Source organism: Equus caballus, chromosome 12 (genome assembly GCF_041296265.1).
Source record: "Equus caballus isolate H_3958 breed thoroughbred chromosome 12, TB-T2T, whole genome shotgun sequence".
Lineage (NCBI taxonomy): Eukaryota > Metazoa > Chordata > Mammalia > Perissodactyla > Equidae > Equus > Equus caballus.
The window spans coordinates 3,460,766-3,749,123 of NC_091695.1; the positions used below are offsets into that span (position 1 = coordinate 3,460,766).

Here is a 288,358-nt window from a genome sequence, read left to right on the forward strand (position 1 = left end):
AGAGTGATTTCTGCACAGGTGGGTCAAGCTCTAATGGGCCTTCCAGGCCAACTGGCCGCCATCTTCTCATTCTATAAACAGATAAACTCTGACTAAAGGAGCCAAATGACTAATTACGTATAAGTAAAGTAGCGTTTTTCTTGTGCTATTTCCTATTTTATTTTAAGCTTAAAAAAAGATGGACGACCTTAGGAGTTTTATTCTAACAGTTGACAATATTTGTTTTTTAAGATCATGATTGGGGGCCAGCTCCGTGGCCGAGTGGTTAAGTTCACGCGCTCTGCTGCGGGGGCCCAGGGTTTGGATCCTGGGCGCGGACATGGCACCGCTCGTCAGGCCACGTTGAAGTGGCATCCCACATCCCACAACTGGAAGGACATGCAACTAAGAAGTACAACTGGGTACAGGGGGGTTTGGGGAGATAAAGCAGAAAAAAAAAAAGATCATGATTACTTGACAAATAAGTCACTCTCCTGCCAAACTGGTGTTTAAATCTCCTAAACTTATACCAAGACTTTTTTACTTTTGTTGGTAAAAATACTATTTTAATTGTGTGTGTGCATGTGTATGTGTGTGTGTGTGTGAGAGAGAACAAATAATATACAATAGTATACTATTTTCTTTGAAATTTCCTCATTTCTTACCCCTACTATTGATGCTTCTCAACTGACTCAAAGGCTAAGAACCTTTCATTCCGGAGGCCAATTAACTGCCACTCATTTGTCTGTTGCCCTGGGGGCAATGGGGGAGGGGAGGGCACAGAGGAGTCTCAGACTGTAGCCTGCACCCACAGCCACGGGGTGAGAGAAGTGGGAGGTTTTGAGTGAGGTGAGTAGGGGGCCGCGCAGCCTGCATGGACACTGACACCTACTTTTTCTTCTTCCCAGCACCCTAGCTAACGGTCAATAAGCAACTGGATTTTTAGCTGAAGTCTTGTGTCTGCTCTCAAAAGGAGGAAGCGGTTCCTTGGACAGTCAGTGTGTGTCACAAGAGTGTAAACTGCCTACTCAGCATTAACTCTCTCCTTGTTCTTCGTGTTCACATTCCTAATTTTGTTTGAGGCAGCAATGTGAGTAGTTTAAGACACACCATTTCACAGTCTCACCGGGTTGGGTGGCTGTGTGGTAAAGTTCTGACCAGTGAGGTACAGGCAGAAAAGCCTCTCCCCTTCCTCTTTCTTCCCATTGGAAAGGGGTTATAATGCCTGGAGATGCAGCAGCCACATTGTGAGCAAGAGACAACAGGCATGATGAAAAGGCCAAGAAGTGTCACTCCAGTCTTGGCAGTGTTAAGCTGGTGGACTAACACCTACTCCCAGAATTTTTGTTAAATGAAATGACTTGGTTAAGCATGTTAGGAGCTATAGTGGTAGGGTTTTCTGTTTCTTACAAGTAATTGCTTCCTAACTGACCAGGATGGCATGAGATAGTGGAGAGAATGCTATAGCAGGAAGCCAGAAAACTGTTTCTTAGGCTTCTTTTTCCTGCTTTCTTTTTTCCCCTTGGAAACTTACCTTAAGATGTTCCCTTTAAACCAAGTCCTCAGTTGCCTTGTTTTGTTGTGTGGCACACAGTAGGACCTCTATCAATATGGTTAACTTTGCAAAATAGTATAAAAAGTAACTTACTATCCTAGTAAACATGGCTGAGCCCGATGATCTTGGAGACACCTTTTAGGTCTAAGATGTTAATCCAATCCCAAGTCATTTCTGAAACAGAATTTGGTATTTCAAGGAAAATTGGTGTGTGTTTGGGTGTATGTACGTGTTGCATGTATGATGTTTAGAATTAAAAGATAAAAATAGGGGCCAGCCCCATGGCTGAGTGGTTAAGTTTGTGTGCTCTGTTTAGGCGGCCCAGGGTTTCACAGGTTCGGATCCTGGGCACAGACATGTCACCACTCATCAGGCCATGCTGAGGTGGCATCCCACATAGCACAACCAGAAGAACCTACAACTAGAATATACAACTATGTACTGGGGGGCTTTGGGGAGGAGAAGAAGATGAAAAAAGAAGATTGGCAACAGATGTTAGCTCAGGTGCCAATCTTTAAAAAAAAAGATGTTTTATTTAAAAAATGTATATGTATCTGTGTGTATACACACATAGGAAAGCCTATGACAGATAATAGCAATAATGACCTTCTTTTGGTTTAAACCAGAGCTGATTTTCCGTCTGCTCCTTACTGCGTTTCTCTGGCAAAGATGCTTGTCTTCTCTGGCTGCATTGGGTTCAGTTACGGCAACTCTATGATGTAGTTTGCCTTTCTACCCAAGATTTCTGTTAAAATTGATTGATGTTGATGAATTGCATCGAGCTTCATGGAGACGCAGGATTATTGCAACCTAGGGAAGGAGGGGCCATGCTGTGTGATCAAGACAGATGAGTTTATAGCAGAATCTTTAACAGAGTCTTTAACAGAAATCTCCAATTTTTGTGTTCCTAAGCTGCATCTGTACATGGACCCGAGTTCTTGATCTTCATGCCCCACGGCACAGTGGAGCTAAAATGCAATGAACTGGAAGGACTGCGCTTTGGGTCTATGTGATGTCAGGGCTGTTGCCTGGACACAGAAGCAGGCAGGGCTTGGTGACTTCTTAGAGGTCATAAAATCCATCCACACCAGAGATGACCTCGATGTCATCCAGGATGCCAGGCCGCTGTTCAGTATAATTAACTCCAACCAGTGGGAATTCTCAAGAGGGGCAGCCTCTTCCTCCATATTGATGAGCTGTTGAAGAAAAAGAACTGCTTATCAAGATAATTATCAGTGTGCTGCCAATAATTCAGTGACGCTTTGAAGATATTTGTCAGTGTAGTTGTTTTGCAATAGAAGGAAAAAATGGTTGATTGTCATAGTTCTTCAAGCTGAGAAACAAAATGACAGAGATCATTTCAGTTTCTTATCCCTGCCCAGCCTGCTCATAAACTCCTTTATGTCCCTCTACCTCCTGTTCCACCACCAGCGCACCCTCCATTTGATATTAATATTTTTCATGGGGCGGCTGGCTCCCTTCCTCTTGTTCTCCCCGTCATGGGCTGGCTACACAGTTGATTTACCTCTGGTTTCATCTTTAGAGTTCCAGCTGGAACTTCTGCTCTTGCAGTCAGTCCCCGAAGGTAGGGTAATGGAAGCAGCTAGGACAGTCACTTTAAAGGCATCTTCACCCTCTTGGCGAGACAGGATGCAAGTAAACGTGTGTGAAGAAGAATCTGCATGATATTTCTTATATTACTGTGAGATTAGAAGGGAACTTTGGATTCAGGTCATTGGAGCCCATTCTTCTTTTTTTTCCCAATGAAGCATCTTTGTTTACATGAGTTTAAGTATCTTGTCAAGTGCACACGCCTTTAAAACTCAGCCATCATTGAGGTATGATGAGTTTGTTGGAGCTCGTGGAGAACGTTTATCAAACTTTTTATGTTGAGTGTTTTCTTTGTACTTTATGTCATTTTATTGTCTGTTTCAAGAATGCTGGACCCAAACCATGAATCAAGAATGTTATATCATCCTGGAAGGCAATATTGAGCAGAAGTTAAAAGCACAGGCTTAAAAAAATTATATATGCATGACTTCAGTGTCTGATTCTGCCTCTTCCTAGTTGTCTGGTTTTAGGTGAGATACATAACCTGCCTGGGCCATAACTTTAAAATGGGGAAAATAGTTCCTATCCCCTGGGATACTTGCTAAGGGGTAAAATGAGATAATGTAGGAATAGCAGTTAACACAGGCCTTGACATAGAAGAAGAACTTAGTAAATGGTGTGTGTGTGTGTATGTGTCTGTGTCTGTGGGCTCCCTCATAACAAAGAATTTGGAAATAAATTGGTGTCTAGGTTACACACTCATACGTTTACTTAGTCTTGTTAGCATTGTGCAATTTTTGTAACTATAAGTATGTTTCTATGCCTATATAAATGTGAATATATATGGGAACTTTATTTCTATTTAGCATCTGGTAGCAAGTTGCCATGTGGTATAAATTTCCAACTTTTCTTTAAATTATCCCATATGCATTTAATTACTCTTATTTTCTCTAGTCCGTCCTTCACAACAGACTAGTTTCGTTTTTTTCAAAGCATAAATATTCTATATGCCAAAACCTTCATTAATTCCATAGCCCCTCACAGTAAGCGCTGCCTCAGCAGCATGGCACGCTTCCAGTTGGCTCTAACTCAGAATTCTAGTCTCATCACCTTCCATTTAGGCTTCCCCCACTAATTTCACGCCAGGATCTAGCCTCTTGCTGTCCTCAAACACATCTTACTCTTTCATATCTCCATGCCCTTGCATGAACTATTTCCTCCATCCGAACACCTTCCACCTTTTCCTCACAAGGTTTGCGAAACCCTAATCCTACTTGAGGTCCAGCTAACATGTCACTCCTTTCCCCACAACTTTCATCTCCTAGAGGTTCTCATTTCTGTACCTTTGTCATAGCTCCCGTTTCATTGGATTGTAATCATTTGTTATGGGAGTTTCTCCTCCACTAGATTGAACTCATGTGTATCTGCAGTGCCTAACACAGAGCCAGCAATGTGGCAGGATTCCAGGACATATTTTTGCTGAATATCGGAAGGAGTGTGTGTAAGCATAAAACATAGAACATAATGTTCACATTAAAACAACAACAAGCGATATATGATTTCTTCTGTTTTTAACCAATAATAAATAGATACAATTCACTTTTACTTCATTATTAAATAAATATTACAGCATGTACTTTAAAGGTATCTGGTAGACTTTAGCAGTACTGTCTCTCAATAGAATTTGTGCAACGATGGAAACATCTATGTTGTCCAGTGTGGTAGCCACTAGCCACGTGTGGCTCTTGAGCACTTGGAGTGGCTAGATCAACCAAGGAACTTAATTTGTAATCTTTTTTAATTTTAATTAATTTAAATTTGAATGGCCATATGTGGCCAGCGCCTGCTGTATTGAAGAGTGAAGCTCTATAGTACTTTGTGAAAAATTCTCAGAGTTCACGTACAGGTTCAAGGGTTATTTTAAGGACGCCCTGGATTCAGGAAGTAAATTGGTATCATCACTTGAGTCATCTGAAACACAAAACAGAATCCATCTGAGTTTACGAATTATTTTTATTTATATGAAATGTTAACTCACTTTTAAAAATTATTCTATTTTGCTTAGCTTCATTAAATATTGCATGATAGGGACCAAACTAGGGAAGCAATATTTGTGTTCATTCAAATAGAATTAACCTTTCTTTTCCTCCCTCAGGATTGGTTAAACGATTTGGTTTCTAAGCTCATGCTAATAGGTAATTTCTTTGGTTCTACAGAGCACAACAACAAACAGGCGCATTCCAGTACCGGGAAGGTGCTATTCAGTGGTACAGGACTCCAAGGGGCGGCTCAGTAAAGCAGAGGTCAGTGTCATCTCTTGTTCCATTGGTGCGCCATTTGACCCTGCGAAGCGATAATTTCCTCAATTGCACCCTAGTCTGAGTGTTAATTCAGCTTCCAGAGATTTCTGATTTAATGTCAAGAAGTAGATTTTACCCTATGAAACCTAGGTCTACAAATTTTATTTCCTTTAAATGTCTAGATTAAGAAATCACAGCTTTCAAAGTGCAACTGCAAATTAATAGACGGAGGAGTCGTCAACCATGAATCGGCTGACCAAACTGCATATGTGTGAAGTTTTTTTCAGATGCTAAGAATCCTTTGACTCAGTTTCTGGGAAACTAGAAGCAAGGTTTGGTGATCAATTTCAGTATTAACTATCTCAGGAGGCTAGTTATATCTGCTTCTTTATTCATTTTAATTTCATTGGTCTTCTTTCATTTTTATTGCCTTGTTTCATAACGTGGTTGGTTTTGTAAGCTGTAGCTGGTAGTTGCAAATTTCTCCTCTCCACACTTAGAAGTGCAGAAAAAATGCATTTCTTTTGTGACTTTACTGACTAATAATATCCCATATGAGGCTCACATTTTGCATGAGATAAAGGGAATTTATTCAGTCCAATGTGGAAAGTTTAATAGTCCCTTTAAGTAGAAGTAGATTCTGAGGTCCTCATTTTTTCTGATTTTCACAGCTCCTCTATTTTTCTCCTTTCCCAGAAGCTACTGGGTGTGTAAGTGAGTGTGGCTTACATGGCCTCAAGTGGAGGTACTGCTTGTGAAGTCATGGGGTCGGGTTCTACATGCTCTTTCTGTAGGAGGAGAGCAGCTGTCGAGGGGCTGAGAGGGCTGCTCTTTGGGCTGGTGAGTGTGCTGATGGGTGACAGGTCCCATCTGTTGGAAGAGAATGCCCTTCTCTGCTCTCGATTGCCGTGAAAGCGATTTTCCCAAAGCACATGCTGTGGTCACTTGCCTCCCCCGCCCCATTCCCTCCTGCAGAGGTGGAGCGAGGGGCCTGGCTGGAAGGCAGCAGTTTTCTTCATTGGAGAGAATTTAGGCAACGTCTGGAGTGTGAGCCCTGTGCTCCTTCTCAACAGGAAGCAATGTCTAGGGCAGGTAGGTGGGCCTTGCACACTCATACTCTTCTGTGTGTGCTGTCTCAAGTCTGAACACGGACCTGAGTGGGGAGTTACCAGGACCGTTTGGCTCTCACACCAAGTTGCATTCTTTGATGTATCTGCACCACTACTGAAAGGGATGTGTCAAACTCCATCTTTACTCTTCCATTGTATTTCTCAGACTCTAGATCCTGGATGGGTGGGTGGGGTTAGGAAGAGGGATGCCACTAAGATACTCCCGACATACTACAGTGTCCTTCTCAAAAATATGAAGAAATAAAAAGACTTTGGAAAGACTTTTGGGAAGTTAGAAAGATGAATTACTTGACCTTAACTTTAACACTTTCTTTCTTCCTTCTTTCTGTCCTCTTGCTTCATTTTTCTTTTTTTCATTTCGGTTAATGCCCAATTTAGATTATTTGCTCAGGCTTTGGCCAATGGAAGGAATGTATCCCTGTTGCATTTCTCAGACAGATCTGAGGGCCGCTGGTAGGTCTTTGGCTTTGGGATGGTAAGCTTTGACCTTTGTCAGGGGTCAGGACAGGACTGATCCGGAAATGAGGTGCTCATCTCCCTTTGCATTCTTCCGTTGACTTCACTGACACTCTCTCCCCACCATTACACGCAGATTTTGCTTGTGAATCTTAGAGAATCAGATGGCAGCTTTACAGAGATGAATGAACTTTGTTCATGAACAAAAGAAAATGAGACCCCTGCTGTGTTGGTATCAATCTCATCTTGGATAGAGGAGCAGGAAACTTGAAAAGTCGTCACAGATTCAAAGCCCAACAGAAGAAAAAGATCCTTAAAGAAAGTTGTGTCCAAGATACTTCACTCCTCAGAATTAGACTGGCACGAAACAAGAATGCCCACATTTGTGAATGCCATGAAAGTATTTTGCATGTTGTTCTCATCTGTTTTGTGGGGGTGTTGTAATACTTACCTGACAGAGTTGTTTCTGACATTGAGTGAAACCATGTCGCAGAGAAGAATCATTTGAGCATGTGTGACTCACTCTTGTGCCTCTACAATAGGACAGATCACCGCCTGTCATTGTGTGATTGTGAGCATAGCGATTGAAACAAGGATTGTTAAGTTCACGAATGCCAGGAACTTGATGTATTTATAGGACCCTGTAGCATATTCTTTTGTAAAGCAAGCAATTCTTTTGTAATTTTAAGAGGCAATTCCTGATTTTTTTTATTTTTATGGTTTAGGTAGTTTACTGCATTTCAGTTTTCTTAAAAAAATGGCACCTATCTTCATTTTGCCTTTCCCAGTAATGAGTATGGATGTGCTATATTCTGTTGGGTTTAAGGAAGCACAGGCGTTTTTAGAGAAACTCTGCCATACTGGGCTTATTTCAGTGAGAGAGAAAATTCAGTTTAGCAAATTATTGTCTGTTTTGCAATAGATGATGGAAATGGCAGTGAGAAATGGACTGTCAGATTGGTGCTGGTCTGATGTGTCTTCCCAGCTACTATGTAAGCATTAATGAGCAGAGTGCAAAAACGAAGTTATTTTGAGGTGCAGTGCATGGTTACTTTAGAATAATATAGCCATCTACATTCAGGCTCAGGCAAATCAAACCTTGAGCTAAAGCTGCGTCCTGATTTTCTGAGCCATATGTGATGCTGAGAGTCACTCGAATTAAAATTCTGCAATGTGACACAATGGAAGAAATGATGAATTACCCGTTTCAGATCTGTTCCTCTACTGCCATTTCATCAAATGTCCAGATGAATAATTAGTAATCATAACTTCACCTTGGCAAGTATTTATTGAGCACCTATAGGTGCTTGGGACTGTGAAGGATACAAAAGCTTTCAGCAAGGTCTTTACCTCATGGACTGCAGCTGATAGGAAAGGACATGCTCACAAGAACAGTTAAGGAATGACATAAGAATTTAAAATTAACTGTCCAAGAAATTGGTAGAAACAATAGTTTCTTTAAAGAGTTCAAAGGAAGTAGAGATTGCTGTGGGTTTAGGAAGCTGAAGAAAACTGGCTGTGAAGAATGGTAAGACAGTAGAGGTCAGGACGTGAGGATTAAATTCAGAGCAGGGGGAAGACAGAAGAGGTAAAGGGCGGATATAGGGCTACAGTAGGCTGATTAGCTTGGCGGGTGAAGAAAGCCTACGGGGCAGAGTCCTGATTGTGAGGTAAGACTGAGCCAGAGAGTAATGGGCAACTTTAACAAGTTCCTGAAAGCTAAATGGAGGATTTTTGCTTCCTTCTGTAGGCAGGTGTGAACCACTGGAGAAAGCCACTAGCCTTGTAGGCAGCCATTGTGGTTTTTGGGATGTGCGTGGGCATGAGTGAGTGTGTGCAGAGCTGTTCAAGATATTCACTGAGGAACAAGAGGTGGAGTGCTCTATTGTGGGGGGCAATTCTGGATTAAGTTTCTAGGAAATGCTCTTTCAGACCAAGGAGTGGGGATAGCAGTGACTGGCAAAAGAAAGCCAGCAAGGTGGTTTACTCACTATGGAGCGTCTTCCTAAGGTAAAGAGAAACCTCCATGGATGACTTTGGTTCTTTGCCAAGAAAGAAAAATCTAAAGACCCAGTCATATGAGGAGTGTTCTTGTGGTTGCAACCTAACTTATGTGGCCAGTTTCTCCACTGGCTTTTCACTGAATTACAATCATCTTGAGGTTGCCTATCTCCAGCCCAAGAAAGACAATCGGCATAGAAAAGGTTAAGAAGGGAGCTTTCCTTGGAACTTCAAACAGTTACCAAGCCAGTAGGCTTAATATATACTTTTATAATCTCATTTTCTTCATAAACCTAAAATAACTCCTTAATTCCAACTTTACTCTTGGTAAGTCCCTTTATGGATCAGAACCCACTTTGTCTGTCTACCTGTCTGTCTGTCTATCTATCTATCTTTCTATATACCATCTCATCGAGTTTCCAGTATTATAGATTTCTATTCTTTATTTTAGTTGGGCTAGTCTCCACACTAAATTCTATGACACCATAACTGTTCCTGTTTCCATGGACCCATCGTTGTTTCCTTAGCCTGGAAAGTGCCCAATTTTAAACTTGGATTCAAATCCTACTCATTCTCCAAAAATCCATCTGAACCCCCACCTGCTCCATGAATTTTTCTGCCTCAATTTGAACCTGGAATGATATCTATTTTCTCTGGATCTTTAAAGGACTTGAAAAACATAGAGTATAGGATTAGAAAGGACCAAACCATTAGAATTCAGAAGACTCTAGAACATACTGAGTTATAGACTTTGTAATTGTACTTCTAGTTCTATTTTAAAAGGATCAAGACTATTAACTTGCAGGGGTCCAGCCTCTGTTTAATATATGTCTAGTGGCAGGGAAACGTCAGCCCCTTCCTTTTGTCTCAGAGGGGTTTTTCTTGTCTTCCTGTTAGACTATAGGGGCAAGGCAGAGAATATGCTTATATGTCTTTACATTGGGTGATGCATCACAAATTTATTGAGCAGCAACTGTCTTTCAGGAATGGTACCAACGACTGGAAATTCTAAGATAAAAAAACATAGTCCCTTACTACAAGGTGCTCATAATGTACTGTGAAAGTGAGCCTGGTCCGTAATAGGTGATCAATAAACGTTTGTTGAAAAAGCAAGAAGAGGCAAGAAATCCCACTGTTATGACTGACTCTTTAGAATACGGTCTCCTGGGTTAGGCTGCTTGGCTTTAATTCTTGGCTCTGACATTAGCTGTTTACTAAACTGTCTCAGTTGCCTCATTATAAAATACAATATTAGATGTGAATGAGACAATGTATATAAAGTACTTTATACAGTGTCTGACTCATAGGCTCGCCATAAACATGATGATGATGATGACAATAATGAATTTGACTTATTGGATAGTGGCACATGCAAAATGCTGTGGGAACACAGAAGAGGGGCATTCCACTCAGACCAATGCGCAGCAGGGCGAGAGGGGGTGGCTAGTCAGAAAGAGACTGACCAGTGCACAGGGGGGTGAGAGGGACTGACCAGTACACAGGAGTGTGAGAGGGACTGACCAGTACACAGGAGCGTGAGAGGGACTGACCAGTGCACAGGGGGGTGAGAGGGGCTGACCAGTACACAGGAGCGTGAGAGGGACTGACCAGTGCACAGGGGGATGAGAGGGGCTGACCAGTACACATGAGGGTGAGAGGGACTGACCAGTACACAGGAGGTGAGGCGGACTGGTCAGTATACAGGAGGTGAGGCGGACTGGTCAGTGAAGAGGTCTCTGAAGGGCAATGAGCTGTGCTGAACTTAGAGGAAAATGTCCTATAGTGATTGAGCAAAAATAGATTCGACCTTTGCAAACTGGAGGGTGGTAATGTTCTTGAGCTCCATCAGAGATGTCATCGGTAATACGACATTACTCTAAGAATTCCAGGGCAAGCACCTTCTGGAAATCGAAATAGTTACCGTGTATTAGCTCTGTGTTCAGTGTTTTTGTAAGAAATGTCTGAGAATATGTATAAATAAGAAGGATGAACAGTTCGGAAAAACGCTGGGCGACAGATCAATTGCTCACCAGCACCTGCACTTCTAAGATGCTATTAAATGCAGAGTCTTAGTGCTGTTGTCTATACTGAGCTCCTGCGCTTACCGGGAAAAAAATACCCTCAGAAGAAAAAGCCTAGACGACCAGATGGAGGATTTTCTATTTTCTTTAATCACATGTGGAGTTTTACTGTTGATTTCACTTTCAACCACTGGGGTAGAAGTTGCTATTTCTACACTTTTCTGGGCAGTGTTAAATACTCTCTTTTCTGGATACCTCATTTGCTGGCTGTCACACAAAGCATTTTTGAAACGAATACACAGTTTTATAGGTTGTAGCTTTTGAAGGTCAAAAATGGATAATTGTTATTTTAGTAAAGGCATAGAGTGCTGTCCAGCCACATTAATGTATGCCCTGTTAAAATTGATACTCAAACTCTTTAAAAGTATCTTAGAACAATGTGCACAGTGTGATCCCATTTTTGTAACATAATGTATGCATACACAAATATTTTAATGTATGTATGTACACATACAATCACAGAAAAAGTTTCAGAAGGGTGCACAGAGGTGCAGTCGATCACCCCAAGAACTGTGATTAGGCAGAGTAGATGGGCTACCATTTTCATAATTTGTATGCTTTGAATTATATTAGTCAGGGTAGGCTATCTGCTCTAACAAATAGACCAAATACAGTTGATGGATCAAATAACATAGAAATTTAATTTTCCTTTGTGTAACCAAACTGAGCAGCTCCGGACAATGGGGAGGATAAGGAGCTCAGCTTCACACGATCATTCAGGAATCAGTTTGCAACATGTAGCTTACAAGACTTTCCTGGTACTGATGTCGCATCCAATCCTCTGGGCATTGATAGCCAAGTGGCAGAAGGGAAATGAGCATAGAAGATTATTCACTGGAGGTGTGGTGGTGGGAGTGGTGGTGGGAGTGTGTGTGTGAGTGTGTGTATGTGTGTGTTTAATGAGCTACGCCTGGAAATGGCACTTCTGCTCACATTCAGTTTGCTAAAACTGAGTTATGTGGCTGCATCTAATTGCAAGGAAGGCTGGGAAAAAGAGTCTGGCTGTGTTCCCAGGAAGGACAAAGGTTTTGGTGAACAGCTAGCAGTTTCTACCATCGTCAGGCTTTCTGGTCACCAAATATCTAGGTTCTCCCTTCTGTCCACATAGAGAACATACTTACCCTCTTCCCTATGGGAGATAACTCAATGTTCCACCCAAATGCTGTCTGAGATTCAAAGGCAGGGTCCCAGGGTGATGTACTGTCTTCTGAATCATATCCCGATGTGGTTGCTAACGGTCTGGTGACCTATGTCTGAAGAAGACAAATTCTAGAATTTTCATGGTTTCAGGTCTTATATTCAACTCTTTACTCCATTTTGAGTTAATTTTTGTTTATGGGACTACATCAAACTAAGAAACTTCTGCACAGCAAAGGAAACCATCAACAAAATGAAAAGACAACCTAACAACTGGGAGAAGATATTTGCAAACCGTATATCTGATCAGGTGTTAATATCCAAAATATGTAAAGAACTCATGCATTTCAACCCCCAAAATCTAACAACCCAAATAAAAACTGGGCAAAAGATCTGAACAGACATTTCCCCAAAGAAGATATACAGATGGCCAACAGGCATATGAAAAGATGCTCAACATCACTATCAGGGAAATACAACTCAAAACTACAGTGAGATGTCACCTTATGCCTGTCAGAATGGCTGTAATTAAGACAGGAAACAATAAGTGTTGGAGAGGATGTGGAGGGAAGGGAACCCTCATACACTGCTGGTGCCAGTGCAAACTGGTACAACCACTATGGAAAACGGTATGGAGGTTCCTCAAAAAATTAAGAATAGAAGTACCATGTGATCCAGCTATTCCACTGCTGGGTATTTATCCAAAGAACATGAAAACACAAATGCATAAAGATGCATGCACCCATCTGTTCATCGCAGCATTATTCACAATAGCCAAGACTTGGAAGCAATCTAGGTGCCCATTAAGGAACGGATGGATAAAGAAGATGTGGTATATATACACAATGGAATACTACTCAGCCATAAAAAGGATAAAATCTTGCCATTTGTGATAACACAGATGGACCTTGAGGGCATTATGCTAAGTGAAATAAGTCAGAGGGAGACAAACTATATGATTTCCCTTGTAAATGGAAGATAAAAACAAGAACAAACATAGAGACAGCGTTTGGATTGGTGGTTACTAGAGGGTTACTCCCCCCCCTCCCCTCTAGAGGACAATAGGGATGATTAGGCACATGTGTGTGGTAATGGATGGTAATTAGTCTTTGGGTGGTGAACATGATGTCATCTACACAGAAATCGAAATATAATGATGTACACCTGAAATTTATATAATGTTACAAACCAATGTTACTGCAATTCAAAAAACAGAAGACAAATTATCTTCTCCTCCCTTTGGTGACAACAAACACACACACACACATGATCTGATATTGAAGCTGGGATGGGGTAACTACAGTAATGACTCCCATCAGGAAGGAGAAGTGTGGGAGTCATGTGGCAATAACTGATTCAAGGCAATAATGAAACCCTGCTGGGCTGGCATTGTGAAAGCCCCCTTCACTGGCAGTACGGAAAGTTCCTTACATAAATCTTGATTCTGCCCCCTTGGAGGAACTCCGTTATACTGAATGACCCTGGTTCCTGGTTCTGGGTGCATCTTCCTTGTCTGTTATCCCCCATGGCCATATGTGAAGTTGGTGTTAAGGGTGGGCCTTTCTCAGTTTGCTCTCTGCCTGAGTCAATGTGGGGGTCTGAGACTGCTTTCAGGGCTTGAATAGTCAAAGCTTTTTTAGTTTATGCACAAGTTTCTTTGGTAGCATCACTTCCTCAAAAATTTGTCAGGTTTCTGATCTATTTGCTTCCAGTCACTTCCATGTGAGAGTAACCATACCCCGAATTCTTTCCCAAGATGTAATTCTCATGCCTCATCTCACTTCCCTAACCCAGCTCTTCTCTCCTTTGACTTACTGGGGGCTCTCTGGCGGCCGTTGGAAACTAAGAACTTAGGTGGAATGGAAACATACTTAGTATAATGTTTGCAACAGTGTCAAATAACTCTGTTTAACAATACAAATTAATGGATCCTTCAACGCCTATATTTAGTCCTATTTCCCATTGTTTGTGGTTCAGAAGCACTTCTGTGAAATCTGATTTTCTAGATTTCTCCATTCTCTTTCATTTCTGCTTGCAAATCAACCAATTCTTTCTTGAGTTCATCTGTTTCTTGTAAATCCTCCCTAAATGCAACAAGTAATAGTCAACATATTCTAATATTTGTTTTCAAACCACTTCCCCCGCAAATACAAGCATGGAAGGTGCTGGGCCTGCCTTACAAGAGAGAGGTTTTACCAAATGTCTCACCACTATATATCCTGGATCTTCATCTTTTGAGCCTCTGTTGAAAGTTTCTCTACCGTATGGTCTTGGCAGAGAAGCCAATGCCACACACGTTACAGTTTTGATATGGCAGATGCCACTTTAACGTATGCATTTGTGTATTCATTAAGGAGGTCTAATTTCTGTTACAAATAGATCCCAAGGTGTATAATGGTCCTAACACAATAGAAGGTTTTTCTTGCTTAAGTAAATAGTCTAATCTTGTTCCAGTTTAGCAGGGGGTGGGCTATGTTTGTCATGGTCATTTAGGGCTCCAGGCTGATGGAGGCTCTGCCACCTTCAACACTTAGCTTCCAAAGCAAAGTCCACCAGCAAAGGGGATAAGAGACAAAGGAGAATTTCATGAGAAGTTTTAATGGGCCAGGCTGGCATGTGGCATCTACCACTGAGCACACATTCTATTGGCTAAAACTTAGTCCTGTGGTCACACCCAGCTTCAAGAGAGGCTGGGAAATTTTGTCTGGCTGCAAGCCCAGGTAGAATAAGAGGACATAGATTTTCCTGAGCAGCTACCATATGTTGCTTGAATTTCTAAAAGTCCTGTATTTTTCTTGTAATAAAAAACCCTATTAAAATTTTTACTTATTTTTCTCACTTTGTGTTTGGCAATTTTTCTACTTGGAATTTACGAAAATAACTGGACAACTGAATAGTGAAATATGTACAAGGATATACTGCAGAATTGTCTATAAGAGATGGAAAATTTGCAATAGTTTAAGTGCTAAATCCTCAGAGACTGATTACTATGAGGCCTTTAGACAATGATGCAAAGAGCTGTATTCATTGATGTTAAAAGATATGTATGTCATATTAAGTGAACAAAGGATGTTACAGAACAATCTATATGATATGCTCTTTTCCTTGCATATTTGTGCGTCTTTATGCATTAAAGTTTGGAATAATATCAAGTTGGTAATAATGGTGATCAATGGGTGGTTGGATTATGAATAATTTTTATTTTTTTGTTAAGAATTAGGCACGTGCATGTGGTTATGGATTGCAATTAGTCTTTGGCTGGTGACCATGATGTAATCTACACAGAATTTGAAATATATTGCGATGTACACCTGAAAGTTATGTAATGTTATAATCCAATATTACTGCAATAAAAAATAAAAAACAAGAATATCAGCATTGTCTATGTTTTGTATAGTGGTTTAGATTGCTTTGTTGACTGAAAGATCAATTCTGTTGAAACCTGCGGTGGAACAGCCCACTGGCAGGGATCTGCATTTCCTGCCCTTTTGTGGACATTCTCTCCCTGTGTCGTCATAGCCGGTAGGTAGGGAAACAGATGTCTGGTGTGGAATCCCCTGGATCCCTCTGCGTTTTCTTGATTCAAGTGTTCTCTAATTTCTCCCTCTGGCCCACTGAATAACTATCCAATAGTAGTGCAGCCCTTCATAAACACTTTCACATAATATTTTATTTAATCTCTACAATGATCCCAAAAAATGAGTGGTTATTTTTATGATCTGGGATCCAATTCAGAAAGATGACGTGACTTTGCCACCTGGTGAGAGCTGGGCCAGGGCCTTGAACCCAGGCCTTCTCTATGTAGGCCCTGCAGACTCCACCCTTGAAACTTTCAACCCTGGCTGTACCTTCAAATCACCTGGGCAATTCTCCAATTCTTTGGCCCCACCACAGAACAAGTAAAAAGCTAGTCGCTATTTTTTCTAACTCTCTAAGTGACTCTGATAAGAGTCAGCTGAGAGCATCTGTCCTGCCTGAGCCAGGCTGCCAAAGGACTCAAGCTACAGAAGGCTGCATTACGGGGAGCTGGAGACATTGCTTTTGTTCCGTTTCCGGTTGTGGGTGATAGAGAAACCTGAGAACTGAGGTAGGTGTTGGTAGGCTGGCAGAGAAAAGGAGAGAATACTAACTCTTGGATCTTGCAGTCAAGCAAAGGAGTAAAGAGGAAGGAAAAAATAAAAGGCCAAGGTGCTCATTTGAGCCCGAGAGGTGGTCCCAGTGGCTTAAGTTCTCTTCCTGAAGATTCTGGAGCAGCTGGAGGCAAATCCGTAGGAAGAGAAATTCCTCTCTCCTTGTGGTGTCCTCCTTCCCATGTCGGTCCTCCTGACCCCTCCTCTGCCGCATCCCACACGCCCAACATCAGGTTATCGACGTCGGTCATTCCCTTGGCACGTCCGTCTCCCTAGTCATCTTCTGCTTCACTTCTATATGAACGTGTTCTCAGGTAATTCACAAGGCAGGAAGATTCCACAGACAAATTTTAATTAAGGGACTATTGACTGATAATAGCTTATTACTATCCTCCTTCTTATGAGTATTTGTAGATTAATAAGACAGTTTGCAGAAATGAGTCTCCAAGATTGGACATGAAGAAAGGCACAAAACTTCGGGAGAGACTATGGACAAGGAAGCCATTCTGGAGTTCATCGTTTTATACAGCATGTCGCTGCATGGTTTTGGCTCCTAACGGAAGGGGTGCTTACTCAATCATTTACTTATCAGATATATATTGAGCATCCTCTGTGTGCCAGGCATGGTCTAGGCATGAGGAATACAGCAATGAGCAAAACAGACAAAAGTCCCTGCCCTCATTGAAGTTACATTCTACTGGGGAAGACAGACAATAAACAAAACAAATAAGCAAAATACATAGTATGTTAGACGATGACAAAAAAGATGGAGAAAAATAAAGCAAGGGAGGAGGATAGGATCCCAGGAAGATGGAGAGAAAGGTCTCAGTAAGTAGAGACCAGGAAGTAAAAGAAGGCACCATGTCAATATCTGGTAGAACAGCATTCAAGGAAGAAGGAATAGTAAGTGCAAAGGCCCTGAGGTAGCAGTGTTCCTGGTGTGTTCCAGAAACAGCAGGTGCCATGTGGCTGGAACAGAGTAAGGGAGAGAGAGAAAAGAGTAGAGGGCAAGGTCAGAGAGGATAGCAGGGATCACATTATGTAGGGCCTTGTAAAAAATTTAGACTTTTACCCTCAGTGGGATGGGGAGTCACTGGATGACTCCCCATTGGAAGGTATTGAGATGTCTCTGGCTGCTGGGTTGAGTATTTAATGAAGGGTCATGAGGGCACAAGATTTGGAATGACGTGCCAGGAGGCTACAGCGATCCTGGCAAGAGATGATGCTGGCTCGGGCCGGGGTGGCCCAGAGGAGGAGGTGCGAAGCAGTTGACTTCTGGATATACTTTAAGTAGAGCCAGTAATTGGAGTAGACGTGTGGCTTGAGAGAAAGAGAGGCACACACAGTGACTGCTAGCTTCTGGAAGCAGGGAGCAGCCATAAACTGACGTGGGGAATATGGTGGCCAGAGCAGGTTTCAGGGAGAGGATGAGGAGCTCGTGGAACACCGTGTTGAGTTTGAACCTATTAAATTTGAGAGACTGTTAGCCACCGAGGGGGAGATGAGGGAGCAGTTGGATATTGCTTATGTGAGCTTGGATTTCAGGGTGCAGTTTGGGCTGGAGATCTCAACTTGGACAGGTGGGTGTGTCAAGAAATCTAGATAGACACAAAGCAGCGTGCCTGAGCTGGGCTCCTGACAAATGATCTACGCTTCAGGTGCCCAGCTTCCTCAGCTGCATGGTGGGGATAATAATTATAGGGTCTAATTTAGGGACTTGCCATGAGAATTAAGTCAATAAATATATTTAAATTATGTAGATAAAGGCCTGACGATCAGGCAGTGATAAAAACGTTAGCTGCTACTGTTGTCGTTAATATTTTACTATGCTTTGCCTTTTGTTGGGAGAGTGTAAATGTCTTTCGTATGTTATTGTATTCAATCTTCATAAGAAGCATATAAGGCAGGTATGATTCTTTTCCTTACCACAAATGAGGCAACTAAGTCACAGAGAGGATAAATCTTTTGCCCAAGGAGACCCACGCCTGTTTGACCCTGAAGATTGGGCTGTTAATCATTTTTATAAATAGTAAAATCTAGTCTTGTGTGCAGGTCGAGACATCAGGAGATTAGAGTCCTTAGTTCGTATAAAGAGCCAGGCTAGAAGCTCAATGAGTTTAAGCTCAAAATAATCCTGTGAACAAAGCAACAGGGTAATTTGAAATGTCAATGTGACATTCTGTTCCACAGTAAATTAATAAGATGTGACTGGAGGCCTTTCTTGTCATGGCTGTAACAATCAGAAGCCATGCTTTCTGTGCCTCCAATCTCAGCTACGACAATAGGCAATCAGTGGGAACGTCCTTCAAGATTCAGCTGAGTCTTTTTCATACACAAAGGTGACATATTGGCAGTATCTAATTTTATTTGTTTTTGTTGGAAGAAGTGTTGCCTTAAACACTATTATGTGATGAAATGAGCAATGCAAAAACAGAGTCATTTTTCTGTAATTAATTTGGTATTTATAGCAAACACTTTCATCTTCCCCGACGCTGTTTGTTGCTAAGGTGACGGTCACCAGGTGTTCTGTGTGCCTTTGAGGCATGGCCTAAAGCCAGGAGGTCCCAGGAAGAATTTATGCCATCTGGTAAAGTCCACTGGATCCCCTGTGATTACTCCTCATATCTCAGAAACCTTTCACTTTGACCGTTTCTTTAGTTACAGATTCTTGGTTCCCAGTCTTGACCGTGGCTTTGGGCACCTCTCTGTTTGATCTCAGTGCTGTTTCCTGGAGCCCATCTAGACCGTCCGATACCTCTGTCTTGGGGATTCTGACCAGCTCCCCGTTTGCTACTTTCTGGTACTTTAATGACTAAAACTCCATTTCCCCAAGTTGGCTAAGGGGCGAGAATATCCCCATGGGGGAGGCCTGTTAGACTTTGTTGCCATAACTCATTTTAAGGGAGATGAATGGCTTTTCAGCTGAGCCTACAGATTTTCAAACCAGGCAAGTGCCCCTATGGTTTTGACAGTATGGACCCTTCTGTACTCAAGATGAAGGTTCAATCTTTTCCTGGAGGTGGGGTTGAGGGGAGGGGGCACCTTTAACCCAGGTGTGTGTGGATTCAGGTCTCTAGAGCACATGAACATGTGAAAGATCGGATCTCATTGAAACGTGGTTTGGAAAACACTCACTGTCCAGCCAGAACCTCAGACCTCACCAATCTGTACTTCTGTCTTTGCCTTATCAGCCATATCCAAGCCATCAGCCACTCCTGCTAGCTCTGCCTCCAAAATATATCCATTACCTGCCCACTTTTGTCCATCTCCTCTGCTTGATGCCCTAGTTGATGTCTCCACAATCTCGCATCTGCGGTCTTACAACCGCTTGACAAGTGGTGTACCTAGTTCCACTCTTGTGCTCCCACAGGTCATTCTCTACAGAGTAGTTAAATAAACTTGCAAATCATAAACCAGATCATATGACTTCCCTGCTTTGAAACCATTGGCTTCCCACAAGGCCCTATATGGCCTGGTCCCAGGCTATCCCACTGACCTCACCTAGTACCATGGTCACCTAGTACTATGCTGAGCCACAGGACTTTGTTCTATTTATTGAACAGGACAAGCTTGCTGTAACCTCAGGGCCTTTGTACTTGCTGTTTACTCTGCCAAGAAAGTTCTTTGTGATGGTCTTCCCAGCCTGCCTCCTTTTCGTATAAAAATCTTAGTTGAAAGGTTACTTCCTCAGAGAGGCCCATTTACTTTACCTAAAGTGGTTCTTTCCTGCCCCTCCATTATATCTGTTCATAGAACAACTATTTATTGAGTGTCTGCTATATTTCAGGTGCTGTCCTAGGCATTGGAAACAAAGTAGCGAACAGGAGAAATCGCAATCCCTGCCTTCATGTGTCTTACATTCTAGCGTCTCATCCGGCTGTTGAATTTTCTTCATAGCACTTACCTCAGTCTCGATTGTTCATTGGTTTGCTTGTTTTAGTCTCTCTGTCTACTCCAATGCTAGAAAGATAGGGTAGAATAGATCATGTTTGTTTTTTCAGCATCCCTGAGGGGGTCAGTCTCAGGAAGGCTGAAGTTAGAAGGATCTGGAGACATCAAGGATCAGAGAGGACACAGTGTGTTGACCTCCCTTCCTTAGAACGTTTTTGAGCATACGCACTCCAACACAGAGTTCAAAAACAATACTTGTCAAAGACAGTATACAACTGGTGCCATTAATACAAACTGGAAACGATAGTGCCCATCCCCCATCTCTTGGTGGCGTTAAATTTTGCTTCATTGGCTAGAATATCTAGACACCATCTTTCTCTAGATTTTGGTTCGTATGTAAGAATTACCAAGTCATTCAGATTTTACTGAAACTCAATTTGCAGTAATTCAGATTACTCAGTAATTCAGAATTGCTCAGTAATTTAGTAATTCCACCTCTAGAGATGTTGATTATTAAGTCTAAGCTGGGACTGATGAGTCTGTATTTTTAGGAAGCATCCCAGGCGTTGCATGCTGCATTTTGTAAAATGTTTTGCAGCATGTATCCTGATATAAGCCCTAACTTTGACTGCTAGGGCCCTTGCTGCCAGAGAATCTGCGATTGCAGGACCTCCTGAATTTAGGTGACTATGTCCAGGTTTGCCTTGGATAGTCCTGGTAAATACCTGTTTTTCTCTCATCATTATTCATAGTGACACCTTCCACTGTCAAAAGTGTCACAATTTGGATGACGTATTATATGGTGATTCTGTTTGTATGATATCCCACCCAGGAAACTATTATGTGTAGCTTCCTTGTGGGGGATTAAAAGATAGCCTTATATGAAAGAGATGAAGTGGGAATCTGCCACCTGGCCCAGGGTTTCTATGATGGAAATTTTTGAATGATATCAAAAATATAAAAAAAAGTAGTTCTTTATATTTCAAGAATTCCTGTTTCCTCTTCCTCCTCATTGCCAGGCCTCTCAAAATTTCACTTACCATGGAAATGCATGTCTTTGTCTAGACCTGTGCTATCCAATTTTGTAGACAATGGCAGCATGTGGCTATTTAATTTTTAATTTGAGTTAGTAAAAATCAAATCAAATTAAACAGTTCAGGTTCTATTAGTCTCATGAACCACATTTCCAGAACTCACTAGCAATGGGCGGCTAGTAGCCACCGTACTGGCTCATGAGTCATGGAACATGTCATCGTTGTAGAAAGTTTCCGTTGGCTCATGCTGGTCAAGATTGCGTTTCCGTGGTTTTCGCCACTTGGATTTGTATCCAGCACTTTTCCAAGTTGTGAGTTGAGAAGAGTCAGAACATCAAAAATAATGTTTTTGGAAATTACTTTAGAGATTATCAAACCCAATCTCTTAATATAATCGATGAATAAATAGTTTCAGAGAGATTAGGTGACTGACCAAGGTCACTTGGCTAGATCTTGGACAAAGTTAGCTAGAATGGATATTCAAACTAGTTAGGTAATCATAACTAATTGCTTGCTGTCAAACTGTCCATCTGCAAAATGGGGGCAATCACAGTAGCCTTCCTCAGAGTGACACTGAAGTGGCCTTCCAGCATGTGCAGATCCCGGCTGCTGAGTAAGTACCGTCTCATGGACACTGGCTTTGCCAGGACACTATGAGCTATTTAGTGTAATTCATTATGAATGTGATAGGGAAACTGATTCAAAAAGAAGCTAAATCAAGATGGCGGTCAGCATGATTGGCTCCAAAGATGAATTACATGTTCTGCTTCATCAAGTTGACAGTAGGGTCCCCTAATGAGATGTTTCCCGTTTCAAATGGTGGTGTAAGATGGCTAGCATTTGGGAGGCTTTGAAGAGCCCTTAAGTGATGCTGTTTGCAGCACTTCAGATCTTTCTGACGTCTTCAAAGGAAGTGGTAAACCCTGCCCTGTCTGTCCATTGGCCTGGTATGATTAATGCCCTGGCCCTCTTCAAAAGAAAGCATGTGGTTCAACACTGCTCCTCTTGGTGCAGCACCCTCTCAGCTCAGCGGTGGATACATTGCCCTGGGAGAATGCTTTGATACTCAGGTGTCATGCCTGAAAGGAGATGTGCAAAGCCTTTGTTTGATCACTGGTTTGGACTTTACTTCTTTTCAGTGGATGTATGACGAGAAGGGCTGGGGCAACTATCCACAAGCAGAGAAGAGTAATGAGTAGGTTCTGGGTGTGAGCTCCAAGCTCTCTTACTGTTTATTAAACAAATGTAAAAGGGCATTTTCGGAGACTCGCTAGCACACTTTAACGAATCTAAAATATGACTGGACTATCACAGTATAGCCCAAAAGCACAGGATTTAGAGTCAGAAGTCTTTAGCTAAATCTGCTAATGATAGATGTGTCGTGGTGAGCAAGTCATTCTTCCTCTCTCAGCCTTAGTCTTTTAACAGCATGGGGGATAATATTGCTGCTCTTCCTTTTCATAGGGTTATTGGGAGAATTATATGAGAAATGGTTATGAAAATACTGGTAACTGCCATTGCGTATGTAGAAACAAGTGGCATTTATTCTTCTTATTACTATTAATAGTTGAATATACATTTATTATTTACATCTTAAGAGCCTAGGACCACATTTGTGACCAAGTGCTTGAGGTGGTGGCATAGTCTTTTTGAGCTAAGCAAGAAAAGTGAGTTGTCTCAGTATGTTGAGGGCCTTGATATCTAGACCCTCTTTATCCTTTCTCTCCTTTTGGTCCTCAATATGGCTTATGTTTTACCCTCCACCAGGGAAGCAATGAACTAATACCTCTAAAAAAATAAGGCATTACAGATCTCGTCAAGATGGCGGCGTAAGCAGACTCTGAAGTCATCTCCTCCCATGAACACAACCAGGTTACAACTATTTTTGGAAAAATTACCCTGGATTGAAAACTGAAAACTGGATAAAAAGAACCTCCACAACAAGGGACAGTCCTGACTAAGGCAGAAGAGGCAGAAATTCCTGTTGGAGAGGAAAAAAGCCACCTTTGGGAGCAGCAGAGTTTCTCAGTCAGCCAGGCAGGAGCCACCCTAAGCTACGCAGCCCTCCCTGGAGGAGTGAGGTCTGGAGTGGAGGCTGATACTGCTATAAGCATCCTTCAGACTTAGCCCAACTGAGACGAGGGTCTTACTATCTGGCTTTGCTGGCTATTAACTGCAGCAGGGAATACCCCTAGAAAAGCTATCAGATGAAAGCCGAAAAGACTAGGGTGTTAAAGGGCCCGTGCACAAACTCACCCGTCTAAGCAAACTAAAATCACCAGAGAGAAGGCTGACAGTCCTTTGGTGAAAAGAGACTCACTTGGTTGGCTCTGGGGGCATCTCGGTGAGAGGAGGGACCTCTCCAGAAACCGAGATGTTGGTGGGGGCCATTGTTCTGACCTGGTCCAGGTGTGCTGACACAGACCTCAGGAGACACCATTGAGGTTCTTCCTCTGGCCTGTTAGCCCAGGGGTCTGCCACACCCACTAGAGTGCAGATTTAATCCAGTTCAGCCAGGGCAGGCAACCCACCCTAGGGACCAGCCCCACCCAACAGCAAGTCCTCAGGCTACTTGTCCGCCTGCATTGGCTGGGTGCCTTGATCCTCTACAGGTAGGCAAGTGTGTCCACCTCTGTGGGGCAGGGCCTGTGTGAGGACCAGGTGAACTGTGGGGTGCATTGGTGGAGAGGTGGGGGCCTCTGCAATGTGGCGTCGGGTTATGCTCCAGGGGTTGAGAAGTGTGCACAGACCGGAACTGTGTTGACGGTGTGTGTGGTCCTGCGTGGGGTGAGGCTTATCAGTGCAGAAGACCTGTGCTTCACAAATAACCATAAAAAGGATCAGCTCTAACTTCCAAAGCCTGAAACAATTGAGTGCTCCATGACTAGGGCCAGCCCCACTCAGCCGCACTAAAGAAAATTAAAGAAAATGCTACGGAACAACGATTGAGTCAATGAAGAAATCAAAGGAGAAATGAAAAAATTCCTGGAGACAAATGAAAATGAAAATACAACATGCCAAAATCTGTGGGATACAGCAAAAGTGGTTCTAAAAGGAAAGGTTATAGCAATTCACGCCTACCTCAACAAAGAAGAAAAATCTCGAATAAAGACTCTAACAGTGCATCTAAAGGTACTAGAAAAAGAAGAACAAACAAATCCCAAAATCAGCAGAAGGAAGGGAATAATAAAAATCAGAGCAGAAATAAATGAAATAGAGACTAAAAAAAATACAAAAAATTAATGAAACCAAGAGCTGGTTCTCTGAAAAGGTAAACAAAATTGACAAACGCTTAGTTAGACTCACCAAGAAAAAAAGAGAGAAGGCTCAAATAAATAAAATCAGACATGAAAAAAGGAGAGATTATAATGGACACCTCAGAAATGCAAAAGATAATAGAATACTATGAAAAGCTATATGCCGACAAATTGGATAATCTAGAAGAAATGGATAAATTCTTCCAAAACTGGACCAAGAAGGAGTGGAGAATTCGAATAGACCGATCACCAGTAAGGAGATCGAAACAGCAATCAAAAACCTCCCAAAAAATAAAAGTACAGAACCAGATGGCTTCCCTGGTGAATTCTACCAAACACTCAAAGAAGACTTAATACCCATCCTTCTCAAACTCTTCCGAAAAACTGAAGAGGAGGGGAGGCTTCCTAACTCATCCTATGAAGCCAACATTATTCTGATACCAAAACCAGACAAGGACGACACGAAAAAAGAAAATACAGGCCAATATCACTGATGAACATCAATGCAAAACTCATCAACAAAATGCTAGCAAATCGAATACAACAATACATTAAAAAGACCATACATCATGATCAAGTGGGTTTCATTCCAGGGATGCAGGGATGGTTCAACATCCCCAAAGCTATCAATGTGATCCACCACATTAACAAAATGAATAATAAAAATCACATCATCATCCCAATAGATGCAGAGAAAGCATTTGACAGGATGCAGCATCCATTTATGATAAAAACTCTAAATAAAATGGGCATAGAAGGAAAATACCTCAACATAATAAAGGCCATATATGACAAACCAACAGCAAATATCATTCTCAATGGAGAAAAACTGAAAACGATCCGTCTAAGAACAGGAACCAGACAAGGATGCCCACTGTCACCACTCTTATTTAACATAGTATTGGAAGTCCTAGCCAGAGCAATCAGGCAAGAAAAATAAACAAAAGGGATCCATATTGGAAAATAAGTAGTTCAACTGTCACTCTTTGCAGATGACATGGTTTTATGTATCGAAAACCCTGAAGAATCCACTAAAAATCTTTTAGAAATAATAAATGAATACAGTCAAGTCACAGGATACAAAATCAACATGCAAAAATCGGTTGTGTTTCTATATACTAAGAACGAAGTAGCAGAAAGAGAAATCAAGAATACAGTCGTATTTACAATTGCAACAAAAAGAATAAAATACCTAGGAATGAACTTAAGCAAAGAGGTGAAAGATCTGTACACTGAAAACTATAAAACGTTGACAGAAATCGAAGAAGACACAAAGAAATGGAAAGATATTCCATGCTCTTGGATTGGAAGAATTAGCATAGTTAAAATGTCCATACTTCCTAAAGCAATCCATAGATTCAACGCAATCCATATCAAAGTTCCAACAACATTTTTCACAGAAATAGAACAAAGAATCCTAAAATTTATATGGAACAACAAAAGACCCCGAATACCTAAAGGATTCCTGAGAAAAAAGAACCAAACTGGAGTTATCACACTCCCTCATTTCAAAATATATTACAAAGCCGTAGTAACCAAATCAGCATGGTACTGGCACCAAAAGAAACACACAGATCAATAGAAGAGAATTCAGATCCCAGAAATAAACCCATACATTTATGGACAGCTAATATTCAACAAGGGAGCGGAGAGCATGCAATGGAGAAAGGAGAGTCTCTTCAATAAATGGTGTTGGGAAAACTGGACAGCCACATGCAAAAGAATGAAAGTAGACCATTCCCTTACACCACGTGCAAAAATCAACTCAAAATGGATTAAAGACTTGAATGTAAGACCCAAAACCATGAAACTTCTAGAAGAAAACATAGGCAGTACGCTCTTTGACATCAGCCTTAGCAGCATATTTTCAAGTACCATGTCTGACTGGGCAGGGGAAACAAAAGACAAAATGAACAAATGGGACTACATCAAACTAAAAAGCTTCTGCACAGCAAAGGAAACCATCAACAAAACAAAAAGACAACCTAACAATTGGGAGAAGATATTTGAAAACCATATATCAGATAAGCGGTTAATATCTAAAATATACAAAGAACTCATACATCTCAGCAACAAGAGAACCAACAACCCAATTAAAAAGTGGGCAAAAGATCTGAACAGAGATTTCTCCAAAGAAGATATACACATGGCCAACAGGCATATGAAAAGATGCTCAACATCATTAGCTATCAGGGAAATGCAAATGAAAACTACAATGAGATATCACCTCACTCTGGTCAGAATGGCTGTAATTAACAAGACAGGAAACAACAAGTGTTGGAGAGGGTGTGGAGAGAAGGGAACCCTCGTACACTGCTGGTGGGAGTGCAAACTGGTGCAGCCACTATGGAAATTAGTATGGAGTATCCTCAGAAAATTAAGAATAGATCTACCATATGATCCAGCTATCCCACTGCTGGGTATTTATCCAAAGACCTTGAAAACACAAATGCATAAAGATACATGCACCCCTATGTTCATTGCAGCATTATTCACAATAGCCAAGACTTGGAAGCAACCTAGGTGCCCATCAAGGGGCGAATGGATAAAGAAGATGTGGTCTTTATACAGAATGGGATACTACTCAGCCATAAGAAATGATGAAATCTGGCCATTTGTGACAACATGGATGGACCTTGAGGGTATTACGCGAAGTGAAATAAGTCAGAGGGAGCAAGTCAAATACCATGTGATCTCACTCATAAGTAGAAGATAAAAACAACAACAAACAAACACATAGCAATGGAGATTGGATTGGTGGTTACCATAGGGGAAGGGGGCAGGGGGGAGGGCAAAAGGGGTGATTAGGCTCGAATGTGAGGTGATGGACTATAATTAGTTTTTGGGTGGTGAACATGATGTAATGTACACAGAATTCGAAATATATTATGATGTACATCTGAAAGCTATATAATGTTATAATCCAATGTTACTGCAATAAAATAAAAAAAAGAGAAAAAATAAGTAAGGCATTATTTATTTTAAGGCACTCAAACAAGATTGGCTAGGGCATCTGGCTGCTCTTTAGAATGTCAGACGAGACCTGCAGAATTCTTCACTGGGAAATGGCCAAAGTGAGAGCTCACTTGAAATGAGATCCGGCCTTCCAGAAAAGACTGTGGACATCTGCTAACTGTTTGATAAATCAACTAGGCAAACTCAGGGGTTACTTTGTGGCGGTAAGAAGCAGATTATTTTTCTAATCTTTTTGAAGGTCCTGGCTTGCCTCTTGCCCTGAGATTTCGTAGGGCGTTATACAAGACAATAGTCCCCAGAATTGCTTTGTAGGATTGCCCTGGTGTGTCTTGCACAAGGGCCCTGGTTGAGGTGGCTAGTGGGAACTGAAATCCAGCTCTTCCCCCGCAGGGCTCTGTCTGCCCAGAGGAGGCGGCCTTCCAATTTCACACAAAGGCATCACAGGGTACCGTGGAGCCCCAGGAGGTCTTAATATCCTCAGTAAAGGAGGAAGCAACGTCACCCCATTTTCGCTAGCCAGAAATGAGTAAATCATGAAGGCAAGCTTAGGAAAAGAATGTAAGAGACTTTTCGTTAAATATGGAGGTTTGAGCACACATGTTTGTATCTATTTTCTCCTTAAACCCCACTTAAAAAAATATATATATATATTCATGTATTATGTACCTACTAGGCATGAAGCAACATACTTGCCTACAAGAACCGTGTAAGATAATTATTATTGTCCTCTTGTACAGGTGAGGAAACTGAGGCTCAGAGAGATGAAGTAAATAGTGTCTGGTTATACAACAGGGAGTGGGGAATCTAACCTGGGTTGTTGGGCTCCAGAGCCCCCACCCTATCTACGATATTATTCTGCTTTCTTTGCACAGTTTACAAAATGCATTTAGATCCCTTTTCTCATTCGTTACTACCCACATCCTGTTAGGTGGGCTGACGGGGATCAGTGTCCTGATTGCTGTGACGGACCCTCCTAGTGTTGCCTTGGCTTGCTCAAGGTCAAACAGCTTCTGTGAATGTCTGTCTTACGTATACACTTATGCTGATAGATACTGAAGCTGTCAAAACACTAGAAGCAAGGGGAAATATTGCTGAACGCTAGCAGCCCTCTGCCAGTGAGGCATGATTCCGCATGCAGCAGAGACCCCGGTCGAGCCAGCACTCCTCGTGTAAAGAGACATTCGTCCTGTGAACTCAGGGACTGCTGTGTCACAGAATAGCATTTCCTATGACTTGCTGGAAAAATAGATGAGTGTTCAAACAGCAAAAATATCTGATGGGGATAAAGAGACCAGTGATTAAGAGTACATGCTGAGGCCCCTGGAAATGCTGGTTTCAGGAATTTAGGGGTGAAGAATGAATGTCAAAATTGAAGCTCAAATCTTTGCTGGCCTGCTGAGAGAAAGTTACTTCTACTCAGCTGTGTAAATGTCCATATTGGAAATGTCATGAAAAATGAAATTCTTTTTTGGAGGGTAGCTATTAATAAGACAACACTAAGAGTAAAATTAGTAAAATAGTAAAGTTGGATATGCATTAACTTTGTTGTACAGGGCCTGTGACAGCATCATTTTTTGGCACTAGAGTAGTAGGGGTAGAGCGTTTGCTGGGCTTATGATCTTCCCCCATAAAAGGGTTATTGCCTCTTGATTCCTATACTGTATATCACACGGTTCCTAAATTGATTTACAAATCCTATAATATCAAATGTCTGTTCTGATCAGCCCTCAAGTCTTTTTAGTATTTATGTGATTTCTCTCGACAGAGCTTGCTCAAGTTCTTTCGGGTGTTGAAGCCTGGAGGAGTGAAGAGGTGGGGTGGCTGGGGGACCCTGTGAAGACCCACTGACAGATTTAGCGGCCAGTGAGCCAAACAATTGGGTTCTACCTGATAGACGCACGGTAACGGAGTGTGACACGGTCAGTGCTTTTGGTTCTGACAGCTTTGGAGGAAAGTACTGGATGCTATGCCAAAAGTATTTTTGTAGTGATTTTTGGATTGCACGGACCTGTGGGCTGTGAACTTGTGCTCATCAAGGGCAAAAAAGAAATTTTTAAGAGCTGTTAGCTGTGTCAACTCTCATGTAACCTGATTGTCGTGTACTTCACATTGTGATGCACAAATCACACAAGGCACGCGTCAGAATCAGGCAGGGCAAGCTCTCAGGTGTATTCGTTTAAAGCCTTTTGAAGCCAAAGATGTGGAATTCTGTTTCAGACATAGGTTTCTGTACAGTGCATGCGTTCCATCATTCATTCATTCATTTATTCATTCATACTTTCATACAAAAAATTCACTGATAAATTTGTAACTAGATGGAGGCTTCATTCCTAGTTGCTGGACAAGTAAATGTCATTTGCCAGGGATGCATCAATATGCAATACTCAGACTCCATCTGCTCAGAGTGAGCACAGACTTTCCCTCCGAGACGCTCTTCTCACGGTGAGTACAAGAGGCCTGGATGCTAACTGATTCCAGATGGTGAGCCCAGGTTCTGTCTCTTTCTCCAAAGGCCTGTTCTTTACTGATAGCTGGTGCATCCTAGAAAGCTGCCTCCTGCAAGGTCTAGTCCACAGTGATTGAGGGGAAGCTGACTTGTGACATAGGATAGAAGGGATTAGAAATAAAGCCTGCCTAGAGTAATGCTTACATATAGGTCCCCCATGCCACACTGACTCAGTTGAACAGCAGTTTTTCTAGCCAGATTTTTCAATTAGTTCAACGCATCTCTTGAGGGTTATAAATGCATGTGGTGCTGGACTCCATGGTTTGGGACGAGTCTTTTGGCAAATCCAGAAACAGTGTCTTCCCTCACACTTATGGCGATTTTTATCTCAGGGGGCTTGTTAGAACTTTCTTTACAATGGGTCTTGATCGGGGACACGTGGTATCCCACCCCCCCACACACATGTTTTGGTGTTTCAGTAACTTTGAACCTTGAAGAAGTTTCAAAAGATCGTGATACTTTACTTCCCAGAAGGCCTTTTTGCTCTTAGGCAAATTTGCACCCCCTCCAGGACACTTCGAGCTTTGTATTTCAGTTAGTACGGGGGATGATAAAGGCTTTATCCATCAGCAGAGCTGGATTCCGCTCTCCCTTCAAAATAAAGGGCAGAGGAATCCTGCCTCACCCGGCACCCACCTGTATCTATTGCGTGCTGTTAGGGCCTATGGGTTGGCCAACTAAATAAAGTTTTATTGGAACACAGCCATGCCTATTCATTTACTATTATTTGTGACCCATTTTGCCCCATAATGGCAGAATTGAGTAGTTGAGACAGAGCTCATATTATCTGCAAAGCCTAGAATATCTACTATCTGGCCCTTTACAGAAAATGTTTGTGGACCCCTGAGTTAGGGATTAGGGTTCAGAAATGAAAACATGCAGTTTCCGTCCTCAAGGGGGAGACAAAGTCAGAAGTTATAATGGAGCTAAGTACCCTGGGTGCTGGTACTGCAGAACAAGCAGTGTGAGCTCTCCCTGAGGGACCTGGGGAAGGGTCTTCAACCAAGAGGTCATGTTTAATCTGGATCTTGACTTGAATGCTTTCAACCTATGGGAAAAAAGTGAAGGGGCGGGAGAAGATCATCTCAGGCAGTGGAAATAACTTCCGCAAAGGCACGAATGATCCTAGGGTTCTGGGGAACCCTGGGGTAGCTGGAATGTAGGTGGGGAGAGCAAGGAACCTAGACGCCAGCTGCAGGTTTTTAGTGCATGTGGTCTAGGACCAGAAGAGAGCCTTGCAAGCCAAAGCTGGGCTCCCAGTGGGCTCTGGGCAAGTGGAGGGGGCATTTCAGCAGAGAAGTGACGTGCTAGGGTATGTCCTTTGGAAAGATCGCAACTTCTACTGGATTGGAAGGGAGCAAGAGAGGAGTCAGGGAGACATAAAAGCTCTACTTTAAAACATGCTCATCCTCTCTTGTCCAACTGCAGCCCAGTTTCCTCCTTCAAATAAGTGCTCTATCTCTATTACACAGATACCCTGTCCTGGTGGTAAATGCTCCCATCCCAGGATTGTTTGCATTTGAAGCCTGAGCTCTCAAGAACTATTCTAATGGAACTTTCTACTGAAATAAAGTCCTAGCAAAAAGACATTCTCCCTGAAACTATCTTCTTCCTTCCCAAGGCATGTTGCATAAGTTCCTGTTTTATATTTATTTTCTTTTTCTTTTTCTTATGATTACTTACACCTTTGTCTACCACCATGCCAGGCACATAGTAGGCACCCAGTTTGCACTGATGAATGGAAGAATGGCAGAATGCAGCTGAGCACTGTCTTGGTGGACTGGGGAGTCAAAGGGCGTGATGGAAGACTCTGGAGACACTGGCAAGTGTGCCCCAGCAGGTAGCTGGCCCCCATCAGGAGAGAGTCAAGAGAGGTTTGGAAATCATTCTTAGTCCCCTTCTTGGAGCCCTTCCCCGCTGAAAACCATAGAGGAAAGTCTCCTTAACAACGTGGCATTCATTAAAAGTCATCTTCAATAGACTGATAAGACTCAGATTGGATTCAGTTTCATTTCTTCTTTATTGTGGAAAATCTGCATCTCGTTTTTCGTGTTACCACTGGATTTCTCACGTTCACATGCAGGGACATCTGCATGGTGGGCAATTGCTCTGAAGTTGTGATCGGAAGGGTACAATTGGAAGGTTCTGCACTTGGAGGGTATGGGTTTCAGGGAGCTGGCTTGGGTTTGGCCAGCACACACCAGTGTGGTCATACGGCAGGTGGAATGTGAAGCACTTTCATATTAGCTGGTAAGTAACTGCTGCTTCTCTCAAGTGTTTCTCCTGCCAACCAGACTGATCTTTCTGTTCATCCCTGGGATTTCCTGGATATTCCTGCATTCTGTCATCTAAAGGGTTAATGCCTGGCACAGAAGGACATCTCTGAACCCTACTCCAGGGATCCTTGATTGGTACCTGAGCCACTCCGCACACCCTAAAGTCCTGGCTCTGGAGCTCTCCCATAAACACCTCCCAGGGCCACAGTCTTAGCCCCAGCTCTAGGGTGGAGACCACTGAGGGTGCCTTGTGTCTGCCAGCCAGCCTGCTTGCTTCTGTCCCCTGGAGAAAGACCTTGGTAGGGGAGATAGAATCCTTGGCAGATGTGCCTACACCTTGACAAGCAAATGCCCCCTTGTGCCAGATCCCAGCTGACGCTGTGGTCCATTGAAGCAGAGGGTGCCCTATTCTGGAGTCACCCTTGTGTTTTTGCCTATAGGAACCGCAACATCTATGGGATTTTGGATCTGATAGCCTTGAAGAGACAGGAAAAATGATGTGTGTGTTTTTGTGCATGTGACGGAAAGAGTGGACTTTGTACCAATGGCCAGACGCTGCAGGCTTCCCTGCGCGTGGAGCGCTCAGAGATAAGAGGGACGCTTTCAGGATGGATGGCGCCAAGAGAGATGGACTGCATTTCCATTTAGTGAGCTCAGTTTTTGAAAATCCATGGAGTACCACGCATCATGGTCACCAACTGTATTCATTTTAATAAAAGCGAGAGCTAATGTTTACATGGGGCTTCTATGCCAGGCATCATGTATAGTGACTTGAGTACTGCAGTAACCATCATAATCCCCATTTTACAAATGAGAAAACTCCAGCTATTAAAAACAAGTGTAGCACAGTCAGGATTCAAGCACAGAAGCCAGAAGGCTTAGATTTGACCTAATGAATTATGAGAGGCCGCCAAATGATTCCTGTGACTTAGTTGATTATAGAGCCATTGAATACAGAAAATATTTAGACATTATAAGAACTAGTAAAAAATTTGAATGTATTTGCTGTTACTTCAGCAAAAACTGAGAGAGGATTCAGAACCATAAGCAATACTTTGCTGGTAAGAGAAGTTCAGGACTTTAGACTGCAAATGACCTAATGATCAGCAATTTAGAAGAGTTTGCTTGTGGTTTTGTGTCAGACTGTGGCTCAGACAGGGGCTGAATGTCATCTAGCGACGGCCTCACCCATGAAGGGTGACGCTAGTAATTTATAATGTTGGGAGACATCGTGGATCAGGTAAACAACTTTTGTTACAACTTATGTCACTTGGCAACCAGTTCTATAAATATATATGGTTTAGTTTGTTTAGAGACAAAATAAGAACAGAGGTTTTCATGTTTGATTTATATATTTATTTTTCTACACAGGTTGTTAAATATTTTAAATATAATTTGATGATATTATAGTTACATAGTGAATAAATCAAATAGTTAGGGAGACTAATGGATGTGAAAATTCATCATAGGCTGTAACACGCTCATAAATTGTGACGGAAAGGATTAATATATTATTTTACACATGCAAACATATTTTTAAAAAGCAAGGTTGAAAAAGAGTTTAGAAATATGCTCTTGATTTAGCACTGGGGCTGGGAGAAGATATTTCTCCTCTATAAAAAAACGGAATTTATGTGGTAGCTTAGATGTGTGTAGAAAGCACTTCAATCGAGGCAGCGTGGCACAGTGACAGCAGCACACATTTTGAAGTCACAAGGATTTGGGGCTTATCTACCTTGAACCTAATCTATGCAAACTTGGGTAATTTATGCAATTTTTCTGAGCCCCAGTTTTCATCCTTGTAAAATGTGGATAAAATATTTACAACCTGAACAATTAGGAATATAATGCTTCTATCAGTGCTCCCAATACATTGATAAATATTTTTATTAATATATTTTGACATCTCCCATTTCTCCTTTATACTTTCAAGAATTTTGGTCTCTAGTTCATTTAATTTTAATTATTACCCTAAATGCAAAGAACTTCTATTTTAAATTATCTCATTTTTTTAACTACAAAAGCAATATATATATATATTTCTAAGTTTTCATATATGTACATAGCAGAGAGAAGCACAGAGAAGCAAAAAGAACAAAAATAAACATTTATTTCTATCACCCCTACAGAGAACCATTATTAATTTCCCCAGGATTTTTATGCATAAATATACCATTTAAAAAAATATTTATGCTATACCCTCTGTTTTGTAACCTGCTTTTCCCCACCAAATACGTAGTGAACATTTTTTGCACGTCATTAAACGTTCTACAACATTTAAATGGCTGTGTGTTGTGTGAATATAAAAAGCCGGGGACTTTTTGACTTGGAAAACAAATCTTCAGTTTCTTTCGGCTTTGCTTTTTGGTAGGTGGGTGGGAGAAGTATGAATTGTTTTTAAGGTATTTTTTAACGTGTTTTGTTTTCCCTAACGATGGTTCAGAAGTTTGAAAGATGTGACTCAGTCCATAACTCGTGCGTGACAATGACAGGATTCAGTACAATAACCCTCTCGGAATTCATTGCCTGACAAAACCGAGTGCTGGAAGGTTTGCTAACGCTGGAGACTGTGCTATCAACAGGAGTCACATGAAAGGCACAGAGTTACTGTCTATCTCTCGGTTGTTCTCTGCAGGAATGCCTGCCTCCACTCTGCAGCAGCCACCTCTGGTTGCCTGAAATATGCAAACCAGCAAGTGACAAATGCCTTTTAGAAAGGTACAATTGCATTCAAATGGAAAATGGAGGAAGTTGATCAAAGAAGAAAGAAAGAAAGGTATTAAAAATTAATCATCCCAGGGCCCGTAAAGCCAGCTGTAAACCCTTAGCAATAAAAAATTAAATGAAGAAGAAGTTAATGTTTTAAGCAGAGATTTAAATTTTCCAGGGGAGAATTCGATAGCTGCAGCGGATTGGGGAGCTGGTGAGATTTACAGGGGAAGCCCGAGTGTCTCATCCCACCAGAGGCTGCAGAACGTGTAAAACAGCCATCAAATAGAATATCATTTATATTATTTAGTATCATGGTTCAAAACCTTGGCTGTAAAAGGAACTGGCACTTTTGACCTACTAAGAATATTGTTCTATTCAGAACAGATTAAAGTGGTGAAACGTGGAGGAATGCTAAAAAAACACATCACTGCTGAGAGAAGCCCAGAGGAAATATTAGAGAAAGATATAATATCAGGGACTTGTAGGACTCCAGGTAATAATATTTATGCGTCTGTCTTTCTAGTTCAAATACCAAAGCCTAAGCCTGAACTGGGGGCTACGTGTTTATTGACAGGTCGTCTCTGGGTGGGCTTCATGAATGGCCAGGTCTTTGGACCCAAAAGAAAAGTTGAATGAGATTTATTACAGTTTCTGAACAAAGTTGGCACATATTTTAGGGTTTTCCTGACAAACTTAAAAATTGGGCCCGGAATGATATTGGTATAAAGACATTATAACTTAGTGGTTAAGAGAACGGGCTTTGGCAGCAAAGAGATGCCTGCTTGAATCTTGGCTGTGCCACTAGCCGGAAGACCTTGGGGGCGTGGCTTCTCTTTGAGCCTTCCTTTCCTCATTTCTAAAATGGGGCTGGAAATCATGGTATTCATGTCCCAGGGTGGTGGTTATGAGGATTAATTGAGACATTAGATTAATATCTAATTAGATTAGATCTAATATCTAGCAATTAGCGTAGGTCTATGTATATAGTAAACCCTCAATAAATGGCAGCTTCTTACTCTATTCTTTTGCCAGACAATCGCAGGTGGTCAGATAGATGTGTGGGGAATGGTTGGAAGACAGCCCGATGGCTTATCAAACCACAGCCTTGGAATTCCAGTTTAGTGCTGCCTTTTGGTGTGTAGGTATTCTGGTCTCTTCCTGTAGATCCCCAGAGATTTTAGAGGTCTTTTCATGGTATCCTTGGTTCTCTGTTGCCCACTCTACAGGATTTCTTGGTCTGGGGTAGCACGTTAGTACCTCCTGACTTGTCTCTTTAGATTCTGGCCAGCCTTATTGGGCGAAATATTCATAATCTGAGACAGGGTCTTCTCCCAGCTCAACTTCCTTGGGTTTACTGGGCAGAAATATATTATTAATGCTTAGCAAACCCCAGGAGGGAATGTTCCAGCTGTTGAGAGGAGTTAACACTTATTCAGCTAATTTTTAAAGCTCGTTAAAGTTTATAGCCCTCTTGTTTGTATACTGATGCTGTTTCTGTGCTGCACTGTCCATCTTCAGTGACAGGAAGCAGCAGGAATGTTGAAGGATGTGGACTTTCAGATTATTACTATGTCAAGTGAAAATAATAAAAATAATCCTTTGCAATTATTATGGTTCTTTTATTGCCAGCGTTCTCTCAAATGAATTAAGGCCAATTGTTTTCCTCTAGGAAGCTGGCTCTTTGCACATTTGTGAGACTTACCCTGTGACTATGTTCTTCCTTCAGTCTTCCTGACTTTAACGTTACAGTCATTCAGTCGATCACCCAAACCAGAACCCTCAGTGTCATTCTACACTCCTGCAAACAAGTGTTCAGAAAATCCTATCAAGTCTATTTCCTGAAATACATGGATTGATCCTCCCTTACCGCTACCACTGCCTTGGTTCAGATTGTTGACATCTCGTGATACACTTTAACAGCCTCCATACTGATCTCTCTTACTTCAGTCTTGACCCCCTTCTAACCAGTAATATCCAAGATATTTAGAATCTTCTTTCTAAAAGGCAAATACGATTGTATCACTTGTTTGCTCAAAAACCATTCGTGAGTCCAATTTGGTACCTGTCTATTTATTTGGCATGCTTCCTTCTCCCTTCCCTCTCTCTCTTAATTGGCCTATGCCGGATTCATACAGAATTACCTGCAGGTCTCCAGTAGTTCATGCTTTTTCATGCCTCATTCCCTCTGCCTGACAAATGCCCCTTCCGGTTGATCCTCTATTGAGAACTGATGGAGATAGCTCATATGACACTTTCTCCAGGACCCATTTAGTGACTTTATTCCTATCCTTCCACCTTTCCCCTCATCATCGCCCAGTCATTCTGTGTTCTCAAAGCAATGAATATGTCCTGAGATTACAGCACTTATGGACTGCACTGTGCTGATTATAAGCTTATTTATCCCACTATGCTATACTCCTTGAGCATAGGAGTGGTGTCTCATTATGTCTGTTGCTAGGCACTTAGACGTTGCATGTAGCAGATGCTAAAAGATACCTCGTTGAATAATCGGATGGATGGATGGATAAGTGAGGGGTACCCCTGTTTTTTCCCCTCTGTGTTTCTTTTCTTTCATATTCTGACCCCTTGCTGCTTTGTGCTCTCTGGAATCCTCCACCACAATCTCAGACCTGGGCCTGTTTTCAAAAGCAGCCACCTCATCTTTCACGATGACTTTTTCCTCTCCCTTTTCTTAAAGTCCCCTTTTTCTCTGTACTGATTTTAATAGCTGTTAAGAGCGAAACATTTGAATTTAAACTATATTATTCTAAGTTGTGAATGATTCACCACCCCTACATTTTCTATTTTTAAAAGCAATTTTTATTTCTACTTGTAGTTTCAAAAAGAAGGCATAAATTACTAGGTGAGATTTCAACAAAGACATTAGACCAGAGGATATAGTTTTGCTCTTTCAAATTACTCCTGTTTTTTTTTTGGAGGAAGATTAGCCCTGAGCTAACTATTGCCAGTCCTCCTCTTTTTTGATAAGGAAGACTGGCCCTGAGCTAACATCCGTGCCCATCCCCTACACTTTATATGTGGAATGCCTACCACAGCATGGCTTGATGAGTGGTGCCAAGTCTGCACCTGGGATCTGAACCATCGAACCCCAGGCCGCTGAGAAGCAGAACGTGTGAACTTAACCGCTGTGCCACCGGGCCGGCCCCTCAAATTACTCCCTTACTTTGAGTAGTAGGCCAGCCTCATTTCACAAAAGAAGAGCTTCCCTTTTCTAAAATCAAGAGACAATATTGTTATTAGAACAACAATAACTACCCTTTCATGAGTGTTTGCAGTTGATCAGGCACTATGCTAAATCCTTTATACGCATAATCTCATTTAGTCCTCAGAATAGCCCTGAAAGATAGTTCTCACTTTTCCCATTTTGTAGTTGAGGAAACACAGACACGGAGAAGTCAAATGACTTGCTCAAGTCACACAGTTAGCAGGTGAAGAAACCGTGATTTGAACCAGTGCCTTCAGATGTCAACTCAACATATGCCCACGCTCAGCCATGGTGCCAGGTGAGTAGGGTGACTTTTCAGAGAAACAGATTCAAAGAGCAAACGCAGCAACAGGAAGTGGGGACTCAAGGAGGAGATGGGGACAATCTGTCAATTCAAATGGAATAATAATAAAAGTGACCAACGTGATTAAGGTTTCCAGTACACCAGGGACTCTGTTCAACACCTTCCATACTTTATATATATTCAATCTTCAGAAAAACTCTTTAAGTAAAAATAAAGAGGAGAAAATTGAACACAAAAAATTAAACTCAGAAAGTGAATTACCCAGGTTGTTCAGTTAATAAGTAATAAAGAGGGGATTTAATAAGAGTTTCAACGATGAATGCTCTTATTTTATCAATTGAATTAAAAAAAAACCCTGAGGGTCAGTGTACTGTTCATTTTAATAAGGGTCCTGATATGTATATATTTTGTCTCTGTTACAAGAGCCGTCATACTTAGAAGTCTGCAGTTTCAAGGGCCTTTCTACTTTGAGTTGTATAGTCTACATTTCTATTCCCCTGATCTTTCAGAAGGTGTTTCTATTTCTTTTTAGAAGAGAAATTCCAAGTGCTGATGCAATAAATTGCCAGTAAGTAAGGCACTGGGACCTGTTGATGTGCATTTGTTCCGCTTCTCTAAACACCCCCTTTATTGGTCTTGATGGACGGCTAATTCCTCGCAGGCTCCATTACTTCTCACTTGTACAAATGTCTCTTCTTTCTTTTCAGGGCTGCGATAGCTTTAAGGAATGGGGTCGATATTTCAAAGGCATAATTAATTGAGCATGCCTCCTCCTTCATTAGGAAGCTCATTTTCTCTTGAGCCTCTCTCTTTCTCAGTGTGTCTGCAAAGCCCTTCTTCATTCTCCCTTAATTCCTTTTGTGAGCACTAGTTCATGTTTCTTTTTCTTTGAGTTTCTGATGCTGTTCTCATTTTTAAATATACTTTAACCTCACAAATGGCATGAATTCTTTCACAATTTTTATTCTATCTTCCGTGGCAATTTATTTTTCTTGCAGGGACCCGTGGGTCAAACTCACTGTGGTTCCAGCTGCCTAGCCTGGTGGGAATGCCCACAGGGCAAGCTGTGGACAAGGGGCATTGGGTGGGACAGCAATATCTATGATTAGCACAGGGGAAAAGCGATCAGCTGGCAAGTTGAATAGCTTACTTTTAAAAACTTTTTAATCAGGGCAAAATACACATAAGATTTACCATTTCAACCATTTTAACTGTACAGCTTAGTAGCCTTAAGTACATTAACATTATTGTATAGATAATCTCCAGAACTCTTCATTGAAACTGAAAATCTGCAACCATTAAACAACAACCTCCTATTCCCCCCTTCCCCGGTTCCTGGAAACCACCATTCTACTTTCTGACTCTGTGAATTTGACGACTCTAGGTACCTCATGTAAGTGGAACCATACAGTCTTTGTCCTTTTGTGACTGGCTTATTTAACTTATCACAACTTCCTAAAGGTTCATCAATGTTGTGGCATGGTCAGAATTTCCCTCCCTTTTAGGACTGAATGATATTCCGTTGCATATGTGTATGATATTTTGTTCATCCTTTCATCCATTGATGAACACTTGGATTGCTTCCATCTTTTGGCGATTGTCAATAATGCTGCTGTGAACATGAGTGCACACATATCTTTTTGAGACCCTACTTTAAATTCTTTTGGGTATATATGCAGAAGTGAAATTGCTGGATCATATGGTAGTTCTAATTTTAACTTTTTAGAGAATCTCCGTACTATTTACTGTAGTGGCTGCACCATTTTACATTCCCACCAATGCACAAGAGTTTGGATTTCTCCGAATCCTCACTAGCACTTGTCATTTTGTCTTTTTGATAGTAGCCATCCTAATGGATGTGTGAGGTTGAATAGCTAACTTTTATGGAGTTTGAGAGAAATTCAAGTTAGTCTGTTAGAAGACTTTCCCTCTAAGGTATCAGTCTGAGGGAGGAAGATGATACACGACAGCAAGCAGCAGTTCTTGGCATTGTGGGAAAACTGGTCTTGGATCGAGGGATTTTGATACAATATTAAGGAGATGAATTCAGGACTCAGTGCTGAAAGAAGGTGCTGAGAAACCTGTGAAAGGATCAGTGTCACCCGCCTGGGCTTCAGCAGAGAGGCTGCCACAGGTGATTCTCACAGACACTGGGGTTGCTTTCACCTTCAGTTTCAAATTGTCAAAAAACTGGGTCCAATTAAAATGTTAGCTTGTTAGGAGCTGAGTTGAGTTTCCTGAGCCAAGGGGAAGTTTTCCCCTGATGCAGAAAGGAGGGTCAATCCAGTGTTGGTTCCATATATGAAAAGCAAATTCAGTGCTTCCCTGTTCTCTGGGTGCCACTGACCTACAGATGTGCGGGAAAAGTAGAATAAGGGAAATTTGTTCAGAAGAACTGTATCCCAATCAGAAAAGAAAGGCTGAGAAGACTGATTGTTATGATGGCACAGGAAAGACCACACTGGATCAAAGTAAATGGCTAGCCAGTTCCTTGCTGCGTCTTTCTTAAATGCATGACTCAAGGTTACTCGCAATGTTCCAGCTTGTTAAGGAGGAACTGAGCAGAGAATAGAGTGTGGCGATTTAATTTTCCTGGCGGGGATGATTTGTAGATCTTTGTATGTCTTTTATCGTCACCTCTTGGCAGAGCTAGCCCCCTCAAAGAAGCAGAAAAGCTAATAAATGCCCATTTAAGGCCATCTGGTCGTTTTCTAGGTGATTGACATGTGTTAGTTCTCTTAATTTGATCTTCAAAACAACTCCACCAGGGGTGTCTTATTATATCTATTCTGTAGATGAGGAATCAGAGACTCAGAACAAGTTCAATAAGTTTCTCAAAAAATTCACAGGTTACTGGTGAAACCAGGATTTGGTCTGAGTGTTATCTTATGCCGAAGCCAGTGTCCTTTCCAGTAAGTACCACTCCTAAATGATGCAGCTTTGGATATGCACTATAAATGCACAGTGGGTCACATACCCTCCTCCTCACTACGACCTTGACCTTGACCTTCACTCTAGAATACCTGATCATTGCCTGAAACTCTCCTGTCCTTGCAGCTATGGCAGCATTTTAATAGAATGACCTTCACTAACATCATAGAAACAGCCTCTGAGTTACTATCTCTTATGTTGATTATTAAACCGCCCTTCCCTGAATCCTTGGAGAAACAGCCTCATTAAAACCAACCTGAAGATTAATAACTTATTACTCTTACTACATAGTTACCCGTTTTAAGCCTCATAACAACCTCCAGGGCCAGACACCATTATTATCCACATTTTGTACATGAGGCAGTAGAGACAGAGGTTAAGAAACTTGCCCAAGGTCACTCCACCTAGTGGTGGAGTCAGGAACAGAGGCAGGAATGCCACTCACAGATATTTTGAGCCTCACATTTCCATCTCTGCCCAATAAAGAGCCTCATCACAGTTTTACCTTAAAGGAATAGTTGAGGGGATCTTGATTCAGTAATCCCTTCACTTGATCCCCAATTTGTAGATGCCACAACTGCAGATAAGAGCAGTCACATGGAAATGGAGAAGTGGAGGTGGGATTTAAATCTGGGCTTAACTGTCCTTAGACCACTTCACGCTGCCCCGGGTAGGAGACCTTGGATCTGAAGGGTATCCACTCAATGCCTTTTAAAATGCATTACTTACTTCTTTCTCCCATTAGCGTGGGAAATCTCTGTGCAGGGTCTAAATGCTGGTCTTTGGCTCAGACATTCTCCCTGCTCCCTCCATGATAACTCTTGGCTATGGAGGAGAAAATAAACCTGGGGACAAGAATGTGTATGGGTTTTATATATGGTAACCTGTGACAATATTTAGTAGATATGAACAGGCTTTTGAGTCAGATCTGGGTTTGAATTCAGCTTTCCCGTTCAACCTCTCTAAGCCCGAGTTTCCTCATTTGTGAATGTCTGTCTCATAGTCCCGCTGTGAAGACTGCATAATGTACACAAAGTGCTTTGCATGGCGTCTGATGTGGAGAAGGGCTCAGTGCACCGCGGCTGTAACGAGAATACGCTTTCCCTGGTTTTGGCTGAGAAGTATGATTTCCATGGAGCAGGAGACGCTGCACAGCAGGACTAAGTTGCATTTAATTCATGCCATGAAGTTTGCCTTCTTCGGCTAGAGTGTTTGTAAAGCCACAAGGGGGCTGTGAATACTCACGGACTTATCTGGAATATCATCGACTCGTCCAAAATGTGTTTCTTTCCTTTGCCTTTTTAATTCTCTTCCCCTTCTTTCCTTTCCTTCTCTCCCAGTCAAAGGATGCAGAGTTTTAACTCTCAGCTCAAAAAAACCAAACATGAAGTGGGAGAGAAAAGCATTTAACTAGAGTGTCAAATCAGTGGAAAAGAACAATAAAGAGATATGATATTCTTCTTTGCTTTCCTGAATGATACTTTAAGAGATATCTCTTTATAAAATTTCAAAAACCTGAACCTGGAAATAGACCTAAGCAACCGCACGCCAGAATCCCACCATCTTAATGTGTTTTAGCCAACCCTCTTCCAATCTTTCCCCATATGCCTTTTTTTGAAACGTAGATGCAAAATGGAAGATAGATATCTTTGTACGTTTTCTTGTAGCATGTTGCTAAATTAAAAATAGATATACCAAAGCCATGAAAAGACATGGAGTAAGCTTAAATGAAGATTGCCAAGTGAAAGAAGCCAGTCTGAAAAGGCTTCATGCCGTATGATTCCAATTATATGGCGCTCTGGCAAACGCAAAACTATGCAGACAGTCAAATCACAGGAATTTTTTCTTTCACAGGATCGTGGACACAGACGTTTGTGACATTTGTGATCCGTAGTTGCCAGGGGCTTGAGGGCGGGGAGGGAGGGATGAATAATTGGGGCACATGGGATTTTTAGGGCAGTGAAATTATTCTGTATCATACTCTAATGAAGACATTATACATTTGTCAAAACTCACAGAACTGTACGATGTTAAGAATGAACCCTAATGTAAACTATGCACTTTATTTAACGATAATAATGTATCAATATTGGTTCATCAGCTGTAACAAATGTGTAACACTAATGCAGATGTTAATTACAGGGAAACCGTTGAGGAAAGATGGTTTATGGGAATTTTCTGTACCTTCTGCTCGAGATTTTGTAAACCTGAAACTGCTCTAAAAGCAAAGACTATAAAAAAAGGATATATTAGAATTTAAAATTTTGAACATCTGTTGTGCCCTTCAAAATAGTCTCCTCAGATGTTATGTGCATGTTTTAAAGATACTGTCTTTGCTAAAAACATGTTGTAAGTCCTTGCTGAAAAATTTCTACAGAGATTTGGTGGGTGAGCAAGATGGAGATAGCATTTGTAAATTACATTTGTATAATCATTGAAAGATTGGCAGGAAATGGAACATTTTCTCACGTGACTCGTAAATTGAATTTGAAGATCTTTCCTCTAGAGGCAAGTGTTGAGCAAACGCATCCTGGTGGGAATATGTGTGTGGCCTCGCAGGAGAGCTCTTGGAAAAAGAACGTGCTTGTTCGGATCATGAGGTCTTGCACGAGAGAAAAAAATGAAAGCACTATATTTCTGGCTCAAGTTTTTTCTTTCACAGGATCATGGACATAGACATTTGTGACGTTTGACTATCAAGTCATGGTGCACAGACATTTGACTACATCCTAGTTCTATCACTTGCCAGCTGTAGAATCTTGGGCAAGTCTGAATCCTAGTTTGTTTCTCCTTAAAATGGGGGATATTATCTTGGAAAGTTTGTGTGAGAATTAATAGAGAAAATGCAAACTCTATGCCTGGAACATGCTACTCAACACTGCTCAGTCATGGGAAAAATTATTACCAATTTTAATATTGTTTTTATTAAAAGAGCATCTGATTTTAGTGTTCTCTCCTGCAGCTAGTGTTAAAAACCTAGAGTTAAATTTATAAAAAGAGCCCTACTTTGCAGCAGAAAAATGTGCATGTCAATAAGATATTACCTGACACGTTAATACTTAGTATTTTTTAACCTATTTTTTTTGTAACAGCTAAGTTACCAAATTAATGACTTACTTTAAAAAAATCTGAGTTTATGTAAGGTTATCTCTATAATAATGTCACTTTCACTTACTACCATTCTGATATACTTTCTTTTGTGGGAGAGGAACTTCTCATATGTTGCAGCCGGTACATTGAGAACTGCCATAACCTGCAGCTTGTCTTACCAATGCTGAGATCTGTAACCTGGTGCAGCCACAGATGTGTTATGGGAATGTCTTTTGTCAGCTGTTTCATACCAAAGGAAAAGACTGAGAATTGCAGTGTTGGCTTAGTCCACGTGCCAGCTTGTTATTCCTTTTACCCTTCAAAGGAAGACTCAGCTCCTGCTGTAATTCCTGGGGGCAGCAGTGGGAATCCAATTTGTTTTCCCAGAGAACATAATTTTGCCTTAACATACACATCTTCAAGCAAATGCTAAGACATCGAAGAGAACTGATGAAGTATCCTGCTAATTGCTGAAACCCTTGGTTGGTATTTCAGGAATAAATAGAAAAAAATACCCAAATAAAACTTAGGAGAGGATTGAAATTAATTTTAATAACAATATAATGCCAATTCCAAGCCTGGCTTACAACTCAGCATCGAGTTAATTTAATTCCTCAAACCCCATTGCTCCAACAAAATGTTGTTTAAATCAATTCATTCTTTCATTAGGCTGTCTAAGAGTACCGTGGAGTGATGAGAAATTACTGAGATGACATTCATGTTTCAAAAGCCCCTCAGTTTCAGTTCATTTTCCATCCCGACATGGGACTAATGTTCTGCATTTGCATGCTGAAATAGTATTTTTAATTGTAAAAGTGGTGTTGTTAAATTACCTTCAGATGAGTTTATTTTAAACGGTTCATTAAAGTTTTTGAAATCGTTCCTTGCATGATTGCATCTCCTCTCCGCTTTGATGTATTACATCTCTCACGGAAAATGCTGGCGCCCAGAGGAAAACCTTTTCTTGCAAGACTCACATCTCACAATCTGGCTGGTTTCGAAGCGAGAGCAGCAAAGGCCTCACTCTATTGCAGAGTGGCCGAGGGCATCGTCTCTGGCACCTCCGCCGAGAGGCTTGGGTGAGGGGTGACGGCAGGTGACTGTGTTTGGTAATAATGAAAGGTCAAAGCCACGGAGGTTTCAAAAGGCCTGTGTCAGCTCCGAAGATGAGAAGCAGCTCCCTCTGGAGAGCCAGTTTGGTTCTGCGATTTAAATACATCTCACAGATTTTGTGCGTTTGCTTTCATTTTAAATTTTCTCCCCTCATACCACCCTTCACTTCATTATTTCTCCTCTCTGGGTGTTGTCTAGAACAGTGGCCCTCAACCTTTCTTATCTGAAGCCTCAACAATCACTTTTTCAAAGAGGAAGGATTCTTTTAGAAACAAATAGCATGATTTTTCTGGGATTGTCATTTATATGTTATGAGAATTCCTTTCTCATATTATTCACTTATAGTAGGTTGAGAGGAATACAAAGTTGTATATTTACTCATGTATAGCAGTTTTAGGGAAGATACAAAATTGCAATATATTGATGGAGTAAATTTGATTGTCATTCCTTCGTTATTGTTATGAAACCCTAATTTCCCATCCAGGCCCACTACCTTCTCCAGTGTTAGGACCGCCTGTCAAACACCACTGAGCAAGAAGGTTTTCCCCAGTGAGGGAGACAACGTGAGAGAAAGTGAAGACAGCCAGCTCCAGCTACGTTACCCGCTGTAGAATATAATGTCAGCACTTGGCAGCTCGTTGATCAGTGGATGGTCTTGAGACTATCTCTTACCATCCTTGCTTGTCAAATAAAATCCAAACTCTACTTAATGACCCCAACCACCCTAACCTTGAGAAGGAGCAGCATTTCCGTTTCTATTTGGACAGAATTCCAGCTTTCTCCTCGTAACATCTGTTATTGAAAATGCTATCTTTCTGGTGACGTTTAAGGCACCATATTACTATTCTGCATTAACAATTTGTCTTAAAATTTTTTGAGCAATGGTAATAGTGTGATAGTCAATGCGTTTGCCAGAGCCAATGTCAAGAATAGAACTCATTTCCTCAAGTTAGCCACTGATTCTTCAACCTTGCCCTTTAATTTTTGGCCTACGTTAGCTTTTCCTGGAACTTGCAGCACTCACAGTGCATCAGCAGGTGTTTCTTGAGCACCTACTATGTGCAAGGCACTGTAATAGGAACCGTGGGGAATACAGAATAGTAAAAATGGAGAGTAAATGAAAGCTAATAACCATTTTCTCCATGTTAATTACTGTGCTATGTATTTTCACATGCATTATCTTATGGTAGCCATGCAGAATAGATATGATCCTTCTCATTTTATAGGTAAGGAAGCTGTAGGTTCTCATTTTAGCCCTCAAAGGATTTACAATCCAATGGGGAAATAAAGTACATATGCATGATAGAGTAAAAATATAAAGCACTACATAATGAATATCAAATGAGTATGTCCAACATAACTACCGCCATTGTTGAAGAGAGAGGTCATTAATTTGGTTTGGGCTAATTAGGAAAGTCTCTGATCCCACGGCAGGGTAGGGATGGGAAGTCATTCATCCTCTAGGCGTTTTTGGAGTGTTCACTATGGTACTTTTCTGTGAATTCATAGTCTGAGGATGGGGCTGGTATACAAACAGGAACATCAAGGAGGGAGTGGCTATGTGATATTGTATGGGTTTTATATGAAAGGGGAAGTTTAATAAATAAGCGTTGGACATTGCCCTTTGAGCCTCAGGACTTGTTTGGGTAGTTTTCACATCTTTCTTCACTTCTGCTAGTACTTTTTTCATGTCACAGAATTCACTAAGACATAGAAGAGCTTACACTTTTGGTGTTTCTCCTTCCATAAGCTCTTGGCTTTACTGATATTTTATAGAAATAAACTACTTCATTTTCCAGGATTCAGGGCAGTTGATTTTACAAATTTCTTCTTTTTTTTTTGAGGAAGATTAGCCCTCAGCTCACTACTGCCAGTCCTCCTCTTTTTGCTGAGGAAGCCTGGCCCTGAGCTAACATCTGTGCCCATCTTCCTCTACTTTATATGTGGTACGCCTACCACAGCATGGCATGGCAAGTGGTGCCATGTCTGCACCCGGGATCTGAGCCAGCGAACCCTGGGCCACCGAGAAGCGGAACGTGCGAACTTAACCGCTGTGCCACCGGGCCGGCCCAATTTTACAAATTTCAACATGGCTAATAACATCAATATAATCAAAGTTTCAAATTCACTTCCATGTCAATTCTCCTGCCTATTTCTTCATGTGGATAGTTTTAGAATTAACGAAAACAGTACATGCTAAAAATGGACTGATTTTTAAGTTTTTACATAGAAGCTGAATTTCTTCAGCTGTTGGAGGGTGAGAACTTGGATGTTTAGTTCACACTATAGTGTGAAAGGGTTCCATTGCTTTGTTAGAAGTGAGGTCTTCTACTGAAACTATCCATTGAAATGACACAATAACTCAGCTCTGGGTTACAGACAGTCCAATATTTTGTTGTTGACCAGGGAGTATGTCAAGGAAAATCTTATCTGTTTCCTATGACATCAGAGGTTAGGAATTTTCTCTGAATATTTCCAGGTTCCTTAAAAACTTGTTGGCAGTTTACCAAATAGAAGTTTGGCCACCTCCCTTAAGAACCTATATTTTTTCACCTGTATATCCTGGAATGACCCCTTAGCACTGTATTATGAGCTAGAAACCTAGATTATGGATTTGCCTGCCACTTACTAACTCTGTGGCTGTGGGTTATTGCAGGAAGTCTCAAGGCCTCAGTGTCTTCATTAGCAAGGTAAGGTAATACCATCCACCCTGTTTGCCTCTTAGGGTGGCTGTGAGGATCAAAGGAATTCATATCTACCTGAAAATTCTCAAGTATTTTTAAACTATAAAATATTTTTATTACATATCAATCTCCACCGACTTGAGCTGTGTTTTCATGTATTCTTCTTTGGGGACCCTTCCTCCAATAAAAAGAACCAGATCTCCTTGGAGAAATGGCTGATTCTAGGACTGGAGTAGGAAATATACAGGATCAACCTGGACCATCTTGTAGTGCTAGAAAGTAAAGAAGTGCTCAAAGAAAGAAACAGACAAAAACAATCCCACATGATGGATTATGTCAATGAGACACAGGAGCCGATGAAAGAGCGCCCAATGGCCAAAGCTGGAACAATTTGATTCACAAAGTAAACATACTAGGATCAGATTATAACTCAAAGTATAAAATAAATATCCAAAAGTCCACACTGTTATAAATAAGTGGTTGAATAAATAAATAAATTGGGGAGAGAATAGACAAATTAGCTGTATAGAAGAATTCCGAATAATTTATATAGGTATTCTGCCATTAAGGAAATGGAGCATTAATTGCATCCTCCTGCAGTGTGTGGGCTGTGCATAGTGCCCTTCTTCCAAAGAGTACAGGGTGCAAAGGAGGAAAGAAGGAGGACCCTGACAAACAGTACCTCAAGCCAGGTAATAGAAGATAATATCATATGGATAGCATGTACCCTTAATAAGACGTGATGTGAATGGACTTCCTCCCAAAACGTATTAATCCACTCTGATCACGAGAAAAACCTTAGAAGAATCTCCATTGAGAGACACTCTATAAAATACCTGACTAGTACACCTCAAAACTGTCAAGGTCATCAAAAACAAGGAAAGTCTGAGCAATTCTCATAGCAAAGAGAAACCCAAGGACATGACAATTAAAGGTAATGTAGTTTCATACATGGGGTTCTGGAACAGAGAAAAGAGATTAAGGGGAAAAAATTGAAGAAATTTGAATAAAATATGTACTTTAAGTTGATGTTATCAGTATTTGTTCATTAGTTATGATAAATGTACCATACTGATATAGGATGTTAATAACATGGGAAACTGGGTATGGGTATATGAGAAATCTCTCACTATATTCGCTATAATTCTGTAAACCTAAAACAGTTCTAGATTAAAGAAAGATTCAAGGACTTTTTGGAAAGTGTTTAACATGTTTGCAAAGGGAAACTTTTGTTTTTTATTGAGTTAATGATAGGTTACAATCTTGTGAAGTTTCAGTTGTACATTAATGTTTGTCATTCGTGTTGTAGGTGCACCACTTCACCCTTTGTGCCCACCCCCCACCCCACCTTTCCCCTGGTAGCCACTAATCTGTTCTCTTTGCCCACATTTTTAAATTCCTCGTATGAGTGGAGTCATACAGAGATTATCCTTCTCTATCTGGCTTATTTCACTTAACATAATTCCCTCAAGGTCCATCCATGTTATTGCAAATGGAATGATTTTGTTCTCTTTTGCAGCTGAGTAGTATTCCATTGTATGTATATACCACATCTTCTTTATCCATTCATCTGTTGATGGGCACTTAGGTTTGCATAGGGAAACTTCTGCCATAATTAAAAGGGAGATTTCTTCCACTATAAATAAGTTGGTTTTCTTTCAAACCCAGTGAATTGTTTTCCATTCGGAAATATACATTTTAAATAGTGAATTATTACTAAAAATATGTTCAATAGAGCATAAGATAAAAATAAAATGACACACTGGTTTTCGTAAGGAATTAAATCTATTTGAGAAAGGAAAGAAGAAAAAGTGAATTATTATAAGGTAAATGCCTCTTTTAGTTCTGTAGAGCATTACCACTATTCTTAACTTAGATTTAACATTTATAAATAAAACAGATTTTGCCACATTAACAAAAAACAATATAAAAACTCTGTGTCCCTCCCTATGCTTTAGATCCTCACTCTATCTGAGACTTCCAAGATTTTTGAAGATTCCAGTGTCTTTTCTCTTTAGCCTTCATCTTTTAAAGAACAAAAGAATCCTACTCTCCTCAATTTTTACCTCCGTCGAAGCCCTATCATCTCTTTATTCATTGCTCAAATTAAAATCTGAAGTAAAACCAAAGACCAGTACCTTCAAAGCAATGGACACATACTGGATTTCAGGTCCTTTTCCCCTTATGCAATCTGGTTGCTTTGCACGGACCTCAGCTAACAATGATGTGGAAATGCGTTATGAATCTAGGATCCTCTCCCCGCACCAAATCTGCAGCACTGGAGACGCACTCAGCAGAGAGGGTTGTCGAGCACAGTGGTTACATCTTCTGGATTTCCTGCTGGCTTCCACAGACTTGCTGCCCTGAACCGAAGTATCCAGTATGAATTGATAAAGTAGTCCCAGGAGATCGGGGTCTCCCAGTCCCATAAGAGTTCAGTGCTACCTACTGATAAATTCAATTCACCATAGAAACTCACCAAGTACTTTGATGGCTTGGGAAGGGCAAGAAGAAGGTGAATTTGATATTTTTGTTATCAGTGAATTCTGAGATGCAGCAAGAGTGTCATGAAATTGAAAGCAGACACACTACTGATGTACTCAGTCATTCAACTGAAATTGGTCAGCGTAAGATGGGCCCAAAGTTCAATAGGATTTCTTGTCCTGGATCCTGACTTCAGGAGGGCCAAAACTGGAAATGGCTGAGCGCAGGGCTATATTGCAAAACACCAAAGCTGTCTAAAGTGGCTATTTTCTCACTTGACTTTAGCTATTGACTTCACAAAAGAAAGTGGCATTTTTCTTAGTGACATACATGTGGTTGGATGGAGAGCTTGCTTCTAACTCATCTGGAGAGAAATATTCAAATCCACTTTCACTCAACCAGGTTAATCCTGGGCTGAGTTTATATAGTGACAATTCATCAGTCTGTGCTGTTTTAAGCATAGTCCTCTGCAGGCTGGCCTGCATCTTAACACAGAGAGAATAGATGACTGCAGTTGCTATTCATAGTCCCCAGGCCACTGGAGAGAAATCACAGGTTGGTCTGAGCCAAGAAAGCATTCCATTGGGTCATGTTATTGCAGACAAGCCAGATGCAGGCTAACTTTGCATTCTTTTGATTACTCTAACAAGAGAAAATGTTTTACAGGTGGTTGTCCCTGGGTGGTCAATGATTATTCCTAGTTTGTATTGGTTATTTATCTAAACTTAGCTGCTTAGATAAATTTTCCTGAAATCTGCTGAAGGTTCCCAGCTTCTGACCTCCCTGCTGGGATTGCCCCTGGTAATTTAGACTGGTTTTGATGATCTTTGGAGAGAAAGATTCCACTTCTCTTTGTTAATCTTTTCCACCATTTCCTACCCAGTGAGGGGAGGGTTGGCATCTGCTGGAAGAGGAGTCAAGGCCACATCCAACATGGGCTGACCGAGATCAGAGTCTACTTCCAATCCAGAGTCTGGAGCCTGGAAAATAGTTTGTGGGGAGTGGAGGGGTGTGTTGAGTTATGAAAGAGTCACTGGGAATAGGATCTTTAGAACATGGACACTAAGAGGAAGACAGCCTGTGAAATGGTAAACGAACCAGAACAATAGAAAGCAAGGCTGGGCAAGGATCCAGCTGAATTCTAGTCAGAGAATGGAAGAGGGGATCCGTAGATGGTTCTGCCAACTAGCGGCAGCCATAGTTAGATTTGCAAGCTCTGGGTCAGGGCTCTTGACTGTACCACTTCTAATTCTGTGTGCATTGGTGGAAATTTTATTGTCTGCCAGATGTTATCTTAAATTCTCAGCCTTCAAAACAACTCTTTGAGTTTGTGCTGTTTATCCCCATTTTACAGAAAGGAAGACTGAAGCTCAGAAAATTTAGGTAATCTTTTCGAAGTCACACAGCTATAAAGTGGCTGAGCCAGGGTTCCAGGAAGAGAGTGGGAAGGAGGGGGGAAATTGCAATCATGAAATTGCAACTTAAAAGGGCAAAACTTTGGTGCCTCCCCTCCCTTTCCTTGGGACATAGCAGCAGAAACCTGTTCGGTTGAGGCCGTGTTAGAGGTTTCATTACATAGCCTTATAAATACTCCGTATGGCAGGCAGAATTTCAGTCCCTATGAACTCTACCCCCTGGTGTTACTCCCATGAGTACATCATGTTACATGGCACAAAGGACATTGTAAGTGTAATTAAGATTATAGTCAGCTGACCTTAAAATAGCAATTTATCTTGGACTACCCTGGTGAGCCAAGTGCAATCACCTGAGACCTTGAAGCAGCGCTCTTTCTCAGGATGGTGGTGGAAGGGCAAGTCAGACTTTTGAAATATGAAGACTTGATATGCTGTTGTTGCCTTGAACCTGAAAGGGCCCATGTGTCAAGATACTGTGAAGAACTGAATTCTGCCCAAAACCTGAATGAACCTGGAAATTAAGTCTTCCTTAGGGGCTTCACCTTAGTGGACACCTTGTTTTCGGTCTTGTGATGTCCTGGGCTGAGGACCCAGCTGAATTATGCTATGTCCAGACGTCTGACCCACAGGCCTCTGAGATGATAAGTAGGCATTATTTTAAGCCACTAAAGTCTGTGGTAATTTGTTAATGCAGCAACAGAAAACTGATATACTCAGCAAGGCTCCAAGGCTTGCACAACCTGGCCTTTGCCCATCTCTCCAGCTCCGTCTTACACTACCCTTCTCCTTTCCAGCAGCACTGACTGCAGCGTGTTGAATTGTGGTCTCCAAAAGATATGTCCACATCCTAGTCACCAGTACCTGTGAATGTGACCTTATTTGGAGAAAAGTTCTTTACAGATGTAATTAATGCTCTCAAGATGAGATCCTACTGCTTTAACCAGGTGGGCCCCCATCCAATGACAAGTGTCCTTATAAGAGACAGAAGAGGCGACCACGTGAAGATGGGAACAAGACTGGAGTTACACAGTCCTGAGCCAAGGAACGTCTGGAGCCTCTAGAAACAGTGACAGGCAAGGAAGGATTCTCCCCTCCAGCCTCCCAAGGGAGCATAGCCCTGCCAACACTCTGGTCCAGGACTTCTGGCTTCCAGAGCTGTAAGAGAATTTCCATTGTTTTAAGCCACTAACATTGTGGTAACTTGTTCTAACAGCCCTAGGAAACTAACACACTGACCTTTCATTTCTCACGAGTGTGGGAAGTCTTCCTTCCTCTGGGCTTCTCCCTGTTTCAGAATTGCGTGTCTCTCCTTATAGTTCTCTCAGTAACTCTATCCATTTGCCTGGCTAACTCCTTCTTGTCTTTAAGGGCTCAGTAGATGAAAGTTCCTTAGAAAGGCTGTTTCTGACCTCTCTCCTTCACCTCCTGCTAACAGCCAGGCTTCCTTGTTGTGTCCTCTCGTAGCAGCTTGTACAGTTCTGTACTTATTTGCATCATTAGTTGTTGCATGTTTTTTCTTTCCACTAGACTGTCTATTCCAGCAGGACAGTCCTCATTTCTGCATTGCTCACCCAGTACAGCATCTGTCACAGAGCAGATTTGCCGTAAATATTTCTTGAATGAACAAATGAATATTCCTTCTGTTTCATTCTCTGTTTGGGAATATCAAAGGGATCAATCCCTGGCAAAGGTCAATGGAAAAAATTTTTAAATGTTCCTCTTCCTGACACCCAACTTTAATGCCTTTTCCCAGAGTACCAACCTTCTATTAATGTTCAAATGAAAGAAATGAGCAATGCTGGGAACCTAAAACAGTAACTGTTGAAGATAAGAAGTGAATAGCTGGAATCAGAAATCCTGTTTTTAACCATCTCTTGAAATGTGTTTCAGATATTTCTAAAGAGCAGCAGCTGAGAGCAGGAGCATGCTGCCTATCTGATGCCCACATAATTTTTCACTTCTGAGTAGACAGCCTATGTGGTAAACATTGAGTTTTTTTCGTTTTATTTGTTTTCCCCTTTTGTTTAAGTAAAAGTAATTATGTTTGCATTAGATTAAGCACTGGCTTGTTTTGTGCAAAGCAATGGCGATTTTTTTTCTCTCCATCTTGTATTCACAATGTCACTCTGACAGCAGCACTGAGGAGCGAAGGCGTAGTCATATTGCAGACTTGAGGCTGTGTCCTGAGAGACATTTCTTGCCCTTTGCAGAATGAAATGGGAGCAGGGAGAAAGGGAAATTGAAAGGAAAGACTGAAATTAGCCCGGTTAACTTGGACTAGCAAAACCAACAATATTCTAAGAATGCTTTTGGTTTTGTTTCCCTGGGAAGTTTCATGAAGAGCCAAATTCTTTCAATAGTCACTTAACGCAGGAGAAAAATAATTAAATTGCTGGGGACCCCAGACACTCCTTTCTGCTTATCGTGTGTTTTGTGGCCAGTGGGCCTCCAGGGTTTCCCTCCGATGCATAAGTTCTCTCTCCTCTTCGATGAAATTTTCTCACTGCTGTAGATACTCTGCGGTAATTAGAGAAGCCTGGGGGGCTTTGCGGGTGGCTCTGTAAGAGGAGACGACTGGGGAGAGGTTAGGGCTCTGAATCTCCTTGTCTCCCTGAGTTTCTGAAGAGTGAGAAGAGTGACCTTCTGCATCAACAATGAGCAAGTGGCAGCCAGTTACCTCCCAAATCAGAACTCCACCGATAACTGCAGCATTCGTCAGAACCTCTCCCTCTCACTGTGGGAGGCACACATCTCCTTTTCCTCATGGGGCTTAGATGTCTTTGAGCTCCTGAGTGATGAGGTTTGTACAGGAAGCCTGCTTTGGCTCAAGACTTTATTTGAAACTCTCCAAAAATTTCCCTGCTACTCTCCCATTCCTTGTCATCTCTGTATCTGGGTGGCTGTGTGGGGACATGTGGAGATGGTAGAAACTTACAGAAGCTTGGGATAGAATTCAGGCGCTGCTGTTTAGTGGCTGTGGGGACACTGGCACATCACATTGCATCAGACTGCAGTTTTGTCTATTATGTGAATGGGATAATGTTCACTTTTGGGATCATTGAGAAGAACAAAGGTGAGATAACGGAGGAAGAATGTAAACAGTTACTGACACCTAATAATCTTTCAAAAAAGAAAATCTGCAAAACCGCGTCTTGGTGGGTTATGCCAGTAGCTAAGATAGCTTCACTATTTCCATTTACATAGGACTACAGTTTAATCATATGCTTTATCATATAACATATCATTTTATCCTCAGACTTGTCCTTTAAGGTAGGAACATAAACATGTTTTGTTTCTTTCTTGGTTATCTCAGAGTTTGATCTACCCCAGTGAGACCTATCTTATGTCACATAGTTTCCTGTTTCCTTATTTGCTTATTAATAGGGATTTTAATAAGAAGAGAAAGAACTCGGAACAAATCGTTTTGAACACCTATTATTGGCAGACAGCCTACAAAGGAGATCTTACTGGATCCTCACAATGACCCTGTGAGGAAGGGTTTGCTAACATCTCTGTATCGCAGATATGAAAATGAAAGCTGGGAAGGCTCAAGCCAAGGCGTCTGACACAAAAGCACTTGATCTTTTAATGAAACCAGCTCTCCCTATGTTTTGAGGGGTCAAAAGGTGAATTCTGAAAGTAGGACAGTGCATCCTTAATGTCTGTGAGTACTAGAAAATTATCCCTTTCCGTTCAGAAAAGAGACTTCCTGGAAGGCTCGAAGAACTCACCGTCTCTCCCCGGAAATGATTAGTTCTTACATCTTGAAGAGTGATGAAAAGGGTCCTACAGAGGACAATGAGTGTGAGGGCTCGTGTGTTGAATGGCGCATCTCCACTGGCTTTGGATTCTTCAGGGTAAAACACAGAGATGTGAGTTGTGAGTATTGTTCCCTGATCCCTGAGGAAAACCTCCAGTTTCCCTTCTTATATAACCTCAGAAGGCTCTTTGTTCAGTAAATTGTTGTGTCCCTTAGCCACACGCTACATTCGGAAACAAGGGGTTGGTATGCAGCGTTTGAGTAACGGGCTGAAGTGAGACCATTTCTCTTTGCTGACAGCATCCCATTAACCCCTCAAGCCCATACTCAGCCATTGTTCGGGGTGTATTCACACTCTTTCTGAGGGGGTAATTGCAAGACATTGAGTTATGAAGGGAATCTGGGTTCCCAAAAGCCACAGCAGATTGACATACTTGACAAGTATTGGTTCTAAAATTACCTTCTGTTCATATAATTCGACATAATTCAGTTAGGCCTTGAGTCTTTTCTTTCCCTCTCAATGTATAAAAAACTAAAACTCAATGTTGTCTCATAACATCCTGCTATTATTCTAATAATTTTTTTGATTACTTAGAAAAACCTTCTGTTAATTGCCATGCCGTGCTGATTCTCATTGTTTTTGTAGATTTATTTACTCTAAAGTTGGCTGGGGGAATGTAGCTAAGCCCAGTAGCTACAGCGCTGAGAGGACCTGTGATACTGTGGGATGGCTGTCGGGGATGATACCGAGCCGCACTCAGTAGTGCCTGTCTCTTACGCACTTAGAATCTAATTTACCAAATCAGTCATTCTTTGAAAGAAACCTAATGCTGTAGGACAGGGCCTGCAAGAGGCATGAGAGGTGGCACTTTGAATGATTCATTCACTTCTCCATCCACAGTCTGGCACATAGTATGTAGTCAATAAATATGCATTCAGTGAATGAATAAATGAGTGGTACAAAAGGCAGATGAGAGACAGTGTGGCATAAAAGAAAAATTACAGGCTTCAGAGTAAAGAGGAGAATTCTAGCTTCACTATTTTATAATTTGAGGTTAGTCATTGATTCTGTTTTCTCCTGTGTAAAATGGACATCAGCATTTCCTTCTTTGCTTGTGATGATTAGATGAGAAAATGTTTGAAAAGAACCCAGAATGAGTAAATGTGTATGTATGTCTATATGTACATATACATGTATTTATTTCCTCCCTTCTTCTAAAAAAGATTTGAGGTGACATACAAAAATATCCAGTCTACAGGGCTGGCCCCATGGCTGAGTGGTGAAGTTTGCACACTCTGTTTCTGTGGCCCAGGGTGTCGCAGGTTTGGATCCTGCGCGCAGACATGGCACCGCTCATCAGGGCGTGCTGAGGTAGCGTCCCACATGCCACAACCAGAAGGACCTACAACTAGAATATGCAACTATGTACTGGGGGGCTTTGGGGAGAAGAAAAAGAAAGAAAAAAAATATTAGCAACAGATGTTAGCTCAGGTGCCAATCTTAAAAAAAAAAATCCAAGTTACTAGGGTTACATATAAAAGTAGGGGAGAAAAATATTAGTGAAGGGAAATTAAACATGAGAAAAACTGAGGTGTAATCAAGGATGAATGTAGTGCATAAACTGCAGGGTATGTACCTTTCTACATGGTCTGGGAAGAACCACAAATTCGGGTCTGAGCTTTCTAGTGAATAAAGGAATGAAGTTAACGTGATAAGATACATAATTCACGTTGTTAGTCGAATAAAAGCACAACAACTTTTCGGAAGACTGTGCCGAGGTTTGCTGTGAGCTAGTCTCCATACAGACGTCACAGGGCCATTCCTCTCAGCGTGCGTCAGTGTGGAGGCCAGTGAAATGATGGCTTCATGTGGGAAGGAAGGCATAAAAACCCGCAATCTAAAACATCGATTTCCGACGGTAATATCTGTTCCTAGGAGAAATTTACTTGATCCATTTTTATCTCATTTTAGAAAGACTTTATGATAACAAGTCAAAGATACAAGAAATGACCAAATTGATGGTCAGTCAGAAAAGCTTGGCTGCAAGAGTTTATAAATAAGGAGATATATATATGTATACACACATATATATATATATATATATTTTTTTTTTTTTTGAGGAAGATTAGCCCTGAGCTAACTGCTGCCAATTCTCCTCTTTTTGCTGAGGAAGACTGGCCCTGAGCTACCATCTGTGCCCATCTTCCTCTACTTTATACGTGGGACGCCTACCACAGCATGGTGTGCCAAGCCGTGCCATGTCTGCACCCGGGATCCGAACTGGTGAACCCTGGGCTGCCGAAGCGGAATGTGCGCACTTAACCGCTGTGCCACTGGGCCGGCCCCTAAATAAGAATATTTTGAAGTGACATTTTAGGAGAAAAAAATTTTCTTCCTTGGCCTCAATTACAGCGATTATGATTTAAAGTTATTTTTAATAACTCACTTTTTATTTGCTATTTTTGTCATATATTTTACTTCTACGTAAGTTATAAATTCCACAAAATATCATTATCATTATCATTGCCTGGAACAGTCAATAATCTTCTATATTTCTCTATATTTACCTTTTCTGGTGCTGTTCATTCTTTCTTGGACTTCCATGCTTTCATCTGGAATTATTTTCCTTTAGCTTGAGGAAATTCTTTTAATAGTTCCTACAGTAAAAATCTATTTGAGTCAATCCTTTTGTCTGTCTGAGAATGTCTTTCTTTTGCCTTTATTTTTAAAGAATAATTTTACCAAGTATAGAATTCTAGTTTTAGCAGTGTTTTTTTCTTTTGGCACTCTTTTTAGAAGTCAGCTGTCATTTTAGCTGTTCCCCTGAAGAAAACGTTTCTTTGCCCTTCCCTGGCTGATTTTAAGGTTTTTCTCTTTATTTTCTTAGTTTTTTTTTTTTGAGGAAGATTAGCCCTGAGCTAACTACTGCCAATCCTCCTCTTTTTGCTGAGGAAGACTGGCCCTGAGCTAACATCCATGCCCATCTTCCTCTACTTTATATGTGGGACGCTTACCACAGCATGGCTTGCCGAGCAGTGCCATGTCCACACCCGGGATCTGAACCGGCGAACCCCGGGCCGCCAAAGTGGAATGTGTGCTTAACCACTGCACCAGTGGGCTCACCCCTATTTTCTTAGTTTTTAACAGTTAGACTCTTGGATGCACAGTTGTGATTTTCTTTGTGCTTATACTGGTTCAGTTTCACCAACCTTCTGCATCTGTGAGTTAATGTCTTTCATCAGATTTCAAAAATTCTTGGTCATTAATTTTCCAAATAGTGCTTCTGTCTTAATCTGTCCTATATTTCTAGGAATCTAACTACGTGTATGTTAAGTCTTTTACATGTATTTCATGTCTCTATGTTTTGTTCTGCTAAAAAATTTATTTGTTTTAGTCTTGTGCTTTAGTTTGGTTTGTTAATATTCTTTTACTGCGTCTCATCTAGCCTGTGCTAAATGCCTATATGTATTAATTACGATTCTCTAGAGAAAAAGAATAGAAATATCTATCTATATTTATCTATATATTTATATCTATCATCTATCTATCTTTCTATCTATATCTATCTATCTATCTATCTATCTATCTATCTATCTATCTATCTACCTATCTACCTACCTACCTATGGAGAGGGATTTATTATAAGGAATTGGCTCACACAGTTATGGAGGCTGCCAAGTTCTAAGATCTGTAGTTGGCGGGCTGGAGACCCAGGAAAGCTGGTGGTGTAGTTCCAGTCCAAGTGCTGGCAGACTTGATATCCAGGAAGAGCGATGCTTCAGTCTGAATCCAAAGGCAGAAAAAATATGATGTCCCAGCTCAAGGCAGTCAGGCAGGAGGCAGTTACCTCTTACTCACCCGAGGGTCAACCTTTTTGTTCTATTCAGGCCTCCAACTCATTGCGTTGCTCACACTAGGGAGGGCAGTCTGCTTTGCTGTCTACTGATTTGAATATTAATGTCATCCAGAAACACCCTCACAGATGCACCCGGAATAATGTTCGACCAAATATCTGGGCAGTCTGTGGCCCAGTCTAGTTGACAGCATCACACCCATCTAATGAGTTTTTAATTTCAGATATATTGCACAATAGGAGGAAGGGACAGGAAGAAAGATCCCAGTCTACATCCTCTGACGGATGTTTTAAGAGATGGGAATTTTCCCTTGTAAAACTGAGGAGCTTATTGAGGACATGTCCCTGAAAAGGGGGCCATCCTCACTCTTCCGTTAATAGTAAGCCTCGTTAATAGTAAGCACTCAATAGTTGTTAGTTCCTTTTAAATTTCTTAAAGAACCTAGTATGTGCTTGGTGTACAATAGGTAGCAAAGACAGATATTCCTTTTCTTCCACGCCACTTGCTGGCCACGTGAACTTGGGCAAGTTACGTCTCCATATTTTTAAAAGCTGAGACACACTGACTTAGCGTAATATCTTTTGTTGGGTTGGTGTGATAATTAAATGTGTTAATGTATGCAAAATGTTTAGAGTAGTGCCTAGAACAGAAGAAATGCTCAGTAAATGTTATGTGTACTATTACGGTTGTTGTTTATTATCATTCTCTTCCATAGTCAATGCATTTTCCAGAAGTTGCAGTGGGATGACGAAACCTAGGAGACATGGTTCTATTTTCCTGCTATTTTCTGCGTGTCTGTTATTTCCCACACATAAAATGAGGAGTTTCCCTTAGATGGCTAGATTCTCTTCCAGTTTGAACGTTTTCCGATTGTTATAAGCTCAGATGGGTTCAGCTTATAGAGTTGGCTGTCAATGATTCAGGGATGGTTCTGGATGACGTAATAGATCAGGTGTTGGCATATTAAAATGACTGTGACACCCTTTATCCAGGCCTAGGCCTTGACACACTTAAACTCCCGTTAAGAGAATATCAGAAAAAGTGGACTTGAAAGGACCAATGTGTACTAGTTAGAACTGGATATGTAATCGTTTTGGAGGGCACAGAAAAATAAGCGTTTTCTGTATCGTGGAATAATGACCCTCAGCCTTCACTGAGGGTTACCAGGCATTGCGTCAGTGAACATTTCAGTAGTCTTTGAAGTAGGCACTATTGTAACATTGTTTTACAGAGGAGGACGCAGAAAGACTGACGGTTTAAACTGTGCGATGACGTGAGCCAGTAAGGCGGGGACTGAGTCTTGATTCTAGGTCTAGTTAACTCCGAAGTCCAGTGGGTGAGTCCACAGCGACTGACATCCCCTGAACTTTGGCTGTGGTCATATCATCTTCTACCTGTGCCTGAAACTGTTCAATAATACCTTTTTAAGCTCAAACTTTGTGCGTCCCTTAAGACGAAATACCTATTGATTCCATTACCTTTCTCTTGTGCTCAGCCAGCCATTGTCTGCTTCTCACACCTGACTGAACCTGAATGCACAAGCAGAGTCACATTTAATGGAAAATCTTTTAGTGACCATTCCTCCGCCGGTTTCCGTGGGAACAGACACCAGCCAATAATAGGCTAAATTTTTAGTTTGATTCAAATTTTTAACAAATCGTCATTTCATGAGAAGAATTTCATCCTGACATAATGCAGTTATGTACTTTTTCTCATTCCTTCAAAGACTACGCATGCTGGGTTTTGGTGGGTCCATCAATTGCCAGTTAACAGTTAACACCAAGAGGAACGTTACTTAAATATTACAGACTTGAACGTGAAGTGGACTGCACTGTTTACACCTGCTCTAGATGTCATACAATACAGTTCTGGGTTACACCGTTCTGTGAAGCCTTCGATAATTTTATGTGCCTACAAATTTATGCCTTGCTGTATATAGTCATTTGGGCTACCAAAATGATAAATCCCTGTTTTAAAACTAATTCTTGAATGTTTCCTTCATACACACAAAAAGGGATAATTTGAGAATAGATACTCTTTGTGAGAGAGTCAAATATCTTTTCCATTTGCTTGCTATTTCTCAGATGCTGTGATCCAGCTACATTTATAAGGGTTCATGTTCTGCACTCTTGGTTCTTGCATGGGGGACACACAGTTCCTAGGACAGAGTCACCCCATTTGGAGGGTTGTGTAGTGTATAATGCAGAAGGACTGAACTTGAAATAGGGAGATCAAGGTTCTAGATACCGTTTAGTCCCTGAACAGTTGGCTGAAGTTGGGTAAGTCACTTTATTTGTAAAAGGATGGAGTTGAATTAAATGATTTTAGGTCCCTTTTAGCTTGAATGTTTCTAATTAGAGAACTTTATGTTTAAGGCAGGCAGATTTTGTGCTTCATCCAATTTCAAGAGATGTTCAGATTTTTTACTTTGGTCTGTGATGGATAGGTGCTATTGTGGACAAATTTAGAAGCATCTGAATCTGCCATGTTGGCATTTTTCAGGAGGAAAATAAGTGTGCTTTCTGAGTTCATAAGCAATTAAGAGATGAGCTAATTTTAAAGTGGACTCCAAATCTGTACCTTAGAAAGCTTGCTAGAACCTTCTACACTCTAAACCCTCACCTATCCTGCAGGCTCTAACTTGGAATATCCCGAATAAGGTAGAGTTTAGGTCTACAGAGCAGATATAATTATCTTGGGTGTTGCCTCATATTAGTCAGGGGTTGAGAATGAAGAAAAGGAAAAAAGAATGATCTCCAAGGCATGCAAACTTTTGAAAGATTAGTTCCACTTAATAGAGAAATGTGGACCATTGGCAAGAACACGCCATAAAAAGTTTTTGAGCAGTGGAGTGATATGCCCAACATGAAAATTAAAAATAGATTGAAATGGGAGGTCCTAGGGCAGGGGAAAACACTAAGGGCACTATTACAAGATAATAAGTACTTCTACTTGGTGGTGTCAGTGGCAACAGAAAGAAACAATATAAGATGAAATAAGGAGGACTGATCAGAAGGAAATGGTACATGACTGTATGTGGAGAGAAGAGTCAGAGGAACTTGAGATTTAACACATACGTTACTTGGAAAATGGTGATACTTTTAGTAGAATTTAGGAGTCGAATGGAAGCATTTTAAGTTTATGTTGTTGGTGGGTTATCCAGCGGAAACCATGAAGAAGTGTACAGGAGTTTTGAGCTGGAGTTGAGATGTTTAAGGTCGTTCGGTAGAGATGATAATTGAAGACATGTCAGTGTATGAGATCATGAAATGAAGAAGAGTAAAGAGAGGAAGGATGAACACAGAGCCTCAGACGTCCACCATTAGGGAATGAGAGAGAAGAATAGGGATCAATGGAAGAGACTATTTGGGTGTCATGGAAATTTTAGGAGGAAAGAATTTTAAGAAGGGAGTGATAAACTGTGCCAAATGCTGTAGAGAGGCAGTGGACGAAGAGAAAGCAGAAAGCACCATTAGTGACTTTTGAGAGCAAAGGCAATGTTGGAATAGTTTAGAGGTTAGTTGTCAAGGGGTAAAGAAGGGAGTGGGTGATGCGTGGGCAGTGGAGTCCACATTCTGCATTTGAGGAACTTGGAGTCCTGAAAAGAGAGACTATTATCCTAAAAGGAAAATACTGTTGAAGAAAAGAATGTTTTATGATTGGGGACAGTTAAATTTGCACATGCGATGGCTGTTACTTTTTTCCTATACTGCGTAATTCTCTTTTGCAGAATAGCCTCTGTCCATGTAGGGTGGCAGTAGATAATTCGCTTCTCTCCTCCCTTCTACTCCAGGATCTCCCCGTGACTCAGCCCTAGTCAATAAGAGCATTCTATCTTTTGATGTCATTAACCAGCCAACTCATGGTGTACTTTATAAACATAGTCCTGTTTGTTCTCTGCGGTTTTCCTCCTTCCTTGCTTTTCCCCTTGTTCCTTTCTTGTGAATATTTATAGGGTGCTAGCCACAGGGATTACAATTTTGAATAAGGTAGCTATGGTCTGTGTCACCACAGTGGTGAAAAAAAACGATGAAAGGATTAAGGGACCAAACATTTCAGGAGTCTAAAGTCTTCTATCTATTTTACCAACTGCAGAAGTTTTTATAAGAAGATTATTTATTGATAAGTTGTCAAAACAGAAATCAGCTGTGCTTATTTTTTATCGAAATTGGAAAGTTGATTATGACCAAGAAGCTTGACAATTTATGTGGACAAACCTTTGGCGAGAAGTCAGCCATTTAAAATAGTAAGCTCAGCTAGATCACATTTAGTTTTCTTTTATTTATTTGATATCAATAAATATATTTAGATGTATATAATTTCTTTTGCTGCCTCCTCCCCACCTGACAAGTGTTCATTAAGCAAAAGCTTCATTTTTTTGTGTATGTGTGACAGGTAAAGACAATTAAATTATCTTCGATGGTTTCTTTATCTTCCTGAAAGATTTTGGCATGGGGGAACTAGTCACTGTGAGGTGAATTGGAAGGGACAAGAGTGCCTGTAGAGGTTACACAAACTAATGCACCAAACTGCAAACTAGTAATAAGAATGTAATGGAGAATTCAGGAGGAAAATATTTCGTGTTCATTGCCCTGTCATGTTAAAGAATCTACGGCTACTTATAGGGTTTTAAATTTCAACAAAAACTGACATGGCAGGTTATGCAAACATTGCCCAATATAGTTAACTTCGCCTGTGCTTATATCATGTCTAAAACTGGTCCATTCAGAACTTTGCTTCAGTTGAGGACAAGCTTCAGCTGTCTCTTGATGACCTTTGAAGCCAACCATTGGTTGGCTGTGTTTATTTCCTTCCCAGGTGACTTTTCCAGTGAGAGTCACACCCAAGCCTCCATGTCTTATCCTCATTTGCTCACCGTTAAATTTACCTATTCTAGTTTTAGTAGTCGGAGGAAACACAGTTGGCATGTGATTGCCTTCTCCCTCATGGGCCATTTTATTTATATTTCTGTCTTAAATATAGAAAATGGGGATAGGAAAAAGACAAGAACTGGATAAAATATTTTGTAAATCATGTCAAATCTCTTCGCAAACTCAACAACTGATGTGCCTACTCATACGCTAATGCCTTCTCCAAGTTGTCACTAGCTTTAGTCTGCCAATAAAAAGCCAACATTGCTTAATAGAAAGACATTTGAATTGGGGAGAAGAAACTTGGCTTTAGTCTCACCTATTCCAATTATAATATGCATAGCATTGAGTTTTCATTTAAATTTTCTATAAAACAGTAACAATAACGTGCACATATTCTGTACATTTCACCTTTAGAAGAAAATGAGTTAAATTATATAAAAGTGTCCTGTACATTTGTGTGGTACTGTAAAAATGACAGTTATGACCATGGAGGTGAATTCCTATAGCATTGCTTTTTCATATTTGTCATTTTAGATCTCAGGGGAGACATCTCAGAGTGCTAGCGCCCAAGACAGGCATAGGTTGCATCAGCACTATATTAGAAAGAAAAGTTCTATTTTGTCTTTCTCACTAAGTACAGCCTATCATTTTGTCCATCAGTGAAACGATTCTTTGAAGACTTACAGTGTTTGTATGCATTGTACACATTCATATTACAGGCCCGTTATTAACCATAGGAAGCCTGAAAATGCAAGCAGATGCAGTGTGAACTATTCAGAAGAAGAGAGGGTTTTATAAACCTTTCTGTTCTTTTCTTTATTATCTCAACCAGAGAGCTAGTTTTTATCAATGCAAAAATGTACTAATTGGCTCCATGTTTCTACATGTTTATCTGATAGTTTTTAAAAAAATCTCTTTTCCCAGATAATTTAATTATAATTCCTTTGCTACACCTTGAATTATTTGATCAAGAGTGTTTTATGACCCTTTGAGAGTAATTTAGTTTTTACTTTCTGGCATGTAAAATTTAAGTGATCTAAGATCTTTAGAACACAATCTTTTTTTTAAAAGAAGCATAATTTGTGTATAACGTTATATTAGTTTCAGGTGTACAACATAACGATTTGATATTTGTATATGTTGCAAAACGATCACCATAAGTGACAATAAGTTTAGTTAACATCTGCCACCACACATAGTTATGAAATTTTTTTTATTTGGATGAGAACTTTTTAAGATTTGCTCTCTTAGCAACTTTCAAATATGCAATACAGTATTATTAACTATAGTCACCATGCTATAGATTACACCCCCAGGGCTTATTTATTTTATAACTAGAAGTTTGTACCTTTCGATCTCCTTCACCCACCCCTTACTGCCCACCTGTGGCAACCACCAATCTGTTCTCTGTATCTATGAACTTGGTTTTTTGTTTTTTTTAGATTCCACTTATAAGTGAGATCATACAGTGTTTGTCTTTCTCTCTCTAACTTATTTCACTTAGCATAGTGCTCTCAGGCTCAACCTATGTTGTCACAAATGGCAGGATTTCCTTCTTTGCATGGATAAATAATATTCTGTTATACATATATATATATATACACACCAAGACTTCTTTACCCATCCATCTGTAGATGAACACTTAGATTGCTCCATCTTGACTATTGTGAATAATGCTGCAATGGACATGGGGGTGCAGATACCTCTTTGAGATACTGATTTAATTTTCTTCCAACATATATCCAGAAGAGGGATTGCTGGATCATTGGTACTTCTATTTTTAATTTTTTGAGGAACCTCCATACTGCTTTTCATAGTGACTGCACAAATTTAACCTCCCACCAACAAACACAGCGCTTTAAGGTAAACACTTCTGGATATATCATAGAGTAAGGGAGCAGTAAATCAAGAATTATGCAGAAATAGGATCTAGGAAGAAAGAATCTGGTTTTGGAGAATACTAAAGGGAAGTCCAGCTTGACAATCATGTAGAAAGCTTAGAGAATAAAAGTCTTGTATAGGACAAGAGGACAGAAGACTCCAGGAAGGTATTTAAGGGATTTGATATTATCCCAGAGACACAGAAGAACTTAAGAATTCAATAAAGGCAAACAATGCAAGAAAGGAATAAAGGCCCAGAGGAAGGTCAAGATAAATGTAAGGCAGCACAGGAAAGAGAATATAACCAGAGAACACTTCTTAGCTCTACTATGAACAATATTTACACAATTATAATATAAATCCTATCTATTATTATCTAAATCTCAAGACTTAAATTTGATCCCAGAACAGACTTCAAGTATTAGTAACTTTGAAATGTGAAAATAAAATTATGGGTGACAGAAGCTTGGAGGCAGAAGTGTGCATGAGGAATGAAAAGACTAATGGTGACATGGGTGCTGGCCACGGTTGATTGATCAAGGTTGAAATGTTGGAGTGCATTATTTAAAGCCAGAAAATGTAACCAAGAAAAAAACCCCAAAACAATGACCTATATCAGTAGGGAAATGGGAAAATGAGCTCAAATGAACTAAATCTTCATCTGTCATATCATAAATCAAGCAATTATGTCAGACATTAATGAATCAAGACATAGTAGACTGAGCAAATCATTGGGAGATGCAAAGCTTTCCTGGAGACCTAAAAAAACAAACAATTGAGTTAAAAGTGGTTACTTCTGGAAAGTATGGCCGGGTGTAGGAGGTAGGTATCAGATAGGAGACTATTTTCCTTAGAAGCCCTTCTGTACGATCTGATTTTTAAAAATGAAGTAGATGTATAATTCTAGAAAAATTTAATTAAGTAAATTTTAATGGTCCTTCCTTGTCAATGTTTCTATTTATAAAATTTTGTTGATAATTTGTCAAGATTACATCTGTGTAACAATGTATAAGTTTTCTATTTTGGCATAACTAATTACCATAAATGGAGTGGCTTAAAAAAAACCAACCTCATTATCTTACAGTTTGGTGCTTCAGAAGTCTAACTGGTCTCATTGGGCTCAAATCAAGGTGGTGGCAGGGCTGTGTTCCTTTAGGAAGTCTCTGAGGGAGAATCTGTTTCTTTGACTTTTCCAGCTTCTTGAGGCTGCCCACGTGCCTTGGCTCACGGCTCCCTTAATTCGTCTTTAAAGCCATCAATATCAAATCTTTCTGACCCTTCTTCTATCATCACGTCTTTCTCTCTCCCTCCCTCTCTTTCTCTCTCTCCCTGTTTCTGTCTGTCTCTGATTGACCACAGCAGGGAAAATCCTCTGATTTTAAGGACTCATGTAATGAAGATTGGGTCCACTTGGGTAATCCAGGATATTCTTCCTATCTCAAGGTCCATTATCTTAATCGATCTGTAAAATACTTTTTACTGTATAAGGTAACATGTTCACAGGTTCTGGGAATTAGGGCATGGTCATCTTTGGGACCATTATTATTCCCACAAAATAAATTAGATCTCAACTATACCAAAAGTTATCCACAACTCTACCATACTAGTATGTCCAGAAAAAAATATGTAAGCTCCTAAATATAAAATTAAGATGGTGAAAATAAAGTCAACCTTGTGACAAAACTCTTCCCATCCATTCCCCAGGAAAGAGAGGTCTGTATCTGTTTCTCAAGAGCTTTGCTTTGTGCCCGTCGAGGATATTTTAGCTGGGTGGCTTCCGAGGGAACAGAATGAACACACATATTTGGTGTGAGGAGGGAGAAAGTGGTCAGATCTTATGGAGTGAGACTAAAAGTTGAAATAGTGTTTGAGAAGAGGTTTCTGCCTATGGAATTAGTCTGTCCCCACCAGTCTGCAGCACTCCAGATGCTATAGGCTGCCTTGGAAACTGTACACACTATACACTGTACAGAGTGGCCTGGAAAGCAGTGGTAAGGATCCTGATAGGGCTCAGAGGAACTCTGGAGTTGAACCATGGTGAGTCTCCTTGAACCCACCCAGAGCTGAATGTCTAATAAGTCCTAGTACTGGCATCCAGAAGTAGCTACATGGTACAAAGGATGGACAGCAAAGATGTTACGTACTTGGGCTAAGAATATAGACCCTCTGTTGGTTCTGTATGTGCTCTCAAGGTTCTTGAATGATCTCATGGAGTGGAAGAGACACCACAATATTTAAGCGTTAGTTTCTCACCAGTTCAGTGGAGAGGCAACAACAAACATTAAATATGATATGAAGAAATAAATGAATCTGATCATTTGTGCACCAGCCTGTTATGTACCAAAATATATATCCCCTTCATCAGATTTTTATTGGTTCATCCTAAGTGGTTGCTCCAGTCTTTGAACACTTTCAATGGAACTTTCTTATGAGAAATGCTTCCTTCACCTCTTTGTTAAAGCATAGAAACTTCAGATGAATTGGCAGAGGGCTCAGATGTCTCTTCTGACCAGGAGCCACTATTTCAGGGTAGGTAAATGGGTTTTGGATGCAGTTTTGCATTACTGCTCCAGAACATACTAGATGTGGAATATTGGATGATTTTTTTTTCATCTATGACTCTCAAACTTCTCTGTAAAATGAGAATTGCAAATGTTCTCTCCAAGGCTGTTATAATGTTTAATAGGATAGCATCTGAGATTCCTTTTCTTATTGCTTTGTTCATGACATGTTAAAATGCTGTTCGACCAATTTTGGCTAAGCTACAACTCATTATCTAACACAATGAGTATACAGGTCCCAATGTGCATGAAGAAAACTAATATTTTTGGGGGGAGCTTATTATATCTTAGGCACTTTGTGAGATTTAAGTGGAATACAAAATGAATAAGTTCATTATGTTTTCTCAGGTTACTTAAACTTTAGTTGAAGATATGGGGTATAAATAAAATTAAATAGTACAATATTTAAATATCAGTATGGGACATACTGTAAAGTGGTGACATATGCTCTAGTGAGGCATACACGCTATAGACTCTCACCTCTGTTATCAGTAGCATTATCAATAATGACTCATGGGGAAAAAGAAGATGGCCCAAAAGTTGACTTTTTGAGGATACTGAAGACAATTCCATTTAAATAGTTCGAATTAGTAAATCTTCCAAATAGTTACCTAAGCCAAGGAAATAGCTTTTATTTGAAACCATTGATTCTTACACAACAAAAGCTTGATTAGTCAAAATGTTTAAGCAATGAGGCGCTAATTGGGATTTATCTGATCCGCTGAGGGTTAAGTTAAAAAATCATTTCCACTTCAGCCCTTGCTGAAGTTCCTTTTAAAAGGTTCACATCCATGTCCCACCTTAAGCGACCAGATGTTGTTAAAACATAATGGACTCTTATGGTAAGATGTCATAGGACATCTTGGAGTCGCAAACAAGATAGAATATCGAGATGGACAATCAATGATCCTAACACATTTTAAGAACATCTTTTGGGGTCTGCTAACTTCATACATGAGATTTCTGGGTTTTTATTTCATTGTCTTGGGCATATTTTTGTGAAATTTCTCTGAAAATTTCTCTGAAAGTAGAATAAGCAAAATATTCCAGTTTACTGAGAGCTGTGGTTACCTGGATTCCTGCAAATCAGGATTTTGCTCCATCTGTTAGGTGACATATCAACGGGAAGGGCTTCCGCTATATTTGGTACCAAACTGCCAGCTTGGATTTAGGGATGAAAGTTTAAAAGATGCAGTATACCAGCTCCAGCTTTCAGTGCCAGCTGCAGAGATCAATATCATTTGTACGCCATACTGGGGGCATCTGTTAAGAAATCACTCTACCTCTGCATTCCAGGGAGAGAATAAAGCTTCACACTTCGTGTTTTATGGCATTTCTCTCCACAGATAGTAGTGAGCTGTTGTGAAGTCCGAGTGAGCTGTGTTCTACATAATGTGTGCTGAGTTTGTAACACGGGAGTGTGAGGCTGGTTCCGGCTCTCTCTTCGAATTTATTGATATTGACTGATTCACTTTCGAGCTAATGAGGCTTCTCGGAGAGTAACTCAAACAGGGTCAACACCTGGAATGCAGACCCATGCGGACATGGCTGGTTGACTGAATGGCACCTGAAGGAAGGCAAGTTGTCATGGTGGACTATGAGGCCAGTGGGATAGAATCAACCCTGAGTCAAGACAAGCTAAACTCAGCCACAGGGCCTGAGGGTTGGAGGAAGGTAGTGGTGCTGGGTAAAATATGGCGCCTGTAACTCAATCATTTGCATTTGGTGGAGAAGGTTGTGTGTGTTGAATATACAGAATAAAAACTAAACGTACGAGTGTTTCTAATCTAATCCAATCCTCCTCATCACTCTTCAAGAGCAAGAGTGGCTGCTTATTCAACTTCTTTCTGCTTTGACCAGACTTGTTCTTGAGATTTGTGAGTTAGAATCTTGAGAATAGATAGAACAGCATAGTTGTCTATAACTTCAGGGAGACCAAAGCGGCAGACTGAAGGTTGTGTTTAGGATGGGCAGCTTTATATGTGAAAGAACTGAGGATATAGGGTATGAAAAGGTGATGTTAAGGGCAGGAGAGGGGCCAGATTTTGCAGAGCTGAAAGCTTATACAATTATTGGGATCGTTTTTGAGAGAAAGAATGTAAAATTATAAAAACAAAATTTGGTGTGAAAGTGAAGGCTTATTTAGAAAGAGAAAATAAATCACAATAAATTGCAAGTCAAAGATCTGTCAAACGCAATGAACAACATTAAATACATAATCCTTTTATTAACTCATTATTACACACACCTTTTGTTGTGGACTGAATGTTTGTGTTCCTCTAAAGTTCACATGTTGAAGCCTTAACCCCCTAATGTGATGGTATTTGCAGATGGAACCTGTGGGACGCGATTAGGCTTAGATGAGGTCATAAGGGTGAGGCTCCCACGATGGGATCAGTGCCCTTATGAGAAGAGACACTGGAGAACACACTTTCAATCTCTCCCCAGCATGTGCCCAGAGAATAGTTCATATGAACACACAGCGAGTTAGCAGCCACCCACAAGCCAAGAGGAGATGCCTTAGGATGAAACCTACCTTGCCAGCACCTTGAGCTTGGACTTTCCAGACTTCAGAACTGTGAGAAGTAAATTCTGTCATTTAAGCCACCTGGTCTATGGTATTTTGTTATGGCAGCATAAGCAGACTAAGACGTTTATAATACCATTTTTCCATGTATATTTTTTGGCTGCATACATTGAGCACTTCTTTATGTGACAGCATATGATTTTTACAAGATTTTCAGTCTTAACATGGTTGATTGAAATGTGATTATTATTATTACGTTTTATTATTAATAATTGTGATGCATAAAATATATGGCTTACCTCACAGATACACTCACCACTGATAGGTTTTCTGCCCTAAAAATAAAGGAATTCTGATCAATTTTATTTTCCACGTTTCCCACCAAAAAGGAAAAAAATGTAGTATTTTTATAATTAAAAATGCTACATTATTAAGTATTTTCCTGAAAGGAGAGAATTTCTCTATCTCCTCTGCTTATGATTTTATGTTGTTGATGATTCAAAGAATTTTCCGCAGACTGGGTTCTGGTTCTGTTTCTTCTCCACTACCTGCCTGGTTCTGATCCAGGTGCTGTAGGGCAGATGCACTTTTCAGTACAAACTCTGCCCCTGTACCTTTGTGTTTATGATGCTGGATGAGTCAGCACAGTGGGCAGTGGGAATATTTCTGAAAGCCATTCCAACCTGGGAAAAGCCAGCAATCACTGTAAACCACATAAATCCGTCCCACTCAACCTAAGTGTATCTTAAATTCCACTCTTCCTTAGATTCCCAAAATGTACTTAGTCCCTTGCCAGACAACATGAGAGTAAGTGTGACCGGAAGAAGTCAGAGTGTGAAGAGACGATGAACCGAAAGTATTTTCACTGAAAATTTATTTTTCCAAATGTTATTACAAAAACGTGATCACTAGACCACGTTGCTAGAGGCTTCCCCCTTTTCTGCTGATCTTCTGCCTAGTTGTCCTACCTATCATTGAAAATCGGGTTTTGAATCTCCAACTATTTTTGTTGAATTCTCTATTTGTCTCTTCAGTTCTGTCAGGTTTTGCTTCATATATTTTGGGTTTCTGTTGTTAGGTGCATATATGGTGTATTTTCCTGATGGAATTACCCTTTTATGGTTATGAAATTTTCCTCTTTATCTTTAATAACTTTTTTTTTTGGAATCTATTTTGTTTGATATTGACATAGCCACTCCAACTCAGATATTCTCCAGGGAAAGTAACAATTGTTGATTTCATATTGCATAAAATGCAATATCATTTTACTTATACATCAAAAATTCATCATGGGGAGAGTAGGTAGGAAGGACAGTTTGTGTTAGAGAATTAAACGTTGCATTAGGAGTCACCAACCTTCATTCTTGATTCTTATTTGAATTTTGGTCAGTACAGGTATGATATATGGATAACTGTGTGATGCATCAGTTCTTGGGGTGAAATACAAACAAATTTCAAAGTTGTACTTTGGAATTCTGCTTTTTCGTTTGTGGGGAGGGAGGAGGCAATATGGATTTGGGTTTTTCTTTATCTGGAGTTCAATTCCATTGAGATCATGAGGACTGTTTGTAGATGAGAATAACTTGTCTAAGTTTCATCACCATACAGCAAGTTACTCAAGCTAGGCATCTTGGAGTTATCTACAGTTCTTCTTGTTTTCCCATGTCCCACATCATTGCAGACGTATTTCTGCTCTGAAGTCTTGCCTCATTTATCATTTTTTCCATATCCACCTTGCCCTCCTACAGAAGTTAGTATCCTCTATCTCCTTTGTAGCCTCAAAATAGATTTTATACTCCTTTTATAGTACTTCTCACATAGTACTGTGATTCTCTTCTTATATATCTGACTCTCCAACTACATTAGATGGTGAACTCTGAAAATAAGGACTACGTATTTTTTATCTTTGTGTCTTCCATGCATGTATATGATGGTACATGCTGGATAGATGGTTAGACCTCTTGAAAACTTGAATATGAGCATCCAATATATTTAGCCATCTAGAGATGGACAATTATTTCAGAGTAAAACAGTAAAAAATAGGAGTACTTGCCAGATGTCATTATTATGAATATCACCTTAGAACTTAGAGAAAAATGGGTTATATAGTATATTAAATACTTATATATTTAATATTTAATCATTGAGATAATCTATATTCATTAAAACAGTAATTGACATATGTCCCCTTTGGCTTTGTGTTCTTCTTGATGAAATTATAGATATTTAACACACAGCCAGGTTTTATTTTAAGTGGCTCTACACCAAATATAGTTTTAAAAACACCTACATTACGCAAACAACAGCAAAAGAGTCCATTAATAACTGCGGATTTTTAACAAGCTGGTTGAAATTGGCCTACATTTAATCTAGCAGAAAAACGAATTCCTACAAACTAGGATCTTCTCTATCTCCAGAGTTATTGTGTCCGTTAGGTGTCTGGGGATGTTAATAGGTCAAAATAGTTGATCTTTTAGAAGTCTGAGTTATTTCTACCAAACTGCTGAGAGTATTCTCAAGCCTGAATTAGACGTGGAACCTTAGAATGTTGAAGTTAAAGGGATCTTCCAAATTAACATAGCTTAAGTTCCGTATTTTACAGATGAAGACATTGAAGTCCTAGCAATGGAAGTGATTTTTCAAAGGGGGAGAACCTACATTTCGTAAGTTCTAGCCCGGTGCTCTTTTCTCCATAGCATTAGCTTCTTACAAAGCATTTGATAACCAGCTTCGACTCAGTACCTACCCAAATCCTGCCTGTCTGTTTTGCAGACACTGGCAAGCTGATCTTAAAATTCATATGGAAATGCAAGGTATCCAGGATATCCAAAACAATCTTGAAAGAGAATAACAAAGAGGACTCACCTTTCACAATTTCAAAACTTACTACAAGGCCAGGTAATTAAGACAGTGTGGTACTGGCATGAGGATAGACATAGATATCAATGGAATAGAATGGAGAATCCAGAAATCAATTCTTACATTCATGGTAAATTGATTTTCAAGAGAGCCAAGACAATTCACTGGGGAAATAATAGTCTTCCTAACAATTTGTGCTGAGATAGTTGCATATCCACATACAAAAGAATACATTTGGATGCCTACTTCACAGCATATACAAAAATTAAACCAAAATGGATCATAGACCTTAGTGTAACAGCTGAAACTATGAAACACTTAATGAAGACACAGGTGTAAATCTTCATGACCTTGGGTTAGGCAATGCTTTCTCAGATATAATACCAAAACCACAAACAACAAAAGAAAAAGTAGATAAAATGGATATCGTCAAAATGAAAAACTTTGTGCTTCAAAGGTAACCATCGGAAAAGTGAAAATACAATTCACAGATTGGAAGAAAATATTTTACAAATTGTGTATCTGACTTGTATTCACAATGTATAAAAATATATAAATAAAATATATAATGCAAATATATATAAATTTATATATAAAAAATCTTACATCTCAACATTTAAAAGACAAATAACCCAATTTAAAAATGAACAAAGGATTTAATAGACATTTCTTCCAAGAATACATATGAGTGGCTAACAAGCACATGAAAAGATGCTCAATCTCATTGGGGGAATAAAATCAAAACCATATTCTCTAGAAGTTCCACTCATACATAAACACTCAGCAGAAATGAAAATCTATGTTCGCACAAAAACTTGCACCAAAATGTTCATTACAGCATTATTCACAATAGCCAAAATGTAGGAACAACCCAAATGTCCATCAACTGACAAATGAACAAAATGTAATATATCCATACAACGGAATATTTGTTATTTGATAATAAAAAGGAACGAAGTAGTAATATGTGCTACAACATAGATGGACTTCGAGAACATTTTGCTAAATGAAAGAAATCAGTCACAGAAGACTCTGTATTGTATGATTCTATTTATATGAAATGTCCAGAACTGGCAAATCTATACAGATTTGCCTACTTTTAATCTAAAAAGTAGATTATTAGTGGCCTGTGACAAGGTGAGAGGGTAAGCAATGTAACTGAGTAGATAAGAGGTTTCTTTTTGGTGTGATGAAAATGTTCTAAAATTAAATAGTGGTGATGGTTGCATAATCTTCGAATATGTTTAAAACCATGGCATTTTACACTTTAAAAGAGTGAGTTTTATGGTATGTGAATTACAGTCTAATCAAGGTTTTATAAAAGAAACTTCTAGAAGGCAAGGATTATTAGCAACTCCATTTCATAGATTAGAAAATTTAGCATTTGCCTAATTTTGGCACTTGCCTAAAAGTCACACTGATCATGGCGGGTGAGGCCAGGATTTGAGTCCAGGTAACCTGATTCCGGGTCTTTCATCTTAAACTTGGCTTTATTGCTGCTTTACAGGCAATCACAGGCTGTATTATTGCTATAATGGAATCATGGTTCTTTGTGCTGCTAGGATATACATAGTGAGTGATGTGGTACACTCCACAATCCAAAATCAGGGGACTTATCAGACGTGGCCTGAACTGGTTGATTTCTCATGTACTCCTACAGATATATCAGCTTAGAAAGAAATACATCCTTTAAGTTCACATGAGTTCTACCTATAGGTGATATCATCTCTTTTCCTCAAGCTGGCCTATGTGCATAGGCACAGCCTAATCAGTATTTGGTTACACATTAAAACACATACATGATTATATACACTTGAACGGGGTATATAAAGTGGACATTTTGTACTTTATAGTTGAAGAATGGATTTTGAAGATCCAGGAATGATTTGATGTAATTTGCTCATGACTGAATAGAATTGGCCATTTGTCTAAATTTGCAGTCCTCACAGATTTGCTCGTTGGAGATATTTCTTTGTACCACTTCTATTATTTTTCTGTTTCTTATACTCTTTTTCAAAGAGTCACTTCATGCATCCTTATTGCTGTCTGATACTGCTGATAGAGAGGGTATGTGGCCTTCTCAGCTCTCCAGAATACAGGCAGATGCCAGGAAGGAAGTGAAAGAAAGTCTTTGAGTGTTTGTGCGTTGACAGTCTTGCAAAGGACTAAAGCCCTTTCCAGAGTCTTACTCTTATATAGTAAGTTCCGTTATCCGGTTGTCTAGTTTACATAAAATCAGAACCAGCAACTTGGAAGATTTAGGAAGACTAGAAGGGAGGCACACATTAATGCAGCAGAAAGGGACAGCTGATAAAATAGACATTCTGGCAGAGATCTTAAATCCTGCCAATAATGACATAGTTGCTAAGTGCCCTTCTATCCTAAGTTGAATGTAAGACCGCCTAGCAGGACTTGCTAGGTGATCTTAAAACAAGTTCATTCAGCAGCAGCCCGGTATCCATATGGAGATCATTTAAGATTTGAGGGGAGCATGGCCTTGAGAAGAAGGATTTCCTAAGGAATGTCACTGCCTTGTGCTTTTCCCTACCCAGTGGAGGGAACCAAATGAGAGAGGCTCCAGAGCTTGCTATTTGTCACTTGGAGTAGAGACTTTAATATCTGCAGTGATGGAAATGTTTCTCTGCCATTATGGTGACCACTAGCTACCTGTGTCTATCGAGTACTTGAAATGCGGCTAGTGTAATTGAGGAAGTGAATTTTTAACCTATTTACTTTTTATTAATCTATGTTTAAATCTAAATAGCCAACTATGGGATACTTTCTTGGACAGTACTGTCTTATTGTATGGTACTATAATAGTAACTGAATTGCTATTGTAATAACAATAGTTGCTAATGCTAACTGATAATTTGCTATGTACCAAATACTGTGCTAAGTACTTTCCTTCTAGTATCTTTCGGATCCTCCCAACAGCCACTTGACATAGGCGCTATCATTGTTTTAATTTTATAATAAGAAATGAAGACACAGAGAGTTAGGTAAGGGAAAGATTTAGGAGAGAACCTAGAGGGTTTGATTCTAGAACATTTGCTTTTAGGGTTAAACTCTCTTTTGTAGACATGCCCCTTTAATCTTATCCTCGCCATATTCATCCCTTTTATTAATGAGAAACAATATCAAAGATCATCTCTGGAGACTTAATTTATACCTATGTACTGTATCTTCTCTCAGTTATACCAACTTCTAATCTTTCTCAACTTCTTTTATATATATATATATATATATGCATATTGTTTTATACAGCACCTCTGAGGCAGAATAATTCCATTTGACTGATTTTGTGATCATCTTTGTTGACTAGTAAGTGGATTCTTTGAAGATGAAAAGATTTTTATCCTTGAAATATATGTTTGGGAGGTCCCTCAGTGCTCTCATGTGTTTGATATTCAGAAACCTGAGGACACATTATCACCTCTACCTTGGAAAAATCTCATTTGGTCCATAACGAGAGTGAAACGTAGGGGCTTTTGGACGTGGCTTTCTATGCGGAAGGTGCTTTCCTCTTTGATTCATGAGTACGCTGTGGAGTTCCATCTGTACTTTTTATTTTCCAAATGGGATAATTATATAAGAAGAATAATCTATGCCTTAATATTTTTATTTGAGGTGCACGGGAAGCCTCTGTTGATTCTATATAAACAGGGATCTCTGATGACTGGAGAAAAAGGATTCACAGGCAGTCTTCAATAAAACATCATAGAATGGTAGACGTTAACCAGCAAAAATGAACATGCTCCATGTGCAAGGCTCTGTATGCTCATTACCTTTTTAATACCCTCTATTCGAATATCCTTAGTCATTTTACAGGGGAGGAAACTGAAGTGCAGAAAAATTAAGTCATTTCTCCAAGGTCAGACTGGAAGCATGTGGAATCAGTATCTAAACCTGGGTTAATTTGCTTCCGAAGTGTCTCCAGGAGGAGTACTATGTTCGAACAGTAGATTTCAACTTTGGCTGCACATTAGAACCTTCTGTGGGGGATTTTTAAAAATCCCAGTGCCCAGGCTGCACCCCAGACCAATTAAATCCGAATCTGCGGGGGTTGGAACTAGGCCTCAGCACATTGTGAAGATCTCCATGTGATTCCAGGATACATCCAAGGTGGAGAGCTGCATTGAAAGAGCCAAGCAGCTGGCTTTCTGACATGCCTCCTATCAGCCAGCATTGCGGTGCCCTTTAAGATTCCAAGATGTGTGGACAGAGAGAAGACCTGCAGCATTTTCCTAAGGTGTTTGTCGTTTATTTGGAATTTGAAGTGGGTGTCAGTTTTTCAGATCACAAAATTTAATTTAATTACTCTTCTGAGCCCCACCTCCATTCTCTTTGGGATCAGGAAATAGTTGAGTCACTTCTAGGTAACCAAGTCACGGCAGTCAAATCAGGATTTAAATTTGGTCAATTTAGGACTTAAAATCAGTCATTTCAGTGTTTTGCTCACCCTCTCTTTCTCTCCCAGAAAGGAAAAGGTTCTACTGGGCTAGTGCAGCCTCCAGGCATGGGAAGGGAAGCAGGAGGTATCTGGCTTGTGGCCATCCTGTCCTCCACCAGTGGTGGCTGTGGCTTAGCCACCTAGTCTTTGAGTTTTGGCCTCTAATCCTGTGCGTGGTTCCCAGTCTTGGGACTCCGTACTATATTTGCTGGTGTTCTTTCTCATCATAACTGTAGGATCCCATGAATCTGCCAGCTCCTCCTAGCCCCGTCTGGACTCTTAGAGACTTGGAAAATTCCAAATGCTCTCTTATTCAGGTGGTGTGGTGGAACCAGCTTGTACCAGCTCACGATGGCTGACTGTGTGATTTTCTTCCCATCTTGTATTCAACGATATCACCTTGGTAGCTTGACGTTAGCCTTGAGGAGTCTTCACACCATTTAAAACTTTATGCATTTGTTTCATATTCATTTTGTAACAAATTGCCACAAACATAGTGGTTTAAAACAACACAATTTATTCCCTGCTCTGACATCTCTCTCTTTCATCTGGATAATCTCAGGTCTTTGACTTAGCCCACCTGCTAAGTTCTTTTTGCTGTCTAAGGCAACATCTTTATAGGTTCTGGGGATTAGGATGTGGATATCTTTGGGGGGCTGTTCTTCTGTCTACCATACCCCAGAAATTAGACTTTTGTTTCTGAGACAGCTAGTTGTTAAGTATTTACCAGCCCACACTCCCCATGACCCTTTGGTACCCTCTAGACTTTTGGGGAAGGCTCTAATCCTTCTGGTAGACATGCTGCACTGACATGGTGATGTTAATGCTCCCATGCCTTCTGCTGCGTGGGGACGTCTGTAAGGTTTCTGCCTCTGCAAAGTGGGCACAACTACTCTCTAGTCCCCAAGCTTCTCTGGGGTTTCCATTAAGACCTAGGCTGAAGATCGCAGGGTGCAGTAATACCACCCTGTTGTTTAAATGATCACCTCTCCTCCCTAGGCTTCCCTTGTTACTCAGTCATTGCAATTTAACTTGTGTTGTATGGAAAAACTTGCTTTTATGTCATTATACATTCATTCTAAAACTGGGTTTATCAAATAAACTTTATATAACTCCTGGGTATTAGTTCTTAATAGCTGAAGGCAAGCTTTTAGAATTTAAAAACCCTTTTCTCTCTCAAAAAGCTGGTTTCTCACAAATCAAAAGCAACTTTCTTTTAAGATTCCATTTATTTCCAAGTTTCAAAATCCTATTTTGAACCACAAAGCCAATAAAGGCTGCTTTGCTATCCCTCTAAAGCAATGACAGCCACTGAATAATAAATGGGGAGAGGGTCTCCGGGCAACTAGAATATAATGCGGCACTTTTTATCTTTTGACATAGCTAACAATGTGGTACAACATGTATCAAAATGCCAAGCAGGTGGTACAGGTAATACACGCTGTAGCCGTCTCGCAGATGGAGAGGTTGGTGGGGGATGTGGGGTTAGAGGAATTTCACGATCCTGGAAGGACTAAACTAGGGTAGGGTGGATGGTTTGGGTTCAGGCAGGAAAAAATAAGAAGCTGTAATGTCAGGCAAGAGCAGGAGTGCCCAAAGGGAGCAAGAGTCCTTTAGTGTGCCTGAGGAGCTCATTTGTTTGGGAAAGTCCCAGAGAGATGGAGTAGCTGAAGGCTTTGAATGCAGGCTGAAGAGTTTAGGACCACTTTTCTAGTCCTGGGAAGTAGCTCCGTGCATGTGCTGTGAGCTGTTAGTCACCTGAGTGGAGGGGTGTGGCTGCAACTTATCCCCCGGAGCCCAAAGCTTGTCTGAGATCCACAGCAGCAGAACAGCGCCTTTGCAGAGCACCTTGACACATAACCAGACCTTTGCCATAAATCGCAGGTACTTCCCGACCCCACCCTGTGAAGCATCTGTGCTGCCACCTCCACGCGTGGGAGAAGAAACAGACCTAAGCATAGCATGAAATTCTCTTATAAGTGGTTTACTCTTGGTGTTTGCTATTTAGTTATTACTAAAGTAATAACTCAGTTTGAGGATGGATGGGGAGCTTATGTGTCAGTATGTGTGTTGTGTGTGTGTGGTAAGTGTGTATGTGAGATGTGTGTGTGTGTGGTATGTTTATGTATGTAAGGTGGGGCATGTGTGCGGTATGTGGCGGGTGGGCACTGGGTATGTGGTGAGGTGGGTGGTATCTGGTGGGTGTGTGGTGTATGGTATGTGTATGTATATGATGTGTGGTGTATATATATGTGGGGATGTACATGTATGTGGTGTGGTGTGTTCATACTGTATGTGTGCATGATGCATGGAATGTGTGGGTGCGTGCACATGCATGTAAAATGTGTGTTTGGCATGTGCTGAGTGTGTGGTGTGTGGGATGTGTGTGAGATGTGGGATATGTGTGTATGATGAGTGGTATGTGTGTGGTGTGCTATGTGTGTGTAGGTGAGATGTACGTGTGTGTGGTGTGGACTGTGCCTAGTATAACCATGGTTGATGTGTGGTATATGCCTGTGGTGTGTAGCATGTGGTACATGTGGGGTGTGTGTGTGCGCACACACGTGAGCTTGTGCTGTAGTGTTTCAGAGCACCAGCTCTGGAGCCAGACTGCCTGAATTGATGACTGACTCCACCACATGGGCAAATAGCTTCTTCGTGCCTTAGATCCCTTATCTCTAAGAAGAGGGTCCTGGTAGCGCCTACCTCAAAGGGATATTGTGAGCTATGACACGTCAGACACTTGCAACAATGCCTAGCACGTAGATGACACTCAATAAATGTGAGCTTTCCTTTGGTTACATCACAGACACTCAGGCTTTTCGGGTGCTGTTTAATGGTCTCACTGCCCTTTCTGCTGGTTGATGGCCTTTTGAAGCAGAGAGCAGTGACAGTTTTTTATAGAACCGTTAGATTCAAGCTAACAGAGATTTTTCTTCTTCATGTCCTCGCTGATCTCCAGCATCACTACTCATCTTTGAATTCACTGTCGATTCTGACAACACACAAAATCCTGAGCTGCTTGGTTTTTCAGAAACCTGCCTGGGCTGATGGAGAATAGGGGTAGCACTCCAGCACGCTCCAGTAGGAAGAGAAGAAAAACAAATATTTTACAAGGACAGTAGGTGGGTGGATATCAAATATTAACCACAAACACCACCACAACTCATTAATAGTAGCATATGTTGGGGAAGATGCAATATGTTAGATGCTTATGTAAACTTTTATTTTGAAAAGAGAAAAATGTCCGGGAAAACACACTAGGCTTCCATCTAGAATGAATGGGGTTGACTCTGGCTGATGTCCAAAGACTGACATTGAGTGTGGGCAGCAAGGAGCCAGGGGGTGAGGAAAACTCATTTTCCCTTGTTTTTGCTTGATCTAGAGAGGTTTCTTGGGCATGGGTGATAAGAGCTCATCAGGAAGGCGTTTTTATAAATGTCAAGACCATCTTGTCCAGGTTATCCTTAAAGAGTAGGAAATTAATCATAGTTTAATAATAAAAAAATTAAGACGATTAAATTTCTGCAACTGGACAAGTGCACAAGAAATATTGTATTTCATAGAATAAAATATGTGTGCATCTCCTGACTATCAAACATAGTCACCTCCTGTCCTTCTCTATCCCCTTATCTTGCTTTATTTTATTAACTCCTTTGCCCTCTACATTGTAAGGTTGACAAGGACAGAAGTTTCGCCTCTCTTCCTCACGGCTGTAGCTCCAGTCTCTGACAGAGTTCGGGTACATTGCAGGTGTTCTATACTTAGTTGTCGAGTAAATAAATGAGTAAAAGAAAAAAAAAAGAAAACCACTTTACTGTTCCCTGAGAGGGTTTAGAAAAATATAGTATGGTACTTCTGTACAGTGGAAAACAATGGAATTATTAAAAGTAATAAGACAAATTTAAATCCTTATTTATTAACATGGGAAGACATGCATTATGTACTTGGTGAAAAAATCAGGTTGCAAAGCAGTTTATAGTGATATGTATCTTTTATATGTATTATGTTTATAGTTATATGTATGTATGTATAGTTACATGCATATATTTGCTTAGAAAAATCTGCAGAACGTATATCAGTGATCATCTCTGGGTGGGGGATGATGGGATGTTTTTATTTCCTACTTTTGCATTTTTGTATTGTCTGAAAAATTTAAATAGAAGCACAGATTGCCTTAAAAATCAGACATTTCTTTAAAAATAGATTTTATTTACTTTTGAACTTCCAAAACTTTCCTTTAAAGCCTGGGTCCTGACTCTAATCTGTTCCAGCTGCTGAGGGCCCCAGAAACGTGGCCCTCGAGATTCTGAGAAGTATCCAGATAATGTCTTCCGCTTGATCAGCGGTTGAACTTTTTGGAGGTTCAGAAGGAAAAGACGAAAAACTCCAGCTCCTCACACAAAATAGCCCCTCAAGACATGCCTGTTAAGTGGAATGAATGAAGTTGGAAAGTTACACATGGCATGTTCCCTGCTTGCTCCAGGTGCAGAGACTCGATCTGCGGCACTCTGGAGAATCATGTCAATTCCTCCAAGTTCAAGGTCTTGCTCACTCCATCAAACGTATTTGTTCAAAATCCCAGCCTTCTAGGTTGGGTAAGAACGAATGAGAATGAGCTGGTCAGCAAGCTGATTCTTCCGGATGTGGGAGTCAGCTAACGTATTTCGTGACAGGATTAGACTCAGTCCCAGATGACACGGTGTTTGAGTTTTGAGCTGGTACAAAAACCACTGATACCAGCTCTGCCTTCTGAGTTTTAATAATGTTTGGAAATTTAAAAATCGAATAAAGGCCACAATGATTTCAGGCCTCAGGCCAGTGGGTTACATAGCTTCCCAATGGAGTATTAAAATAACACCAACATTCCTTTTGTTCCTGCTCGGCACCAGGTACTGGGCTAAGCTCTATACTTGCATTACTTCATTCAATCCTTCAGCTGCCCTCTGAGGTGGGTGCCATTATTAACCCCATTTTAGAGGATGATGTATCTACGAATTAGGGAAAGTTAGTACCCTGCTTGAAGTCACACACGTGGACGTTAAATGATGCAAGTGGGACACACAGCCAGCTCTCTCCTACTCTGGAGACTGTCCTCTTAAACCATAATTCTAGACTGTTTTTCTGTCTTTTGTAATTCTTCAAGTACACTATTAAGGGAACCAACTACTTTATACACATCACTGGTCTCTTCTGGTTGCTGAGTGACCTTAGGTGATATCTTTCAAGGTGAATCAGTCTGGGATTATTCCAGAAAGCTTTGGAGAATTTGTCATCTTTGCCAAAAGCAAAGGGGGTATTTTACAATAAGATTACATTATACCTGATTTGCTTTATTGCCAACATTGTTTTCCATCTCAAACATAGCCTGCCAAATTTAACCTTGTGCCTCTTTTTAGACAGTACTGAGAAATACAGAACCTCATCCAGGGGACATGGGAAATGCTGGTTTAATTGCCCAACAGATGAACAAATATTATATCCAGCTGGAAGAATACCTTTTTTGTTGCTCTTTCATAGCTGTAAAGAGAGCAGGTCCATTTGATTTCACTTAATTGATTTCATATTTAAAAGGAAAATAGAAGGTTTATAGTTATAAACATCTATCTCATTAACTACAATCTTACACAGCTTCTTCATGAAGTTCTTATTATTTAGGACAGCAAGAGGTTGTTTGCAATAGCCTGCCCATATAATGATGCTGAACTAGAACTGTTAATTTTCTGACATAAAATATCAGAGAGTGAACACAGTCACCCAAATATAAGAGATTAATCATTTAAGTATTGAAAAAGGGACACAGAGACCAGTTAATTGCCAGCATTTGAAAGTCAGCAGTCTAATCCGATTAAATATGTAAATGGAGCAGTGGTGTTCATTTTCAGTGTCCTTCTGGGCTAACAGTTAAGTGATGGATTTAGAAATTAATTGCGGGGTAGTGAATTGCCTGCCCAGAAAACACTGCGCCACTTCACCAGCTGTGCCCGGCCCTTGGAAATTCTACGGTGTTACCCTTTTTTTTTGACTTGCCGTGGAGGAAGTGAGGAGAGATTTACACTGTGAACCAACAGCCTCTTTCCTCTGCCTTCTCTCAGACATGACGGTCAAAATGAGAGAACATTTCTCCTCGAGGGCTCTATTGCTATTTGATTCGTAATAAGTTCTAGGAGAATAGCACTGGGGGGGATGAAAACTAAACTTTAGCAGCCCTGCTTCTGTTAGGGAAGCAAATGTCTGGGTAAACCTGAGTGTCTGGTTCATAATGGACAAAGGCCTCCCCCGCCTGCATCAGCCTGCACCGCCTCTCCCACCTCCACTCCCACTTGTAGCGATGTCCTCATCGTGTGCCCAGGACCTCTCTTCCGTTGTCATCTTGAATTACTTGACTTACTGCCTTCCTAAGCCTGCTTTCCCTAGATGACAGTATGATGAGAGGTGGAGTGCTGTGGGGTACGTGTGTGCTGTTAATATTTTGGCCATGCGACTCTCTGTAGTTGTGTGCTGACATGCCTTGGGGTGGGGTCACCCACATGCCAGCTGGGTCTGGGGGCCAGCATAGCCAGGAAGGGAGAATAGCCTGATCACCTCTAATTAGATAGGTTCCTTCCCTCTATTGGGTAACCTCATAACACATTGTTTATAAATCCATTATGTTATTCATTTGAATAATCCTTGAATACCCCTAAGTTCCTAATACAGGCCCTTATACATATTGGGTGCTCAGAAAGGTCTGTAGAAGACAGAGTTAAGTGAATAAATGCGTGACAAGGGGAACAGAGTTCTGTCTTTGTGGTAGGTACTGGACAAAGTGAAATAGAAGGATTTTGAATTGAAATCAGCAATATCAACTGAGAGACATTTAGATTCATTTCAGATTCAGATTCAATTAATGCACTTTTTCAACTAACTAGTTTTTCTGCTTTTTAAATTATTTTTCAAAAGTAGAAAGTGCATGTAATAACAAACTCAAATAATGAAAACTAACACACACGCACTCATATTTACGTAGGGTCCTGATTGATGGGGACATTTTCTTACCCACTTGCCAACACTACCTTTTCCAGTTTAATTTACTTGAAAGGGCTTCGTACATTTCAACACTGTAAATGCTGCTTCCCTCCTGTCACTAGCTGATAGCCCTGTATGGTGACGTCCTGTGGAAGAAGGTCTTAAGCATCTTTGCATTCCCGGCAAGTTGAGCACAAGCCCTTGTATATGACAGGTATATACTTGGACCGAAAGTATTTGGAACTTCATTTCTTAGGTGAGATTTTGAAAGTTAAAAGAGATGTTAGGAACTGACAGCACCCAATGTAAATGAGTGAATTAATGGTAGTGAAATTCCGGGCATGAGAAATGAAGATATTTTGGGCTGAAGAGAATTCTTTATCCTGTCAGTTAAGCAACTTTATGCTTACAGTAAAGGCTGCCTCTGACTTCTGTTAAAGCCTAGTGTGTGTGTTTCTTCTTTTTGTAGAAGGAAAAACTGATGGGGTAAAGAACATGGGCTGTTTTTTTTGTGTCTGTTTCTTCTTTGAGCCCTTTTCTGCATCTCAATGTTCCTTGGGATGACCCTCACTGTGGTTATTGTTTACCCACTTATCAGAATCACCAGGAAAAACAAAGTCAGATTTCCAGTATAGCATCCAAGGAGATTCAGTAGGGATGGAGTCTTAAAATTCCTTTGTTTATTTTTTCTAATTGCAGCTAAGCTTGGCTACTAGAGTTTCAACCTTCAGATTGTACCTGCCTTTCAGGTCACAGCACCAGAAGTCCTGTTTGGAAAGAGAAAGCCGTGGTGCACGGTATTTACCTGCAGATTTCTGAGAAGCTCTGCAATTTGAAATTTTCGGTGGAATTTTGATAATTGGATACTAAAGATGCATTGGACCCAAGGGCTCCCTTTAGTCTGTGTTATAAACTATCCTTCCCAGCCGTGCAAGTTGGGAGCCCAGTGGGAGGCAGAAGTCCATGGAGAAGTCCCTGTTGAACTTGGTTCTTATCTGTTGCTCTGTTTTTGGTTTTTTTTCTGCTTTTTCTTCCCTAATCCCCCCAGTACATAGTTGTATATTTTAGTTGTGAGTCTTTCTAGTTGTGACATGTGGGACGCCGCCTAACCGTGGCCTGATGAGTGGTGCCATGTCTGTGCCCAGGATCCAAACCGGTGAAACCCTGGGCTGCTGAAGTGTAGCGTGCAAACTTAACCACTCGGCCACGGGGCCGGCCGCTGTTCTGGTTTTAACACAGCCCCACCCCACACACTCACAGGTTGGTGTACAGCAGGGCCCACAGCTGAGAGGCACACAGGTGCTAAATAGGCAAACTAAGTCTATTGGGACAGTTGAGGAATCTGACATATTCTTCCAAAATTGGGCAAAACCCACTTAATCGCCAGCCAATTATTGCCAGGTGGAACCGCAGACCTAGTAGTCTGACTTTTTTTTTTTAATTTTAAAGAGAAAATCTTTGTCTTTATGTGAAATCTCCCAATTTTTAAATGGAGACAAATAATTCAACAACTCTATGAATTAGGCACTATCATTATCTTCACTTGGAGGCTAAGGAAACATACTCAGGGAGTGTGATAATTTGAATTATGTGACAAATGTTCAGTCTTTACTCTCTCTTTAGAGACAGTGTATGTTTCCCTGACCTATTGAGGTTGGCTTTGGCCATTTGATTTGCTGTGGCCCAAGGATGTGAGCAGAAGTGATAGCATGCCACCTGTGAGCCAAGGCCAAGTGAAGGCGTGGCGTATGTGCGCTTCTGCCATCCCCATAAGAAGAACATGTGCCTTCTCGTCTGCTGGTCCACAGAGGGTGAGAGACACATGCAGATGTGAGTTCCACCTGCAGCTTGAAGCTGAGCCTGGTCCAAGCTGGTCCAGATCAGCCAACACCTAGATAACTCTCAGATGCCTGAGCAAAAATAAATGACAGATTTTTATACGTTACTATTTTGACTACAGGTAAGTGATAGAGGAAGTGTGCGACTTGCTTAAGGTTACAGACCAGTCATTGGTTTAGTGAGGATTTGAACCTGGGTCTGCGAAATCTAAAGCTGTAACTACTAGTACTCTTTTTATTTTTTTAAGATTTTATTTATTTTATTTATTTTTCCTTCTTCTCCCCAAAGGCCCCCAGTACCTAGTTGTATGTTTCAGTTGTGGCTCCTTCTAGTTGTGGCATGTGAGACGCCACCTCAGCGTGGCTTGATGAGCAGGGCGAGTCCCTACTAGTATTCTTTTTTTTTTGGAGAAGATTAGCCCTGAGCTAACTACTGCCAGTCCTCCTCTTTTTGCTGAGGCAGACTGGCCCTGAGCTCGCATCCGAGCCCATCTTCCTCTACTTTATATGTGGGACGCCTACCACAGCATGGCGTGGCAAGTGGTGCCATGTCCGCACCCGGGATCTGAACCGGCAAATCTGGACCGCTGAAGCAGAACGTGTGACCTTAACTGCTGTGCCACCGGGCTGGCCCCCCTCCTAGTATTCTTTATTTACTGGTATGTTAGCCCACTGACAACACACTTTGATAAAGCTTGTCCAGAAGCATGACCTGAGATACTAAATTGCCTCGAAGTGACTTTTAAAAAAATATCGCCCTTGGGAAAATTTTATTGTTTTTAATATTATTTAACTTCTAATTCTTTGAATCAGGTGATTGCCATATGGTTATGGAGATAATTTTGATCCGTGGAAAAGTGTTTTGGATTTGTTTTGACATGTTTTGGTCTTTCTTCTTAAAATTACACACACACACACACACACACATATGATACTTCTTCCCTCCCTCCCAATCTAGAGTGAGCATCCTACATGCCTCCAGCTGGACACACCCCTCCCTAACCCCTTCACCTGCCCCAGGACATTTTGGTTCACTTGACTTTACCCCAGTGTATCAGTTTCCTGGGGCTACCAGAAAAAAGTACCACAAATGGGTGACTTACAACAACCTAAATTTATAGTTTCACAGTTCTGGAGGCTGGGCGTTGACAACAGGGTGTTGGCGGGCCGTGCTTCCTCTGGAGCCTGTGGGAAATCCTGCCTTGCTTCTTCCTGGTTCCCAGTGGTTGTTGGAAGTCTTTGGTGTTCCCCGGCTTGCAGCTGCATAGCTCCACTCTCTGCCTTCACTGTCACATGATGCCTTCCCCTGTGTGTCTCTGTGTTTTCACATAGCCTTCTTCTTATAAGGATACAAGTCACATTGGATTAGGGGCCCACCCTCCAGTATGACCTCATCTTAACTAATTACATCTGCAATGATCCTCTTTTCAAATAAGGTCACATTCTGAGGTACAGGGGGTTAGGACTTCAGCATATCTTTTTTGAGGGGGGCACAATTCAACCCATAACACCCAACCAGGGCCTGGATGCGGGCGGACACCTCCCAGGCTGGGGATTTCTGTTCACATAATTCTCAAATGGCCATGCGTATGTCTCCCAGGGCCCCCAGGCCCACAGCTCCAATGAGGCTTTATCCTCTGGGCTCTGTGTTATTCCAGGAGAGAAATTATCTTCGGTAACAGGTCCTTTTTCAGGGAGCTCTCAATTCATTTTTCTCCCAGCAATATTTTTTCTGCTCACTGAGTGTAGCTCTCTGCCCCAGGAGGCCAGTCTCTTTCATTACTTGGAAAATCCCTCAAACTCCAAATCAAAAAGAACCACTAGTTAACTGTATTTTCATCTATTTTCCCCCCATAAGCACAAAAATAGTGTTAGAAAATAAAGCTGAAATGTCATGCTGGGCTGGCAGTTTCCCACACTGGTTGCCTTTAATGCTGGTTGGTACAGGAAGGCAGTCAGACTGGGCCGTGGGTGCCAGAAACCTGGTTTCCTCTCCCCTGGTTCCTCCTTAAGTGTGGCTAAACTTGGTTCTCCTGCCTTCTCTTTGGCTGATTCAAGCTTCCTGTCTCACGTGTCTTCCTGTGCGTCCTCAACAAAGGTCCTGCGGGTTGTGGCTATTTGGAATGGAAGTGGCGCCCTTGGCTCCCTTGGCCACATCCCAAGTAGTTCTGGATACAGCAAAGGATGCTAAGAAACAGGATGTGGGGAAGGGTCAGGCATGGACCATAGTGCTCACAAAATTTGACAGCAGATTTAACCATTTGAAAACAGGTTTCTAGGTATCATCTCATATTCTGTCCCGTCTGTCCGTTTTGTCCACTGGCTTCTCTGTGACATTTTGCACTGATTTATTCACAAATACTGCGGCACGTAACAGGAAGCTTCTGTGCTAATGTCTCGACTCCTCAGGGGCCCTCGACCTAAGGAGTGAGAGTCGCAGGTCTGGAGAGCTAAGTGTCTCTTTCTTCAGGCTGCCAGCTGCTGTTTGCTTTCCTCTGAATCAGCGTGTCAACTGAAAAATGAGAATAAAAAGGGATCATTCACTCATTCACTTAGGTATTCATCCTTCAATCAAACTTTTAATGAGCATTTCACTGCATGTGATTGAAGTAACTGCTGGGGATATAAATAAGGATTCATTGCAGTTCCTGCCCCGAGGGCCTCAGATTCTGGTCGGGGAAACAGGTATGTGAACACTTTAAAGTCATTCAAAATATCCATCAGTAATTATAAGTCACAGTGAGGTTTTATGAGACATCAAAAGAAGATGTAGCATAGTGGATCCTGAGGTGGCAGCCTGAATGGACTGACAGGGAGGAACAGAAGTGACAAAGTAGACGAGCGTCTGGTGCAGCTCCCCCTGCTGGGCACAGCTTCTAGGCCATTCCTGGAAGATTAAAGGGTTGGATTTAACCCAGAAGTTGCCACGGGGCAAAAAGTGCCCTCTAAGAAAAAGAACAAACATTTGATGGTAGCAAGAAGGAATTGCGAAACTTCAAAAAACTTTTCTAAACTACCAGTTTTTTTTTTTTTCAAAATGACAAATCATGGTGTAATAAAGATGTGATGTTTTTCTATTCTCACTGTAGAAAACATTGTAAAATTACTGTCACATAAGGCAATGATGAAAAATATGCAGCTAAAATATATATAAAAAAACATATGACAGAGATATATTTGGCAAAGGCATGTTATTAATAGTAATAAGATTGTACGTTTTTGAATTCCATTATGCTGATGGCATTACCAGCTTTTCAAATTTTTCAATGTGTAAGTTATGAGTTTGTTTCTCATTCTAAATAAATGTTCACTTTGGCACCCAATTTTATATTCATAATTTGGTATGATTTTCTTAAAGACGACTTCCGAAGCTGCTTGGGTTTCAGACCCCAGAACACCTGAATCCGCCTGTGTCCGCATGTTACGTGTTAGGAAACTGAGGCTCAGAGAGGTTGGGAAAGTAGCCTGAGGTAGAAGAGGTGAACGCTGTCCTTTCTTTCTTAGGTGATGCTTCTTTTCCTGGGGCAACATGGCCTGCAAGGCCGTGCCGAGCAGCTGGGGAAGTTGGACTATAAGCTGGCGTACTTTCCACTTCTGATTCCTCCCTGTCTTAACCCATTCGGGGTGCCATAACAAAGTACATAGACTTGGCAGCTTATAAAAAACAGAAATTTAAACTTCTGTTCTTTATAAGAACTTTAAATAAAGAAATTTTATAAAACTTCTTAATAAAATTTTATAAAACCTTTATAAAGAAATTTCTTTATAAGAAATTTAAATTTCTATTCTTTATAAGCCACTCAGTCTATGGCACTTTATTTTACAAAAAAGATATACAGATGACAAACAGGCACATGAAAAGATGTTCAATATCACTAATAATCAGGGAAACGCAAATCAAAACTACAAAGAGCTATCACCTCATGCTCGTCAGAATGACTATTATTAAAAAGACAAGAAATAACAAGTGTTGGAGAGGATGTGGAGAAAAGGGAACCCTCATACACTGCTGGTGGGAATGTAAACTTGTGCATCAGCCACTATGGAAAACAGTATGGAGATTCCCCCCAAAATTAAAAATATAAATACCATATGATCCAGCTACCTGACTGGGTATTTAGCTAAAGAACATGAAATCAATAAGTCAAAAAGATTTATGCATCTCTACATTCATCACAGCCAATATTCACAATAGCCAAGATGTGGAAGCAACCCAAGTGCCCATCAGCAGATGAATGGATAAAGAAGATGTGGGATACACACACACACACACACACACACACACACACACACAATGGAATACTACTCAGCCATAAAAAAGACAAAATTGAGCCATTTGCAACAACATGGATGGACCTTGAGGGTATTATGCTAAACAAAATAAGTCAAAACAGAGAAAGACAAATACTGTATGATTTCATTCATATGTGGGAGATAAACAAACACATAGATAAGGAGAACAGATTCATAGTTACCAGAGGAGAAGGAGATGGAGTGAGGGTGAATGAGGTAAAGGGCACATATGTATGGTGACAGATAAAAGCTAGACCATTGGTGGTGAACATCAGGCAGTCCATAAAGAAACAAATATAATAATATCCACCTGAAATTTACACGATGTTCTAAGCCAATATGATGACAATAAAATAATTAAAACAAACAAAAGCCACAGATATTTATCTCTCACAGTTCTGGAGTCTCGAAGTCTGAGATCAGGGTGCCAACATGGTTGTGTTCTAGTTAGACCCCTCTTCCAGGCTTCAGACTGCTGGCTTCTCATTGTATCTTTATATGTCGAAGAGAGAACTAGCTAGCTCTCTAGTCTCTTCTTACTGGGCACTAATTCCACTCGTGAGGGCTCCACCCTCATGACCTAATTACCTCCCCAAGGCCCTACCTCCAAATACCATCGCCTTGGGGGTTAGGATGTCAACATGTGAATTTTAGAGGGACAGGAGCATGTGGTCCATCCACTCCATTAGTCCATGTGTCTTGGGATATGGTGCAACTGGGTCATGGACCCTGGGTCTTAGTGTCTCCCAGCAGGAGCAGAAAAGCATTTATTTTCAAAGGACCAGGGCTGTCTCTCTGCGACCACAAAATAAGAGGTTTTTTAGCACAAGTATTTCAAAAAGGAAGCTAACTCCAATTTTCAGTTTTTAGTAGGGGTGTTAGTAACCCAGTCAGGGATTTTTTTTTTTAATATCAAGAAGCAGAAACTCACTTAGATGAGTTAAATTCAAAAGGAGGCTTATCGAAAGGCAACAATAAATTATCTCACAGGAACAAAATTAAGGAATGCAGAAATGGGAAAATGGGATTTGAGAATGAAGAATGGCTGCGACCTGTGGAGACTAACCTGGAGAGTGAGGCCTCCCCCTTCTCTCAGGGCCTCCTTGCCTCACGCCGCTTTGTTTTCATGCACCTGTCCATTTCCTGCTTCTCTCAGCAGGCTGGCTTACCGCATAACTGTTGTGGGGGTGGCCTTGAATAACCATGGCACAGACTTGGCCTGGATTTTCTACGACTTCTCAGTGCCATAGGCCCACCAACATCTGAGTATTTCCTTAAGAAAGAGTAGATCTGACAGGCTTCACTTAGTTTCTGGATTGATTGATTCCTTCTCTGTCAGAAGTCCATGTCCTGATCTGTGGCCAGAGGGAGTGAGAGCTTGTGGTAGGAAACACAGCCAACTGGGCTGCCCCTTCAGCAGGGGCTGCTCATGATTGAAATTTCCAAAAAGAGAAAATAGGCGGGGTATCTTTTATACATTAGACACTGATTCAGAGAAAAATGGGTTAAATTCAATAAAAAAAGAGGCGTGGGCATGTGCCGTGTGTATCTGTGCTGCTTTGGCTGGAGTTGCTGCAGTACGAGGGAGGAAACTTGAGACTACAGTAAGGCATGTGCCCTCTGCCTGGATCGTCAGCTTTAAATATGGATAACTGAAAGCATCATTGAAGGATTAGCACGGAGAGCATAAAGGCTGGCTGTTTATGGCTATAACTTCTCAGCTGTACATATTTACCCTCCCTCTGGAAACTTCAGTGAGAATGCTTAAGAAGTGCTGAGTGCATATTTATACATTGCCTTTTCTAAGAGATTTGAGATGGAAACAAACTTTGTTTTCAACAATCACACTAGCAAATTTGTGAAAGTGATTCAATTTTTCTTTGAGGTCCTCTTCTCACTCATTCAGTATTCATTCATCCATTCAATAAATGTATGTTGAGTAACTACTATCTATCTGCCAATAGTGACAAGACCACCGTATGGACATGCCATTATGGAGTTTGCAGAGAGGTGAGGGAGATTGAAAATAAACATGTTAACAAAGAAATAGAGTACGCTTGACTGAGGAGATAAGTTCTATGAAGGAATCGGGGTGCTGGCACAGGGAATGACGGTGGAGGGTGGAGCAACATCAGAGAGGATGGCCTGAAAAGTCCTGAGACGCTGATCTGGGAGCGAGACCTGAACTGTGGGGAGGATGTAGCCCTCTGAAAACCCAGGGAGGAGCTGTCCAGGCAAATGGAACAGCATGTGTGTGGGCCCGATGCTGGGGAGAGCTGGACATGTTGGAGGAACTGAAAGGCAAGGAGTATAAAGGGAGATGGGTGAGAGCGCGGGAGAGTATGAGGACCAAGAGATACATGGGACTTACGAGCTGTGAGTTTGTTTTATCCCAAGTATAGTGGGAAATTGTTGAAAAGTTTTAAATGATTTCACTTGGTTTATATTTTTTAAAGATCACTCTGGTGAACTGTAAGAAAGTGTTGGAAAGGAGCAAGAAGGGAAGCTGCAGGTTCAGTTGGGAGGTGTTCGTGCAGAATGGTGATGGTGAGGAAAGGGGACATGTCACAGAATGGAAACGTGAGCTCATTCAAGAAATAGAATACACTTTCTAAGTGGTGACGCCAATCAGGCCAGATGTCTGCTTTTCTCCAACAAGGTCATCCAGCTCAGATACAGGCATGGAGATCGTGGATATTAGGATTCATCATGTGAGAATCCTGGAAATTTTGTCTGGAAATATGACTGAATGAAAAGGGGATGAGGGTCCTTGTAATAGAGGATTATAGCCACAAAGCATGTATTCAAAGTTGGGTAAGGAAGAAAGGCAAAGCAGGAAGAGGCTGATTAGTTATGAGAATGTACCAGGATCAGTAAGATTGTGGAATGGTGCAGTATGGATATTTGAACAAGTGAGCTGAACCAATAAGTGTTGTGTGTCTGGACCAATAAGAAGTGTGTCTGAAATCAAGACGTGAGAGATGGTGCAGTTTCTGGCAATGAAAGGTATGTATGGCTGTGGGATGGGATAGCTTCAAGGGTGGAGGATAAATGCATTGTAGACAAGGAAGTGAAAGAATTGAGAGACCAGTGTTGAAGTCGTTGAAATTGTTTATGAGAGGGTAAGTATGAGCAGGGAGGCAGCTTCTATGACAGAGAGGTGTGACCAGATCACTGCAGCAAGGTGAAGTAGAAGAATCAGGTAACTGGGTGGGATGCCTGAAAAGAGCAAGGGACCTTGCAGAATGGGTGGGAAGCTGGGAGTAATGATACGGAAGCAGCAGTGGTGAATAGGAGGACACATCGCTTTCTTCTAACCCTGAGGAGCAAAGGGACTGAGAGAAAAATACTGAGAAGCATGCTAGGGGAGCAATGTTTACGGGGTCAGCTAAGTCAAACAAAGAGATGAAGGGAACCAAGAGAGGAGAGCTGGTGGATGTAGGGATATTCGCTGATCACAGATTCCAGAGGGCACAGTGGTTGTGGGAGGTAGGAGAGAGTGGGAGGTTGAGCTTAGTTAGGGAAAGAACAGAGCAGAAAAGGGGACGGGGGCTCTGGTGGTAATGGCTGATCATGGAGGCTTGTGCTTCTGGGAGGGTCTGAGATAAACAGAGTACGAGGCCGGGTGGGTTGATCCCGATGCTCTCCATGGGGAGGTTTGACGTTGGCCCTGGCCCTTCCCTTCCTGGTGGTGTGGTGGGATCCGGGTTGCTGCTTGTGAAGCTGTGGATGCAGGGAGGGATCTCTCCCCACAGGCCACCGAGGACACGGAGAAGTGAAGACTGCAAACACCAGTGAGCTTGTTTCAGAAGGCTGCTGGTGCTTCCTTATCATTACTAACCCTCAAGACAACGCTACTAAGTAGATTTATTATTCCCATTTTACAGACGCTCAGACGAGTGAAAAGACATGGCTCAGATGAGACAGTAAGGCTAGAGAGAGGATTTTAAACCCAGGTCTCTCCAAGCCCCAGCCTGAGTTCTTTCCATGATCACAGCATCAGGGACACCGCAGTAGGAACCAGGAGATTAAAGAACCAGGGAGAGATGCAGGAGCTTCCTTGGGATCTGGCTGGGAAGAATTCCCTCACTGCCTGGCTGTAGTTCCCATGAGGTTTTGAAGGCAGAGACTGTCACCTTAGTACCCCTAGCTACAAGCGCAGTGCCTGACACATAGCGGGCGCTCGATAATATTGAATGAGTGAACAAATGAATAAACTACTTTAAGTCATTCCTCTTCCTTTTTCCTTCTCCTTTCCTTCTCTTTTCTTCTTTGGTGGCAGGTCAGTTAGCTCAAGGGCACCATTATGGGCTCACAACCATAATCTCCTGGGCTTTGTCTCAAAGTTTCTGATTGAATTGTTTAATGCAGCTGAGACCCCCCTACAAGTACAAGAAAAGCTGGGCTTATGCTCTTTGTGGTGGGAATACTCAGAATTATTAGACCATTCACCACTGAGCCTGGGTGAGCAAAGGGTGCAGTGTGAGTGTGTGTGCGTGTGTAAATGTCCGCAGGTTCATGTGTGTAATTTATGAATGCATGGTCTGTAGTTACCACTTTACTCTAAGACTTCAGAAAGGATGAATTCAGCATTGGCAGATGGTCTTCTTTAGGGATTATTAATGTATATTACAATATAACATATTATTATATAATTATAATATAATACATTATTATATAATTGCAATATATTCTATAGTATAATATATTACTATAAAATTATAACATTGTATATTAATATGTAATAACAATATGTCGGCGAGTCCTGTGCACTCTGTGTCTAGGCTCTAATGCCCTTCCTATGTGCCTTTTCTCTGGGGCAGAATTGAACACTCTTTCACACGTGTGTAAATATCCTCTTATATCCTTAAGGGGGCAGCAGCAGTCAAATCAATATTTAAAGAAAATTAATGGAAAGGATGGCTAATGGGGAAAAAAGAAAACGAATTCTTCCTGAAATGTTCTATAATCCCCCATTTTCTGCTCAGCAGAATTATACTCATGGATAGATTATTCATTATTAAGAGCTTATATGAGCCCGGACGGTGTGTGTCAGTAGATTAGGATGCGAGGAAGATTAGTTTCTCACGGTGGGTGGCTGGAAATAAGTTCCTTATCTGATCATTAAAATCAGTTGCTCATGGTTTTTTTGATCATAATTATTAATTCTGTCAGGGGCTTTTGCACGCTTATTAAATTTTGGTGCCTGATATGGAATATTAGGATTCAGCTGCATGGTACCAGTGTCACATTAGCAAGGCAGAAACGAGTACGTGCGGGTGTGTTGGTCTTCAAAAATTCTCAAGTCTTTGTAGCACCCAATACTTATTTTAGAAGTTATTTAATAATTTTGAGACTTTTGTAAAATAATGCTATTATTAATAAATAAAATACTGGCAGCTACTGTTTGCTGTCTGCCACGTGCCTGACACAGTCTCAGGGCATGTTACCTCTGTTGCTGTTTTTTAAAATTAATAATGTTTTTTTAATAGCAGTTTTAGGTTCACAACAAAATTGAGCAGAAAGACATGGAGAGTTCCCATGAACCCCTGCCTCTAAACACACACAACCTCTCCCGCATTGACATCCTGTACCACGGTGGCACATTTCCAACAATCGATGAACCTACATTGACTCAGCATTATCATTCATATAGTTTACACTAGGGTTCACTCTTGTCCATTCTATGAGTTTTGACAAACATGTTTTGACAAGCAAACGTGGGTTTTGACATGTAACTGCTATTATAGTATCATACAGAATAGTTCTGCTGTGCTCAAAATCCTCTGTGCCCTGCCTATTCATTCCTCCTCCCTCACTCCTGGCAACTACTGATCTTTCTACTGTCTCCATAGTTTTGCCTTTTCCAGAATGTCATATAGTTGGAATCATACAGTAAGTAGACTTTCAGATTGGCTTCTTTCACTTAGTAATATGCATTTGAGTTTCCTCCATGTTGTTTCATAGCTTGATAGCTCATTTCTTTTTAGTGCTGAATACTATTCCATTGTCTGGGTGTACCACAGTTTATTCATTCATTCACCCACTGAAGGACACCTTGGTTGCTTCCAAGTTTTGGCAATTATGAATAAAGCTGATATAAAGATCTGTGTGTAGGTTTTATTGGACATAAGTTTTCAATTCCTCTGAGTAAATACCATGGAGTGCAGTTATTGGATTGTATGGTAAGAGTATATTTAGTTTTGTAAGAAACCACCAAATGGTCTTCCAAAGTGACTGTGCCATTTTGCATCCCTGCCAGCAATGAGTGAGAGTTCCTGTGGCTCCAGGTCCTCACCAGCATTTGGTGGTATCAGTGTTCTGGCCATTCTAGTCGTTTGTAGCGGTATCTCATTGTTTTAATTTGCATTTCCCTAATGACTTATGATGTGGAGCATCTTATCATATGCTTATTTGCCATCTTTATATCTTTTTTGGCAAGATGTCTGTTCAGGTCTTTTGAACCCATTTATTTACTCAGGTGGTTTTCTTATTGTTGAATTTTAAGAGTTCTTTGTATGTTTTGATAACCGTCCTTTATCAGATGTGCCTTTTGCAAATATGTTCTTCCAGCCTGGCCTATCTTCTCCTTCTCTTAACTGTGTCTTTCACAGAATGGAAATTTTTAATTTTAGTGAAGTCTAGCTTATCAATTATTTCTTTTATGGATCATGTCTTTGGTGTCATATCTAAAAAGTTATCACCATATGCACGGTCATCTGTGATTTCCCCTTTGTTATCTTCTGGGAGTTTTATGGTTTTGCATTTTAAATTTAGGTCTACGATCCATTTTGAGTTAATTTTTGTGAAGGGTATAAGGTCTGTGTCTAGATTCACTTTTTTGCGTGTGGATGACCAGTTGTTCCAGGATCATTTGTTGAATGTGTTGTCTGCTTTTGTCTTCCCCACAAACACATGCAAGGCTTATCACCTTTCCCACCATGTTAAAGATAAGGAGAGCAAAGAGCAGAAGCTTAAAATAATTTCTCCAAGTTCACAGAGCTGATGAATAGTGCAGTTGCGATGGGAACCCAGGTATTCCTCACTTCAAACCCCTCCTCTGCTGCCTTTCAATAAAATGGTTTTTGTAAGCCTGGCCAGACAGCAGGTTCTTAAATTAATATGTCATCACAGTTTAACAAAATGAACACAGTGATTTTAAGTCTAGGGGTTAAGATATTTATTGTTTCTGGCCAATCAAATCTAAAGAGAAAAATAAATTTTTGAGACTATGTTACGTGATTTTCTCTTGTCATCTGACTATACATCAAACACGTATTTCAGTATGAAGCAATGTGTTAAGCGCGTTGGATACAACATTGAATAAGACATAATCACAGTTCCTGTAGGAAATTTAAATGTTGTGATAAATGTGTAAGCAAAGGGCTATGTTGACCACAAAGGAAGAAATGATTTATTTTGCTTCACAGAGGAGGGGCCTCTTGCAATAAGCCACATAATGTTTCACAACTACTCTTTCAAGAGAAAAAGAATAATGTCTTCCCTCAGTGACCATTCTACCCTCATGTAAAAACATTAAGGATAGCTTTCGGCAATATGACAAAAGTTGGTGAGACAGAACAGGAAGTCTTGTTTTATTGGTTTTGCTCTGCAGAGAAATGGTTGTGGATGAATTCTCAAGCTCGTGAAACCCATAAAACACGGGATGGGAGTGGGGGTGGAAGATGATGGTAGGAGGTGGTGAGGAGATGGTTATCATAAAGTTGTGTAAGGTGGACATTTAGATTCTACAGTAAAGCAGAATCTCAGGCATGAGAATTGGAACTCAAGGTCAGAGTGTGCTTTTATTCATTCAATCATGATTTATTGATGACAAATTTTACCCCACTTCTGTAGTTGGCTTTGAAATTAGGATTTTCCGAATACCTACCTATTAAGGAAATAATTGTTTGCAGAACTCTCCAGGTTTGACCTACAGAACGGAATCATGTGGGCCCAGTGTTAAGTAAAAGACAGCTGTGTCAGGGAATAGCATGCCTGGTAGATCACTACGTACTCAAGTCACGAATCAGAAATGCTATCAACTCTGATAAAGATGGTTCTTTCATTTAGGTGGATTGAAGGGTCCTTATTAGCGTAGGACTGATGGATGGGGTGAGAAGAATGGAGCGGTTATGATGGAGATTGAGGTATTTATTTTCCCTAGCTGGAATGAGGAGGAGGCACAGTGGCTCTGTTCATTCACTTATTCATTCATTCACTCATTCATTGATCTATTCATTTGCTTATTGAACACTTATATGGCACTTACTATATGCAAGCATTTTATAAATAATAACTCATTTATCTTAATAACAATCTTCTGAGGTAGGAATTATTATTAAACCTGTTTTATAGGTTAGGAAATTGAGCCAGAGAGATATTGCATAACTTATCCAAGGTCGTACAGCTTCATTTCCTCACAAATGCTTTTCTTTCCCCTGATGTCCAATCTTGTACTGAAATAGGGAGTAGTGACCACATTCTAGTTTCCTGTAGACAATCGACTTTTGAATCAGCATTCCCAGGAAAGGGAAGGGTTTGTGGACCAAAGCATCTGCTTCCCCAGCCCAAGGTTGGCATGGATCAATTAGCGTCATTGTCCTTTCTGGCGTCAGAAAATACCCTGAGAGCACAGACATCTTGAGTTACCAGAGGTCCCAAAGCTGGAGTGAAATCCCACCAAATCCAAACTGACAACAGCCTCTGCTGTGTCTCACGCTGCTAGATGCCTTTCACAGCTGAAATCACACCATGCACCCCTCCAGCCCTGAGCTCACATGACTGCAGACCTTGCAACAGCTCAGGAGCCCCCTGCAAATGTTATCTCATAGCCAGGCTCCAGACACAGACATGGAAAATGGCCAATAAAGATATTAAAGGAAATGGCTCAGAGAAAGCACAGCTAATCACTGTCCTGCTGGGTGAGAGCAGGAGGCCGGCAGGGGCTCAAGCCTTTTCTCCTGTTTTTAAACCAGGAGTCTGGGCAGCAAACCTCACAGCTCCCTCAGTTTGCTTCACTGGTCCACAGAGAAACACATGACGTGCCCTGCAGTGGTGGCTGAATGAATTTCTCAGGCTGATTACCCCTTCCTCTGTCTGTCTCTGACACTGGAGTAGAGATGGTTCAAAGATACCCTGTCATTAGGGCATTTCAACTGCAGGGCTGGAGTGGTTGGCATAATTGTAAGCTTCCTGAGTCTCTGGCTGATTCTTTTCTGCTCCTTGATGCTCATGGCCCACGATAGTTTTGAATGAAATGTCATGTCTCTGTTGTTGACAACTGTTAGCCAGCTCCAGGAGGTAATTGAAATGATCCTGTATTTGCATTAGAGATTTTGTATTTATGCAAAAGACTACTGAATTGCATATCATCGAGGATATATATTTCGAGAAGAGCTCTTTCAGCTGGCTTTGTGGCTCTTGTGTTTTGTATATGGTGAAGGATAAATGAACATTTGGAATAAACATGTTTTAAGGGGTTTTAGTTACATAGTGGCACTTTTTTGCAGTGGTCATTTATAATTTTTCTACATGATCTTCCTGTCAATTGGTATTTGGATTTTTGTATAGAGTGAGATCCTCTGTAGCTTTTTGAGGTTTTAGCAACCCTTAAGTCTAGAGACCAATAAAAAGCTGAGAAAATATCTGACACATCAGTTGAGACCAAAGAGTTATGCCATTTGTACCAGACCTAGTCTATTTTCCTCTCCATATTTGCTCAACCTCTCTTGTCCCCTGGGTCTTGGCTACTTGTTAGATGGGGATCTTTGGCCACCACTCCTGGAGTTTCCTTGTCTCCTATATGATGAGAACCAGGGTCCAGCACAGTCTGTTCCATGCCAGCGATCACATTAGCTTCAGTGCCTCAGATGAAGTGCCCAGACCCTCGGAAGACATGGTAACTTCCAAAATTTCTAGTCTCAGCTGAAACACCAAAACTTGCAGCATGAGAACTGACATTCCCAGGGGCTACCTAGAGAAGTCAGTTTATAAAACCTGAAAATATAGGGCAAACTTTGACCATTGAGAGACAGGAGACAGAAACAAGCTGGCAGATAAATTCTGTGCCTTTCATACTCCTTCAGGCTGTTCCCATACGCAGTGGCTCCATACGGCCTCTCTACCGATGCCCTGCATGACTGAGAAGTTGGCTGGATCTCCTCGGGAAGGCCAGCTTCGCAACGTGCCACCTTGTAGCTGATTTTCTGCTTTCTAGATCACTTCCCTTATCCTTCAGTCTTGCTGCTCTGGGGTTGCTCCTCCCAATAAAGCATCAGCCTGTGGCTTTAGGCTATTGTTTTCTAGAGAAAACCAGGCCAAGACAACATAGTACAAGAGGGACTCTCTTCTCAGATTATTTATTATAATGGTGGTAAAAATTAAATATAAAGGAAAATAGAGTAGCTTAAGGTGAATAGGAAGCATATGAAAAAGTAAGTGGAGGAAGGTGGTACCTTGTAAGAAAAATGAGATAGGATAGATTCAGAGGAAAAAAGCTTCATCAGTTTCTCCAGGGTAAAAGAGGGGAAGACAGTTTATTCTAGTAAGTAGGATTTATAATTCCTGATGGCAACAGAAAAGCAGAAAAATCTCATTGACTTAAGACAATGTAGTTTTTTTTTCACTCAAAATGATTCTGGTGACCCTTCTCGATCTTTTAGGTGTGCAGTCTGGAGTACTTGTCCTCCGACATTTCTGGGGCTGAGGAAGAGAGCTAGAACTGGAAAGAGAGAGAGAGAGAGGAAACATCTGCTCTTAACTACTTTAGCCCAGAATTAACACATGTCCCTTCTCATAGTTCATTGGCCAGAACTGGTCTTATTGCCACAGTCTAACTGCTACTGAGGCTTGGAAATGTAGAGGAACACATAGATTTTTGTTGAGCACAGGCTGTCCCCCTGACAAGTTTCATCAAGAGAAACTAACGGAGGGAGGAGACCAAAGGGGACAGAGTGAGTGATTGATACTAGAAGCATGCAAAGAAGATCTTCAAGAATCGTAAAGGTGGGTAAGAAGAATAGAAGTACAGGACCTGAGAAGAATGTCTGTTTAGAAATAGAGAACAAAAAGGGAAAGGAAGGACTTCTAAAGGAGGGTTAGGTAATTCCTTCGAGCAGAGCTGAAAGAAAGTACAGGCAGCTGGGAGGAGGCCTTTGACAGACACAGGGATGAAGCCACAGAGGAAGCAGTTCTGCCATTTCACAGTGAGATAGGGCAGGAAACCCTGGAGAAGACATCAGGCAAGCTGGCCACAATAGAAGGTGGGACAAGGAGTGATATAATATCCCTTAATAGAAGGAATATTGAAATAATTAACTCAGGTTCACTCATTGCGGTCAGCATAAAGTAGTGAATACGAGATGATGTCTAGCTGCTCAAGGAGAATTAACCCACATTTCTACAAGACCTCTCAAGGTTAGCCCTGAAAGGTCAGGAATGTGAAGGTTCCTTCATGAGTTCCCAGGGCAGATGTCCAAGGCGATGTGAGCCAAGTGAGGCTCAGTCAGACGTGCTTCACCTCACAAGAAAGAAGAAGCTGGGCTGCAGGTCACCAAGAGTCATTCACTGACCGCAACAGGGCTGTTGTGAGTAACAACTCAAATGCCTGGCATATTCTAAGTGATCCATGAACGTTACCTGTTGTTTGACCAACCTTCTGAGCCTTCTGCTTTAGAGATTAGGAAACTCAGGTGGAGAAAATTTAAGAGAATTTCCAGTGAAATCATAGCTGGCAAAAGTGTATGGAAGGTGGCTGTCATCTGGTCTAGAAGGTTTTGGGGGCCTCGGCATTAAAGACCTGCCTGATGAAGTGATATTTAAGCAGAGACCTGAAGGATATGGAGTTAGCCAGAAAAGGAGAAGTGAGGAGGATAAGAGAGGAGAATTCTGGTAGGGGGAAATAGCATATAAAATGCCTGATGTCAGGAGTGCGTTTTATGCAAGCTGGGTGAGAGGAGGGTGTGGTCGGCAGCTTTATGAAGGAGAGGAAGAGTGGCCCAAGACGAAACCGGAGAGGAAGACAGGCCTAGGCAGAGACTCATGGGTCATACTACGGGCAATGAACCCCATCTTGAGAGAATGGTAGGCCACTAAAGTGGTTTAAGCGCATTCGTGGCATAACGGGTTTGTGTTTTATAAAGATTGCTCCAACTCTTATATGGAGAATGGACTGGGGAGGAGGGCAAATGAGTGATATGGAGAACCAGAAGAAGACTACTGTAGCAGTTCTGGTGAGGAATGATGCAGAGTTAGTTTGGGATGGTAGGAGTAGAGAAAGAAAAGTTGCGGATTTTCATATTTATATCCTGGTTTCCAGATTTCTGGCATGAACAACTATGTGTAAAGCGGCCATTGATTTAGACGTGGGCTATGGTCCACATGGTTGTTGAAGGGTTTTTAAAAACAGTGTATTTTATAAAACAATTCTAGATTTATAGAACCATTTCAAAGGTAATATATGGCATTCCCATAGACGCTTCACCAGCTTGCTGTAATGTTATCATCCTACAGAACCATGGCACATTTATCAAAATTAAGAAATTAACATTGGAACAATGCTGTCAACTAAACCACACACTTTATTCAGATTTCACCAGTTGTTCACAAATGCGCTATAGGATCCGACCTAGGACATTTAGTTCTGATGTCTCCTTGGTTTCCTACAATCTGTGACACTGCCACAGCCTTCTCTTGTTTTTCATGAGCTGGGCACTATGAAAGAATAGTGGTCAGGCATTTTGTAGAGTGTACTTCAATATGGCTTCGTCTGATATTTTTTCGTAATTGGGCTGGGGTTATGGAATCTGGCAAGAATACCGCAGAGATCATGCGCTCTCTCAACCCATCATATCAGAGGACACATGATATCAACGTGGCTCATTATGCCACTTGGTCAATGTGGTGTGTGCCAGTTTTTCAATTTTAAAGTTATTACATTTCCCTTTTGATACTCTATTCATTAGAAGCAGTCATTAAGTTCATAATAAATTCATGCTCAAGGAAAGGGGAATTAAGCTCTGCCTTCTGGAAAGAAGATTATCAACTAATTTGTGGACATATTTTAAAACCACTCCATAATTAATACGTATTTGGAGGGAGGTACTTTTAAACCATGCAAATATCCTATTTAGCTCTAAAATTTCCCATCCATTAGTGGATTTTGCCTGCAGCAGTTACCACTGTGGTGTCCTAATGGTCATTGTCTACTTCTCCACTTCTTTCTACAACTATAATTTGGAATGACAGTGTTTAAATGTCACAGATCCACTTTTGTTCAGCCAGCTAGTCCCATTTACCTAATTTGTTTTATTGACAAGACTAAGACATTCCTTTAAGAGGAGTAGTGTCTGCTGACTTAAGACTATATATTTCCAACTTTTCCATTCATTGGGATTAGGGTTGTTTAGGAGGGAATATAATTTAAAAAAATATATAGTTCATTTACTTTGAGTCCATTTATTGTTTAAAACTACAATGAATGAAATAAATAACTTCTCGGTTTCCAGACAGCAATTAATAAAACAACAATCTTCTTAATCCTGTATTTCCTGTAGAATGAATGCCAGGCTGGGGATTTTAGACGGATAAAAAGAATGTGAAGTCCTTATCCAGCACGAAGCATTAAGAATATTTCCAAAAATTACCCTGAATTAAAAAATGTGTAGGTAATAGATGGAAAAATTCAGAAAAATATACATAAGAAATTTTAAAAATTCGTATTTTTGCCATCCAAAAGTAATTCTCTAGTATTTTGGAAAATATTCTTCCCCATTTTTAAATATTTGTACACATGGATATATGAATTTTTATCTATGCAAATGAGTAAAAAATTTAAATTTTATATCTTGATTCTTTTCTTTAACATAGTATTATATGTTTTCCATTTCATTAAGCACTCTTAAAAAAGATTTTAAATGGCTGCATCATAATTCATCTATAGTTCATAATTTAGCTGTCCTCCTATGGTTGCCAATTTAGCTTGTATTCAATGTTTTACTAGTATAAATAATTCTGTACTGAACTTTTTTGGTGTATGTCTTTGCAAGGTGATGATTTTCTCACCAAGGAGACAGTAGTGTGAAGGTTAACAGCTCAGTCTTTAGAGCCAAATTGCCGGGTTTCGTGTCCATCAATGTCACTTGATAACTGTGTGACCTTTAGAAAATTGTTTAACTTCTCTGTGTCTAAATCTTCTCATCTATAAGTGGTGGATATTTATCGTAACTATCTGATATGATTGTTACGAAGATTAAGTGAAAGTTATACAAAAATTACTCAGAAGAGAGCCTAGAACTTGGTGTGCACTAAGTACGTGTTAAATGAATAAAAGGAAAAATCAGTGTTAGATGTTCTGTAAATAGTAGCATTGCCCTGTAAAGCCACTTGAATATGATATTTTAAAATAGTAACTTAATTTCTTTCATGGCTGTAGGGCTATTTGTGTTTTCTAGTTCTCTGGGGTCAGTTTTTGAAATTACGTTTTCAAGGACTTTGTCTATTTCATGGAATATTTTAAATATTTAAAATTTATCAGTATATAGCTGTTTAGATAATTCTCTTATTTCAGTATTTGCTTCTCTATCTGAATTTCTATACACTTTTGTATTTCTACCGTTTGTTTGTGCCTCATCATATTTTCTCTTGACAAATATTGCTAGAGATTCACCCATTTATTAGTCTATTTTTTTGCAATTTATTTTTCTGTTAATCTTTCTCTATATTTATTTAACCGTTTTATTGAGGTATAATTGGTATACAAAAAAATCTACACATACTCAACATATATAACTTTATGAGTTTCGACATATGCATTCATCTGTGAGCCATCCCCACAATCAAGGTAATAGCATATCCATCATCTCCAAAAATCTCCTTGTGCCCTTTGTTTTTGTGATAAGAACATGTGATCTATCCTCTTAACGAATTTTTGAAGTGTACAATGCAATATTGTTAACTACAGGCAGTGTGTTGAACAGCAGATCCCTAGAATTTATTCGTCTTGCAATCTTGCATAACTGAAACTATATGCTTACTATTGTCATTAAAGCAGACATGCAGAGCTGGGATGTAGACCAGGGGTTCCCAATACTTCCCACCCGCTGTGCATCCTGGGAGGCAGTACCCTTGTCTCCGTTTTCTGCCCTGGAACCCAGTGCCTAACTCAGGTACTCAGCTTCAGGTGCCCTGCAGTACTGAACTTGGGAAGAGGCCTATTTTTTCATATTCTGAAAAGACTATATAATGACTTTCCCTAGAAGGCACCCCCAAACAGGGAATGTTACAATATTTTTTCTTGATCTACCTGCAATCCTGTGAACAGGTCTAAATTTGAATGTGGCTTCTTTTGCTGGCAGAAGCAGGGAGTCCTGCAGCACTCCTGCAGTTTCTCCTGTGGCCACCAAACGGCGGTGGGGAGCTGCTCACGACAAAGATGCCGCCCCACTTCCAATTCCACTTTACAAGTTAATCTTCTCCAGAATATGTTTCATAACCTTAGAGAATTTCTTTAAGAATTATTTATTTGATGTTCTGCTTTAATTTATTTTTAAATTTTTAATTTTAAATTTAATTTTTAATTAATTTCAATTTAATTTAAAATTTTAATTTTTTTTCAGTGATTTCGTTGAGATCATAATGGTTTATTAGATTGCGTAATTTCAGATGTACATTATAATTTATCGATTTCTGTATGGACTTCTTTGTGCTCACCACTGGTAGTCTAATTTTTGTCTGTCACCATACATGTGTGCCCCTTTACCCCTTCACACCCTCCCACCCCCCTTCCCCTCTGCTGACCACTAATCTGTTCTCTTTGTCCATGTGTGTGTTTATCTTCCACATATGAGTGAAATCATGCAGTATTTGTCTTTCTCTGTCTGGCTTATTTCGCTTAACATCATGCCATCAAGAACCAACCATGTTGTTGTGAATGGGACGATTTTGTCTTTTTTTAATGTCTGGTTGGTATTCCATGGTGTATTGTCTTTATTCATTCACCTGTAGAAGGGCACTTGGGTTGTTTCCACATCCTGGCTATTGTGAACTGTGCTGCAATGAACATAGGGGTGCATAAATCTCTTTGGATTGTTGACTTCAAGTTCTTTGGATAAATACTCAGTAGTGGGATGGCTGGATCGTATGGTATTTCTATTCTTAATATTTCGAAAAATATCCATATTGTTTTCCACAGTGGCTGCACCAGTTTGCATTCCCACCAGCACTGCATGAGGGTTCCCTTTTCCACATCCTCTCCAACATTTGTTATTTCTTATCTTGGTAATTGTAGCCGTTCTGACTGCTGTAAGGTGGTCTCTCATTGTAGTTTTGATTTACATTTCCCTAATAATTAGTGATGTTGAACATCTTTTTACACAGATGGTCTGTTTGCCATCTGTATATCTTCTTAGAAAAATATCTGTTCATATCCTCTACTCATTTTTTGATCTATTTGTTTCGTTGTTGTTGAGTTGTATGAGTTCTTTACATATTTTGGAAATTAACCCCTTGCTGGATATATGATTTACAAATATTTTCTCCCAGTTGTTGGGTTGTCTCTTCATTTTGTTCATGGCGTCCTTTGCCTTGCAAAAGCTTTTTAGTCTGAGGTAGTCCCATTTGTTAATTTTTTCTTTTGTTTCCCTTGCCTGAGTAGACATCGTATTCAACAAGATGCTGCTAAGACCCATGTCATATAGTGTACTGCCAGTATTTTCTTTTGGGAGATTAATGGTTTCAGGTCTTACATTCAAGTCTTTAATTCATTTAGAGTTAATTTCTAGGTATGTTTTAAGATAATGGTCTACTTAAATTCTTTTGCATGTGGTGTTCCAGTTTTCCAAGCACCATTTTGTTGAAGAGATTTCCTTTTTCCATTGTATGTTCTTGGCTCTTTTGTCAAAGATTAACTGTCCATAGACATTTTTATTTCTGGGCTTTCAATTCTATTCTATAGATCTGTGTGTCTATTTTTGTGTCAGTACCATGCTGTTTTGATTACTAGAGCTTTATAGTATATGTTGAAGTCAGCCATTGTGATGCCCCCAGCTTTGTTCTTTTTTCTCAGGTTTGCTTTGGCTATTTGAGGTCTTTTTTTGTTCCATATAAATTTTAGGATTCTTTGTCCTATTTCCTGGAAGAATGTCATTGGGATGCTGATTGGGATTGCATTGAATCCATAGATTGCTTTAGGTAATATGGACATTTTAACTATGTTTATTCTTCTGACCCATGAGTGTGTAATATCTTTCAATTTCTTTATGCCTTCTTCAACTTCTTTCAGTAATGTCCTATAGTTTTCAGTGTATAAGTCTTTCACTTCTTTGGTTAAGTTTATTCCTAGATACTTTATTCTTTTTGTTGCAGTTGAAAATGGCATTGTATTCTTGACTTCTATTTCTGCTAGTTTGTCGTTAGTGTATAGAAATACAACTGATTTTTGTAAGTTGATTTTGTAACCTGCAACTTTACTGTAGTTGTTGATTATTTCTAATAGTTTATGATGGATTCCTTGGGGTTTGCTATATATAAAATCGTGTCATCAGCAAACTGTGAGAGTTTCACTTCTTCCTTTCCAATTTGGATTCCTTTTATTTCTTTTTCTTGTCTAATTGCTCTGGCCCAAACCTCCAGTGTTATGTTGAATAGGAGTGGTGAGAGTGGGCATCCTTGTCTTGTTCCTGTTCTCAGAGGGGTGGCTTTAACTCATTCACTGTTGTGTATGATGTTGCCTATGGGTTTGTCATATATGACCTTTACTATGTTGAGGTACTTTCCTTCTATACCCATTTTATTAAGAGTTATTACCATAAATGGATGTTGAAACTTGTCAAATGCTTTCTCTGCGTCTATTGAGATGATCATGTGGTTTTTATTCCTCATTTTGTTAATGTGGTGCATCACATTGATTGATTTGTGGATGTTGAACCATCCCTGCATCCCTGGAATAAATCTCGCTTGATCATGGCATATGATCCTTTTAATGTATTGCTGTATTCAGTTTGCCAGTATTTTGTTGAGGATTTTTGCGTCTGCGTTCATCAATGACATTGGCTTGTAATTTCCCTTCTTCGTGTTCTCCTTGCCTGGTTTTGGTATCAGGGTAATGTTGGCCTCATAGAATGAGCTAGGAAGTGTTCCTTCTTCTTCACTTTTTGGGAATAGTTTGAGGAGGATAGGTATTAAATCTTCTTTGAATTAATGGTGGAATTCTCCAGAGAAGCCGTGTGGTCCTGGCTTTTTTTGAGAGAGACGTTTTTGATTATTATTTCAATCTCTTTGCTTGTGATTGGTCTCTTCAGATTCTCTATTTCTTCTTGATCAGTTTTGGGAGTTTGTATGAGTCTAAGACTTTATTCATTTCTCTAGGTTATCCAATTTGTGGGCATATAGTTTTTCATAGTATTCTCTTATAATCCTTTGTTTTTCTGTGGTATCCATTGTAATTTCTCCTCTATCATTTCTAATTTTATTTATTTGAGCCTTCTTTCTTTTTATCTTGGTGAGTCTGGCTAAGGGTTTTTCAATTTTGTTTATCTTCTGAAAGAACCAGCTCTTAGTTTCATTGATCCTTTCTACTTTATTTTTATCTCTATTTCATTTATTTCTGCTCTAATTTTTTATTTCCCTCCTTTTCTGACTTTGAGCTTTATTCTTCTTTTTCTAACTCTGTTAGGTGCAATTTAAGATTACTTATTTGAAGTTTTTCTTGTTTGTAGAGGTGGGCTATGAATTGCCCTCTTATAACTGCTTTTGCTGCATCCCATAAGAGTTGGTATGTTTTATTTTCACTCATCTCCAGGTAATTATCTTTTAAAGATTAGCACCTGAGCTAACGTCTATTGCCAATCTTCCTCTTTTTTCCCCCCTCTTCTTCTTCTTTTGAAAGCCCCCAAGTACATAGCTGTATTTTCCTATGAGTGCCTCTGGTTGTGCTATGTGGGAGGCAGTCTCAGCATGGCCTGATGAGTGGTGCCATGTCTGGGCCCAGGATCTGAACTAGTGAAACCCTGGGCTTCTGAAGTGGGGCATGTGAACTTAACCACTTGGCCATGGGGCTGGCCCCTGTCTCCAGGTAATTTTAAATTTCTTCTTTGAATTCTTCATCCATCTTGTTTGAATTGATTCTTCATTGATTCTTGATTGAATTCTTCAATGGTTGTGCAGTAGCTTGTTGTTTAGTCTCCACATATAAGTGACTTTCCCAGTTTTTTTCTTATAGTTGATTTTTAGTTTCATAGCATTGTGGTCAGAAAAGGTGCTTGAGATTATTTCAATATTCTTAAATTTATTGAGGCTTGCCTTGTTCCCCAACATGGTCTATCTTTGATAATGATCTGTGTGTACTTGAGAAGGCTGTGTATTCTGCTGTTTTTGGATGGAATACTCTCTATATCTATTAAGTCCATCTAATCAAATGTTTTATTTAAATCCACTATTTCCTTATTGATTTTCTGTCTGGAGGATCTGTTCATTGATGTAACTGGTGTGTTGGGGTCCCCTACTAGTATTGTGTTGCTATTAATTTTCCCCTTTAGTTCTGTTAATAATTGCTTTATGATGTGTTTCCTGCAGGCAGCATATTGTTAGGTCTTGGTTTTTAATCCATCCAGCCACTATGTGTCTTTTGACTGAAGAATTCAATCCATTTATGTTTAGGGTGGTTAGTAATATATCAGGGCTTAATACTGCCATTTTATCTCTTCTTTTCTGGTTGTTCTATGTTTCTGTTGTTTCTCTTCCTTTATATTTCTGACTGCCATTTCATTTTGGTGGTTTTCTGTGGAGGTTTTCTCAGCTTTCTCTCTCTCTCTCTCTCTTTTTTTTTTTTAAAGATTTTATTTTTTCCTTTTTCTCCCCAAAGCCCCCCGGTACATAGTTGTATATATTCTTCATTGTGGGTCCTTCTAGTTGTGGCATGTGGGACGCTGCCCCAGCATGGTTTGATGAGCAGTGCCATGTCCACGCCCAGGATTCGAACCAACGAAACACTGGGCCGCCTGCAGCGGAGCGCGTGAACTTAACCACTCAGCCATGGGGCCAGCCCCCAGCTTTCTCTCTTTTTTTAATGAATTGTTGCTCTGCTCTGATTTTTTATTTAGTGGTCACCATGAGGTTTGTATAAAAGATCTCATAGATGAATTAGTCCACTTTCCTCATAGCATCTTATCTCCATTAGCCTAAGAAAGTTCCATCCCTTCCCTCTTCCCCTTCTAAGTTATTATTGTCACAAATTATTCTGTTTTGTGTTGTGAGTTTGTGATTAAGTTGAAGTGTTTATAGTTACTTTTGATGCTTTCCTTCCCTTTGTCTTTTAAGTTATAATTGAGTATTTGCTTCTTTGTTCTGAGAGAGCGCTGCATTTTTCTGACTTTGTCTGTCTGTCTCCTTGCTCAAAGCTTTGTAGACCTTTGCCTTTTTGTTTCCAGTATGAGGGCATCTTTAATCATTTCCTATGGGGGAAGTCTAGTGGGAGTTTTTGTTTATCTGGGAAAGCTTTTATTTCTCTATCGTATCTGAAGGATAGCTTCACTGCATAGAGTTTTCTTGGCTGAAAGTTTTTGTCTTTTAGTATTTTGAATATATCATTCCTTTGGCTCCTAGCCTGTAAAGTTTCTGCTGAGAAACCCACTGAAAACATAATAGGGGTTCTTTTGTAGGTTATTTTCTTCTACCTGCTGCCCTTAATGTTTTTTCTTTGTTGTTGACTTTTGCCAGTTTTACTATTATATGCCATGGACAATGTCTTTTAGCATTGATGGAATTAGGTGTTATATTAGCTTCATGTATAAATCTGATTCCTTCCTCAGATTTGGGAATTTCTCAGCTATTATTTCTTTGAACAGGCTCTTTGCTCCTTTCTCCCTTTCTTCTCCCTATAGAATACCTATAATCCTTTTGTTGAATTTCTTACTTGAGTCAGATGTTTCCCAAATAATTCCTTCATTTTTAAAAAATCTTAGTTCTGTCTCTTCCTCTACCTGTAGCATTTTTATATTTCTATGCTCTAAATCAGTAATTCTTTCCTCCATGACATCAGCTCTATTTTTAAAGGATTCTGGATTGTTTTTTATTTCATTAATTGTTTTCTTCATATTCAGAATTTATGCTTTTTTTATAGTTTCAATTTCTTTGATGAAATATTTCTTTTTCTCATTAATTTTATTCCTGAGCTCATTGACTGTCTTTTTGACTTTTCTTATAACTCATTGAGTTACTTTATGACAGCTATTTTGAATTCTCTGTCATTTAGATTGTAAGTTTCTGTGCCTTCAGGGTTGGTTTCTGGAGAATTGTCATTTTCCTTCTGCTCTGAATTGTTGCTGTAGTTTCCCGTGGTGTTTGATTAACTAATCTCTTGTTGGCACATTTGTGGTAGTTTTAGGTGACAGATTCCACCTGCTACCACTAGGGGGAAGCAGGAGCTGTGTTTCTGATCCCACACATCTGCTGGGAGTTTTGGGGGTGCTATGGGTGCTTGTACAGGCCTGGAGAGTGTGTGAGTGTGTGTGTAGACTGTGCTTGGTGGGTGGGGCTTCCTGACCAGGGCCATTCCTTGGGGCCACTGGGGCTGGTTGACTCCCTTACCATGGGAAAGTGATCGTGACTGGGCTAAGGGATGTCACTGCCTCCTCCTACAATAGCTCCAGGATGTATTCCGACTTTTGGGTTACAGCGGTACTATGGGTGCTCACTTGGGCCAGGGATGTGCTCACCCCAGCATGTAGATCAGCCATTACCTCTTCTTGAAGTCTTGCTGCCCACTATACTTGGCAGGTGGGGGTCTTCCTTGTGCAGACCAAGCCTGGGCCACTCCTTGAGGCCGCAGGGGTATGGTGGTCTCCCCACTGCTGGGAAAGCTATCACGAGTGGGCTGAGGGCTGCTGCTGCCTCTTTCTACAGTCGCCCTGGGACGCATTCCCTCTTTTGGGGTGCAGCAGTACTATTAGCTCTCACACCAGGCTTGGAAGTGTTCATGCATGTGCACAGGACTGTCAGGGAAGGGTAGGGAGTGCTTACCTGTCTCCACTGCTTCTCAGAGGGCCAATCAATCCTCCCTCAGATGTGTAGCTCTCTGGGTCTCTCAGGCATCCTGTTGTTTTGTGTGGGTCTCCTTGGTTGGTCAATGAATGTCCATTTAGTTGTAGTTCAAAGTGGGATAGATAAAGGGAACATCTTACTCGGCCATGTTGCTGATGTCACCCTCTACTTTAATTTCTTTGGAATCTAATGAAAATTCCTTACAAGTAGCAATGGAAGATGTCCTTCATTACACACGCAGACACATAGAATTGTGAATGACTGAATAAAGGTGGATGCTTACCTAAAATAATATAAAAAATTGATGAAAATGGACCAAGGACATAAATTAAAGAAGTAAGATTGTAAAAGTTATAGAAGAAAATGTAGGAGCAAATATTAATGACCTTGGATTTGGCGTCTTTTTTTAAGGGTAACTCCAATATCAATAAAGAAAAAACAGATAGACTGGGTAAATGGCCACCAACATGGCTGCCTTCCCATTTGGCTCTCCATGCACTCCTGGCACCAGTCAAGAATTGCACAAGACATTTCTCAAGTAATTCTTTCACCAACACATTAACAGTGCTTCTGGCACCAACACATTAAATAGCACCATTTACTTTCCCTGTTTTAGAGATGGGGTCGCTGATACTCAGAGGCTTGCCTGGGGTCACCCAGGTAGAAAGAAACTCAGCAGGGACTAGAAGAGCAGTTTCTCTGTCTTTGGACTCTGCTCCATCCACACTGATCGTGCAGGGAATTCAGGGATCTAGGATTCCTCTGGATCCCAAACCCTAGGCCTCAAGACCTCACTGTATTCAGGGGACACTTGCACCCTCTATGACAGGGGCTTGGCATGTGGGCCAGAAGTGACTCCCAGTCCCAGAGAAGTCAGTGCCTGGACAGGAGCAGGTTTCTCTCTGGGAACCAGGGACAAAGGTTCATGTAACTTTAGAGGTGCGAGGTCCCTCCTGCAACATCTGGATGCAGTCTCTTTGTCAGGTGGGCCCCACAGGGATTTATGAATTCTGGATTCAGATCCTGCCTCTGTCCCTCTGTGGGACATAGAAAGAGACACTTTCATTAAGCCTCAGCTTCCTCTTCAGTCAAACATGAAGAGTATTTCCACCTGCCTCCTAGAATTGTTGTGGGGATTCAGGGAGATGATTCGTGTCCAGAAAAGACCCCAGAAAGGACTCACTAATCCTCAGCTGTACCTGATGTTGCCAGGCTGCAAGCCCACTGCAGCCCTGGGGCCCTGCTTCTGCCCCACTGTTGCCTTTGCCTAGAAGGCCTGACTCTCTCCAACTCAATTGTTCACCCAGAAGCTTTTCTTTCATGTTCTAGTTAGGGTGGCGTGTCCCTTGGTTGGGCTCCCACAGCACTGGGGCTCAGCCCATCAGACCCAGGTGAGCCCTGGGATGGACATGACCCACAGGTCATGTCCTAGTGCCTGTGGACATTGACTGCCATGAGCATTGAGATCTGCACTCTGGAGATTTGTTAAGTGCATAATCTACTCATGGGGCTAAATGTTGGGCCCCCAGTGAAGGGGCTTCTCCCATCTAAGGCAGAGAGAGTGAGCTGCCTTGGGTCCACAAGACCTGCCCACCCGACCGAACTTGTGCAGTCATCAGTAGACAGCATCTTAGGCATCCCTGGCCAGCTGGTGTCCCGCTGTGTTTTTTAGTGAATCTTGAACACTTCCGGCAAACCAACCATGAGCCCATGCCCCTAGTACTGTGGTGCTGCCCAAGCCTGTGGCAGCCCTTCAGCTTAGGGCCCCCTGCTCTCCAGTCCTCCCTGCTCCCTGTCCAGGGGAGCTCCTCTCCCTCCCTCCAGGGAAGGCCCTGTTTCCTCTCTGTGACGACCTATGGTCTCTGACTCGGGGGCTCCATCCTGTGTCAGAGAAGAGAGAGATTGCTGCCCCTGACCTGCCCCACAGCCTTGGAGGAAGTGGACCCCGCATAAGCTGACTTGGAAGGAGCGGAGGGCTCCCCACTTCTCTTCCTTTGGATTGTTTAGCAGGAAGCAGAGTCCCCTCCCTTGCACATACTGAATGTCAGGGACCGCAGGGTGGGCAGTGGTAGGGGCATGGGCAGGGCGTTTTTGGTGGTGGAGGCTGAGGGGTGTTTCTCGGGCTCTGCCCAGGGCTAAAGGCCCTGACGGAGGCTCTCCCCAGCCCGCAGCTCCAGCAGCCCCTGCTCTGCTTCCTAAAGGTCTCCTTTGTTCACACAAGGTCAAGTTTTGTTGGTGATGCAACGGAAAGCTTTATCTGGATGGACACCTTCAAGGTCACGTCGATGTGTCCCTCACCTGCCCATAGAGGTTTCTTCCTGAGAAGGGGACCAAGACAGGTTGGAGATGGGTGCAGAAAGGAGTGGCCTGGCCTGCAGTCTCCCCTGGCCAGGAAGCAGGGCCTGGCTGCTCTACCCAGAAGCTGAATCGTGGAGCATGTGTGCTGGGCTGGCCCAGGGGGGTCTGAACCTGGAGTGTGTTATGGGAAGGGGCTTGGCTGAGGAGTGTTTCAGGACTTAGGGCAGAAGATGCTGTGGGGGAGGAAACATGAGGGATGGGGGTGGGCAGGCCATTCTTGGCACCATGGGCAACTCCCAGGGACCCTGATGGCCTGACCGCTGTCTTGTCAGCCTCCTCCTTCAGGTGCCACCTCCAATGTCTCTGGAGTCCCTGCTTTCCCAAACAAGATCAAACTTGCTGAAGCAAGTCTAGACATCAGAAATGGCAGCCAACCCACCAAATGGGTGTTATCAGTTGTTGGCAGAACGTCTGCTTCTAGGGCTCTGTTCTACAAAAACAGAGACGTGTGGACGCAGATGCACATTCCAGTACAATTATGGAGTGAACAATTGGAGACGGCCCAATCCTTCAAAGCCGGGCTGCTTGGTAGAAGGTGACGTGTGGCCACTGAGAAGGCACAAGGGGACAGGACTGAGTGTCCCTGTTCCCCTGTGGGACATCAGGTCCTAGGATAGGAAAGCCCTGGGCTCTTGCCCACCAAACCCACTCACACTGCTTAACACACACACCTATACACATGCAGGTACATGGGTCCTCACAGATCATTGCCCTGTAGAGCGAATAGTGAAAAGATGGATGGCACTTGTTGTGGGCAGTTATTTCCCAGTTGGAGGAGTGGACCCTCTTTCCTTACTCACATTAAAACATTATTTTACTAAATGAAAAGAATCATCAATCCAAATTCTGAAAAACGTAGATAAGGTATTTTATTCCTTAAGATATTTGTAATCAATCTAAGCGTGTAATATGCGATAATCATATTTTGTAATTTGCTCATTGCATAACCTGATCCGTGGCCCATCCAGGAAGGGAAACGATGTGAAATGTGTCTCTCGGCCTCACACATTCCCCTCTTGGTTTCCAGCTCTCGTGTCACCCTTTAAATGTGGTGCCTATCCCCAGATAAAGAGAATATTCAATATGGGGGCTTCATTTTTCATACATAAGCTTTGATGGAGCAGGGATTTTTCTCCCTAATAAAAACTGTTTTCTTGAATTTAAAAAGTGATTAATCATACTCCTCAGATATTATGTAGCCACACACAAAATGCCACATCTTGGATGCATCTGCTCAGCTGAACAGCCCTGAAGAGGTAAGTCCATAGAGCCAGAAAGCTCAGCGGGCCCCAGGGACGGGGTGGGAGGGAGGAGGACTGAGAGGAGAACAGGGAGAGGCCTTCCCTCCCACGACAGTGTTCTTGAATGAGATCAGGATGACGGTCGGGAAACACTGTGAGCGTCCTCCTGGCCATGGAAATGGACATTTGGAAAGGATCAAGGAATGACATCCTGTTGAAGTGAACATCACAAGAGAAATTAAAGGAAAGCATGAAGTATGTGCAAGACAAAACAGAACTTTAATGAACTGGCGGTAAAGGGGAAGGGGGGGACATCAGCGGTGGGGCCACGGTCCAGGGGCTGAGGCTCGTTGCTGGGAGGACGTGAATGGTCTTTCCATCACTTGAAGTGCCATCCGGGCTGAGGCTTGAGGCGGCTCCAGTGCTGGACGTCGATCTGTGGCTCTGAGGTGTGGTGGGCACTAGAGTTGGAGCAGGGGGTCGATATTCATCTGGGTTGGGATCTTTCTCAGGAGCAGGTGCTGCAGATCCAAGAAGAGAAAACCACATCCACATGACAAGGCACATGTGTGGGGTGACGGATTGTAATTAGTCTTTGGGTGGGGGACCTGCTGTAATCTACATAGAAATCGAAGTATATAACGCCGTACACTTGAAATTTATGTAAGGTTATAAACTACTGTCACTGCAATCAAGAATTAACATGGGTGAATGGTGAAAAAGAAAAAGATACCCCAAAGTAACCATGCCACACACACACACAGACACACACACACACACACGGACAAACACACACAGGGAAAGCAAACGTGACTGTCTTTCCATGTTCCTCCCACGGAAGGGAAATGGCTCACCAATCAGGGAGACTCAGTACACGAACCGCCCTCCAGAAGGTCTCCCGTATCTGGAGTCCGTGGGAATTGTGATGGGAGCCAGCTCCTTGCTCCCAGCCTAACCCCAGCCTCTGAAGGCTATGTGCTGAGTGGCCCAGCCACATTGCCTCCACACACGCCCGTGTCACACAGCCCGTGTCCTGCTCACCCTGACTCTCTGCCTCGCTGGGCTCAGGGTGCAGCAACTGTGAAAGCAGAAGGCGAGCTTGACGCTCCACCTGCGAGCCTGGCATGCTGAACGCAAGGAAGGCCAATACCCTTCTCAAGCTGGGAAAGTGTGGGGGCTGGCAAAAGTCCTGGGGATAGGATTCCATCCACATGCGGAGAATGAAGGCCAAGGCCCTGAGGAGAGACAGGTGGGCAGCAGCATCAGAGAACTGGCCTCTCCTTCCATACTGCCCTCCTAGGGTACCTCCGTGGGGGTCTGGGCTCCAGTGTCTCCTTCTCCTGCCCGGGCAGGGGCCAGTCCCACTTTCCGTGCGCCTGCGACCTGGCCAGTTTGGCAGAACAGGTCGCGTCTCCAAGGAGAGGCTGGGAAAACACCTTGGGAAGTGAGAGCTCTCGGTCCCTGGAGTGATGGCCCCTCCTTTTCCTCAGGGAAGCCTGACACAGTCCTCGAGTGTCTCCTGGCACATCCCACTGGGATGCCAGTCCCGGTGGGATGGGCGTGGGGCCATCTGCTCTGTCCTTGCATGCACTGGCACACAGTAGGGCGCAGTGAATATCTGACTGATTCGGGAACAACGGCCTTTGTCTCCTGCCCCTATTTCCCACTGCCCTCCAAATACCTCAGCCTTTAGCTCCTGTGCCTCTGTGCTGCCTGATTCACTAGGTGTCCCATGTGGGTGACCTTCCCCTCCTGCTAGGGGCTGACACGGAGGGTGTCATTTGGTCCCTGAGCACTGAGTGGGCCCGCTGGGAGGCAGCGGAGCCCCCACCGTGGAGGTTCTACCAGATGAGTGAGCAGGATGCTCAGACACCTCCTGTTCTGTGTCCCAGGATGGAGAGTGGAGGCGGGACTGGGATGGGGATTGGATGCATCTGGGTGCTGTAGGAGCTTCCTCCACTCCCCCCTGGGCTCCCACAGCACCCACAGCCCCCTCCAGTGCTCTCCTGGACTGCTGTCTTCTCTTCTTTGAGAAGCCATCAGAACTCTGCCGGCCCGAAGGAATCACAAGATGTTGGGATGGCGGGTCCTGCCAGCACCCTGATCACAGGCCCTACACTCCCCTTACAGTGTGGAGAGGGGAGGCCCTCCCACTTGATCCAGTGCCCACTCACTTTTTCCATAGGCGGGTGGGCGCGTCGTCCACTCTGCAATAGAGGATGAATCTGTAACTAGAGGAGACAGGAGGGCATCACATTGACTGTACTGGACGGCAGCTGCCTGAGGAGTCTTATGTGACTGTCTGACTCCTGTCTAGAATGGAGCCCTGGAGGGCCGATCCAGCTGACCTTTCATAGGGCTCAGCTTCTCAAAAGGGCCGTCCAGGCAGGAGCTCATTGAGTCCCTACAATAGCACTAGGTGGTTGTTCCTCTGTTCTCCCCATTATTCAGAGGAGCAAACTGAGGCTCAGAGAGGTACGCGGACCTCCCCAAGACTCCCAGCATGCAGGTAGCTGGAGCCGCAGAGTCCTGGGGAGGGGCAGGGCACTCACCTATTAAAGAACTCATCTAGGACCTCTTGTGTGGTGGCCACATCTGTGTATGTCGAAAGGAAGCTGTGGATAAAAGTGGTGTCACACAGCAGGAAGGCGGGCACAAGGTGAGCCACCAGACGCTCTAGAGGAGTGTTGTGAACCGTCCACAGCCGGGGAAACGATCTCTTGTCCACTGTGGATGTGTCGAGAGCCTGGGGTGGTACAGAGGAGAGGCTCAGCATCAGAGGCAGCATCGTGGGCACCAGGAGGTTTGGGGCTGGCCGTCAGAGCAATGCATCAAGCTCCCGGTGACTTCTAGCAAGAGGTGGGACAGGAGTGCCCAGAGTAGGAAAAACTTCTGGTCTTGCGGGTAGAATCGGACAGGGGAATGAACGAACGTGTTAGTATCAGTATCAGTAGCAGATCAAGGTGTTACCGGAGAATTGACAGCACCTGTGCGTGTTAAGAGCATCAGCCCTGGGGTTTCTGACAAAAGAGCCCATTGCAGAGAGGAGAAGACGGGGGCTTTCCCTGCGGTGGGATGCATTGGGACAGGAGGACAGGCAGGACGTTCAGTGCAGCACTGATGAAAGGACAACAGGAGGTCCCACAGCAGTGAAGGGCTGAATCAGTCTCGTCCACGGTCTGCCATCCAAAATGTGGTGCATCTCAGTGAGGCCCCGGCCCCTGACCTGGAGGGGCCATGGGCAGGTGTTCCTCAGGAGGGCAAAAGACAGAGCAACACACATGTCCCAATGAGCCCCACATCCTTTTGGGGAAAAGCATCCTTGTCCATCATGAGGCTGTGTGAGACATGGAGAAAGTGTGGAAGGATTGTGAGGTCATCATGGACACTTGGGGATGGGGTGAAAGAGTAAAATGTGTAGAAAGATGCAACGATCCCCTTGACCAAACATGAGATGAAATGGGAGAAAAGTCTCTTTGCTGGGATTCGTAGAGTTACGGTGACAGTGACTTTAAATGTGGCCAAGACAGGAGCTGGGCAGTGCGGGCAGGTTGGGGGCAGAGATGGGGAGACAGATTCCTTCTGGAGCAGGAGTGGTACCAGGGCCTTGTAGGACCTATGGTTGTCTTTGGAGTCCTGGGGCCCTGGGTGCTGGGTGTCCTGAGCACCTGCACTCACCCAGGCCCAGCGCTGGCTTGTGTCGGCCGGGTGCCGCATCATCCCTTCCTGTATAGTCAGGGAGAGGAAGGACTGATCTGTCTTGTCCTTTCCAAACTCCTGAGGAAAGACCTGTAAAGACAGTGCCCGGCAGCCAGGCAGGAAGCCTCAGAGCACTGGCTGACTGACTTCGGGGGCACTCACACCTCGGTGACTCTCTCCACTCCAGACCCACATAGACAGATGGCCAACAGGCGCATGAAAAGATGTTCAATCTCACCACTTCTTAGGGAAGTTGAAATCAAAACTACCACGAGATCTCACGTCACAGTCATCAGAATGGCTCTAATGAACAAGACAGGACAAAACATGTGTTGCAGACATTGTTGAGACTCGGGACCCTGCCTACGCTGCTGGTTGGAGTGCATAGCCATGCAGCCAGTATGAAAAACAGGATGGAGATTCCTCTGAAAATTAAGAATGGAACTACCGTATGACCCAGCTATTCCACCACAGGGTATGTGTTCAAGAATGTGAAAACACGAATGGGTAAAGATGTCAGCATGCCTGTGTAACTTGCAGCATATTTCAGAATAGCCAAGACTTGGAAGCAACCTAGTTGCCCATGAGGAAGATGTGGCATATATACACCGTGCAATACTACTCAGTCATCCGAAAGGAGGAGATCTGGCCTTCTGTGACAGCATGGATGGGCGTGGAGGGTATTATGCTAAGTGAAATAATTCAGAGGGAGAAAGTCCAATAGCCTTGTGACAACTCTCATAAATCAGGGATGACGGCAGCAAAGAATCACAGGAGATAGGCTTTGGATTGGGGGTTCCAGAGAGGAAGTGGGGAGGGAGGAGGGTGAAAGGGATGATTAGGAACATGTGTGTGGTGATGGATTGTCATTAGTCATTATGTGGTGAACACGATGTCATCTACACAGAAATCGCAATATAATGATGAACGCCTGAAACTACGTAATGCTATAAACGAAGGTTACTCCCATCAGAAAAAGAATTGAAGGAAACTTGGCCCAGTTAAGAGGCAACTTGGGAATCCCCTTTCCATGGTGCCAGCCCTGTCCTGGGATGTGAAGATGGCAGCAGCACCAGGTGATCAGCTGTATACCCAGCAGTTCTGGCCAAGTGAGGATCCCCACCATGGAAGGGAGAGGGTGGGGGCCGTTCAGTGGGGGCTCACAGAAGTGGCCTGAGCTGAATAGCCCGATGTAGGCCCCCTCGTGTTACCTTTGATGACCTCCTGGCAAACGGCCATAGGTGTGGCGTATGAGAGGTGAGCCACCCTTTAAAACGAGTACAAAGGTTTTGGCTCCGGGTCGTCTGGGGACCATAGACGTGGTAAGGCAGGATACAGCAGGAAAACATCTTTCCGTAGCAGCTGTCTCCAGCCAAGTGAGCTGAGTGTGAGGATCTGGGTGCCTCTTTACAGGAGGCCCCTGCACTGTGGGCATTGTTGTGAAAAAGGTTACATCATTGCCTGGAAACCACGGTGATCTGAGGCCCCTCCTCAGATACTACCCATGCAAGCAGTCCTCTGGGCGGGGCACTGCTCACCCCCTTTTCCATGCAGTATCATATGTGTCCCCAGGATCCCCAAAACACCTGTCTCCACAGGCCTCCGAGAAGGTCTGGGTGCAGCCAGGGTACCAGCTTTGAGACAGACGCAGACACAAGTGCTCCTTCTTCCCTGTTCCTCATCCTGGAGAAGCCATGGTGCCTCGCGGGGCCTTTCTGCCTCCAGTCTGCATGGGGGGGATTATCCTAGCCCATAGTTCTTGGAGATGTCCTCAGGCCCAAGTGGGAAAATACCTGTGAAATTGGAGGAGCAGTGTCCCATGTAGGGAACGCCTCTAACGGCTTTTTTCTTCCTCTCCTCACCTCCCCTGTGTCTGCCTCTCTTCTGAGCCCACCCCATAGTCCGCCCTTCCATCTAAAGTCTCTGTGTGTACGTGTGTGTCACGGCTCACGTCCTGGATGCCCAGGAGGAAACAGCCTCCACAGAGGAAGGGATGGGCAAGAGCTTGCCAAGAACTGACGGTTTCTGTTGTCCACCGCAAAGCCTATTGGAAGGGTTCGAGTCTTGCCCTAGAATATCAGAATACTTCCTTCTGCTGGGACTCTTGTCTGTCATGTGCCGTGGGCCAGTGCTTACCTGTTTATGGGCCTCAGTTTCCCAATTCTCCAGTGTGGGATTGAGTTCAGAAGTGCATAAGCATGAGCTCAGCAGAGGTGGCCCCTGCTACCTCCACCCTAGGCGTGACATGGATGGGGAACACTCAAGTGTTCACCTGCCCTGGGCTAATCCTCAGGCAGAAACTTGCCAAATGCACGACCAGGCTGCCGACTTCTCAGTCTCAGCCCCCTGCCCTCTCCATTTCTGACTGCAGTTAGAGCAGCACCACCTTTTCAAAGCCCCCTGAGGAAGCCTGGGAGCAGCCAGGGCCCCATCCTTGAGATGCGGAGCTGGGTTCACTCCTGGCTGCACCTTGAACTAGACTGTGATTCCGGCCAGGGCATTGAGCCTGTGAGGTGTTCTCCTTCTCCGTCAATGGCCTCCTGTGATCCCCTCTGCTCGGTCTACACATACTGCTGGAATCCACTCCCCTTGAGTGTGGCCTGAGGTTCGTGATTCCCTTCTACTCCGTGGAACAGGGCAGAGTGATGCGAAGCCAGTTCTGAGACTGGGTCCCAAACAGTCCAGGGCTCTCCTCCTGCTCACTCTCAGCTGTTCTCTCTCTCTCTCTGATCCCTCACTCTGGGGAACAGGCCTGTGTGTTCTGGGTTGTGTTCTAGAGAGGCTGCTGAGGCCTGGCCCTGAAGGAGACCCACCGACAGAGGGGCACTCAGGCCTCCAGTCGCAAGGGGTCCCTCCAGGACCCAGAGTGCGCTCAGAGGAGGAGGGAAGCAGATCCTGCCTCAGTTCAGAGCACAGCCTGACTCCCTGAGAGCATCTGGCAGAGGCTCCCAGCTGAGGGCTGCTGGATTCCTGGTCCAGTGCCACTGTGACATGATCAAGGTTCGTTGGTTAAGCCAGTAAAGATGGGGAAAGGTTGTCACACAGCAATAACGATAGCTGCCTAACGCCGTTGCCCTGCCCCTGGCCCTGGTCTTGCCCTCCGCTCTCCTCCCTCCCTGACTCTGCTGCCAAGCTCCTTCTAGCCACGCTGCCCTCCTCTCTAACCTCCTCTTTGGCCAACTTCACCTGTGCCTCCAAGAGTGTGCACTGCTGGGCGTTCCTACAGGCGATGGAGCCCTGGATTGAGGCAGGGCTGGCTCCTTGTCATGCTGCTGCAAATATGAATGTCACCTCGTGGCAGCCCTGCCAGGCCCCTCTCCGTCTGGACCCGGCGCTCCACAGCAGCATGGGCTTGTTTTCCTGGTGGCGTCTGCTCCTTTCATTCCTGTGGTTTCCATTTCGTGGTTTTGTCCAGCTACCCTTCCCGATTTTATCTGTAGGGCACGAGCTTGTCGGGTCTTTTCAGCACTAGCACTATTGCATGCTCGGGGCACAGGTGTGGAATGAAGATGCATCCCACCACTGACCGGCTCTGTCCTTAGAGCCAAATAGACTGCCATCATTTGGAATGTGCTAGGTGGATCACAACTAAAGTTAGCCCTGCGACTGAGACTTTTGGTGGCATGTGATGAGTTATCGAAACACAGCCCAAATTACAGGAGCATAGCACTATCTATTTTCCCCGATACCAGTGCGGGGTGGGTGTTCAGAATGAAGGGACCACAATCTTTCAAATGGCCTTCAGGAACCCATCGTTCTTCCATCGTGTGCCTTCTCCCTCCCTCGGACATGATCCTCATCTGCATCCATCAGCATAATTGGAAAGAACAGAAGGAAAGTCACCCAGGAGGATGTTGTCAGCCGGGTCCGGAACGGCACTTGTCAGTTCCTTTTCTCTTCCCTCGGCAAAGAAGTGGTCATCGGCCACCACGGAGGCTGGACCATGGCATCCAACAGCATGCCCCAAGAAGCGGAGGGTAGATTTTGATGGCCTCAGTTTGAAGTTCTTTGCAACAATGAGTCTCTTGTTTAGATTTATTTTGTGCCTTGTATCTCTGTTGAGGTTTTCCCATATGTCGGCACTGTGCCAAGAGTTGGAGGCAGAAGTGACGGAGCGGCATCTTTCCCTGGGAGAAGCTCCCAATGTAGAGACGGAAACGAGTTCCGGTGTCAATGCCTGCCGCTGGACGTGGAAAGGAGAAAGTGAAAGTGCTCTGGAAGCTCCGTGAAGCATTCTAGATTTGGAAGCTGTCTAGAGCTGCTATCAATTGAACTCCACTTCCAGACACCATCCAGAGATGTTTGCTGGAGGAAGATGATGACAGGGACAATGGAAGCAGCTAGTTATGTACGATACGTGATAAGGAACACTAGGCAGCCATTGAAATCATCCCCTCACACATTGGAAAGGGCAGGGAGAATTATTCATGTTCAGTGCAAAGTGACTGCCCAGTTAGGGTGATCCTGTCTTTAGAATAACTCTGTAAATTTGGATTCAAGTATAAATATGTTGAGTATACAAATATGAGGAGAGTGGAGGGCAGGACCAGGGCCAGGGCAGGGCAACAGTGTTAGGCAGCTTTCTGCTTTATAAAATGTTCTGTTGTTCGTGTCATGAAAGGATTCCCTCCATACACTTTGTGTACTGTATGAGCCGTGGAAACGCGGCTCACCGTTTTCTCCTCCGCCACTCCCTGACAAGCACCGTCGTAGTCTCTGCCTCTGTGAGTTTGATTGTTTTAGATAGCCCTCAGGAGTGGAACCATGCATTCTTTGTCCCTCTGTCACTGTCTTCTTCCATTAACATAATGTCATCTGGATTCATCCACGTCGTGTCCTATGGCAGAATTTCCTTCTTTACAAAGGCAAAATAATATTGCCTTGTGTCGGTGTTGCAATCCAATGTACACATCCGGATAGATGCGGAGAGGGCTGATGGCCACTCGGAGTTTATTATAACCAGTGTTTCAATGTATGCATAGCTTACATCTGTTAAACATACACAGGTGTTCTGAACAATGTAATTAGCGAATGCCAAGAATTCTTAGTGATTTCTCAAGGAGCCCTCCCTCGGCCTCTGTTTTGATATTATCAAGTTATTGCTGTGCTCCTATATTTTATCTCGGAGCATGCAAGGCCTCCTAGGCAACGGCCCCTCCTGCTCCTGATATCGTGTCTCCATCTGTGCCCCCGGGCGACCGGTGCCTGGCTTGGGTTGCCTCCCCCTGGAGGTCTTACCCATCATTGGCTAACTGGCCTTCTCACCTCCGGGTCACAGTTTGTTGGCAAGCCTTTTCCGGTGATTATTAACCCTTCCTACATCAGGGGCGGCTACACCTTGTAAGTGTATGCCACAGTTTCTGTACCCCTTCATCCGTGGACAGACACTTAGGTCGTTTCTACAGCTTGGCTCTTGTGAACGACACTGCCAAGAACACGGGAGTGCCTGTGTCCCTTCAGGTTCCTGTTTGGAATTTGGAGGATATATACCTAAGAATGGAATTAGTGGAGTGTATGTGATTTCCAGGTTGAATCCTTTTGGGGAATCTCCATAGAGTTTCCTATAGCAGCTGCACAATGTTACCTTTAGCACGACAGGATACACCAGGGTTCCAATGTCTTCACATGCTCGCCAACACTATCTTTTGTGTGAGTGTGTGATGACAGCCATGGTAACAGGTGTGATGTGACGTCTCGTTTTGATTTGCACTTGTTTATGGTGGGTGATGGATGTTCAACATCTTTTCCTAGACTTTGGCCACTGACCTGTCTTCTTTGGAGAATCCTCTGTTCAAGTTGCTTTGCCCATTTTTCAGTGAGGTAAATTTATTTCTTCGGGTTTTGGGTTGTATGAGTTTCTCACATATTCTAGATGTTCACCCCTTAGCAGAAATGTGACTTGCAAATATCTTCTGTCATTGTGTAAGTGGCCTTTTTCTCCTTTCTAAGAAATTGTTCCAGCTCAATTGAGATTTAATGGACACATAACATTGTCTAAGCTTGTGGAGTACAATGTGATACTTGAGGATACATCAATACTGGGACTCATTTCTGTAATAAAGGTAGGTAACACTTCCATTACCTCAGAGGGTAAAAACTGTGTGTGTGTGTGTGTGTGTGTGTGTGTGTGTGTGTGTAGTGAAACCGCTGTGGCACTGCCCCAGCCCATGGCAGCCCTTCTGCATGGTTCCCCTTCTCTCCAGCCTTGCTTGTTCCCTGTCCAGGGGAGCTCCTCTCCCTCCCTCCAGGCAAGGCCCTGTTTCCTCTCTGTGACAACCTATGGTCTCTGACTGGGGGGCTCCATCCTGTGTCAGAGAAGAGAGAGATTGCCGCCCATGACCTGCCCCACAGCCTCCGAGGAAGTGGACCCCGCATAAGCTGACTTTGAAGGAGGGGAGGGCTCCCCCCTTCCCTTCCTTTGGACTGTTTAGCAGGAAGCAGAGTCCCCTCCCTTGCACATACTGAATGTCAGGGACCCCAAGGTGGGTGGTGGCGGCGGGGGGACAGGGCGTTGCTGGTGGTGGAGGCTGAGGGCTGTTTCTCGGGCTCTGCCCAGGGCTAAAGGCCCTGACCGAGGCTCTCCCCAGCCCGCAGCTCCAGCAGCCCCTGCTCTGCTTCCTAAAGGTCTCCTTTGCTCACACAAGGTCTAGTGTTGTTGGTGATGCAACTAAAGCTTTATCTGGATGGACATGTTCAAGGGCACGTCGATGTGTCCCTGACCTGCCCGTAGAGGTTTCTTCCTGAGAAGGGGACCAAGACAGGGGAGAGATTGGTGCAGAAAGGAGCGGCGTGGCCTACAGTCTCCTTTGGCTGGGAAGCAGGGCCTGGCTGCCCTACCTAGAAGCTGAATCGTGGAGGATGTGTGCTGGGCTGGCTGAGGGGCCCTGGGCCGGGGGTGGGTCGTGGGAAGCGGCTTGGCAGAAGAGTGTTCCAGGACTCGGGGCAGAAGATGCTGTAGGGGGGTGATACCTGAGGGAGGGTGTTGGGCCGGCCCTCCTCGTCTCCATGGGCCACTCCCAGAGACCCTGATGGCCTGACTCCTGTCTTGTCAGCCTCCCCCTTCGGGTGCCGCCTCCAATGTCTCTGGAGTCCCTGCTTTCCCAAACAAGCCTCAAACGTGGGAGCTGGACCCATGGCCGTGGGGTTAAGTTCCTGCCGTCCGCTCTGTGGCCCAGGGTTCGGATTCTGGGCATGGACGTTGCACCGCTCATTACGCCATGTTGACTCCGTGTCCCACATGCCCCAACTAGAAGGACTCACAATTACAAACTATACAGCTATGTCTTGGGGGGATTTGGGGAGAATTAACAAAGACTCAAACTCGATGAAGCAAGCGTCGATCTCAGAAATAGCAGCCAAACCCTGAAATGAGTATATCCATTGTGTGGCAGAATGTCTGCTTTTAGGCCTCTGTTCTACAAAAACAGAGACGCACGGACGCACATGGACCTTTCAGTATGGTTATGGAGTGAGCAGATGGAGATGGTGCAGTCCTTCAAAGCCGGGGCTGCTTGGTAGAAGGCGATGTGTGGCCACTGAGAACGCACAAGGGGACAGGACTGAGTGTCCCTGTTCCCCTGTGGGACATCAGGTCCTAGGATAGGAAAGCCCTGGGCTCCTGCCCACCAAACCCACTCACACTGCTTAACACATACCTATATACATGCTCCCACATGGGTCCTCAAAGATCATTGCCCTGTAGAGCAAAGATTGAAAACATGGATGGCACTTGTTGTGGGCAATTATGTACCAGTCAGGGGAGTGGACCCTCTTTCCTTACTCACATTAAAACATTATTTTACAAAATGAAAAAGAAATCATCAATCCAAATCCTGAGAAGCGTAGGTAAGGTATTTTATTCCTTAAGATAGTTGTAACCAATCAAAGTGTGTAATATGCAGTAAACATGTTCTGTAATTTGCACATTGCATAAACTCAACCGTGGCCCATCCAGGAAGGAAAACGATGTGAAAGTTGTCTCCCGGTCCCACCATTCCCCTCTTGGTTTCCAGCTCTCGTTTCCCACTTTAAATGTGGTGCCTATCCCTAGATAAAGAGAATATTCAATATGGGGGCTTCATTTTTCATACAGAAGCTTTGACGGAGCAGGGATTTTTCTCCCTAATAAAAACTGTATTTTTAATTTAAAATGTGATTAATCATACTCCTCTGATATTACGTAGCCAGACACAAAGGGCCACGTCTTGGATGCGTCCGCTCAGCTGAACAGCCCAGCAGAGGTAAGTCCATAGAGCCAGAAAGCTCAGCGGGCCCCAGGGACGGGGTGGGAGGGAGGAGGACTGAGAGGAGAACAGGGAGAGGCCTCCCCTTACACAACAGTGTTCTTGAATGAAGTCAGGACGACCATCCGGAAACACTGTGAGCGTCCTCCTGGCCAGGGAAATGGACGTTTGTTTTTTTATTAAGGTTAGGATAGTTCACAACCTTGCGAAATTTCAGTTGTACATTATTTTTAGTCACGTTGTAGGTACACCACTTCACCCTTTGTGCCCTCCCCCCACCTCCCCTTTCCCCTGGTAACCACCGATCAGTTCTCCTTGTCTATATGTTAACTTCCACCTATGAGTAAGGTCATACAGAGCTCATCTTTCTCTGTCTGGCTTATTTCACTTAACGTAATACCCTCAAGGTCCATCCATGTTGTTGTGAATGGGACGATTTTGTCCTTTTTATGGCTGAGTAGTATTCCATTGCATATACATACCGTATTGTCTTTATCCAATCGTCAGTTGCTGGGCACTTAGGTTGGTTCCATGACTTGGCTATTGCAAATAATGCTGTGATGAACATAGGGGTGCATGGGACTTTTGGGATTGCTGATTTCAGGTTCTTTGGATAGATACCCAGTAGTGGGATGGCTGGGTCATAAGGTATTTCTATTTTTAAGTTTTTGGGAAATCTCCATACTGTTTTCCGTAGTGGCTGCACCAGTTTGCATTCCCACCAACAGTGTATGAGGGTTGCTTTTTCTCCACAACCTCTCCACCATTTGTCACTCTTGGTTTTGGATATTTTTGCCATTCTAACTGGTGTAAGGTGATATCTTAGTGTAGTTTTGATTTGCATTTCCCTGATGATTAGTGATGATGAGGATCTTTTCATGTGTCTATTGGCCATCCGTATATCTTCTTTGGAGAAATGTCTGTTCATGTCCCCTGCCCATTTTTTGATGGGGTTGTTTGATTTTTTTGTTGTTGAGCTGTGTGAGTTCTTTATATATTATGGAGATTAACCCTTTGTCGGATAAGTAACTTGTAAATATTTTTTCCTAATTAGTGGGCTGTTTTTTTGTTTCAATCCTGTTTTCCCTTGCCTTGAAGAAGCTCTTTAGTCTGATGAAGTCCCATTGTTTATTCTTTGTATTGTTTCCCTCGTCTGAGGAGTTATGGTGTCCGAAAAGATTCTTTTGAAAGTGATGTCAAAGAGTGTACTGCCTATGTTCTCTTCTAGCAGTCTTATTGTCTCAGGCCTAAACTTTACGTCTTTGACCCATTTTGAGTTTATTTTGGTGAATGGTGAAAAAGAATGGTCAATTTTCATTCTTTTACATGTGGCTTTCCAGTTTTCCCAGCACCGTTTGTTGAAGAGACTTTCTTTTCTCCATTGTAGGCCCTCAGCAACTTTGTCGAAGATTAGCTGTCCATAGATGTGTGGTTTCATTTCTGGGCTTTCAATTCTGTTCCATTGTTCCGTGCACCTGTTTTTGTAGCAGTACCATGCTGTTTTGATTACTGTAGCTTTGTGGTATGCTTTAAAGTCAGGGATTGTGATGCCTCTGGCTTTGTTCTTCTTACTCAGGATTGCTTTAGCAATTCGGGGTCTTTTGTTGCCCCATGTGAATTTTAGGATTCTTTGTTCAATTTCTGTAAAGAATGTCATTGGGATTCTGATTGGGATAGCGTTGAATCTGTAGATTGCTTTAGGTAATATGGACATTTTAACTATTTATTCTTCCAATCCATGTGCATGGAATGTCTTTCCATCTCTTGATGTCATCATCAATTTCTTTCAAGAAAGTCTTGTAGTTTTCGTTGTCTAGATCTTTCATTTCCTTGGTTAAATTTATGCCAAGGTATTTTATTCTTTTTGTTGCGATTGTGAATGGGATTGAGTTCTTGAGTTCTTTTTCTGTTAGTTCATTGTTAGCATATAGAAATGCTACTGATTTATGTATGCTGATTTTATACCCTGCAACTTTGCTGTAGCTGTTGATTGTTTCTAATAGTTTTCCTATGGATTCTTTGGGGTTTTCTATATATACGATCACATCGTCTGCAAACAGCGAGAATTTTACTTCTTCATTGCCTATTTGGATTCCTTTTATTTCTTTTTTCTGCCGAATTGCTGTGGCCAACACCGCCAGTACTATGTTGAAAAGGAGTGGTGAAAGTGGGCACCCTTGTCTCGTTCCTGCTCTCAGAGGGATGGCTTTCAGTTTTTGTCCCTTAAGTATGATGTTGGCTGTGGGTTTGTCATATATGGCCTTTATTATGTTGAGGTAGTTTCCTTCTATACCCATTTTATTGAGGGTTTTTATCATAAATGGATGTTGGATCTAGTCAAATGCTTTCTCTGCATCTATTGAGATGATCATGTGGTTTCTCTTTCTCATTTTGTGAACGTAGAGTATCACGATGATTGACTTGAGGACGTTGAACCATCCCTGTGTCCCTGGTATAAACCCCACTTGATCATGGTGTATAATCTTTTTGATGTATTGCTGTATTCGGTTTGCCAGAATTTTGTTGAGGATTTTTGCGCCTATGTTCATCAGTGATATCGGCCTGTAGTTTTCCTTCTTTGTGTTGTCTTTGTCAGGTTTGGGGATCAGAGTGATGTTGGCTTCATAGAATGTGTTAGGGAGTGCTTCATCTTCCTCAATTTTCTGGAATAGTTTGAGAAGGATAGGTATTAAGTCTTCTTTGTCTGTTTGGTAGAATTCTCCAGAGAAGCCGTCTGGTCCTGGACTCTTATTTTTGGGGAGGTTTTGGATTACCGTTTCTATTTACTTACTTGTGATTGGTCTATTCGGATTCTCTATTTCTTCCTGATTCAGTTTGCAGAGGTTGTAAGACTCTAGGAATTTATCCATTTCTTCTAGGCTGTTCAATTTGTTGGCATATAGTTTTTCATAGTATTCTCTTATCATCCCTTGTATTTCTTTGGTATCTGTTGTGATTTCTCCTCTCTCCTTTCTAATTTTCTTTATTTGAGACTTCTCTCTTTTTTTCTTAGTGAGTCTGGCTAAGGGCTTGTCGATTTTGTCAATTTTGTCAAAGAACCAACTCTTTGTTTCATTGATCCTTTCTACTGTCTTTTTTGTTTCAATGTCGTTTATTTCTGCTCTAATTTTCATTATTTACCTCCTTCTACTGACTTCGGGCTTTGTTTGTTCTTCTTTTTCTAATTCTGTTAGGTGTCGTTTGAGGTTGCTTATGTGAGATTTTTCTTGTTTATTGAGGTGAGCCTGTATTGCGATGAATTTCCCTCTTAGGACTGCTTTTGCTGCGTCCCAAATGAGTTGGTCTGGCATGTTTTCATTTTGATTTGTCTCCAGATAACATTTGATTTCTTCAGTTTCTTCAATAATCCGTTTTTCGTTCAGTAGCATGTTGTTTAGTCTCCACATTTTTGCCCCTTTCCCAGATTTATTCTTGTAGTTGATTTCTAGTTTCATAGCATTATGATCAGAAAATATGCTCGATATTATTTCAACCCTCTGAATGTATTGATGGTTGCTTTGTTTCCCAAGATATGGTCTATCCTTGAGAATGTTCCCTGCGCACTTGAGAAGAATGTGTAACCTGCTAGTTTTGGATGAAGTGTTCTATATATATATATCTATTAAGTCCATCCGGTCTAATTTTTCATTTAATTCTATAATGTCCTTGTTGATTTTCTGTCTGGATGATCTATCCATTGATCTTAATGGGGTGTTGAGGTCCCCTACTATTGTTGTATTGTTGTTGATGTCTCCTTTTAGTTTTGTTAGGAGTTGCTTTACAAACTCGTGCTCCTGTGTTGGATGCATATATATTTATGTGTTATGTCATCTTGGTGTAGTGTCCCTTTTATGATCATATACTGCCCGTCTTTGTCTTTCTTTATCTGTTTTGCTTTGAATTCTACTTTGTCTGATCTAGCGACACCTGCTTTCTTTTGTTCATTCTTAGCTTGGAGTATCGTCTTCCATCCCTTCACTCTGAGTCTGTGTTTGTCTTTGGGGCTGAGGTGTGTTTCCTGGAGGCAGGATATTGTTGGGTCTTGTTCTTTGATCCATCCTGCCACTCTGTGTCTTTTGATTGGAGAGTTCAATCCATTTACATTTAGAGTGATTATTGAAATGGGAGGGCCTATCGCTGCCATTTTATCACTTGTTTTCCTGTTCTCTTGCATTTTCTTTGTTTCTCGTCCCATGATTTTTAGATTACTCATTCAGGTATGTAAATTTCTGTATTGGCTTTCTTCTTATTTGTAACTTGTGTCTTTATTCTTGTTATTTGTTTAGTGGTTACCAGGTGGCTTGTCTAAAACATCTCATAGATGAGATAGTCCATTTTCTGATAGCCTCTTATTTCCTTGAATTAAAACATCCCATCCCTTTTCTCTTCCCCTTCTAGGTTGTTGTCATCAGATTTTTTTTTTTCTCTTCCTTCTTGTGTTGTGAGTTTGTGGTTAAAACGAGAGGATTATATTTATTCTTGGTGTTTCCCTTCCTTTTATCTTTGCTGTTTTATTTAACATTTGCTAACCTGTTCTGATGGAGAGCTGCCACTTTTTGTTATTCTCCTTCTACTTATCTCCTTTGCTCTTGGTTTTTTAACCCCTTTCCTTTTTTTGATTTTTCGGGTATGAGGGTCTTCCTGAGCATTTCTTGAAGAGGAGGTCTTGGGACAATGAATTCCCTTAACTTTTGTTTATCTGGGAAAGATCTTATTTCTCCATTGTATTTGAAGGATATTTTCACTGGGTAGAGTATTCTTGGCTGCAGGTTTTTATCCTTCAGAGTTTTGAATATATCAGTCCGCTCTCTTCTAGCCTGGAAGGTAGCTGCTGAGAAATCTGCTGATAGCCTTATGGGGTTTCTTTTGTAGGTTATTTTCTTCTACCTGGCTGCCCTTAGTATTTTCTCTTTGTCGTTGACTTTTGCTAGCTTCACTACTATATGCCTTGGGGTTGGTCTTCTTACATTGATAAAGTTTGGAGATCTGTTGGCTTCTGTCACACGAAGTTCCATCTCTCTCCCAAGGTTTGGAAAGTTCTCAGCCATTATTTCTTTGAGTGGGCTTTCTGCCCGCTTCTCCTTTTCTTCTCCCTCTGGTATACCTATAATCCTTATGTTGCATCTCCTGATTGAGTTGGATAATTCTTGGAGGGTTTCTTCATTTCTTTTTAGTCCTAGTTCTCTCTCCTCCTCTGTCTGCAGCATTTCTGTATTCCTCTCCTCCAAATTGCTAATTCTGTCCTCCATATTATCAACCCTACGGTCCAGAGAGTCCACATTTTTCTTAATCTCCTCCATTGCGTTCTTCATCTCCAGTATTTCTGATTGGTTCTTCTTTATAGCATCAAGCTCTTTTGTGACATAGCTCCTGAACTCGTTGACTTGTCTATCTGTATTCTCTTTTAACTCGTTGAGTTTTTGAATAATGGCTGTTTTGAAGTCATCGTGATTTAGGTTATAGATTTCATTGTCTTTGTGATTGTTTTCTGTCATTTTCCTTCTGTTCTGGGGATTTAATATATTTTTTCTTACTGCTTGATGGCATAGATTTGTGCCTCCACATAGAGATAGAGTTTAGTTACTGCTTCCACTTGTTTCTACTGGTGTGTGTAGGGGAGCAGCTGTTTAGACTGCACCGACCAGGAACCCTGTCAGCTGTTGCTAACTGGACCTGCGCCCCTCCTTGTAGTCGCAGTGGTCCTGTGGGGTCCCTCATCAGGTGTGGGGGCAATCACAAGAGGGCTTCAGGCTGCTAGTGCCTACTGTTGGAGACCACCTAGATGTGCTCCCTGCTTAGGGTCTGCAGCAGTGTTAAGGGCTTTCCAAGAGGTCGGGAGCAGGATCACCTATCTTCGCAGCTCTGTCACTGTCGGAGCCCACAAAATCTCACTTGTCCACTATAGGTCACAGCAGAGCTATGGGTATCTTCTGCAGTCTGTGGTTAGCTCACCTAGCTATGCTACTTTTGCCCTAGGGCCTTCCAGCCTTGTGATTGCTGGGTGGGGCCTCTGTACTAGTGCTGTGCAGAGGCTTTTCCTGAGGCTGCTGTGGGACTGTAGAGTCTCCCCCTGGGCCATGAAGCTGAGCCACTGGAACTCCACCCAACCCCAGTCCTCTTCTACAGGATCTCTGGGAGCCCATGCCCTGTCTGGGGGACAGCCGGAGTGTGTGAGTCCAGTGGTGGCTGGCTGGCTGGCTGCTTCCCTGCCCGGGATTCTCCTTTCTGGGACCCTCCCAGCGTTCTGAATGCTGGGCGGTGCCTCTCCGCTAATGGTGAGTAGAGGCTTTCCCTGCCGCCAGTGCAGAAGCCTTGAGATCCCCCCTGGGCCACGGAGCCGGGCCGCTGGAACTCCACCCAACCCCAATCTTTTCCCACAGGATCTCTGGGAGCCTATGCCCTGTCTGGGGGACAGCCGGAGTCCGTGAGTCCAGTGGCAGCTGGCTGGCTGCTGCACTGCCTGGCATCCTCCTCTTCAGGACCTTCTGGGCGGTTTGAATGATGGGCGGGGCCTCTCTGCTAATGGTGAGTAGAGGCTTTCCCTGCCGCTGGTGTGAGACCCTGGGGTTTGCCCCTGTGCTTAGGTGTAATCGCAAGGGGCTTAGGTAGGGCTGTAGTCACCTGTTTCCACCGTCGCTACGCTGGTGTGCACACACTCCTGCCCTTGGTGCATGGAGATGCTATGGGTGCGTCCGCTGGAAGAAAGCCACTTGCAGGTACTAGGCGGTCCGGTGGTCGGGGGTTAGGGGTCGGAGAGATTTCACCTATCTCCACCTCCTCCTGGGGGGAAGTCCATCCGCCTTCCGATGCATAGCAGCACGGGACTCTCAGGCATCCCGAGATGTTATATGGATGTCCTTTGTTAACCGATGAATGTCCGATTAGTTGTAGATTCGAAGGGAGAGAGACAGAGAAGACTACTGACTCCACCATCTTGGTGACGTCATTCGAAATGGACATTTTGAAAGGATAAAGGAATGACATCCTGTTGAAGTGAACATCTCAAGAGATATTAAAGGAAAGCGTTAAGTATGTGCAAGACAAAAACAACTTTATTGAACAGGAGGTAAATGGGGAGGGGCAGAAATCGGCCGTGGTGCGGCATTCCAGGTGCTGAGGCTCGTCGCTGGGAGGACGTTAACGGTCTTTCCATCGCTTGAAGTGCAATCCGGGCTGAGGCTCGAGGCGCCTCCACTGCTGGACATCGGTGTGTGGCTCTGAGGTGCGGTGGGCACTAGAGTTGGAGCAGGGGGTCGATATTCAGCTGGCTTGGGATCTTTCTCAGGAGCAGGTGCTGCAGATCCAAGAGGAGAAAATCACATCCCCATGACTAGGCACATGTGTGTGGTGATGGATTGCAATTAGTCTTTGGGTGGGGGACCTGCTGTAATCTACACAGAAATTGAAATATATAACACCGAACACCTGAACTTTGAGGAAGTTTATAAAGTACTGTCAACGCAACCAAGAATTAAAAAAAGGGAATGGTGAAAAAAAATAAAGAAAAACCCAAAGTAACGATGCCTCACATACACACACACATACACACGTACAAAAACACACAGAGAAACCAAACGTGACTGTCTTTCCATGTTCCTCCCAAGCAAGGGAAATGTCTCACCAATCAGGGAGACTCAGTACATGAACCGCCCTCCAGAAGCTGTGCCATGCCTGGAGTCCGTGGGAATTGTGATCTGCTCCAGCTCATGGCTCTCAGCCTAACCCCAGCCTCTGAAGGCTCTGTGCTGAGTGGCCCGGCCACATTGCCTCCACACACGCCCGTGTCACACAGCCCAAGTCCTGCTCACCCTGACTCTCTGCCTTGCTGGGCTCAGAGTGCAGCGACTGTGAAAGCAGAAGGCGAGCTTGATGCTCCACCTGCGAGCCTGGCATGCTGAACGCAAGGAAGGCCAATACTCTCCTCAAGCTGGGAAAGTCTGGGGGCTGGCAAAAGTCCTGGGGATAGGATTCCATCCACGTGCCAAGAATGAAGGCCAAGGCCCTGAGGAGAGACAGGTGGGCAGCGGAGTCAGAGAACCGGCCTCTCCTTCCATACTGCCCTCCCAGGGTACCTCGTGGGGGTCTGGGCTCCTGTGCCTCCTGCTCCTGCCTGTCCAGGGGCCAGTCCCACTTTCCGTTCGCCTGCTACCCGGCCAGCTTGGCAGAACAGGCCACGTCTCCAAGGAGAGGCTGGGAAAACACCTTGGGAAGTGAGAGCACTCGGTCCCTGGAGTGATGGCCCCTCCTTTTCCTCAGGGAAGCCTGACACAGTCCTCGAGTGTCAACTGGCACATCCCACTGGAATGCCAGTCCAGGACGGAAGGGCGTGGTGCAGTCTGCCCTGTTCTTGCAGGCACTGGCACACAGTAGGGTGCAGTGAATATCTGACTGATCCAGGAACAACGGTCTTTGTCTCCTGCCTGTGCTTTCCAGTGCCCTCCACATACCTCAGACTTTAGGTCCTGTGCCTGTGTGCTGCCTGATTCACCAGGTGCCCCACGTGGGTGACCTTCCCCTCCTGCTAGTGGCTGACACGGAGGGTGTCATTTGGTCCCTGAGCACTGAGTGGGCCACTGGGCAGCAGAGGAGCCCCCACCGTGGAGGTTCTTCCAGATGAGTGAGCAGGATGCTCAGACACCTCCTGTTCTGTGTCCCACGATGGGGAGTGGAGGTGGGACTGGGATGGGGAGGGGTGCATCTGGGTGCTGTAGTGGCTTACTCCACTCTGCCTTGGTCTCCCACAGCACCCACAGCCCCCTGCAGAGCTCTCCTGGACTGTTTTCTTCTCTAATTTGAGAAGCCCTCAGAACTCTGCCGTCCCGGAGGAATCAGAAGACGTTGGGATAGGGGGTCCTGCCAGCCGCTCGATCATAGGCCCTACACTCCCCTTACAGTGTGGAGAGGAGAGGCCCTCCCACTTGATCCAGTGCCCACTCACTTTTTCCATAGGCGGGTGGGCGCGTCGTCCACTCTACAAGAGAGGATGAATCTGTAACTAGAGGAGACAGGAGGGCATCACATTGACTGTACTGGACGGCAGCTGCCTGAGGAGTCTTATGTGACTGTCTGACTCCTGTCTAGAATGGAGCCCTGGAGGGCCGATCCAGCTGACCTTTCATAGGGCTCAGCTTCTCGAAAGGGCCGTCCAGGCAGGAGCTCATTGAGTCCCTACAATAGCCCTTGGCGGTGGTTCCCGTCTTCTCGCCAGTATTCAAAGGAGCAAACTGAGGCTCAGAGAGGTGCGCAGACCTCCCCAAGACTCCCGGCGTGCAGATAGCTGGAGCCCCAGAGTCCTGGAGGAGAAGGGCACTCACCTGTTAAAGAACTCATCCAGCACTTGTTGTGTGGAGGCCACAGCTATGTACGTCAACAGGAAGCTGTGGATAAAAGTGGTGTCGCCCAGCAGGAAAGCGGGCACAAGGTGATCCACGAGACTATTGAGCGCAGTGTCGTGAACCATCCACACCCTGGGAAACGGACTCTTGACCACTGTGGATGCGTCGAGAGCCTGGGGTGGTACAGAGGAGAGGCGCAGCTTAGGAGGCAGCACTGTGGGCACCAGGAGGGTTGGGGCTGGCGGTCAGAGCAATGCCTCAAGCCCCCAGTGACTTCTGGCAAGGGGTGGGACAGGAGTTCCCAGAGTAGGAAAAACTTCTGGTCTTACAGGTAGAATCAGATGGGGGAATGAACGAACGTGTTAGTATCAGTATCAGTAGCAGATCAAGGTGTTACCGGAGAATTGACAGCACCTGTGTGTGTTAAGAGCATCAGCCCTGGGGTTTCTGACACAAGAGCCCATTGCAGAGAGGAGAAGACGGGGGCTTTCCCTGCGGGGGGATGGATTGGGACAGGAGGACAGGCAGGACGTCCAGTGCAGCACTGATGAAAGGACAACAGGAGGTCCCACAGCAGTGAAGGGCTGAATCAGTCTCGTCCACGGTCTGCCATCCAAAATGTGGTGCATCTCAGTGAGGCCCCAGCCCCTGATCTGGAGGGGCCATGGGCACATGTTCCTCAGGAGGGCAAAAGAGCAACACACATGTCCCAATGAGCCCCACATCCTTTTGGGGAAAAGCATCCTTATCCATTATGAGGCAGTGTGAGACGTGAAGAAAGTGTGGAAGGATTGTGAGGTCATCATGGACACTTGGGGATGGGGTGAAAGAGGAAAATGTACAGAAAAATGCAACGATCCCCTTGACCAAACATGAGGTGAAATGGGAGAAAAGTCTCTTTGCTGGGATTCGTAGAGTTACGGTGACAGTGACTTTGAATGTGGCCAAGACAGGAGCTGGGCAGTGCGGGCAGGTTGGGGGCAGAGATGGGGAGACAGATTTCTTCTGGAGCAGGAGTGGTACCAGGGCCTTGTAGGACCTATGGTTGTCTTTGGAGTCCTGGGGCCCTGGGTGCTGGGTGTCCTGAGCACCTGCACTCACCCAGGCCCAGCGCTGGCTTGTGTCGGCCGGGTGCCGCATCATCCCTTCCTGTAGAATCACGGAAAGGAAGGACGGATCTGTCTTGTCCTTTCCGACTTCCTCAGGAGCGATCTGTAAAGACAGTGCCCGGCAGTCAGGCAGGAAGCCTCAGAGCACTGGCTGAGTCACTTTGGGGGCTCTGACACTCGGTGACTCTCTCCACTCCCGACACACGGCCCCCACCATCTGCACAGATCTCCATCAAGGAGGTAATCAGGTGACAGCCTGAGGGCCTTGCCTTAACATTTGCCCAGGAAGCTGTCAAGATGTTGTTCTTGGTGGACGCTGAACTCCTCTCCACCCATGGATGCAATGAATTTACAGCTGCTCTTGGCACAATTACGGCTCATAAAGAACTGAAAGCTGGATGAAAGCACCCTCACCAAACGGGACGGTGCTGACTGAGCTGGAAGAGGCAGAGTTCCTCTCTGGAGAGGAACAAAGCCATCTTCGAGCCGTGATGCTTCAGGGCCAGTTGGGAGCTCCCTTAAGGTGTGCAGCCTTTCCTGATGGATTGTGGGATCTGAGCTGGGTGGGGGAGCATTACTGCAATAAGCAGCTTCTACAACAGCCACATAGGGCATAGGCCCCACCTTCCAAAGCCTGAAAATATTGCGTGCTTCCATGCCTGGGGCCAGCCCCAAACAGCTGCAACCCTGAGAATTCTGACAACAGCCTTGCAGGCCTGAAGCCTGCAGCCAGCCCCTGCACCTGAGACTAGGAGCCAGCCACGATGGGCGCCAAATCACTCAGCAGAAAATCTGCAACAGGAATGAGCCAGTAGACCTGGCAGGCAACTGTGCTGGGGTGCCCCATGCCGATAAAGTGACTGAAAGGACCATCACAGCCACAGGCAGTTGAGTCCAACAACCAGTCGGCCCAGGGCACAGCGTTGCCTCCCTGGTCACCTGTGGCAACGGCAACCACGCCTCAACAGAGGCATCCTTGTGGCCCACACAGGCGAGTCCCTTGGTATTATGCTAAGTGAACTAATTCAGAGGGAGAAAGTCCAATAACCTTGTGACAACTCTCATAAATCAGGGATGACGGCAGCAAAGAATCACAGGAGATAGGCATTGGATTGGGGGTTCCAGAGAGGAAGTGGGGAGGGAAGAGGGTGAAAGGGATGATTAGGCACATGGGTGTGGTGATGGATTGTCATTAGTCATTATGTGGTGAACACGATGTCATCTACACAGAAATCGCAATATAATGATGAACGCCTGAAACTACGTAATGCTATAAACGAAGGTTACTCCCATCAGAAAAAGAATTGAAGGAAACTTGGCCCAGTTAAGAGGCAACTTGGGAATCCCCTTTCCATGGTGCCAGCCCTGTCCTGGGATGTGAAGATGGCAGCAGCACCAGGTGATCAGCTGTACACCCAGCAGTTCCCGCCAAGTCAGGATCCCCCCCACGGAAGGGAGAGGGTGGGGTTCGTTCAGTGGGGGCTCACAGAAGTGGCCTGAGCTGGATAGCCCGATGTAGGCCCCCTCGTGTTACCTTTGATGACCTCCTGGCAAACGGCCATAGGTGTGGTGTATGAGAGGTGAGCCACCCTTTAAAACGAGTAAAAAGGTTTTGGCTCCGGGTCGTCTGGGGACCATAGACGCTGTGAGGCAGGATACAGCAGGAAAACATCTTTCCGTAGCAGCTGTCTCCAGCCAAGTGAGCTGAGTGTGAGGATCTGGGTGCCTCTTTACAGGAGGCCCCTGCACTGTGGGCATTGTTGTGAAAGAGGTTACATCATTGCCTGGAAACCACGGTGATCTGAGGCCCCTCCTCGGATACCACCCATGCAAGCAGTCCTCTGGGCGGGGCACTGTTCACCCCCTTTTCCATGCAGTATCATATGTGTCCCCAGGATCCCCAAACCACCTGTCTCCACAGGCCTCCGAGAAGGTCTGGGTGCAGCCAGGGTCCCAGCTTTGAGACAGACGCAGACACAAGTGCTCCTTCTTCCCTGTTCCTCATCCTGGAGAAGCCATGGTGCCTCGCGGGGCCTTTCTGCCTCCAGTCTGCATGGGGGGGATTATCCTAGCCCATAGTTCTTGGAGATGTCCTCAGGCCCGAGTGGGAAAATACCTGTGAAATTGGAGGAGCGGTGTCCCGTGTAGGGAACGCCTCTAACGGCTTTTTTCTTCCTCTCCTCACCTCCCCTGTGTCTGCCTCTCTTCTGAGCCCACCCCATAGTCCGCCCTTCCTTCTAAGGTCTCTGTGTGTACGTGTGTGTCACGGCTCACGTCCTGGATGCCCAGGAGGAAACAGCCTCCACAGAGGAAGGGATGGGCCAGAGCTTGCCAAGAACTGACGGTTTCTGTTGTCCACCACAAAGCCTATTGGAAGGGTTCGAGTCTTGCCCTAGAATATCAGAATACTTCTTTCCGCTTGGACTCTTGCCTGCTATGTGCCATGGGCCAGTGTCTACCTCCCTACAGGCCTCAATTTCCCAATTCTCCAGTGAGGGATTGAGTTCAGAAGTGCATAAGCATGAGCTCAGCAAAGGTGGCCCCTGCTCCCTCCACCCTGGGCGTGACCTGGACAGGGGGAGACTCAAGTGTTCCCCTGTCCTGGGCTCCTCCTCAGGCAAGAACTTGCCAAATGCCCATCAAGGCTGCAGACTTCTCAGTCTCAGCCCCCTGCCCTCTCCATGTGTGTCTGCAGTTACAGCAACACCGCCTTTTCAGAGCCCCCTGAGGAAGCCTGGGAGCAGCCAGGGCCCCATCCTTGAGGATGCGGAGCTGGGTTCACTCCTGGCTGCACCTTGAACTAGACTGTGATTCTGGGCAGAGCATTGAGCCTCTGAGGTGTTCTCCTTCTCCGTCAATGGCCTCCTGTGATCCCCTCTGCTCGGTCTACACATGCTGCTGGAATCCACTCCCCTTGACTGTGGCCTGACATTTGTCATTCCCTGTTACTCTGTGGAAGAGGGCAGAGTGATGCGCAGGCAGTTCTGAGACTGGGTCCCAAACAGTCCGGGGCTCCCCTCCTTCTGGCTCTGACCTGTGTTCTCTCTCTCCCTCATATCCCTCACTCTGGGGAACAAGACTGTGTGTTCTAGGTTGCACCCTAGAGAGGCCGACGTGGCCTGGCCTTGAAGGAGACTCACCGACAGAGGGGCCTGCAGGCCTTCAGTCGCATGGCGCCCTCCAGGACCCCAGAGTGCGCTCAGAGTGGGAGGGATGCAGATCCTGCCTCAGTTCCGAGCACAGCCCGACCCCCTGAGAGCCTCTGGCAGAAGCTCCCAGCTGAGCGCTGCTGGATTCCTGGTCCAGTGCAACCATGACATAATCAAGGTTCATTGGTTAAGAGAGTAAAGATGGGGAAAGGTTGTCACACAGCAATGATAGCTGCCTAATGCTGTTGCCCTGCCCCTGGCCCTGGTCTTGCCCTCCCCTCTCCTCCCTCCCTCCCTGACTCTCCTGCCAAGTTCCTTCTCACCACACTGCCCTGCTCTCTAACCTCCTCTCTGGCCAACCTCACTTGTGCCTCCAAAATTCTGCACTGCTGGGCTTTCCTAAAGGCTACCGAGCCCTTTATTTATGCAGGGCTGGCTCCTTCTTGTCATACTGCTGCAAATATGAATGTCACCTCATGGCAGCCTTTCCAGTCCCCTCTCCCAGTGGACCCCATGCTCTATCACAGCACCTGCTTGCCTTCCATGTGGGGTATGCACCTTTCATTCACATGGTTTTAGTCTCCTTGTTTTGTCCATCTTCCCCGAAGACTGTGAGCCCCTAGAGAAAGGACCTTGTTTTCTTTTTAGCCCTGACACTAATGAGTCTTTTCATGGTACAGATGTTGATTGAGGTTCCATCCCCCCACTTACCTGCTGAGTCATTAGAGCCAAATAGACTCCCATCATTTGGAATGTGCTACGTTGATATGTATTGAAGTTAGTCCTGTGACTTAGACTTTTTGTTGTATATGATGAGCTGCTGAATGACTGCCCAAATTTCAGGAGCATGTCACTCTATCTTTTCCCAGATACCGCTGCTGGGTGGGTGTTCAGCTTGGAGAGATCCAGTCTTTCATGTGGTCCTTCAGAAACCCCTAGTTCTTCCACCATGTGATTTTTCCAGCTCTAGGACATCATCCTCATCTGAGTCCGTCAGCATCAGGGGAAGGACTTAAAGAAATGCATGCCATTTCTGTAGTTAACTTACGTTATATGCCATGGGGAAGGGATTTTTCAGATGCAAGAACAGTCTAATCATTTGACTTTGAGTTTATCAAAAGAGAGAATACTCTGGTTGGCATTGACTTAATCCAATGAACCTTTTGAAAGAGAGTCAAAACCTTCCCTGAATGGTGATATCAAGTGAGAGAGAGTCTTTTATTATCTTTAAGGAGCAAAGTACTGTGTTGTGGAAGGAGGGGCCGAGCATCGCAGACAATGGGCTAGTGGCCACTGGGACTGAGAAAAGTTCCAAGCTGACAGCCAGCAGGGAAGTGGGGACGTAAGTCCTACAGTGGCAAAGAATTGAATTCTGTCAACAGTGAGATTTGAAGAACAACTGAAGTTCAGATAAGATTCTTGTGTCCCAAGTGACATGTTGATTTTAGCCTGGTGATTCCTTGCGCAGAAGACCTAGCTAATCCATGCCCAGACTCTTGACCCAGGAAAACTTTGAGATAATATATTAGTATTGTTTTCAATTGCTTAGTTTATGGCAATCTGTGACATATCAATAGAAAAGGAATATGGAAATTTCACATCACTTTATTTGCCCTTAGCATAGTTTTTATAACAAAAGTTTTACTTCTTCCTTGAATATTTAGTCAAAATTGGTATAAAATTATCATTATCTTCTGTCTTATTAAAGTAAATATCTTTTGATTGTATTTTAAATTTCTACAATGGTTATTTTTCCTTATGACTTTCTGTTGCGTTTTGAGTAAACGTTGTTAAATTTTTCTTGAAGGTATCCCTTTTAGCTAGATTTTCAAATTTATTGCTATAAAGTTTTACAGAGCGTTTACTTCTAATTAAAATATTTCTGTATGTATCTGTGCTCTCCTTTGTTCTTAATGTTAGTAATATTTCTTTTCTTTTTTGTTTTTGATCAAATTTTCAAAGGCATTCTACTTTTTTTAGTCTTTAAACCATCTTTTGCTTTCATTAGTTAAACATACGCTTATTTTCATCCTTAGATCTAATTCCTCCCTTTTACGTGGCTGTATGTATGTAAACAGTTATAATTTTTAGTATATTCAATTCTTTTATCAAAATATTCTTTCAAGTAAAGACTAGTATATAATATGACAAAATTAGGTTTCTCTTGTTGAATTATGCCCATAGTGGGCGGAGGAAGAGAAGAGCTTTTGCCTTTATCATTGAGACCTCCAGATAAAATATCCTGCAAGGTGAAAATGAGACATTTACCAGGACTCCAATTACTGAAGATTTTACAAAAGAAAAGATATATTATATCGTGCGTTTGTTTTGATCTTTCTGTATTGATTTGACAGATGAACCTATTCTAATTTCTTGTGGTGAAACCGTAACTCTAACGATTCACTTTGTTTTGGGTTCTGTCTATAAGACAGTGAACTGTGTTACATGTCCAGGAAAAATGGAGGTCTAATCGCTGGTCTCGCTTCTCTGTTCATGTCTTTCAAATGTGCGCAGTTATTGGGATGCGTGGATGCTCTCGTTCTTTTCCTTCCTTTCCAATTCTTCTCTCAGAGTATAAGTTAATGCTTAGTGTGTGTGCCATATTCACATTTTCCAACACCATTTCTTAACTCTTCTTTCATGTATTCCTTGCAGGAATCTAAGTTGGTATAAAAACTGTTCTAAGACCTGAACCAGAAAACTAATAAAATCTTTGCCTTCCCTAATGTTGGATGTTCTAAAGTAGTGGTTTTCAATTGACGGACTGGGTCATCTTGTCATTCTAGGAACTGGTCCATCCTTTCTCCTTTAATGTTTTTATACTCACAAATTTCTTAAGTCTTTGGTGTCTTCTAAGAAGCCCTAGTCAATGACAAAACGCTTATTAAGAATCAAACAACAGCAAAAAAATGGAAATGTGAAATCGACATATGATCGTCATTTCTAAATCTTGATTTTGGCTATTTTTTTATACTGTGTGTTCATGGTTATAACTTTGGATTTCATCCTGGTAAAATTGTTCTTAGTTGTGTGATAGAATTAAATCCATTAATATTTGTAATTTTCCCAAGCCTCTGTTTACATATGGATTATGTAGGGATAATAATCTAAAATCCACTGGCTTCAGCCCACAACTGCTTATGTGGCATCTCCTGATCAGGAGATGGGTTACATTGTCATATCAGTCTGACAGCTTTGGCCTCCAGTTGGCATAGGATACTTACTTCTACTCTTGCTGTGATCCCCAAATTTGATCCACTCTCTCTGGGAAGTCATTTGATCATGCCTAACGCTGCCTTTGCTCATGGTATATTTATGAAAATACCAACATCTTTACAAAGGATTCTGCGTCTTAGTGCTCCATCTGATACCAAATGTCATTATTTATTTCCTAGCTCTAAGTGGAGGAATATCTCCTTTATCTCTTCTTCCACCTTCAAACATAATAATTTGTCTCTGAAGTCACGTTGAATCCCCCAGCAAAAGGTTCCTGCAGTTTTTGCTATAGGCTCAGAAATGAGTCTGCCGAGTTGGGTGGCAACAGAAGAAATGCTTTCTTCTTTATTTTTGCCTCCATGATCATATCAGCATCTCTTTCACATGGTCCTTCCTCCCTTAAAATTGCTTTCCCCTGGATGAGAGAGGTGCTATTGCTAGTGGTTAAGGCTGTGGCTACTGGTGCCATGATTCTGGGTTCACATTTCTGCTTTACCGCTTACCAGCTTTGTGACTTTAGGAACTTGCTTCATCCGTCTGTGCCTCAGTTTCCTCTCTAAAATGGGGATTAGAATCCCTGGGTTTGCTGAGAGGATCAAATGAGTTAGACATGCAAAGAACTTTCAATTATGTTTCGTATTATAAAGTCCTTGGTAGAAATTAGTTGTCATTATATGCCTAGACCTATCTGACATCTCTGATGGCTAAGATCAGGTCCCATCTATGAATTTATGGATCACCTATAGCCTTTATATGCATATAAGATAAATATTCTTTCCAAGCAAAAATTTTATGAAGCTAAGAGAAATATTTTTAATACATTAGAAAAATTTGTCAGAGAAACAAAACGTAGGTGCCACACATTTCACCAGGATGTATTTTGATACTGATAACACGAGACTTTTATCTTTACAAGTTCCAGGCTATAGACCTGAATTTCACAATTCGTTTCAAACAATTCAGAGAAGTGGTTATTTCTCACTGCCACGTTGACCAATAGCTGGGAAAGATACCAGGAAGGAAAAGGGATTTAAAGCTTAACGGACAGGACAGAAAACACACATCTAACTGATAAGAACAGAAACAAAAGGGTGTTTAAAGATAAAATGAAATGTTGAGTTCTGGGCTTCAGCAACATGAAGTCACAGAGCTTTGAATCTTGATGGGAAACCTGACCAGAGTAGATGAGTTTCCAGAAATCGGGGCTTTCTGCTGAAACGGATTCAGAACTGGAGAGCTCTGATTCAGTGCTGCTTTCTTGGGGAGGAGGAACCCTGGGGAATGTGTTTACTTCAAGGGGCTAAACAGGCTCCTCAGTTCCACTGGGAGCTGAAAGAGATGGGAACTCTGGAGGCCACGTAATGTGGAGCAAAGTGCTTTTGATCTTGGCCTGCTCTGGATTTAAGGCTTTCCTAAGGTGACGTTGGTAAAGAATGCTAAGCTCTCTAAGTCTCAGTTTCCTCATCAATGGAATAGAAATTTTATTTTGGTGATAGAAATGTGATGCGTAAAAGAGGGCCAAACTATCCCTTAGCTACTGTAGGTATAATGCCTGCAACCCATAAGATTTGTAAGGGCCTTTTTAGATGTTTGAGGCATAATATATTTTTTCTCCTCAAGTTATTAATTGAAAACCAGAAAGTTGAAGTTGATAGTGATTTTAATACCACAATTATAAAAATCCTCTCCATCTTTTCAATGTCAAAAATGATATAATGTAGAATATGGATATATTTTAATGTACACCCATGTGGAACATCCAAAATTAATAGGCTCAGGAAGAGCCCTGTGTAACAGCAGGGGGTTTGGAACATAGTAGGTACTGAATTAGTATTAATTGTTTTTCTCTTTCTTTTCTTCCCCTGGAAATCTATGGAAATATTGGAGGAAGTCCAAGTTCACATAATTTAATCAGGTGTTATCCACGTAGTCCATGTGATATGGGGAAAGAGGGGATTAAATAATAATTTGCTTTTATTTTTCCTATTATTTTATTTTACTGTATGCATGCCACATGCCAGGTGCTCTTCTCTGTCACATATATTAACACACTCAATTCTCATAACAATCCGACGAAATAGATATGGCTATTACCCCAATTCTATTGAGGTAAGATGAAAAAATAGCAATGCTAGGCAATTTGTCAAAGCCACATAGTGGTGGAGCCAGTATTTGAATGCAGGATTTTGACTTTGGAGCCCAACTTATAACCACTAAATGTCACTTGGGGTATACAGGACATATACGCAGTAGTACAATACTTTAGAGCATGTGTTTTTCAGTTTTGAATCAAAAAGAAAGCAAATATTCTCATCAAAACGGTTTAAAAAATTTTCTTCCCCATTGCCACTACATGCAGGATGCTGATCACAGGTAGAATTGGGAATCTTGCAAACACAGAACACAGGGCTGGAGTTAGAGCAGTGGTTTCTTGTTTTCAACTATGAGGACACAAACTTCCCACACTTCACACACCCTCCTGGCATGGTGATCCTTTGGTAACTATCCTATGAGAAAATACATAGCAGAATAGCACCAAATAGCACGCATGTGTTATTCAGTCTGTCATGGACAGTGCCGGGAGCACATGGAAATTCTTGGAACTTTTTAATCACTTAGTGCCCTCTTAGAATGGAGTTACGGAGAAATAATGAACTACAATATCACACAGATATTCCTATTAACTAGGTAGGGTAGCATCTAGAATTTTTCTGAGTGTATTGGAAAGAAACAAAACCTATTTGCTGTTGTTGTTTTCTGAAACAATTCAAAAAGCATTCAGAGGTAGAAATGAAACAAGTGCTTAAACAAAAACTACGTGCTTAAAACCCAGGATTCCTGAAGAAAGAAGAAAGTGTTCCTGTACAAATAGAAAATGGGCTATCTGGAAAATGAAGAAACCCCACTGAACATATTGGTGACTCTTACAGACATTACAACTCACTACCCATTTCTTAATGAGGCAGGAGCTAGAGGCTGATCTCAGAACTGACTATTTATCCCATATAGTTTCTAAAGTTTGATATATTAAGCCTAAAAAGATTCCCACTTCAAGTGTGGATTCAGCAATTCCCAACTAATTTCTTTGTTGACTCGTACAGTGTGGAGTTAGAGAACTTCAATGTAAGTTGTTAAAAAGTTTCTATACCCTTAAAACTGTTTATACCACTTTCCAAAAGTTCTGTGTCTATGAATTCATCCTAAGAAAATAATCAGAGACATGTGCAAATATATTCGTATAAGTATAGTTATAACAGAATTATTTGTAATAAGCAATATTTGAATGTTTATCAATGGGAGATTAATTAGTGAGTTATAATATCCTTACAATACAATACAATGCAGGTGCTTAACCTGTGGTCCATAGAAAAGAGATCCTGAGAACAAGTTTAAGTGTTAATCCTTATTGGAAGTTGTACTTCCAGAGCATCAAGCATGAGGAAAAAAAATGAGGCAAAGAAGGGTGAGAAGTAAATGCAAATTGATGTCACGCACTAGCCATGGCTTGCCTTCTGACAGACCATACTGGAAAACCGTGCCTTGGACTAGATCCTCTGAGGAAAGACTTGAAAAAGAATTTATATTTTGACCCCCATTCAGTTTCCTGTTTACCCGTGACCAAAATTCATCCTTCAGGGATTTACTTCCTTCAAACATCTGGGTGGTGTCTCTCGCTTTTTCTTCAGCCAAGAAGGAAGCCAGATTCCATGTACTGGGTATGCCTCGTCCAAGTCTGGAAATGGTGAAAGGAGCCAGAGGCTCTGGGTGTGTGGCAAGTTGGTGCCCACAGAGTCACTTACCAAGGCAGCGGCTGAGGCTGAGCAGGGAAAGAAGTGTCAGGAGCCAGTGGGGTTGAGAGAATGTGGGGAGGCACAGAAGACATGAACATTCAAACAAAAATAAAAAGCAAATGGAAAAAACGTTGACACATTCACAACATAATGGTGAGAAAACCAGCAGCCAACATGTTTACACAATCTGATACTGTTTTTATAACTCTCCATGTATACAAATGGAGAGAGAAAGAAGAGAAGACTAAAAAGACACACAAAAAATCCTCATTATGCAATTGTCTTTAGACAGTAGATTCACAAGTGAACTTTGGAGATTTTTTTCCATTGGGATTTTCTGTGCTTTTCGTGGCTTCTCTGTTGAACGCGAGCTGCTTTTTGTTAGGAAAATAAATCAAAGATTTATCTGTAGAGTAGTTCAATGTACAATGCTAGCTGTAATAAGAAGAAAACATAATGCTAGTTATAATAAAAAAAATGAAAACCTAGCAACTCAGCAAAGTCTTTTATATTTTATATGTTCAGTGAGAACATATCCTGATAATTTAATACCGTGAAGCTGGAATAATTATTTAAAAATATTCAATGATGTGGAAAGTAGTCACATTATATTGCTTAATAAAAAAAGCAAGCTGCAAAACAATATGTTTCGTGTAATCATATATTTAAAAAATAATATTTGACTTTAAAAAGAAATCTCAGGGACACATTCTCAAATAGGAAAACTAAATATCATAAAACCGTAAGCTATTCTCAAATTACATGTAGTTAATGCAATTTCATTCAGAATCTCATATTTTTCAAGTTGGAAAACACCATTTTAAATTCACAAGAAAGAATAAATGTGTAAAATATATGTTAATTCTTTGCATAATTTCCTAAATAGTGTGACGGGGGATAAGAATGGGAGAATGGATCATTGGCACAGAAAAGGGGGTCTGGGAACAGATCTAAGCACGATGAGGCCTTTATATGTGATGAGGATGCCTTTTAAATTCAGTGGTAAAATAATAGTTGACATAATAAGTGGTACTGGCATAATCAGCTACCTATCTGGAAGAACAATGTTGGATTTCTACCTCATAGCTTATGTTCCAGATCGATTAAAGAACAAAGTGTAAAAAGTAAAACAATAAAAACATTCGAACGCTTTAGGAAACTATTTATGTAACCTTGGGGTGGGAGAGAGATTCTGAATGAGATGGGAAGCCCAAAACTACTCAGAAAAGGATTGGCAGATTTGATTACATATTAATAAAATTTGTCTTAATGTGAAATAACGTAATAAACAAGGAAGTGAGACAATTTGTAGGCTGGAGAAATTATTTGCAATATTTATAACAGACAGGAGTTAAGATTTCTAATGTCCAGATAATTTCTACACATAACTAAGAAAAAAATAATAAAGATACAATTCATAAAAAATAAAATGAAAAATGCCAAATAAGCATATGAAAAGATGCTTAGACCTTTGCAAACCAGAACCAAACCATGAGAAGCCACTTTTAAACTATCAAAATCACCAAATGAAAAGGATCAATAGGATTGAATGCTGGCAATGGTGTAGGGCACAGATGGTGTTATACAATGTTAGTGGTATTTCCCACTTTGCGAATGTAGCCTCAGGAAAAATCGTAAGGGTAAGAACATATCCCAAGGATTGTTACTGCAGCATTGTTTGAAGGGCACAAAGCCCAAACCAAACCACCCAAACCAACCAACCCTATAAATAACCTGAAATGTACTAGTAAGGAATTTAAAAGAGAGAGAAAATATGGCACATCCATACCATAGAATATTACGAGGCTTTTACAAAGAATGAGTTAGGTTTTGGTGCATAGCCCTTGGGAATCAAGGAAAAGTGTATATTTCAGAAGACTCAGAGTAAAATCTTGCCTTTGTACATTACCTAAGATCCAGAAGAATACTTAAAAACTGCTTCATGGCCAGATGACATGATCATCTAGAAAAAGTGAATGATATAAGAAGATAAAAGGCAATAAGTTGAGCTGAGAAAAGGATATGGATTATATAAGTAAGGATTGTAAAAGAAATATTAATAAAATGGCAGAGAGAGAATCCACCCGAAGGTAGCAAAAAGTAGAGGCGATGCGACGGAAAACCTGATTATTGATTCAGACGATAAAATTAAGAAGCATTCCAACTATGTGGAAATCAATGAAGGAAACTGGAATAGCTGTGGTAGAGAACGGAAATGCTATAAACAGCTAACTGGTGTTTCATATATAGGGGAAAGAACAAATGAATAGAAAAATATTTAAAAATATATCAAAAGAAAATATTTATAATTTGAAAGAAAAAAAATCTGTACATGTGAAGGTAAAATGTCTCACCATCTTCCACTCAAATTTGTGAAAAGAAATCGACCTTTAATTGCATATTACTAAAAATTTAAATTTATAATGATAAAGAATATTGATATAAGCAGCCATCTAGAAAAAAAAATGTTACCTAGAAAGGAACAAAAACCAGTTTGGGCACTGGGATATAGAGTTGAGAAACTAGATACAGTACCAACTCATAGGGAAGACATAATTAATCAAAAAATTACAACTAAAAATGATATTTTAACCGATTTGTGATATTAGCATGCAAAACAGCAGGAATTTAACTAATTAGTGAGGAAGGGATTACCGAGCTAAACTCTGAAGGAGGTGAAAGAATTCACTAGCTAACGAAGAAAGCTGGAGCAGCAAGTGCAAAAGCCCTGGGCTGAAATCTTATCACTGTGGCCAGAATGGAAAGGAGATACGGTGAAGGAAAAAATAAGAATGGTCACCACGAAGCATCATCCTGGGCGAGAGCTGTAAACAGCCAGGAAATTAAAAAATTGTAAGACTGATTTTATTTATATACATACTCACTATTTGTTAATAAGTTCGAAAGTCTCCACACATTTGATGAATTTCTAGGACAGTAAAATTTCTCAAACTTGGTTCAAGGAAGGGTGAAAAATCTTGAATAGACCAATAACGCTAAAAGAAAGAGGAGGAAATTTTTAAAACTCCCAAAAGATGACAATCTCAAACAATTTCATAGACAAATTAATTGTTATTAAAGGAAAAATATTTAAACCATTCCAGAGCATAGACAAATGAGGAAGACTTCAAGATTGTATTTTATGAAAGAAGCCCGACACTTAAACTAAAACCTACCCAAAATAGCAAAGCAAAGAATAATGTCACTGAGGATGCTGCAGCAAAAATTCCAAAGAAAAGAACTGGCACAAATTCATCCAGTTATATTTTAAAAGAATACATTTACTAAAAGAACAACCCATTACAATGAAGTAAGCCACATCTGGGGACACGAGGAAATTAAATATCATGGAATTTATTACTATAACTAATTTCATTGCAAGTGTGAAAAATATTTCCTGAATCTCTAAGTCATTCTCCATTTCACCTTCTTCTCATTCTCTTGGCCTTCTGGGAATAACTCCTCGCTCCTTAATTCCAAAGATGGAGAACTTGTTCTTTTCGCCTCAGACTTGCTAAAGGATACTCTTAGGCCTATTTCTCTTCACTTATTCACTTCATGACATAATACTTTCTTCTCTTCTGAGTTCCATAAGTTATACTTCTGCAGAAAAAAAGGAGGAAAAAAGAAGAAATGGATATTGGGAGACAATGGTTTCTGTCACAGTGCTTATGATGTGGCATGTGATGCCAAAATGGAGACACTACCCCAAGCACCCTTGTGACACCCTTGGGGGTTGGACCTGGATCTGCTGATCCAGAAGGTGAGTGTGGGGCAGGAAGTGAAGAGCTCATGGGGAGGGGATACTTCAACTCCAGCTTTAAAAATGTGTGGATGTTACTGGGAAAGTCAATCGAGGAGCAGGAAACACATGCAAGAGCACTGAGGCACAAAATGGCGCAACCATTTGGATGTAGAGGTGAATCACTGAAGTGTCGCAGTGAAGGGGAAGGAGGAGGAGAAGGGTAAAGGGTTTTAGCTAAGGGGCACGGGAAATGCAAATAGCTTATAGAGTTGAGTTGTAGGAATGAGCCTAGGAGGAGCTGTTGATGGTGCAACAATGGGGACCCAGGATAACACGGGAGCGTTTGGAGACACACACCTATGCCTTGGCATTAAGGACGCCTCTTCCGCTGCAAGAGACTTGCACTAGATTGAGGTCAGCTATAGACAGGCTGAGAAAACGCCCATCAGACATACTTTATTTTCTTTTTAAACCTTATAAAGTGCTGACTGACCACCTTCTAAACTTTAAAATGTAGTGGAATCTTGCAGTGACTCAGGATTGTGAGCTATGAGTATTGCTTGTCACGTCCACAGATGTGGACGTGCCAGAGAGTGCCAGAGATCAGGGCCTTTGTGTTTGTTCCAATAGACCATGTTTTGCTTTTCTTGTGATGGCACCTGAGCAAGAAAATTAGCTCTCGTGTATATTATCTGCCTGATGGATCATTATGTGAATGTGCCTGTTACTTAAAATACCCAATACATCAGATTCAAAAAAATGATAAGCAGCAGATATTCATTTTGAAGGTCATTAAGAAGTGCAATCCATAATCCCTTTTAGAGGTAGAAAACACCTTGAAAAATGCCAATTCTGTGTTTTCCTCTTCCAAGTGCTTTTTGAACATTTCTACCCTGAGGAGGAGGATAAGGTTTATTTATTACTATTATTTTTTTTCATGAGGACAGCAGTCCTAGGGCTAACCAAGTGGAGGTAACCCAGGCATTTGAAGCTGGCAATTGAATTATCCCTGAATAAGTCTGTGAACACTAATCAGCCCTAAATACACAGGCAATCAAACCATTTAGTGCTTGAGGGGTAAACATGAGGATTGGGATCCCACTACAGTACTTTAGTTCTGTTCGTACTTTATCCACAATGAGTTCTTAGCAACACCGTCTCCTCCTTCCGCCCCTTATCTCCCGGCTCTAGCTATATTTAAAAGACATCAGCAAGAGGTGAATTATGAATAAAGGCCTAAAACCATTTATTACAAGGCTGGACCAACTTGTGCTCCATGAATTGAAGATTAATGTCAGCAAGAACACACTGCATACATAATCATAATTTTTGTAAAAAGGAGCTGATAATCCGCTACTAATTCATTTTTAGGAACCATGTGTCATTCATGCGGCTTTTGCATATTGTTCACTGAATTACCAAGTAAAGAATACCTGTACATCAGCTACACACTGAAACCAAAGAGAGGGTAAAAAATGAATTTTTCACTTTTGTGCCAATATCAGAAGTTTTATTTGACTTATAAAAAGCAGGTAAAATTAATTTGCAAAAAAGGATGAAAATAAATATGGTTAGAATCATAAAACCAGCAGAGATCTCAATGTGTAGACAAACTGGGCAGGGATGTCAAGCAGATGGAGGACAAATCACCTGCTATTTCTTAGAGATGGTAATATTTTCCAGTGAGCAGAGAGCTATGGTATTCAGTGTCGACAGAGGGAATTGCTCTTTTATGGCGGTAATGAATCATTTAGGCGAAGAATTCAGGCACCTGAGTCACATTTGCTGCCTCGTGGACTTCATCAGCCTGGCTCAGATGCTTCCTGCTTTCCTGGGGGCTTTCAGGAAAAGGCTTTTGACTGAGGATACTCTGCTTCTTTTCACTTGTCACTGGGTGGATGTGGTCTGTCCCACAGCAAGTAGTGGAACAAGGTATCCACCTACAAATGTGATTCCTGGAAAGAAAGCTTAGGAATTCCCCTCATCCATTGCAAAATAAAGAAATGGATTTCTGGCCCATCTGATTGCTGAAGCTGAAGTTCCATCACCGGACTACACACCGTGTCTTGGGCTTTGCTTCAGAGTTAACAGGTGACATTCAAGGAGATGGTATCAGTCTTTTAAACATTGTTGTGCAAACATTTATTTAATTATATTCCAAAATTAGATGTTAATAGGAGGAAAGAACAGAAAGACTATGGAGGAACTGAGCTGGCTAGGGCAAAGGAGACTTTGTAGAAAAGGGAAGACTCCCAATAATAACTTCTACTTCTTATTTACCAAGCATTGTTCTAGTTGCTTGGTATATATGATCTAGTTTAATCCTCTCCAAATCCTGGCTATAAGCAATTCTTATATTATAGATGAGGCAACAAGGGCCCGTATAAATTAAGTAACGTGTCCAAATTTAGTCAACAAATGAGTGGTGGAATTGACATCTGGACTGGGGTTGACCACTCAGACATGGACAACGAAGCTCCACGCTGTCTAGCAACTTGCCACTTTGATAAGGTCCATCTCATTTGGGATCCGCCATGCTTCCCTCGACCATCCTTTGTCTAATGTCACCAGAATCTCTGCTCAGATCATCAAGGACCAGGAACCAGGACATCTTTAGTTCTACTCACAATTCTATCACTAGGAAGTGTGTGACTTTGAGCAAGTCACTCCAATTCTTTTGTAGTATTCCTTCGACTGTAAAATCAGAGTGGGACAGGATCAGTGGTTTCTAACTGTTTTGAGAGGCATAGACCTTCCAATAATGACCCTTTTTCCCCACCTAAGTGAACTTTCATACAAAATTTTGCCCATAATTTCACATTCTTATGGACTTCCTGAAATTTGGGTCAGGCTGAGCATCTCCGCATTGGATAGTCTTTCCATTGTTCTTTGGCGAGGGCTGCTGCTTTAGACTTTTCACCTTCTTCGATTTTTGGAGGGATAAGAGGTGGTAGTGGTCGTGGGTTAGGTAAAGTGTCAAAGAATAAGGAAAATGTAAATCTAATGTAATTAAATGGAAGCTAAATGTCTACATTTCTGTAACATAGTATTTTATGAACTATTTTTTATCAAGAAGAGTATTAATTCTTTACCATTGAGGGGTGCTTGTGAGTAAATTTCAATAACGTTTAATGCTCAGTTTTCTACAATTCTACTCTTTTTTAATAATGATGATTAATAATAATAATAGTATATCTATCATATATTGAACACTTACATCTAAGTACTGTGCTAAATGTTTCGCATGCATTATCTTATCTAATCTTTGCAAATATCCTATAAAGGAGGTACTATTGTCACTATTTTAAAGATGAGATTAGAGGCCCAGAGAAGTTGGAAATGTGTAGATGTATTTTTTAAAAATATATATACTCAGTTTCGATCTCAGTTTGGCTTCTCTAATTACTTAAGATTCTAAATAAGTACATCATTGAACTAAAATTCATTGTTGTCAAGCAAAAATGGTATTTTATATATATATATATATATATATATCTCAATGTATTTGCTGTCTTTAAGGGGAAAATGGTATGAAACCTCGAATCAAGTGTTTCCTCTACACTCAAGATTTTGCATTTGGAAGCTTATCAGTTGCGGCTAAATTCTTTCAAATATCCTTTTGTGAGATAGCAATTCTTCATTTTGAGATTGTCTTTACTACTTTGTTGGTGTTAGAATGGCCTTTCTTTTGTGAGATGATGATGATGATGATGATGATGTATGGGAGTAAGCTTATTTTGTTATATATACATATATGTCCTCACTGGAAAAAATGGCTGAGTGACACTCTTTTGGTCCCTTCTCTCTTTGTCACATTCAAAATTCTGAGAACTTCTATTTTAGAAGATTTGAAACGTAACACTGAGTTGAGTTCTAATGGTAATATCCATGCTAAGAGGCTACACACTTTTCCTCCAATTCTAATGCAAGTGATTCAATTGAATATTATATCGTATGGCAACATTAACTGATTGATTTTCTAAGAAGAAAAGGGAGCTTTTTCATTATGTCATTATATTTGTTTCATTATGAGAGAATAAACTTGGAAAAAAAGTTAAATTTCCTTGTGTTTTGGCAAGTTATCAACTTTGGACCCAATTTAACCCGTTAGCTGGACGGCAGCCAGGTTATACCAGTGAATTAGGATTTTATAAATGTTTCCATTGGTGATGAAATTGACCACTTCATCTCTACCCATGTGATCATCAACAAGAAATATGTCTATGTCTATGACGCCGAGAGATGAAAAGAAAAAGCAATTATCTGGGTAGTTTATCAGCTCCTTCTTTCTCAAATTTATTGTTGAATTTATCTGAAAAATACACTGTATTTAAATATAGGTATAAACCATCCATGCTAATGAAAATCAAACAAATGGAACTCAAAAGGAGGATGATTAATAACCCTTAGAAATTTATCAATCTTTAAAAACTGAGCATTTGGCTGAGTAATATTATACCAGCTATCCCAATTGTAACATAAAATAACTTACTCAGCCATGTATCCCCAAATATCCAAGTATTAATAATGAATGGGTCCTAGTAAGTGCTAATTGGTTGTGTCCATCAAAAATTAAAATATTCTAGTTTTCTGAAAATATATTGGGATTATAAATCATGGAAAAGGTCACCACTAAATATATTCTTTGTCTTTTCACCTCATTTTTTATTTTTAAACAGAAATCACAAAAAATAGCTGGAAACTTTTAAACTCTAAAATCATTCCTTGTGGAATGCTGGATCTTTGAGGGTATTGAGCATGTATTATAGATAATGGCTTTTTTTAAAATGAGCCTGTGTGTGAGGATGCTCCTTTTGATGTGACAAAGGGAGTAGAAAGCAGAAAAGTAAAATCTCAGCCTGTGAACATTGCGAGCTAGAATTTTTGGGAAATGAATGTCCCTGAGAGCAGCCCTCGATCAATAATGGGAGAAAGTTGGTAAATACATACCTCAATTTCTTCACCCTTGTGAAGTAAATCTCTCAGAGATGTATTCTCCATCATCTCCCGGGGATCCCCAGTAAGACTGAATCCCAATTGTGCAGTGTTAACTTGTACCTTTTCACAGCTGCCCTGGTTTTCTTTCCCTCACCCTCTTACCTTGGTCCTTTTTAGGAATCACTTCCGGGTCATCTTCTGAGAGAACTCACCTAAGACACATTATTTAGGCTCTGAGTTCCTTGTTTTTTCAAATGCACTCGTGATCATCTCAGTACAGAACACACGTGAAAGCAGAGCTCCTGTGGTTGAAAGAGGATGCAGCTGGGTAGGGAGAACAAGCCATCCACTCAGCCTCCCTTCCCCTCTTCCTCCGTCCCCAGATATCTCCGTGGCACACAGGGCTTTGTGGAAACAGTTTGAAAATCTTTGGATTAGATGTTTTCTTCCACTTTAAAATATGACCTCGTTCTCTCACTGATCTCTTCTACCAAATATTGCATGCTCTTTTACCAGACATTTAGCACATATGCTTACTACTGCCAGATTTATATAACACTACTTTTATTTACTCTTTCTGTGATTACAGTATTCCCAAGAATCCGTCTCTGAGGTGACCAACACACTTTCCCTAATGAGGGTATAACTTGTTCCTATTCTCTATGCTATCCATTCCATAGCTAGTTCGATTGCACATTAATGAGAATCGGCTCAGTTAACCTTGATTCTTTGAATTAAACGACTGCATGAATCCTGGAAGTCGATGCTGACTGAACTTTTTTTTCTTAGAGTGTGACTTTTCATATAATAAACTTATTTAATGGACACACATAACAGTAACTTATCTTGGAGGGTGACAGGCAAATTTTCTGGGGAAAAAAAATCAATTTCCCTCTTTCAATATTTCTTTTAACAAGGTTGAAAATCATATATCTTAACACAGAATGTTCCCGAGCTCTGTGATTAACATGCAAAGCTGCTTCTTAACAGCTCTCTTTCACTTTTAAAATGACATTGAGAGCTTAGAGGTGTTTGTTCTTAATGTTTAAACCTATTGCTTTTACTGTGCCTGACACAAAGCAGAGCATCTTTGCCATAATTATTGTATAACAGTTGTTTTTCACAAAGTTGTGATTTTCCTAAAATTAGCTGGACGGCCTCAATTATGTAAATTGAATCCTGAGACTTTAATAAATGTATTTGTAGTAGCACACTAGACTTTTATAGGGAAATATCAAGGAGAAAAGCAATCTCCCAATCATTGTGGTCTCACCAAATGAGAGTGGGAAACTGTGATTCACTGTTGGTGGTCACGGTCTCTTGTGGGCTGTCGGTGGATGGGTCCTCTCTCTGCACTACGCAATAAAGAAAATCTACTCAAAGCATCTGAGACTAGAATCCTCTAGTTAGAAGAAAGCTCCAAAGTTAAGGGCTCCAGATGAACTTGATGCTACATTTTGGCAAGCATAACCTGCATCTTCCTTTTTTGTTTCTTCTCAACACAATGTCCTTTCTTTCCCCACCATATGCTTTGTTCTGCTTATCTATTACTGTATAACAAAGTACCCTAAATTTTAGATGCTTCAACAATAATTTGTTATTGTCTCTCATGGTTCTATGGATTGAGTAGTCTAAGCTGGGTAGTTCTTGCTTATCATCCCTCATGGGATTACAGTCAGAGAACAGCCAGGCCTGGAATCATCTGCAGGCTTGACTGGCCTGGACATCCAAGAAGGCTTCTTGACTCACGTATGGGGAGCCTCAGTGTTCCTCTAAGCAGCCTCTGTCTCCAGCAGACAAGCCTGAACTTCTTTCATGGCACCTTGGAGGCTTTGGGAAGAAGAAGAAAAATAAGAGGAAGATTGGCAACAGATGTTAGCTCAGGGCCAATCTTTAAAGAAACAAAAAAACAGAAAAAAACTTGCATTCATAATAAATGTAGGAAAAGGGAGACGGCTTTGGATCTCCCAGACAGATCTGTGGCCTCCCTGCAAGAATCCTTCCCTTCTGCTATGAAAAAGCTGGCATTGAACAGAATCTTCCTCTAGTGTCCACATGACCTCCACATGGCAAATTTTTGTGTTCCTGGACTTGATAAAATTAAAGAATAAGAACCCATAAGTTTTTCTTTCCCACATCAGAAGAGACCTTCGAGATAATAATCTCACTTTGAATCTCTCAGAAATCTATTAAAATCTTAATAGATTTTAAGCTGGTATATAAAACCTATAGATATTAAACTGCTTATAATCTTTATAAACCATACACACGCACCTTGAACTTTTATGGCCAATGGTAGTGAAGGTCTTTCATGACAAAATAGACAGATATTAGTAGCACCCACCTATCTCACATTGGAAGGGCATGACATATTCCTTCTAATTCTGTTTGTGTCTGCTGAAATTTTTTTTTCTTCTTCTTCTCCCCAAAGCCCCCTAGTACATAGTTGTGTCTTCTAGTTGTAGGCCCTTCTGGTTGTGCTATGTTGCACGCCCCCTCAGTGTGACCTGATGAGCGGTGCCATGTCCGTGCCCAGGATCCAAACCAGCAAAACCCTGGGCCGCTGAAGCCGAGTGAGCGTACTTAACCACTCAGCCACGGGGCTGGTCTTGGTGAAAATTTTCGGTAATCATGCTAGAGTTAATTGAAATTGTAAGAAAATAGAAGTTCAGAGAATCTTTTGATTACCTGGTTCAGCCTCTTTGGTTTAGGTAATTGTAATGGCATCTTCAGGCTTACAGTGTCATTTTTTTCTTCTCCCTAATGGATTTTAGAAAGAACGGTAAGGGAATAGAAAAATCCTAGTAGATGAAAAACAACTTTTAAAAAGTCATTCTGGTTAAAGTTCTGCTCAGGAACAATTTAGAAATTGGAAATCAGGAAATAAATGCTTTAATGATAGAAAATCTTTTTTATATTGATGTCTGATGAGATCTGGAACATTTAATTATTCTTAGTTGCTGAATTCTTCCGTGAATTAGTCATTATCTAAAAAGCTGAGGACTATAAAGATTTGTGAATAGACTTTTTATATTTTTGGTACTGTTCTTAAACTTTCAAGAAAAACTAGCAAGCTGGAATATGATGTTTTCTTATATGCTTCATATTTTACTCTTTATATAGTTTTATCTTTCAGCACAGTGAGTTTCTAGAGGAAATTCAATCAATACCGTCTATGACAGATTAACAATGGGTACAGTATTTTGTGTTTCTCCTTCCATTGAAAGATGGCAAGTCTCCTCTTGAATCTGAGTTTGCCTTAGAGATTTGCTTGATCATAGAATGTTGCAGAGGAATATTCTGGGACTTCTAAGACTGGTTCATAAGAACACTTGCAGCTTCCATCTGGGCCTCCTGGAACACTTGCCCTTGAAACTGAGCCATGATGCTGTGAGGAAGCCCAACAAGCCCCAGGGAGTGGGCTAGCCAACAGCCCCAGATGAACTCCCAGCTGACAGCTCCCACCAGCTCGACAGTCATGTAAGTGAGCCATCTTGGAAACCTATCCTTCACACCAGTTGGGCTGCTGATGCTTCATGGGATCATGATGAGCCCGCCCTGCCAAACTCTGCCCAAATTGTAAATTTGTGAGCCAAAAACATGACTGTTTTATTTTAAGCCATCAAATTCTGGAATGATTTGTTATAGAGCAATAGATTACAAAACAGCCTGCATCTCCTGGACTGATTTCTGAATCAATAGAAAAATAAGACAAAAGAATCAGGAGAATGGAAAACTAAAATAGTTTCTGATTTTCGGTAGTGGTTAGGTTGGAGGATTTGTCTTCGTTTTAGCACTAAAGTTAGTTTGCTGAGAAGAATCTTGAGTTTCTGAATTTTCCCACCTGAAGCAAAGTTGAATTCTGTGGATGCAGGTTACTGCCTCCCACTGTTTCAGGGAAAGAAAGGAGGAGAAAGATACTAAATCCTCCATGCTCCAGCCATTTGATAGATCAGATTCACTCACTGGAGAAACTTAGATCAATGACTATCACCACCAATCAGATAATTCACTCCACAGTTGTACAGAGAAATAAGAGTGTTCCGAGAGTTCAGTAGTATTTGGGGATAAATCCTCCTCATGAAAACCAGAGAACTGTGTTAAAGGCATCCTCCTCTTCCACTGAGTAAGAATTAAGAGAAGCTGTTCAGGGAGAATTTGTTTCAAATCCCAACTTGGCAACTTAATGGGAATGTGTCTTGGGGCAAGTGACTTAACCACTTTGAGCCTTAGTTTCCTCATCTATAAAATGGGGATACTAGTGCCTAACTTTTTGGTTCGAATGCATAGTGAGGACACAGAAGAGTGCTTCTGTTGTTTGCAATTGTAAGAAGTTAGTAGGATCTTTGTGCTTAAAATTTTAGGCATCCTAAAAGGAATCCCAAAAGAAAAATACCATAGACCTAGCCAAGTGGTTATTATTTATTTGCATTCCTGATAGCTAATTTTCCATATGAAAGAATGTGATCACAATGTAGTTAAGGCTGTCTTCCAGGGATGATGACTGTGCTGGGGAAACGGGAGGTTTGTATAGCTATACATCTCCATACCTAAAGATAGCTGAACAAAGATATGCTTACTTAAATATCGCCAGACCACGAGATCTATCAGGAACACTGAGGCAGCTTAATAGATTATCAAAGCACAGAAATGCAATTAAGGAAACATGTTGTCTTCAGAAGGTTTGTTAAGATACCTGTGTGTGTGTGTGTGTGGTGTGTGTGTGTGTGTGTGTGTGCGCGTGCATCTTGTGACTGAGGATTTCAAATTCTTGATTTCTCCAGACTTTATGCAGATTCAAATTTGATGATTCATGTAAAGATCCAACCCAAGTTCATCTCCATGATGCTCACTCATCCACATCCAGACAAACACATGTATCTTTCTTTGCTTTGTGCCAGTACCAACAAACTTACTCTTAACTAAGAAGATCTGAGTGTTTCAAGAGTGTTAGTTTTATCACTCAAAGGAAGGCCCTCAAAGATGTCAGGTACATTCATGATAGCCTCGATCTTATCCAGCATGGAGCTGGTTCTCAATAAATGTTTTCTTGAATTAATTTTAGAATATTTCATAATATCCCACTTATAGTCAAAATGTTATCAAAATTCAAACTTGCATTTTTCTGTCTTCTTTAGCTAGAAAGATGTTGGTTCTCTGCTGGCATTGAGAACATCAAACATAGTGTTCAAATTCTGTTATTTATTAGAAATCAGAATTGTGTATTTCAGAGCTTAAAAGAAGGTATGGCAGAATCCTGAGAGGAAATGGGGAAGGAAGGTGTTCTGACTCCGAGTTTGTGAGTGGTTAGATACTGGGGCCTGTTAGAATCTACGTATGGGGATCTTTAGCAGCATGTAGGATACTGGAACCAATAGAAAATGGAAAGGGTAGACATGGGCAAACCTAGAGCCACAGAGCAGACTAGAGGATCATTCCAGACTGCACAGTGCAGGAGATAACACTCCCAGGGATGTTGCAACTTTGCTTTGACCGCGTAAGTGTTTTCAAAATAAAAGCCACTAGTCTTCCAGTCAATCAGGCATCCCAGCGGCCAAGGAGATTAAGCATCCCATTTACAACCCTGGACATTTGTAAACACTAGGGTCTCCCTGGATATGTAGTCAAGAAGTGAGTAGCAATTGGTTGAGACTTGCTACTGTCACTTTGCGTGGACAGGAAACTGAAGTTACCATACGAATTGGTGGGGGGAAGGAGGGTGAGTACGTGTCCCTGTCACATGTAATAAGTAGGCCATTATTTCCAGAGAAACTGAACCATAAAATATTGTCACCAAAGTAATGTGACAGTGCCAGGTTAGAATAAAAAGCCAGAAATGATAACCTGGCCCAGATCACTACACCATAGATAACATCTGTAGCAGGGAAGAAAGATTAGCAAATTAATAAGTGACACTGTTATTTACACCTCAGGCAAATGCATATATTTTCAACATATTTTTAGAATGTATATTATACCAGGTCATCAATAGCATTAAAAATGAAATATAAGATAGACTTCACAGGCATTGTGAATTCTGTGAGACTTACCATTCAAGCAGAGAGTCCTCTCACGGACTCATTCTGCAACCAATGGCATTTATTGCATTCTTACAATGGAGCAGACACGGTACTTGGCGCTTGCTTGTAGGCGTGAGGAACTGGGATTAACATACGACTTAGACCTGCAACTAAGACATACAGCTATGTACGGGGGGGTGGGTTTAGGAAATAAAGCAGAAAAAAAAAAAGGTTGGCAAAAGTTGTTAAAAAAAAATATACGACTTAGGATACTAAAATTTAGCCTTAAAATTGAAGGTAATTCGGGTACTTACTAAATATTCTTATTGCACACATAATTGCCATTGCTCTTGATCTTAAAGGGTTACAAAAATAACAGGATCATTTTGAAGGATTAATGGCCATGTCTCATGCCTCACCTTTCCAATCATACCTTCAAATCTGATATCTTGAGGCCTCATCAAGTTGACTAACAGAGAGTCAAGTGATTTCCAGGAAATACATCCCTCAAAATTTTCTGAGGATTCCAAGGGGTCTTGCACAGGTAACTTGAATATGCTGTTAAAGCCAACGGCAGTTTTTACATTCAGGAAGAGTTCCACAATGGGCCAGAGAGCACAGCTGTCCTATGCATGTATTCAGAGAGATTGATACCACTAATACCTAATATTTACTGAGTGCTTACAATGTACCAGGCCCTATTAGATACACTCGCCTAATATTTATTCATTTTCTTCCCACAAAACCCTATGAAGTAGATCCAACTATTATTATATTTTACAGACAGGGAAATTGAGGTACAGGAAGCTGAGGTAACTTGCCTGGATCACTTATCTTGGAAGAGGCTGAATCAATTCAAATCTAGACATTCTGGGACCTGGACCTGACTTCTTAACTAGGTACTCTGCAATGTGTGACGTGGGGCCTGCTGTGAGGTTTGATGCTGCTGCTTTCCTTCTGCTGAATTGTTACTTGATGTTCCACTGAATTGTGGTCCACACTGTCCTTACCCCTGTTTGGCTTGCCCATCTCTGAGTTGTTCAAGGCTGCAGCTCACCCTGCTGCTGACATGCTGTTTACCATAGGTAAACCCTTTTTTCCTCTTGGACCAGCCTTGTCCCAGAGATTCAGTAATTTCGCCGATGCGTTGCATCACAGGGTAGGGGAGAAGGGACAGGGTAGTAGGAAAGGCTGCACAGGAGGAGTTGACAAGCGCGACCCTAATTTGAACCTGGAAGCACAAGACCCCCTGTGTTAGCACACCCTAACATTCAAGCCTTGTTGCCGAATCTGGTTAATTCAAGCCAATTGCTTAATTACTTGTACTGATTTTATCTTGGGAGATCACACATTTGTTTGTTCCCCAAGTGTGGACACATTTTAAGGTGTTCTCTCCTGCCATGGGACTATGGAGCCAATTTGAAATCAGGGATGTAGCTAGACCCAGAAGTGTTCTTAAGTATCTTGGGATTCAAAAAACTTTTGGGGGAGGATTGTACAACTTCATATGATTGCCTGCCATAAAATAAATTATACCCAGTTACTAAGGAAACCAATGACCAAATATTAAAAAGCACATTCATGAAATGACAATGTATGTGCCTTTTTATGAAAACATTAAATATTAATATCTAGGAGCAAATCTGATAAGTATCATGATTTCAAACTCATTACGAACATAAATGATGTTCCAAAATGTACAAAAACCATAGAAGGATGTGAAAACATCTGATTTCTATGGTGATCAAGTCAGAGAAACTACTACTTTTACTGTGGTTTGTTGCCTACATTTGTGATTGAAGAAGATGCTCAGTCTCACTTACAGACACCTGAAGATAAGAAGAAAATATTTTTCCACTGACGTTCAACACACCCTGAATTCTATCATGGACTTCCTTAGGTGACATCTATGTACCAAAACTTGACATGTCATCTTTTACTAGAGGATGAACTGTGTCCCCTATATGGTAGTTGGAAGAAGAGAATATAAGTTCACTGATAAATAGGGGCAGACTTCGGAAAAAGATACTGTGAGTCCTGCAAAACTGATTAGAAAGGACAGTGAATAGGGAGTTTCAGGTTTTGGTTCTAGCTTCAATTCTGCCATTAACCATCAGGGAGACTTTGGGCAAAGAAATTCTCTTCTCAGATCTTATCAGGAAAATAAGGATATTGGAGCTACTGATCTCTCAGGAACTTCTCTGATTTCACATTCTATTATTCCAAAAATCTTTTCTTTTACTTGATTCCACGTTACCCATATTTATTCCTTTATGATATTAAATGAGAACAGGAAAATGTCATTTCATTTGCCAAACTGTTTCCCCAGGATATTCTTCACTTCAGAATTTACCTCTTCTTTTCCTCCAGGAATAAGAACATTATCTGAAATAAATGTTCCTTGCCTTGAATGAAAGTATTTATCAGCTAAAGGAGACTTTGCATCAACTTAGGAGAAAAGCAAACTTAGACGTGAAATAAGCTATTTTCTCAGCTATGTGATTTTTACATTCCTTTCACTTTTTTAATTTTTGAGTTTTAAGAGATTGTTTTCTCGTAGCCTGAATTCTCTTTTGAAGAATTCTGCAGTGAAACCATAACTAATAATAATAATAATAGTAAAATGGAAATGAACCAAACAAAATTAGCTTGCTGCTTTACTTTTCATTTTTATGAGAAGGTCAAGGAAATAATTCTTGATGATACTCAAGCAATGGATGGTCCAAGGCGAGGCTTCTCAACCACAGGGAGATAAGAGGATCTACCATCTGGAAACACAAATATCAGTCAGTCAGTTGGGTTCTTGGGTTGTCTCCTGTCTGAGTGTGGCTCTTTATGAAATGAAATATAGCTTAAAATGAAGAGTGCAGATGCGAAACGCCTAGTGCAATGCTTTGCACACATGAAGGCTGAGAGAGGGGCAGGGAACTGGAAACCCTATGGGAATTTTACTGCTTCTTGGTGTTGGCCTCAAAGAATTTGGGCTTTCTTGGGTGCCAATTACATACATCCTGTCACATAAGTAAAGTCCCCATTAGTAAAAGTTGCTCTTAGTCTCATTACTCACTCTCTCTCTAGAGCCAGATGTTGACTCCAGAAAGTATGCAAAGTTTATAGGAATTTCAGATTCATTGCTGCAAACTTGAAATCTTTCCTCTTTGAAGCTGCCATCATCTTCATACCCCTTACTTTCTCTTTTCCTTTGGGTCCTCTAACAAGTCGATTGAAAGATAAATCCAGCTCACTAGGTACTTGTACATATAGAAACATGATAAATATTTATTGAAAAGATACCTTTGGGTTTCTGATCTGGAACTTCTGATTTGTGACCCTACATGTAAAGAGCTTGGAAGTTTTCTTTCTGGTCTAACAACAAGTAAGAAGATGAATAAACTGAAGAAAATCAACAACTCTTCTTAGCTCTTCCAGAGACGTGAGGTCACAGGACAAGGCATTGCCCCCCTCCAAAATTGGAGAGATAGAGAGGCAATTCAGAAAATTGTTAACTTACCAGAGAAGAAACTCTTGAGCAGAAAACTCTTTGGGAACAAGTACAGGGCAGGAAAACCTAAACTATAATTGAAAAATTGCTGGAAGCTCAGTGTGGAAAAGTCTGAGAATTAAGAACTCCATGAGGGACAAGGAAGGTCCCCACGCTTATGTGAGTTTTACCTCTAGGAGCTCTGGCAGGATTTCACAGTGAATATTGGAGGAAAATTCTCTCATGTTTCTGGTAAGGAGACAGGAAAAGGAACCATTTTGAAATATGTTAGGGCATTTTGTTCTTCTTAAAAAAGCTTGTGCTTAAGAGAAACTGCTTTACCAGAATCCTAACCTATTGAGGTTCTATCAGAGTCTAACAACCTGGGGAAGGGATTTCCCAGCCCTCTTTTGCCATCTTGTCCCCTCTAAGGGGGAGGTAGAATTAAGAAGCACTTGTGAAGTTCACAGCCCAACAGCACAGGCTCACTAAAAGCCTAAGACCTGATTACAGGACTAAGAAACGCTTTCCCTTCCCCTCGTACCTTGCCACCACATCACTAAAGCCCTATTTACTGGAGTTCTTCTTATCCATTCTGTCATGTCCTGCTTTCAACAAAAAGTTAGAAGGCATAATAAACGGCAAAAAACAAACACACTTTGTAGAGACAGAGAGAGCATCCGAACCAGACTCAGAAATCAGAGGGATGTTGGGATTATCAGACCAAGAATTTAAAACAACTTTGGTTAGTATGCTAAGGTCTTTAATGTGAAAGGTAGATAGAATACAAGAACAGATAGATAATTTAAAAAAGAGATGGAAATCTTAAGAAAGACTCAAAAAGAAATGCTAGAGATAAAAAACACCATAATAGAAATGAAAATGTCTTTTACAGGCTCAGTAATAGACCAAACATGGCTGAGGAAAGAATCTCTGAAGTTCAAGATATGTCAATAGAAACTTCTAAAACTGAAAAACAAACAGAAAAATGATTGGAAAAAATATAGAACAGAATATCCAAGAAGTGCGGGGCAATTACAAAAGTTGTAACATATGTGTAACGGGAATACCAAAAGGAGAAGAGAGACAGAAAGGAAGAGAAGAAATAGTTGAAGCAAAAATGACTGAGAATTTCCCAAAATTAATCTCAGACATCAAGCCACAGATCCAGGAAATTCAGAGAACACTAAGCAGGATGAATACCAAGAAAACGACACACAGGCATATCGTATTCAAGCTGCAGAAGATCAAAGATGGAGAAAACATTTTGAAAGAATCCAGAGAGGGCAAAAAACATGCCTTACTTATAGAGAAGCAAAGATAAGAAACGCATGTGACTTCTCTTTAGAAATCATGGAAGCAAGAAGAAGTAGGAATGAAATACTTAAAATGCTGAGAGAAAAGAGCTATAATTGTACTTCCTGAATGTTCTATTTAGGAGTATGCAAACTTGAATTTGCAATAAGGACCATGGAGTTAGTCAGAACTGGGTTTGAATTCCGCCTTTGCAGTAGATGATTACAAAAATGACCACAATTGTTCTTGCTTTTGTAGACCTGTGCCCTTTGCAGCCCTTCCTATCTATTTTCCAACCCTTGAAGCTGAGCTGGCATACTGACTTGCTTTTACTAACAGAGAGTGGTAGAAAGCATGGAGTCAGTTCCAAGCAGAGCCCTCAAGAGGCCTTGCACATATCTGTGGGCTCTCTACAGACTGTCTACAGACACTCTGTCTCATGTAAACGGAGCTGAGTCAGCTCAGTTGTTCCAGCTGAGTCCCAGAGATGAGACAGACCAGCCGAGATCAGCAAGGCTGCCTACTTGACCCACAGCTGACTTGAGATGCATGAAGAATCCCAAAAAGAACAGAGGATCTGCCCAGTCTAAGCAAACCAAAGAGCCAATCTGAAGAACGGGAGCTAAGTAAATGATGATGGTTTTAAGCTAGTAAGTTTCGATGTGGTTTGTTATGCATTGTTACTATGTTAGTAACTATCTGATACAGTCTTTGTCACTTACCAACTGTGTCCTTGCACAACACACTGCCCTCAAAATCTAGGTTTCTTCCTCTTTTAATTGGAGTTAATATTAAGACATATAGGATTATTGTGAGATTACGTGACAGGATGTATGTAAGTGCACAGAGGAGGAGCTCATTATGAGCTAGTTGTTACTATTATTTTCTTCCCCACTGTGAATGAACCACTGTCAACAAGGCTTCTGTCAGAGGCCTTTTGCTCTTCCTGACTGATGCTTTGGGTCTGAGCTCCCTTTTGTGGAACAAATAAATCCCAAAATATTGCCTTACCAGAACATGGTGCAGTTAAGTCAGGAACTCTGAAATTGGATAGTCAGTTCAAATCCCTGATATACTATTTTCCAGCTTTGTGAACTTGGATAACTTAATTTTTCCAGGCCTCAGTTTCTTCACTTATAAAATGGGGCTAATAATAATACTTGCCTCCCTCAGTTGTTACTAACATTATCAAATGACACACATCTAAAGGGCTCGGAGCTATGCTTGATACGCAGTAAGCATTCAGAAGTACTTTGTAAATATTATATATTACTGTCATTATCATTATCATCATCATTATTATTATTATTGAGATTTTAGAATTTTCTAGAGGTCAGTCAAATCCCAGGCTTGCCCCATGTGAAATTCTGCAAGAGTTTCTGCATTAAGCAGAGAAGTATTCAGTCACTGCTCAGCCGTCCATAGGTTGGTGGCCATTCACTAGAGTTCAGCCATCTGGCAGGAAGCTGGTGGATGCTCTGAGTCTTTACATGCTGTCATAGTGAACAACTGGTCCAGAAAAAACAGACTATAAAGATTCCGAAGGGAGCCAAGAATGAGAAATGAGAACAATCCATGGCACTGAGAAAATGGCACTAGCTAATATGGATATGAACTTGAGTTCAGCCTCTGAATAAAGAACTAAAAGCCAAAAAATACAACTGCTAATGGGACTAGGCTGGTTTGGAGGGAGCTGGACCCAGAATCCAGCTAAGCCGAAGGGTTTGAACCTTTATGATGGACTATAACATTGTCGGAAAAATTCACTGATGTAGCTTTAAAAGGAGGCACTTTATACTTAGTGGTATGAAATATAAGGGAGGGGTTATTTTTGGTGTTAAGAATAATAGGCTTTTAAGTCTGACAGAACTGGGTTTGATTTCTGTCTTTCTCATTTCACTGCTGTGTGACCTTGGACAAGTTTCTCCATCACTCTGAGTTTCAGTTTCTTCATTTATAAAATTAGGATAATAATTCCTCTCTGATAGAGCTAATGAAAGGACTAAGTCACGTAAATGTGAAAGAGCTTAACAGGGTCTGGCACCTGATAAGCACTTAAAAAATGCTATGTGTTACTGTTATTATTGTTTTTAATGAAACACCATCTGCCAACATTTTTGTATTGCCAGAATCTCCTTCTTGGGTTACCATTTTCTCTTGCCTCGTATGCCCTGGTTTGATCTTTCACTTCTTTTATGCACTCCACAGAGCTTTTGACATCTGCCCTTCTGATATCCAACTAATGACTGGGACATCACACAACTCATTGATCACCTCCTGGGCTGACTTTGACATTGGGCATCTGCATCATTTTTACTCGCTTGTTCAAGGTTTTCATTTCATTATGCCCTATCCCTGAGAGTGGACAAGAGATCAGAGAAATCAATGAGTCCTAAGGGGTCGTCTAAGGTTGAGAGATGCTGTCAGGAAGACAAGGAATGGGTCAACAAGGGCAGGGGGGCAGAGAGTGAGATATTAACTGGCAATGTGGAATGAGTGCTTTCCTAAAAGGACTAAGAAACATTTTCTCTAAGTGTTTTATACTGTGAACTAGGTTAAGTCAGACATGGGCTCTTAAATTAGGGACAGAAGTTTGGTTTACTTCGTGTTCAGGGATTTGAAAGATTATTTTCTCTGCTTTTTTCAAGTTGATTATGATAATTAAAAAAAAAAAGGCAAGTTAGGATACGGGGCTTCTCAGGCCATGATAATACAAAGAAATAGGCTTTTCTATACAGTTGATTTGATTTCCTTCCCTCCTTCTCTTCCACTCTGCCACATTATCTCTTTTGAAACTGGATTATCAGAGCTTGTTTTCAGGTTCAATCCCATTAACTCCAATTTTCTTCTTTTAGTTGTAGGTGCCAGGCAGTCTCTGAGGAGTTGTTGATAGATGAAGAAAGAGTCCTGTTCACAGCCAAGAAAGCAAGGTACCAGTGAGATTCATTGTGGGCCAACAGTGTCACCTTTCTACAAAAAGATACGATTCCTGTAACCGGGTCCACCCATCATCATTCTCAGAGCAACAACAAACTTCCCTCAGGATCAAAGATGATCACTTCAAGGTTTTGGAACTGTGCATTACTGTGCTGAAATAACGATGAAGCTCATACATGTAAAAATAGATGGATTAGGTAGAAAACATAGTTTTATTTCCGCTTCAACTATAACATTCCTTCCCTGATTTTCTAAGAGTTGTGCCTCTGCAGCACGGTCTGGGGATTTATTCATTTTTTACACTGTGTTTCTCTCTGGTGTATTTCTCTTGCAGGACTTCTGGGAATTTGGGAAATAATGAAATTTGGTTCCGTATGATGTTCATAGACAAATGCAATGGTAACTAAGGATGTGTCACTGCTTTATATTAAAATGCATCATTTCTTTGCTTTTAACCGAGGGGTGTTTCTTGTAGGATATGCTAATTCCAAGACAGATAATCATAATAAAATTTTGTCAAATGCCACAGCTGAGAGAGTTCCTACAAAACAAATGAAGGTTCTCACTAGCCCATTGTCATTCAGGCATGTTCTCTAAGTCCTGCTCCTCAACCTCAGTTTTGGTGGATGACTTGGGCTGAACACATCCACGTGCCTGTTGAATAGTGACATAGCTTCTTCGGGGTTTCAGTTTCTTTATCTACAAAATAAGGATATTAGTAGTGCTCTTTCAGAGGGTAGTTTTGAAGAGAAAATGAGATAATCTATGTCAAGTAATGACATACAGGTAATACTCCCCTGATAAATGATAGGTATTATTACTACTATTGTCAGTGAACATAAGTGAGGCCATCTTGTTACACTAAATGACCCCAGCCCCTCCTCTGTGTGACTACTCGCTGCTCTGCACATATAAAAAATTCACATGCTCTCCTGATTTGTGGTCTCCGCTTACATATGTACTCCCTTACAGCTTGATAATTTAAAACTTTCTTCTATGAATTTCTCTCCAGGAACAGACTGACCACAGGTGGGAGACACACCTACAAGATATTCATCATCACTGACAGAAGAAAAGAACAATGAAAGACCCTGGAATCCGTCATGCCTGAAGGCTGACATTTCTAAACCCTCTCCTTACTGTCCACTTTCCCTATATAATTGCTTCAAGATTCTGTAATCCTTGAAGATGGTTTTTTTGAGACATTAGTCTACCATCTTCCTGATTATGCTGGCTCATAAAATTAAAACTTCCTTTCTCCATTCCTAACTTGTTGTAATTAATTGACTCAGATTACGGGGAGAAGAGTGAACCCATTGCTCAGTTTCACTGTCAATTCAATTTATGGCTGATTGATACATAATTGAAAGGTCATTGGCTTTAGTTAGAGATGCAGTGTGTAGCCTTACAGCAGATTGGAATTATACAGTTTAGCTGGAGATTGAGTTGATCCTTACTGGTGGGACTAGTAAGAGAAATTGCACCCCCCAAAAAAATCATTTTAGAAGGAAATGCTAGCTTGTCCAGATATTTCTGAGTAATTCATATGGGCTATTCCATTGTAAACATATTTTAAAGCTCTACTTTGTAAAAACTGTAGCTTTTATCTTCTTGAAAGCACAGTTTTAACTCTCAGAGCTTAACTTGGTAAACTTGACAGTAATGACCAAGTTGGTAACATTTTCACACTAATCTAATCTGGAAAGTGCCTCTTTCCTCAGATAATTTTAGCTATTTGGCTTGAAAAGTAAACTAGGGAATAAGCTATTCTATTCACAACATTGCTGTGTGGTGGTTCAGAGCACCCACTTAGGTAATAATAATCGTATTACTATACAGATATTCTATCCTCGAAAGCAGGCTAGGTCTTAGGGAAATAAAATCGTTTCTCTGCCCTCAAGGAATTTATAGTCTCGTGGACAGAGGTACTAATAAAGATTGTCATGTAGCAGGAGACAGACTACAATCAAGTCTTGTACAGATACAAATAGGAAGAAGGAAAAACAAGGTTTGACTTAGACACAACTAAAAGTTATGTTATAGGAGCATAAAATTATATATTTTGACCCAGAAAGGATTTTGGAAAATATCAAATCTAATTAAAGTAGGCATCATTTAAAACCATGGCTAAAACCTCAGAAACAGCAGGAAAACTCTTTGAGACTAGAAATGTCCTTATTGTGTCTCTTCGTTTTTCTTTATTTCAGTGTAATAAAGGGCTTCTGCTTTCAAGAGAAGGAGAAAACTATGTGCTACCACCAGGGTCATGGTGAGCTTTCAGGGGCCAGAGTGGTCAGAATTCATTGAGAGCATCTTAGGAGAGAGATGGAACACCATCGGCTCCAGAAGGCAACTGGGTTCCTTTACAATGAGCTACCCAGTGAATGGTGAATAAAATGAACTGCCCTTCCTTTTCTTTCTGTGTATTGTTGTTGGTTATTACTTTTTACTCATTGATTTACGGTCTTTGGCTCACATTTCTGGTCCATCTCTTAGACTTCAGATTTATATCTCCTTTCTGTAGTGGCTCTTGATGGTTCCTTGTGGAATCATCATCATCCCAATGAACTCTTGAAGGCCTGCCCTCACATCTCTAATCCTCACACACTCCATCCAGAGTAGGTTTTATCACCAGTTTATAAAAGAAAAAAAATTAAGTGACTTTCTCAAAGTCTTACAGTAAGTAAGGGGCTGAGCAGATATTTGAACCTGGGTACATGTAAAATTTATGGATCTTTTTCTTCCTCCTCACAGTACTACTTCTACATAAGTGACTCTCAGTGCCACCTCTGCCTGCCCCAGGCTGCTGTGTCTGACACCTAATTAGCTGCACATTCTTGTTGATGACTGAGTATATCCCGGAGTCTGCTTGTGGCAGGAACTCAGGCAGGGATGTACCATATGCTCCAACGAGAACCGCAGAGGAAGTCAGACATACAAGCCCCTGCATCAATGTGAAGGCAACTTGGACAAAATCAGAATTCCCTTATTTTTGGCCTAACTTGTGATATTATGGCTGTGTCAGCCTATTATTTGGAAGTAAGACAATCTACTTCACACAAGCCTCACCGGGCAGAGACTCACTTTCTCCTGAAAGTTCTCCAGGTCAGGGGCCGGGCAAGGGCATTGCTGTTTCATTTGCTGAATGTGAAAGGCAGCCTCAGGAAGGGCATTTCCTGCTCCAGCCTCCACTCATGCAGCCATAGTATTTACTGTCACCATTGATCACCGCATATGCATGGAGAACAAACAGGTCATATGATTAGCACGGTGTGCTGGAGGCCATAATACACGAGTGTGGGGCTAGAGTCAGCTTGGTTTATGTCTAGCCTGAACATGTAAACTGTCTCCCTCTGTCAGATATGGTGATTTCATTATGAGTGTAATGTTGAATTGTGTTTGCTGTGCATCAAGCTAATGAATAAATAAATCCAAACAGTAATTGAATTTTTTGCATTAATGATAAGCATTCCTTGTAAAGAAAAAGAAAGAACATTCAGCAGGACAATAAAAGTAGTCCAGGGTAAGGTAGCATTCTGGCATGATTTATCTTACCAGAGGGCTGCTTTGTGGTAATAAAGACGAGAGCAACTGAAGATGAAAATGCCCTTAGCATGTCTATTCCATGGAGAAGCAAAGATGGGGGAATGCAGATGTTTTCTGAGTAAGATTCCTGTCCTGTCTTCTCCGTATAAATTTTCGCTTGCCTGGAATCCTCTTTGCCTGGGAGACAATGGAGTTTAGTTAGTGTGAAGACAGCTTCTGGAGACGTGGGGACCTCGTGTACTCAGTTTGTCAATTTCTAGTTCTATAGCCTTGGGCAGGTTAGTTCTTCATCATTAAAATTGGGGTAATAATCTCATTCTGGCTGTCACAAGGACTAAATTGGTTTGTTATTGTTTACTCCTGGCCAACACTCTCCAGTGGGAGTCATAGATGGGGTTACATTTTAGGGGGTGTACTGCTGAGCCAACCCCCCAGAACCTGAGATTCCAATTCCTTCAGGTCTTCCAGCATTCCTTACTACATTATGCATGGAGAATGTAATAAAAGAGCTTTCCAACTTAGCCTTTTCCCAAGACGTTTGTAAACAAGGACTGATACTCGTTTGCCTCCGTAGCAACTCACATCATTTTGTGTGAACATACATGTGTCTGCACATGCATTTTCTTTTATTAGAAGGCACGTATCGTTTATTAGATTCTCAAGCTGTTGTTTGCCCTCCAGAACGCTGAGTCATCCTTAGTGGTGTTTAGTGTTCGACAGCAATCATAGAGGCAGAGGTCCTAGATGAGCTAGGGCTCTTGACTCTCTTCTAACATGGGTCTATGAAGCACATTTTTGTAAAATTTCAGCTCACCTGCCTTCTTTCCTTTCCTTGTCAACTGTCTCCCCGTCCCTCAGAGTAAGTTTCATCTCCGGACTGAAATCCTGCCATGGGGATGCTGCGATACCTAGCTAGCGCCTTTCTCCTTCTCACACCTCTGCTAAACTGTATCCCTCCTCATCCTCAAAACACTGTTTAAAAATCACCTTTTTTATATTCCTCCAGTGTAAAGCCCATGCCACTGTCTTCTGTTGTGTTTCCAGCATCTAGTGCAGGGCCCACCACATAGTAGGTGGTCACAAATGTTTATGGATTGCCTGTGATTATCTTCCCTCAGCCAAGAACTTCTGGATCAGTGGCTCCATGTCTTCTCCTTCCTTCTTATTTTCATAGACTCTGTGCAAAGAAGAGGGTTTGTTTTACTTTCCCTTCTGCTCTAGTGGATGACTACATAGCTTTTGAATCTCAGAGATGTTTTTGGAGGACGGAGTAAAATGATGTCTAGAGTACTTAGCTTCATGTTTAGCATGTAGCAGGAATAAATAACTGATGATTAATATTAACAGCGGTATTCCATAGTTCAGGTCTCAGTGAAGGTTAGTGTTCGTAAGTCTATGTGTTGAGTAGGAGCACTATTCCTGTCTTCGCTATGCTCCACTGTTGTGGAGAGAACTTTCCACCCCATATTCAGCAGCAAGTGGCCAGATAGACTCCTGGCTCAGGCAGTGGAATGAACAGGCACACACACTGAAATGAAGCGTATCGCTGTCAGATGATGGGACCCTCAGGCTGTCTGCTGTCCAGCATGAGCCACAGGGAGGAGGCAACAGCTGCTTCAAATGCTTCCGGTAATTATGATGGAGGATGATTCAATTCCATGTAGGATCCAGGACCTGAAGAGAGCAATCTGGGCTAAGTCAGCATGTGCCTAATGAAATTGTTTAGCTTGGGCTGTGGTCTTACCTCCCACAAGCTGTGATCCACTGTGTTCTAACAAAGCAATCCTGGGAGGCAATGCTGCTTGGGAAGGGGAAATGATCAGTAAAATTCACTCCTTGCATCCTGCCTTCCAAATCTGTATTATGACCCAAGTGACTCATAAGTTAGATTGGAAAATATCTTGCTCTCTGTGGCCAGAGGAGTTTCTCTCTTTAAATGGAGGAGCATTACTTCTCTAAGGTACTGTCCCCACAGGAGTGGGCACTTTCTCCAAGGCTGCTGAACCAATCCCTTTAATGCTTTCTCACCACTCTATATTGCTTTTAACAGCTACCCACGGAAAAAGAATCAGGTATATTCTCACATGGATTTCAATTAGATGCTCAGTTTATAAATGCTGCAGTGTGTCTGTCAATGATGGGAATCTCACACAGTATCTAAGCAACTGGATACTGAGTCTCAAAGTCTGTTTATGTATCTCCCATTACACGACGTCTTGCCCCTTCCCTCCAAGCAGGAATTGGGTTGAGGCAAGTGATCCCTGGACACCAAATGATGGTACAGATGATTATTATAAGGTCACCTTGATTTAATCTCTTCCTATGCTTAACCAGCACAGGAATGCTGGACACTTGTGGGAATGTGACATGGAGACATTTTGGATTTTGTGAGCTTACCCATGACAGAAAGAGAGGTGACTGCAGCCACCATGACTTGGAAAGTCTAGCCTAGCAACCTCCATCAAAGACTCCTTCTTAGAGTGTGTGCCGGTTCCAGTGCATTTTGTGTGTCCATTAGCTTAGGTGTTCTGACCTATGCTATGTAGCATTCCCATGCAGATGTCTCATCAGTATGGAATATCAGCTTAGATGCTTGATAAAGACAAGTACTAGAACCGACATTGACTGACTAATAGCCTGACTTCGTACCTGGATTTGTTTGTTTGCTGCGTGAATTGGATTGGCTGGAGTGGAGAGGTTGAGGGGGGTGGTGGGGGATGATTGATTTCTCTGTTGATTTAATAGAATTGATAGTTAAAAAAATAAACCAAGCAAACAAACAAACTAATTTCTCTTTCAAAGCAAATCGTCTGCTTGTTGGACTGAATTTGATTAAATCGTCTGGTTGTTCTGGCATCATGTAGACAGAACACCATAATCTTATGTGTCAAGCTAATGAACATTGAAATGAATCGATGAAACAGCTGTTTCTAAAGAAGTAAACACTGAAGTGTCATGTAAATGGCAATTCCTACACAACGCCGGGTGATTTTTTTCCTTGTCCTCCGCAGGGACTGAGGAGTGAGGTTATAGGAAGTTGTCCCTACCTGTGATTTAATGACACTCTGGAAAGCTTCATCAGTGGAGCCACAGGGTGAGTTTGTTAACCACTATCAATCGAACACTACAGTGAGCTCCTAGCAGCACATTTGCCTCTGGCGGGAGGGGAAAGGAGAAGAGACGAGCTGGCCTGGGGCCTGTCCTTGGCATTTTGGGACTCAAGGCAGGAGTGCAAATGGAGATCTAAAGGACATGGGTCTTTAAAAGCTATAAATCAAACTTACAATTGTTTACATGAAATATGCTCCATCCTCTTCCCTTGACAAATATAACTTCGTATTATCCTGGAAGGCCCGTTCAAATTTAAAAATTCTTAAATTTATCGCAAATCTGTGCTGAAAACTGACGGTGTGGAGGGGCCCCCAGCCCCTAGCCCATAGCTTGCCATACTTCTCTTTCCATCGCCAGCTCCTTTCCACACAAAGGCAGATAGCCCAGTGTGCATATCCAAGCTCTATTTATATCCCTTAAACTACTGCTAAGGGCCAGTCTTTGGGTGTGCACATCATTGGTGTGGCTTGTCCTGGGGAGGTTGGATCTAGGGCTCAGGACCATTTTAGGCAGAGAATTCTGAAGTCCTGGATAACCAAAACAAGCTCTAGAAGAGAGGACGTGGGTTTTTAGTGGTCAGGTCCTGTAAGCATGTGGAGTGAGACATGGCTGGAAAAGGGTCTTACTTATGTCTAAGAGCAGTTCTGAAATTTGTCTCAACTATAACGTTGCTTAATTTATAAGTCTGCTTCAGCCTTTCTTTCCTCTGTATTGGTTTTTGCTATGTCTGTCCATATTTGGTTGGTTGATTATTTCTCAGCCACTTGGAACTTTATCCAGCATCCCTCGATTTTCTCTCAATTACAGAATATGACACTGCTCGTATCCTCATAAAACAGGGCAGACAGCGCTCTAAAAGCAGAGGCTTTGACTCATGCTCTCTCATGTACAAGCTGTGTGATGTCAGGCTGTTTAGTTAACCTCTTAGAATCCGTGTAATGGGAGGACTAACACTTAGCTTATAAGGAGAAAGTGAGAATTGAATGAGAAAGGACATGTCATAGTGCATGTCATGTAATAGACATTCAATAATGGTTAATAGTAGTATTAATTATTTTTTTGAAAGATTGGCACCTGAGGTAGCAACTATTGCCAATCTTCTTTTTTTCTGCTTTTTCTCGCCAAGTCCCCTCAGTATGTAGTTGTATATTTTAAATTTTTATTGCTGTTTTGTTATTATTGTTACTGGTCAAGAATTAGGATTATGGAGTAAGACAGCCTGAACTTGACTCCTTGCTTTTTTTTGTTTGAGGAAGATTAGCCCTGAGCTAAGATCTGCTGGCAATCCTCCTCTTTTTGCTGAGGCAGTTTGGCCGTGAGCTAACGTCTGTGTCCATCTTCCTCTATTTTATATGTGGGACGCCTGCCACAGCATGGCTTGATAAACAATGCGTAGGACTGCACCCAGATCCGAACCCGTGAAACTCGGGCGGCTGAAGCAGAGTGCATGCACTTAACTGCCGCACCACTCGGCTGGCCCTGACTCCTTGTTTTTTGTGAGACATTCTTTGTGACCAAAGGCACATTATTGAACCTATACGTGCCTGTGTTTCTTCATCTATAAATTGGAGTTAATAATTGATTTTACTTCATAAGGCTGTTGTATTAGAGTTCTCCAGAGAAACAGAACCAATAAGATAGGTAGGTAGATAGATAGATGACAGATAGATAGCTGGATAGATAGATAAGAGGAGACTTATTATAGGAATTGGCTTACATGGTTACAGAAGCCAAGAATTCCCACAATCTATGATCTGCCATCTGCAAGCTGAAGAACCAGGAAAGCCAGTGGTATAATTCAGCCCAGGTCCAAAGGCCTGAAAACTGGGGAGCTGATGGTATAAGCTCTGATCTGAGTCCAAAGGCGCAAAAACCAGGAGTGCCAGTGTCCAAGAGCAGGAGAACATAAACATCTCAGCTCAAACAGAGAGAGGAATTTTCCCTTCCTCCATCTTTTTTTTCTGTTCAGATTGGATGATGCCTACATTGGTGACGGTGGTCTTCTTTCCTCAGTCTACTGATTCAAAAGCTAATCTCTTCTGGAGACACTCTCACAGACACACCCAGAAATGATGTTTCACCAGCTACCTGGGCATCCCTTAGCCCAGTGAAGTTGGTACATGAAATTAAGCATCACAGTTGTTGTTAAGATTAAATGAGACAATACATGAAAAGTGCCTAGGCAGATGCACACAATACATACTCAATATTAATTATCATGAAATGCCCTCTCAAGCTTTGAAACTGACCTTAAGCTTTGGGTTTGGTGGGAGGAATGTGGCTGTGGAATGTGGCTCTCTTATAGGGTGAGTCAGAACATTTGAAACATCTTTCCTACTCAACCCCTTTTTTTTAATCAAATCTTGCTAAGTCAGAATGTCTTCCCCTATGCTTAGGAAGAAGCATAGCTGAGTTTAGGGACAAGACACAAACCAGCAAGCATTTTGTGGAGCCGGAGCAGTTTTCTAGCAGCTACAATATCTATTTTGATGAACTTGCTGCCACTTCATTTTATTCAAACTTCTATCTGAGGATGGATTTATTTTTACCTTAGGTATTCAGCAACATTTTTACAAGGATAGAAAAGCAGGATTGAAGAAGAAGGGGTGTGTGTGAATTCTCCTTGTTTATACCCATGTCTGGAATTCTAAACTATGCTAAGTTCACTGTGTCCTTTATAAGAAAATTTGTTTTTGCTGTAACAGTGAGTGCAGATACAAATTAACTTGTACAACCCACCACCGCTGCCCTGGAAGCCTTTGGGAATGGCGCAGGTGGTTTTGCTCAGCCTTAGGAGACTAGTCTGAATCCACAGAAGAGAGCCAGTTACATAGCACAGGCAGAGTGGGAACCATCCATTAAGCACAGGCTTCTTTATCTAAGACTGTTATCCAACAAAGTAAGCCAAATAACAATGAACTAATTTGAAATACAGTGGAAGACTTTTCTCTTGACTTTTTTTGAAAGTTCCATATGTTTTTTCTACATCTTGAGTCAATGAAAGAACCTGTGAGCTAAGTGAATGAGTTGACCATAGCAAGTTTTTTTCTGAACAAAGATATAATTGTGGTACTTATTTTTAAAAGCACAGTTTGTTCTATATCCTAGTTTGCCCATAGAATATGGAATCCTATAACTTTATTTAAAGATAAAAATTATCTGGTAATATTAAGGTGGAGAAGCTGAATCCTAAGAAGAGGACATGACTTGTTTAAAATCATACAACTCATTGATGGTGGAAGGGGAAGGAAGAGTGAGGTGCTGTAACTTTAATTTCAATTCAGTGTATTTTGTATTCAAAATCCATTTTGCAAGACATTAAGTTTAATTTTCATATTCCCGGTAGATTAAGTATCTTGGTAATGAGTAAGGCCTTATGAAATAAACTGATGGAGTTACCAATCTTGATAGTGCCTTCCGCAGGCATCTTGTGGTTTAGGGATGGAAATCAGGAGTCAGGCTTCAAAGGAGTCACATAGACTTCATCTGTACTTTCTAAGGAATTGTGCTTTTTGACATGAGGAAAGCCAAGCTAAATGAGTAACCTTTGAGGCTTAGAAACAATTTAAGGAACTAATACAGTTCCAATCAGGGGAGCTCTCCACTGTCTTTTTAATTTAAAAAATTATCAAATAACAGAAGCCTTAAACAACTAGTAATGGGGCTGCTCAACCATTCAAAAGCCCTTTGGGGCTTAAAATTAATTTAAAAAAAATACTGAATGCAGACAATCTGCTAATTACCAGTTTAAAATGGCTTCTTTTTAGGCTATTGTGAAAATCTCTTTAAACTGTGCTGGTGATTCAAAGCAACACCTGGCCTGAGGAATCCAGACTTGTGTTTCCTTCTGGCTCCTCTGAGCTGAGGAAATGCTGGGAAATGTTGAGGAACTTCTCACCCTTGGGAATACCGTTTGGATTAGGGTAGTTTCTAAAAAAACAGTTCATTCTCTGGGTAAAAGTCAGGAGTGATGCGAAATGCACAAAGCTATTTCTCCATTGGAAGGTGTGTGAACACATCTAGCTTCACGTTCTGAAATCATATTACAATTAGCAGCACAATAAGATATTAAAATACACTTTAACATGGGCACATGGACAACCCCAAGTAACCAGTACTGAGAGGTCGGTGAGCACAGTTTTGTTCTTTCTGTAATTCCAGAATATATTCTGAGACAGAAAACAAAACAAAATCAAAAGAAAAAGAAAAAAGTGTAAAATAGTCTTCACTATTTTGGATAACATGAAAAGAAGGCAGATGGGTTTTAATCATAGATTCTAAAAAGGATTAGGCATTTTGGATGATCAGTGCAAAAGATAAATGGTACCATTTAAGTTATGGCCATAAGTTTCTTCAAGTTCTTAAAGGAAACAGCTGATCAAATTTGTAGCTAATTAATGAGTGGTATTCTGGGTGACCACAATTTCCGTGTTTGGGTTACAAAACCATATATAATCATGGCAAGAAATCACATTTATGGAGAGCTCTCAACGCCTCCTTGTTGCGTGAGTCCTTTGATGGATTCTTCTGCTGGTGTTACCATGCTTCTGTTGAACTCCCCCAGGCAAGGAGAGCTTGGTGCAACATGAACCTCACTTGGGCTCAAACATTGGTTGCTGAACATTTTTTTTTCTTAATTGACCTGAGTATTGTGTCTCTATAGCATCTCCAATTCCGTATGAAAATACGTAAGAATGGAGCCACTTTGGTAATATTGTTTCTAGAGTCCTGCTAATTTAATACCCACTTTGTAAATCCCTTCGGAAACCACCAGTCTAGATTCCAGAGTAGTAGTTTTCAGTCGGGATGATGTTGGCCCCCTGGGGACATTTGGCAAAGTCTGAAGACATTTTTGAATTTTTCAACTAGATGCCACTGGTAGCTAATGAGTAGAGGCCAGGGATGCTGCTAACCATCCTATAATGCACAGGACAACCCTCTATGACAAAAAATTATCCAGCCCATAATACCAACAGCGCCAACGCTGAGAAGTCACACTGGAGCACAACACGAGATAAGTCTAAGCCCTCTTCTGATGTGTGAAGACGGTTAGGTTGTAATCTCTCAGCCTTTGCTTGTTCAGGCTGAACATTTGTAATTAGTTTAAATGTGGTAATTAGTTTGTAATTACATTTGTAATTAGTTCAACTGTTGTTCTCAAGTTGTAGTCCCCAGAGTCCTTCCTTGGGACTTCCTTTAATTTCTCAAAGTCTTGTTCATGATTACACGTTCAAATTGCAAAATTTTCCTTTTATGCTCTTACCGAGCCTGGTACATGGTGGTGCTCAGAAAACACTTAGTTAAAGGATAAACAGATCAAGGACACAATAAATCAGAGAAGAAGAGAAGAAGGGAAAAATTCACAGCCTTGAAATCACATAACGAGGTCCTTTTGTTTATGAAGATTATAAAGAAAAAAACCAAACACTTTATTTAGAAGCTTTGGTCTAAATCGCGGCAGCCATCAAGGATGGCTTGCAATACTGCGATGATCCAGTTGGGGGAGCCCAGTCACTAATTCCAAGACTGGCAGGAAATGTATTTTAAGACATAACTACACATTTCTTTAAAACTTCTTGAGGGAAAAGAAAATATTTTCTCTTTTTGATTTGTTTATATGCATGATACACTGAGGATGTATAATACCACCACTTTGATCTTATGGTCTGAGAAAAACATGAGGTCCAAAATGAGAATTGTGACAGTCGCGCAGCCTAAAAAAATATATAGTCTCTTCCAGGACTGTTCTCATGGGAAATTCAAACCCACCCCCCTTCATGGTGGCAGATACCATTCAATGAAAATGCACCTATTTAAAAGCAGTTTGTAACTTTCTGGTTGTGTTTCCCTTGAGTAACAGGACGAAGCTGGTTAGATTTCAGAAAGGAGCCGAGAGAGACGGTGGGGTTGTAGGAGGGAAGAGCGCCCTCTTGTTCTTGCTGAAGGGCTTTCTGAAGTCTGTCCTGTGTGAGCCAGTCACGTGGTGGGCAAGTCTACAAGCTGTCAGCTGTCAGGGAGGACGTGTGGTCTGGATTGTCCCTCCCTGCCCACTCCACACCGTGCCTTCTCCAGCACAGGAATGCCTCCTAAATTCCCTGAAGTCACTGGTTAGGCCAGAAAATACAGTTCCTTCAGGTTCTGAGGGTCTTTCCTGTCGTAAAGAGCAGGGTCCATTTATATTCAGATCCATTCTGAGCCAAGTGAGGAGGCAATTAGGAGACTGCAGTGCATGGGGGCCCTGTCTTCAAAGGGTCGTCCCCAGAGACACAGTGTCCTGCTCCCCTTCTCTGCAAACATGCATCGCAGCCAGTGACCTACCTTATGCTTTCTCTGCGATCCTCACCTCCTCCTGTATGGTGCCTGTCCATCCCTTTCCTACCTGAGCTCAGTGAGTGCCTGAGCCACTTGCCTGTTGCTCTCTGTCTCTGTTAGTGACAGAGATTGTTTAGCTGTGACCACCAGGCATGACCGCCTGTCCTATTTCTAATCAGAAGCAGCAGGCTGGCACTATGATGGCTGTTCACTCCCCCAAACCAGAAGTTTACAAATGAATTTACTCAGCTTGTGTGGATTCTCATTCTCCAGAGACAGAACGACCAAACGTAGCATGACCTGGTAGGAAGAACGTGGAACCTTGGATCGGAGAGACCTGGATTCCAGCCCTTGCTCTCCAACTTAATATTGAACAGGTAGTAATTTTCTGAGTTCTAGGTGCTATATTTAAAAAATAAAGGAATAAATATACCTAAGTGTTTATGACGAAAAAATAATGCAAAGTCACTTTATAAACTGTAAAATGGCATAGGCATATTTATATTTTATGCTGCAAGTTGATATTCTGATATATCAATTGAATCCTAGTATGCCACTATTGGAAATTAAAGTTGTTAAATCACTCTGAATAATTTTCTGTGGACCAGCCTAGAGGTGAATTAGAGACAGATAGGGTAATGGAGAGACGTCATATGGAACCATTAGAAAAAGCAGATGGGAATCGGAGTTAAAGGGAGGATGCTTATGGGAAACTAAAGGAAATGTCACCCCAGAAGGAAGGACACAGATAAAGAGAGACTATTTTGCCAAAGAAAAGTCTCACCAAATCAGTTCAAAAGAACCTGGTATTAGGTTTTATCTTTATGTAGCAAGTTAGGTTAACATGGCGTACGAAGACTGCGATTAGACTCTTTACATAGCCGAGAATAAGGCAAGATGCAAGGAAACAAAGCAGAGTTTTTGAAATGCAGTTAGTAAGTGGCAGGGAGGAGTGGATTCTTGGATTGTCTTGCCTTTTCCACTAGACCTTGGGCAAATTGATTTTCCTCTCCAAACTTCAGTTTCCTAATTTGTAAAGTGAGCTGATTGGAGCATGATGTGATCTCTGATAATCTGACCAGTTCTGCTGTGAATTCTCCTAACGTAGGAGTTAGGTCCTACTGGCTTGTCCATGGTATTGTTTGAATATTTTTCCTTACGTTAAAAAGGAAAAAAAGGTATTTTTACTGCTGTTATATTACTATTTTATATAAAAGGTGAGAGAGTGGTAGATGTTCAGGAATTATGAGCTTTGGACTTGGAGATGTCCATATTCAAGTAACACTGTGGTGTGGGTGGGTTTCACCCTGTCCCGGTTGGAGTGAGGAAGAATCTCAAACTGGTTCTGATCAGTCCCTACCGAGTATAGGTGCCGATTCTTTCTCTTTCATGCCGCTCCTTTTAAGAATTCAGAGTTCCTATGTCTGTTTTAGGGTCTTAGGAGCTGGGTCCATGAGAGGGGACATTATAAACATAGGGTACTTTGTAGGCTGAGCAGTCTCGCATCGTAGTCGACTACCACTTCTGCCGGGTAGTTGATGTGCAACGTTTAGGCAATTTTGATGGGAACCTCTTACCTTTTGGCAAAGAGAAGGAAAACTGATATTCTGCCTCCACCCTGGCAGCAAGGGCACTCACTGCAGTGACAGAGGGTGGCCCGTGGGTGTTGCCTTGGTTTTCTCGAGGCTCAGGCCAAGGATGGGTAGGAGACACCATGCTTTGCCTCTCTGCATAATCCCTCCTCTCATTCTCCTGGCTGACCTCCTCAAGTACCCTTTCTCTCTGCCTTCTTGGACAGAGTAGCCTTCGTTTTCCCACTTGGGAGGAGTCATTCGGTTTTTCATCTATGTTTCTTCTGATCTTTTCCTTGTGACTAAATTTTATGCTCTGCTTCTTTAGGGTTTTCCTTTTTGACATAAAATCCTTTTTCAACTTTTTTTTTAACCTCTTTCGCATTTCAGTTCTCACTTAAACGCTTTGGCTTTCAAGAGTAGTGCCTTTGAAACAGGCATCCAGTGACTATTTTGGAAGTCAAATACTGAATAGCAACACTTTCTTCCTCTATGCTTTCACCTCCAACAGTCTAATTCTCCCTTAGGCAGTGGATGTCTCTGCTGAGTAGCAGGTAGGGAAAAGAAGAAGAGCACGCTGACAGATTTTAAAGCATCTTCTCACAACATAGCTACAAGGCGACTCATGCAGACATACGATTCGCTGATCCTGACAGATGATTTTGAAGGTCCTACTGTATGTCCAGCAAGTGAAAACCTCTTAAGTGAATGAGACACAGGATCTGCCATCAAAGGGTTATATAATGATAATAAACTTCAAGAATCTTAGGGAAATTGCTATTTTTCACCTTCTCAGAACAGTAATCCTATCCATGATAGCAGTTCCGTTCTGTTTGCACACCTCTGTTGATGGAGGAGTGCCTCTGGAAAGTTGACTTTGAAGCAAATGAGTGACATTTAACTGACCTTGGATTACTTACTTAAATGAACCCTATGGTAAATCTTAGAAGCATAAACAGTCAATGACTAACTTGTTTTATAAGTTAATATTTGTTTCTTACATTAGCTTTGCTCAAGGCAAATATATTTGTACATTGGCATTCTCTCTCTCTTGCCATATATATTTGTAAAATATGCATATTTATGTATTAAATCATATTTTATCATAGTTTTTCCTTAGAAAGAGTTGTGTTGTCATTTTTCTTTCTGGGAACAAAATTAAGCTCATATACTTATTTCAAAAATAATTCAGTCACTCTCTGTATTACTTCTTCTCACAATGATGGCAAAACATTTCACTGAAGGTATATATTAGCCATATGATCTTTGAAATCTTATAAAAAACATGTTTAAACAAATTTATTGTCAGCTTTGTTCCGAAGTCTCACTACCTCCATGAATACTGTATTTTTGTATGATTGGATTAATAAATCGACTCAACGCTGAACGTGGGTGTAGTCCTAGAATATAGTCTCAGTTTGTTCCCAGATAATTTAGTTAATTAACAGATTCAGAATTTTTTTAAATGCCATTAGGTAAACAATATAGATACACATATAAAAGTGTAGATACACAAAGCAATACATTTAACTACTTAACAAATATTTGTTGAATCCTAATGCTGTACCGTAGGCTGTGACAGTGGAGATACTATGATGAATGAAAGGATGCACATTATTTTCATCCTTAGTAAAAGTTTATTGAACATATATTGAGATATGTAATCAATTAAAAAACATTTTTGCGACATTATCTATTTTAAGTCTTGGCTTCTTCTTTCCCGTTCAGTTTCTTCCAGCCTCCACACTATCAGGTGAGTACTTCTGATGCATATTGCTTTGCTTGCTGAAACTTAAAACGTGAGTGAGCTAAACTGGAGTCTGAGTCAATAAGCGTTTATTGAGCCAATATTAGTGTCCATTCTATATTATGCACATCGGGAAAAGATAACATTTTGTCTACATCTAGTTAGATTTTTTTAAATTTCAGTTTTATTAAGATAGAATTGAGAAATAAAATTGTCAGATGTTTAAAGTGTGCAGAGTGGTGATTTGACATGTGTATGCTGTGAAAGGATTCCCCCATCATATAGTTAACTCATCCATCACCTAACATATTTATCTTTTTTCGGGTGTGAAGGAGAACATTTAAGTTCTACTCTCTTAGCCAATTTCAGTGATATTGTAAACTAGTATTATCAAGTGTAGTCACCATGTTGTACATTAGATCCTTGGAACTTATTCATCTTATAGCTGATTGTTTGACCCTTTTACCAACCTCTACCATTTTTCCCACCCCCCAGCCCCTGGCAAACAATTTTCTACTCTCTGTTTCTATAAAGATGACTTGATTTTTTTTACATTCTACATATAAGTGATAGAATGCAGCATTTATGTTTTTCTGTCTGGCTTATCTCACCAGCGTAATGCCCTCCAGCTCCACCCATGTTATTGTAAATGGCAAGATTTCCTTCTTTCTCATGACTAAATAGAATTTTGCTGTGTATATATATATCTATATCTATATATATCTCACATCTTCTTTATCCATTCATTGATCAATGGACACATAGTTTGTTTTCATATATTGGGTATTGTGAATAATGCTGCAATGAACATGGGAATGCAGATAAATCTCTTCAATATCCTGTTTTCATTTCCTTTGGATATATACCTGGAAGTGGGATTGCTGAAATCTAGTAGTCCCATTTTGAATTTTTTCAGGAACCTCCATGCTGTTTTCCACAGTGGCTGCATCAGCTGACATTTGTACCAAAAGTGCATAAGTTTTCTCCACATCCTCAACATCACATATTATCTCTTGTGTTTTTGATGAAAGCCATTCTAACAGGTGTGAGATAATATCTCATTGTGGTTTTGAGTTGCATTCTCTGATGATTAGTAATACTGAGCACATTTTCATGTACCAGGGCCTTTTGTATGCCTTCTTTGGAAAAAGGTAAATTCATTGCCTATTTTTAAATTGGTCTCTTTTTTTTCCTATTGAGATGTATGAATTATCTATATATTTTGGAATATTAGCCCTTTATCAGATATTTGATTTGCAAATATTATCTCCTGTTTTTTAGGTTGCCTCTTCATTTTGTTGATGGTGTCCTTGGCTTTGTAGAAGATTTTGTGTTTGATGTAGTCCCACTTGTTGATTTGTGCTTTTGTTGCCTTTGCTTTTGGTGTCAAATCCAAAAAATTATTTCTAAGACAGATGTCAAGGAGCTGGCCCCCTATGATTTTTTCTAGTAGTTTTTCATTTTTAGGTCTATGTTCATGTTTTTTAATTCATTTTGGGTATGGTGTAAGGTGAGGATCCAGTTTCATTCTTTTGTGGATGGCTGTTTAGCTTATCCAGCACCATTTATTGAAGAAACCGTCCCTTCCCCATTCTGTATTCTTGGCTCCTTTGTCATAAATTGACCACATATGGATGGATATACCTCTGGGCGCCTTATTCTGTTCCTTGATTTATGTGTCTGTTTTTATCCCAGTACCACACTATTTTGTTTTGATTACTATAGCCTTAAAAGATAGTTTGAAATCAGGAAGTGTGGTACTTCCAGCCTCATTCTTCTTTGTCAAGACTGCTTTGGCTGTTTGGGGTGTTTTGTGCTTCTCTACAAACTTTACAATTGTTTGTACTATTTCTGTGAAAAATGCCATTGGAATTTTGATAGGGATTGCATTGAATCTGGCGATTTCTTTGGGTCATAGGGACATTTTAACAAATTAGTTCTTCCAATTCATGAGCATGGAGTATCTTTGCATTTATTTGTATCTTCTTCAATTTTTTCATCAATGCCTTATAGATTTTAGTGTACATATCTTTTACCTATATGGTCAAATTTATTTCTAGGCACTTTATTCTTTTTGATTCAATTGTAAATAGGATTATTTCCTTAATTTCACTTTCTGATAGTGTCATTATTAGTGTATAGAGAAACAATTGATTTTTGAATGTTGATTTTGTATCCTGCAACTTTACTGAATTTGTTTATTAGTTCTAACAGGTTTTTGGTCAGTCTCTAGTGTAGGGTTTTTTATATATAAGATCATGTCATCCCCTGATAGAGACAGCAGAATTTTTTTAACAGGAATATATTTCCCCCCTGCCTCCTTGTAGCTGGTAATAAAAAAATATAGTACACAATGCCTGCCTCTGAGAACTTAAGCGTTAGTGGGGAAGAAATGCGCTGCTTATGCACCATAATAATTTAAACATTCTTTTGTATTTCTGAAAGTAAATTTTCTATTGAAGTATAATTACATAAAGGAAAGTATACAAACTGTAAGTATATTTTAGTAAGATTGTTTATCACATATTCTTATTTTCTTTTAAGTGTGTGTAGATCTGAAGTAATGACCTCTTTTTGATTCCTGACATTGATAATTTATGCTTTTTTCTTTGAGGAAGATTAACCCTGAACTATCATCTGCTGCCAATCCTCCTCTTTTTGCTGAGGAAGACTGGCCCTGAGCTAACATCCATGCCCATCTTCCTCTGCTTTATGTGTGGGATGCCTGCCACAGCATGGCTTGACAAGTGGTGCGTTAGATCTACATCCGGGATCTGAACCGGTGAACCCCAGGCTGCCGAAGCAGAATGTGTGAACTTAACTGTTGCACCACTGGGCCAGCCTATGATTTATGCTTTTTTAATTAGCCTTGTTAACAATTCTTTTTGTTAGTTTTCACATAGAACAACAATTTATTTTATTTTCTTTATCAAATGTTTACTTTTATTATTATTTTATGCTATGTCATTGTTTTGTACTTGGTGGGGTTAATTTGCTGTTATTTTATCACTTTTTGTAATATACATCTAAATTATTGATTTTTAAACTTTCTCCTTTTCTTATTTACATATTTTAAGGCTATAAATTTCCCTCTATGTACAACTTTAGATGAATCCTTCAAGATTTGTTTTGTTATATTTTCATTGTCAGTAAATTACAAATATTTTTAGATTTCTTTTGATTTCTTCTTTGCTACATGAATTATTTAAAAAGTTTTCATAATTCCCAAATAATTGTGAATTTTCTAGTTGACTTTGTGTATAGATCTCTAGCTTAAATTCCAATTGGTCAGAGAACATACTTTGAATGACATAAATCTTTTGAAATTTGTTCAATCTCATTTTAAGGTCTTACTCTTTTGGTAAGTGTTCCATATGCCCATCAAAAGAATGTGTAATTATCATTGTTTGGTGTGACGTTTATACATTTTAATTATGTTAGATTTGTTAAGCATATTGTTAAAATTTTAAATTGTTACTATTTTGGTCTACTTTTTCTAGCAGTTATTGAAAGAAGTATATTAAAGTCTCCTACTTTGAGTACAAATTTATCTAATTACTTCTTTTACTTATCTCGATTTTTATTTGTATATTTTGAATCTGTTATTTTGCTATTTGCTGCATACACTTTTTACTCATATATTTATAGTGGATTGGTTCTTTTACCATTGTGAGTATCCCTTCCCATCCTCCAGTGCTTTCATCTCTAGAAATGTTTCTTGCACTAAAATCCATTTTGTTTGCTATGAGTTTTCCTGTATGAGCTATCTTTTGGGTAGAGATGTCTGGTAAATCTTCCTCTATCTTAATTCTTACTTTTCTGTATTTTTATATGTAAAGTGTGATTTTGCAAACCATTTTTTTCTTATACATTTTGCCAATATTTTCCTTTTAACTGGAGGATTTTGTTTTATTATATGTAAAAGTCATTCACATATTTGGGTTTTTGTGTTAACATTTGTTTTCTGTTTGTCTCACCCGCTTTAAGGTTTTTTTCTTGCCATTCTTGCCTTCTTGTGGACTAATCAGATGTTTTAATTCTATATTTTTCCTGTATTAACTTGTTAGTTATAAATTTTTTATTTATATTTAGTGGCTCCATTACAACATTCATCTTGACTTCTTGTTGTCAATTATAAATTAATACTCTTTCCTTTTCCCAGGCAGCGCTGGAACCTCAAGTCAGTTTAATTGTGGTTACTCCCTCATGCTTTTTGTGTTATTAACTATAACTGAATTTTAAGTAATTGGTGTGCTAAGTTACATCTCTCCCACAACATACTTATACGTACAGGTGATCAATTAATCCCAAACCAAAAATATGACATTTATCCCTGATAAACTTCATCTTGTTGGAGCCTTCATGGGGCTGATTCTACTTGGGTTCTTTACTGCTCCCATAGATTTTGACAGTGCCACAGTGGTGCAATACTTTTTAGAATGTCTTTATTTAAATTTGTTAGAAGAGTTGTTCTAAACATCTCTCCGTTTCATGTACTTGGTCAACCCTAACTTCAAATCAATAACCAGAATTCGCTTTTAATTTTAAAGAAAAGCAACTTGGTTGGCAGAACAGCAAGTGTTACAAGTAACTTTATCGGTTTGACAGAAGTAAACTCTTTTTCTCTTCCTGTACATTCATCATGGAAGCTTGGAAATGGTCAAAATACTATGAATAGTGATCATTTGAAAAGTTTTACCATAGATTAATTGTAATCCGTGACTGAGCTATTTCTTTGTAGAAGATTTAATTACAAAGAAAGAAAGAAAACTCATATTTATTTATTTATTGCCTTTCCCAGTATACTCTGACTTCTTTTGGGAAGTGAAAATAAAGCTACTAGTAAAGATATTTGTTACTTTAGGGAATAGTTGCTCTGTCAATCATCTATTGCCTCAATAATGCTGTGTTTTGCATAATCACTCCAAAGCTCTGTGGTTTAAAGTTAACCATTTATTTTGCTCACAAGTCTGGAGGTTAGCATTTGAGTCTGGGATTAGCTTATCAGTTCTTTGAGTCTGGGCTGGCTCACTTGTCCACCTTGGCATCATCTGGCTATTGGCTGATCTAGGATAGTCTTGGCTGGGATAACTTGAGCTATTCTCGACTAGAGCAAGCTGGCTCAAGCATGTGTTTGTGGTAATCATAGAGAAGCAACAGAATAAAATAAAACATGCAAACTCTTTTCCAAGCTTCTGTTTCATTCACATTTGCTTGTTGACATGACTGAGCCAGAGTCAGGGGTGGGGCAGACTTCTCACCCAGAGTAGGAGAGCACTGCAAAGTTACATGGCAAAGTGTGTGACTACAGGGATGGGTGAAAATGGGGGCCATTTATCTACTATAGTGGCCAGACTGAGAAGTGGTATAGTCAATAAGGAAAGAAAGTTGTTTTGTTTTTTTTTTTTTTAAGATTTTATTTTTTCCTTTTTATCCCCAATGCCCCCCGGTACGTAGTTGTGTATTCTTCGTTGTGGGTTCTTCTAGTTGTGGCATGTGGGACGCTGCCCCAGCGTGGTCTGATGAGCAGTGCCATGTCCGCGCCCAGAATTCGAACCAACGAAACACTGGGCCGCCTGCAGCAGAGCGCGCGAACTTAACCACTCGGCCACAGGGCCAGCCCCAAGGAAAGAAAGTTTTGAGTCGCACACTGTGTCTTTTTCACACTTAGGTAGAACGGAACATAGAAAATTTTTAAGAGCTTTCTTATTTTGGTTCCAAAAGTGTTCAGTTTTGGGGGGATTACGAGTTGACTGAGAATGGTTTGATTGGCCTGACTTAAATTTCTTTTTAAGTTAAAACTATTCATGCTCATTAATTTTCCTTTGCTGTAAAGATTGTGACATTTGTTTTGAATTACAAACTAGCCTTGATTAAGTGGGGGAATAAGCACGTGATAATCAGCTTAGGTACGGCATCCCATAAATATATTTGGTTCATGTATTTTACTAGGGGCATTAGCAACTTATATTTAATTATTTATAGTAAGACTTCAAAATATTCTAATAAGTGTCTGGCCACATATTTGAAAGTAGGAACAGCATCTTTCCTTGGTTTGAAATCAAAGACTTCCTGTGACACTACTGGCTTTGTGGAAACGTGGTGAAAACTACTGATTTTACTTTCTCAATTTTAGAGGAAACTTTAAGACTTAAAAACAGATTCTAAAATTTCTTTATTTGTGTTCCTACAAAAATGGGAGTTGGTTATAAGTCTTCATCCTGCTATTCTTTTAGAGGTACCCATGAGAACACAAGAATTGTTATACTCAGCTTTTTTTAATAAAACGTATGTGTATATACATATAAAAAATACAGTTGAGGTACGTGAACCAGTCTTAAGATACTTACCTTTTTTTGGTACAAAGTCCTTAAAATATAGTCATTACTGTACACTTACAGCACATTTCAATTCAGAGTAACCACATCTGCAGTGCTCAACAGCCACATGTGGCTAGTAGCTCCCTGTTGGATAGTACAGATATGGACAGAGAAAATAGCAGGGGCAAGTGGCCTAAATGAGGGACAAATTTGGAAAGCTGAGAACAAGAAAACAGTGCAGAGTGGCTGGAAAAGGGAGGAGTGGTAGAGGATGAGCTGGAGAGAGAGACAGGGGAAGTTTCCATACCTTCCTTGTAGCACATATCACAACATCTTGATTTCTTTGTGTGTATAATGCACTCCCCAACAGCTTGTCTGATTTTCCTTGAAGACAGGAATTCTTTCTCTTTACCCCAGCAGCTCAGGATACAGTAGATGACACATAAGTATGTGAAGAATAAATGAAGAGATGAATAAATACAAGTAATACTTTACTTTGTAAAAAATTACAGAAATAGATAAATTGAAATACGAAGATTTCCCATAGCATTCCTGCAATCAGTTTCACTCCCTTGATGGAAGTAGTATTAATAGTTTCGGATTGTTATTGCAGATCCCTCTCTGGATGTATATAAATATCCATATGCAGGTACACATGCCTATAGCTTTTTTCTTATTTTGAAATGATAGAAAATCATTGCACAGAACTTTCTTCAACTTTTTCCTTTGAAACCTAAAATGACTTTTCACAAAAGTACGTATAAATCTAATATTTAACTTTCTAGTACATGATGGTGTTTGTACTTTTACAAGATTTTACCATTATTAGAAAAGCTGCCAAAAACTTTCTTTATAAACATCTTTGCACATATGCACACGTACTACTGTAGGATAAATTCCCAGAAGTGTATTTGTGAAGTTGAAGGGTACACACTTTGTAAAAGATCCTATTACATTGTCCTTCAAAAAGGTTGCACTGATTTGCATGTCCATCAACAATTCATGAGACACTCATATCCCAACATTATTGTCTTCTTTAGATATTCATGTGACTTTAGTTTTTTTATTAATCTGAAATATGAAAAATTGTATTCATTTTGTTTTGCACCTATTTTTTTTACTTAAGGTAACATTGGTCTTGCACCATACACAAAAGTTAACTCAAAATGGATTAAAGACTTGAGTAGAAGACCAAAACCTATAAAACTCCTGGAAGAAAATATAGGCAGTACACTCTTTGACATTGGTCTTAGCAGTATCTTTTTGAATATGTGTCCTCAGGCAAGGGACACAAAAGAAAAAATAGACAAACGAGACTACATCAAACTAAAAAGCTTCTGCATGGCAAAGGAAATAATCGACAAGATGAAAAGACAACCTACAAATTGAGAGAAGATATTTGAAAATCATATATTTGATTAGGGGTTAATATGCAAAATATATCAAGAACTCACACAACTCAACAACATGTTGATCAAAACATGGGCAAATGATCTGAATAGACATTTTTCCAAAGAAGATATACACATGGCCAACAGGCTCATGAAAAGATGCTCAACATCACTAATTATTAGGGAAACTCAAATCAAAACTACAATGAGATATCACCTCACACCCATCAGAATAACTATAATTAACAAAACAAGAAATAACAAGTGTTGGGGAGGATGTGGAGAAAAGGGACACCTCAAGTGCTGCTGGAGAGAATGTAAACTGGTGCAGCCACTATGGAAATGGAGATTTCCTCTAGCATGGAGGTTCCTCAAAAAATTAAGAATAGAACCACTGTATGTATAAATATTCCATTTCTGGATATTTATCCAAAGAACATGAAAACACCAATTCAAAAAGATATATGCATCCTTATGTGCCTACTTTTTATTTCCTATTTTGTTACAATTAGTAATGTATTTCTTCAGGTTGTCTCAATAATTTTAAGCTATATGATATTGTCTTTTTCACTCATAATGGGAGTTCATTCTAGGTAACATAAAGTATTAATGTTTATTTTGAATAATAAACTACCAGAAACCAATTTTACTGGCACTGAATTGATCTGCGATGTGACTTGTGGTAGTTAGGATTTGCTGGTAAAAAGCAACAGAAATAGACTTTGGATAACTTAAGAAGGAAAGAAATTTATTGGAATAAATGCAGGCAACTCACAGAATAAGTAGGGAGGGTCACAGACGTGGATTTGGAAAAAGCCAGTATAATGGGTTGAATTGCATCCTCTCAAAATTCATATGTTGAAGTCCTAACACAAGTATCTCAGAACATGACCTTATTTGAAAATAAGTTCATTGCAGATTAATAGTTAAATTAAGATGAGGTCATACTGGAGTAGGGAGGTCTGCTAATCCGATATGACTGGTGTCCTTAAGAAGGACAGGCATGTGAAGAAGCACACATTCCCATAGGAAAAACACCGCGTGAACTTCAAGGCAAAGGTTGGGGTGTTGTTTCTACAAACCAAGGGTTATTGGCAATTACCAGAAGCAAGATCTCAGCCTTCTAGCCTCCCGAACTATGAGACGATAAATTTCTGTTGTTTAAACCACCCAGTTTGTAGTTTGTAGTATTTGTTAATGGCACCCTGGCAAACTAATATAGCAACAAGATACCAAGATGGCTTTCAAAATTTAGGTGGCAAAGATTATTTATTTCAGTCTCATCATGTAGTTGTCACTGTAGCAAATAGATTCACGGTTTTGCTTGTTTGTTTTTGGTCTTTACATCTTTCTTTTCAGGATTCAGTCCCCAGAGAGAGAGGCCATGGTCAAACGTGGATCCAACGCCCACTCATGGTTAAAGGAGAACAGAGAACCTTCATATACAGTCCCAGCAAAACTGTACTCTGTACCGGTGAGGAAACCCCTCTCAAAAAGCTTGGTTTGTTACCAAAGAAATTGAGTTGAACAGAAGGCTGAGGAGCCAAGAAATGTAAATGTTTTCTATATTAGTCCAAGAAGTTATATAAGTTTGTATATAGACACTTGATATATATGAGACACATATAGCATATTGATGTGGCTTATTTATCTCTAGGAAAAGTTCTTTACATGGAAAAGCGTACAGAAATGATGATAGATAGATAATAGATAGATAAATATTATTGGGCAGTTGCTCCATTTCAGGCACTGTTCTAGGTGTCTCACCTGTATGAGCATGTTTTACCCTCTCAACAATCCTATGAAGTGGTTGTAATTATAATCTTCACTTCACAATTGAGGAAACTGAGGCAAATAAGTTTGTAGAATTGAGTTTAAAATCCAACAACTTTGTTTTGGAAATCTACCTTCTGTATAGTCTATATTCTAAATGTAAGGGAATCTGTCTGATTTAGGATTTAACAAAGAAGAGTTTATTTTCGTTATTACCTTGGATAGGTCCCGGGTGCCTTTGATCTACCAGTAAGGGACTTGCTAAGTGACACGTTATCCCATAATTGTACTGTATTATTAGGCCAACTCCTCTAAGGGTCAGTGACTCTCTTTTTCTTAATGGTGCTTGGTTGCTTTTGTTAACTAAAGTTAAGTGTTTATTCGGTTCTGATTGCCCAAGGCTAAAATTTCTCTTCTTTGGCAGTATATCCCACGGCACAGATAATTGGTTATTTCTAAGTGCTTAAAATTTTGTTACAAATTGTAAAAGCTTTGGAAGAAACCTCCATTGCCAGATCATTTCTTATCATTTACATTTGTAAGCCTCAACTCCTCTGAGAATTAGCGCCTTCTTTGTAAAAATGGGATCAATAATTTACGCTCTATTGCCTAGCTGAGTTGTTGGGTCACGTGTAATCACGGTTTTAAAGTGTTGTGTATACATTTTAACTAGACAATCTGAAAAAATATTTTTTTAACAATGAGTATGCTGTGGTCTTGTTTTTGCTTCTTTTATTTGTATATAATGAGTATTTTCATTTACTCATTCACCCAGCCAGTCATTTCGTTTTCACCATCTACCTAATGAACATGGAACATGCAGTGGAAATCAAGGCATGCTCTCATCCACTTGCATGAGCCTTGCGAATACAATACCGTATGATGAGCACTATGAAGAGTTAAATTGGAGTTTCTCAACAGTGGCCCTACTGACATCTCGAACAGATAATTCTTTGCTGTGGGAGCTGTCCAGTGCATCCCTGGCTTCTACCCAATAGATGCTGGTAGCACCCTTCACCCAGATTGTGATAGCCAAAAATGTCTCCAGACATTGCCTAAATGTCTTCCGGGGGGAAGAGCAAAATGGCACCCAGTTAAGAACCATTGGGTTAAATGACGGGTGCGTTGGCTTTCTGACAGAAGGGAGTCTAAGCTGAGATCTGCTTGATGAGCAAGAGTTAATCAACTGCAGAGAGTCGGTAAAGGAGAGAGTGTGTACATGAACCTGAGAGTCAAAACGTTAAGAACTATCTTGGTCTTATTTTGTATCTGACAGTTAGTGAATCTGAATTGTCATTAAAATGTTTTACTGCATTAGAATTCTTATCTAGTCTTTTTGTGCTAAGTAGAAACAACATTTTCTCTCAAAGAATAGGTCCATCTGAACCCTGTGTGGAGCAGAATACTGTCAAGTATGGTCTTTTCTACTCAGTAGATTTAAAAAGAAGAGTTTAAAGAATTGAGGAGGACAAAGTAAGTAGAGGGAATTACCATGATTCTTGACAACTAAAACAGTTGGAATTTCCTCACAAGCTAGAATAAGTGATTTTACAATCATGAATAAAACAAGTGCTTCTTATGATGATAGAATGATGAAAAATTTTAAAGTTTAAGAATTCTTATAAAATAAATTATAAATATTGGAAGCATTGCTTCTCTTCCCATGCCAAAATTAGGGAAGAATTCTCCAGTATGAGGTAGCCTAAAAACTTAGGACTTTCCATTTTATGATTATTTATGTTCTTTTCATGAACTGAGAGCTTAAATATAGATATCTGGAACTAGATTATATCCCAGGATTGCTGTGAAGCTGTACAAAGAAGGCCAGAACATTAAAGCTTGCACAGAAGCTAGAGATCGTATTGTTCAAATCCTTGAGGTCAGATGTTTCTGCAAGTTCAAATAACTACCCAGTGGCAGGGTCTAGATTTTGTTTCCTGACTTCCAGTCCATTTCCATCATACACTTCAGGGTCTTTTCCACTTTCCAGGAGCCCTTGTTTCACTCTATCCAGTGAGAAGTGTTTGTTTTGCACAGGGCCCATCAACCCCTGGAAAGGGGGTTTAGGGGATGCATCTGGTTTATTACAAAATCCAGTGTGACAGCTACTTTTTAAGGTAGATGTTTGATGGTTTTTTAATGTTTTTAAAAATTTATTTATCTTATATTTTATAAATCTTCTTTATTTCTTTATCTTATATAGTATCTTATTATGCTTATTGATCCTGAGTTGACAAGGATACTAGCTTGGTAACAGAAGGATATCTGAGTCAGAAATTTAACAAGCTTAAATCTCTTTTTCTTTAACTCCCTTTTCTGATCAATTCCTATTTTTCTATTTTGTTTTTTGGGAAACCCAGTCCTCATATATAAATGTCCCATTCATTTTACTTCCATCTACCAGCTTTTCCTGGCTTTGCTCATGAAGTTGAATTAAGTAGTAATTGTTAAAATCTTGGATTCATGAGTTAGAAGTGTTTTAAGGAGGTTTGCTCCCAAATGTCTCTCCTGAGACACATTAGCATAAGGAGATGAGGAACTCATATCTTCTTGTGTCAATTTATTTCAGGTTTATAAAACTTTTATTTTTATAAAGAACTTGCTATTTATTGTGCTGGAATCTACTCCCTGTATCTTTGACTTTGTAATTTCAGTTCTGCCTTTTGGGCAGTAAGCCGAACACTGGTAATCTTCTTCCATATAACAAAGTATAGTAAAGAAGCTTAATAATGAAAGTTGTAGAGGGAAACAGGAATACTGCTGAATTTTTCCCCAACTTCATTTCATTGCTAGAAATTTAATAGTGTAGTGAGAATAATATTTTGAAAATATTGAACTGTTTTATTTTTTTATTCCTCATTCCTCCTGCCCAGTTTTAACCTGAATGGGCTATTACTACAACCACATACTGATAAATGCATAATAATCAGGGGCTCTGACCACTCAGGGGTGAATGTCTGCGTTATTCCACTAGTCAAGCACAAGTGTAAGACAAGGATGAAAAGACTCTCAAATGGATCGTAGAGGTGGGAGAGAATAGACATCCATTAAGGCCTCAGAATGAAGTGCAGCAGTGGAGACAGAAGCTCATCTCACTAACTCTCCTATTTTAAGTTTTTTTCTAGAAATTACAGCCCACTACCATCTCGAAGAAACCTTGAGAGGATGACGAGATGTGAGTCCAATTGTGTGGTGCAAGAGGTGGGTTGTAGTGGTTGCTGTTGATTCTCAGCCAAGATCCCTCAGATTTCTTTTTCCATTTCTGTGTTCCCCTCCCTCAGCAGTGGGTGAGCTTTCATCTCCAATGACTAGTATCTGCAATACTTCTTTGAAGTATTACCATTGAGCAACAGAAATTGCTTCTCACCTGGAGCAGAATTATTATTCAATAAATGCTAGCTACTATTATTATTCATCTCCTTACCAAGTAGCTTTTGAAGGCTTGTCACAAAGAAAATAACTTGAACAGACTGCATGCTTCCATATTTTTTTCGTGGAAAAACAAAGATATCTTTATAGATTAGTGCTCTCTTCTCTAGAAGAGGCTGGACCAGCAGAGAACATGCAACTAGGAGTCAAGAGATCTGAGTCGTATCCTTGCCTCCTCATGATTTGGGTCACTTATTCCATACCTATAAAACAAGGGCTAACCTAAACAGATTCAAGGTCTCGGCTGAAATATCACCTCCTCAAAGATCTCTAGGTATCCTGCCTTTCATGAAGTTATTCTCTAAACTTCAGACTGCTTATTTCCTTAATTATACTTATCTACCGTGTCATTATCTTGTTTGCATCTGTCTCCCTCTAGTCAGCATGTAATCTTGATGAGAGCGTGGATCACATCTGTCTTTTTGATCTTCTTCATCTCCAGTGCCTAGTACAGTACCAGGTCCATGATGGTTATTCACTACCCGTGTAGAGAAAGGGTAAATGAAAGAGTGAGATTCAGATTTTAAATTTCTAGTTGTCTATTGCTGAATAAAAAACCCCTCTAAATTTAGTGGGTAAATTAGCTACTTTGTTATGCTCACAGTCTCTATGGGTCAGGAATTCTACGGTACAGCAATGACAGGCTGTCTTTCTTCCATGAAGTCTGGGGATTCACGTGGGATGACTCAAAGACTAGAAGTGACCCAGAGGCTGGGATCTGAAACCATCTGGAGACATCTTTATTCATGTGTGGCAGGTGGTGTGGGTTGTTGGCTGAGACCTAAGAGGCAGTTACAAAAGTTTGTTTAGGTTCAAGGGGAGGGGCTATAGACCCTGACACTATTTAGGAGCATCAAGGTCATGTTGTAAGAAGAGATTGTGGGGTGGGAGATGTTATTGGAGCCATTTTGGGTGAATAGAATCTTCCACAGATACATACATATCTTGATACAATTGTTCCAGATTTTAATCTCCTTTGAGAGTTCAAGAAGTAAATGTCTGAGTTAGAGAGAGTCTTTATTTCTGACGCAGCTTCCTAGGAGCCTCAGACGCATACACAAAGTTTAGAAAAGTCTCATTTGAAGGAGAAAATTGACTTTCCAATATAAACATCCCAGAGTGGATGGCTCTGTGTTACTGCAGGTGCGTACATTCCTAAGTTGTTTAAGACTATATTAAAAGAATATCACATTTCTGTTTAAATACTAGTGAGTATTACCATCTGAGGGGAATGGTTGTGCTTCCTTTTGAAAGAAGGCTCTGGAAAGCTCCCACTCACTTTTAGTTGTGCTTTTTGTAGGAGCCACCCTGGGTGGACAGTCATGTTTACTTTGTGAGTTGTGAGACCCTTCATGTTTCCTTCCTTCCTTTCTCTTAATGCAGTTCAATCTCAAGTACCTGAAAATAATCTAACCCAATCCAAACCCTCAATGGATGTGCTTGGCTCCAAATGATACCATGGTTTTAGGGGTTGTTTGTAGTTTTAAGCACACAGTTTTGTTTTTCCCCCTTTCGAATCAGAAGGACTCTACAAAGTTCCATCTCTCTACTTTCTGAATATATATAATCATGGACAATGGTATTTATTATTCAGAACATCATCCCCCAATATACTAATAAAATTCTGACTCATCCAAAATGAAAAGATTAACCTATTTTCTTCAGAAATTAGAATAATTGTACTCATTCAACAAATGAGTTTTTGAGTGTTTTCAATACTGATAAGGTTTACAACACTTTGTTTTGAAGGGATTGAAAAGAAAAGAGACTATGATTACCTTGAGTGAAATAATAATCAGAAGATGTTATTACTCAAAATTCTCTATTCTCTCAGTCTTTGAATTAATGTTTTAATAAAATACATCATTCATTAATAGGAAGTTGTCAAGTGATATATGGGTCATGTTTCCAAGACTTTGCAAAGTATAAAATGGACTTGCAGTTAGTTGAGAAAATACTTGCTTTTCCATCAGTAGTGATGGATTTGTTCTGTTCTGATCCATCCACGATCTTCTGTGATTGGTTTCTTTTTGTGGGCAAATATTGAACTTTCTTTTTCTCTTACTTGTCTTTGAGAGTTTCACTAACCCTAGGGGAAAGGAAAAACCATTGCCAACCAATTATGTTACCAAACTTTGAAAGGTCAGAGATGTACACGCTATCTGAGGGAGAGTGTAAAAGCATTAGTGGCCTGATATCTCATTTGGTGGCTAACAATCCGAGAGGAGTACCAAATGGCCTCCCCCCACATTAACCCCCTAGAAGTAAAGGGTCTTAATGAGAATGGAATAATGTTATCTATTTCTTCCATTCTCATTAAACTTCAAAAGCTGTAATCTAGAGGTATCCTTGGTTTTTATGCCAGCTGATATGAAAGAGATACAGCATATAATAAAAAGGAAGAAAGTAGCAAAATTAAACCAAGTAGAGCATGAGGTGGCTTACTCATACAAATACGTGTATTATTTTCAATTTATAAAAGCTCAGTATACAAAACTTCACTCTAACTTATCTTCCCATTATATGTCACTAGTGTCCCATAAGAAGCCCTCAGACAGAATGCCAGTATTTCTACCCTCAGAATACTGTCTACATTTCCACTTATCCACCTTTGTCCTTACTCTTTCTTTTCTACCTGAATGTTCTTCCCTCATATCTCTCTATATATGAATGCGTACTTACTTTTCTAGACCTAGCTTAAATCTTATATCCTTTATGACGGTAACCCAGAGCCACCTTCCTTTCAACCAAAACCTTCCCTATCTTACAGGCCATATTGCTTATTTGGCATTTGGTATATAAGACAAGTACAACAAATTTAAGACAATATCCTTGTATGTCTCATTACCACAATACGTATTCATATATTCACTCATTTATCCATGTGTTAACTGAAGAAACGTTCCTAGAGTACATATCAGGTATTGTGCCCGATGATGGAGACACAAGAATGAATGGAATCCTATTTATAATAGACTAGGGCATGGGAATAACCACAGTCAGATGTAAATGCCGTGATAGAAATGTAGACAGGACACATCGGGTATAGAGAGGAGAGAGTGATCAATACTACCTGGAAAGAAGAGAGACCTAACAGTTGGCATCCAGTGAGGCACAAGGAGGTGTCCGTTAGATAGTAGAGAACTGAGAGGAATAAGGAGAAAGGCGAGTGATAGCAGGGAAAGGAATTTTAGGAAGAGGGGTCAACATAAGTAAAGGCTATGGTGCAGATGCGTTCATGGAAGGACAAGTAGTTTTGAGTAGAGAGATCATTGTGAAATGAGACAGGAGGCAGGTCAACTGAGAATAGGGTTTGACGGGGGAGCAAATCATGGAAGACTTCGCACAACATGGAGAGAAGCTTGGACTTAATCTGTGGGCAATGGGAGGCCATTGCAGTATTCTCCGTTCTGGAAAAACACGGTCATATTTGTATTTTTTTTAAGATCAATCTGGCATCAGTGTGGAGGTTGGATGGTAGAGAGACATAGTTGGAGGCAGAAAGAAGAGGTAAGGGAATCTTGTAATTGTCCAGTGAAAGATGGAGAGAAAACGAACTAGTGGAGATGGAGATAGAAGAATAGCTATGATCAATTATGAAAACAAAAAGTCTATAGGACTTTTGACTTCTTGGGGGTGGATATTGCATCTTCTTCTACACAATCTTAAGCACTTATGATGGTATATTGTTATTACTTGCTAAATAAAGTTGAACTTTATATGATTGTGAGAAAAGACTTCAAGAGGATTGAAAAATTTGTGATGTTCCCTAGTAAATTAAGACAGATTTTAGTGTAAAGCTAAGATTATACGTGTTATGAAATTTTGCTTGAGAAACTGAGAAATTAGAGAATTTTCATGTGGACATCCTATTCCAGGACTCAAACTGCTTCACTATTAAAAGTTCTTAACTGAAATTCATTTAAAGTTCTGAATTGATATATTATAGGGTTATATTATGCTGAATGTGTTGGTATGAAGTTGAGGTTTGATCCAAAATAATCCTAAACCAATAAATTTATATTAATTGTTCCTAGAAATCATAGGCCAATGGCATTCTGATTCCTCCTTGACCAGGTGACTAAGTAATTGAATGAGAATGAAACTCCCAGATTAATAGAAAGATTGATCTTCACACTTCAGGGAAAAATTCCTTGAAACCCATTGAACTGAAAAATGCCAGGAGCCATTATTACTTCCTCCCATTCCCCCCATGTTAAAGGTGATCCTTACAGCGATTTTGGCAGTAATTAGTTTTTCTAGGGCTAAGTAGGTGTCAAAATGTACTTTGATATTTCTTTTGGAAGAGCAAATAGCCTTAAGGCAAGAGTATAAAAGAATCCGTCATATATATGATTTTGAAGTTTGTGACTGCAAATATTTTCAGTACCTACTACCAATCCATAATGGATCCATTGTCCTTCTTTTTCATTTTGGAAAAAGCTATGGCTGCTGAACCTGTAACCTCAAGCAAGTATTGATGAAGCAGTCTACTTAGATTTCATAAATGGCACCATCACTGTAATGTCTCTTGCAGTGTGGCTTAACAGATCCTCTCTACAAAAAGTAGAGTCTATTTGTCCACTCTTAAAAATTTGTCTGGGCTTGTGACTTATTTGGTCAATCGAATGTGTGTGAAATAATAAGGTGCCAATTCTGAGCCTATATTTCAAAAGGCCTATTGAACTTCCGTTCTCTTTTGGATCCTTGGCTCTGCGTGAGGTGAAGCCCAGGCTAGCCTGTTGATGAGTCCATCTGGAGGAGAGACAAATCATCCCAGGTAAAGCCATCCGGGATTGCCCAGGCCCAGTCGACATGTTAGTCATGCTAGCCAACCACAGACTTATGAGCGATCCAGACAAATTTGGTACAGAACAGCAGAACCACCCAGCCTACCTCTGTTTATGGTAATATGCCACTGAGCTTTTATGGTTATGCTGCCCAGCATTATTATGGTGAGAGATAACTGATACAGTTAGGAGGTACATGTGGGGCAGAGATGAAATCAAATCATTTATGGGTCAGAGGCCAAGGCTTGTATCAAAGTGCTATAGGTAAGTAGAAAGAGTAAGTCAGTCCCAAAGATAGATGTGTCTGGTCCACTGACTGAGTCAAAGACATTCAGATAGAACCAATGAAGCAAGTAGCATATTCCCCTGCAGAGAAGTTATTCTGACAGAGTCTGAAGCCATAGTGAAGGAGACTAATGGCCAAGACAACTGATTTGGGCATCAGAGTTTCAAATTTGCCATTTACTGGCATTACAATTGCAGCTAATGTTTATCAAGAGTTTTCTATGTGCTAAGATAATCTTATTTATTCAATGCTCACAAAATTCCTTTTCTGTAGATATCGTTATTGTCCTCTATTGGTGAAGAACTAAGGTTTAGAGAGGTTAAGAAAATTCCTTGTATGATGTAGCTAGTAACTGAGAGAGTCAGGACGCAAACCTAGTTCTCTGCCTCTAAACCATTCTTTTATTAAGGTCTCTCCAAGCTTTATTTTATTCATCTATAAAATGGGATGGTAATGCTCATTCTCAAATTTTGGGGCAAAGGTTAAATAAGATAATGCATGGAGGTATTCAAACATTAGTGCTATTATAAATTTAATTATGATTTTATCCTCAGAGTTCCAGATGTATTTGGCAGGCTGTATTCTCTCTCTTGGAAATTCTGCTGCTGGCTTAAGCCTCACGGAGTCTGGAAATTTTATTCTTTCAATTACAAAGAGTCTTTTGTTGTTTTTTTATTTGCAGGAAGAGCCCCCTTCCATACTGACCTATAATCTGGCAGAGTGGTCATGGGTGATTCTTTCTCTTTCCCAGGCATCTTGTGGGAAGGATTGGCATTGAGACACAAATCCCTGGTTAAAAGGAAGATTAGCGATCTCCTCTGGTTATGGGAATTGCCAAGATTTAAAGAGAAGTGTTAAGGAAAAATTAACACATAGTAAAAGTGTGAAGCCCGTCACACTGAGTACAAGTTTTCTCCTGTGTATAAAGGAACACATTCCTACAGGCTTCTTTACTCATGATGACCTCTACTTCAGTAGATTAAGTCTCATGGAAAAGTAATCTGGACATTCAATTCTACAAGACTGGGAGTCAGAAATATTCACAGTTGAACCCAGCAGCGTGGACATATATTCATAGAAGATTGATCTGGGAAGGGCACTGCCAGTCACTGGATGCGCACTTGTGGGGTTATCTCCACTAAGCGATCTTTCTTGCCCAAATGCTGCAGTGACTGAAAACTCACCACCTCGTAAGGAAGGGTATTCTATTTCTGGAGAACTCTGAGGAATCAAAATGTCCCTTCCTGTAACTCTCACTCACTGAACTCTAGTTTTCTGGTTTGTGAAATGCACCAGACTGGTCTGTCCATTCTATTTTTTTGACTCTTTATAATGGATGGATAATTTAAGCCCTCACCTATATTTCTGAAAACAGCTTTCCCATCTGGTCCCCTGGAGAGATGGGAGCCATTTATTATGAAACATTATACTTTGGCCATAATCAATAAGACCAGGGCTGGACACCTGATGCTGGTGGGCTATCAGATTCACTTTGGAATTGGGACTTTGTTAAGCGTTATGTTATAGCATAAATCCCATAAGATGTTTTAAAAATTCTTTGTCAGCATTTAAGTGTTGGGATTTTTTACATACACAAACATCCAGAATTTTAGCTGCTCTTGAGAAATGAGAAGATCTGACAACACCGGGCAAGCATTTCCATCCTAACAATTGGCTGTAGCTGAGTAAGTGCAGACCCCTCTGCATGGGTCTTACACTCCCCAGTTTTTTGTAGAGTCTTCAAACCATATCTGCTTTCCTCATTAATGTTGTCCGCTTGAGCACTTTGGGAATCCAAGTTTGCATCACTTTCCTGCTTTGCCTTTTTCTACTGGCAACCAAGACAGCCTTAGCAAACTTTAAACAGTTGAGTGGTTACAATCCTGGCTGGATATTAGAATCATCTGGTCAACTTTCAAAGTAGATCTTGGACCAGTCTCCATAATTATCAAAGGAAAACCTCTGGATTCTCATTCTCATCTGGTATCTCTGGATTCTGTTAAGATTAGAGCATTGTTTTCTTAAAATAAAGGAAAGAACACCCAAACCTCTCCAGATAATAGCCATGGTTAATAACTACTGATATAATTGAAGATAGAAAACATAGGATGTTTCACCCATTTCCTTCTGATGTGCAAAATTCATGGAAGGAGGCCAGCTTTCTCCAAGCTAAGCATCTCTGGCTGCCACCTGGAAGTGAGTGTTTTAAGATGCTTTCAGGTAAGAGTGCCAAAGGCTGGATGCTGCTCATTTGGGCCTGATTTTGCTCACTTGGTCTGTAAGCTAAGCACATGGAAGGCAGAAAGATGGGGATGACAAGTGAGGAGATGCAAGTAGCCAGCAATCCTAGCGTGCACTCTCCTTGGATTCACCCGAGGAGAAGAGATGATGAGAAATCGTAGAAAATATTCAAGCACAGCCAGGATTATAATGGCTTAAGTCAACTGAATTGAGAATCAGGCCTAGCCTTACAGCCACATTCTTCCTGAGCTGCCTCTTACAGACTTGCCAGTTGTAGTTTCAAAGACAGTAATTAAACTCTTCTCACAAAGCCAGCTTTAAGTACTCTCCTAATTCTATTAATTAAAAAGTACCTATGATGCCAGTTTCAGTGGTAAATCATTTGTGGTCCTATGTCTCGCTCTCATCTATCTGTTGTCTGACAGACTTCTGCTCGTCCTACAACATCTTATGTTTCTTTAAATAAGGCTTATTTTCTTGGCATTGGCATGCTGTCTTATGCCTCTGCTTTCCCAGAAACACTGAGTAGCTTGACTCTATAATTTACTCAGCATTTTATTTAATCTGAACCCCAGCCTCAGCTCTACCTGAGATTTTAAAACAATCCAAATGTAAACATTATCATCATGATAACATATACCACTTATTAAATGCTTACAATATGCCAGGCATTGCTCCTTTGTAACTCTTACAAAGCGTCTGTGATGTAGGTATAATTACAGATGAAGTAGCTGGGTCACAGAGAGGTTGGCAGGCCTAAATCCTTCCTGTGGTTTTCTAGTGCTTTTAGGTTATCGTTCCATGTTCTTAACACGGACTCTCAGACTTTTCATATGACCTATTCATTCTCCTCTAGTCTCTCATGTATCATTCAAGCTTCTTATTAGGGAATGTATATATGTATGTAAAAATTTATAAATGTATAAAATGTCTCCCCGCAAAAATATGTATGTATATATTTTCCCCTCTCTTTCTTTTCGGTCTGCATGTACTTTTCCTTTGCCAGAAACTCCTAGTGCACCCCCTCCTCTCCAGCTTGGCTAAATCATACTGACTATTCAAATCCCAAATTAAAATTACTTTCCTCAGAGAGAAAATCCTGGACCTCATGTTAGTATTTTTTCGAGTGTGTTTTTCAGATCGTCTGTATTAGTATCATTTGAGGGTGTGTATTAAAACTTAGCTTTTAGAGCTTTTCTCCAGAATTAGAAGGGAGGGCCCAGGCATCTACATTTTGAGGAAACACCCCTGGTGATTCTTATGAGCTACTGAGTTGGAGAATCACTTCCATAGACTAAGTTAATTTCCTCGGTTCCTTGTTGCCACAGTACGCTGTCTCTCTCTTTCAAAATAATCAGCACATTCAGTGTATGTTTATCATTTACATTTCATATTAGATGATAAACTCCACGAGACTAAGGAACACGCATCTGCATTGTTCATTCCTGTATTCCCAGCTCTAGTCCGTTACTTGGCCTGTAATTTTGTTTATTAAATAGAAATGTTTTGTTTCTTTCTCCTTTCAATAAATTTTATGTAGTACCTACCTACTATTTTTCAGACATATAATAAGTCCTTAGAATTCAAGACTGGATAATAAAGAAGTCACAGTCTCATAGGGAAAATAGGCAAGAAAATGTCTGATTCTATTGCAGCTTTATGAGAGTAAAGAGTTCTCTCTCTCTCTCCCTTTCTCTCTCTCATTATATGGAGTGAATATAATGATGGAGGTAAGGACTCTATATGTACAGGAAAGAGGAAACTTAATCCAGCCTAGAAGGGACAATCTGAGAGGGTTTTCTAGAAGAGATAACACACAAGTTTAGTCTTCTAGAAGTAGACAGTTGAGGAAGAAATACAGAGAGGATATTTTAAACAGAGAAACATGAGACAGCATGGTATGCATTTTGGTACCTGACAGTAGTTCAAGGCAGCTCTGTGCGGGTTTTAGTCAGGGACGACAAGAACCAGATCATGAAATTTTGACTTTGAGTTTTATTGTGAAAGCCAATGGGACAAAGTGAAGCGATAAATACATGGTTGGCTCTGTCCACAGAAGTTTGCGATTTAGGTCATATCTCTATTTTACATCTGCACTGTTATGAAATAAGTTTTTAGTTCTGAGTGATTAAGTTGAGATAATAAATGAATCATTTATTTGTGTATGCATACATTTTATCATTCATTCAACACATATTTATTGAACACATACAATATACTAGGCACATCCCCATATTTTATTTAACACTCACAGCATTCCTGTTAATTAGCTGGAATTTTTTCCATTTTTATATTGGGGCTCGACGAGGTTTAATTACTTGCTTAAGAAAACAGCAATATTTAGTAATAGAACAGGTATTCTAACCCTGACCTCCTTGCAAGTTTTGTTCTGTTTCTTCTTGGTTAAGCAATATTTAGAATTCACTTGCCCAGTCATTGAATATCTATTGACAGCTCTCATGTGCCAGGAAATATTCTAGGGGCTTGAAGTACAGCATTGGACAACAGACAAAAAAATTCTGCTCTTTTGACCTTTAGATTCTACTGGGTGTCTAGAACCTCTTACTAGAGAACTGATTCCTACTGACCCGGCACTCCCTTCTCAAGTGTAGGCTGAAGGAGTCTCGGTGGTAATAAATGGTACCAGGGTGGTCTGTTCTCTCTCCTGTTGCAAGCATTTCATATTTTTCCCGGGACAGTCATGAAAGCTAAATACTAGCCTAGGCAAAAAGAAGTTAGAAGGAAGGGTGAGGCTTCACCTTGATATGAAGAGAACAGAGAGGAGAAAGTTATGTAATAGAAATAAAATGTGTTAACTACTAAATGTTTATTTTTAAAGCAAAGTCTCTTGATATTTGGTAAAAGAATCTTTAAAGGGCTCAAAAGGAAAGGGTCTTCAAACATAAATCTTTGCTAAGGCATTGCTGGCAGGTCGCCAATCCTTCCAGGAAGCGTTAAGCTTGGTTATCTGTAAGAATAGCCAACATTTTCGTGCGGATTGCCTATAGTGGAATTTTAGCCTGATTACTTCTTCCCCTCTGTGAAGAGGGTACCTCTCCAAGCTCAGTGTACTCATCTACATAATGAGGTGAATCCCATCCAATGTTCAACTTCCTTGATGTGCTGTAAAGATCAATTAAGATAATGTATATGAAAATGCTTTTAATTGTTGTTTGGTGCTTTTGAAGACAGATGAGGGATAGAAAGGAAGACTTAGTAGTTTCATTTAGATTCAATAAGTATAGAGGAAAATTGACCAAAAGCCTCAGAAAGGCCTGAAACTATATTGGATCTATGACCTGAGTGATATGAGATTGTTGTCGGTGTCGCAATCCAATGTACACATCAGGATAGATGCGGAGAGGGCTGATGGCCACTCTGAGTTTATTATAACCAGCGTTTCAATATATACATAGCTTACAGCTATTAAACATACACAGGTGTTCTGGATGAAATAATTAGTGAATGCCAAGAATTCTTAGTGATTTCTCAAGGAGCCCTCCCTCGGCGTCTGTTTTGATATTATCATGTTATTGCTGTGCTTGTATATTTTTATCTCGGAGCAGGCAAGGTCTCTTAGGCAACGGCCCCTCCTGCTCCCGATATCAATATTGTTTCTCCATCTGTGCCCCACGGGCGGCGGATGCCTGTCTTAGGTTGCCTCCCCCTGGAGGTCTTACCCGTCATTGGCTAACCGGCCTTCTCACCTCCGGGTCACAGTTTGTTGGCAAGCTTTTTCCAGTGATTATTAACCCTTCCTGTGTCAGGGGCGGCTACAATTGTGGGCCTTCGTTCTAGATTGTTTCAATTAAAGTGATTCAACTACTAACAGCTACCTGTCTCCGTGACTCTTCTGAATTCTAAGTTCAAGGCAGCCAGAGTCTGATTAGTTCAACTGGAGACTGAATGCCACCCTTGTCCGATTCACCATGTCCAGAGTCACAGGGCGGTGAGGTTTAGCAGGGCTGCTAGGAGCTAACGTCTTTGAATAGCGGGAATCATTTGAAACTAGATATTATCCCAAGGACACAATCCCACTATAATAGAAAGCAGGAAACAGATTATGACAGAGGCTTCAGAAGGGAGCCAAGAGGTGAAACGGAGACAATGTGAGTGAAATCGTACAGTATTTATCTTTCTCTGACTTATTTCTCTTAGCATAATATCGTCTAAGTCCATCCATGTTGTTTCAAATGACAAGATTTCATTTTTTTATGGCTGAGCAATATTTCATTGTGTATATATGCCACATGTGTATCCATTCATCTATTGATAGGCACTTAGATTCGTGCCATATCTTGGCTATTGCAAATAATGCTGCAACGATAATTGAGGTGCACGTATCTTTTAGAATTAATATTTTTGTTTTTTTCAGCTAAATACCCAGTAGTGGACTTGCTGGATCATATGGTAGTTCTATTTTTAATTTTTTGAGGAACCTCCATACTGCTTTCCGTAGTGGCTGCTCCAATTCAAATATCCACCAGCACAGACGATAACTGGACTTACGTGGTCATCATTTCGTAATGTACAAAAATATCAAAGAACTATGTTGTACCCCTGAAACTAATATAATAGTGTATGTTAATTACACTTCAATTAAAAAAACAGATGTGAAGACCACCTCTTCCATCAACAATCGTATCTGATAATGGGCGTTCCTTTAAAGTTTTTGGTTTGCCAGCAGAAATACTTAACACATTATCTGCAGAATTAATGGTCAGCATATAGATGCACTTCTAATAAAATTTCCCTCTATAAACTTATATTAATAGTGCTTGCCAGGGGTGAGATAAAAAGAGGAAGTGCAGAATTGCCTGCTCAGCATAACAGATTATCTCAAATAGAATAACTAGGAAAGGGAAGTTAATGACTCATCACAGTATAAAATCATGATGGTCTTAAAATATAGATTTTTGTTTATCTTTAGATTACAGTTTCATGGAGGCCTTTAAAAATAACCCAGAAGCTTTTATGAAAACGTCCTGCTGTGAGGAAGGGAAATGCGCTCAGAAGATGGTATGGTAGTTAGCAGAGCAGGTTCTGGAATCAGTTAGAACTATGCTCAAGTTCGGTCTCTTTAACGTATTAAATGTGTAACCTTCGTCAAGTGTGTTAACACCGTAAGACTCACATTGCCCTCTGTGAAATGACATTGATAATACCGTGTAGTGGGGTTGTGAGGATTAAATGAATGACATCGTTAGAGTGCTTAGCACAAGGTGAAGCACGTAGTAAAGCCTTAATAAATGGCAGCTGTTGTTTGTATTGCTGTTGTTATTATTATCTTTCAATTATCTTCTAATTCTATGATTTTAAAGATACAGAATGATGAATCCTCTAATAAAAGTCAAAATTCATAGCAGTAGCTGTATAGAATAGCATCAACAATGAAAGTGAATGAGCTACATTTTCATGTGTAAACATAGATAACTCTTAAAAACATAATGTTGAGTGGAAAAGCCAGTTTTAAACGGTATATTCACAATGATATAATTTATATGAAATTTAAAATGTACAAACATATAACATAATTTTTATGAGCATACTTTTCATGAGATATTGCTATATGCCTAGCCAGTATTTATTTTCTCCTTCTTAGTTACTAAGGCATTCGATTTTGCTCAGGGTGGTGGTGTGGCTATTTCTTTACTTTTTTCACAATTCCAGACAGCTCTGTAATTATCTTTTCTGTCTGTGTCTCCTTCTGAAAATGTGTGAATGTTTCTTTAGGATAAATTTCTAAAATTGGAAGTGTTGGGTCACACGTTACATTTTTCTTCAGATTTATCGAGTGTTTCCAAATTATACTCCCATCAGAAATGTATGAGTTCTTGCTTTCCATCATCTTTGTCAACATTGGTGTTAACAGATATTAATTCTTGCTAATGTAATGGGTGTAAAGTACTATCACTATTTTTTATATTAAATTAAATGTTTTTTAAACATATTAAGAGCAAGTAGACTTACAATTTTTAAACATTCATTAACATATCTAATAATGACGTGTATTTAGGCACTTAGAACATGTTTCTAGTATTTTATAATGAAATTTAGTATCTTTGCTTGCTAGTTTGGCACGATAATGTTTTTTATCTTTGATTTTTTAAGACTATGGGTTTTTTTAGAGCAGTTTCAGGTTCACAGTAAAATTAAGAGAAAGGTAGATATTTCCATATAAGCCCACCCCCTATACACATGCATAGCCTCCCCCACTATCAACATCCCCCACCAGATGGGTACATTTGTTCCAATTAATGAACCTTCATTGACACATTGCTATCACCTAAATTCCACAGTGTGTATTAAGGTTCATTCTTGGTGTTGTACATTCTATGGGTTTGGACAAATGTGTAATGACATATATTCATCATTATAGTATTATACAGAGTATTTTCACTGCCCTAAAAATCCTCTTTGCTCTGTCTCTTCATTCCTCCCTTCACCCCAACCCATGGGAACTGTGATGTTTTTATTGTCTCCATAATTGTGCCTTTTCCAGGTGGCACCTGCCAGTTGTCCCAGCTACTTAGGAGGCTGAAGCAGGTGGATTGCTTGAGTGCAGGAGTTCTGGGCTGTAGTGTGCTATGCTGATCAGGCGTCCACACTAGGTTCTGCATCAATATGGTGACCTCCTGGAAGCAGGGATCCACCAGGTTGCCTAAGGAGGGATGAACTGGCCCAGGTCAAAACTCCTGTGCTAATCACAGTGTTTCTTTAAACTTTGAGTTGTCCTGTTTATTAGTCAGATAGAACACCTTTTCATACTTCGGTGATTTTAGCTTTCCTTTTTATTAACGTATCCATTCGTATCCTTTATCTATTTTTTTATTATTTTTATTTTATATAGATTCTAAGAATTTTTCGTATATTCCAGAGACTATTTGCTTATGAGTATTAATATTGTAAATATCTTTTCCTCATCTTCTTGAATTTTAATGGTTTCATGATGTTTGCATACAGATATTTTTGAATTCTAAAGTAGTCAATTTATCATCACTTTTTCTTAAGGATTATAAGTTTTTGTATATTAAAGAGATCTGTTTCTACTCTAGATCTAAATTTTCTTCTAAAAGATTAAATAAGTTGCATCAAATTTAGCTTCTTAACCGATGTGGAATTTATTTTGTGGCGAAAGGTAGGGAACATGACATTATTTCTGTATGTATGAATAATTATTTACTTCAGCACCACCTATTATGTGTTCCCTCTTCTGCTACCTTGTTCTCTTTGCCTATCTCTGGCCCAACAGCACACTGACATAGTTACTGTGGCTCCGTAATGACTCGTGATGGCTGAGAAGGTAAGCTCCCCACATTCGTCATCTTTAGGAGCATATTCACACTGATCTCTAGGTGTGTTTCTGGCTGTAACTGATCATTTATTTTTCCATGAAAATTTTAGAATTCTGTTGTCATTTCCATGAGGAATTATGTAGGCATTTATTTCAATTCTTTTGAATTAAAAGATTAATTTGTCAAGAATAAAAATAGCTTCATGATTTTGTATTTTTCAGTCTCTGTATATATGGCATATGTCTCTAGTGATTTAGGTCTTATTTTATGTCTTTTAATAAAATTTATAATACATTTTTGCAGAGGTCTTAACATATCTTTTATTAGATGCTGAGTATTTTGGAGTTTTCATTGTTACCATGAATGACTTTTTAAATTTACCCATTTCTAATTTTTGGCGTATAGGAATGCTATTAATTTTTGTGCACTGAATTTATGTTCAGCAATCTTACTGACTTCTCTTACTAGTTTTAGAATTTTTATATTTGATTTTCTGTGTAGACAATTGTGACGCAGAAAAATGTCAGTTTTATGTCCTCCTTTCCAAACATATCCTTTCTTTATTTTTTCTTGTGATTCTATTTTGGTCAACACTTCAAGTACAATGCTAACTTAGTGACATCCTTTTATGGCTCCTGAAACAAAAGCAAAGACTTCCGAAGATGTCATCACTTCCTTTCTAGATTGCTTTGTTGTACTTGCTGACCACGTGTTTTACTAGTCCCTCCTGGAGGACCCAACCACTCATGATGAAGGGAGAGGCAAGTCAAGCACCAAGCCTAGATTGCTCTGAATCCTACTCGGAGGATCAGGAAAGAACGTCTTTTTTGCAGCCCAGGATTCCTGACTTCAGAATTTCTTTCCCAGTAGCAGTGCTAAAGAGGACCAGACAAATCAGATGGACAGATACCCACAGGATGTATTACTAAGTACCAACTCCACAAAAGCAGGTGGAAGTGTGGCACCTGGAAATCCTTCAGTAATCACAAGCTCATGTTATACACAGTTATCCTTCTTGGCATCATTCATTGCTTTCAGCACAAACTGTGATGCTGTAATTGGCACAAGCTAGTCATATCTTCATCCCTGGAGGCCCAACGTGAAGTGAGTTCCACGTGGATTGAAAAGGGGAGAGATGTGGTCCTCCCAAAGAAAACTCAGGGAGCTGTTACTGAACAAGAGTAAATGCCAAATTGGAAGAGGTCAATCTCAGATGCTACAGTTTTAGCTCCCCTCACCCCTTTCCTGACACACACTTGTGTTAGGGTTGACATACTTCCTCTCTTGGGAAGATATATAGAGTATCCATTCTCTGTCTTCTCATCTATTCTGTTTCCAATTTGACATCATTGGCAACATAAAATCACATTATAGATCTCTATTGTCTTATATATTCTAGGATTGTAATATTACAAACATAAAATTCCCTTTCACTGGATTCCCTTTGACTTTTACGCACATCATTTTTCATAGAAAACATCAAATGTTTGATTTTTATTTAATACTCCCTAATCATTTTTTAAAACCTAGTAACAATGGAATAAAGCTTTTAGGATATACTTCATACATAATCTAAATTCATACCTGATAACAGCAGAAGGATTCAACTCAAGGTTAGCTTTAGGAAATTGGAAATAAAAGATTCTCTGATAAAGTTCTTAATTTCTTTGTTTATGACACTGATTATATTGTCTCTTTATCAATTCCAGGGGATCATTTAGTATATCTTTGACTGATTGAAAGTCAGCTAACCAGAACTTTTAATTACTAAGTTTCACTTTGGAAAATAACAACGAAACAAACTGACATAAGACATTGGTTTGCCAAAGATATCTAGGTATCTTAGATAAAACAGAAAAAGGCCACCATTCTATGTTTCACATGTTCAAAATTACACTTCTGGATCACCAAAAATAAAGATGATGTGATATCTCTCCATCCAAGAATAATAGGATTATTATTGTCACATCACCATTATTATATTTTTCCTCTAAGTCTGGGAAATAAACTAATTTTTGAAAACTTTTGCAGTGTTTGTTGTAATAAATAAATAAATGAAACTGAAACACTTTAGTCAATGAGTCCTATATTAGCCATGGAATTCAGTTAACTATTACTGATGCCCTGGTACATGGTAGTTTATAGCAGTTTTGCTGTATTCTGAAAATTGTGCTTGCAATAAAATGTGTGAAAGTCAACCAAGAAGTTGCATTATGTTTACCAACTGAAATGTAAATGCATGGCTCGGTTGTCCCAGTGATTACTTTATTCTCACAGAGACTTTCTGTAGCTTTCTAAGTTCAGAGCCATTATTATTTGGGAGGAAAATCAAGTATTAATGTTTGTAAAAGCTTATATTCAGTCTATTTCAGGGCTAATGTGTCCAACTCCTTTATCATCTTAAACCTCTGTCAGAATGCCTGTTTTGATTGCTCACTCATTTAAATCTTAATTCTTGGAATTTGTTCTGTGCCTTTGAGCACAGCAAGGATTTTTATTTTATTTTATTAGCCAAAAATAAAAAAAATCAGGATTAAAGCAGTGCTTTGGTAAGTCTGTACAAAATGCCCATCAGTGAATTTAAATCTTTGAAGACATTTTGTTCATCTAAGGGAGCACTTCTCAACGGTCGGATATTTTGAGTCTGCCTTTTGGTAACATTTATTAATCAAAATCTATCAAATAGAATATTATGCCCCCAAAGCCGTAACTCTTTGTTCTTTAAGCGAATCTGTACTTTGGATTTAACCAAAAGGAATAGCTAATAAGCAGCCTTCTACACTTAAAAAGTTTTCTTCCTTCCAATGCATATTTGACTCTTTTCTTCTTTTTAATTTTGACATTTCTCATTACCGTATTAAACTAAATTGTGCCACAAGTTCCAAAGTCTTCAGCACCATCCGTGTTATCTTGCCACAGAGCTAGATTTTTGTTTCCTGCTGCTGAGCCTAAATTTTACGAAGCCATCAGAGTTTGTTACTTAGATCCTCTCCAGCCTGTGTTTCTAGGTCCCCGCTTCCAACCATCCATGATGGAAACTTCAAGTAGTGGAATTGTTTGCAGAGTTGAAAACTGAGGGCTAGAAAGAACTTTTCATACATTGGCTTATACTAAAGTCACCTTCACTTGATTAACAGAAACAAATAAAACGCAAACTTAAAATTTCTTCCTTGTCAAATACTACATCCATAGGAAGCATGGGAAGGGAAGGGAAACTTGGGTTTTGGGGTTGTTGGTTCATGTACATTTCAAATCAAAGAACTGTCTTGGATTGCAAGAGCTTCTTCTATGCAAAGAATTGTTGTTTTTCTGTTCCCATGTTTGCAACAAAGTTTATCTGGAAGAAATTTTATAGTCGAATAATCAGGCTTTGTAGTATCTGCAGCATGTTGTGGACAGATCACAGTAAGGAGACGTGTGGTGGGAGACAGAAGCACTGTGTTTGTCTTGACTCTTTAGAGGGCCTTCAGGGGCCCATACCAGACCCTTGGGTAAATCCTTTCTGCAAGGATTCCATATGTAGATAGATTATGAATATAATCCCATGGAAATAACCAAGTCTGAGCACCGTTTGTGCTTCCATGTCAGCAAGATGACAGATTCATGCAGCCTGTTAGACTGAACCTGACCCTTTTTCTGTCTCTGTCTTCAGGTGTCTGAAGCAATCAGTATCTCTCTCTCTTTCTCTCTCTCTCTCTCTATATATATGTATTTGGTAAATATATATGTGTGCATATACACACACAAATATATATACATATATATTAAGTATATATGTTAAATATATAAGTATATATTTATATACTTATATATATAAATGTGCTGCACTCTGGATACTTAAACTGTTAAAAACCTATTCAAAAGCTTCATTCCTGCTGACTCCCTACAACATATTTTAAGGGTTCTGCACATCACAATTCTCAGGGTTTTCACTGGACTCTTCAGTTCCTGATGTTTGTAGGTAGATTCCATTACAGGATTTTGACAAGAATAACATGGGCTCGGTTCACTGTATGTTAGATAAAACTTTCTCTGTGTAATTTCTCTGAAAAAGAAAATATTGATATTTCTCAGACTTGGTTATTTCAAGGAGTGGGCAAAATGACCTCTAAAATTAGTGAGTGTGCTGCTGCAGTGGTGGCCTCACAGGTCAGTTTCCATCTCTGAAAGGTGCCAAGTATAGCCAACCTCTATAACTCAAGGAATTTGTCACTGGAGAGCAGTGCAGTGGTGTTCCAGGGCCCCTAAGTTATAATCACCAAACTCTTAAATTATAAAACGTGGAGAGTCTGTATCAGTCATATGTGGATTCCTGTGGATGGAGCAGAGAATCTGAAGAAAAACTGTCAGTTGCAGCAGGAGAGACCAAAGACAGCTGTGTGGCCTGTTACATTTCAGAGTATGTGTGACTCAGGTATTATTGAGCGACAGTCGATGTTAATAAGCCATCTCTGCCCACTTTGGGCACTTCCTTTCTCTCCTTCTATTTCTCAACCTTTGTCATAAGTCTCCAAGTGTTTATAATGAATTTATTTCATTCAACTGAGAATAATCAGAATAAAGACTTTTCTGGCAATTGTTTTAAACTCTGGACCCTTGGCTAAAGTGGTTCACACTGTTTTAAGCTTTGAAACAGAACGACCTGGCTTTGTAATGCTTCCCTTCTTATGAGGGACCTTGGAAGATACAGGGTTAGTGATACATAGCTCTAGCATCAAAATACTCAAAAGAGATAGAAGACATACAAAAATACCTCGAACCCAGGTAATATCTTAGAAGTGTTGCACAATAGTTAATAAAAATTGCTATGGAAGTTCAGAAAAAAACTTTTTTCAGCATGAAAATCATGGAAAGCTTCATGAATCAGGCGGTATTTGGTCTGAATCTTGAAGACGGAGTCATATCTGTACAGTTGAAGATAATAGTGCGACTCTAAAGATATTCTGATTAGCAAGAACAATCTAATCAAGTTATAAAATCGGGAAAACACAGGGTGGGCTCTGAAAAAGAACATCATCTGAGTATAACCCAGAGCAGAAGTGTACGTGATCCATAATTATTCTATAAACTGGATATCATGGCGTGAAGAGATCATTAATTCTGGAGTCATGAGGAATTGCTCAAGACCTAGTTTTTTCACTTATTAGTTAGAGTCGAGAAGGTTAATTTTGGTGAGTCCTATTTTTTCCCAGAAAGGCATCGGAATGGATATTTAAAATTATCTTAGGTATTTTTAGTTGAAATATTCTATGATTGCGACGTTACAGCAATAATTTAGAAGTTGGCAAATATGTAAATGCTGTGGTATTAGCGATAGGAGAAATGGTAGGAGGAACGTTGGATGAGGTTTACCAGACTTGTGTTGAGAGTAGAGACTGTGTCTTCATCTTTTTATCTTTAGATCCCAGCAGTGCCTAAACCCCTGCTATGCTTTCAGTGTGGACTTTATTCTACTATTTCTAACCTCAAATAATATCCTCCTTTTGTGGGTTTGCACAATTCAATGCATGGTTAAGGTAAGCATTTTCTTGTTTTGCTTTAATAACATTTATATGTGTGACTACAAGAGTAATGTAGACCTTGACAAATTTAAAACATTCAGAGGAGTACTAAGAAGAAAACAAAAATCACAATTTCAAAATCCAGAAAGGATAGCTGCTAATATTTTAGTGCACAACTTTGCGGTTGTTTTTATAAGTCCATGTGCTTTCTTCAATGACCTTGGGCAAGATCGTTACCTAGAAATATATATTGGAAGGGCGGGTGCTCTTTAAGACAGGCCCAATTAGCATCAACATTGTTTTTATCAGAGGATTAGTGCTGAGAAATTCTCATTCTAGACATTTAATTTTAGAAGGTTTTCTTTAGTTCTGATGCAAAGGAAAACGGGAAAGCTGTGTTTTCCAAGATGTTCTTAGACAGCTCCTATTTTCTCCGTGTTACTTTAGTTGTCGTTCTTATATAAGATATGATAATATGCCAATGACACTGCCTTCATTAACCAGAGTTGGTTCCAAGACCCAGCAGGGCTGATACCTCAGTGGACTTGTCAGACTGAATTTGCAAGTTACTTTTCCAAAGTGTTTGTGGTCTGTTCCATGTTTTGAAAAGCAGGGAAAGATAAGTCAAAGTTGAAGCAGTGAGTAACGGAACCAGGCAGTGATATTGCCAGTGAACAAGCAATGATATCCACATCCTGTCCCATACATGTGCAGTGATTACACTTGGCCCACACTTGTGATCTGGAGTCTTAGTTTTCCGGTTAATCAGTGACTTCTTTGATGTGAGATAGAGCAGAGATTGTCGCAGCAGCTTAAAGTAAGGTAGGGTTTCAGAGCGTAGCTTCCAGATGTTGGTCAAAGAGTACAAACTTCCAGCTATAAGATGAATAAGTTATGGGGATCTATAGTAATTATAGTTAATAATGTTGTCTTATATACTTGAAAGTTGCTAAGGGAGTAGATCTTAACTATTCTCACCATGAAAAGGAAATGGTAATTATGTGACATGATGTGGGTGTCAGCTAACGCTATGGTGGTCATCATTTTGAAATACATAAGTGGATCAAATCAACACATGTACACCTTAAACTTACACAGTGTTATATATCTATTATATCTCAATAAAGCTGGAAAAAAGAGCACCATTTCTAGTGTAAATCTGCCTAAATTGAAATCCCTGCTCTGATACTTAATGCTATAATTTTGTGCAAATTACCTTCTCTCTGTTTCCTTGGCTTCAGTGGTAAAACTGGGATAATGATGGTATGTTCCTCATATGCATGCCTAATCAGGTCAGAAACATATACATTTTCAATAAGTTTTAGCAACTATTTTAATTGTTCTGAATGCCAAGTCCATGGACAGTATGTGACCGCGTGACAAGATTTATAGTCCACCAAAACCAATAATCAGTGCAATAGATATGAAAAGTCTCAAAAATATTATTCTTTCAGTTATTCATTGTTGACCACTTGTGCTCTTTAAGGTAGCTGTGAAAAGGATTTAAAGTCAGGACTCTTGAGGAAGAGCTCATGAAAGTGGAATTATTTTACCTGACAAAGAGGAATTTGAATATTCTTTGAACCACAGTTCCGAATCCTGCCTCTGCTGCCTGCCAGGTGTACCATTGCCAAACACTCACATGGGCTGATCTCAGCTGCTTCAGCTTCTATGCTGTCGAGAGCTAATATGGGGACAAAATAAGATATGTACGTAAAAGAGCTTGGTTAACTCTAAAACTGTTAAAAATACAGAGAAGCCACTGTTACTTCATTACTAAAGACTATCTGTGTACAAACACAATCATGGAATCTTTTAAGTAGAGGGACCTGGAAGTTCATCATTCCAACCGTTCTTCCAAAGTTTGAATCCTCTCCGCCACTGTGCCTCCCTTCCCCAAGTGGTCATTTTTCTAATAATTGAATTGGTTCAACAAATGCGATTTTAGCACCCACCATGTTCTAGGTAATGTACTAGCTGTTAGAGACAGAGAGATGAAATTATATTTACTTATTAGTACTTTGCTTTACTTTTTCAGGAAGGATTTAAAGTGACTCAAAAAAATCCAAAACAATATATAATTATTTGTCTTGACTTTAATGCCTCTTATGATGAGGCATTCACTACATCTAGAGGTAACTTATTCCATCTTTGAAGTTCTGTGATTATTAAGATGTTCTTCTTCACCCCTTCCTGTAACTTCTAACTACTGATGCTATTTCTGTCCCTTTAGGGTCATACTACACGTACTGAAGCTTTCTTCTACATCCCAATCCTTCCGTCCTTTAATACTTGAAGACGGTTCTTGCGTTGCCTCAGCTGCTCTTCTCTAGGCTAAATAATCTCTGCTCCCTAAGTGTTTTCATACAATGAAGTCAGATCTTTTCACAGTCTTGGTGGCCATTTTCTAAATTGGTCACTTGCCTTCTTACAGCATCCCAATCCTGTTAAGCCATCAACCCCTTCCTGAATATCATGCCATGTAATCTAACCCACTCCTTCTCTAAACCTTTTGTAATTTATTTTCCTATAGTTCCAGATAGACATCTATTTCTGCAGAGACTGCTCCATCCTGACTTTCAAACGTGGTAACCTTACAACAGCTTTCCTATAAAATTCCCTTAATCTCTACTTCCCAGTTAACTGTTCATTGTTGATCAGAATTTAGTTCAGACTAGAGTTTCCCTAGTAATTTATATCCTTAAATAGAAATTGTCTCTAAGGAAAGTCAGGAAGTTAATGGATACTCTGATTTTATTATAATAACTAGGTATTTTTCATCAGCAATGAAGAAAAAAGAAGAAATATGCCTAAAATGGATTGTTGGTGGAAGGGCATGTTTTGGATATATCACTTTGGGGATAACTTAGAGAGACTAGTATTAGTTCCCAATAAAATGAATCTAAATTCTGCTCTGAGCAAAAGAAACTAAAGCCATGAGAATGTGAGAGATTTAATGCAATGAGCGGTTGACATGTGTTTTCTTCATAGAAAACATGGAAGTTATTTAATAGGTCCGTGGATACCAGATGATTTAGATGCTACTCTCCCTGGAGGCTCCTTTTATTTGTCATAGATTTCTGAATGTTATCAATCCTTCAAACAATAGCAATATGGAGCAAGAATAAAAAATAAATTTTTTCTTCTATTAATAAATATATCAATTAAAAGAAATTCAGTTGAATAAAATGAAAATAGATTTTTTTAAAAATTTAAATGAAGGACTTTGAGTTTAGTCCCAACACCATAAGGTACTAGAAGTCCTCACTCTCATTCTTCCTACAGGAAAAAACTGGACAAACTGAAAATTAATAACTTTTGTGGACCCATTAGAGAACTGAGACTGCAAAGCATTCCATGACTTAAAAATCTAAAGAAACAGATGAATCCAGAAAGTTATAGATGTGGTCTGATTCCCTGGAGCAGAAGCTGCTGGAGCCATAAATAGAAACACATAAATGATAATTTGGAAGAATTACTGGAGGCTGAGCGTGGACTTGCATGATGGTAAGAGGCTCCTAGCGGCCACGGTATTCAAAGGGGGCACGCTTTCATGGACTTTCCTTCAAGGAACCTCCCTCAGGACTTCATGGTGAATCTGAGGAAGCTCCCTTCCTGGCCCTGGCAGGAGAAGGGGAAGATTAATCATTTTGAAAGAACCCCAGGGTGTTTTCCACAATAAAGACTTAGACTTCAAGGGAACTACTTTACCAGAGCACTGTCCCATTTCAGGTAAGAGTGCTGTTCCTCCTCCCGTCCCCTCTAGACTTCTCGTCTCACCAAGAGTGTTGGAGGTAGCTATGTTGTTTCAAGGTTGTTTATTTTTTTTTTGAGGAAGATTAGCCCTGAGCTAACATCTGCTGCCAATCCTCCTCTTTTTGCTGAGGAAGACTGGCCCTGCGCTAACACCCGTGCCCATCTTCCTCTACTTTATACGTGGGATGCCTACCACAGCATGGCTTGCCAAGTGGTGCCATGTCTGCACCAGAGATCCAAACCAGCAAACCCTGGGCCGCCGAGGCAGAATGTGCGAACTCAACTGCTGCGCCATCAGGCTGGCCCCTGTTTCAAGTTTTTAAAGTATTCTAAAATATTTCAATCACATGCTTACACTTAGAATATAAAACATAAAACTCACTAACATAAATAAAAATTACAATTAAAATATATTTTTATTATACATGGTCAGTTTAAGGAACAAGAAAGAGAGAAATATAAAAGGGAAGGAAAAGTTATGAGGTGATATGAAGAGATATGTATTTAGAACAAGAGTCAGAGTGACAGAGACAGAGAAGCAAGGAGATGAGCATTGTGGCTGCTTACACGGGTTTCTACATCTGAGTAATAATTCTAGCATTTTTATCAATGTGATTTGGAGCAGCTTAAATTTTTCTTTTTCTGTTTTTTCCTAAGGGAAATTCTCCCTGAGCCAAAATCTGCTGCCAATCTTCCTCTGCTTTTTTCATGGTTTTTTTTTTGGTATGTGAGCTGCTCCCACAGGATGGCCACTGAAAGATGAATGACGTAGGTCCACGCTTGGCAACCAAACCAGGGCCCCTGCAGCAGAGCATGCCGAACTTAACCACTAGGCCACCAGGGCTGGCCCAGGTTAAATTCTTTGTCTTAATTTTTTGATCTGTAGAGTGAGTAAAGTAATACCCACTTTATAGCGGTATTAGAAAATTAAATTACATAATGTTTTTAAAGTGCTTATCGTGGTGCTAGGCACATAGAAAATTTTAAATTGTGGTATCTATTACTATTCTACATTCATATAAAAAGAAAAATAAAGGTAAATCACTTGGAAATAGAGCAAACCCTCCATTGCCAAACATCTTCAGTTTTGTGGCTGTTTTGGGTATTGTGACAAAAGTCTTTAAACTTAGGTTACCTTTTAGTCAACTCTGGGTATAAATTCAATTTTCAGCTCCTAACAAGTGTCCTGGAAGTGAGGATAGAAAAGTGTGCATATCTCATTTTCAAGAGATCAAAACAACTTTTCCATATTTAAATCATAGATACAACCTGACAATTTAGTAGAAAAACCAATCTGTTTGTTTTCAGTCCAGTAATTCACATTTTTATTATATTAGCTAATTTGATCAGTTATTTTTGGCAGTACTAATAGAAATTATATATTCAGTTTTTACTATGTATTTCTATAGGAAAGTTAAGGTAAGCGAAAGTACCACAATACAATATTGAATTTGCACTTCCAATTGAAATTCTTGTTGCAGAATTAATAGGATAGAACCCAAGGGTAACAAAGAAGAAAAAAGAAATGCCACTGAGCTCACTCCTCCTTGCCCAGGCCTGTAGATGCAACAGCCTCGGGCACTGAGGTATGTCAGCAGTATTTCCGCAGGAACCTCAGTTAGCAGCTACCCCAAGAGTCTCAATCTGTCATGAATATGACCCTTGCATCAAAAAGTAAAGGTCACAAGTCACTTACTCCTCCTGGCATAGAAAGACCTGGCGGCATGAAAAAAAGCCCTTGGAAGCATATTTTCTTAGCATGTAAAGCAACCTGTGCCTTTGCAATTATCAGGTATTTTTGTATGGCAGATGAAAATTTACTAAAAGAATTGTGGAAATTTTTATAGAAAACAGCCTCTATACTTTTAAACTAAAACTTTCTCTTTTTTTTGGGAGAAAGGGGCACCTTCTCCCTTGGTTCATTTGGCATCAGATTAAATCCATATTCTCATGCAGTGAGACTGGAATAGTGCCATCTATTAAATTAGCTGGAAAATTTGGCAATTCCCTAGTTTAACACAGAATAGTCAAAAAAGTTGCCTATCTCTATTGAATAGCTTGAGTGGAGCCCTTTAAAAATTTCGGTTTAAAATGATGCAAATAATGCAAACATTCAATCATGTCAAGTGGATGGGCATTCTGTTTTACTTACTCGATGAAATACAATGTATCCATTTAAAACATTATTAAACTTCCATATTCACGCTCATTATATTAAGGCAAAGGATCAAGGTACAGAAGTGTGTATAAGCATGAATTTAACTAAATAAAAAGTCTTTCAAACAAACATTCAAAGATCTGCATGGAAAAACAATTGGAAGGATATATACCAAAATGCTGACTTTTTTTGATACTGGGGATGTGAGTTTTTCATTCTTTATTCTCCTGATTTTTGCCAGCTTTCTATCAGGTACCTATAAAGTTTCCAAAAGAAAAAAAATTCCCTCTTAAAAATTTTGGTTTGACAAATGTTAATTGAATGCACTTGGGTGCCAGCCAGGTCCCGTGCTGATGTACAGGGAAGAATGGGACACAGAGCTCACAGTCTGGAAGAGAAGGCAGTTTAACAAATAGTAAAAATACTGAATGGAGTGTATTAATGAAACATATGCAGTTACAGAGGCAGTCCAGAGGAAGGAATGATCCACTGAGAGAGAGGGGAGGTCAGGAAAGATGTTTTCTTATTGTCTTATTCATTTAATGAGTCAGTAACATATATTAAGCGCTTACTATGTGCTGGGACTTGCTTTTGGTGCTAGGGATAAAACAGTGAACAGAACAAAGATCCCTGTCCCCAAAGACCTTAAACTCTAGTAGGGAAGATGGGCAATAAAATAACATCAATCTGCAAATAAAAACATACCCAATTAGTGTTATGGAAACAGGAAACCTAAGGCAGGTTAAGGGAGATCAGGAATGCGGACAAGAGGTGAAGGCGGTGAGAGAGAAACTGCAATTTAAATAGAGTGATGAGGGAACGGCCCTACTGGGAAAGATCAATTTGACCAAAGATTTGAAGGTGGTAAGAAAGTTACCAATGCAGATATCTGGAGTAAAATGGAAAATGGGTCGGGGACATGGGACAGCCAGTGGAAATGTCCACAGGTGAGAGAATTCTTTGTTTGGTTGAGAAAAGCCAGTCTGGAGTTGAATGAGTGATGGGAAGACCACTAAGAGAAGAGTGCAGAGATTTTAGGCCATTGTACAGACTTTGTTTTACTCTAGTGAAATCATGAGCCATCGGAGGGATTTAATCACAGAAAAGACCTGATCTGACTTCTGTTTTAATAAGATTCCCTGGGCTGCTGTGTTTAGAATAGGTTCTAGGGACAAATATATAAGTAGAGTGTCAAATTAGGAGTCTGTGACAATAATGCAGGTAAGACATGATGGCTCCAACAATGATAGCTGCAAGTGGAGGAGTAAGGGGTGGTCAGATTCTGCATATATTTAAAAAGTGAAGCCAACAGATTTCCAATGAAGGTAAACTGAGGCATCAAGAATGACCCCAAGCAGGCTGGCCTGGTGTCATAGTGGTTAAGTTCACACTCTCCACTTAGGCAGCCTGGGGTTTGCAGTTTCGGATCCCGGGTGTAGACCTAACACAATTTGTCAAGTCACTCTGTGTTGGCATCTCACATACAAAATAGAGGAAGATGTGTACAGATGTTAGCTCAGTGACAATCTTCCTCAAGCAAAAAGAAGATGATTGGCAGCAGCTGTTAGTTCAGGGCCAATCTTCCTCATACACACACAAAAAGAATGACCCCAAGGATTTTATGCCAAGGTCATCAAGAAAGGCAATATAGATAGAGAAGAGAAGACCAAAGACTAAACCCTGAGGCACTCCAAAATCAAGAAGATGAGGACAAGAGGAAGAACAAAATAAGAGAGTGAGAATTAGAAACCAGTGAAAGATGAGGAAAACTCCAGAAGAGTCTTGTCTGGTGTTCTAGAAGCCAGTGAAGAGTGTACGTCAAATAAGAGGAAGTGAATGCGGCAAGTGCGGTCGATCAATTCACCAGAGACCTAGAATCAGCAGTTTCAGCGCATTGGTGGCATGAAAGCTGCAATAACACAACTTAAGAGAGAATGGAGAGTAATAACTGGAAAAGCAAGTATAGACATTTCCCTTCAAATGTCACAGATTGTTCTTTCAACGCTTCCTGAAGTGTTGCTATAAAATTGTGCAGTATCTTGTGAGGTACAGAAAAACTTATGACAGAAGAAATTGCAGCACGTTTGTATGTGGATGGGAACAATCCAATAGATTGTGAAAACGTGATGATAAAGCAGGAGAATTTCTGGAGAGCTGTCCTCGAGTGAGTGAGAGGGAGCTTGTACATAGTGGAGGCATCAACTTTAGATAAGAGCACGGATGGTTCATCTGTGGCGTTGGATGGGAGGATAGACTGTGGAAGTCCGGATGCTGGTAGGTGTGTATATGTAGTGGTGGGAGTATGTGGAAGTGTTGTTCTGATGGATTCCATTTTTCCCAGTCAAGTGGGAAGCAAGGTCATCAGCTGAGAATGAGGTTGAGAGAAGAGAGAGGAGAATGTATTAAATACAAGAGTGAGAGAATGACTCGACTAGGGAAAATAGTGTAATTACCTGGCAAAGTCAAGTCTCCTGCTGAGGATCACTGTCATTAAGTTAAAGTGATGCCAGTCTGTGGGTGAAGTGCTTCACCAGCCTCATTTCCACAGCCTCACTCAGCTGCATGGATGCAGTGGGGAGCAGGCATGGATTAATTTAGGTTGTGGCTTTGCCAAGAATTTATGGTGAAATGAAAGGGGCAAAGGGGTTGATGGTGCATGCAAGGGGGTGAAGACAATGACTAACCATGGGATTCGAACTGGACCAGAGGAGTGAAAGGACATCACCTTGACAGTTGATGACACTAACTTACAGGCTAAGTATGGAATATCGACAGGTGCATTAATGTATTTGTGTGTTTATGCCTGGTAGGGTGCAAATGTCCCCATGTGCAAATGACTGAGAGAGCCAGGAAGCAACAGATTTCCTACTCTATGGTCATTAACCCTACTAATCTTTAAACCAGTTCTCATCTTCCAAGAATCAGTCTTTGGAGACTGTGATGGCATTGCTGTGCTTCAGACACGTTTCCCTCTGTATCATCGCAGGCAGGGAGGAAGCGGACCCAGGTATCCATTAGGAAACATAGATAGTTATCTCTCACTGGCTTGGTTGATAACCTCACACTGGTCGAAGTAGAATATATATCACCCTTTTGGTTCATTAAAAGTTTTCTGGGACCATCTAAGGTTTGTTTGCTTTTCTTAAGTGTGTTAAATAGGCAATTTCATTTTGCAAGAAGTTTACTTTCAAAAAAATGAAAAAACATTGAATTCTTATAAGTCATTAAGGTCTAATGCCTTAGAGAAAATTCAGGACGTCTTATTTTTTTTCCAATTATTTCAAGACCTTTCATAGTTTAAATCATCGGTGCTTGAATTAACTCCTGATTCTAAAGAAGAAAAAACAAATGCACAGAGAGCGTGAGCACAGACACAACACACACACACACACACTCATACACAATTTGCCTTCCTCTTGTACTCCTCTTCAATTCTGTGCTCCAGGCTCTGGATGGGTTTGTTATTTTGAAACATTGTATTAAGCTAGGTGATAACAAAGGTCACAGAACTGTTTTCATTTGTGAATAAATATAGAGTTTCTGCCATGAAGTTATAAGTTTTTTTTAATAAAAAAGAAAATTATTTCAGAGGCATTCTACAATATTCTTGATAATTGATGTATGGTATAGCAGTACCCAAGAATAACTCAATTGTTTTAAGATAGATAATGGAATTATCAAAACTAATAGTTCTATTGAATAATTATTAAAACAATTTCAAGTGAATGTTATTTCCCTATTAGAAATGCATATGGGTTATTTAGCACTTTAAAGGATATCATCACAATTCGCCTGGGCTTTTTCTGGCCTCCATGCTTCCATTGGAGTTCTAAAGGAGTCCCCAAGCTCCACATGTTTCTGATAAGGTTATCCCTCCCTCTGCTTGACCATTAGGGGAAGTGAAGTCCCAGATCTCAACCTTCCCCATCCCAGCTTACTGCCAATGCCCTACATTCATATCCCTGAGAAGACCCTCTATCATGAGTCCATTAGGACTACTCCTATCACATCCTTTATTATTAGCTCTTGCAAGATCACCAAATAGCATTTACATTTTTTAATTCAATGTTTAAATTTCATTCATTTTATCTGAACAATCTGCAGTTTTTGATACAGCTAAGTATTCCTTCCTTCTTGAAACACATTCTTCTCCTGCATTCCAGGATGCTGCATTTCCTTGCATTTGCTCCAACTGGTTTTTCCTCCTGGTTCATCATTCATATCTCAAACCTGTAAGCATTAAAGTACCCCAGAGCTCACTCCCTCAGTGATCTCATCCAGTCTCATGGTTTTAAATAGCTGATGGTTCTCAAATGTACTTCTTCAACTCCTTCAAATCAAGACATGTGTATCCAGTTACTGCTAGATATGTTCACCTAGGTTGCTAACAGGCATCTCAAACTCAGCATGTCTAGAATGAATCTCTGAACCTTCTTTATATTCAATTCCTCCTTCAATCTTCCTACCTCAGGACATGTCAACTCCATCATGATGGTGTTTTGATGCATCAACTTGGCTAGGCTAAAGTCCCCCATTATTCAATCAAATATAAATACTATTCTAGGTGTTGCTATGAAGGTATTTTGTAGAAGTGATTAAAGTTTGTAATAAGTTGAAGTTAAGTAAGGATGGTTATGTTAGCTAAAGTGGGTGGGCCTGATTCAATCAGTTGGTCAACATTAAAAGTAGATTGAGGCTTCCTAGATGAAGAAATTCCACCTGTGGATAGCAGCATCAGTCCCTGCTCACAGTTCCAGCCTGGCCTTCCTGATAGCCTGCCCTACAGATTTCACACTTGCCTACCTAGCTCCTACAATTATGTAAGCCAATTTCTTGCAAGGAAGAGGAATGTGGCATGTGGATAGACCTTCAGATTGAGTAAAAACTGTTAAGATTTGTATTGCATGTGAATGTTCACCATTGAGTGACCTCAGTAAAGGATAAGCTTAGGAAGCAAGTGGGTAGGATGACCTGTTTTAGGGATACCAGTCAGTCTCTTTCTTGACTCTTTTCACTGTCTAACGGGGTCATGAACAAAGTAGCCATGGTGGCTTGGATAGAGGTTATGCATGGGCTCAGTAGCATAGACTTCCACCTACCATGGTGAGTAGTTACAGCCATTGCTGAGTACCCTATTCTCCAGCAGCAGGTATCAAATCCAAGTCACCAATATGGCACTATTTCCTGCGTAGCTCAGCCAGCTAACTGGTGGCAGATTGATTACATTGGATCACTTCCATCATGGAAGGGACAGTGCTTTCTTCTTACTGGAACAGACGCTACCTCTGGATGTGGACCTGTCTTCTCTGCACACTCTTGCCAAAACATACGGAGATTCATTATATATATTCAAAATAGAATAGACTTCTCCTCCAAAACATGAAAGTCATTAAATAAGTCATTTTGAGGAATTCCCAGAGATTCAGAAGCTTGTAAAAAGTTTACATCAGAACAAAAGTATTCAGGAAGGACTTATAAAGAAAAATGGTTTGAGCTGGGTCTTTAAGATCTCTCAGTCCCATTTTGAAAGAGAGAGAAGACGATCTGATTATTTCATGCCAGTGGTAAAACCTAAATGAAAGGAGGAGTGGAGACTTTATTTGGGGAATAGAATTTGTGGTCCCTCTATGGATTGCCTGGGGTGGTTCTAGGTATTTCTGCTCTAAGCAGTTTCGCTGCAAACATTTTCGCTGCACAACTAATTGGCCACAAGGCAGTTTTGCCATAAAAGATAAAATCACGAAAAATAAAAAGGGAGACACAAAAAGGCACAATGAAACATGAAAAATTAATACCAAAATTAAAAAGACTCCAGAAAATGAAAATACAAAATATTTGAATAGAAATGTTTGAATATTGAAATGTGTGTACACGCATGGCAACACTGCACAAAGAACTGGTTTTATTTTGCGTATTGTTACCTAAGCACTTTCTCTTCCAATCTTTCCTTCATAGTGTTATACTTTCTAGTTTTTTGCTTGTGGATTCATCTCCTCCTTTGGCATTGCATGATTTTCTTTTTTTCACTAAAATGTCTTCCTTCATTTAAGAGAGATATCAGTTTCATCCAACTATTAGGATGCACATTTGTAACCAAATGAAAACCATTCAGAACCTAATGAAACCAAAATTGTCAATCAACCAGTTATTTTACCTTTTAAAGCCAAATGGCCTTTACAGCCCATTAATTGTGCGGCAAAACTGTTTGTGGCCAAACTGCTTGCGGCAAAGATGCTTAAGGAGAAGATACCGGCCACGGAATGATCTTTGGAGTTTAGATTTTGTCTAGTAATAAATAGTGAGTTAGTGATAACGTCTGAGCTGAGAACTGGGTCAAAATAATATTTTAGAGTATGTAGGTATATTGTTTACAGGATAGGTTGGGGAAGACATCGAGACCAAGTACTCCTAAATGTTATACTAGTTCATCTGTGAGGGAATGAGCCCTGATACAGTAGTGAGAATAGGAGCGGGAATTAAATAGATAGAGTTAACAGTGATTTCAAAGGAAGAACTAAACGATTTCTAAATGGATTGCATAAGATGCATGTTTTGTGGGGGGAGGGGGGTGTGTGTGTGTAGTGGGAATGATGAAGGTGAAGTTTATATTAATGTGTGTATGTAGTTTGTAGAGTGGAGAAGAGAAAGGTAAAAGAGAAAGCAAAGATGACTCTATAATTTTCATGATGCATAACTGAGAGAAGAAAGTGCTGCCAATAACTGAGGGAGAGAAAAAAATTATATCCTACTTTAGATTAACACCCCTCACTCACCGAGAATGTATTCTGTGTCGGGCACTTTGCTCAGCATGTATCACGTAGTATCTTATTTAATTTGTATGTAAATCTGATGATAGGTGCCATTCATCTTTCTATTTTATAGGTGAAAAGATTAAAAAACTGAGGCACAAAGAAGCCAAGAAACATGCAGTTGAGGTAAAAGGAAATATTTGAGTGGAAACAGTTTAAATATGCGATGAGTTTTTAGAAGGAAGAGAAATGGAGAAGATATACATATTCAAGTTATGTTTCAAGTTATTTGAAAGGATTTCCGAAGTTGATTGAGCAAAAAGCGTAAAGATGCCCTATGTGTGAAAATTAAATCATTGAACAAATCCCATTTTAAGCACTAGAGTCCAGACCAAGAAAAAGAAAGTGACATGGCTCTGGCCTTACTTCAATTATGTTCTTAATTATAATATTATTGATCTTCTGTAAGAAAGCCTGGGGGCAGAAGCAAAATTAAAATTAATTCTCTTGAACATTAAAATCAATGGGTAAAACCTTGCAGTAATAACTCATAGAAATCACTTTCTCATTGCCTAATTCACTCCATACTCACAGGTTAAAAATAGGAACTTTTTAGATAAGGTCTCATTATTTATACATTTCAACCTTACTGCTCACTTTGTAAGCGTATCATAAAAATATTGTAAGCAGTGCTCAGTTAAGAGCTTTAAATTATTGACCTTCTCATGAGTGGGTGATCCGGAATTTTAAAGAGATTTGAGGTTTCCCAAGTCTGTTCTATGAAATGTACCATGTACCTCCTAACAGTGTTGTGGTCAAATAAGTTAGAGAAATGCTGTCTTAAACAAACCTAGTTGTTTTCTTTACTGCAGCCTGTCTAAAACTGTTAATATGCTAGTGTAAATTGTGAATCATTTAGTTAGAATAGAGTATGCAGTGTTTCCAGAACTGGTTTTTCCACCCAGCTCTTTAAATGAGGGTCATCTTAATGGACTTGTGTGAAACAGATAACGTTTTGGGAAACACTGATATAAGTTTCCTGTAATGTAAAAATAAAAGAATAATTTAGAAAATGAATCTCTTTGTGTGTGCCTCTCTCTGCACATGTAAATATACATATGCATACCTACATACATATATGTGTATATATACATGTAGTATCATTTAATTTCTACTTTAAATACATGTACAAAGGTATGCATGTACAAATGTATACACACACACGTATATTCTTGTACTAAATGTATATGCAATTTTTCTCTGAATAACTCCGGCTGATATAGATTTTGATATCTAGAATGGGCCTAGAGAAATAGAATCTTAAAGATGTGTTTTCTCAAATAGTTCTCTTGTATTCTGGAATAGGTTCCCTAATCTAAATAAACTTGGGCAAGGCACTAAAACTCTAAAAAGGAAAAGAATATAAGTATATTACAATAAATTATATGTATTATATATCTTATAATAATATGTATCTTTTTATACAATATATATCTTACACAATATTATATAGTATCTTTTCTTTAATATATAATAGTATAATCCTATGTTCTAATATATAATAATAATTAGACACTGTGTCTAATTATTATTTTATGTTTATAAATTACAGAAAATAGAGAATTAAAAAGATGAGAGTAAAAAATATCTGTAATCCCCCCGTCTACAGATGATTACTATTATCATTTTACGTTTCTTTTTTTGTTGAGATTATACTTATGTGTTCATACTTTTGTTCCATTATGCTTTCACTTAACATTAGAATGACTTTCTTATTCCATGAAAATAGATCTTGAACATATAGGTAAATTTTGACTTATTCTGGTCTCTGGAGGATTGCCAGCAGGTACAATGGAGAAGAGATTGGATGCATTATTAGGAGACTCAAGTTCAATTTCTTTTTTTTTTCCTTCTTCTTCTCTCCAAAGCCCCCCAGTGCATAGCTGTATATTCTAGTCGTGAGTGCTTCTGGTTGTGGCATGTGGGATGCCGCCTCAGCACGGGCTGATGAGAAGTGCCAAGTCCGCACCCAGGATCCAAACTGGTGAAACCCCAGGCCGCTGAAGTGGAGCGCAGGAACGTAACCTCTCGGCCACCGGGCCGGCCCCCAAGTTCAATTTCAATCTTTGCTGCGAATTAGATGTATAACCATGACCTAGTCACTTAAACATATTTGGATCATAGCGTTTTGGCATTTGCTCCTTGAATTAATTGCACCAGATGATTGCTAAGGTCACAACCAGCTGCTAAATACCATTATACTATGATTTCCTCATATTGTATCAGACTAACGGAGTGTCTGAATTACCTGGTATTAGAAAGTTATTAAATGATTTCTGTGAACTCTTTGCATAGTACTGGGGCTCCATCTTATATGATAACTCATACTCAATTACCCATCAATATTAATTAGAAGAAAAGCACTACTGCCTGTGAGCTCTTGTATTTTCCATCATAAATTGAAAACGCAAGAAATTTTACGTTAACCTCAGAATATCAGTTTATACATTCAGCTTAAAAGATTTTTAATTCTCAGAATTAAACAAGCGTTTCTTATTGATAAAGTAACCTTTTCTTTGCTCTGACAAAGTAGTGGGTAATGGATTACACATAGACGTTTTCCCTGAAAAGATGAGTGAGCTGTAGATGTATTTGAAGTGATTTAGATCTTGCTATTTTCTGCCAAATGTTAGATATATTGCCAAACCCTTGACTGATCCTATTTAGCAAACCATGGGACTGATATCTAGAAAAAGCAAAACCCTGCCATCTTTGTCCAAGCCCCCTTTCCCTCTTGACCTCTCCCCTCAGAAAAGATTTGGTCTTATTTGTGATTAAAGATGCCATGTCAACCAGAATTTTTTTTAGTCAATTGTGCTGCATTAAATAATCATTCCTCTTCAAGTGACCAAAAAAAGAAAGTTTCTTTTCTCACTATGCTTTTTTCATAGGCTTATGTGATTTTCTTACTGTTCAAACTAGATCAGTGGGCCATTTTATTAATTAGATTAACTATCCTGTGGGATGTATCATTCTTTTTTATTTTACAGTACCTTCCAAATATCCCCTATGGGAATATGCATAAAGTAAGACGCTGGATTACGGGCAGGTGGGAACCGGGTGAGTCTTTCCTTCATTGACTTAGGACCCTGCCCCACCCTGCCATCGTAAGAAGCTCTCACTTAAAAAAGATTGGCAGTTTGGGTTAGAGGGTGTAGGGAATTAGACAAATTTAAATACCACTTCTGTGACCCTGCTTTGGTAAGCAGAGTTAAGTATTTTGAATCTGTTTAACAGTTTGTGAACATTACTGAAAGGTGAAGTGCAAGGTGAAGAGAAAGGTGGTCCAGAGATCAGGACAGTCTGTTGTGAGTAAGTGACGTGCACGGGTGAAGGGGCCTCACGAACAGAGAGATCTCCACCTACATTATCCCCCAACAACACGTTCTGTTGAATGAATATTTCCTTGCTTCACGGGCCACGTTCACGACATTTAATGTTTTCCTTATGCTGCTTTTTCAGAATGTCAGTAAGATACTGAGCAAACGAGGACGTTTAAAAAGGAGTGGTTTAAAAATAATTCTATCCTGTTCCATTTGTTCAAAGAATTGTGTTTCCATTGTAAATAAATCACTATATTTTGGATTATCTGACACATCCTATTACCTAAAGTTATTACTTAAAAGTGATAAACTGAAACAAATATGACAGATAAATCAGTATTCTTATATAAAAGCTTGTACAAAAGAAAACGCTGGGACCGGCCAAGTGGCCCAGCAGTTAAGCGCGCATGTTCCGCTTCTTGGCGGCCCGGGGTTCACCGGTTCGGATCCCAGTTGCGGACATGGCACGGCTTGGCAAAAGCCATGCTGTGGTAGGCGTCCCACATATAAAGTAGAGGAAGGTGGGCATGGATGTTAGCTCAGGGCCAGTCTTCCTCAGCAAAAAGAGGAGGATTGGCAGTAGTTAGCTCAGGGCTGATCTTCCTCAAAAAAAAAAAAAAAAAAACACGGAAAATGCTACTGTCCTTACAGAAAAATTGGTAAATTATGTGGGCAGACAGTTCAAAGAATGAAACTCATGTGACCAATATAAATATAAAAATATTTAACTTTAATATAGTTCAAATAAATTCAATTTAAAACCAAGAATGCCATTTTCACTTATGAATTGATAATCATTTATAAATATTATTGGTGAAGTTGCCCCCCAACCAATGGGAGCACAAATGGTAGTAGCTTTTCTGGATTTGGCAATGTGTATTAATTGTCTCAAAAATTTCATACTATTTGACTATGTAATTTTGCTTCTAGGAATTTTAAATAAACCAGAGGAAAATACGTGTAAATAAAGATATTCATATTCATAATAGGAAACTATTAAGACATCTTAAGTGTCCAACTGTAAGGCTATGATTAAATAAATTGTACTTCCTCCATCATGAAAATTTTGTACACTCATTAGAGAATCACTTTCTCAAAGAACACTTAAAATACATGTAGAAATGTTCGTGAAATAATGCTGAATTAGAAATGCAAAACTGTGTATTCGGTATCTTTTCAACTATATATATATATACATAGTTGAAACATATATACATACCTATATATATGTATTTATTTTTATCCCCCTCTCACAACTATACCCAACTATATGCCTCCTAGGGCACAGATCAGGGTGGATAAGAATGGGTTTAGCTGGGAGGTGAGGCAAATGCATTTAGAAACTCCTACATTCTAGACATTGATCTCCTGTTAATACAGTCTTAGTACATATGTTTCAGGAGGTTAGGGACCAGGACCAGTTACATAACTGGGGGACCCAGTGCAAAATCAAAATGCAAGGCCCCTTGACCACCCCTATGAAGCATTTCAGGAGGGCAGCAGCACGGCATTAAACCAAGTGTGGGGCCTTTCTAAGCTTCCACATGCAGGCCTTGTGTGACTGCACTGGTCACACACCCTTGAAGCTAGCCCCAGTGGGGACCACATTATATCCCCCTTCTAGTATAGCTCAAGGAACGTTAAAAGATGGCACATATTCAGCTTGCTGTCCCTGAAACCTATGACTTTTTCGCTAAAGACCACCATGAAGTGTTTTCTACCTGATCTATATGGTTGATTATTTAGACCTAAATGCGTTTTTCCCCATATATCTCCAATAACGTAATTGTGTTAACTTGCACCCACCAACATCCTATCAAATTCCTTTTAGCAGTTAATTTTGTCAACTAAGATTTCCTTTTATCATTGTCCCAACATACTATTACAGATAATATAATGAGAAAGAAACTACAAAAACTGTCATAATCTCTTTTGCTTAAAGCTTCTATTTGAGTCATTAAAATACAACAAAAAACCTCTTCTGAATAGATTAGGCAGCTGCAGATATTAGGAAGCTCTCAGTCATTGTTCCAAATGTCTGAGAATTGGGGTTTGCCTGGAAGATCATTGGTCTGGTCTGTTTCTAGATATTTAAAGCTCTGAAATGAATGTACACGAACTGATGGTAGAAAGCAGTTCCAGATGGGCTCATCAAGGTTTGGGGCACTGTGGCTGAAAGGACCTTCAATGATGCTCGTGATCTGATTTATTTGGTGCAGCAAACCAGGGATGTTTCAATTGTATCAGATCATTAGGTAAATGATTTGAAGGGTGGACTTTAGAATTAATGGCATGGTATTTTATTTCCCTTGAGATGGCTGTGGGAGCCATCGCTATTTTAGGAAGCACAGCTTAGAGCTACCTACATTGTCTGTACATGCTGCCTTCATGCTCTCTGAAACTGGGATCAAGAGAGGGAAATAAAAAAAATACTTTGGATTAACTACTTCCTTTTGGAGATGAGGAAACTGTGACCTGGAGAGGCAATTTGAATTTAATATAATTTTCATGTATCACAAAATGTTATTTTTCTTTTGATTTTTTTTCCAACTATAAAAATTTAAAAACCATTCTCGGCTAGCAAGCCCTTCAAACCCAGACGGTGTGCTGTGTTTGGTTCTTGGACTATAGTTTGCTGACATCTGTCATGAAATAGTCTTAAAAATAAATAGTTGAATGAAAGACTAAATGAGAAATGAATGGCCAGATAAAAAAGTGAATGAACTGAATGTAATTAACATTATATAACCTGGATAGTAAATGGATCATTATTCAAAAATGAAACTTTAATCATGTCAGGCCTAGTTAAGTTTTAATTGCTTAATTCATGTCCCAGTTCTAAAACTGTTAAGGGTACAGATAGTGTTTCAAATAAAGTTCATTTTTATATTGTAAAATAATGTCTAATTATTATAGAAAACTAGGAACATTTAGAAGGGTGGAAAGATTAAAACACTAGCCCTTTTGAGAGTTAACTCATTAATTTTCCAATATATTTTCTTTTATTCTTCATATATTTATATATAGTAATTTTATATAACTGTGATCATGCCATGAAAATAATGCATCTAAATTTTTGTATATAACATTATTTCTAGGTTATTATAAGATTTTTCTTAAACATAATTTTCTTAAACATAATTTTCTATGATGGCTTTAATTTTAATAGCATTCTATTGTATAATGACTTCTTGGGGCATGGATTTTTTCCCCCTATTTATATTAAATATGTAATTAATGAAAAAATTTTAGTTTTATTTTCCAGCCTACTGATCAGAGCACAGGTATATGTCAAAATCTTTATGGTTTTAGATTTCCTTAGAACCTCATTCTCTAGAATCTCTCTACTATTTCCTTCTTTTTTTCCCTTTTTGTCCTATTCTTCTATTCCACCCCCAATCCAGGCTAATTTACTCGGACGTGCATGGGATTTGAGAAGTGCCGAGCCACGCTCTGACTGCTAAGCACTTCACTGATATACTGGTCTATGTGGCCCAGAGCTGGTCACTGACCCCTGTTTCCAAATCACTTCTCTCTGCTTTTTGCCTCCAGTCCACTTAAGACTGTGTTCCATTGACAATTCGATTTAAGCTGGTTGGTAGGAGGAAATTGTTTGATGGAGCAAGCATTTTTATGAGTATGTTCCAAGATGCTCTGAGGAAACAGGGCTCCCAGGACTGTCCTGATTCTTCTGTAGGCAACTAGCACCCAAACTGCAAGGCGCTTCCATGAGAGTCCTACAAACAGGCTCAGCAGCAAGAGCAGATCCCTCTCCCGGGTCATCATCCATGGGGCGTCCAGCTCTGCCTGCCTGAGCACGATTCTCCATGCAATACTGAAAAATGGGCAAACCACTTGTCTCCTGCTGCTGCAAAATATCTTAGCTCCAGTTTGCAGCAAGTGATGTCTTCCCAAGCCCTTTCCCGTACCATGACACTGAGCATGGGGCTCTGCTTTGCTTGCGAGTTCTTTTGCCCGAGGGTAGGGCTATCTGCTCTATTAGAAATCTGCCCATGCAAAGTGTCCTCACATGTCCTTCATCCTGCCTAACCCTTTATGTTCCAGCCAAGGCAGACCAATCTTTATTCCTGTCTGCTTGGCCCTTTGGGGTCCCATGCTCTCGTTTCTCCTTCTAGGCTGAGTGTGGCTGATGTCATTTTGCTGCTCTGGGACAGAGAGCTGTCTTTGGGGCTGCCTCAGCACTCCTCTGCAGAGACAGACATACTATGCAGGACTTACAGACATTTCATCTACAGGGAAAGCACCTCCAGAGTGAGGCTCAGAGCTCCTCCTGCCAGAAACCAACAATGTCTATACTCTCATCAATTTGTGATTCCCTTCTCCTTTCTCCAGTCCAGAAAACCATCTTTTTTGAGTGGGTGGGGGGAAGATGGTAGGCACTGCTTTTGCTACTAATATTGTTCTCCAATAATTTTTCTCCGTCTGCAGTCCTGTCTTTCACCTAAGGACTTAGACTTTTGGAAGCCAACCGTGGGATGGCAGCTATTTTCTCTGCTTTCCCTCCCTAAGGCGCTGCACACAGAAAAGAACAGTGGCTTTAATTGGAGCATCACAGGAGTGGGAAGAGCAAAGCCAGCTGTCTAGAGAAAAAGACATTGGTTTACATCTCAAAAAAATTAACCTCCTACAGTTGTTTAAGATAGACTTTGTTTCCTAACTTAACCGGGATCTTTAATCTATTAAAAATAAATTAACACCTTTAAATATCTGTGGAACACGTTATAAGCCCTGATATTTTAGAGCATAATGCTTTTCAAAGCACTCATATTTGTAATCTCATTCCAGATTTTTTTTCCCTGTCATAGAAACCTAAGAGGTATTATCTGTCTCCTTAATTTCTTTCAAGTGATCTGGGGAAGGTAAATAACAAAAGGGTCAGAAACAGCAAAGGTTGAAAGTTTGTTAATCATCACAGCTCAAGAAGCTCTAACACAACAGCTATTAATTAATTCAGTGCATATTGATTGAGCATTACCATGTACCGGGTACTGTGCTAGATATATACTCATTTATACCAGAGGTTCCACCATAGCTAGTAAACCTTGGAAATGATAAATCCTATTCTCACAAGCTCATTTCTGCTTTTCTCTGAGGATTTCTTGATACTGTCATGAGCATTTTAGGATAGCACTTTTCGATATAACTTTCTGTGGTGATGGAAGCGTTCTATCTCTGTGCTATCCAATATGGTAGCCACTAGTTACATGCGGTTTTTGAGCAGTTGGAATGTGTTCAGTGCAACTGAGGAACAGATTTTTACTTTATTTAATTTTAATTGAATTGAATTGAATTTTTTCCTAGCTCTCTTGAAGTATAACTGACAAGTAGAAATTGTATATATTTGAAGTGTACAACATGTTGTTTTGATATGCATATACATTGTGAAATGATTACAATAATAAAGCTAATAACATATCCGCTACCTCATATACGTGTGGTCGAACACTTAAGATCTACTCTCTTAGCAAATTTCAAGTATACAATACAGTACTGTTAACTGTAGACACCATGCTGACAGTTAGATCTCTAGAACTTTCTTATCCTGCATAACTGAAACTTTGCATGCTTTGTCCAAATAAGTTGACCAACTCTCCCCATTTCTCCCTCCCCCCAGCCCCTGGTAACCATCATTCTACTCTCTGCTTCTGTGAATTCTACTTTTTTAGATTCCATACATAAATGAGATCATACAATGTTTGTCTTTCTGTGACTGGCTTATTTCACTTAGCATAACCTCCTCCAGACTTATCCTTGTTGTTACAAATGACAAGATTTCCTCTTTTTTAAGGCTGAATAATATTCCATTCTATAAATATCAATTACATCTTCTTTATCTCTTCATCTATAGATGGGCAGTTCGGTTATTTCCGTATCCTGGCTATTGCGAATAATGTTGCAATGAACATTAGAATGCAGATATCTCTTTCAGATACTAGTTTTATTTCCTTTGACAGTATACACAGAGGTAAGGTTTCTGGATCATATGGTAGTTTTATTTTCAGTTTTTGAGGAAGCTCCATAACGGCAGTACAAATTTACATTCCCACTGACAGTATGCAAGGGTTCTCTTTTTGCCACAGCCTCACCCACACTTGTCATATCTGATCTTTTTTAAAATATGACAATTTTTGACCATTATGGCCATTATGACAGGTGTTAGAGTTATTTGAATTCTTTATATATTTGGGATATTAAACCTTTTTTAGATGTTTGCTTTGCAAATATTTTATCCCGTTCCATAGGTTGTCTCTTCACTCTGTTGTTTCCTTTGCTGTGCAGACATTTTTCTAATTTGATGTAATACCATTTGCCTGTTTTTACTTTTCTTGTCTGGGCTTTTGGAGTCATATCCAAAAATATTGCTCAGACCAATGTCTGGAAGCTTTTCTTCTAGTAGTTTACTAGAAAACATTTACCAATGTTTTCTTCCAGTAGTTTACAGTTTTAGGTCTCACCTTTAAGTCTTTAATCCATTTAGAGTTGATTTTTCTTTACTGAGATCCAGTTAACATGTAACATTGTATTAGTTTTAGGTGTATGACATAATGATTTGATATATGTATACATTGTGAAATGATTACCAGGATAAGGTTACTTAACATCCACCACTACACATAGCTACACATTTTCTTTGCTTGTGATAAGAACTTTTACTTACTCTCTTAGCAACTTTCAAATATGCAATATAATATCATTCACTATAGACACCATGCTGTACCTTAGATCTCCAGGATTTATTTATCTTATAACTGGATGTCTGTACCTTTTGACCACCTTGACCCGTTTTGCCCACCCGCACTCCCAAACATCAATCTGTTCTCTATAACCTAGAGTTCAGTTTTTTTTTAAGATTCAACATGTAAGTGAGATCATATGGTATTTGTCTTTCTCTGTTTGACTTATTTCACTTAGCATAATAGCCTCAAGGTCCATCCATATTGTTGCAAATGGCAGTATTTCTTTCTTTTTTACGCTGAATAATATGCCATTTTTTTATTTGTGTGTATTTCTGTATATCTATACTGTGCATATAGACACACACACACATTCTCTTCACCCATCAGTGGACACTTAGATTGTTTCTATGCCTTGCCTATTGCGAATAATGCTACAATCAACATGTGGGTGCAGAAATCTTTTTGAGATAGTGATTTTGTCTCCTTCAGATAAATACCCAGAAGTGAACTTGCTAGATCATATGGTAATTCTATTTTTAATTTTTTGAGGAACCTCTACACTGTTTCATAGGGTGACTACACCAATTTACACTCCCACCAACAGTGCACAGGGGTTCTCTTTTCTCACATCCTCGCCAACACTTGTTGTTTCTTGTCTGCCTGATAATAGCAATTCTAAGAGATGTGAGGTGATAGCCCCTTCTGATTTTGATTTGCGTTTCCCTGATGATTAGTGATGTTGAACACCTTTTCATGTATTTCTTGGCCATTTTCATGTCTTCTTTAGAAAAATGTCTCTTCAGATCTCTGCCCATTTTTTAACTGAATTTTTTTTCATTGTGTTCTATGAGTTCTTTATATGTTTTTGATATTAACCCCTTATCAGATACATGATTTGCAAATATTTCATCCTTCTAGATATCTAATTTGCAAGAATTTTCTTCCATCCCGTTTTCATTTTGTTGTTGGTTTCCTTTGCTGTACAGAACTTTTAGTTTGAGGTAGTCTCGCTTGTTTACTTTTGCTTTTATTTCCTTTGCTTTTGGTGTCATATTCAAAAAATCATTGCCAAGACCAATGTCAAAGAGCTGAACTTTCACATTTTCTTCTAGGCGTTTTACGGCTTCAAGTCTTACATTAATCACTAATCCTGTCCGAGTTGATTTTTGAGTAGAGTGTAAGATAATGGTCTAGTTCAGCTCTTTTGCATGTGCTTGTCCTGTTTTTACAGCTCTATTTATTGACGAGATTATCCCTTCCCCATTATATATTCTTTGCTACTTTGACATAAATTAATTGACGTATATGCATTGGTTGATTTCTGGGCTCTCTGCTCTGTTCCATTGATCTATTTGTTTTCATGACAATACGATACTGTTTTGATTACTACAGATTTATAATACAGTTTAAAATTAAGAAGTGTGATTCCCCCAGCTGTGTTCTTCCCTCTCAAGATTGCTGTAGCTATTTGAAGTCTTTTGTGGTTCCATACAAATTTTAGGATTGTTTATTCTATTTTTGTGAAAAATGTCATTGGAGTTTTATAGGGATTGCATTGAATCTGTAGATTGCTTTGGGTAGAAGGGACATTTTCACAATATTGATTCTTCCAATCCATAAGCACAGAACATCTTTACGTTTATTTGTGTCTTCTTTAATTTCTTTCATCAATGTCTTATATATTTCAGTGTATAGGCCTTCCACCTCCTTGGCTAAATTTATTCCTAAGTATTTTATTATTTTTGTCCAATTGTAAATTAGATCCTTTTCTTAATTTGTCTTCCTGGTAGTATGTTATTGGTATATAGAAACACAACTTAATATTTGTATATTGATTTTGTATCTTTCAAACTTACTGAATTCATTTATTAGTTCTTTGTATATTGATTTTGTATCCTGCAACTTTACTGAGTTTATTTATTAGTTCTAACAGGCTTTTTTTGTAAATTCTTCAGGGTTTTCTATATGTAATATCCTGTCATCTGCAAACAAAAACAGTTTTTCTTCTTCCTTTCCAATTTGGATTCCTTTTTTATTTCTCCTGCCTATTGCTATGGCTAGCACTTCTGTTACTATATTGAATAAAAGTGGTGAGAGTGGGCATCCTGTGCTGTTCCTGATCTTTGAGAAAAAGCTTCAGTGTTCACCATTCGGTATGATGTTAGCCATGGGCTTGTCATATATGGCCTTTATTATGTTGAAGTACATTCCCACTGTACCCAGGTTGTTGGGAGTTTTTATCATGAACGGATGTTGAATTTTTGTGAATTACTTTTTCTGCATCTATTGGATGATCACATGATTTTGTGATTGATTTGACTGTGGATTGATTGATTTGTGGATGTTGGACCCTTTTTGCATCCCTGGAATAAATATCAGTTGAACATGGTGTATGACCCTTTTAATGTATTGTTGAATTTGGTTTGGTGTCCCTGTTTAGTTTTGATATCAGGGTAATGCTGACGTTGTAAAATAAGCTTAAAAGTGTTTCCTCCTCTTCCACTTTTTGGAAAAGTTTGAGAAGGATTGGTATTAATTCTTCTTTAAATGTTTCATAGAATTTACCAGTAAAGACATATGGTCCTGACTTTTGTTTGTTGGGAGGTTTTTGATTACTGATTCAACCTCCTTACTAGTAATCAGTCTGTTCAGATTTTCTATGTCTTCATGATTTAGTCTTGGTAGGTTGTATGTGTCTGAGTGAATTATTTCTTACTTCGTTATAGCCTTGTTGGGTCTCATAGGTGCCAGCTCTACTGGCTTTCGAAGCTAGATGTTTTTGGGGCTCATCTCTCAGGCGGAAGTCTTAAAAGTCAGGGATCCATATTTCAGGTCCAACTCTACAGTCCTCAAGCAGAAGCTGGGAGTTGTGAGTTCTCTCCTGGTTATGTCACACTGCACTGAAGTGGAATTTAGGACAATATTGTACCTCAGCCTCTCCTACCTGTCTCTATATGGGTTTTTTTCTCATTTGCCCAATGTGTAGAAGTTGCTCGGCCAGTTTCTGGATTTCTTTCAGAGGGAATCGTTCCATATGTAGTTGTAGACTTGGTGTGTCCATGGGGAGGGGGTGCTCAGGAGTCTCCTATGTCACCGTCTTGAACTGATATCCCTTGAGTTTTGTGTATAGTGTAAGATTAAGATCCAATTTCATTCTTTTGCATGTTTATTCCAGATTTCCCAGAATTCATTGAAGAGATTAGTTTTTTCCAATTTTGCGTTCCTTGCATCTTTGTTGAAAACCAATTGACCCTATATACACATATTTATTTCTAGGGCTGTCTATTCTGTTCCATTGGTCTATATGTTTGTTTTTACACTGGTGTTATATTATTTTGATTAATATTCTGTAGTATATTTTGAAATCAGGCAGTCACTGCCTCCAATTTGTTTTTTCTTTCTTGAGTTTGCTTTGGCTATTAGGTGTCTTTGGTGATTTTATATGAATTTGAGGATTGTTTTTCTATTTCTGTGAAAAATTCCACTGGGATTTTGATAGGGATTGCATTGAACCTGTAGAAAGATTTTCCTTTAACATCAAGAATAAGACAAAGATGCCACTTCTGTTTAACATAATATTGGAAACCCCAGGCAGAGCAATTAGGCAAGAAAAATAAATAAAAGGCATCCAGATCAGACAGAAAGAAGTAAAATTGTCTCCGTTTGCAGATAACATGATCTTATATGTATAAAACCCTAAAGACACCACTAAAAAACTGTTAGAACTAGTAAACAAATTCACTAAAGTTGAAGGATACAAAATCAACATACCCAAATCAATAGCATTTCTGTATACCAACTACAAACCTTCTGAAAGAGAAATTAAGAAAACAATCCCATTTAGAATAGCATCAATAAGAATGAAGTAGTTAGGAATAAATTTAACCAAGAAGGCGGATGACTTGTACACTGAAAACTATAAAATACTGATGAAAGAAATTGAGGAAGGCACAAATAAATGGAAAGATATCCCATGTTCATGGACTGGAAGAATTAATGTAGTTAAAATGTCTATACTGTCCAAAGTGATAAATTTAAATTTAAATAACCACATGCGGTTAGCAGCTACCACATTGGACACAAAGTTTTAGTGTCATCTTCTGAGTCTTACCAACGTAACTGGTCAATTCATTTTTTATGAAATTTCTTGTGCTTTTAGAATTTCTTGGTTTTCAGAAGTGGAAACCAACACTAGATAATTTAAACAACAAAAGATTTACTGGAAAGAAACAGTGCGCTGTGAAATTAAAAAGAGGCAGTACTTGGGCTTGTAAAATGGTAAAAGATCAGAATAATTCCAGAAGGCTAGAGAGTGGTTCCCTCAGTAGCATCCCATAGCTGCAATAGTCTGCTTTGGATTGCCCACAGGAGTGACTAAATGCTATATGTGTCCTTTCTTCTTGTTTTACTTGTTTGAGGCTCAAAGTCACAGAAGATTGTGTTTCATTGGTTAAGTGCGTGTTTCTTTCCTTTGAGATGAGGAGAAAAATCAGGTTTTCGTTACTTCTGCGAGGAAAACAAGGCACCTGCATTTACCATTCTACTTTCTCTGCACACAACGGGGTAGAGACAGTCTCTTTTAGGGAAAATTTGCTTTTATTAGGAAGATGAACAAATAAATGTTTGGTATCTCTCAGACCGACAAATGACTCTAGGTCTTGAAGGTTAATAAGCCAGTTTCATCAAGATGAATAAAAGTATCTAAGTGACGAAGTCATTCAATATTCCCCTGCCTTTGATCATTTTGGAAAATTATTGAATTATGCTAAATTGGTAAATATCACTCCTCCTGATTCCAAGATCATTTTAATACTTTTTAAATTAATTAATTAATTAATTTTTGAGGAAGATTAGCCCTGAGCTAACATCTGCTGCCAGTGCTCCTCTTTTTGCTGAGGAAGACTAGCTCTGAGCTAACATCCGTGCCCATCTTCCTCTATTTTATGTGAGATGCCTGCCACAGCATGGCTTGACATATGGTGCCTAGGTCCACACCCGGGATCCAAACCAGCGAACCCTGGACCGCTGAAGCAGAATCTGCAAACCTAATTGCTGCACCACCAAGCCGGCTCCTCACTGAGCTCATTTTAGAGAAGAGGGGATTCTAGTTCTTATGCTTAGAATCCACCAAAAAAGCTTCTTAGTAAGTTATAGAAAGGTTATAGGTTGTTATTCCATAAATAAATGCATATAACAAAGATTCAGAAATTGCTGTTGATGAATTCTAGAATAATATAAAATGTGTATTCCCAACTCGATCACAGTTATTACTTGATTTGTTTTCAAGATGTGAGTCATATACTGTGCTCTATTTAGAGCATACATTTGCAGTGGGGGCACTATGTTCCCTAAGGGACAAAATTTGTTCCTAGGCAGGGGGAGAAAAGATACTAATTTTTGTATAAGGCACAGATCCAGATCCAGTATATATGCAGCATATCGGTAGCATTAACATTTCATAGGAGGGGAGGCATTCAGGGAATAAAAACTAGAAAGATGCTCCTTAGGGGAATGATAATGGAAAAAGTGTGAGAAACACTATTTTAGAGGTTGGCATCAGGATAGGTGGCAATTTTTAAGTGCAAAATAATGCAGCCAAAACCCAAAGAACTTCCTCCTCATTACTGTTCTCTAAGGATTGTCTGTGGACTTGATGTTTCTACAAAAGCAATTTGTGACCCTTAAAACATTCACGTCAATTGTTTTTCTCTAGCTTTTCCTTTACAGTTGGAGACATCAAGAAGATAAAGGAGACATCAAGAAGATAAAGAAGTCTCTCTAGATGTGTATCTAAGAATTTAGTGTAGTTGTATGACCTTGGGACTCAAAGGTCCCCTAAGTATCTTCCAGAGTGCCCCCCTTTCTCCCAGGATGCCTGATTTCTAGTTCGAAGAGTAAAAAGAGTCCTTCTGATAGTTTTCCCCATGAGAGGCACTGTGGTAGTGAAAATGACTCTGCCCAGAATTGGGAAACTTACAGCCCCAAATAGCAATCTGACCTCTCAAGACTCTGGATTTTACTCTGTACCATGTGGGGTTTGCCTTCCTTAATGTTTATAGCCACATCCTCATTTAAAAGTCTGCTGTTATGGACAAAGAAACTTCCTCAAAAAGCACTTTTGCCCACTGAGAACCCTCCATCTTGGATAAAACTTTATATACTTCTGTACGTGAGCTGAGCTAGATCAATTGACAATAGATTTCATAGACATCCTAGAGACGCCCCAAAGAGTATGTCTGTGTACTAGAGTCTCGGGGGTAAATGGAAACCTGAGCTCTGAGTGCAAGCAGAGTTATTTATCCGGGAAGATATAACATTTAGATTTAAAAACTGAGATATAGCTATTCTTTCTCTCCTTTGACTCCCTTCCTTTTCTACCTACTGAGGGTGGCAAGAGTCTGATAAGAGATACCTTCAGATGTTGCTTCCAAGCCTAGGATCTGGGAGGACGTTTGAGACGGGACTAATCAGTGCAAGGGAGCTGGTGTGAGAAATACATCCCAGTAAGTCCAAAACTACTGACAGATGGCCAAGGAGGGAATATTCTTGGTTGATAGAAGTCTGAAGGGTGGTAGGAATCATAACAGTAATAGCAATACTAGCAACAGAAACAGTTAATATTTATTGAATATTTATCATGTGCTTTTCATACATTATCTCCTTTAGTCCTCCCTATAACTTTACTACTCCTAATTTACAAATAAAGAAGCAGAAACTCAGGAAGGTTAAATAACTTCTCCAGAGTCACACAACAGGTAACTGAGACATGAAGCCAGCCTATCGGATTTGGCTATACTATTCTATAGGTACAGGGAGTGAGGGCCAGAGCAGTCCTTTGGATAGCATATAAGTGAGCTATTGCAGCACTAATGCTGTGTAACAACCATCCTCAAACTCATGGTTTACAACACTCAGCTTTTTAAATTTCTGCTAATTGGTCTGTAGTGCAGCTTGGCTTGGCTCCACGCTTCAGCCAGTTTCAGGTGAACTCCATGTGTCTCATTTTGGGGCCCATGTTGAAGGGTCAGAAGCTATCTGAGGCCTGCTTTTATCATGGTGATCCCAGGAATGCAAGCACATGTACAGATATACATGATGTTTCCTAAAACCTTGAACTAGAATTAGCATACTTTCACTTCCTCACCCTTTACATTGACAAAAGCAAGTCATCTAGCCAACCCCAACAATGGGGACTGGCAGAGGGATGCTGGCTCTAGTGAGAGAAACTGCAAAGACAAATGGCCAAACATGTGGGAATATAGTTCTAAAACAGGAGCCAGGAACAGGGAGGGCATAAAGAACTGAGAACAATGATCTTACCTCCCACAGCTAGACTTTGTAAAATACAGACCATGTGAAGACTGAGCCCTATTCTTCACTTCTTCCATACTCAGGGTAAATGAGAGTGAAAATTCAGTACATTCAAATATTTTATGCTACTCTATGAATCATTATGTGTCTTTGTAGACACAAGCATAGCAGAATTATCAGGCTTTCTTTGTAACACCTAGTTAACTAAGGATGCTCACTCTTTCATGAAGATATTCTTGTTAGATAAGTAGAACCTTATAATTCAACTTTTCACGGTGTCCAGCTACTTTCCTCTTCTCAGGATGACAATTATTTTCTCACGTGCTTACTCTAAAATGTTTTATGATCACTTGCCCTCTGTATCCTCCTTATGCATCCATTGCACTTCCACATTTATATGAATTACTGACCACTTCCCATTCTTTCCTATGTTGTGAGGCCTGTTTCCTATCAGGGCCCCCCCTTCTTCTTGCTTGCCATTACTGGCTTCATTGTTGATCTTCTCTTCTACTTTCTCTTTGCTTCTGACCTGTCTTGTAAAATTATTTGCTGCTAGTCATCAATAAAGGTTGTGATGATCCATTTTTATAAAGAAATTGATGAGTGTGGAATTAAAAACCCTCATAACAAGTATAAATGGTGAAATGCTGTCCCAAATAAGGAAAACAAGTGCTAGGCCAGGGTCTGAAAACACGGTGCAAACTCTGTGATTTTCTTACTTCCCAATTGTGACATGTCTCATGGTGTCTTTGGGCTTTAGTTTTTTCTCTGTAAAACATGAATGAAGGGCATGCAATTGTACATGACGGAAAGATATATGAAAAAGGATGCTCATTATTGTTCCTAATATAAAAATTGGAAGTAAAAATTCATAAATATGTAAATGGTTAAATAAAAATGATATACCCATAGTGTAGCCATAGAAATAGAGAATATCATGGACAGATGTGAAATAATTAAGGAAAAAGAATCCAGTTTATTTGTTAATTTCATTTGTTTCTTCACTCAAACATTGAATGGAGCTGCTAGGCACTAAAGTTAAAATAGTGAAAAAAAAAAATCGTTCTCTCAGAGCTTACATCTTCCTGAAGGAAACATAGTAAGCCAAATAAATTAAAACAAAACTATGATACATTAGATAGGGGAACATGGTAAGGAAAAGAAAAATGAAGCACGGAACTCTCTGTGACACACAGCAGACACTGAAGCTTTGGATATGGTGGCTAGAGAAGGCTTCCTTGAGACAGCGACATGAATACAGAGCTGGAGGTATTCAGGAAGAGGGGACTGCAAGGGCAAAAGCTCCCAGCTTGGCTTGTGCCTCGTGTGTTGAAGGGAGATAAAGGAGGCTTTGAGATGAGTGTGGAAGGAGGGGAGGAGGAGCAGGAGATGAGGGCATAGCAGTGATGCAGAGGGAGCCATGCCATGTAGGGTCTGGTAGCTCCTGATAGGACTCTTTGGCTTTTACTTTGAGTGAGATGTGAAGCCACTTGGGAGTTTTGAGCAAAAGGAGTGACAGGCTCTGCTTTATGTTATGATGGAATCTCTGATATTGCTGTACTGCAAACTGCCTGAGGGGAGTAAGAGAGGAATTAAACAGCATGTGAGAGGCTACAGCAATACTCCAGATAAGATACAATAGTGGCTTACACTGGGATGGTGGTATGGGATGATTTCTTGGCATACATTGAAGGTAGAATCAATAAGATTGATGGTAGATCAGTTTGGGTGTGAGAAGGGTCAAGGATGACTTAAAATATTTTTGAACTGAGCACAGGAAGGATAGAGTTTCATTGTATGAGAATGAAGATGTCTGCAGGAAGAAGTTGCTGAGAAGCAAATATACTACAATCTTGTTTTTATAAAATTATATATACATACACACATATATGATGAAAACTCAACACATATATGATGAAAACTCATAGTAAAAGGTCTGAAATGATATGCGTCCCCTTGATTGAAGTAATTACCTCTAGGGGTTTAATTACGGAGAGGTGAAGATGGACCTTCATTATTTTATTCGAGTCCTTCCATATCAATAGAACGGTTTGCAACACACTTGTGTTTATTTACTACTTTGCAATTGGTAACAGAACACCCCGCTTCTGGAGTTCTTGAGTGGATCAATTTGGAACAGGGTCTGTAAAGCCTTCAGAGTTATGCAAATGTAGATCACAGGCGTTTTCATAATTTATGAAATACATTATGGCCATGATTTTCAGCCTGCTTCTTGGTTGTGGAAATTAAATAAAATATAGGCTAAAAAATATTTGTGCTACTCACTTACTGTATTTGAAAATATGGTGTCTTCCTGATTCATCCCAAGATGTTACTGAGAACTGAAGAAGAAACCATACGCTGAGGTTTAATTTACTGGTGAACTACCCTCATCAGGCTTGGCAATGTTAAGGCTCAATCAATCCTCTGCAGGTCATTGGGTCTCACCCTGAGAAAATCTCAGTAGCAAATATCTGACTTCCGTCTTCTCTGTTCTCACAGAGTAAACAGAGCTTACTATCAATGCTCAATGCATCCTGCTCAACTGGAATTAATAGACTCAGGTTCTCGCCACTGACTTGCTCTGTGACCCTAGACAAGTCATCTGAACTCACTTGCTCTTTCTTAATTGGGAAAGAAAATCAGAAAATGAATATTGGTTTCCTGCATGCCTCACAGATAAATTATGAAAATGTCAGAGGTACGGTAATCCCTTAATTAATAGATTATTTGGGAACAGGCACTTTGATATAATCATTTAAAAAATATCAAACTTGAAAATTCCTGCAAACCAGAGCTGTCAGCTTTTGTAACATGACAACGAGGATGCAATTGCATAATTCTCTTTGTCCTCACAATGAGTAAATAGGTTTACTTTTGACATCAAAGTAATGTTTAGGGTAGGGCATGAAACTGAAATTTAGAAGGCACCAATGTGTAAAATAATAATATAAAAGGGAATGCCATTCATTACTTTCACAGTTCAAGGATTTCTTAACTTAAGATCAGTTCCCTCTTCCCAAATGCCAGGGCTTTCCCGCTATTACTCTACAAGGTGTGTATGTCCCAAATCATTTTCTTGGGATGACAGGTGTGAAGGGGACATCAGAACAAAATCTAGACCTCACTCCTGCTGGGATATCAACAGACGAAGTGCTGAAAGCTGATGGGGAGATATCTGTAACAGGGCTCTAGACTCATTTGGTTGGAAGCTGGCCGTAGAGTAAAGGTGTGGGGAGCGACTTGGTAAGCAAAGACTGAGCACAGAGAGATAACAAGTATGAAAATAATATTGCTCACAGTGGACTGTCACTAGGTCCTTGTCAGTGGGTCTTCTCCCTCTGGACCCCTTCTCCTAGTAAACTCCCTTACTTACTCTCCAAGCCTCTCTGTTAGAGGAGAAAACTCTCCATCTCTCCATTTATCAGAAGTGCTCCATCGCTTTCCTCAAGCTCTGTGCTCCTCTCGTTCTTTCACAAAAGACCTCATTTGGATTCGTAAGTGGAGGAGAGAGAGTTCTGGGGGAGTATCTGTGCTCTGTATGACTCTGGTGACAGTGGAAGGAAAAGAGGAAAATCAAGATGCTTGTTTTAAGAAGCTGTTTCCCTCCCTTTAATATTCTTCAAGAGAGATAGTAAAGAATTGGATTGATGGCCACTTTGGGAGGTCCATTGGTATCCTCCACTGCAGTGGACACACTGCTGCTGGCCCGGGTACCTATTCTGGACGGAAGGACTTCTTGTTCCAGTTTCTGGAAGGGGTGCTGGTGTGTAGCCCTCAGTCTTCAATCGTCTCCAGGAGTTGCTGTCACATGAAGAGAGACTCTTCACACAAACTCACTCATTCTTGGGAGAAGCCTGAATCTAATGACTGGTCAATGGGGGTATATAATGGCCTAGCCCCATTGCCTCAACTTAAAATAACTCCGAGGCATGGCCACAGCTCCAGGGATCTACGTGGAGTTGACTGTGGCCTCATTTTGCTCAATCTTGCTTCTGTCTCATTTCCCAGGAGTGCTGAGTGTGCAAGCTTTCTCCAGTCAACTCCCTGCACATAAATCTCTGTCACAGAATCTGTTTCAGGGCGAAACTCATGTGCCACATCCACTAAAGTTGGAGAGGGGTGTGTGGATATTCCAACAACTCTAATACTAATTATACTCCTTAGAGAAACTTGTATATATTTGCTTCAGGATACATGTGTGAGAATGTTCATAGCAGTGTGATTTGTAAGAACCTCAAATTGGTAAAATGTAAATAAATCTAAATATGCATCAGTAGTAGAATGGATGGATAAATTATGGTAAAATCAGACAATCAAATACATAGACAAATAATAAAAATGAAAATGAACTACAGTTCTACATACCAATCATATCTGCATCTATATCTATATCCACATCTGAGGGAAAGAAACAAGACACTGAAGAATATCTATAGCAAGACAGATAGATAGATATGTACATATATATGTATATGTATGTGTATATACACACAATTCACCACAGGCAAAGAATAAACTATGCTATTTTAGAAATGTATGTATAGATTTAAAACTATAAAGAGAAGTAATTGACTAGCATAAAATTCAGGATAGTGGTTATTTTTAGATGAGTGGAATTATAATCAATTAAGGATATACAGGGGGCTCCTGGAGAGTGGAATATTTCTATCTCTAAATTGAGGTGGTATTAACACAGATGTTTGCTTTTGACTGTATTTGACTATCAGGCTGCCTTTTTAAAATATGGCTCTACTTCAGGAAGGACTATGTGGCCCAGATTTAATTGGGTTGCACACCCTTAAGAGATTTTCTGGAACTCATCTATTTCGGTGAGTGTATCCCTAGGAAAATCAATGGATCTTGAGACCTCTCCAAGCATAAACCACCTGAAATAATTTTTCTTTAGTCATAGACTGCCTCTTAAAGAAATAAAGCCTCAAGTCTAAATATAAAGCTGTTCCATGCAAATTTAAGTGGAAATGTTTTGTTCAAAGCATTGATTTATGATTGGCTTTTAACTAAGAATATTTTAAAGAATGTGTGTATTACTTATGCTTAGGCGACTCTGCTCCGTAGTGTGTTTGTCCTTAATGTCCCCAGGAAGTCCAGCTTCCAAATGTGGCTCTCTCTGATAAGAGTTAGGACTGTGCTCTTGCTGGCTTATAGTGGAGGGACAGGTGGCTGACTCTCTTGAACAGCTCGAGGCTGTAGAACACACAGCTGGTATGTGCTTCTTCTGTGGCACCTGCTGAGACCCACTGACTCAAGTCGTGTTCTTCTTCAGTTGGACAAGGATAGGCCTTGCAGGATATTGAAAAATTTCAGTTCCATGAGCTCCTTTCTCTATCATCAACAGTCGTCAAACCTTGCCTACAATCAGAAGAGACCACGATTTTTAACTGCTGCCTTTTCATTCATTCGTTCTCTCATTCATTTATTCATTCAAAACATACTTATCAAGTGCGTCCTTTGTCTCAGGCATTGTTCTTACAACTAGGGTACACAGATGAGGGGGAAAATGAGGACAAATATTCTTACCTCAACAGAGCTTATACCATAGTCAGGCACTCTTCATGTTATTCTCCACTGCATCTTAGGAGGACAAAAGGCAGCATTAAAGCTTACCTTCTAAGTCTACATGAAAAGTCTCTCCATTTAGAAAAAAGAAAGAAAGGGAGAGGAAACCCTACTTCTGGCTCCATATCTAAAACTAGATAGCTCCTAAATGACTACATAAATGATTCCCATGTCTTCCGTGTTATTTCTAATTTCAATTATAAAGTTTCTGGCAGAAAGGAACATGATCTGGCCATGAAAGCTTGTGTTTAATAAGATGGTTAAGTCGTAGTATTCGGATTTTAGATAACCAGGTCTAGCCTTCTTCCATTCCTTATGTCAGAGTGAGCTTTGAAATGTTTTTCCATTTCTTTAAGCCCTAGAAATTTGGAGTCTTCGATGTCCAGGAGATAGGGTTGCTCTGAGGGATACATCAAACAGTGGATTGAAAATGCGTGATGCCCAGAGTGCTCATTGTGCACAGCCTCACCAGTGTCCCATCTCCTGCATGCTCATCCCTAATAAGGCCCCCCAGGATTTCCCAGCTGCTCTGTTATGATAGATTTGACATCCATTCCCAGGGTCAGCATTTAGCCCTGGGTATTAGTGCATCTCATTTTTCTGGACAGAGATTGAAAGATGGCACATCACTGAGTTTTGGACAATGAGACTCAAAGGGACATTTTCTGTGGGCTTCGAGAGTAAAGATTTCTTACTCTTCTGCATAAACTCCCCAGAGAGAGACCCTTTCCCCCTGCTAGATGTGAATGAAGACGCACACGCATTACTGGAAGCCATTGTGCAAGGAAACCGACATCCTGAGAAACAGAGACAGAGAAAGAACGAAATTCCATCTTTGGTGATGGGACCAAAACTCTTCTCTGAATATGTTAATTGTATAAACCAGGATATTCTCTTTATTGTTTAGACCTGTTGATTTTACTTTTTTGTTTTATCCAGTAAAAAATTTTCTGAGTACTTAAATACCTAATTGTTCATTAATGTAACAATTACGTAATATTTTGAGTCATATGGCAAAATGTTTTGAATTTAACTGAGAAGATTATTTAAAATACCAGCGAATTTTTTAAATATGATGGACATCTGATAACTGGTATTGTAGCATGAGGCCTATAAAAATTCACTAACAGTTTTAATTTCTCTTCTGGAATAGAATAATAAAAAGAGAAGACTTGGAAGGAAATACGTGGATTTACATGATTTAATTTACTGTACAAATTAAAAATTTACATATCTAAATTTATTCTTAAGAATATTCAGCTACCTTGTCTACATACCTCCCTGCCACCTTTTATTTCACTATGACTCGCTCTTTCTTGCCCCTGTAAAATGCGTCTCCATCCTCGAACCGGTCGGGTTGCACCAGCGTGTAATTTTACTTTAGCTAAATTCTAAACACCAGTAAGAGGTGAATTTGACATGGGAACTGTGAAAGAGTCTTATCTACAGTGACACAACTGCTGCCACCCTAATATCTATTAAGTAGCACAGAATTATACTGTAACAACTCTGAAATTGCTTGTGACATCTGCATGAATACCAAATAGATTCGTTATGTTCAGACTTATTACAAAAAGCACTTTTTGAATTTTAAATGATTAAGACTCTTACAAATTAATAGCTACCAAGTGAGTTTACTTTCTAATGTACATATATTATTCAAAGATCCCAGTTCAGTTAAATGTAGGCAACGATGCAAATAATATTGCCACTTACTAGAAAGTGTCATTTAGAGCACTATTCCTAATTTTGAAAGCTTTCAAATGGTATTATTTAAAGAATAGTACACTCCCCCCCCCCTTAAGTGCTACATGTCATTCTCGCCATCTCCCTGGAGATGAAGAAGAAAATACAGAAGTAAGAAAGTGATCAATGTCCATATTATGCAGAATTTGCCTTTTTGAAATCCCACTCTCTATTGCAGTAGCTGGAATTTTATGGAGATATAAATCACAAAGAATAAGAAGCTAGTAATGAGATAGAAGTATATTTGAAATATGGATGCAGATTCTTGCCACCTGCTGAGCAAAAGTAGTCTGCAGAGACTGTCCTGGAAACCACGATGCCATTAGCATCTTGTAAGCTCTAAATTTGCAGCAAAAGAATAGAGGAATTACGTCTGCAAAATGCCAAAGGCCACTCTGATTTATCTCTCAGCAGAATGTTTCAGCCACATCTACATAAATATTTTAACAGGAATTTAATTTTCATTTTAGTCACACAATAAATCTTTTTATTACACACCATCACTTTTTCCTAAATGAGTTGCCTTTTTCATGCAATTTGTGTTCATTCTTCTTTTGTGTTTGATAAATACAGTTTTAATATACAAAGGAACAATGATTTTACTTACACAAAGCCCTGCTATGGGCTGTTTAATTTTAACCATGAATTCTATTTATTTTAATACTATTCCTACTGCAGCTACCAATTGGCTTATATATAACTTCAGTATTTCTTCTTAGACCTTCAGGGCCTTAGTAAAAGAGGGGCAGTGAGGGGATGTGGAGTTCAAGTAATGCTGCAAGTGAATGTCCTCATTGGATATGAGTTTCGATGCATTGGCTGTGGCGGTATACACACTGCTCTGTTCTTCGTCTTATTGTCAGTGTGTTTCATCAAGTGGATTGTGAGAATTGTGGGCAGTGTGGGTCTAATGGAATCTCGCCTTATTTAAGTTTCATGTGTCACACTGGTTTCTTGACCATGGTGACAGTGTAAATACTAAAAAGGATGATCAATCCTGTTGAACTCCCCCAAGAGGACAATAAAAGGTATTACCTTTCATACACTTGAGAAAACTTACAGCACCAAGCAGATCCTATTGATGCATACTGATGTGTACCCTGGAACCAATCCCTCAAACAAATTCGACAGTTGTAGTCAAGATATTAAATTTGTCACTTGCAAATGGGTCGACCAGCTGGTGTTTTGGACAACCATAAATGACTATAATCTCTGCTGGTATCATCTTCCTTTCAGTTTGTTGGAAAATATTTTATGCCATAAGTTTTTACTTTAAAAATTCAGACAGAATTGAGAACTTAATTTTGAGGGCAAGGGAACCTAAAAAAACATAATACAATGACTAAAGTACCACAAATCTTTACGGCTTTATCAAAGCTTGTTGAAGTTGAAATCAAGTGTGGGTGAGCAGAATGAAAAATAGAGCCATATTTTTTGGAACAGGTAATATATTAAGAAGAGTTTAAGACATACGACTTTTTTTCAGCATTCCTATTCCTATATGAAGGAGAAGCAGATTTCCCTTTTTTTTTTTTTTTTTTCAATTAACCTTCAGTTAGATAGAAATGGCAGAGCACAGGCCAACCACAGCTGGAGGCCTGGCTTTTGAGGCCATGTCTTTATTGCTAGGCAAATGATGAAAAATTAAAAGTATTTCTTTAATCCAAAGCCTCACATAACATTTTTCCAAACGTTCACCTTTTTGTTTGTTTTAGTAGTTTATTGTATGGTCTGATATCCAACATATATCTTTGTCCTCATCTATGTAATAAGAGTGAGTGCCTCCCTGGAAAAACTTAGTGACAACAGAGCAATGAGCATAATTTTTAGTAAATGGGCATGGGATGAGAAAATTGATCAACTGAGAGTTATTGGTCCACTTACTACTTACAGATGAGCTTCTGTTGATTTTTTTCTTTATATCTTACTCTATTTGAATTTTCTACAAAAAAAATCTATTATCTTTGTATAAAGGAAAATTGTTTTCTTTCATTATATACAACACATTAATAAACTCAGTGTTGTTTATACTTTGAATTCTCTTCATTGGCTCTGTCTGAATGTTTTCTTCTCTCCATTTTTGCATGTGACTCCTAGCCATACGTTGAGGCTCAGGTCGTGTGCTCCCTTTGCTTGTTCACTCATTCATGTACACGTGTCCTCATTCATTCATTGATCATTGTGAACCATGCATGGCTCTAGGCACTATGGATGCTGCTCTAAAGGAGGGACATCCCTCCCTTCAGCTTCCTGGAAGCATCTCATTCTCTCCCTCTCTCTCTTTCTAATGTCTCATACTACACTGAAAGCTTTTTGAGAGTACAGTGTTCCTTGATTTATTTTTGTATCTCTAGCAGTTTCTAAGAGAGCACCTTGCACATACTAAGCGCTTGAAAATGTTGAAAGAGTGAGTAAATTCCCTTGCACTCTTTATGAAGAAGTGGTTGGCTAAGCGCAAATAATCTTAGCTCAAAGCTCTGTCTTACTTTGCTCAAATTAATAAAATAAAGACAAATGTGGCTTTCTTGAACACGGGTTTTAATCATAAGTGTACAACATGGAGTACAGACTAATATCTGTGGTTTCAAGTCCTGAATCCACTGTTTATTAGCTCTGTGACATTGTGCCTCAGTTTCCCCATTGTTAACTTGCAGGTAGTGATAGTTCATGAATAACCGAGTCAGTTACTGCTCAAATGGAGTGGGGTAAACTGTGCGAATCCTGAGCCAAATGCCTGGCACATATTGAATTCTCAAAAATTCTTAGAACTGTTATTATTTTATATAAGTCACTGTTATTATTGTTGTTAGTACTACTCTTAGATGTTTTGACTTATATTCAAGCCCCTCTCCTACCAACTGCCGTGAAGAAGAAAGATTATCTGTTTGGGGAAGTTACAATGTCACAAGCTTCCCTTGCTTGCCAGTGTAGAACTTTACATATTTAAGTTATCTTAAGGTACCCAGCATCCTGGTTACAACCTAATTTGTCAAGTTTAATATTCACGCAGTATTTGGGCTGCCACATGATTCCACAGTGAAAATAAGGTAAATAGCCTTCTTTATGATCACATTCCCCATGCTCTTCTTTTATATGCAAAAATAATAATAGAAAATATTTCATCTTTCACTTTTGTTGAATCTGAGGAAACTGCCTTTTCTGTTCTGATTACCAAATCTCCTGTTTATTCATTTATTTTCCAGAGAGTTGAAAAGGATGTGGTTTTCTAACAAGGAGAAAACTGAAATGGGCTCCACAGGTCACATTCCTGCAGAAAGGTAGCTGGGAACTGTAATAATGGTATCGAGAGTTTTTCAAATGGAAAGTCGGATGGAAGCGGGAAGAATTTGGCCAACCTCCACCCTCAGCTCTCTGACGCAGTTAAGTGAGATTGAAAGCAAACATTTTCCATTTCCTGGTCTTAATTAGGGAAACGTTGGAATACATGGTCTCCATACACTCTGTCTTTGGTTGTGGTCTGAGATTAGGAAAAGCGAGGGAAAGAAGATGCACATGGCAGAGCAATATTACCTGTTAAGACCTTAATTTCCAGAGAAAGCGTTCAAATTTTTAGCTTTTGGGTTCCATTCTTCAGTTATAAAATGGAAAGATAAACCTTTGGTTCCCTGATGTTTGAATGGACTCGACTTTATAAAATATGTTTTGCTCCACTATGAACTTCAGTTTACCTGGGTCCAAGGGTCAGGATGCAAAAAACTGACCTCATCATTTAGAAGATATAGTTTCTCAACTTTAGCACTATTGAAATTTTGGGCCAGATAATTATCTGTTCTGGCAAACTGACTTGTACCTTGTAAGATGGTGAGCATCACCCTGGTCTCTATCCACTAGAAGCCAGTAGGACTTCCTCGAAGTCGTGACAGCCAGAAGTGTCTTCAAACACTGCCAAATATGTTCTGGGGGGTGGGAGGGGGGCATAATCACCTTCCAAACACTGGGCTTGGAGCTTTATATTTAATCCTTATAGGAACCCTGAGAAGTAGATGTGTTTGCTTTCAGTTTTACAGATGGAGAGATAGAAATTCAGTTGTTAGGCTACCTTCATTTTGTTGATGGTGTCCTTTGTAGCGCAGAAGCTTTTCAGTCTAATGTAGTCCCATGTGTTTATCGTTTCTTTTGTTTCCCTTGCCTGGGAAGATATGACATTCACAAAGATGCTGCTAAGACGGATGTCAAAAAGATCACGGTCTATGTTTTCTTCTAGGAGTTTTATGGTTTTAGGTTTTACATTCAAGTCTTTAATCCATTTTGAGTTGATTTTTGTGCATGTGTAAGGTAATGGTCTACTTTCATTCTTTTGCATGTGGCTGTCCAGTTTTGCCAATATCATTTATTGAAGAGACTTTCCTTTCTCCATTGTATGTTCATGGCTCCTTTGTGGAAAATTAGCTGTCCATAGATGCGTGGGTTTATTTCTGAGCTCTCAATTCTGTTCCATTGATCTGTGTGTTATGTACCCCTACCATGTTGTTTTGTATACTATAGCTTTGTAGTATATTTTGAAGTCAGGGATTATGATGCTCCCAGCTTTGTTCTTTTCCTCAGGATTGCTTTGGCTATTCAGAGTCTTTTTGTTGTTTCATGTAAATTTTAGGATTCTTCGTTCTATTTCTATGAAAAAACAAAGGAAATCCAGAGAGCTTCAGTAATTTCCCTATGATTATATAGATAGTAAATGATACACTTTTTCTTCTTTACTATGTTGTCCATTCTGATCCTTCTTTGACATAGAGCTACAGAATCCTATATTTGCAGTTATAAACATGGACAAACTGTGGAAGGAAAAAAGATACATAAACTTCAGATAGTTTCAGTTTAAAATACAGAAAATAGATAACAATGTAATGACCATTATGGAGTATAAAATGAGAATGAATATGAAGGCTATAAGATATTATTGCTAACTAATGCTTAGCTCATTTTGGGGTTCTATGTTTGGTAATCATTCCCTTCAAGACAAAAAATTTCCTTTGCTAGGTAGTTCTGGCATCACTTAGACTGGAAAGACCCAGGAGACATGGAAACCAAACACAATGTGCAATCTTGGAGTGATCTTGGGGCAGATAAAGATACTAGCGGAAAGCTGGTGCTATCTATAATTTTTTTCATAGTATTGTTTCAGTGTTAAATTCTTAGTGTTGATAATTGCATGATGGTTATGCAAGATGTTAATGTTAGGGGAAGCTGGGTGAAGGGTATATGGGAGCTCTGTACTATTGTTGCAACTTTTCTGTGCATATAACATTGTCTAAAAATAAAAATGTTTAAAAATATAGGATATGAAATTTATTAGTAATGAAAACAAATCCTATTAAGAAGCAAGAGACCTGGGTTCCTATTGCTGTTCTATCACCTTCTCACATTTTTACCTTGGGCAAAGAGTTAAAATCTATAAATTTTGGTTGTTTCAACTATGAGAACAGGTGATAATAATACCTAACCAATTCAAAGTCATGATGCTACACCAGATAACCTTGCAAGGTTACTTTGATAAATAATGGCTTATCTATCTATCAATCTGTCATCTATCATATATCTAATTATCTGTCTCCATATACCCATCTGAAATACATGCACTCACAGAGCTTTATGTTAAAAAACATTAAAATTAAATAATATTAACTTTGGTTTTTAGCTACAGAGTGTGAAATAAGTATGTAAGAGCAGTGAGAGTGAGTTCCACTGGCCAGAGGATTTAGTGCTGCATTACTCAGCCATCACACTAATGTAGGTTTCCTAGGCAGATGAAAGATTATAAGAGGCTATGCTCATAATGAGGATGAGACTACATACCTAATGTTCTAGAACTGCCATTAGGAAATGCAAGTATATCACTGCTCAATTCTGCCGAGATATTTTCCTTTGTAACTTCCCTCCTTAGAAACTTAAAATGAACTTTATTTGAAAAGTTTAGGATTTCTTCCTCAGAACATTATTTATCCTAAGATATCTCAGCATCTGCTCTCAGTTTGCATAGGCGATGCTGACATTTAGTCAACACTTACTTTGAGTTGAGTACAATACTGGATGCATTACATAGATCAATGTATTTAATGTTTGAAGGATGTTTTAATGATGAAAAGACAGGTTTTAGGTATCTCCAAAAAGTAGATGTTGGTTTTAAATAATAGTGAGACCATCATGATCTAACAAACTTCCTTGGAAATGCTTTCACTAAAAGCTTACAGAGCATTGCACGTCACCATATTACAAAATCATTTAAAAGTTGTGTGCTCCATTTTGGATTGTGGCTGATATCCTTATTTTAATTTGATTGACTGCAAGGAGATAACCCAGATACAGGTGGAGGATGAACAGGGCTTCTTTTGCAACAGCAGAGGGGTAGATTTCCATGCAAATTGGCAGTTGGTGATGCCAAGTGCAGTTGTAGCCTTGACACCGTAGGCAGTAACGATTTTTATATTCCATAAAAATATTACTTTTGGCCGTGGCTCATGAGGTTCTGAGCAGTTTCATATTGATAAGATGGGCTATTTCTCCACTCTGTCCTACAAGGCGAATGTAAGAAGCGATGCCTGTATTGCAATAGTCATATTTTACCCCTTAATTTACTATTGGAGTTCCTGAGCTTATGTATTTGTGATCTTCCCTGGCTCTGGCACTACTTTTTTACTCTTAGCTTTGAAAGGATTTATTTTTTTCTACGATCTGTATGCATCCCTTCTTCTATAAATTTCTCTATGGTATGATTATGATATTCTTCCTTCAGTTGAAGTCAAAATTGGTACTTTACTTTTTATAAGGAATCAGAGAAAACGAGCATCAGACTCACTTACTTAGTATTACTTTTGGAGAACAGCAGCCCTACCCCACAGAATGTGTAATTTTTTTTTTAAATCAGCTGAACCTAAACTTCTCTTCCTCTACTCTAAGCCAATTTCCAAGTCATTTTCTCTTTGGAATGTAAGTTGGGAATGCAGAGCCTTCTATGAATCTTTTCAGGAGCTCTCCTCCTGCCTCATCTCTGCTTCTGGTTTTCAATATGACTATTGAAGTTTCAGGCTTCGGAAGTAAACCAAAGGCCTAAGTGCAAATACCAAGACCCCCACTCCCACAATAATGCCACCAATATATTATCCTATTTTTCCCGAATGGTCAGCTGGATGAGAGAGGCTTCTTAGACAATGCATTAAACAAGTGATTTTAAAGCATTTGAATATAATCCAGAACTAGGACAGGAATCTCTAAAAAGCTACAAAGAGCAAAGAGACCCTCAAAAGCATTGAGGCACTCACGGAGGGCACAGTAAAATGACATCTTACAGCTTTCTAACGTGCTTGTTCTGGCAGAAACCAGGTCTGAGCCACACTCCTGCGGATAACAGAAGTCTTCCCTGAAAGAAGGAGATATTTCTGTCAGTTGTGGTGGGAAGAGGCAGATCCTAAGACAGAAAATAAGGATTTGGAAGGTGTCTCAAAGAAGAGAGGGAATGAGTACTTTCGGAGAGTAGTCCTTCCTCGGATTTGGAGTCTAAGGATTTGTGACTTTTCAAGATTGAGCTCGGGTGGTGGGGGAAAGATGGTCTCTGCCAAGTGGAGGTTGCTGCAAGCTGGACCTCATGAGAGTAGGCTGGGCTGAGTGGGCTCCTGGGAGAACCATGTCTTATTGTCAGATAAGTTAAGTATATTTTTCTCTCTAGAACTGTCTCTGTTAGCCTGAATCATAAGTAAAGTCTGGTTTAAACACAAAAGCTTGGCCAACTATGCCACTGAGATTTAAGGAAGGGTCAGCTCATGAACGGGAAGGTGAACCCTGGAGATAACAGTCATGTTGCTAGACAAGAGTAGGGTCTGTAAGATCGAGCTGCCCCTTGCCATCTGAAGATTTTCTCCTAACTGCCATCCTTGCAGAATAGGGCTTTGAATCTGTCCAAGGAAGCTATAGGTTTCTTATAATAACTTCAGAGACAATTAGAAACTCTCAGCACTAAAAGTGAAGAAGCTTAAACACGAGTTTGCACCGTCTGAGTCCCCTCTCTCTCTTCTCTCTGTAATGAATTAGGACTCAATATCATCAGCCGCTCTCAATTATTTATACTTCATTCTCTCCTTTAGTTCTTTAATTTCTTGTTAGGATAGGTAATGCATTAGGTTCTTGGATCATAGACAGAGGTTACTTTAATTAGGATAATAAAAGTTGTTCTTTCATTCTCAAGTTTTATTCAGGGATTTAATCTGATATCTTGTCTCTGCTCTCTCCTTTTCTGTTTGTATGGGAAATATAAAATAAAGATACATTTCATAGTTCACTAATTCTTTTCCTCGTTTTTATTCTTTGTCTTGTGATCTCCAAAAAGCAATTGAGAGAGACTAGTCTTCGTACCTTTAGTAGTTACACATAGTTTAAGAGTTTGCAATGGTGAGCTAGAGCTGGTCCATAAAGGCCGACCAATAAATATTCGGAATTTCACAAGCTTGATGTTAAACTATTAATAACTTGAAATTGACCATGGGAGGGGTGTTTATATCCCCGTGGAAACTGAAAATTGCTGTAGATTAGAGGTTTTCTTTCTCCTCCTCCTATTTTCCAGAGAGCTGGCTTACCAACACATCACCGAATTTCCTTATTGGTATCATAAATATGGCATAAAAATTACTTTATTATGTTTTAAAGTGGATTGATTTTCAAGAGTTAGAGGAAAATCTCAACTTTTTTAATGAAAGGAAGAGATGTTTGTTTTTTAAAAAATTTTTCATGTTTTTTGGGATGGATATCTGAGAGGAAGGAGGTTATTTCCAGGAACAATAAAAAAGCAGTAAAAATAGGCATAATAGGGCATAAGTTCTGAAAAAGAAATCTTGTATTTTATTTGTTCCTAAAAACGAATTTCTGCATGATGTTTATTATATAAGCGAATGTTGCATTCAGGTCCTGAAGTTTAGAAGTAAGCCCAGGGAATCAGCCTTCAAGGATTCGTCAGCTTGCCTTCTACCTCCCTGGAGGTAACCGGCCAGGGCCTCCGGCACTGGCACTGCTGGCTCCCCCAACTGATAAATGTTAGTGCCCTGTGCTTGAAAAGTCCAGTCAATTAACTGAGTTGTTTTGCTTGAACAAACTATTTGGTTTAACAAACCCTGAAGCCTGTTGGATTCCTAAAAATATTTTAAAATATTTCTCCTCTCAAGTTCTTATTTTGAGCTAAGATAGTAGGATGAGGTGGGAGGTGAGGTGGGCTGGTGGAGAGAGAGCAGTTGAGACTTGAACTGGTGAGTGAAGTCTTTCATATTTGCAGTTTGCCCACTGTCGGCAGTGACCCTGTGTTAGTCTCCCACTGCTGCTGTAAGAAATGACCAGAAACTTGGTAGCTTAAAAGAACAAACATTTATTCTCTTAAAATTCTGGAGGTCAGAAGTTCAGAATCAGTTTGAATTGGGCTGAAGTCAAGGGGTCTGCAGGACTGCGCTCCCTCCAGGGCTCTAGGGAGAATCCATTTCCTTGCTTTTTCCAGATTCTAGAACTGCATTTGTTGGCTTGTCCTCCTTTCTTCTATCTTCAAAGTCATCAGTATAACATCTTCCTTCAATTATCACAATGTCTTCTGTCTCTGTAGTCTACCTCCATCTGCCTCCCTCTTATGAGGACACTGTGATTACATTTAGAACCCACCCAGATGATCTAGGTTGATCTCCCTATCTCAAGATTTTAACTTAATCACATCTGCAAAGTCTCTTTTCACATTTAAGATAATGTTTGCAGCTTCCAGGGGTTAGTACCTCCACATCGTTGGGGATCAATATTCAGCCTATCACAGGGCTTTCAGAGGAAGAGCAGACAGCATGATGCCCCCCTGGGGAACTTCAGGGTGGGTAAGAATTGCCCATGAAGCTGCCCCATTTTGGAAAGCTAGCTTGTTTTAAAATTCTGTCTTTGGCATCTCTCCACCTCATCTGCCTACCTATCCTACCTGAAGAGAACGGGAGCCAAGAAAATTTCCTGTATTAAGCCATGTGTTAAACCATAGAGTGTCCAGGCATACTTTCCCTTCCCTACGTAAAATAATACTGGAAGCAGTCAGGAAAAAAATATCTTAGTTGCTTCCTGCAGGAAATACTTGCTTCTGGAAGATAAGAATTTGAACAACGTAGAATAATTCACTTAACAAGACTCTCTCAGAAACCTCACCTGAATGTGCTGATCAATCCAAAGCTATTATGTCATCAACTCCACCCAATCCCAACCAGTTTTCCTCCTTGAACAGCTCTCCTGAAATCATGCAGCCCACGACCTAAAACCCTATAAATACCATTTACTAATTTCTTTATTTTAAGACACTTGTAAGACTCTGTCCAGTGTTCTCTTTTACAGTAAGTCTAATAAACTTTGCTGTATGAACAGGTTTCTCTGGTGGTCTTGAGGAGTCCTGCCAACATTGCACTCTTGAAACTTCATAGATACCTTTCATTGATTACTGTGGACAATTGCTGTAGGCACTATCTTAATCCTCAAATGTACCTTTCACTCTGAGGGCTACGAACACACTAGCGGTTATTTCTATAAGATATTTCTTTTTACACAGGGGGTATCTCATCAAAAAAGTAGCAGCAACTGAGATGAAATCATCACTTGTTTTAGAACACAATAGAGGCAACAAATGGGGATTTTTTTCTTTCCATGCTCCTCTCTTACACCAATAAGTAAAACAAAACAGAAATTTTTTTACTAGGTATTTACTGGAGGTTCAAGTTGTCTCTATCTATGACTTAAAACTCATTAATAGAGTACATCCTCAGCATTCTCAAGAGACAACTCCAGATAGCTAAAAATACTAGCAATTGAAACGTGATGTTCAGGCAGCAGGCGAGGGTCATTTATGAGCTAGAGAATTCATTTCAACACATCGTTCTTCCAGTTTGCAGTTCAAATTCTTGCCAGGTGTTTTATAAATGTCATTTGATTTCATTCTCCTTACAATCTTATTGGGTAGCTATTTGAGGTTTGAGGGACCAGTAAATCACATTATTCTTCCCTAAGAGTTCTGAACCTATTGATACCTACACAGTTATCAGATTGAAGGATCTTGAAATATAATTTTTATTGTTAGTAGAACTGGATGGGGCTTCATGACGTTGATCTGTGGTCAAATGAGTTTCCTAAGACTTTTATTAAATAATTAGATTTACCAAACCAGGCATGGAGAGCACAGCCTGATAGCCTTATATCCAAGAAGAAGGTGGTCACCACACAGGGAAGGATGAGACTGATGAGGCTGCAAATGGTCTTGGATCAAGTTTTTCCCAAGCTTATGAATCGGTAAATCATTCCTTTTTGATGAGGAGAGTAAGGAGTAGAGAGGAAATCTAGAAGTGTTACATTAATAGTTTATGGCTGGGAGTGTAAACTTCCTCTGGAAATAAGAAGACAGGGGAAAAAAAGAGTTCTCTATAATAGAAGTATTATCTCCGTTCCACACTGTGGATCTTTGGGATAACTCTGGTATATTTGACACTTTAAACGTTAATCCAAAAACGGCATTATGAGCCTTGAAATGATTTTTTCCTCCCTCTCTCCCTCCCTCCTTTCCTTCTTTACTTTCTTCCTTCCTTCCTTATGCTGTTATTGGATGAAGTATTTCATAAGTGATCAAATTGACTGATGGAGCTATTCAGTTCAACTATATCCTTACTGATTTTCTGCTTGCTGGATCTATTAATTACTAAAAAAAGAGACGTCGAAGTCTTCAACTGTAATAGTAGATTTGACTATTTCTCTTCACAGTTCTATCAGTTTTTGCCTCATGCATTTTGACACTCTGTTGTTAAATACATACGAGTTAAAGATTGTTAAGTCTCAAGGGAGAATCGACAACTTAATTATTATGTAAGGCCCCTCGTTATCCCTGGCAAATGTCCTTGTCTGAAGTCTACTTTGTTTGAATTAATATAGCTACTCCAACTTTCCTTTGATTAGTGTTAGCATTATATATACCTTTCTCCATCTCTTTATTTCTTTTTTCAAATATGTCTTTTTAAAAATTGAGTTGAAATTCACATAACGTACACTTAACTATTTTAAAGTGAACAATTCAATGGTATTTAGTACATTGTGCAGGTGCTGCCATCTAATTCAAAAATGTTTTCATCACCTCAAAGAAAACTTCGTATCTATTAAGCAGTTATTCCACGATTAACCCTTCCCTCTATCTCCTGGCAACCTACAGTCCATTTCTATCTTTACAGATTTATCTATTCTGAATAAATGGAATTATACAATCTATGACCTTTGTCTCTGGCTTCTTTCACTTTGCATAATGTTTTCAAGGTTCTTCCACATTGTAGCATATCAGTACTTCATTCTTTTCTAGGACTGAACAATATTCCATTGTATTTATGTATCACGGTTTATCCATTCATCCCTTGATGAACATTTGAGTTGCTTCCACCTTTTGGCTATTGTGAATATTGCTGCTGTGAACATGCATGTCCATGTAATTGAGTACCTGTCTTCAACTCTTTGGTGGTATATACTTAGGAGTGTGCTATAGGCTGAATGTTTGTATCCTCCCAAAAGTTATGTGTTGAAATATAATCTCCAGTGTGATAGTATTTGGAGGTGGGGCTTTTGGGAGGTCATTAGGTCATGAGGGCAGAGCCTTAATGAACGGAGATGGTGCTCTTATAAACGGGACCATAGAGAGCTTCCTTGTTCCTTCCACCATGTGAGAACGCAGCAAAAAGACAGCCATCTATAAATCAGGAAATGAGCCCTCACCAGACACTGAACCTGATGGCCCCTTGATCTTGAACTTCCCAGGCCCTAGAATTGTGTGAAATAGTTTTTGTTGTTGATTCTATGACTGTACATTTAAAGACAACATGTAGTTGCATCTTGTTTTTTTTTTTACCCATTCTGACAATCCTTGTCTTTTAATAGGTGTATTTAGACCACTCACATTTAAAGTGATCATTGACATAGTTGGATTAATATCTACCATGTTTGTAATTGTCTTCTGTGTTTTGTGCTTCTTCTTTGTTTCTTGTCCTTTATGTCTTTATAATGTTTCCTTCTCTTTCTGCCATCTCGAGTTGACGTTGAGCATTTTACATAATTTCATTTTTTCTCCTCTCTTACTATATCAGTCAAAAATTCTGCAGGTAACTTATAACAGATTATTTGCCATGTTTTCTTCATGACCCAGGTATATACCCTGAAGAATTAAAAATAGGTACTCAAACAAATACATGTACATGTGTGTTCATAGCGGCATTATTCACAATAGCCAAAAGATAGAAACAACTCAAAGTCCAGTAATTGATGAATGGACAAATTGTGGTAAATACATACAATGGAATATTATTCAGCCATGAAAAGAATGAAGTACAGATACATGCAATTCATTTCACATATCCATATTCCATAATCATCCAATGCATTGTTACTATTATTTACTTGATAAAAACAGCTACCTATTAGATTAATTCTTCCTCTTCTGCTACTCCAATAGTTCATGTTACTCCATTTTAAATTTTCTCCTGATTTTTGGATGTTCTGTTCTGTTTCATTCTGTTTTATCTTTTCATTTCGGTTTGGGAAGCTTCTGTTGACACAGGTTCGAGATCACCGATGATTTCCTTGGCTAGCTGCAGTCTACTGATGAACCATTAAGGAAATTCTTCGCTCGTGTTGCAGTGTTCTTGATTTTGAACACTTTTTTGAATTTTTTCTTGAAATTTCCATCTCTGCATGTATCTGTCTCGAATGTTCTCCACTTTTTCCATTAGAGCCCTTACCATAGCAATCATTGTGATTGAAAATTTCCTGTCTGATGATTCCAAAATCTATATCATATCTGAGATTATCTCTGACGTGTACTTTGTTTTGTCAGATTGTGTTTATTTATTTGAAGAAGATTAGCCCTCAGCTAACATCTGCCGCCAATCCTCCTCTTTTTGCTGAGGAAAACTGGCCCTGAGCTAACATCTGTGCCCATCTTCCTCTGCTTTATATGTGGGATGCCTATTATAGCATGGCGTGCCAAGTGGTGCCAAGTCTGCACCCAGGATCCAGGCCTGTGAACCCCAGGCCACTGAAGTGGGATGGGTGCCCTTAACCACTATGCCACTGGGCCAGCCCCTTGTCAGACTGTGTTTTGTTTGTCCTTTAGCATTCCTTGTAATGTTTTGTTGAAAACTAGACGTGAAGTATTGAGTAGTAGCAACTCTAGTAAATGGGCCTTTAGTGTGAGGTTTTATGTGAATCTGGTGGGAATTGGGCTGTATTTAATGTTTGCTGTAGCTGTCGATGCCAAAGGCTTCTGTTTCCTCTGGTGTCCTTGTTGTCTCACCTGTTGTCTTTGCGTTTCCCTAAGAACTCTTTCTTAAGTCTGTGTATTGCAGCTCTTTCAGCTGTAATCCACTATTATTATACTGGAGATGTGTTGGTGTTTCAGTAAGCTGTGGAGGAAGGGAAGAATGTCACAATTTTATGATTAAACCTTAGTCTTTTAGTGGGCTTGTGTCCCTGGACTGTGACCTTCATAAGTGTTCCTTAACTTTTTTCTCTCCCCTTAGGTGATATCGGGAGGCTAGAGGGGACTGGAGTTGGACACCTGTCCTCTCCCAAGATCATAAAAGGATTCGGTAAAGTCTCTTCCCTTTGAGAGTAGGCCTTTATTATGGGGAATGTTCTGGGTATATTTTAAAGTGGTTAACTTTCTCTTTCCTAATGCCATAAACACAAGAGAGTTTTTCTTCAATCTTTTCGGTAAGAAACTGTGGGGTCCCTGGAGGTAAAACCTCTGAATGGAAGGGACTTCCTGGAAGACTAGGCCCCCAAGAGTTTTCATCCTCAAGGTGGTCCCCACTCAACTTCCAGCAACTTGTGAAAATTGCCATTTAAGTGTTCTTACCCATTTATGGCTCTGATTTAAAGTTTATGAACACAAAGTTTATAAATACTATGATTCTCTGTATTTGCCTGTCTCTCCACATATTGGGGTGGCAGTTTGCCCTATGAATTCAATTCTATGATGGGTCCAAGAAAAGTTGTTGAATTTTGGTTCATTTTGTTATTTCTTGTCTTAAGGATGGGAGTGATGACTTTTAAGTTCTTTACATTTTGAAGCTGAAAGCTCTCATAATTTTTATTTCAACAATAACTTCTGGATGTATACTTCTTTATAATTCTTTACTATAAAAAAGCATCGATAATCCCATTATATTTCTTTATTCCTTTATTCACTAATTCTCTAGGATGGGAAGTTTGTATCTTTTCTTGCCTGCTCAAACCTTCAACATTTCATATCCAATCCTTATGCTCAGCTGATGACACTTACTTCTGTATCACTGAGAAAGTTGAAGCAATTAGAAGAGAACTGTCATAAGCTTTCATTGCCACATTGAACCAGCTGCCTGTATTGGAACATATTTCTTTTTTCCTGATATCATAGATAAGATTCCCATCCTCTCTTCTATGGCTAACTCATCCTCTTTCATGCCAGTCCCTTTACCTTGCTGCTTGGTTAAGAACATCACACAAGAAATTCTGAAATCAGCTCTCTAAATAATTAATTTTCACTATCTTTAGGATCATTTCCATCAGTACAGAAGTAGCTGATCTTTTTTCCACTTTATAAAACAATAAGACACTCCTCTTAAAAACTACACCCTTTCCTGCTCCTACCTTCATTCTTTGCTCTCTTTTAGAATAAACTTGAAAAAATTTTCTTCTCACTCTCTAATTCTCTCTCCTCCCATTCGTTCTAAAACACACTCAAATCTAGCTTTTGCATCCACCGTTTCAGTAAAACAGCTCTTGTCCCTGTAACAGGGATAGAGTGAATGACTTGCTAGCGATTCTTTCTTCTTTCTCCTATCTTTTCGTGGCTCCATCCACACCATTGATATTGGTCTTGATTAGGCAGCTTACTTTGGTTAATGAAATGTGGAAGAAGAGAGTGTACCAGTTTTGAGCCAAAGCAAATTTACAGCAACTTTTTTGAGCTTCTTCCTGCGTCATTAGGAAGGCATACCCTTGGTAGCTATAGCTCCTTATATACAGCTTATGAGAATGATTTTTTGAGTTGCTTAATCTTCTCCATATCTGCTAGGAGTAGCTCCATACCCACTCTCCCCAAAGGATTATCCCATACCTACTCATACCTAAAAGACTGACTGACACACCCACTGTCTAGTCACAGGGATTTGAATCCTATGATAGTTCACTTGGTATCTGTAGATAGCAATAGACTTGTCTCAATAATGTAATCATCCAATTTGCATGTGCCAGACTGTCTTAGAACTTACTTGGAATCACATTTTGGAGTATAAGATGAAGATATGTCAGATTAATTTTTGCCTTCAGGTTTAAAAGTTTCCCTTTTCACTATAAGAAAGACAAATGGCCTTTTAGAATTGCATATATTTCTTTTCATATTGGTTTGATACCAATTCAAATTATCTGGTTCAATTGACATATTCCCTGTGATTTGTTAGGTAATATATGAACCAAAAACTATTTCTCATTAAGTAATCTAAGCGAGAATAGCAGAGACACTGAAGCTTCTTTTGAATAGAATAGTACATTGTGGGCAGAGTTTTAGGCGACAAGTGGTCAGGTCCTAATTCTTTCACTGACAGGCTATGTGACTTTAGGGTGATCAACTAACCTCACCTTGCCTTGGTTTCCTTAAACATAAAATAAGCAATTTAACTTCATGAGATTCAGTTAAACCCTGCAATTTTATCGATAATAAAAAAATACTTTCCGTTAAAATGGATATGGACAAATAACTGAACTGCCTAGGATGGAAAGGATATTAGGAAGTTTATAGAGTGAGAAAAATTGACACTTTTCATCCTGAAGAGAGGAAAGAAATGGAATCAAATGAGATAGCTACTATAAAAGGGGTCCATTGAAACAAGAACATATGGAGGATAATGCCTACCATATTCAAATTAGTGCCAGGTTTTTGTGGTTTGTTGGATGCTTTTCCGTAGACTTGAGAAGGAAGAAGAGTGCAGTTGTGAAAATTCCCCTCTTCACCTTGGCTGCGGAACTCTCCAAGAGAGCAGATGGTTCTGAGTTTTAAGCCATGAATCATTGTTAAGGGATCTCCTCAAGCTGCCGCGAGCAAGGAGAGTTGACAAGCCTCAATGGGTAATCTTATTACTATTGGTGTCAGACACATCCATGCCCTTGCTGCTGGGGTTAGGCTTATGGTTAATAAAGCTACAACTTGGAAACAAAATAGCAAGAGTCAGCAAATTATTTGTATTTAATGTCTAATGGAAGTTTCAAGAACTTAGTGTTCCTCTCTTTAATGTTCATCAGTGAAGAAAGTAAGAGAGGAGCCCGTTCCTTTTATTTATTTTCACTTTTTTTATTTTTACTTTTTCAAAGTAGACTGATGGATAAATATTTTATGTTTTGGTACCTTAATTAGCTAATTTGTGAAAGCCATTATTACTAATATCATGTTTTTGGTTGTAATGTGTGATCTAAATTTGTTACTTTCTTATGATATAAGTAGATAGGTGAGAGTTTTGGTGGCATAGTGGTTAAGATCCTGTGCTCTCACTGCAGTGGCCTGGGCTCGTGTCCAGGTCTGGGAACCACATAACCCAGCTGTCAGTTGTCCTACTGTGGTGGGGGCATGTTGTTGCAATGCTGAGAGCTCCACCACTGACATTTCAAATACCAGCAGGGTCACCCATGGTGGACAGGTTTCAGTGGGGCTTCCAGACTAAGACAGACTAGGAAGAAAGACCTGGCCTCCCATTTCGGAAAAAATTGGCTGTGAAAACCCTATGAATCTGATACAGCACTGGAAGATGAGAGGAGGGCGAAAAAAGACCGGACAGGGCTCAGCTCTGCTGTACAGAGTGTTGCTAGGAGTCAGAATCGACTCCACAGCATTAAAAACAAAAGTAAGAGCTTGGTTTTGACCTGGATTATAATGTGTTTAATTCTAATGCTGTGGTTCATAATAGGTATATATGCTATTTGGAGGAACCACGGTGAGTTAATTTGACTCTATTAGGAAATCTGGGATCATTGGATTCTTCACGTAAAGTAGAACCAGATTAAATTGGCTCTGTCCATTAAAACTCTGATATACTTTTGTTGTGTTGATTAGACTATATTTCAGTTACTTTAGTTACTTTAGCTAAAGTCACTTTCAGTAGCTTTAGCTGAAATTTTACCTAGGATATCTTGGCTACTTTTTATAGAATTTAATGATTAGAATATGCTTCAATGATCTTTTTTAACATTTTGAATTGCAAAATACCTTGGACCATTAGGTTTCAAACCAGAAATCTAATAGAGGACAAAAGTGGTCCAAAGTAGTGGTTTTTTTCATATTGTGGAAAAGTCGATATTTAATGGATTCCAAGTGTCTGCAGTAGAAGAGAAAAGGGCTGTTCAGAAAGAAAGCATATTCACGTTTTAGTTCTGCAGAATTTAATCTGAAAATAGTTTCATGGTGAGTGCTTTGAAGATCATTACTTTTTCTGACATGAAGGGTGAGGTGGTCAGGTGCAAAGAGCAGGGGATCTGAGTCAGCCAGAACTGCTCCATCCTTTTAAACTACGCGACCAGTTACAAATGCCTCTGAGGCACTTTCTTCAACAGTAAAATGAGGACAATAATATGTATCTCAATAGCTTGCAGAGTTATTGTGAGAAAGAGAGGTTGCTAGAGTCCTTGGGTTTTATCTGACATGTGGTGGGCTCTCAGTAATAATAGCCATTCCTAGGGTTTTCTCATTGTACTGATGGCTAACTCAGCCCTTGGCTTTTTAATGCCTATATAACGTGCCAGAGGAAAATACTGCAAATGTTAAACACATGGAAGGTGAGAGCAAAAGAAAAAAACATCAGAGTTGAATGAAGTAGGTAGAAAACAAGTTTCTTGACCTGACTTTGCTACTACTAAATTTTATGATCCTGAGAAACTTTGTTTATTCTTTCCATATCCCAGTGTTATGTACAAAATGAAAAAACAAAATCAGATTAGCTATCTGAACTATTCTCTGAAGTACTCTGATGTTGATAATTATTCATTAAATAAGAGTTCCATGTTGAAATAAATTTAGAAAAAAAAAGCTCTGGACATATTATAATACTCTTGGAAATTTACCTTGCTAATTGCATATTAGAATATGGTTTAATATGGTTTTGGTAAAGAAATAAGTTGAACTTGGTATAACCCAGTTTCCCAAACATTACAAGAACATCTCTTATTCATGGAAAAACCCATCTTTCTGAAGCATTTTGTGTAACTCAATTTGGAAATGCTGTACTGGGTGTTTCCTACAGTTCCTTATAATTCTAATATTTTGTGAATCTGTAACTAAGCAATTGCCTGAAGGAATATGTTAGATGATGATTTAGACTGAGCATGACTTCCAAAAGTTCACTTTATGTGTAAAAATAATTTGTTATTGGACCATTAGAGGAACATGTTTGTTAATTAAGGATAGGTTTATGAGTGAAATTATGACAGTTTTTACATAGATGACATGAATTTACAGAGGACAGTGTTCTCATTGTCCAGTAGAGTTTTAATTTGCCTTCACTCTGAGAATTAAGTTTACCTCAATAACATTTACCAATTGATTGCACATTCTCAACTCTTACAGAAATTATTATTTTTAGAAAAACGTGTAGACCTAAAAACCCCCGCAGTAACATAGTATATATGTACATGAAACACGTGGAACATACACGCTACTGCTAGAGGGTTAAATTTATTCACTGTGATGGTACCGTTGCTTTTCTCTAATTTATACTACATGTTTCTTCTTTATTTAGCTTTTTAATTCTGTAAAGAGTGTGGAGATATAAATTGTATGAAGGATATGATATATGAGCCATTCCAATCATGGCTATATGTCATCCTCAATTTGCTAGGATAAGTTTTGTCTGTCAGTTTTTCAAATAATGATAAGAAGCTCTCATTGGGTCAAACAATGGTAGGATTCAGTGTGTGTGTGGGAGACTTTTTCTGTGGGCTCTTATTGCTTCTTCTAGAATGAGGATAGCTCCATGAGGAGGATAGGAGTCATAACTGTCAAGATAGAAATGCATTTTCCACAGGTTCTGTGGCTTTTGGTAATTCACAGCCTGATGTAGCACTTATTCCTTTCTGCTCATATAGATTGTCTGAGGGAAGCCATGACTCTTGTTAGGTTGTAGGTTGCATTTGTATGTGTACTAATGGCTACCCTTCCCCACACACGCCAATATTCTTGGTACAATAGGGAAAAGGGAAGTGAATGGTTGTGGAGTCCTTCTTGTGGTTTCTCCTTCTCATCTCTTACATCCAATCAGTTATTCATCTTTTTCAATTATACCTCATAACAATCTCTCAAATGTTTCCCTGGGCTTGATTCTTAGCTTTATCACTTACTAGCTGTGTGACTTTGGTCAGGTTTCCTAACCTCCTTAATCTCATTGCCTCATCTATAAAATGCATGTGTTGAAGATGTAAGCATTAGGGGAAGAGGGGTGTGGTTGATGAAAAAGATTCAGTGAGATAATTCGTTCAAATGCTTAGTGTGAAGTTCTGCACATAGGGCGTACTCAGGAAAATTTACTGTCGTTATTTTTACTGTTAGTTTAGGTTTTCATTATATTTTGGCTCTTAACTGGTATCTCTGACTCAAAATCTCGTCTTTTTTCCAAATCCATCCTTCATAATACTTCCAAAAGGATCTTTTAAAATTGCAGATTAAACTATATAAGAAGCCCACTGTTTCACCCCCATGGTGGTTCCCAATTTCCTGTAGGATGGAGTCCAAACTCTGTACCATGACAGACTCTGCCCCCGGGGACCTCTTGTCCAGCACCAAGCTCCAGCTAAACCACTTGCAGTTGCATCTTTGCACTTCCATGTCCTTGCACATGCTTTTTCCACTCTCTTGAATGTACAAGCAACTGTGTCCTACCACTACCCTTCACACTGCCACACTCTGTCCTTCAAGCCCCAGCTGTGGGATCACTGAGTAGCATCCATTCTTCCTCTGCCACAACCATACCTCACATAGGCTTCTATCCTAGTGCTTCCTGTACTGAAATATGGGTTCACATCCCTCTCTCTCTCTCCTGTGCTCTCTGAGGAAAGACAATGGTGCTGATCCACCTCTCTGTCTCAGTAGCAGACAGGAGACTTGATAAGTGTTTGTTGAATGATGGAATGAATGGGAGTTAGGATGGAACATGATGTGCTTCCCCTCCTAAACTCCTAAATAACTACTGCACCAAACACCTTACACTTAGCAAACAGTAGGTGCTCAATAAATAACTTTGAACTAACTAATTTGTTTATACACCTACTTATGATCTGTGAAATAAAAGGAAATTAGAATCACTTAAACAAGAGTACCAGATATGGTAATATTACTGAGTTAAACACAAAAGTGTTGCAAATAGAACGGTCACTTTCTGCCATCATTTGAGTTCTCCTGTTGTCCTACATTTTCTCTGATCTTTTTAAGATAGCATAATTTAAAGGTCATAATTCATAATCACTTAAATATATGAAGTGTAGTTGCCATTCTTTGAAAAGGTTAGTGCTATCATAGGAAGTGTAAATCTTCTTTTATGAAAAAGATGACAAGCAGAATTATGATCCAAGTCAAGGTTTTATAAAACCTTGACTTGGATATGCTTGCTTTTAAAGTAATTTTAGTTTAATCTTTCATTAGAGATTCAATCCTTATTTATGTACGATGATCAAGCCGATAATATTTTTGAGTCATTGATGAATGGAAATAAGGTCAAATATAGAATTTTCTTTCCTTTGGAATCACTGAATATTTTACATTCCACATTACTGTTTTACAGACTTTCAATGACTAGATAAATAGGGCCCTTGGTTTTACATTTATGAAGATATTAATAAATGAGCAGAGATGTGCCCAAATTGCCTAGAGAAAAAGGATGTAAATGGACACATAACCATAGGAAACGTAGACTCATAGCAGCCGGCCCACCCCCAGCGAGCACTGGGGCTAACAGAAAAAATCAGCTTTGATCAGGGCTTGGCTTTGGTCTTGGTCTGAATGGAACCAAAACCCAAGCTTAAAAGTAAGAAAAAAAATAATCTGTTTTTCTGGATTTTTTGCTGCGGTTTTCCCAGTTTGTATTTCCCAAAATTCAGCTCTGCAGTTTGCACACCCAGCCTCTAAAACCGCGCTTTTCTCCCCATGCCACTCATTTCCGTATAATCTTTTGAGGCCCCTTAGACACAAGACTATCTCTCATGAAATATTCTATTGTACAACACTTGGGAGCCAGCTGGAGCCCCCGGGCTCCTCCAGTTCGTGTAACCCTGTTTGCCAGAAGCACTGAGGGTCAGGAAAGGCGTATCTGGACAAAGGTTGGCACAGGCAAAGCTAGAAAATTATGAGGAGGGATTTGTAGAATCCATCAGCCTGTGGTTTGCTACCACTTGCTAACATTTACAGACGGTGGCCGAGAAAGCTCGAGTAACAGAAAACAGGAAAAACAATTAACTAAGGTGAAGGAATAATTGAATGAGGGTAGAGAGTGCTGGAAAAACCCTGAGCTTTGGAGTCAGATACAGCTGGGGCTGGCTCCCAGACGTTGGTCTTAGTTACTAACCATGCTGAGTTTCTGTTTCCTCTCTCCTCGATAAAATAAGGGTAAGAAGCTGCAGCAGATGCTGCTAGGGCGTCACGTAGATCTCCTGTAACCCTGTACTCATGACTGATGGCTGCAGGAATGTGGGAGGCCAGCTTCCTTTTTTCTGCAGGGCAAATACATATGGCGGAACTTAATCTCCAGAGCCCCTTGGGGATCAGGCTGAGCACCCTTCTGAGGAACTTTGCCTGAGATCAAGTCAGGGTTGGTTTGTTTCAAAGCCCAGCCTACTTTTTCTGCTTCCTTATTGGTTTCTGAGCGCAGTTCCTTAATAAATCATTTGCATACAACTCCTCATCTCATGATCTGCTTCTGACCTAAAGGGCTGTCTGTTTTGAAAGTTCCTGATGTGGGTTAGAAATAATAGTTGTAGGATGCCTGCCAGAATGTATAGGGCAAAATAAATACTAATGATTCCTACTCTCTTATTTAGTCTTCTTGCTGCTTTTTGTTTCTTCTTACGTTTTTATTCCACCTATCTCTATGCATATTCACATTTCAGAGATTCAAATTCTAAAATGTTCAACTGTATATACTTGTTAGGTGAGAACATTGATTCCACAGTAAAACATAGAGGTGAGCATATTTTCCTGTGCTGATGACTACGATACCCGGTAGTCCAAACCCCCTTGCAGGTCAGCAAGTAGATGGCAATTGAGTCAGTTCTAGAAGTTAAATTACGCTTCGACATAGCGGCCGTGTTCCATAGTGGCCAGTGGTTAAGAAAATAGGTTTTCAAGACAAATAGAGCTGAATATGAATTTGTACACTTTCTGAGTCCCTCTAAAAAAGTGAGCTTCCTCTCAAGGTTGTCATATCTTAATCAAGTGAGAGCTTAAGGCCATGCTTGGCATGTAGTTGGCAAGTGTTGAAAAAATGATATTTTTTTTACTCTTTTTACTACTACTGTATTTTAGTTCTATTCCAATATCCCAAAAGCTTATCACATTCACATTTTGATGAGATGCTCCCAGATATGGTGCTATTCCATTATGGAAATTCATTCTCTGTCCAATGTGTCTAGTGACCTTCTACCAAAGGAAGGTTGGGTTAGCTAACAAATACTTTTCTGGCCCTTGAGGTCTTGTTTAGTGAGTTACTGTTTCACAGGGGAGGAAAAATAATTTTCCCTCAGCCCCTTTGAGTTCTGGGCTAAGAACCTTGTAATAAAACACAGATTAACAAGAAAAAAAGAAACAGAAGTGTATTAACATGCATACCTCATGTACTCATGGGAGACATCCAAGTAAAACTTAGTGACTTAAGGTGGTGGATTAGAATTCAGGCGTATATAGCATCTTTAACAAAGAACAAGAAATTTGTGGAGAAATGACAAAGGAAAGCATTTCAGGCTTCCAAGGGCGGAGGTGAAGGCTAGTTAGTAAATTTGTTGTGTAGATTCCTCTGGTGCCTTCTCCAGGCTGACAGGGTCTGAAATTGTCTTCCGTGATTAACTTTTATTCTTGCTGATAGAGAGGGGAGGAGGGACATCTTTGTAAATTTATGACTTAGTTTTGGGAAAATAGGGGAGGGCAGGGAGTTTTTCTTGTATCTGCTTCTTCTCATTGCCTTCAGTTCAAAACTCTTATGCCAAAATGGCATATTTTTGGGGTGGCATATTCTGTTACCCCTCAGTTTTAAGGAACACAGCAGGAAAATTGTTCTGCTTGCCATGACAAATACATTACAAATAGCAATTCAGTCAAACTAGGATTTTGCACACTGCTTCTCTGGATAATTTCATTAAAAAAATGAGTTATCTGACCTATTTTTCTTCACTTGATGTTTTGCAGAAAGTTGTACACTTATAGATTATATCGCCAATGAACATTGATAATGTCCTCTGGAAAATGTTAAGACCACAATAGATAATGTTCTTTGCAGAACAGTTTAGATTAAGTCCTCCTGAAAGGTAGGGATTTACCTAAAATAATTTTTATGACTTCTTGTTCTGTTATTCTAAATTTATTATAGTGACCTTTCTGGTAAGCTCGAAGTGGGAACATTTTCCCTTATATTTTGGTTATTTTAATATGGGCTCTAATTATCTCTCTCTACCTCCCTTACTTTAAAACCAGACCAATTTTTTTAAAAAAATAAAGATTGAATAGCTACCATTCCCTAAAAACCATGGGCTTATAATTCAAGCAAAACTTATACAGTTCCTTAGGAACATCTTTCACATAAATGATTTTTATCTGCCTCTGGGCTTCCGGGCTTTGCTCTTTTCCCCTCTGCCGTGAGGGCAAGTGCTCCTTGGGCCAGACTCAAGGGGATCACAGGAGCACAGGTTAAAACGGTTTACATACATATTGTCCCCCTGGACCGCTGGTGGAGTACACCCACTGAGCTAACAACAGGGCCCTGTTCGGCTGAGATTTCTTAAGACTTTTCTAGACCTTTTTTTCCTTACGTATTTCCTCTACAGGGCACCAACAAACAGATCAGAGGGAGACAGTCCTTAGCTATTGAGAATTTCTTTTGGCAGGTGACATTTCAATGCATCTTCCTCTCTGACACTGCATTTAGCTCACTTTTTGTTGGGGATGCACAGAGCCAATAGACTGGAGATTTATGTACATATATGTATATGTTTATATCTATATATGTGTTTATTTATAGATACATATATATATATATATACACACAAAAACACTGCATTTCTGACTCCTTGTTCTGTTTTTCTAAATTTATCTAAACTTGTAATATATATATATATATATAAAATTTGCTTGATGATAACTTAAAGTTATCAGAGTACAACCTGCCAAAGCTTGTTTACTACTTAGAATTTTAGGGGAAGAGAGAAGGGAAAAAAATCAGTCAACTTATAAATTACTTAGTTTTGTTGGACAACTTACCTGAAATTCTGCTTTAATAATTGCAAACAGGAAATAATAATTGTGCTACTTAATGTGGTTGTTTCAAAGATTCAATCATTAGATCTTGGTGGCAGTATTAATGTGCAAATTTCTACTTGTTTGGGTTAGATTAGTGAACAATGCAGACGAAGATTCATGCTTTGTGAAATCTATATTCTACTGTGGGGGGAAATAAATAATAAAATTATTTTGGTAATACATTACTCTGTACAAACTACCCCAAAATAATGATGTGGTTTAAAAAAATAATATTCAAAAACATAAGTGATGGTGAGGACGTAGAGAAACTTAAACACTCAGACATTGCTAGTGGAAATGTAAAGTAACACAGTCACTTTGGAAAAGAGTTTAGAAGTTTCTTAAAATGTTAAACATAAATTATTACACACCCCAGCAGTTCCCACTCCTAGGTATCTGCCCAAGAGAAATGAAAACACATGCCCGCAAAAAAGGCTTGTACAAATGCTCATGGCAGCATTATTCATAAAAGCGAAAAAGGGGAAATAATCCATATATCTATTAATTGGTGAATGTATAAACAAAATATGGTATATCCATACAATGGAATGCTTTTCAACAATGAAAGGGAATGGAGAACTGATATGTGCTACAGCATGGATGAACCTCAAAAGCATTAAGCTAAATGACTGAAGCCAAATGCAAAAACAACATATTATATGATTCCATTTATTTGAAATTTCCACAAAATGCAAACCTATAGAATTAGGAAGTAGATCACTGGTTGCCTGAGGTTGAGGGTAGGAATGGGAAGTGACTGCAAATTGACATGAGGGATCTTTTGGGCATGTTGGAAATGTTCTGCAATTGTACTATGGTGATGGTTGCACAAGTCTATAAATTCGCTAAGAATCATTTATCCCCACACACACACAACACATGCACTCACAAATATACACAGAAACTCAGCAGTATCAATTTGGCTCAAAAATCTGCAATTCATGCAAAATTTGGCAGTGAGAATTCCCCTCTGCTCCACTTGACATCAGCTGAGGCAGCTGGAAAGCAGGTGTTGGAGTAATCTGGGGCTTTTAGGGTATCTCTCTGACTCTATTTACCCTCTCTGTGTGGTATCTTTAGCATGGTGATTTCAGGAGAGCTGGGCTTAAGGCTCCTAAGTTGCCTGTCCTGAGAGAAAGAGACAACAGGAAGCTATATTGTCTTTTATGACCTTTCCTTGGAAGCCATTCAACTGCATTCTAGTCTTAAAAACTCAGGTAGTATATATGTACAATGGAACACTATTCAGCCTTGAAAAAGAAGGAAATTTTGCCAAAAGTGACAACATAGATGAAGCTTGAGGGCATTGTGCTAAGCAAAATAAGGCAATCACAGAAGGAGAAATATTGCATTATTCCACTTATATGAGGTATCTAAAAATAGTCAGACTGATAGAAGCAGAGAGCAGAATGGTGGTTTTCAGGGCTGGGGGGAGTGGGATACAGGATGTAGTATTTAACGGGTATAAAGTTTCAGTCATGCAAGATGAATAAGTTCTAGAGATCTTCTGTGCAACAGCATGCCTATAGTTAACAATGCTGTATTGTACACTTAAATACTTCTTGAGGGAAGATCTCACATTTGATGCTGTTTCCACAATGAAAACAAACAACCAAACAAAACTTGAGTAGTTTTAGATACTCTTTACCAGTTAGTGTTTTAGATACTTGATTTCCATAGTGAAACAGAACAGCCCCAAATCCTTGCTCTCTTGGAGTTTCCAATCTGGCTTGAGGAATACACAATAAATTTTAAGCATATAGAAAAAAAGCTGTGGAAAAAAGAAATAGAGTTATGAAAGTAGGATCTGTGGTAGCATGGAGAGGGTATTAAAATTTCAGATCTGTTGGTCACGGTAGGCCCCATTAAGGAGGCGATATTTGAGTTAAGACTTGAAGGAGTTTAGGGAGTTAGCTTTGCAGATGTCTTGGGGGAGACCCTTTTATGCAGAGGAGGCAGCCAGTGCGAGGTCTGACACGAGAGCCTTGCTGGAGTGTTTGAGGCTTAGCAAGGAGGCCCATTTTGTGGCAGCAGTGAGAATGAGGGCCAGGTTGTGGGAGATGAGAGCATAGAGGTGAAAGGAAGCCAGTCATGTAGGGTCTTGTAGGTCCTTATAAGGACTTTGGCTTTGACTTTGAGTGAAACAGAAGCGACTGGAAGGCTTCCAGTTTGAGTGATATTGTTTGACTTACTACTTTATTGGAAACTTTCTGCTGTGTTGAGAATAAACTATAGGACAGTAAGCGCAGACGTAGCAAGGCCTGTTAGCAGGCTGCTGCAGAAACCAGATGAGAGCTGACGGTAGATCTGACCAGGCTAGTCCCAGAGAAGACGGCAAGAACTGGTTGGAGTCTGAAAATATTTTTGATTGTGGAGACAATAGGATTTCTTGGCTGAATGGATGTGGTAAGGAAAGAGAGAAAAGTCAAGGATATCTGCTTTTGTTTGAGCTATTAATAATTATACACTAACAATTATTATTAGGAGATAAAAGTCCCATGGAAAGAATGATGATGCATATTGAGCATTTAATCATTATGAAATATATCCTTTTGGATAGTAAGAGTAAGAAAAAATCTAGAAAGGAAGGAGGAAGGGATCAAAAGGATGAAAGCAGGAGTAGGAAGTCCTGGGTTCAAATCCAAGCTCCACAATTCATAACTACAGGATCACAGGGATTATTTCACCTCCCTGAGCCTCAGCTTCTCTTTAGTAAAGCTGAGACAACAAAATGCTGTAAGTCATAGTGTATTGATAAGAATTAAATAATATTATAAATAGAAAGCATTTAATGTAATGCCAGGCACATAGTAAGTACTCAATAAATGATAGCTATTATTATTATTATCAATAAAAATAGAAGGTTGGAGGGAACTGTGATAATTTCCTTTTAACCTTAAGTGGGAATTGGAAGTAGACAATATTGCCAAAAGAGCATCTCGTGTGACCCCTCATGGGCCAGATCCATTGCCTGCCTTTGTCAGGTGAATAGAAATGTGTTGAAAGAACAGACGGGCCACTTTCCAGTAAAATATTACTCACCCTCAAACACTCTGATCTGCCTTCAACCCTCCAGTCTTATCAATTCAACTTTTTACTAATTTAACGGGATCCTGAGCAATCTCAGAAAATTGCTGTAATATTTATGGGCAAAGATCTGGCTAGTGACAGGTGGAATCACCAGTGACGGTGATGTTCTTATGTTTTCATTTATCTTAGTGCCTATCTGCTAATTATCCATGATAAAGTTGTCATTGGCTGGAAGTACTGATATAGAGAATTTGAATCAATCAGAAATCTGGAATTATTATCATGAGAGACTCACCAGTACACTAACAGTTAAAGCAAATGAATACTAACGAGAGGCTTGCTGAGCCAGCCAGACCATCTGAATCAG

At 40.2% G+C, this 288,358-nt stretch overlaps 2 protein-coding genes, 2 long non-coding RNA genes and 1 other non-coding gene across 7 annotated transcripts; 2 read left to right on the plus strand and 3 right to left on the minus strand.

Annotated features, from left to right (window-relative positions):
• The first annotated feature begins 691 nt into the window (after positions 1 to 691).
• On the plus strand, positions 692 to 137,222 carry LOC111775887 (uncharacterized). Of its 2 annotated transcripts, XR_011423838.1 has the most exons (9): positions 692 to 800; positions 888 to 1,069; positions 5,302 to 5,388; positions 127,213 to 127,281; positions 127,411 to 127,523; positions 129,645 to 129,701; positions 135,831 to 135,979; positions 136,085 to 136,229; positions 136,590 to 137,222. It is a non-coding gene; the product is annotated as an uncharacterized lncRNA (long non-coding RNA). The 2 variants fall into 2 exon arrangements; XR_011423837.1 differs by lacking the exon at positions 888 to 1,069 and having other exon boundaries at positions 723 to 828.
• Positions 34,896 to 45,420, plus strand: LOC138916565 (uncharacterized). Its single transcript, XR_011423839.1, has 4 exons — positions 34,896 to 35,036; positions 35,352 to 35,465; positions 41,352 to 41,414; positions 42,437 to 45,420. It is a non-coding gene; the product is annotated as an uncharacterized lncRNA (long non-coding RNA).
• On the minus strand, positions 118,028 to 122,856 carry LOC102147676 (ral guanine nucleotide dissociation stimulator-like). 2 transcript variants are annotated; one of them, XM_023653898.2, is made up of 6 exons: positions 122,673 to 122,856; positions 121,441 to 121,551; positions 120,315 to 120,508; positions 119,937 to 119,993; positions 118,804 to 118,997; positions 118,028 to 118,283 (listed from the first exon to the last, which is right to left on the minus strand). In XM_023653898.2, exons 1-6 carry the CDS (start codon positions 122,808 to 122,810, stop codon positions 118,042 to 118,044), a joined length of 936 nt encoding a protein of 311 aa, XP_023509666.1. In that variant the 5' UTR covers positions 122,811 to 122,856; the 3' UTR covers positions 118,028 to 118,041. The 2 variants fall into 2 exon arrangements, with proteins under 2 accessions (XP_023509666.1, XP_070085426.1); XM_070229325.1 differs by having other exon boundaries at positions 121,441 to 121,764; positions 122,673 to 122,839.
• Positions 118,599 to 118,713, minus strand: MIR9118 (microRNA mir-9118). Its single transcript, NR_128148.1, has one exon. It is a non-coding gene; the product is annotated as a microRNA mir-9118 (primary transcript).
• Positions 136,735 to 141,913, minus strand: LOC102149895 (ral guanine nucleotide dissociation stimulator). The gene is made up of 6 exons (XM_005598043.4): positions 141,683 to 141,913; positions 140,141 to 140,251; positions 139,019 to 139,212; positions 138,643 to 138,699; positions 137,513 to 137,706; positions 136,735 to 136,998 (listed from the first exon to the last, which is right to left on the minus strand). The coding sequence occupies exons 1-6, from the start codon at positions 141,818 to 141,820 to the stop codon at positions 136,757 to 136,759; spliced, it is 936 nt and encodes a 311-aa protein (XP_005598100.1). The 5' UTR covers positions 141,821 to 141,913; the 3' UTR covers positions 136,735 to 136,756.
• Between the last annotated feature and the right edge of the window lie 146,445 nt (positions 141,914 to 288,358).

Coding starts and splice junctions, on each gene's coding strand:
- LOC102147676 (XM_023653898.2), bottom strand. CDS start 122,810: ATGTTTTCCTGCTGTATCCTGCCTTACCACGTCTATGGTCCCCAGACG. Junction 121,552..122,672: donor TTGCCAGGAGGTCATCAAAG/GTAACACGAGGG, acceptor CTGTCTTTACAG/GTCTTTCCTCAGGAGTTTGG. Junction 120,509..121,440: donor CAAGCCAGCGCTGGGCCTGG/GTGAGTGCAGGT, acceptor GTACCACCCCAG/GCTCTCGACACATCCACAGT.
- LOC102149895 (XM_005598043.4), bottom strand. CDS start 141,820: ATGTTTTCCTGCTGTATCCTGCCTCACAGCGTCTATGGTCCCCAGACG. Junction 138,700..139,018: donor CTGGATGAGTTCTTTAACAG/GTGAGTGCCCTT, acceptor TGTCTCCTCTAG/TTACAGATTCATCCTCTCTT. Junction 137,707..138,642: donor CCCACCCGCCTATGGAAAAA/GTGAGTGGGCAC, acceptor GTCTCTCCTCAG/GGCCTTGGCCTTCATTCTTG.